The 234985-nt window shown below is 43.8% G+C and overlaps 9 protein-coding genes across 20 annotated transcripts; 5 read left to right on the top strand and 4 right to left on the bottom strand.

Annotated features, from left to right (window-relative positions):
- Positions 1 to 685: 685 nt before the first annotated feature.
- On the bottom strand, positions 686 to 40731 carry BCO1 (beta-carotene oxygenase 1). Its single transcript, XM_048515280.1, has 11 exons — positions 40567 to 40731; positions 34661 to 34789; positions 28405 to 28534; positions 25822 to 25969; positions 24854 to 25001; positions 21945 to 22177; positions 17663 to 17917; positions 14611 to 14716; positions 11566 to 11660; positions 8122 to 8233; positions 686 to 1191 (listed from the first exon to the last, which is right to left on the bottom strand). The coding sequence occupies exons 1-11, from the start codon at positions 40628 to 40630 to the stop codon at positions 920 to 922; spliced, it is 1692 nt and encodes a 563-aa protein (XP_048371237.1). The 5' UTR covers positions 40631 to 40731; the 3' UTR covers positions 686 to 919.
- Positions 40732 to 48203: 7472 nt separating this feature from the next.
- Positions 48204 to 101008, top strand: PKD1L2 (polycystin 1 like 2). The gene is made up of 41 exons (XM_048516048.1): positions 48204 to 48504; positions 49857 to 50021; positions 51021 to 51206; positions 51771 to 51881; positions 52935 to 53082; positions 54846 to 55075; positions 56581 to 56985; positions 58582 to 58671; positions 60094 to 60143; positions 60623 to 60740; positions 61350 to 61557; positions 63573 to 63693; positions 65093 to 65234; positions 65650 to 65850; positions 66531 to 66676; positions 67327 to 67521; positions 68697 to 68822; positions 69462 to 69644; positions 70426 to 70550; positions 71903 to 72029; positions 73239 to 73370; positions 73549 to 73774; positions 74219 to 74412; positions 74667 to 74897; positions 76890 to 76991; positions 78407 to 78587; positions 79988 to 80208; positions 80611 to 80827; positions 81937 to 82165; positions 83193 to 83424; positions 84428 to 84524; positions 87031 to 87171; positions 88132 to 88317; positions 89501 to 89828; positions 90531 to 90664; positions 90925 to 91052; positions 95208 to 95368; positions 95582 to 95792; positions 97492 to 97593; positions 98937 to 99068; positions 100454 to 101008. Exons 1-41 carry the CDS (start codon positions 48204 to 48206, stop codon positions 100577 to 100579), a joined length of 7089 nt encoding a protein of 2362 aa, XP_048372005.1. The 3' UTR covers positions 100580 to 101008.
- A 1769-nt stretch (positions 101009 to 102777) lies between these two features.
- Positions 102778 to 111226, top strand: GCSH (glycine cleavage system protein H). The gene is made up of 5 exons (XM_048515883.1): positions 102778 to 103078; positions 105948 to 106027; positions 107760 to 107823; positions 108997 to 109128; positions 110528 to 111226. Exons 1-5 carry the CDS (start codon positions 102904 to 102906, stop codon positions 110623 to 110625), a joined length of 549 nt encoding a protein of 182 aa, XP_048371840.1. The 5' UTR covers positions 102778 to 102903; the 3' UTR covers positions 110626 to 111226.
- Positions 111227 to 131547: 20321 nt separating this feature from the next.
- Positions 131548 to 134814, bottom strand: LOC125443703 (protein phosphatase 1 regulatory subunit 3E-like). Its single transcript, XM_048515993.1, has one exon. It carries the CDS (start codon positions 134497 to 134499, stop codon positions 133462 to 133464), a length of 1038 nt encoding a protein of 345 aa, XP_048371950.1. The 5' UTR covers positions 134500 to 134814; the 3' UTR covers positions 131548 to 133461.
- Positions 133471 to 155295, top strand: LG14H16orf46 (linkage group 14 C16orf46 homolog). Its single transcript, XM_048516044.1, has 5 exons — positions 133471 to 133689; positions 133763 to 134215; positions 145131 to 145379; positions 148758 to 149819; positions 154450 to 155295. The coding sequence occupies exons 1-5, from the start codon at positions 133471 to 133473 to the stop codon at positions 155293 to 155295; spliced, it is 2829 nt and encodes a 942-aa protein (XP_048372001.1).
- A 1032-nt stretch (positions 155296 to 156327) lies between these two features.
- On the bottom strand, positions 156328 to 171533 carry ATMIN (ATM interactor). Its single transcript, XM_048515743.1, has 4 exons — positions 171151 to 171533; positions 166618 to 166743; positions 165407 to 165606; positions 156328 to 164745 (listed from the first exon to the last, which is right to left on the bottom strand). Exons 1-4 carry the CDS (start codon positions 171403 to 171405, stop codon positions 162921 to 162923), a joined length of 2406 nt encoding a protein of 801 aa, XP_048371700.1. The 5' UTR covers positions 171406 to 171533; the 3' UTR covers positions 156328 to 162920.
- Positions 171534 to 175251: 3718 nt separating this feature from the next.
- On the top strand, positions 175252 to 186763 carry SGO2 (shugoshin 2). The gene is made up of 9 exons (XM_048515529.1): positions 175252 to 175371; positions 176400 to 176554; positions 177609 to 177784; positions 178698 to 178808; positions 180017 to 180102; positions 181025 to 181305; positions 181777 to 183030; positions 184524 to 184656; positions 185376 to 186763. Exons 2-9 carry the CDS (start codon positions 176419 to 176421, stop codon positions 185503 to 185505), a joined length of 2307 nt encoding a protein of 768 aa, XP_048371486.1. The 5' UTR covers positions 175252 to 175371; positions 176400 to 176418; the 3' UTR covers positions 185506 to 186763.
- On the bottom strand, positions 184766 to 201822 carry CENPN (centromere protein N). 8 transcript variants are annotated; one of them, XM_048515531.1, is made up of 12 exons: positions 201666 to 201822; positions 200443 to 200665; positions 199139 to 199184; positions 198089 to 198148; positions 196998 to 197074; positions 196134 to 196310; positions 195731 to 195832; positions 195154 to 195211; positions 194626 to 194738; positions 188827 to 188950; positions 187351 to 187478; positions 184766 to 185429 (listed from the first exon to the last, which is right to left on the bottom strand). In XM_048515531.1, the coding sequence occupies exons 2-11, from the start codon at positions 200611 to 200613 to the stop codon at positions 187363 to 187365; spliced, it is 1044 nt and encodes a 347-aa protein (XP_048371488.1). In that variant the 5' UTR covers positions 200614 to 200665; positions 201666 to 201822; the 3' UTR covers positions 184766 to 185429; positions 187351 to 187362. The 8 variants fall into 8 exon arrangements, 6 of the variants coding, with proteins under 6 accessions (XP_048371488.1, XP_048371490.1, XP_048371491.1 ...); XM_048515533.1 differs by lacking the exon at positions 184766 to 185429 and adding an exon at positions 185582 to 185860; XM_048515534.1 differs by lacking the exon at positions 184766 to 185429 and adding an exon at positions 201263 to 201326 and having other exon boundaries at positions 186756 to 187478; positions 201666 to 201778.
- Positions 201823 to 201883: 61 nt separating this feature from the next.
- CMC2 (C-X9-C motif containing 2) lies at positions 201884 to 219761 on the top strand. 5 transcript variants are annotated; one of them, XM_048515542.1, is made up of 6 exons: positions 201925 to 202032; positions 210782 to 210843; positions 212363 to 212407; positions 213813 to 213939; positions 217381 to 217452; positions 219475 to 219761. In XM_048515542.1, exons 4-6 carry the CDS (start codon positions 213856 to 213858, stop codon positions 219553 to 219555), a joined length of 237 nt encoding a protein of 78 aa, XP_048371499.1. In that variant the 5' UTR covers positions 201925 to 202032; positions 210782 to 210843; positions 212363 to 212407; positions 213813 to 213855; the 3' UTR covers positions 219556 to 219761. The 5 variants fall into 5 exon arrangements, with proteins under 5 accessions (XP_048371494.1, XP_048371495.1, XP_048371499.1 ...); XM_048515539.1 differs by lacking the exon at positions 210782 to 210843 and adding an exon at positions 203260 to 203386; XM_048515538.1 differs by lacking the exon at positions 210782 to 210843 and having other exon boundaries at positions 201905 to 202032.
- The last annotated feature ends 15224 nt before the right edge of the window (positions 219762 to 234985 follow it).

The raw sequence follows: 234985 nt of genomic DNA, 5'->3' as shown, positions 1-234985 counted from the left end.
CACAATCCATGAAAGATTACATAAAAATTTGCAAGTGTGACTCACACCTCACACCATGCCGTAAACACACTTGCTTCAATTGCTCATAGTCATGAGCTCTGAGTTCATTGCAGAGAAACACCCTGCAGATATTGTGCACTGCCTGTTAAGGGTAGGGAAAAACATTCAAAATTGGGCTGTAAATGCTAGAAAGCAGCCAGTGATTCCTTTCTGTGATAACAGGAATTCTCACAGGAAGATGTGCATTTTAAAAAAAGAAACCTCAATCTTTAAAAAGCCACAATGAATTATAATTTTTCTGTGTGGCTTTGAAGTGACTTAGGCCATAGTTCAGGCAAACTAGCAAATGAGGCAGTACAACCACTGGTGGAGTAAGGTTAGAGACATTTGAACTGGCCCCAATAGCTGCCTCATAGCAATCTAAACAACTGCTATAAATCTGTGTAGGATTGCTGTCCCAAACAATGCATACTTAAGGTGTGACATATTGATCATTATGCCAGTGGAATGAGGTAAACTTAATTACTCTATACACTGCTCCCCAAAAAGGTTAGAGTAAGGTTGTATATTCCTCCACCACAGAACAAAACATGCCATACCATTGTGGAATGGTCCACCTGGGTCCTAGTGCCTATCTGGACCTCCTCCCCACTTGCATTTGAAAGTAAAAATATATTTTGGCATAAATGCTCTTGTATGAAAGTACCATATTCAATAATGGAGAAAATAATGGTTTTGACAAAGGCAGTGCGTGAAAATGAATGATAATTCTTAAATTAATTCGGGACTATATTCTAATGTAGAAGGACACAATTTTCTCAGCCGCCTTACCCCATCTATCCCAACAATCACCTTTCTGTGGAACAGAGTATAACAGTGAGGACCAAATACACAGGCACACATGCCGATATCTGAACTGTTACAAGTCTTCCATGTGTTTTTTAACTGTCAGGCTGGCTTCAGCGATGTCGTCTGTTTTAGGGAATGGATTTCCCTTGGATTCATGTTTTCCTCCGTCAGTCTCCTGCTCCGTTTTCAAATCCTTCTCAGGGATGAAAATGCCATGTAAATCCAAGTGTAGTTCTACATTCACTGTTGCCCGAGCTATTTCCTTGAAACTTTTAGCATCCAGTATGAGCAGGAAAGGAGGCTTCTGGGGTTGTGTTGTCACAATGGTTGACAGGATAATACCTAAAGTAGCAATGGAAAATATGCCATAACAGAATTCCGGAAGATGAGCAGAATATGCATTGTATTTTACATGAAACACTTGGTGTTAGGCCTCAAGCCAGCCTCAGTACTTCGATGTTAATACATTTCTTGCAGAATGTGGTGTGGGGAAGGGAGGATAGCATTGTGGTAGTGTAAAGAACATACCCTGTTGGCTACTGAAACAAAACTAGGGAAGATACATGGATGGCTCAGGGTTCCTAAATGAGCCTCCACTATATTGCACTGTGTTGTTGTGAGGATAAACTTTATCTGATAAAGCACAGAAGAAGTGAACTGTCGCCAGTACAGCCCAGAATTGCTTGGAGGAAGCAGTTTTTTTAAAAGGCCTAGCGTGCTTTTTAACATTTCCACAAAGCAATCAATCAATCAACATTTACTAAGACCAAGAGATCAGTCAACAACAGTTTAACAGCACAAAGCAAAAACCTGCTTGGCTGTCACAGCCCATGTGGTAATATTGAGCAACCTGGTGCAGGTTAAGAGCATGGGCTGCAAATCAGGAATTTCCCATCTCAAATCTCCCTTCTGCAGGGAGGATCGAGGCAAGACACTGATTTCCTAGCCCTGCTTCCATTTGCTTTGTGGTGATGATAATACTGGCCAAACGTATAAGGTTGTAAAAATTAACCAGTTAATATTTTTGAAGCTACATTCAACAGTTCTGTATCAGCCCCAGACTGTTTATCATTTTTTTAACTGTATGCCCTGAGGCTTGTACTGTAGGCTTGTACTTTTAAATATAACCATGGCACAGAACCTAACTTTTAATTGCTGTTGCTGAGTGAATGACAGCTATTATTTATTACTGTTATTATTATTTGTTTATAAATGTAAAGATCCACAATGCATTTCCCCCCCCCAATCTGGAGGTTAAGGGGGGAATGGAATTTCTCCACACAGCTGGGAATTCTCTCAAATACACAGAACCCTGGTTCTGGTGGGTCTTCCGGGCTGTGTGGCCGTGGTCTGGTGGATCTTGTTCCTAACATTTCGCCTGCATCTGTGGCTGGAATCTTCAGAGGTGTATCACAGAAGGAAGTCTGTTACACACCGTGATACACTTCTGAAGATGCCAGCCACAGATGCAGGCGAAGCGTTAGGAACAAGATCCACCAGACCACCGCCACACAGCCTGGAAAATCCACCAGAACCAGTTGAATCCAGCCGTGAAAGCATTCGACAATACACAGAACCTTATTTCCCAATTCACGGCAGGCCCCGTTGTGCACATTTCTCCATCCACACTGGGATTGGCCCCTAGCAGATACATAAATCTGCCAACTGAAGCCAACTTTTTATGCATCCAGCGAAGTGGGCTCCAACCCACCCAAGACAATGCTGCTGTTAGCATACTGTCAGCAATATGTCTGTTAGCATACAGGCACGATGGACTGTTCGTTGCTCTCTCTCAGCCTAACTTACATCAGAGAGTTGTTATGAGGAGAAAAATGGGAGAAACCTGTGGACGCCACCCTGGGATTCTTGGAGAAAGGGCGAGACACAAAAGCACTGACAGAGGCGTTAGTGATTATTAACAAAGGAAAGTGACATGTGTCAAAAGCTTCACCCTTAACTTTCCACATCAAGTTGGTATTATCAGGTGGAAGAAACAAACACATGGAAGTACAAGCCCAGCACTGTCTTAGGCAAGAATGTGGCCCAGCTTTCAGTACAGAAAGATTCTGGGCTACAGGGAAGAATAAGCTGTAAGGGTAAATGGGTTAGATGTAAGATTTTAGTCACGGTTCAGATGTTGCACAAAACCAGGGTCTTAATTAAAATGTGGTTAGTGTGATGGAACCCAGGTCACTCTACCAACCGTGGATCTCAAAGCTAGCATGGTAGCGCTTAGAACAGTGGTTCTCAACCTTCCTAATGCCACAACCCTTTAATACAGTTCCTCATGTTGTGGTAACCCCCAACCATAAAATTATTTGTGTCTGAGTTCCTAAGACTATCGTAAATATGTGTTTTCCAATGGTCTTAGGCGACCCTTGTGAAAGGGTCGTTCGACCCCCAAAGGGGTTGCGACCCACAGGTTGAGAACCACTGGGTTGGAATGTCAGACTAGGATCTGGGAGATCCAGGTTTGAATCATAGGTCGATTCCGCACTTGAGTTATCGACCTAAGTTTGAGCTGCGTTCGATCTAAGTGCTCCGCACTACCACTGGGATCAACGTGGTTTTGTACCAGCTTCGCCCTGTGTAACGATCAAATTTCTGACTCCAGTTGGGAACTACTATTTTTTCAGGGAACCACGCTCGAACTCAGCTCGATTCCAGTAAAGTGCGGAATCGCTGGTGCCAGGAGTCCCCCATTCAGCCAATCACAGCTGAGTGTTTCAGGTATGCGTACAGCTGGCCAATCAAAAAACGCCACCTTCGTCCCTCCATTCCTGTGGCAGTTTTTTTAATAACGTGTGTGGGGATAGACGGAACATGGCTGTAGAACAGTAGCCAATCGGAACGGAGCGGCGAAGAGGCACAGGATGATTCCGCCTCCAAGCTGGGATCAAGCTGGTTGCAGTGGGGAACAACAATGGCTTCGACCTAGGTTAGTACCCTTCTCAGGGAACTGGGTCGAACCTATTTTACTCATGTGTGGAATCGCCCATAGAATCATAGAGTTGGAAGTGCTCTTTGGCAAAGAGGGATAAGATGAGAATACTATTATCAGATACAAACAAACATCATACATATTCTGTTGCTAAGTTTGCATGGATATCTAGTAAAATCAGGAAGGTGCGACAGAACTCCATCGGGTGTGCTAGTTAATTCCTATTTATTACTTTGAGGTGGACATTGTTTCGCTTACTTAATATTATTGATACTGAATTTGTTATATATTCTATCTGTATCTGTACAATTTTAAATCTGGAATTGTATTGGTCAATGACCATAAATAAATCTGAATCTAAAGTTGGAAGGAGGCCATTGGGTCCACCTAGTCGAACCCCCTGCTCCATGCAGGATTAGTCTAGAGCAGGGGTCTGCAACCTGCGGCTCTCCAGATGTTCATGGACTACAAACTCCAGATGTTCACGGACTACAATTGGCCGTGGTGGCAGGGGCCGATGGGAATTGTAGTCCATGAACATCTGGAGAGTCGCAGGTTGCAGACCCCTGGTCTAGAGAAGGGATTCCCAAAATGGGCAGTACTGCCTTCTTGGTGATGGGTGAAACAGCAAAGGGTTGGTGAGGAATTTTGGGGCGGTAGGGAGGCAACACAGGGATTCCAGGGCCAGCTAGTGAGAAAAAGGTCTTGTTCCTTCTTCCTGGTGGGTTGTGAGTTTTAAAGAAAAAGCAGCAGCATTCTCCTCACTGTGTAAGCTGGGGTGGGAGGGGGAGCCAAGGTAAAGAGCCCCGACGCTGCTGCTTTGCAAGGCAAGAAGTCATCTTTATTACTCAATTTCTGTGTCCCGTCTACAGGGTTCTCTCAAAAAGACCCTATACTGTGGACCAATGTCAAGATGTACTTTATTGCCTCCCCAATATCATATTTAGTAGAGCAGGGCTTCAGTGCAGCCACCCAGCTTCTTCCCAAGCAAAGAAAGAGGCTGAAAATTACTGAATGTGGCAATATAAGACTTCTTCTTAGCGCCTTGCAGCCTGATGGTAAGAAGCTGATAATCCCGCACATCCATCATATTAAAACTGTGAAGGCATAACGGGTGAGATGCAAGCGTACATTTTCATATTGCTCAAACAGCTCAGTAAATCTGTTTACTTTTACTAGGTCATGTTTTATTTGTGAAATACATGAGTGGGTTTACAGTGTCGGCTGTTTTGAATTTGCAACAGACCTAATACAGGAAAGAGGGGTGTGTTCATATGTGTGTGAGGGGGGGCACTAGGGATGTGGCCTGGGAGCCAAGGGGGCGGTAGCCCGAAAAAATTTGGGAACCAATGGACTAGACTCGAGCATCCCAGGCAAGTGTTTCTCCAGCTGCTGCTTAAAGACTACAAGTGAGAGGGAGCTCACCATCTCCCTAGGCAGCTGATTCTACTGTTGCACAATTCTTACTGTAAACATTTTTTCTTGATATCCAGTTGGAACATTTCTCGCCATAATTTATGCTTATGATTGCGTGTCCTCTCCTCTGCTGCCAACAGAAACAGCTCCCTGCCTTTCTCTAAGTGACAGCCCTTCAAATACTTAAAGACAGCAATCACATCCCCCCCTGCCCCCATCAATCTTCTCTTCTCCAGACTAAATATTCCCAAGTCCCTCAACCTCTCCTCATAGGGCTTGGTTTCCAGGTCCCTGGTCATCCTCATCACTCTCCTCTACACCCGTTCCATTCTGTCTACATCCTTTTTGAAGTGAGGGAGGCCTCCAGAACTGTATACAATACTCCAGATGAGGCCTGAACCAATGCAGTGCATAGCGGGATTATGACATCTTGCAACAGGCACCCTACCCTGGTGGGTCCTCCCCCCTTTGGAAAGCCAGGATCCAGCTTTGCAAACGGTGAGGCATGTGCCTATGGAGATGGGGAGAACTCTCCCCAATGTATTGTTGAAGGCTTTCACGGCCGGAATCACTTGGGTGCTGTGTGGTTTCCGGGCTGTATGGCTGTGTTCTAGCAGCATTCTCTCCTGACGTTTCGCCTGCATCTGTGGCTGGCGAAACTTCAACGTTAGGCGAGAATGCTGCTAGAACACGGCCATACAGCCCGGAAACCACACAGCACCCAAACTCTCCCCAACTTCACAGACACCCTGCTTCCTCCCCCTTTGCAAAGCCAGGATCCAGCTTTGCAAACAACAGTTTTCAAACTCTGCTTTGTTTTCAAACTTCAAACTTTGTTTATCACACTTCAACTGCAGGAGAAAAAACTAAAAACACAAGAGTTGAGGAAAGTGAGTGTGTGGCGGGAAGAGCAGGAAGTGGAACTCTAGGAATATGGAAGAGTCTTGGCACCTTGAAAACAGAATTGCTGGCTTTTAGTTTTTGCATTTTTTAAGATAAAAGCCGTGCGATGATAAACACATCATGTGGCTTTTTCCTGAATGAAACAGCATTGGGGAACTTTGGGCAGCTCTTTCCTTGCCACAAATTGTCCCACATGCTTACAAATCCCTTTTTCCGCTCACAGACCCTTGCTGCCTTTCCCTGGCAGCTGGCTGTGGCTCCCCACAGTGCTGGGAGCCACAATGCACCCTGTGGCCAGAAGGGCTGTGGAACCAGGGCAGCAGGCAAGCCATGTGGCTCCGACATATCTGGCTGTACCCGTGGCTGTGATGCGTGCCTTGGCCTGCACTATACTCTGTTGTGTGGCAAGGGGGTACACTTGGCTGGGATGGTCAAGTGAAGGATGTCATATGTCCAGGAGGGTTTGGTGCCTGCTGCAGCTGGAAGAACAGCTGCCAGTTCCTTCTCTGCTTGCCGCCCAGGGCAACTGCTCCCCAGGGGTGGGATTCAAATAATATAACAACTGGTTGTTTACCAGTTTAACAACCGGTTCTGCCGAAGTGGTGCGAACCTGCTGAATCCCACCACTGCTGCTCCCCCTTGCCCCCTATGTCCTACCCTGCTTGGAAGTGAGCTCCACTGTGTTCAACGGTACTTATTTCCAAATAAGTTTGCATAGGCTTGCAGTCAAACAACGCAATCCTCTGTGTGTTTATTTGAAAGTAAGCCCCAGTGAGCTCAAAGGGACTTTCTCCTACACAAATTTTTTCCCCAAAAGATAAAGGACAACAACAGAAGGTGGAGAAACTTGAAATGCTGTTGTATCTGCTAAGTCAGCTCTTCTGCTTAGATTTAAAAGGAAGGGAAAAAAGACACCTCTTTCATCTCCAGAACTCTGTTAAACAATTGAAGGTGGGCCCTTTGATGATAAGGTGTTCCTATAGATTGCGTGAAAGATCCATTATGCGTGTTCATGTGTTAAGGCTGAACTTTGCTTTGTTCTTCGTTGGGCACTGTCAGTGAGTAAGCTGAGTTGTCAGTTTGCTCCGGCTGATTATGCAAACCAGGTGTTGGGCTGTCACAAAAGGATAATTAAAAATTCAATGATCCTTTCTGGGTTATTTTTGATGCAACAACATACTAATGGGTTGGATCAAACCAGCTTTTTCACTCAAACTCACTAATCCCTCTCCATACTACAGCCCTTGTTCCATGAACCTATTGTAAAATCTGATCCCATAACCCCTGGTCTGGGCTTTTGGCTCTAAGAAGACCCTTCTCCCTTTCATACCAGCAGAAAAGCGGACTTGATCCAACTCCAATATAGCTACCCTTCTGGAATAATGAGAAAGATACATAAAGACTTTGTTCAAACCACTGGCATGGTATTACCAATTATAGCTGTTGAGAACAATCACTGCACATTTGTACATTTGAGCTTAGCAATGAAATGTCACATCTACTATACCTTTTGCATTATATGAGCTCTTTATTCCCATTGTTTACATTTTCTCCAACTCAGGTTGTACTTCATATGACTTGAGGACGTGGGCTCTCGTCCACAGAAGTGCATGCCACAATAAATCCATTTGTCTTCAAGGTGCTATCAAGGTTTCATTTCTTGGACTGTAGCATCAATCTTTATCCCCATCCTCATAAACAGGATCGTAAGTTAACAACCTCCAGTTCAAATCAAGTCATCTCCCAGAATTACCACTGATGCTGAGATTACAGAGATCAGTTTCGCCATAGAAAATTGCTTTGGAAGGTAGACTCTATGGCATTATGCCTCACTGAGGCCCCTTTCCATATCCATCAAGGGGGTGTGGTGGGGGCGTGGCATTCCAGGGTGTGGCAGGGGCAGGCAACACCGCGGCAGGGGCACCGAGCATGGTTTCCCCTTGCTCCGCCTCTGGACTCCCTCCCCAAATTTCTAACTGGGAATTGGCGACCCTCGACACCATGTCTCTTACCATCATCTTCTTCTTTGGAGTTAGGACTAGGCACAAAGACTGGTTCTGCTGGCCAACAGTGTTCTTCTCTCCAAAAAAGTTTTCTCTTGGTCATAGTGTCAAATTTACATAGCTAAACGAGTAAAGAAGGAAAAGGAAATGAATGTTCTTCCTCATGTAGGTCTCATAAGGTGACTGGGATCAAAGGGGGATTGTGGCAGGATGGCTGTCAAGTGTTTAAGATCGATTCTGAGCTTTGGTTTTCTTCTTCTCTTACAAGTTCTTAAAGTCTGGGCATGGCCAGAAGTACAAGCCAATAAACAAGAGCTAAAGGACTTGGGACCTCCAGAGCCTGTAGCCTTGATGGAGTGCCCTAGAAGATTCCAGATCAGATCTGGATTTTTACTGTATATTTTTTGGTTTTTTCCTCTGGTTTTATAAAATGGGGTTTGCTTGTTTTTACTGTTGGTTTACATTGAATTGGAATGGTCGCAAACCACTTTGGAAGCTCAGTGGAGAGATTAGGTGGGAAGAAGAAATGCCTAAAATAAATAATTTTCATTGTTTCATTTTTTTCATTGTTTCACTTTTCATTGTTTCATTTTTTATCTCCTGATTCAAATGTGTTGTCAAAAGTCCTGTTCATATGCTGAGTGTTAAAATATTTATAGTTTTTGGATAAAGTATCTTCACAGTGGCTTAACATTCAAGATGACCAGCTTTCAAAAAGATGTTTTTATTTTTACATTTATCCCCACTTTTCTCACCAAATGGGGACCCAAAGTGACACCATCAATCCCACTTCCTCCATTTTATCCTCCCAGTCCTGAGACAGAATAAGGACTGGGCTGAGGTCATCCAGCTGTATTATCTGCCATGGCAGAGTGAATGTTAGTCTTCTGGATAAGGTTGCCACCACCCAGGTAAAGCCTGGAGCTCTCCCAGGATTATAACTGCTCTCTAGATGACAGAGATTAGTAATGGCGGCTTTGGAAGGTAGACTGTTTGGCATTATACCCTGCTGAGGTGCCTCACCTCCCCAGATAACATCCTCCCCAGGTTCCACCCCCAAATATCCAGGAATTTCCCACCCAAGAGTTGGCAACCCTAATCCCAGATCCTACTCTCACTAATTTCTACATCCCACTGGCACTCATGCATAAATATTGAATTTGACAAATTATTGCTTAACAGGACTGCCTTAGAATCCACCAAGATTTCAGATACAACGGAGAGGTCCACTGTTAAAGTTCAGTCAAACATTATTTTAAGAAATCTCAGATCTCACCAAACATTTCAGCTCTATGTCACAACTAAATGGCTCAGACTTCGGATCTGGATCTGATATATAGTTATGACCACATGGCCATGTTTTTAGGTTGGTGACAAATAAGCAATTAGGACCATGAATCATAGACAAGTCACGCTTCTTGTGATGTTGCAAAGATGCCTATGGATGAAGTGTTGGGAAAAAAACCCTGAATCCTTCAGACTGAATAGATGCCAAGAAACGCAAACTGAATCCAAATACTGCTTTTCACCGTTTTTTCTTTGGTGAGTGACCTTAATCTCACAAGAAGTCAGACCCTTAAAGGTCAACAAAACATGAATTTAATCCAGGTCCTTTAGGTTGTTGTTAAACCTATGTACAGCATTAAGCACCCACTATTATCACTGAGTATGGTGACAATAAAATAGGTCATGGATTCTGGAGATGGTTGTGATGCAATCCATTATCAGATGAATGCTGGTCCTACCTTCCTTTGAAAACCTGCAGAGGAAGGAGATGCAATGCCTGCCATAGGCAAGTAGCTTTTAAGAGCACCTGGGACTCCTTCCCAGGTACAGCTGTGATGCAGACAGAAAGTGAAGAGCATCTCTGCTTCAAATTCATCTGATCCAGCAATGATTGCTACTGTGGCCAGCGGGAACAAGAACCTTCACTCACCATTCTGGCCTTCTCTTTGGGACAACAGCTGCTGCTGTTCCTAGGAGCTGTCGAGGGATGCTAGCTTCCAGGTGGGACCGGGGGACCCCCAAAATTACAAATCATCTCCAGACTACAGAGATCAGCTTCCTTGGAGAAAATGGACTCTTTGGAGGATGGACTTCATGGTATTGTACCCTACTGAGGTCCCCATCCTCCACAGGCTCCATCTCCAAATCTATACCGTGGCATCATGGTTAAGGGCAATGTACTCAAACCTGGTTTGATTTGTGATTCATCCATGAGAAGCCTGTTGAGTAACCTTGGGCCAATCGTAGTTCTCTCAGAACTCTCTGAGCCCCACCTACCTCACAGTTGTGGGAAAGGGAAAGGGAAGGCGCTTTGAGACTGCTTTCGGTACAGAAAAGCGAAGTATTAAAAACAATTCTTCTTCCTGGAGCTTCCAACCCTGGATCTGGCAACCCTAAAGCTATCTATGCCCTTACAAATGTGCAAATGGCTACCATAATGCAGCTGTTTCTGCTGACCTTCCTGACTATCTGGGAGAAGAGGAGGGGAGGAAGAGGAAGTCAGAATGGATGACATGAGCAGGAAAAGGGCTGGGCATCTCCCACTCTTCCTAGAATGGATCATTCTTCCAGGAAGACTCAATGCCACCATCACTGTGACCACCCAGAGAGAGAAAACAGGCTGCTGACATAGTCAATGCCAAGGCCCCAGAGCCTGGGCAATGCCTGATAGCACAAATCCTTGATGCCAGCTAAATCCAGTACACTTTTTACAAGTAGATTCTTATACTTTGCAACCATTGCTTTTTGCCCTCCCTTCTGACCTTCACATGGGGCTACTGAAATTCTTTGTGCATATATTTGATATTTGATCAAATATATTTGATCAAATATTTGATATATTTCCCCAACCCGTTGGACTCCTTCTTTGCAAGAGCCAGCATGGTATAGGATATGGACCAGACTCTGGGAGAACTAGGTTCAGATTCCCACTCTGCCATGGATTTGGCTGGGGGATCTTGGGTCAGTCACACTTTCTCACCCTAGCCTAGCCTACCTCACAGGGTTGTTGTTTTGAGGATAAAGTAGAAGAGTAGAAGTAATAAACTATTTTGTGTCCTTGGTGGGAAGAAAAGCAAGGTATTAAAAAGTATACCAGTACCTCTGTAAATGTCCTTTGCCCAATTTTCTGAAGAAACTGATGGGGTGGTTTGGCATTGGTTACAGAATTAAATCAGCGACCCATGCGCCCCCCCCCCCCATGTACACATGCATGTCCCACATTATGGGGGTGCATGGCAGAAGCCCCCCCCCCTCCCCGAAGACAAGGCCCAGCAATGGGATTATTTTTTCAAAATTGCAGAATCCACACCAAGCCCTGTGGGTGAAGGAGCTGCATTCAATGGATAAGAGCAAACTTCATTCTCTGTTAACTCTGCGGGACTGAGTGGAGAGGATTCAACATAGGGGAAAGAACACAGCAGAAAAGCAAGTCTTTAAATAACCTACCTGCGTGGGAACTGGAAGCCACTTCACCTCTGTTGCATAGATGTATCTGTACTTTCTGCCATTGTAATCATAGTTGATGCGAGGCAGTTCTATTCCTGAAGGTGAAGGGGGTGGGGGCAGAAAATCAAGCTCACAGATGCCAATAGATGGTGTTGGAAATAAACTCACAGGTACTATATATTTCAAGAAAGATTCAGATGGGGGACTGGGTTGGGCTGAAGCAACAAAACGAAACTTTGAGTCTAGTGCAGCGATTCCCAATCAGGGTTCCGTGGTACCCTGGGGTGCCGTGAGCAATGCTACAGGGAAGCACGGGGGTGGAACCTTGCGGCAGGTCCTGCCCCCTCACTTTTGTGGTGTCTCCCACTGGCACCATCAAGGATATGGAGCTGGCCCAGGGGGCAGGACCTGCCGCAAGGTTCCACCCCCGTGCTTCCCTGTACCCTGGGAGGGGAAAGTGGGGGGTGGCAAGCAGGGGAACTGGGAGGGGAAGAGGGGAGGATGGGAGGGGTACCGTGAGATATGAAGAATGAGATCAAGGGTTCCGTGACATGGAAAAGGTTGGAAAACACTGTGGCACCTTCAAGACCAATGAAGTTTGTCTCCTAGTACAAACCTTTGTGTGCGTGCATACTGCCTCAGATGCACTTCTTGTACCAAGAGTAAAAACTGTATTGGTCTTAAAGGCACTCCTGAACTCAAACTTTTTTTCTATATAAAGATCTTAACAATGCATCAGGACAGACCGCTTGGCAAGCTCATCGGGCATAAGCTGGAGTGGGGGCCAGGTTGTGGTTGTGCTCGCCTTCCCTTCCAGTCTCCTTCAAGGTTCCCAATCCTTTCAGTAGGCATTCCACAGGGTAAGTGACACGGGAGGTGGAACTATGTGGGCCTTATCCTGCCAAAGATTGTGGCATCTCAGGGCCAGTTTCCACAAGTGGCAGAACCACGCAGAGGAGAAGTTTGCAACTGTTCTACAATTAAAGAGCCAAACAACGTTGGAACTCAGAGCAAGAGATCAACAGGGAGCCAGCACAATAAAGCCCATTTGCATAAAGCCTATTTGCATACAAAATTCAAATTACAGATAACTGAGACGTTGATTAATAGTCCATATCATTTTCTGCAGCCCAAACACTGAGCAGTGCAAGTTCTTTATCAGGAAGGGGCACAACAGATGTCTCACAATACAGATGTCTCCTAAGTATACCCTGTGTGATTGTTTTGATGCATTAGCATACATCTGTGCATGGTTCACACTTGGATTACCAGCAGCTGTCCACCTCTATCATTTTGCTTTCCAAAAAGCATCTCCAAGAAGCCCTTTAGTCCCATTACAGAAAGAAAATCTTTGCCCCCCCCCCCCCCAATTCTCTTCAGTTAGTGGTTATTGTAGCAACTCCTCACCATTCTAACACCCTGCCTTAACTTGTGCTATACTTTAAAGATGTGATTTTCACTGTCAAAGAACCATATCTGTTTCCACACTGAATGATGTTTGGCTCTGGAATCAAAGGTTGCAGACCCCTAATATAATTTTTTTTCCTGGATTTTTTTCAACTTCAGGATGCCAAGGAAGGCTTCCACTTTTAAATACTAAAATCCCCACAGCCCACAGCCTTTGGGGAGACATCCAGGGATTTTATTAGAACCCTCAGGTGCTTAGATGCGAAGGAGGTTGGTTGCCATTCTGGCAAGGCCAAAGGTGAATAGCGCTGTCCATGGTGAGAAAAGGCCAAGTTCTAAAAGCAGCAGCTGAGATTAAATGGACCCAGGCAGGAGGTCAAATTCCAGAATTTCATAAAAGAGAAGTAACTTAACCACAGGGCGTTTCCCCACTCTCTCCTATCCCCCCTATGCCGCGCGCTGCTCTCAGCGCGCGGCATCCCTGGCGCGCACCCAGACATCCCCCACGTCATCAAAAGACGCCATTTTCTCCAGCGCCAGGGATGCTGCACGCTGAGGGGTCGCGACAGCGGCAGCGTCGGGGCGGCTGCGCTGTCGCCACCCCTGTCGTGGGGAGTGCCAGGGGACCCTACGCTACTTGAGGAGAGTAGCGCGGGACTTAAGGTAAGTGGGGAAAGGCCCACAATCTCCTCTGTAGAGTCCAGTTGTTCAAACTGAGGCTTATGCTCTGGAGCTGGGGCTTTATAGGGCCTGGTGGACAGGGATTCGTTATTTGGGATCAGTTGATTGAGGCCCATTATGCTTGGAACACTTTCCTTGAGGCTCTTTGCTCTACAGTGGGGACTCCTTGCATTTCTCTGTTTACATGCAAGGAAGTGTCCCATTGTGTGTTGTGCAGCTTGCCTTCCCACACTTCCAAGTCGATTCCGGTCAGTCAGTTGTAAGATTGCCCATTTTTTAAAAAGCCCTTGAATGTTTTATATTGCTTTTTTCATATCGCTATTGCAAAGGTTTGTTATTATTATTTTTTTTTTAAAGCCAGCTGTTGATCCCCCGGAAATTCCTGCAAGGTGTGAGGGGCCGGGGGCGAGGAGGAGACTGGAAGGAGCAGAAACTCAGAGACCAGGGAAAAATCAGGGCTTGCCCACTGTCAGAAACTGCAGGGCTCCTGGAATCTGCCACGCCACGTCTGAGCACATCTGCAACCAAAACTCTGCCCCAAAGGAGATGTTACCCACACTGCGGGGCAGAGCACTAGTGTATAATCGGCCTGAGTGTACATTCTGGTGGCCGCACTGGTACTGCAGCCTAGGTGGCGCCCTTGAAGCTCAGAGCTCAGTCTTGGAAGGCTTGTTGTAGAAACTGAGAGCTAATGGCTCAAGTGGGAAAGGTCATGGCTGCTGGGAGGCGAGCTCCCATTTCAGGCTTCTCCCTGCCTTGCACCTTAGAGATCTAGACACTCAGTAATAGGAGGGTACTGTGCTCACAAGACCCTTTTGGAGAACAGGGACACAGTGTAGACACAACTTCATCCAAAGGACCAGGGAAAGGAAGAAGCAGTACTTGCAGTTCTGGGGACTGAAATTATGTCATCTAAGAAAACATGGTGTGTTTCCCTCCAGGCAAACGGCCTCTCACCTTCGCAAAGTATTTCAGGCTGACAGTAAATGCTGCCATCCTTTTCCTTCACAGCACTTGCAGTGGTTGATGGGAGCCGGACCAAATTTGAACCCACTTCTGCATCCTGAAAGACATTTTAAAAAATTGCAGAGGTTCAAATGGTGCAGCTCATGGATACTTGAAGTTGCCCACCACTATGTCACTCCACTGAACAGCCAAAGTCAGCTCTTTGGTATCTCAGAGAGAGGTCTTTCCCATTACTTACCACCTAATATAATATAAAAGAAAGATGCCAGAACTCAACCTCTTTGAAACCATTTGAACCCTGAAAATGCTACATAAATCTAGTTGCCTGATCTATATTTTACCTCATATTTCCTCCAATGCGTGTGGCTCATCCTTCCGCATTTTATGCTCACAGCAACCATATGGCAGAGATTAGGTGGAAAGTTTGTGAATGTGTCCAAACTATATAGTTTGGGAGGGGGGAGATTGAACCTGGGTTTGCCAGATTAACACCCCAGCTACTGCATAACATTATTGTTATTATGACATGGATCCCACCTGGTTATCTGAAGGTACGTGGGTGGGGGCATTTTTGCCCATTCACCCTCTTGTGGGAGACCTCCAATTCCCCTCCTAAGCCGTTCCTGGGGGGAGGGCAGAGAGGCATGTGATTGGGGCTGCCACTGGAGAAACTGTCCAGAATCACCCTCCCCCCAGCCCATGGAAATCTGGGTGGAATCCAAGCCCATTCATTAAAGCAATTTGAAATTACCACTTCAAAAGTTGTATCTGCAGCACCAACTCTCCAGATATATCCCTCCCCACCAGGAGTGCTGCATTCAGCTGGGAACAACTTGCTGGTTGTCCCTGGCCCAAAATCTAACCGGTTGTCCTCTACCAGAGCCAGGGGCTTCTGTCATTTGGAGATCAGCTGCAATTCTGGGAAATCTACAGGCCCCAACTGGGGGAGAGCAACCCTAAGTATAAAGAAAAATCACTGCAGACCTCTAGGCCAGTGGTGGTGAACCTTTGGCACTCCAGATGTTATGGACTACAATTCCCATCAGCCCCTGCCAGCATGGCCAATGGGCAATGCTAGCAGGGGCTGATGGCAATTGTAGTCCACAACATTGGAGTGCCAAAGGTTCGCCACCACGGCTCTAGGCAGTGGTGGAATTCAAATAGTTAACAACTGGTTCCAATGGTGGGATTCAAATAATTTAACAACTGGTTGTTTGCAAGCACCATTTGTCTGACGAAGTGGTGTGAACCGGCTGAATCCCACCACTGCCTCTGGCAATGCAATACCAACCGTCGTCTTGAATGTCTTCCTGCATAATATTTTGGTATTCTTGGATTCCAGGTTTGGAAGGAAGGCTGTCTGAAGGGGAAGGGAAACCTGATGCAACCTCTGCCATTAACACAGAGCTGTTTTCCTAGCATGAGCTCAACTTTGTTCCAAAGAACACAGTCTCAGCTGTTCCATTGCTGGCAGGCTGAAACTTGCAAAAGACCTTCCTACGACAACAATGGGTAAAAATATGCCATTCAAAGTTTGCTTCAAATGTGAAATCTGAACAGCGAGAAACACTTCCCTGCAGGAAAAGGGGCACAAATTGCATCTTTGTCACACAAGGGCCAGTGTGGACTGTGGGGCTATGAGCCCAGAATCCCTGGCCCAAGTATCACCTCGTGCATGAACTCACCAACTGGCTTTGGGCCAGACCACCTCTGCCTTGCCACCCTCTATCTCCAATGCTGGAATAAGTTTGGCCTGCTGTACAAGATGGCTTTGAGGATAACATATGGGGATTGCTTTGAACTGTCTGAAGCTAATATATCTCATTTATAACCCACCTTCCTCCTCAATGGGGAGCCAAAATGGCTTACACCATTCTCTGCTCCTCCATTTTATCCTCTCAGCAGTCCTGCGAGGTAGATTAGGTTGACTGGCCAAGGTCACTCAGGGAGTTCCCAAGGCAGAGTGAGGATTCAAACCTGGGACTCCCGGATCCTATTCTGACACGCTAATCACTGTACCACAACAGCTATGCCAAGTATTATTACAATGTGTATTAATTTAAACACTGAGCCACATAAGAGCTAGACCCAAAGGAGGTGGGCTTGTCTGGAGCAGATAATCATCTTAAATACTCTAAAGCAAACTTTCTGGGGGCATAAGAGTCCAGTGTGTTTACAATTTTAGCTCAGAAAAAAAGATGTGTTTCTGTTATTAGAAATTTGGAGAAACACTGCTCTAAGACAGTCAACGTGAACCATAGATGTGCTTATCTTTCACTCCCAAACAAACTTCATGCCTGACTGAATTTGTGTTAATGAAGTCTTGTCCTCCACAGTCATGGAAGAAGCAGAAACACAGGGCAGTCTTCTTTATAGGAAAAATTTCCACGCAGGTGGAAATGATGAGTGACAGTCTGACAGAGAAGATAGATGTTGATCCACAGTCTGGAGGGAAACAGATGCTTTATGCACAAGCATTTTCAAAAAGATAACAATGTTAGGAAAAGTTGAAGGCAGCAGGAACAAAGAAAGACCCAACAGGGGATGGATTGACTTAACAAAGGAAGCACAACCCTCAGTTTGTAAGGCTTGAGCAAGGCTGTTAATGATAGGACATTTAGGAGGTCATTAATGTATATGACCACTGTAAGTTAGAAGTGACTTGATAGCAGCACACATTTATTAGTCAAAACCCAGCCTATGCTAATTCACATTTATTTTATTGGGGCCATACCCAGATTATACGAAAAGCAATGTGCTCAAGACCATGATCTGGATCCAGAAACATCTGGAATGGGCTGTAGCTCATGGAACAAAATGAATTTTAAAATGTAGGTGGTTCACTCACAGGGCATAACCAGCTTTTCTTGAATGACTCAGAGTTCTGGGATCATGAGAAAGCTTCACCTAGAAGAGACGCTCTTGCAGAACTATATCAGAATCTGATCCCAGCGAGACCTGTCTGTTCCAATGGCTGTACCTCCAGATGTTGTGTTTACAGTTATTGTGTGGGCCAAATCAAGCCATCCTATTCTAGAATTACCTTGTCAGACTGCAGAGGAACTACAAATCGCTTGAAGCATGGTGTGGAAGTAATTTTGGCAGTGTTGTCAAACATCCTGTCCAGGTTTTTTAAATAGAACATGTCGTACAGGCTGCTATCTGTGTAGGAAATTAGATCTAAAATCACATGGTCATCTTCCTCATAAGCATTTACATGGTGAAAGACAACCATGGCATCAGTGTAAACCTTGGTAGACACTTTTTTGCTTCGTCTGTTGACAAGATGAATCCAGGTCTGCCAAAGAGAAAACAAATTAATAGTTAGGGAGTGCTGGTAACACAAGGCTTTTGTTAGTAAGGGATTAGCAGTAAGAAATTTACTAATCAAGATCCACACACTCATAAATATTGCAAAGGCTTTTAATATAAACGTAATTATTTGTGACATTAAGTGCTTGTCAACATCTGATAGTTATACCTGGACTTTACTGCCTGGTTTGATTTCTTGGACTGTGGGAAGTTAGGGGGGCAGTGGGGAGACAGTGTGACTTGACAGATATATATCTAACAGAGATGTTGTCCAACCAAAATTGTTAACCTAACTGCCAGCCAAACAGGATGGTCCCATTTGCCAATTCTGTGCACAGCATTGCAACATCTTACTGGTTTGAAAAGGTGGAAGTTCCTCTCCCTTTGCAGCACCAAGTGAACAAGTGCTCTAAGTTCCACTGACGTGCATTGCCTCCGAGTCCAGTCATGCACCTGAATAATTGCCAATTCTAGCTGAGGAAATTCCTGGAGATTTGCAGGTGGTACCTGGACAGCTGAGTTTGGAGAGGAAAGGGTACGATACCACTCTAGGTCTTTGGTTTCTCCTAGATTTCATGGTGTACCCTGGGATACTGCCCTTTCATCCAGGAGAAATGATTTCTGTAATCTAGAGGCTAATTCTGGGAGAACTCCAGGTCTCACCTTGAGGTTGGTAAGCTTATGTTCACTGTCCCAGGAAAGGAAGGAAAAGCTCATTCACATACCACTTCGTGCCCCTGTGACTGCCTTTATTTTGGAGAAAGTACATGAGTGCCAGTAAGCAATTTAGAGATACTGGCATCCTGAACCATTAAAAAGGCTCTTTCCCATTCATTCAGAGTGCAAAGGCCCTTTTACTGTGACTTTTTCAAAATTTCTGTACTAAACAGTTTGGAAAAGATCACACCAAAACAGGAGAAAACTAGAATGCAACAGAAGATAATGTCATCTAGGTACAAAAAAAACACATTCCAGTTCACGTTTCAGTTTAAAGGTGAAACTGGAGCAAAAACACTGCATGGAAGCAGCCTTTGGATTTCCTGATTTTTTTGAAATTGTTTCAATTGTTTTATTGACTTCCTGCTTTGGGTCTCAACTTGTTGAGAGAAAGGCAGGTATGTAGATTGGTATGTAGATTGTTGAAGAAATTTAAATAAGTCCCATGCTTCTGCCATCAGCACAGCCAGGAGGGCCCAAAAATACAACAGATTGGCCAGCGAGCAGGCTGACCCTTTCCCGGTTCTCCGAAAAACAGATGGCTCAGCACTTGAGCATTTGCCATTTGATTCAAGGGGGTGGAACCGCAAAAGGAAACGTCTGTGCTTATAACAAATATAATAGGGATAGATGGTGAAAGAGACCCATATAATGTTAATAGGCAGTTACTGAACATTTGCTATTGCATTGCACCGGAAAAAAAACATTATTGTGCAATTGTGGCCCAATCAGTGCAAACAGGGCTTGGTTGATAGTCATTCTGAACAGAAGCTGGAAATCTCAAAAGAGCCACAAAAGAGCCAGCATTGTGTAGTGGTTAAGAGCAGGTGGATTCTAATCTGGAGAACCAGGTTTGATTCCCCACTCCTCCACCTGAGTGGCGGAGGCTTATCTGGTGAACTGGATTTGTTTCCCCTCTCCTACATTCCTGATGGGTGACCTTGGCCTAGTCACAGTTCTTCAGAACTCTCTCAGCCCCACCTACCTCCCAAGATGTCTGTTGTGGGGAGAGGAAGGGAAGAGCTTATAAGCCACCTTGAGTCTCCTTACAGGAGAGAAAGGTGGGGTATAAATCCAAACTCTTCTTCTTCAAAAAGTTTGGTCTCCTGATTTGGCACTGTAGACATTTAAGGAAAAGGTGTGATATCATATGTGGGAAAATGCCAGTTGTGTGCCTTAGAAGATAGTGTGTAAGGAATAGCTACTGGGAGTTTCACAGAGGGTGTTTTTGTTGTCAAATCACAGCCACCATGGCGACCCCATAGAGTTTTTAAAGCAAGAGATGTCTGGAGGTGGTTTGCCATTGCCTGCCTCTGCATAACAACCTTGGGCTTCCTTGATAGACTCCCATCCAAATTCTGATCAGGGCTGACCCTGCTTAGCTTCGGAGATTGGACCAGTGTGGGCAATCCAGATCAGAACAGGCTTAACACCTTTCTTGTTTAGTGTGTGTTGTTTCCCTCTGGTCTCTCCTCACTTCATCTTTTCTGTCTGGAGTCTCTTGGTTGTTCTGTGCACACGTTTACTTTTGGAAATAGCCCTGTTGAATCCCGTTGACTTGCTTCTTGAATAGACAAGCATAGAATATGTTTAGACCCTGTGGGTTTATCTGGGGAGATGGTGGTGTGGGAAGAGACAAACTTATTCCATTCTATTTGTTTGAATACACATTATATCTAGGACCCCCTCCCCCCAGACATTCAAAGTCCAGGATCTTATGTTCCTTAATTGTACCACTGCTAGCACCAGAGGCTTAATGGATATGGTGGCCAACCTCTAGGTGGGGGCAGGGGTTCTCCCAGAATTGCAACTGCTCTCCTGACCACAGAGGTCAGTTTCCTGGGATGATGTTTTGGAAGGTGGACTCTGCGGCTCACATCTGTGCTAAACTCCTCCCCTCTCCAAGCCCCACCCTCCCCAGGCTCCTCCCCCAAATCTTCAGGAATTTCTCAGCCCGAATTGATAACCCTACCAATAGAACGCCTCCTGCCCTGTCTTTTTTAAAGGTTAAATTATAGGTGCTTCTGTGTGGGGATCACTCCTCCACTTTGTTTTCATCACCACTGAAAATGCTACAGCATTTATAGCAGCAGTGTAGCTTCCCCACTGATTTATAGTTATTTATTTACAAAAGTCGTATTTTGTTTTTCTGACCATATAAGGGCTGCCTAGGTGGCTAATGATTTAAAATATACATGATAAAATACATTATAAAACCATTAAAATAAATCCCTCTCCCAAACATTTTCTGGGTTTTTCCCTCTCACTCACCATTTCCCCCCACCACAATTACTGGCCGGCTTTGTGCTGTTTAAAAACAAAACAAAAAAACCCAGTAGGAGTAATATCGCTATAGTGTTTAAATACTACAGTGATATAACAATATATTTTTTAAAGAATCTGTAACTTCCTGCCCACATGGCCCCCAAGCCCACTTTGGTTTGGTTTTCTGGAAAGATCATATCGAAGCAGGTTTGGGAACCCTCCTGCAGAGCTGGGGAAAACTTAGAAAGTAGACAATGGTACCATGAGGTAAAGATATCTGTGTTTCATGTGGAAGCAACATAAGTGTCAGAGGATATGATGGCGGAACCCACTGCTATTTATAGGTTGTGACAGAGACAGCGGTACAGAAAGAACTATGACTTGGTGAAGGAGAAACATTTTAGGATTCATGATCGTTCCTTCTCTGGAAATTCAATGGAGGGGAGTGTACATGCTGCCTTTCAGGAGCGCCAGTTTGGGTCCATTTTGGGGAAGATGGCACTTTGAACAGATAAGCCTTCGGGAGCTCTCTGCCACACGTTACTGAATGCAGCGTTTGCTGGGCAGTTGCTGGAGACCCTCAGTTCAGCAGATGAACAAGTTTGGGTCTTTTTTTGTTTTTGACACACCAGATGTCATACAACCCAGGATCAGTAACGCCGTTTGGCTTTTAGAAGCTGTCTTCTGCTGTTTCACTCCTCCATTCTCTAGATTTTTACTTTCCCTTTTTCTGGGTGCTCTTTCTTTGGGCTTTCTGTATACTAGTTGTCTTTTTCATTTTCCTCGTTTCTATTCTTTGTTGCTATGTCATTACACTTTGTAAAAAAACACCCCAAAGTTAAAAAAAGGAGTGCCTGTTTGCTTCCGCTTATGCACTGCTTTTTATGCTAAAATAAATACTAGAAAGACACTTGGAATCACTAGGGTGCTCTCTCTTTCAGCCAAAGAGACAGAGTAAACCTGGTTGTGCTGTGCCTGGAACTCCCCCCCCCCCCCCCGCCCTTAGGAAACCCAGGAGCCCACAATCATACCTTTTCATCCTTAAGGAAGACAAGACAAGAGGCCCAGTTGACCCCTCGAATATAGGCTGTTGCCAACTTGAGTATATCCAACTTGAATGGCTGCTCTATAAACACGATATAATTTTCCGAAATGCCAAAGCTGTGAAAATAGCTTGGTTGCAGTGCAGAGCGGGAGGGGATGGAGCACACCACTTCCAGATTTTTCAGGGAAGACTTTTTTTTCTTCGTTTCCCTTTCTAAATCTGTTTTTTTTTAAAAAAAGGAAGAGTGTTTAGCTTACAATTACTTAAACTTACTGGAGCTTTTCACTAAAGCTCACTTATTGAGAGGTGACCCAATTAATCTGGCCATTTAAAAATGATGTATGGGCACGATTCTAATTAGGTCTGCAGTGTGGTGGGATCTGGTAATCCTGGCCCACTTGTAAAAACATGTGCAGACGAACAAGATCATCTGGTGTCACTGCCCTGTGGCCTCACAGCTTAAATGGCCAAACGCATCTTTAAAACGGCATCGGCTTCCATGATCCATTTTAGCTCACTAATGTTTACTCTATCTGAAGAGGGAGATCTTTGCCAGCACTGTTACCTAAGATCCTTTAAACTGGTGATGCTAGCAATGGAACTGGGTATCTTTTGCATGCAAAGCACATGCTCAATTACAGAATCATTGCTCCTCCTTTAATTAAAGCTGTGACCCCTCTCATAACTAAAATTGTTGCCACACCCTGATTGAGGACAATTATAGCGAGTGGCATCTTCATAACAGTGGGTAGGTAGCACACAAATGCTGTGCATCTGCCAATCTATACCTGTGCACCAATCAATTTCCTTGCCTGTATCTGAAGAGGTGGATTCTGGTTCCTGAAAGCATATTCCAGAATACAATCAAAATTCATCTTTAAGGTGCCATAAAACTCTCTCTGTTCATTAATTTAAAACTTTCATGTATGTCCACATTGCACTGAAAAGAATTGAGCTTTTGGTGATAGAACTTGCCTACAGCTCAAAATACAGGCTATTACCTATTACATCTTATACACTTTGGAGGCCAGGATACCTGAAGACCCCACCTTCTCTCATATTATCTGGTTCCTAGTTAAGATCCTCTTCACAAGCCCTACTCTCTGTGCCCCTGCCTTCAGAAGTACAGTGGGTGGCAAGCAGAGACAGGGCTTTTTTTGTAGTGGCACCTCACCTGCAGATAGCCCTCCCGCCGAGGTACACCCAGTACTGTCTTTCTCGCTTTTAGGTACCTGGACAAGACATTTATCTTTATCCAGGCTTTAACTAAAGTTTTTTACCCTTTAAAATTGTTTTTATGGTGTGTCTAAACTGTCTTCTGAGGCCTGAGAATTCTCTTGTATATTTTAGAACTTGTTTGTTATGCTTTGTTATATGTTATGTTTTAAATCCCTAATTTTTAACGGCTATGTGGTTTAGCAGTGCCTACCAGCCAAGAGAAAAAAAGTCTTGCCCCTTTCGTAGGAGTTTAACAGGATGTTATTTACTAGGCAAAGTTATTTACCTCCGTACTATAAGAAGCTTCAACTGCCCATTTGCACACATTAAAATAATTAAGTGCTGTCACATCGCAACTGACTTATGCTGACCCCTAATGGGATTTTCAAAGCGAGAGCTGAGCACGGGCAGTTTGCCTTTGCAAACAACCCCAGACTTTCTTGGTGGTCCTTCTTCAAAATATTAACCAGGGCCAACTCTGCTTAGTTTCCAAGCTCTGATGCCATACATTGAGTCTCTCTTCAAGAGGCAGGATATTGTTCTCCAGGCCAGTTGGCAACCTGCGTGTGGCCTTATGGTATTGTTTTAGTTCTGAACTGTCCCAAGGAAGCCTCTGGAGAGGTGTCATATACCTTTTCTAAATAAAATAAATATCTGCTGTGCTTTGGGAGCAGCAGTGGCGTAGTGGCTAAGAGCAGTGGCTAAGAGCAGGTGCACTCTGATCTGGAGGAACCGGGTTTGATTCCCAGCTCTGCCACTTGAGTTGTGGAGGATTATCTGGGGAATTCAGATTAGCCTGTACACTCCCACACATGCCAGCTGGGTGACCTTGGGCTAGTCACAGCTTCTCAGAGCTCTCTCGGCCCCACCCACCTCACAGGGTGTTTGTTGTGAGGGGGGAAGGGCAAGGAGATTGTAAGCCCCTTTGAGTCTCCTACAGGAGAGAAAGGGGGGATATAAATCCAAACTCTTCTTCTTCTTCTTCTTTGATCATCATGGGCCATTCTTAACATGACCCAAGAGTCACACTTTTCCGAATATACATGCACGAACCAACTTTTGTGCGTAAAGTGCCATCAAGTTGCAGTTGGCTTATGGTACCCGGTAGGGTTTACCAGGCAAGAGGCTAACAAAGGTTTGCTATTGCCTTTGCATAGTGACCCTGGTATTCCTTGGTGGTCTCTAATCCAAATGCTAACAGGGCCAACCCTGCTCAGCTTCTGAGATCTGATGAGATCAGGTCAGCCTGGGACATCCAGGTTAGAGCATAAACCAACCTTTTGACTAATGTAATCCCATTTATGGGTTCAAGGTGAAGAAAAAGAGATTCCACCTAAACATCAGGAAAACCTTCCTGACAGTAAGGGCTGTTTGACAGTAGGATGCATTACCTCGGAGTGTGGTGGAGTCTCCTTTGGAGGTTTTTAAACAGAGGCTGGATGGCCATCTGTCAGGAGTGCTTTGATTGTGTGTTCCTGCATGGCAGGGGGTTGGACTTGATGGCCGTTGGGGTCTCTTCCAACTCTATGATTCTATGATTCTATTCACTTGTGGACATGCAGAGAATATTCTGTCAGGAATTGAAATTCACTTGGATTAAGGCACCGTCCATTGTATAAATGTTAACTTGTCTCATCATAAGAAGCACAGAAAATTCTAGCCACATTGGTTTGTTACCTGGTGCTGAAGGGGTAATCTTAAAAAGAATGTACTTTGTCGTTCCCTTATCAACGATGGACGTGCCCATGTTGAGAACGTTTCCAGCACTGTCATAATGAGGATGGGCGGTTGCCAGATTGATGGCTGCATACTTGGAGTAGTCAACCTGCCGCACGGCAAAAGACAAAAACACAAACAAGGATGATGGGAAATGCATTTATGACCTTCAAGCCACATCCCAGAAATGTCTGGTTCCACTACCGGCAAACAAATTGGCACCTTCCGCGAGCAGACTAAATCATTGATTTGAAAAGAACACATTGTCTGGATTCTTCAGGTTTAAAAGAAATCGCATCAAGGAGTGACATGTGATCACAAAATTCAAAAGCAATAAGTGTAGGACGGAATGGACGAGAACCTACACCAGTATGGTGGGGGGTTATAATATCAGATGAACTTGGAAGCATGAGGTCAAATCCCCACTCATTTCACTGGATCCACTGTTGCCAGTCAACCTAATTTACCTCACACGGCTTTTGTGAGCATAAAATGAATGAGGGGAGAATCAGATACCCTATTCTGAGTTGATTTACTTAGATATTTATACCTTGTTTTTCTCCCCAATGGGGATTCAAAGCAGCTTACAAGTTCATTCATACTTTCTCCATTTTATCCTCACAACAATGATCCTGAGAAGTAAGTTTGGAGGACAAAGGGAAAAGCAGGCCCAAGGTCACTAAAAGAGTTTAAATGGCAGAATGGGAAGTTGAACCAGGATCTCAGAGGTCCTAGTTGGACACTGACCACTACACAATGCTAGCTTACTTTGAAGAATGGCATAAAAACAGGAAAGACCGAAGACTATCTAGGGTGAAACTTTCTATCCACAAAACCCTCAGGTTGTCCTTTTGACTACATCTTTGCTAAACCCTCTGCACCTTTTTTAAATCTTAAATGGCATGTAAATATAAGAAGTCCACACTCACCTTTTCTAGAGTTTCCAGAGTCCGAGGATCAATTTTCGTAATGAAGTTGACTTCACTGCTTGCATAGTAATCCTCACCATTTCTTATGATATTGATCAAGTTGTTGTCTGTGAATTCAGGTATTATGTGGGATAGATAGCAGAAGGCCCTACGTTTGAGGAAACAAAACATCCCAACATCACAATAGCATTTGTACAGTGTTTTCTGTATTCAAACTAATTTGCACATATCACCAGATTGTGATACAACAGCACTGTAAGGTAGTCCAGTGTTATCGTCCCCCCTCCAATAGGCAGAAACACCAAGTCTGGGAAAGAATGGTTTGATCAAATTCAGCCAGTGAAGTGTAGTGGTTGGGGTTGGGTTAGGATCTGGGAGACCAAGGTTCCAACCCCCACCCTGCCATGGAAGTCCACACTTGTACTGCAACCTACCTCACAGGGTCATTGTGAGGATAAAATGGAGGAAACATGAAACAAAGTTGAATGCTGCTGTGAGTCCCCATTGGGGAGAAAGGTGGGGTATAAATGAAGTCAATAAAGTAAGTAAATAAAGGCACCTAGTGAGCAAGGCCCGGGGAAATTTGAACCAAGGACCTCTGAATCACTGCTCATTCTCTTAGCCTGTGTGCCATGTCACCTCGCTGTAATTGCAATTATGATAATCACTCACTCCAGACATGGTGGCATGCCAATTTGATACCCATGGGCACCACAGTGCCTACCAATGTGTGTTCACCATCACCTACTTTCTCCTTCTGCAAAACATCTCTTCCCCACAGCACAGAGCCAACTCTGGTTCTCCTTTACCTAACTGGAACAAAAGGTCTTTTAGAAGAATCTAGGAGGCATCTCCTTTGGATCTTCAAGGAATACCCATTCAAAAACAGCTTCCTTCATTGCAGTAAGATCATTGGGTTGGAAACTCCCAACATTCTGTGACTGCTCTTCATAGCTGCCATTTTGTGATAGGTTTCTCCTCCCATGGCAGCCATTTTGCAGTGTCATCTCTATCCTTTCTCAAAACTCCAAAAATGCCTACTGGCTCAACATGGTTGACAATCCCTGCTTTAGGGAATATGTATTCCCCTATACTGCACTTGGAAACAAAATCTTTGAGGATCACAGAATCATAGAGATACAGAAAGCACCAATTCAATGCACCAGGTCTGCTTATTTTTTTTCTTTTTAGCATTATCCACTGAAGGATCTGTAGACAACACACCATGTTGCTTTATGGCCCAAATCTGCATCTTGGCTTGGGAATAATAAGACTTGAGTAACTTACTATTACATTTCCATGCACAAAACAACAACTGTGCTTGGCAATACACATCCACACCCATGGAATGGCTGGAAGATTTGGCAGCCGTTCTCCTCTTATATTTATATTACACAATTTCCTACTCCTTGCTAAGATTGTAAACAGAACAGCAACACAAGCTTTTCCTTTTATTACTACTGTGGCCCTAGCACTGATATAGTATCGGAAGCCTGATAAATGGGAAACATAATGGGGTGCATGAACAGCGGAATATATTGCAGTAATTCCCTAAGGACTGAAAAGCACCACTTCTGCAATATAAAGAGTGGTGAAATTGACCAAGCAAGGCCCTCCACAGCTTTAGGTGTAGTCGATTTCACTCCTGAAAGAAAGAGAGCTATGTAAGAACATCTCCACGCTAGGCATCTTTTAAAAGTCTCCTAAAGAAAGCAGACTTTGCTGCTGTTGTTGCTTTGCATTAATGATTCTCGTAAGCAACTTGATGCACAGTTTATTAAGTCACAGGTAAACCTATGAATGTCTAACGAGAAGTGTACTTGTGTGCGCAAGAGAGAGAATATTGCATTGTGTCACATCACAAAAGGACCAGGTGCCAAAGACCTGGGTAAACAGGAATATTTTCAATTGGAGCCTGAAGCTAAGTAAAGAAGCAGTCTGGCTGGCATCCCTGGGATGTGTGTGCCACAACTGCAGTGTCATCAGTTTTTAAAACTTGCGCAGGGAAATGGAAGATAGGAAACCTGTCTTTCATGTGACATTTCACGCCTCTCAATATCTCCTTGATCATGAGATGGTTCTCTGCCACAAAACATCAACAAAACAAAAGCTATTTTTCTCTATCAGATATGTGATACAAAAGAAATTGCACAGCTCCAATGCTAGACCAGAGAATATGTGGGGCCAGACCTCAACTTGCTACTAGCAGTTGTAAGAGAGGATAATCAGGGCTCACAGTGTGCCTATCTGTCATTCCCCCCTCCCACCATCATAGCCAATAATAAGTTGAGAAGTGTAATTTTAGGAGGAAATTATTTAGGGCAGCAGAGGTTAAACCACCCTTGCCTATCACTGCTGTTCTAATGCAATAAATCCTCCCCTCTCATCCAATTTTGGGTCTCCCGTGTGACAAGAAATTTGGGCCTCAAGTCCCTGCCCACTGGCTTTGAATCTAAAGCATACAGAAAAGAAGCAAGGAAAGGAAGACAAGAAGCAAATCACACATATAGGTTATATAAAGCATTTTGACAAGGAAACAGGCAAGGGAAAGTTTTTGGTGAAGAACATGTCGGCACTGCTTACTTGGAAAATATATTTTTGCAGGGGTCTGGGTAAGCCATCGTTCCAAATTCCGACACCACGATTCTGTTGGCTTCAACATTGCTCTTGTAAGTGTCGCTGCGGAGGTATTTGCTTCGATAGAAAACTTCACCTGTTCATGAAGAAACAGGAAGCTTAATATCTGGATTCGTTGATGTGGAAAATGCACCTTGAGGGCTGATAACATTTGACATTTGGTAATGGCAGCAAACAAACAAACAAAAAGACTGGAATGAAATTGAAGCTTCTACCAACCCTGAAAGGATGGATATGTAAGAGATGGGATTTGGCTATGAAACTGATAAAGTCCATCTAGCTGCTTCCATGTGGAAAGATCAACAAGAGGCCTGGGAATGGTGTCCACATGCTGTGTCTCTATGCCACATGCTACTCTTACCGCCTCTTCCCCATCCCTCCTTTTACCTCCATGGCATAAGTGATAACAAGAATCATTTTGGTGCCAGCTGTGCAATAGCAAAAGGGAGGAAGGAATGGACCTCATGGCACGTTAATTGTCAGGAACTGATGATAGTTGAATTGGCAATAATAAGGGGGTGGGGGAAATGAAATTGTGATCTGTGGGGAAAGGCAGTATTGGGCTGTCAGTATCATTATCTGCTGCCTTCTCTGAAGACCACACCCAATCAGCCCAGAGGCTCCTGCAACATCACACTGGCGGTTTCTTGTTCCTTTGAGGCCAGCTGGCAGCAATGAGGTCAAGCTGACCAGAATTCGCAATTCCATTGCCACTAACGAAGCCCTCAGGAGAAGGAGAAAAGAGCCAGCATGGAGAGCCTCACACCTATAAATAGGAAAAGTTTCTAGGGTGCCACTGCTTCCAGGGGGGGTCTGGAGTTCCCTCAGGAGTATGATTGATCTCAAGACCAACAGAATGATGGACCTGGAGGGTAAACTCTGTGGCATCACAGCCCTGCTGAGTTCCTCCTTCCAAATCTCCAGGCATTTCCCAACCTGAAGGTGGCAACCCTCCAGATCTCATCTTCAGACTGCTTTTCCATGGGCACCATCTTGACCATTCACTGTATCCTGAGGCCTGGTTTCTTCTTCTCCAGAGCAAAAAACTATAATGCCTCCAGAAACTCCTTCAGAAGATGCCAGGAAACATCACCCTTGGGTCTGGAGAAGGGGCACTCATTCCAAAATAGCTTGCCTCATCATAGGAGGACATGCTTTGAAAACTCCTGCAACTGGGGTTCTGTCCTGCCAAGGCAGCCATTTTGTGACTGCCTCCCTGATAGCCATTTTGTGGTAGAACCCAGTATTGTTTCACGATTCCAAAACTGCCCACATCAGCACATCAGGAATCTCTGACAAAAAAGAGGTGAGCCCTAATAGAATCTCTATTGTTGTTCACACTGAAATAAGGACATACATTGAATTCTGGCAAGACTAGAATAAAGTGGGATTAGAGACTGTACTGAGAGCTGTATTGCAAACTCTCTAGCTATTGAATGCCTCTCCCTTGCCTAAATGTTCTCTGTTATGAGGAAGGTTGCATTTGGAACACCTACAATTTTCTTGTTTGTTTGTTTGTTTGTTTGTTTGTTTATTATATTTGTATACCGCCCTCCCCGAAGGCTCAGGGCGGTTTCCAACAACATAAAAATTTAAAACATCATATATATAAATTAATTAAAATACATAAAATATTAAACTAGAGATGGCTTCAGCTATTCTATTCCCCCTTTTATGAACCCACGGGAGGCCAGATGTTTACTTATTATTGCGGTTGATATCATCCCGGCTGGCCAAACGCCTGGCGGAACAGGTCCGTTTTACAGGCCCTGCGGAAACTTTGTAAATCCCGCAGGGCCCTGATCTCACCTGGAAGCCTGTTCCACCAGGTAGGGGCCAGAGCCGTAAAAGCCCTGGCCCTTGTAGAGGCCAGCCGGATCGCCTTGGGGCCAGGGATCACCAGTAGGTCCGCCTCCGATGAACGGAGGGGCCTAGAAGGGCGATATAGGGAGAGACGGTCCCTTAGATATGCATGTCACCATGTTGATTGTAGAATTTTAAAATTCCACTCTAATTGCTTTATTAGCTATTTGTATTGATAGTCAAATAATCAAATGCTTTAACCATGTGAATAAAAGAATAAGTGGCCCAAAATTTTAAAAAAACAAAGAGATAAGGAGGGGAAAACAAGAGAAAAAAAGAGAAAAGGCAAACAGAGGGATGGGTGGGAGTAAAAAAAAAGGACATTGAAAATATAAAATGAGATCCATTATCAGAATGGAACTAGAGATGACTCCCCTACCTGAAATTTTTTTGAAAGCTGTTAGTATAAAAACGAGCAGAGGAAAGGTTTCTGATTTCAACACAATAAAAATCCCTGACAGTTTCATTTGAGTCACCACTTTTCAACCCATTACCCACACGCAGAAAGCGAACAGATTTCACTTCGTGCTGTAAAAGTGCAAAGTAAAACAAAGCACATTCCTACTTTCCTAAAAAAACAACCCCTCACCAAGAATATGGTAAGAGTGTAATCTCAAGATGGCTAATAACATACATTAGCTGTTCTAGCAGCCAGAGCCACTGGTGAAAGCCACCTTGAGCTGAAAGTATATGTGTCAACTTTCCAGGTGTTCGGATGATGACAACATTCAGATAAGAAGGGACGTGGGAGGGCATACACAAAGAGTGCATGAGCTATTTGCTGCAAGCTAAGCCAAGGTACTTCCACCTCTTGACTGCGAGTCATTCTAATGAACATGCTTACATGAAACCTGTTTCACCAGCTGCCAGAGCATAGTGGCTTGGTTTATGTTTGTCTTTGGCACAGATAGAATTCCTGCCGAATGACACACCATCACAATGAAAAGGAATTGTTGTGACTGCCTGCTTTGCTAAAGTCTCCAGCTATGGGACTCACACAGGCCTCTCATTATATGCTGGCCTCTCGTTTGCTGTTACGTAAATGGTTGAGAGAACCAGCGTGGTGAAGAGGTTAAGAGCAGTGGACTCTATAATCTGGAGAATCGGGTTTGATTCCCCATGGAGCCTGCTGGGTGTCCTTGGGGTCACCATAAGTCAGCTGACATGACAGAAAAATCACACGCATCCAAATGCTTAAGAAGGGACGAGGTAACTGCTGTGCTAGTTTGATGCTTTCGCAAAAAAAACTTCAGCATTGTGCTGTGTTGTAGCATTGTGTTTGGCTGGTTGATTTGTGCTTTCTCACAAACAGTGCCACATGGTTAGAGTGTCAATTTAGGAGACACAGTTTCAAATCCCCTATTCTGCCACAGAAGCGCAGGATTACCTGGCCCAGCCTCTCCCTCAGCTTTACCTACTTCATAGGGATGTTATTGTAAGAATAAAATGGAAGAGGCACGAACAATGTTGCAACCCACTTTGAATCTCCACCGAACAGAAAAGCAGTATAAATATATCTAAATAAATAAATTGTGCTGCATTTCAATCAATATTAGGCTTGGCTAATATTTGCTAATATTAAGTTTCAGTCAATATTTGGTCACATATTTACCAGCAGTTTGTGGTAATGGTTAGAGTAAAGGCTAGGTTTACAAGACTTCTTGAAATCTCTGAGGTGGTGAATAGACCTGGAACAGGAGAGACCATTCTTCAAGAATATTTCTCTCTGGACAGCTGTTGCTTGCAGGGTGGGGAGGTATGGCTGTTGTCTGCATATCTTACTAGTGGACTTCCTAAGAAGATCTGATAGGCCACCATACCAAATGTGATGTTGGATAAAATGGACTTCCATTCCTATCTAGGAGGACTCTTCTTAACCCTTGATAGCCAGCAGCTGTTGCATCTGAGGTAATTGTGGATTATCATTTGATGCTGGAATCATCACACAAGGCAACCATTCATGTGCAAATCAAGATGGTGTTCAGGTACCAGGGCAGGCCATTGTGCCAACACAAATGTTGTGAAATGGTATTCCAGGAGAGATTAACGTCATTCTGGGACCACTGCCTTCACTGTGACCTGTCACTTCTGTCTACACAGCACCAGTGGTGGGATCCAAAAATTTTAGAAACAGGTTCCCATGGTGGTGGGATTCAAACAGCGGCGTAGCGCCAATGGGGCGCAAATGGGCGAGAAGCCGCGGTGGGGGGTGTTGGCCGTGCATTCCAGAGTAGGGGGCATTAATAATTTCTCTGTTACTGTAAAAAACTCTTACTGTAAAAAAAGTTCCTAATTTCCAGCTGGTATCTTTCTGTCCATAATTTAAACTCATTAGAGCAAGTCCTATCGTCTACTGCCAACAGAAACAACTACTTCTTCTCTAATTGACTGCCTGTCAAATACTTAATACTTTCAAATATTTAATTTTGTTTCTAGAAATCAAAAGAAGGATACTTTCCTTAAACAAGGAACTTTACCATATTTCTAAAACATGTTTTTAAAACAGTAACAGGGAGGAAATTATCCCATTTTTCTAGCCTAAGCATTAACCAGCCACATAGGAAACAACAGGACTTTATGATTTTTGGACCTAATGGAATTTCTAATGGAAAAGCAGACCCAATTAGTAACCCCCTCTCGGCACACACAAATAATTAGTAACCCACTCTCGGGAACTGGTGAGAACCTGCTGGATCCCACCTCTGCACAGCACCCTGAACCCATGAAGCTGCCTTATACTGAGTTAGAACACTGGTCTATGCAGGCCAACCCTGTCTACTTTGACTGGCAGAGGTTCTCTCCAGTTGCAGGTGGAAGAGGCCTTTCCCCTCTCCTACTACCGAATCATTTTAACTGAAGAAGCTGCACATTGAACCTGTGACCCTCAGCATTCCAGAGAGATGTTCTGCTCTCAAACCAATGGCCTATAAAAACTTGCATCATCAGACCATTGATCTGTGAAGGCCTGTCTTGACCACTGTGGCTGGGAGTGGCTCTCTGACATAGACCAATTCAAACAACTTACTGTCTGGTCCTTTTAACTGGAGCTGCCAGGGACTGAACCCGGGACCTTCTCCATGAAATCCACTAAGCCTATTATTAGGCTGGTAAGCAAGACTATTTTAGAACACCAAGGTCTATAAACGACCTTGCTGGAGGAGACCAAAACCCCATCAGTTCACCGTGATGCCAGGCTGGTAACTATCGCTCCATCTTGCAACAGCAAGTCTCGTAAATAAGCTTTTACTGTGTTTTATATACCTAGGTGGCTATCAGTCACGGCTGAATAGCATTCCCCTGGCGCCACCTCAAGCTTCCGTAAAAACTTTTAGCTTCATTGTCTGAAGCAGGAATAGAAGAAATCTCCAGTACAAACATGTTTTTGTGTGGCTCTGTGGGACTACTGGCTGCCTCAACAGGTCTGCTACTGAAACAGAGTTAAGAACCCAGAAGCTACAATCAGAGAGAAACACAACCGTGAATACGGTTTTGGAAGAAAATCAGGCAGAAAAGATATTTTGAATAAGTCCAAACCCCAAACCTGAAAAAAAAGCAACAGCCTTTGCAAACACAGCATTGCAAACTGTTCATTTTTAACACCTCTAGCTTTAAAGTCTCAGTATTTGTTTCAGTACTCTAGGCCCCTTCCGCCCATGCAAAATAATGCACGTTCAGTCCCCTTTCACAATTGTTTGCAAGTGGATTTTGCTATTCCGCACAGCTGGAAAGTGGATTGAAAGTGCATTGAAAGTGCATTAATTTGGACGTGCAGAAGGAGCCTAGGTATCAGACTCTGAATGTGTGAACCATCTGAGCATGTGCAAAATGTTTTGTTTGTCATCACAAGCAGTCCCCCCCCCCCCCCACGCATACTTGTGGATTTGGGGGGAAAGGCTCTAGGTTGTGTACAGCAATCTTTTTGTTTTACAACATTTATAATCCAGCTTCCTCACTAAGATGGACTACACAGCATAAGACAAATATGATCAACAGGATGTGACATCCTGTTTGGATTCCAGAAATCTGAAAGCACAACTGAAAAAAAGAATGAGCACTAACATATCACTTTACATCGTAGGATCTTACTTACAGCAAAAGCTTAAAATCGGTCTACTCTGAAATGTCTCATATTATATTATTCAACTGGGCTCAGTCCAAGTCACTGTCCTTACTGCAGATCAAATTACATTTTTTAAAAAGCTTTGTTGTATTTGTAGGGCCACCTTGTCGTGCATTCTATCTCCAAAAGGGGGCGCTGCACTTCAAGGCCTCAGGACAATGATGGTTTGTTTGGCTCGATTAGCACAGCTGGCCCTCTGGCACAGATAAACAAACCTACCGTTCTTTATCGTAAAACTGTGCAACAAAGCCATGCCGTCGAACCAGTGATTGTAGGCAGTGTCCCCTATTTTATGCATCCCCGGACCATTACGAAGAAGGATGCCCTCCATCCAGCTTGGGATTTTGCCTGTAAAGGGAAAAAATTGTACATTAGGACATTTCCTTCAAGCCCCTTCAGATCCAAAGACATTTTTTCGTCAAGTACCTCCAAACTGGCCCCCAGTCAGTGCAATATAGTAGTGAATTTTGTGGGACGTTACAAGCAGGATTCAGAAATCTAAACGGAGTGGTTAGGCGGCTGTGGAGAAATTGCCATGTCACTTTAAATTTCTCTAATTTTAGCTGCTCTGGCTAGATGTAAGAGCCCCAGCTGTAAATTATGTTCTTTCTGACTCTAACTTTTTGCCTTACTCATCTTTTTGTTCATTGAGCAGATGCAGACCTCAATAAACCCCAAATATATATTTTATTTGAAACCTGTTTGTTTTTGAATTTTTGCATGCACTAACAAAGTCCCAATCCACGTCTTCTTGATTGAGGAGTGGCAGGAAGCCAGCTCTTCCGTTACAGCGGCTAATTTCAGAAGTGTCTTTTGTTAGCAGCGTGGCTCAGCAGGCATTGTGTGGGGAAGTGTAGAATTGAACCAGAATTGAACCAAATTCTTCATATTAGTGTCCACTACTCTTAACCACTACACTTACTTGTATATTAATCCCCAGGAGCAGCAGTGGCGTAGTGGTTAAGAGCAAGTGCGTTCTAATCCGGAGGAATCAGGTTTGATTCCCCGCTCTGCCGCTTGATCTGTGGAGGCTTATCTGGGGTATTCAGATTAGCCTGTGCACTCCAACACGCGCCAGCTGGGTGACCTTGGGCTAGTCACAGCTTTTCGGAGCTCTCTCAGCCCCACCCACCTCACAGGGTGTTTGTTGTGAGGGGGGAAGGGCAAAGAGATTGTAAACCCCTTTGAGTCTCCTACAGGAGAGAAAGGGGGGATATAAATCCAAACTCTCCTTGTTCTTCTTCTTCATTGACTCAAATTCCACTAATAATACCAATATAAAAGCTGAGCAGTATAATCAAACATCAAACATTTCAGAATATATGTTTGGCAATATCACCAACCCACTGCTTGTTACAGAAAGTGTGAAGCATAATCCAGGATCTAAAACAACTGTAAAAGTATCTGCATCCATCCAAGAGGATGTTGAACTTGTTTTCTTAGAAGAGCAGCCTCCCCCAGTGGTGACATAGCTCCTTGTTAAGAAAAATGAAAAGAGTCCCAGGCGAGGAAAGCATAATAATTCAACCAGCCTTATACATGCCTTATTTGTAACGTTAAGCATTCATTAGAGCATAAGAACGTAAGTAGAGATCAGCTGGATTAGACCATGTCAGTCTAGCCCAGTGTATATCCAAGTATTTTCCAACTTCCAAAGTTTTCCAAAGTTTACAATGAGGATTACCAACAGGCCTAGAGAAAAATGTTCTGTTTCTTTCAGGGAGGCTTAATGCATGTGGAAATGAGCAGCTGAAGTTTTTCACAGTGGCCCTTTCTGCACAGCAAATTTAAAGCGGGTTGCAGTCAGGATACATGAATCCATCCGCGTCCCGGGGCGTTTGCATGGCTGGCCGGGGCATGCACCTTTGCACGGAAATATGTCTTTTTCTTACTTACCTCCCACCAATGTGCAGCTACACAGGCAGGCACACATAAACCCCCAGAGCCTTGCTGATGCCTCATGTCTCCAGAAGTGCCTGCATGACTCCGCAGATTGGAGCCGGGAGTTAAACATAAGGAAAAAGGCGCAGTTGCATAACACACCTCTTGCCCAGTCGTTTGCTCAGCCGCGGCTGCGAGACGCATTAAAATAAAAGAATTGCACAAATTGCAATTCTTGAAAAACATGGGGTGGGGTGAACCCAGAGAGAACTCGCATTAGGAGCGGGATCCATACGAAATTCCCACCCCCACCCCAACACAGGTTTTATCCCGCCCTTAACCTGTGTCAATTGGCCCATGCGGAAAAGGCCAGTGTTGTACAAATGTACCCTGTGGATCCTACCCGATCAAGAATCCATGGGTGAGACCGAGAGTAGAGGCATAGCACAACTTTATTGCTTAAGCAAGGGTACAAAGGACCAGCGCTCCAAAGCACAGAATATAAGGCCTCCTTGCATAAATTACATAATGTTCTTTTCTAATCGGTTATACATGAAACCATTATCTCTGTGATAGGTTCTTACAGATTTTACAACCACATACCTTTCCTCAGGTATAATGTTTATACACTAATGGGTTTTTTCCTCCCAATTATCCCTTTACGGTTTATCTTCTAGCCATTAAACTTATCTGTGTGCTTGTTAGTGTAAGACACTTAACTATCAGTACCTAGCTATCAAGCTTCCTCACTAAAATCTCTTGTACCATTCTAATTGAGAATGTGCAAAGTTGTCCTTGACCTCTTTGATCTATAGTGCCAAGGGCATAGAGCATAGGTGTCAAACTTGTGGCCCTCCAGATGTTATGGACTACAGTTCCCATCATCCCCTGCCAGCAACATGCTGGCAGGATGATAGAGAACTATGAGTCCATAACTTTATCTAGTAGAAATATAAGTATGATACTAGTAACATAGAGCTAGTAGTACACTCATACAGTGGAATTTATCCTTACTATTTTCAGAACAAGCAAGTTCCTATGAAGTTACTATTTCTATGTTTGCTCCATGTATTTAATGAGTGAGTTATTTGTGCCTAACAGTGGCCTGGAGTCCATAACATCATCCGGTTCAATAATGGCCTCTCTTCAAGGATCAGGATTTGGTTTTCTCAAGGCAATCGGCATCTCTACTCCCAATACACCCTAAGGAGAGTTTCTAAATATGCATGTATCTATATATGTCCATGTGTGTGAATGAGACAGAGAGTATGTGTGCATAGGGACCATGAACTGAACGCTCATCAGGGTTTTGAACTGAGAGAAGACTAGCGAAGAAAGAGTCAAGCAAACTTGACCCTCATCTTTTCCCAGATGGGGCTCAAAACTCAATGGAGAGAGTGATTAATAAAACCCACTTTTTATTTGAGGCCACCATATTGGTTTCTTTCTTTTTTTAAATGAGAAAATGAATAGCCAATACAAAAACATTGCCACAGAATCTTTTAAAAAAGTTTTGCAAGGGACTTCCGGGGAACTTGGCGATTTGACTGGTTTGAGCTTGCAGAAGCTCCCGTCTACACTTTACTGAAAGGGGTGCTCACTAGCACCCTGGGTCTGACTCTAGTCTCCCCAGAAGTTCTGGAGATCTTCAAATACAACTGGTGAATTAGCTAGGGCTTATTTTAGACCCTCTGGTTCTGAAAACATCCAGGATCAGTCCATGTGAGCTGCTATTGGCTTTAGAATCTGCCTCCCTATTTCATCCCCCTACCTCAGCTAGATTCAAGTCTAGTACCATCTTAGAGACCAACCTAGTTTTCAGGGTCTTCGCTTTTGAGATTCAAATCTCCCTTGGACAGATATGGACCCATATTCTTTTCATTGAAGCTTAATATAGAGAAATGGGCAGGTGAAGTTTCCCATTCAAGCTCTATTAAAGGGACATTTCTCCCCTCTAGGCAACTGGTAACCCTAATTAAGTGCCCTTGATCCTTAATCTAAACCAGGTGTTAACACTTCAGCTTCCACAGATTGGCATGTTTCCAGTCTATAATTACAAGCATCCTCATCTTCCCACACTAGTCCAAATGCATCTATCTCACCTATTGGCATAACAAAACAAACAAAAGCTAATCTTTCCTGATTTCTGTGCTTGGAAGTTTTTATTGTTTTGCTTTGCCTTTAATTCCACTGCTGAAAAACCAGCATGCTGACCACAACCCCTCAGTTCTGAAACAAGCACACAGGCTCCTTTGGGATGTACGTTTCACTGAGCCCAGAAACAAACTTCACTTGTAGGAAATAATCTTCTCGACCTGGATGGCCCAGGCTAGCAAGATCTCATCAGATTTAAAGATTGGCCCTGGAGACCACCCAGGAATCAGGGCCAGATTGGGGGGGTGTGAAGGGGGGAAGGGCAGGTGCTCCGGGTGGCAGGCAGAGAAGGGGCAGCAGCAGGAGGGGGAAGGCTTGTTCTGCAGCTAGCACAGCTGGTTCTCCCAATCAGGTTGCTGCTAGGAGCTGGGCAAGGCTGAATTGCCCAGCAGAGATGGCTTGTTCTGCAACATTGCCCCTATTGGGCTGCTGTTAGGAGGTGAGAAGGCTCAATTGCCCAGCAGAGAAAGCTTGCTCTGCAGCACACAGGCGCTATTCCCCTGATTCGGTTGCTGTTAGGAGGCTCAATTGTGCAGAAGAGATGCAGTGGCCTACTTTTACAAAATGGCAACCCCCATCCCATGCCGAACTCCCCCCCCCCATGCAAAAAAGATTGAACATACTTTCCTTCTTCTGAGTGGCGCCGAGGCGAGCAACACACTGGGGGTGGGGACAAGGCTAGGGAGGGTGCGCTCCTTCCCAGGGCTTGTCTCCGCCCCCAGTGTGTTGCTGATCTTGGCGCTGCTTGGAGGAAAGCAAGGTGAATTTTAATCTTTAAAATTCACCTTATTTTCCTTTGGTGGGGGGCAGTTTGGCTGGGGGCTGGGCATAGGGGGAAGAGGGAGGATGGCCAAATGCACCCCCATGTGACCCAGGCAAATGGCACCTGGGTTGTCTGCCCTCCCTTACCCCCCTAGATACGCCATTGAAGAGCTGGCTCATTCTGCAGTCTGAACACCTTGTTCTTCCTATTAGGTTGCAGCTGGAAGGAATGGAGAATGAGGCCCTGGGCCTCAGAGGGGAGTCACTTTAAAACTGGGAGCTGTGTCATGCTGGGCTCTGCCAAAGGCCACGAGTAGACCTGCCCCCACATCTGATCGCTGCCTCCCAGGGATTGCCACCCTGGCTGGGAAGGGCAGGATACAAATTTAATAAAATACAAATTTAATAAAATGTAATAACATTTTAAAAATAGGATTAGACTTCCCCAAAGAGCCTGATTTTACATCTTGGGAAAGGGAGGGGACAAGAACATCAAAGAAAAAAGTGCAAGTCCTCCGAAGCACTGGTCAGTTTTAAGATCAGAGAGCTGATGGAACATCTGGTGCAGAAGCTCTCTTAGTCTTGGATTCCAAGCAAACAATTACTCAACAACAACAACGAAACCTCAATTTGGCATTAAATGCAGCAAATGTAACATGAGTTTAAAATCAGCTGCTTTGGAAGAAAACATACAGAGCAAACACGAAGTAGAAATTGGAATCACTGAGGTAACATGTCACGCATCTTAAGCACTTGCAGTAAGAAAACTGCAATGCTTTCAATGTCCTTGCGATGGCCATAGTCCAGCAATTGTACCATCTTTAAATTATAAGTTCTTTTGCTTAGATTCAGACTCAAAGGCAGGGATAGTGCGTCATAACGTTGAATATTGGGGGCAGATAAAAAGGATATGTACAAGAGTTTCAGGCATTTTTGCACAATAGGGACAAACTCTGTCATGAACTGGAATATTCTGCAATCGACCATAGAACAAAATGCTGGGGAGTGTGTTACATCTGGCTCTTGTTATTATTCACCTGTGCTTGGGCTCTGTCAAAAAACACAAATATTTTGCCATGTGTCCTAATTTGGGCTGAATGCCAAGCAGGCAGGAGAACAGGTCTTCCTGACTTGGCTTATAATAAATTGTTGTTCTTGATCAAAAAGCCTCCTTTTGATAGCACTCAGGATCTCATTCGGGGGAAGCATTCAGGATGGCTTCAAGAGAAAGGCCAAGTAAGGATAATTTAGTTATTATGAGCGACCACCATTCCAAAGATTGTAGATCTGGAAACGCTATGTAAGTTAGACTGCAAACAATCACTCACCGTGCACGACTGCCTGGATTGGCTCCGGATGTTCTTGTTTATTTCTGCTAAAGATTCCTTCCATCCTGACTGCAGGGCCAGGAAAGAGCTGCCTCGGCACAGCTCTCTTCTCTCTGGCTTAAGGGCCGGAAAGTGATTTGGTTTCTCTTTGAGTGTGTGTGTGTGTGTGTGTTTTCCCCGCTGGTTATGGCAGGAATGGAGAATGCCAGTCAACTGCGAGAAGCTGAGGGTTTATCATTTCACTCCCGCCCCCTGCCCCCCCACAGTTCAAAGTTTATCCAGCTCAAAATGATCGCAAGGAAACCAGTGAATCAGTAAAGGAACTGGGAGATGAGTGGCAGGAAACCAGAATCTATTTTCTGTTTTCCTTGGAAATTGAGGAGTGTCAGGGCGGCATAGAGATGATTGCTCTGGTTTTATCTTCCCAACAACCCTGTGAGGTTGGCTAGAAAACACACAGAAGCAGGCTGGTTCAAAAACACACAATTAGCTATATGACTGAGGAGGGAGTTGAATCCAAGTCTTCAGTATCCAACACTGGCCATTCCACCACACCAGCCCTCCCAAATCTCATGTGCACCTATACACCCAAAAATGGTAATTCAAATTGTGGAACATAATTTTTATGATTATATTTTAAAGTGTAAGTTACAGAATATAAACAAACATTTTATTAGAAACTGGGATTTGTTTTTGATCTGCTGGAATGATAAAATGCAGGAAAATCATATATGTTTTAAAACACGTAGTTATGTATAAATTATATCAGGTTGATGTTGTAATATCTGACATTTAAAGTAATAATAATAAAAGATATGAGAACTTTATGCATGACAATTTTAAAATAATTTTAAAATTTTAAATTATTTTAAAACTCATGCATAAAGCTCTCTCATTTCTTTTATTTCATTAGAGAAATAATTTTGCCAGAGAAATTAATTTCATCTGTCATCTTTAATACTGTTTGCCGCTTTAATGTGTCATTAAATTATTTCCATATTGCAATTTGTAACAAATCAAGATGTGCATTTTTAGCAGGAGAAGCTATTGTCAGACCCATAGCATCAATATTAAGTATTTGAACAAGCAGCCATACCTCATGATCAAATTGCTTGTTCTAATAGTGATGTTTTAACCTTCTGCTGAATAACTATTTTATTATAGATGTGGAATAGTTAGCATCATCTGCAGTAATTTTTATTCATTTCGGAAACGTTTGTCCCCTGCAGTATTCTTTTTCTGTTGCACCTGAGGTCTTCTGAGATGCTCTTCTCTGGGCATTATTCTCCTTTTGCTTGGATGGCCAACCAAAATGGCACAAAAGAGTAGCCAAGCTTTTGAGTCATCCAGAACTCTTCTTCAGGCTAGATGTAATGGGAGAAGGGCGATACCTCCGGGTAGGACCAGCTAGAATCAGACTGCACCTCTGACAGGCTGGGAAGACAAAGCAAAAAACGAAAGGAAAAATGGATCCTAAAGCCCCTCTGAGCTGTGAAGCTGATCTTTAAAGGGAGGGGGATGCAGCCCATGCAGCAAGGGTCAAATGTCACCTCCAAAGTCAAATTTTTCTAAGGGCACCTCAATTTGTGTGTCCTGACTGGTATTTGAGAGATGTTTGACCAACTGGTGGTTTTTGTATTGTCAATGGGATATTTCCATTTTGCATTGTTCCTATTATTTTGATCCCTCATACATATTTTTCTGTGTTCTAGTCGTCGGGCATGCTTCCAAACAAAAACTTTGCTATGTCCTACTTTTGGGGGATGCTTTATATTTAGCACTACAGCAAAACCTCTACTATGTCTTATTTTCAGGGAAACAGGGTACATACATACATACATACATACATACATACATACATACATACATACATACATACATACATACATACATACATACATGTGCATGTGCATGTGTGTGTGTGTGTATGTATGTATGTATGTATGTATGTATGTGGGTATGTGGGTATGTGGGTATGTGGGATCTCAATTCCCCAAAATATATATATATATATATGTAGTTTCAAGTTCAATCCTGCTTATGTGTTGGATCCAGTCAGCTTTTCTGATAGTGAAAAAGGAAGGAAGGGTCCCTTTTATCACCAAAAAGGATATGCTGAGGCTTAATGACAGCTGTGTGGACCAAAGTTATGTGGTTTGGATGCAGGGTTGCCAACTGACTTGGAGAAAAAAATGTCCTGCCTCTTTAACAGACACTTAATATTCAGATATGGGCAGCTGAAGGTTTTCATGGCATGGCAGTAAATAACATCATCTGGCTTGATAACATCCCAGATAGTCTCTATTAAAGGAACAGGACATATTTTTCTCCAGGCAGTTGGCAACCCTTGGAAGTAACTGGGTGAGAATGAATGAAATCCGTTTGGCTCCACTGACAAGTAAGAAACAAATCTCAACATATTGAAGTGCCTGATTTAGACATCACAGCAAATTAAGGTTAGATCAAAGATTTCTTAACCCAAGAAGTCTTGATTTCACACATCAGGGGAGGCGAATGGGAGGGAACCTTCGAACCACAGGACTTCAGTCGGACTTCAGTCTCATTCACATCACCAATTGTGGTTTGTTCATGGATTGGACTAAGAAAAGGAAGAAGAAGAAGAGTTCGGATTTATATCCCCCCTTTCTCTCCTTTAGGAGACTCAAAGGGGCTTACAATCTCCTTGCCCTTCCCCCCTCACAACAAACACCCTGTGAGGTAGGTGGGGCTGAGAGAGCTCCGAGAAGCTGTGACTAGCCCAAGGTCACCCAGGTGGCGTGTGTGGGAGTGCACAGGCTAATCTGAATTCCCCAGATAAGCCTCCACAGCTCAGGTGGCAGAGCGGAGAATCAAACCCGGTTCCTCCAGATTAGATACACAAGCTCTTAACCTCCTATGCCACTGCTGCTCCCTGTCAACAGGCCTGAAAAACAAACATCCTGATTCTTTGACAGAGAGTTAATGGGTAAAATGAGCAGTGAAATTTACCTTTCATAAAGTAAATAGTTTCACGTTAAGCCTCTATTAAGGGGACAGGATTTTTAAGAACTCTCCAGACAGGCACTAGATTGGAATTCAGCCCACATGTCTTAATATGACACAATCAAACCCCTTGATAAGTTCAACATCAATAAGTAGCAGTCCATTTCAATATAAAAATTAGCAAAAAAAATGCACCTCATTCTGTAGGTTTCTGGCCACTGTAGAAAATACCCTGTTTTTTCTCCCAGCTGTCCTTATCACCTTTAGTGGTGTCCTTATCATCTTCTTTAATGAAGGAATTGCATTAATCTCTGGTCATATTTATTACAACCAATTATAGTACTGCAGTTATTTAGTTACCTTTGTACCCATCTGTTATCTATGCAAGGATTGCCTTCTGAAGAAGAAGCAAGTGTAATTGTTTTTAAACCTGGCTGCTGATCAAGTTCAATTTACAACTGCACAGTTAAGTTGAGGTCAAATTGCACAATGGTTCAGAGTAAAACTGATAGTATTGACCACCTGATGTACCCGGACTCTGTATCATTAAGCTGGCAATAACAAAGCTGATAAGTTCAGAGGATATCTTTATTGAAATTATATTGATTGACTGTTATCTCATTGGGCCGGAACAAGCAAGCTCTCAACACCTCTGTTAAATCTCTGCCTTCTAAAACCAAGGGTGCAGTTCACTTCTGGGAGCTGCCAGCCCAGAATTGATTTTTTTGGAGCTACAGAGAAAATGCCCATTTTCCAAAGTATTCTAAAATCAAGGGCAAAAGCTTTCTTGCAGTCTCTACTGCTTAAAGACTAATTTAAACAGGAATGTTGCGGGTTTTCTGGGTTGTGTGGCCGTGGTCTGGTAGATCTTGTTCCTAATGTTTCAACTGCATCTGTGGCTGGCATCTTCAGAGGTGTATCACAGAGGGAAGTCTGTTACACACTGTGTCCATCATGTCAACAAAATATTTCAATAATGCAAAATGACTTCCAGAATTGGGGAAGATAGAGTTTCCCTGCAACGACATGGGCACTGGCCAATCAGTGCTATTTATAGTATTGCATACGTAGGGCGATTTCGCACTTGAGAATTGACATAGGGTCGACTCATCAGGATGAAAGAATCGACCTATGTCAATCCCCTCATAACTTCCCACAGCAGCCGAGGTTGTCCTGCCGGAGCCGAGTTCAGAGGGCGGGATCACCTCGGCACGTCATTCACTCATCGTGCCTGATTGGCTGCTGCGTTTGGGCGGGAATGCGAACGTGCGTCCCTTTTTGCCGGCGCGAGTCTTCCGTTCTGCGCATGCCCAAAACATTCGTCTGTGATTGGCTGAATGGGCGAATCAACCCGACGAAGATTCCCCACTCCCGTCAGCTTTGCTTGAGTTCAACCTAGCTTCGCTGGTTTACCCCACCTTGAGGTGGAGTTGAAAATTTAATGGCAGAAAAGAGCAGAGCAGGATGAACCCACGTCAGATTCACCGGATGTGGGGAGCACTTGGGTTGAACATAGGTCTAACTTGAGTTCACACAGTGAGGGCAAAATCACCCATAGTTTGTTTTAATAGGAAAGACAGTCCAACCACTCAGTCACTTGCTTGTTTCTGCACTTTCCCAAGCTCTACAAAATCTTTTTTTTAAGATATGGCAACAAGAATTGTACACAGTAGGAAGATGCATATACCAGGAGACAATGTTTCTATAACTCCACAGTTTTTCCAGAGCAAGAAGAAAATTGAGCCTTCAGATTACTCACAAAAGCGACTTTGGTCTGATTAACCTACTGAGTCAGCAAGTTCACATAGACCTGGCCAAATTCCCATGGCTCGCCCAGCTCTGGATAATTAAGGTCTCTGTTGAACAGGTCTGGAATTCATCCCTTGGGACTTATAACACTTGGATAATCACAGAGGATTGCTTGAACATTTAGCATCCCAAGTTTCTCTTTTTTACTGGAGCAACCGGTTAGGAAACTAAGGTTAGGAGCAGAGCTATGAAGATGTTAGAACTTAGCTCCACAAGGATCTCTGGAAGTATATTTTATGAGAATGCAAGGCGCAGAATCTAGCTGGAAGCAAAGTATGCTCATACTAGAGCAGAACAAGTGTTCCATGTAACTGGTTGTGCGGTGCTGGTTAGCTTATTGAAAACCAAACATTATTCAGTACTTTGCTCAGCCTTGTGAAGGGAACTAAAATCTGTGAATAATCCACGGGTGGAGGGGCTGGCTGTGATTGCCCTTCTGGCCTCATCCTGAACTCCACAACCTGATTGGTTGCTTTGTGCAGAGCTGTCCATGCACAAATTCTCTCTCTCCATAATCTGCCATCTGATTTTTTTACAGGCAACCAAGTATGAGATTGGTGGTATTAACACACTTGACAGCAATTTGGATACTGGCTTGACAAGAGGACTGACGCTTCTTCCACAGCATCCAAAGGGCTGCCTGGCTTTTTATTTGACTCTTCCACTGTTAGAGCACATATGTGGGGAAATGACCTTTCAAGTGTTCATTTCTGCTCATACGGGAGTGAGAGAGCTCTGCTGCCATCCAGAGTCTTCTATTCTCCTCACAAATTCTCTCTCTGTGTATCTCAGTATTGTTGCCACCATCAAGCCAGAGTAGGGCTTGACAGCTTGACCCCAAGCACCTTTTGCCACAAGCCATTTAAAGGAACAGTTCCTCAATTTTTATCTCTTCATTAGCACCCATTAGTAATGGATACAGTCTTACTTGCACACTCTAGGGGAGCAGTAACCCACTGCTGCTACTTCCCCTTTTCACTCTTTCTAAATGTGTCTGAACAGGGGCTTCAGTGTGGGTTACAGATCAGACTAACTCCAGTGGAAAAAATAATGAGAAAACAAAAACTGCACACAGCTTACATTAATACAACAATCTATGCAAAGAGTAAAAGAAAAGGTGATAACATGCAATTCTCTGACCGTGACTTTTACATACTCCTGTTAACTGAAATGGTGGGAGTCTGTCTCTTTTAGAGAGGGCTAATTAGTGAGAGAATACTCTTGACTTAGCAAAAGGTTGTGCAAGCTCGAGATCTTTAATGCCTATGTATATCAAGGTCAGCTTTTGCAAGAAGTCTGCAGGAGAGCAGAATAAAGTTCAGTAATTTTATTAAAGGAAAATTGGGGTACATAAGCACACAATAGTCAAAGCAGCAGAACACAGACACAGTCCTGGGATATAAGCAGTACTGAGAGGATAGGTTTGGAATAGATTATGGAAATTGGGGAGTAAGGATTATAGTCACCTGATCTTGAAACAGAAAAGTCCAATGAATAGAGCTAAGCAACTCACGCTTAGCTCTGATAGGAGAACAGTGCATTGGGGACAATATCAACAGACAGAGAGGTGTCCAGAGATATTGAACATTTACTATTGGGAGAGGGGGCTTCTTATAGGAAAAAAGGGACCCTCAGGGTTATGCAGCATGACCCTTTATCTCCCAGGACAAAGGGGAATCCTGCCTTTCCAAGGAAAGACGAGGCAGATATCAACTTAAGTGTTTGAATCATTAATCTAATAGTTTGTGTACTTAGCCTGATGGGTTAAGCTGGCAGTGCCCAAAGGTGGGCAGAGGCTGAGTCAATCATAGCTGTCAAACAATGACAATGTAAATAAAGTGGTCCTTAGAGAGAGATAAGTCAGAAGAAGATGCTTTGGGTTAATACAATACTGGCAGGAATGCTTGGGGCAAACATATTAACAAGTACTGTGTCTTCATGTGGCAGATAGTCCAGGGCTGGAGATAGGAATGCTTTCCAGGGCAGGGACATTGTATTAGCTTTAATCCATTCAGGAAGGGTGTGAGGCAGATATTCTGTAGAGCAGATATGAGTGAGGGCATGACCAGACAAGATTTCACTATCCTTGTGGTGGGTACACTAGCCAATGCAGAGAATAGGCTCCCCATTTTAACATGGCACTTCTAGGTACCCCAAAGGGTTGGCGGAATAGGTAGGAGCACTGCGGTCTTAAAACAGAGCCCCTGTCCACAACTGCATTATAACCAGACATGATCCAGGCCCACTTCCTACCATCCTTCCTTATCCTTTATTTTGAAGGGAAGAATGATTGGAGTTGGCTGTATATGTGCATCATCACCATCATCACACATGACATACATGCAAAGATGCACAAATTCAGTGCTCAGCTATGGCTACAGAATTTCTAGCTTCCAATTCTGCCAAACCAGCCCTCTGTATTTCTGATACTTGCTGTCAAATGGTCAGCTTTGGAAGAACAATAGCTTCTTTTATAGGTATTCTTTATCTCCAGCTACCATACGGCTAGTGTCTGTACGCTTCAAAGTAATCTCTGGCAAATGAGGGGCCATAAATTATTGCCCATCATTTTCATTTGGAGCAGGACACTTGTACCTTTGTCCTATCTTTCGGGTGTCTCTTAGCATCAAACCTTTTGTTCTCTGTTTATTCACAGACATAACCTTTGTTTACAGCAGCAAGCTGTCCTGGTTTTTTTGCTGGCATTGTTCGGAAGCGTAGTGACAAAAAGAGATGCCACTGTCAAACAACGTGCAAAATCGCTGCAGGCAGGGAGAACAAGAAATCGGTGTGTGGGTGCGTTATATCAGCGGCCATGTCTCATTTGGTGAGCCACTGAACCAAGCATGTGGATTCTCATCGCAACCTTTTCTTCTCTCTTCCTCTGCTCAAACACAGAAGAGTTGTCCCTTGCAGAGGGGACTCCTTGTTCAAAGTATCAAGTGGCTTTCAACCATTCATGCTATGAGATTGTGAGGCTCCAGCGCTCTTTCGCGAACGCCCAGAGCTGGTGCGAGAGAGGAGGGGGCCATCTGGTCTTTATTGAAAATGAAGAAACTCAAAAGTTCTTGGAGGACCAGATCACAGAGGATAAGGAATGGTGGATCGGGATAACCTACAGTTCCTCTTTGAACGAAACGACGGAAGGTAAGAAAAAGAGCTCCCTTCTTCTGTGAGGTTCTGGGGTAGGGATGAAAGGGAGAGAGAGAATATGCAGAACATTTGGGAGGGACTGTGGCTCAGGGGCACATTATCTGATTTGCATGCAGAAGGTCCTCAGCTCAATCCACAGTATCTCCAGTTGAAAGGACCAGGGAGTAGGCAATGTGAAAAACCTCTGCCTGAGACCCTATAGAGCTACTACCAGTCTGAACAGACAATACAGACCTTGGTAGACTGATGGTCTGATGCAGTATAAGGCAAATTCATGAATGCATGTGACATCAGGGCCAGTTGGATGTACCGGTTCAGGCGTTGGATTAGAATCTGGGGAAACCTGTTCAACAATATAAAGAATGAGCCAGAGACAGTATGAATATTACAAGAAAAATTACTCTGGCTCAAAAAAACAGAAGTAAAACTATAGCCTTTAATAGAAGGAACAGAAGAGATAGAGGTGTGTATTGCAGTGAAACTAACAAGGCTTTCCCCTCTTTTCAGTTTCACAAGACAGCAAATAGTGGAGATCGTGGAAAGAGGTAGTGGTGGGCAGACAGTGCAGAAAGGTGGGAGTCAAGCACTCTGTTAGCTACCTCTGACTGTGCATTGCGCTGTGTATCCAATGCTCTGGGGACGGCATGCAGAGCAGAATAAGAGTCAGTTTAGATGATGTCATATCAAACTAGCTGGAATTCAGATAATAATAGAACAAGTCAAGGCTTTTACGATAAGTCAATTTGTCCACACTTTACAATGTTTCTGATATGGATTGCGCAAACTATCCTTTTGCAAAAGTAATGTTTGAAAAATAATCTCCTGTTCTTTGCTCGGGGAAGTTCTGAGCTCTCTCCCACCAGCGAAATGGCGAGCGATTGTTGCTATTGGGCCAGCTATGTAGCCCCCAACAGGTAAGCTGGCGCTTCCTGAATTAAGTTGAAATTCTGATTTGAACTGAGTTTATTTTAATGCAGCTGTCAAAATAGCCCAGCAGAGCTTGAAAGCTAAGCAGGGTCCACCACGGCTAGAATTTGGGATGGATGACCACCAAGGAAGACTGGGGCTGTTACTTGCAGGAAGGAAATGGCAAACCACCTCTGCTCATCTCTTGGGAGGGATTGCTATGAGTAGGTTGCAACTGGAAGGAACATTCTTCTTATTCTAATATATGAATTGTGTCAATGCTTTAGCTTCAACAATACAGTACCAGTACATGTAAAAAAATGCTCTGGTATGTGCTAGAGCAGCATTACCCAAGAGAGAGGAGCTTGATCAACCCTACGCAGCAGGATTGACATTTGGTGGCCTATAACCCATGACTGTGCAGATTCTTTGGTGTACAGGTACCATAGTGTGGCTGGACACCTCCAACATCACTTACAGCAAGTGGCATCAAGACCCGCCCTTGGTCCTCCCTTCTGCATGCGGCTATATCTTGAAGAACTCTGGCTATGAGTGGAGCATCACAGAAAACTGCAGCCAAGAGTTTGACTTCATCTGTGAATTTGGTAAGAGATCTCAGACCCATTTCCTCCCATTTGAGAAAGCATGTTTACATCCTCCTAAATAGACCTTGGAGGTTGGCGGTTTATGTATTTCTGCGAAAGAGCAAAGGATGGAGAAGATGGACTGAATGCAGAGAACATAATGAAACCTGACTCCTTAGCTGTGAAATTGAGCCAGTTCCCCGCTTGCCTCTCACAGGGGATACATAGAAGGTCAAACATTTACCTCACAGCCTGAAAACTCTGTTTTTAAACCTTTCTAGCTTTTTAAATTTTTTTTGAAAAAAATATCCAGCCTGGTAAAGAGTTCTGGTGAGCCCAAAAGTTTGCACAATATCATGTGTCAATTTAGTGAGTTCTAATTGAAGCAGCTACATGGATTTTGTTCTTGTTTATGGTTACTGAAATGCTTTACTTTGGTGGGAAGAGAGAGAAAACAAATTGCACTAAAGCCCAATGAAAAATGAACAGCAAATGACAGTTATAATCTGTAACCTGGTCATGTTGCTACGAATAAGGAGAGGTTTAAATGGAGCCATTAGGTAATGATGATATGCTAGTAAGGTGGTATTCACACACTGGACCTGCTAATCATGGCGTTGAAAGAAGCTACCATGAGAACAGTGGAAATTGCCAGTTTTAGTCCGTGAAAAATTCCTTTCTCCCTCCTTGAAAACCTAGGCAGCAGGGTAGCATGAACAGATACAAAAAGAAGACTGTGAGAGTTACAATCACTCTCGTTCACTGAGGAATAGAAGTAGCAACCCCCCATTCTTCTTACTCCCGCACAACCAACTGCCCTTGTCAAAATGCTCTCCCCTACACACAATAATTAAAGATATAGGGAGCAGCTCCCTTTACGCCAAATATGTTGAAGAAGGAAGAGGTTTCTGATGGCTTTCTCAATACCCATAGCTGCTTTGGGAGCCAATTTTGTGGTTAAAAATATAATAAACAATTAAGAATCTGTTAACTCAGTCAACAATATTTCTGTTCTTTCAGAGTCAGGCCATAGTATGGCTTGTGACAACTTTAATGCCACAGTACAATGTGGATCAGGAGACGTGATTCAAGTTGGGGACAGTTTCTACGGACGAAAAACTCCCCACTACTGCGTACTGGAGACTCCCCTGCAGTTTGATGTGGAAGAAGAATGTAGCTGGATCAGCATAAAGGATGAAGTTGCAGGTAATGAATGCATGTAAGCAGTGATTCCCAATATGGTGCCCACCATGTTGGATGCAAAAAGGAAAAAACAGGGAGCTTTGGTTATTCTTTATCAACTGACAAGACTCAGCGATGTGCTAAATTCATGCTGGGAAGATGCATCACAGCTGGGGGCCCTTGGCTGAGCTATAGACTCAGACTGCCTCTGGGCTTCAAACCCTCTTTGTGGCAGCCATTGTGTGCTGGTGCTCCCTATTTTGTGGCAGCCATTTTGTGCTGGTGCTTCTCAGCATTTCAAAAAGGTTCAGCAAATGGAAGGAGCCCTGCTTGAGAGCATCAGCATTGTGAGTGACCTCTAACAATATCTGAAAGAGTATATGCAAATCACAAGGAAACCAGTCCATAGAACAAAATAATCAAGTGGACTGGATTTAATCTTACTTTTCACCACAAAATTGGCCCTCGGAGCTTGATAAATCAGTGTGACACAGATTTCTGGCATGAATGTTACTTGAGGTGGTGATTCTCAGCTGGAGGTGTACCCAATTATTGCAATGTAATTCACTGTCAAATTAAACCTTGCAGGGCAATGTCATGGGCTCCAAGCTTGTCAAGTAGCAGCTGATGGGACCTTTTTTGGAGATCCTTGTCCAGGTTTGGGAAGCTACCTGTCTATTCAGTACCACTGCATGGAAGGTAAGCCGCACTCACAACACAGGGCCATAGAAAAGCATTTTTCAGTGATCTCTACATACGACCATACAGGCTGCAGTTAGGGTCATACATGAAAGAATGTTCCTCCAACAACAACAAAATATTCCTTGCATTTGGAAAACTAACATGTCAGGAACAAATTAGACTAGAACTCTTTTGATTGATATCTATTCTGAATAGTGGAGGAATTACGGGGCGGAGGAGGATTGTATGAAGGAAGATTTGATCACATGAATCCCAAGATGTTCAAACTGTCACTGCCTGGGCACAAGGTTACAGTGAAAACCTGGCTTTTATTTTGGGCTCCTAAAGTTACCAAACAGTGCAAGAAAAGAGTCATGCCATACTTATAGTTGCTTTAGTGCCACCAAAGACAATGTTGTAAAAACAATCTGTATGTCTCACATCACCAATTCCATATGTTCCCTTCCCCAGTTTGCCTGCCCTGGTCCTGTCAACTAGACATGCTTTGGGATTTTCATGCTCAGAACTTAATTCCCGGTCATATTGTAGTGGGAGTCAACTTGTATCAGGATGACCACATGTGGGGCGTGGGATCTTAAGCAATGTACCTGACCTGGGTCCTGGCATTTTCCTGACACGTCACGTGCTCTATTGTAGACGAGTGTGCATGGTGGTGGTCAGCTACAAAATCTGACAGGTGATTCTTTTTAACACTGCATGTAAAAACTCAGAACTTCAGAATAATTGTACCAATAAACAAAAAGACCTATGCAGAAAGATTAACCTGCTCAGTTGGATATATAAATTATAACTGTGTTCAGCCAGCAATAAACCAATTTCCTTTATCTGACTTTTCCCTTCACTCCTCTTCCTTAACGTGGTATATTGGTTCCCAACTTCACTCCCCAGTTTTTCAGGGCAGGGCCTGCTTATCTTGATTGCTATGAACGGATTCAGGAGATGGTAGTCTGAAAAGTAGGATATCAATATACGGAACAGGGGAAATGACTGCTGACTTTTCCATAAGTGCACACTGATGGTAGCAATACTGTTCTGTGCACTGTTTTACAGGCTTGCAACTGGCGGTGGCAGAGAGCAGCTTCGTCTTCGAGAATATCACCATCTCATTTAAATGGCTTCTTACACCTTACTCTGGCAACCTCTCATGCATCATTAGCACCGGAGATGGAAACACAATTGATCCTTACTACCCGCCAACGTAAGCTGAAACTTTTGCAGTCAATAAGGCTAGGAATTTAAGATCTTGCTGCAAAGGTGCTAATGTGTCAAAGATCCTTTAAAGAAAGCTTTTCATACACACAGCTGTTTGTTTCCACTGTTGATATAATGGAACTAATTACTGGGGGTAATGGAAGGTAAAGAGGAACTGCAAATTTCAGATCTTCTAAAAATGTGCTCCTTGTAAGCTTACACATTATTCCAAATGCCAACAGTTTATATTCTTTAGCTTACATAGCACAAGCTAGGCCGATCTTGCCAGATTTTTGGAATCTAAACAGGGCCAACCCTGTTTAGTACTTTGATGAGAGACCATCAAGGGACTCCAGGGTAGTTATGCAGAGGAGAGCAATGGCAAACCACCTCTGAACATTTGTTGGCTTGAAATCCTGTAGGGTTGCCATAAGTCAGTTGTGACTTGACAGCAAAAGGGGAAAAAAGGATAATCTTTTTGTATAATCTATATATAATCTTTTCACATAATGCAATTCCTTTGCTTATAATTTTTTTTTAAAAAAATGAAGTGGTATCACTGAATATTGCATGGGAAGAGGCTAAAATGCTTGCCCAAGACCTGAACTGCTGGAGAAGACTTGTTGCCCAATATGCTGCTTAGCATGGGAGGTTCTAAGTCTAAGAAATGCAATTTGTGCAATACACTTGGCAAGAAGGGCCTGCAGCCCCATCCTGGGTATGTTTACTTACACGTGTGTTAAGTACCATCAAGCCACTTCTGATTTATGGCGGCCTCCTGAATTAATGACCCCCAAACATCATATCATTAACAGCCTTGCTCAACTTTTGCATACTAAAGGCTGTGGCTTCCTTGATTGAGTCAGTCCATCTCTGATAGAGCGCATACCTTGAACTTTGAAAGTTCCATGTTCATTCCTAGGTATTTACATTTTAAAAACCTGAGGAAAGCCCTTGGGAAATTATCGCCACTCAGATAACATATTACAGGGCTAGGCAGATGAATGTTTTGCATAAGGCAACTTCATATGTATGTATGTATGTGCATGTCAGTGTGCAACCTTCAAAACATTTATTTCTGTTTCATCTTGTGGTAGCCTTCCCAGGCAATCCTAAGTGGAATTACATGCTTCTAAATCCATCAAAGTGAATGGGGCTTAGAAGGCTAGATCTCTGTTTAGGACTGTACTGTTAATTGCTCATTGGTTTAAAGAAACGGGGGATTCTACACACTATGAATCAGCATAGATTTTCTACAAATGGCTGCACTGAAGGTAATAGCTGAACTGATGAGAAAAGCTGGGGAATAGTTTTGAACTTTTAAAACATTTCACGGTATTGAACTCAACTTTTTGGTTCATCTGGAGACATTTTCCTTATTCAGTCAGAAATTATTTGCAGCTCTTCAGAAATAGGGGCAGTTACACACATTTTGCATTGTGAGTGTACCCCAAAGATTTTACCACTTAAAATGTAATGTGAATGGAACAATTGTGTGTTTGGAAACACATATCAGAGAGCTAGAGTTGGTAGCAACACCTTATTGAATTAATACTCATAAGCAAACTTAGGTCTGGTGCCATAAAATGTGCGGAGAGATTCGTGATAGTAAAGATTCGTGATAATGAAGATTCGTGATTGGTGATTCGTGATTGGTGAAGATCTATGGAAGTATGCAAAGGGGCCACTGGTCAGAGTTTGTGCTCAGCGTTTCGATATTTTACTGTTCTTGACTGCTCTGTGTATAACACATCTATTTTGATTTGTAAGTTCATTTAGCAACGTGACCTACAACTACGATTCTCCAGGTGAATTCACCATCTTTGTGGAATGCACCACCAGTGAATGGCATGTGACAGCCCAAACGCTTATAACCATCCAGGATAAAATGGACGAACTTATTGTCATTGGCTGTTTCAGTGCTTTCGAAGCTGGGAACAGCTCTTGTTGCAGAACTCTTTATGAAGAAACATTATGGATCCAAGTGACACTTAATGGAGGTCAGAGCTGCCATTTTCTCCCCGTTCAGTCATAATTCGGAAAAGGCAGTTTTGCTCAGTATAAACTGCCCATCCGTTAATAAGACTCCTTGAGGTTTTGTCTCTGTAAAAGCTTTCTCCCAAAGGTTGTTTCTGTGTAGCTAACTTTATTTAGCCCTTTGCAAACTAAGAGCAGGATTACATATAACACAGGAAACATGAGAGCTCCTTATGTATTTTGTCTTTTAAAAAAAAATCTCTCAAGTCAAACTAATGCCAGATCAAAGGTGTTGCTCATTTAACTCCAATGGGATAAATTGTTTGATCTGGATAGTCCAGGCTAGCCTTATCTTGTCAGAACTCAGAAGCTAAGCAGGATTAGCCATGGTTGGCGCTTGATGGGAGACCACCAAGGAAGTCCAGAGTTCCTTTGCAGAGCCAAGCAATTATTACTGAATCTCTTGCCTTGAAAATCCTATGAGAGTTCACCATAAGTTGGATGTGATAACAAAAGCCCTTCGGGGATGGGGCGGTATATTAAATTAAATAAATAATAAAATAATAATAATAATAAAAGTGGCAGGGGGAGTATGAGTAGCTTGTTCCCCTCAGGTGAGTGGCTTGCTAAGCTTCCCCAAGCTGTACCAGACAGTATGGGGAACTATCCTAATGACACAATTGACGTATGATGTGAGATCTATTCCATTACGTTCTTGACAGATTCCTAGAAAAAGGCTCAATGTTTATTATGTATTGGAATGACAAAACCCAGGATCTGGGATCAGACATAATTGAATGAGATGTAAATCCCTGAAGCTGCTTTTCTTACCAGAGTGGAGCAGATATGCAAATATTAGCTTATATCCAACCATGCAGTTCCTCCAACTGAGGGGAGGGGCAGTGATTTCTGTGGATTCCCATTTCCCCCATTGCTGACCCTCATTTTGCCATCTATGCTGCTTCTATGGGTCCCCTTGCCCTTCCAGACAAAATCTGGGGGTGGGCTCCATGGGCTGCACCAGGAAGAGGAAGCAAGAGTGAAGTCCTTCTCCCCTTTTGCTGCACCCCCCCCATTTTGACCCCCTTAACTTTTCACGTCTTCCACACAGTCCCTTAAAAAAGAAAGCCCGCTTTGGAAAATACCATTGACTGCTCACGCTACCTGTTTTTAAAATGGAAAGAGAGGGTGGAAATAGGGTTGCCAACTTCCAGGTGAATGACTAAATGAGAGCTGATCTTCAGAGTATGCAGATTGCTTATTTAGTCATTTATTTTTCTGGAGGAATGGCTATAAGGCGGACTGTACAACATTATATCCTATCAAGAACCCTCATCTCCCCGAACCGCATCCACCTAGATGCCATCCGTAAAATCTCCAGATATTTCTGAAACTGGAGTTGGCAACCCTAGGTGGGAATGATAGAGGATTCCCACATAACAATGACAAATTAGACTTCACTTATATAGTGAAGGGATACAGAACTGTACCCTGTGGAAAGCCATTTTGGAAATCTTCTATTTTTCAGGTAGTGGGGTGACTTACTCCATAGTAGCAGATAACAAAACACTGATGGAGTCCAGTGTCAAAGCAGGAACCATTCCTCACAACCTGACCTTGGATGTCACATCTCAACAGTTGCTTGGTCCCGGGGTACATCACCTCAAAATCTTTGCCTCCAGCAACACCACCGAAGCAGAAATTTCAGAAGGCCTCACCATTCATTTAGTTGAACCAGTCACCGGTCTTCAAGCAATGCTAAGCTCCAACTCTATGAAATTAGGAGAAGATCTGGAGATAACGGTCTCTGCACCTCATGGGCAACCTGAAAAGCTGAGGTTTGAGGTGATTGGATCAAATGAAACCTTTTCTCACTTGAAGGATGGTCCTGAAGGAGAAAACAAAACCTACAAGATTCCAGTGAAATCTGAAGGTACTGCCACAGCAAAGAACATGTACTTAACTGACTTGAATAACCATCTTTAATAGTAGGAATATGAGTGATACCTATGCTTCTTTGCCATTCTGAAGAATGTAACAAGAGTTGTGTACAGCCACAAAATGGCTGACAGAGAAGGCAGAGCCAACAACAAAATGTCAGGGAGTAGGGTGATCCATAACTCTAACTCTTCAACATTTTGGGCAGAAGCCCTGTTTAACAAGATGACTTTTTCAATGAACATATTGTTAAAATATTTTTGCATACCCCTTTGGTCACACGTTGGGGACCCTTGTGCTGTGGTGTCAGCTGCTGTCTGAGATATGTTTTTAAAGACCATCACAGCCAATCAGATCTCCAGTGGCCATTCAGAAGCCCTGTTAGGTAAAATCCCCATCTGACTCTGCTCACTTTCTAGAAATGCCTGGTGAACACCAGGAAAGGTGTTGGTGGGTGGCTTGGTGCCCTTGGACATAACTCTGGGAAACCCTGTACTAAATAGTATCCTTTCCTGTCAGGTGCTGATATAATCTACCCCTACTGTACCTAGCACTAGCCCTTAATCTGTGAGACAGTGCTATGGCATGTCACCCCTTTATTCATGTTCTGAGCCTGGCAACCCTAATAAGTGGGCTGCCATTCATGTAGAAGTATCACAACTGTGTTTGGGAGGAAGGGATGGGTGATTGCTATGGAAGCCACTATTTTCATCCGGGACATTCTAAATGCTTTGCTATTGCATCCACCCACAGATACTTTTCTACTACTCTGGTGATTCCAGAGAAAAACAGTTTACAGCTGTAAGGAACAATACCTGCTGCATCCTACGCTCTGCCTCAGATAAAGATGCTAGTACAGTCAGTTGTATGAACATTGTATGCTTCCGCATTAGAATATAGTCCCAAATGAATATGAGAATTATCATTCATTTATCTGCACTGCCTTTGTCAAAACCATTATTTTGTGCATTATTGAACGCCTATCATCAGTACTTGCCTTTTGCAAACTGGTAGGCACTAGGACCCAGGCAGAGCATTCTACAGCTAAGAAAGTCTGGCATGTTGAGTTCTGTGGTGAAAAAATATACAATCCTACTATCATCTTTTTCTGACACAGAGTATAGTAACTACTTGCGTCAAAAAGTGGAATCATATCACCTGTGGGGCAGAGAGTATATATGGCTGTTAAGCCGCTGAAAAGTAACATTTGAAAACTCATAGTCTTGGAGAGCCACTCGTGATCCCCATGAGACTGAACAACCCTATGCTATTTTGAGGCAACCTAGATTTATTAAAAATCCTTGGGCACGCTACCAAACTAGCCCCAAATCCTCTGCATACGAGCTGCAATGGGTTGATTTTGAAGTTTGCGAACTCAGTACACATGGATGGGCCAAGAGTGCATGTGGCAAGCCAAATGATTTATGAAACTCTTGCCCTTCAACCCTGCCCATTTCATGACCAACTGATGTGCCTTTAATTTATGGAAGATGCGGAGTGTTTATTAAAACAGATAGTAAAACACAAATGGATTTCACAACACCCTGTGGACCTTTACTCCTAATTAACTTCAGTTATGTATTGATTTCAGGTGTCTTCGTAGTCAAGCTGCTTGCTATGAATGCCTTCTCGAATATGAGCATCGACGTAGGCACGGTCACCGTCTCGTCCAACAGCTCTGGTAATGAAAGTAATAACAGCCTTCCCATTTTAGATGAGCCTTTTAATGGCTCTCATGACTGAATGTTTTCCTGCTCTCCAGTCATTGTTTTTCTGTGCTGTTTTTCTTGACATTCAAATTATCTTCGTGTTTTGGGGTGTTTGCATTGTGACAACGTTTTAAGGATGTTCAGAGATGCCTTAGGCTTTTTTACAGGTTGGACATCCAACAAATATCTTCAACAGTCACATCGATAAAGAAGTTCTCGACCATGCTCATTAATTATGTGAAAAGGAAACATCTTTTCAAAATAAGCATTTTAATTTAGAGGTTCATTTTTTCCCAAGTCTCTATATATCATGTGCTCCTCTCGTAGCTAACAGTGGGAGCTTTCAGGAGTAGGACTGAAGGATTTAATTTTGTTTGGATAAGCACTGGAGGCTTCTGATATCTAATTTCTGATTTTTTAAAGAAAATTCAAAAATAGAGAATGACCATAGTGGAAGCAAACCAGCACTGCTACAGTGGACAGATCCCTAGAAATTAACTCATGAAATCTTTCAAGTTTTCAACTTCAGTTCCAGCAGACTCCAGCAAGAAACTTCCAACTTATTGTTGAAGGTTCTCACGGCCAGAATTAAATGGTTGTTGTGGGTTTTTCGGGTTGTGTGACCATGGTCTGGTTTTCCCGGCTTTGTGGCAGTGGTATATGACAGCCATAGATGTGGATGAAATGCTATGAGCTAAAACTTCCAGACCATGGCCACACAGCCTGAAAAAACCCACAACAGCCAAACTTCCAGCTGTTTGTCAAGTGCAACCTCAATCAAACGTCAAAATTCTCCAGAATTATATTTTGCTGTTTCTGTCTCCCTCCTCTAAACCACAAGGCCATGACCTTCTCCAAGATTCTATGAGTAATCCATTCTAAATGGTGAGAGAGGAGTTCATCTACTGTCATTACTTTTCAGGTGACCTAATATCAGATGACATTCTTAGATGATAAACACAAGTCATTGGCTTTTCAAGGGAAGATTTCACAACAGAATTGTACTTCCCTCTTCCTAGAATAAATAATCACTTGACTCAATTACTGTAAGTGTCAAAATACATTCTGTTAGGCAAGCAAACTTGCAGTGCAAAGGTGATCAAGTAGCTTGGGACATAATTGAAACAGTATGGGAGAGCAATGGTGCTGAGCTATGATACACTGCCATACAGGAAAGGGATTGAAGCTGAGGGAACAGATGGGGAATTCAGGACACTGAATTCTGTCCCCATCTTCTCCAAATGCTGCCCTAAATCTCACAAGAGCCACCTTCATTGGTGACTGCGATCTTTCTAAAGCTCCAGGAAATTGATCACGATTCACATAGGAAAACTAACAAGTATGTTTTATACAGTTGCTACTAAAAACTCAGATTTACTCTTTGTGTTAAACAGAACCTTTTGAGGACAAAGTGGAAACCGACATCAATGGCAAAATGAGAACTGTGAGTATTGGCGAGACTTTGCCAAGTCAGTGAGGGATGAGGGAACGACAGCCAAGAAGGTCCTCTTGGAAATATTTTGCAGGAATTAAAGCTAAGTAATTTGACATGCAGCACAGTGGGGTTTAGGTCCACGAGGCCTGTTTTCAGTATGCTATTTATTGGTGAATTAGTTGAATGGCCTATAGAGACAGATATATCGCTACTTACCTGTGACTCTGAGGTAATTTCTGGAAGGACTAAACAGAGCCAGAGGGTTACCTCTGCACCACTACCCATCTCCCCTTAAAAGGCTTAGCTGCCAGAGAAACTGGCATCCTCTGTGCAGTATGTGAACATACTTCCACATCTCCTGTGGTATGGTTCTCAGTACCTGTTGATGGGCCGAAGGGATCCCCAAAGCAAGAAAAATAGAAGGGACTCCACTGTAGACGAGACACTTCCATCCACATCTCTAATGGCTGCTTTTCTTTCTGGTTTAGGACAGCAACTGGAAAAAGCGAATGTACATTAAGCCCAGCCGTCATGCTGGTATCTTTGCCACAGTTATTCTTGGCTGGCCTGAAGACGACAACACCTCTCTTTACTCATGGTCTTGTGGTACGTTCGTTACAGCTTAAGTCAGTGACCCCCAAAGTGGTGCTCAAAGGCATCATGGTGCCCATGAATGTGCTTTCTGACGTCCATTTGCTTCTTCCCCAGAGCATCTCTTCCCCCAAAGCAGGTAGCTAACCCCAGTGTTCCTCTGGGAAGATCATGCTTCTAGTCAGATGCGACTTGAGGCAAAGACACACATGTGTTTCCTAACCTGTTTTAATGCTGTTATTGTTTACCTTGCGAACCCTAAGATGGAAATGTTTAAAATAAATAAAATAAATTCCATACACAGAAACACAACTTCCCTGTTTCCCCCCTCCTAAAGCAGCTCCAAAAAACCCCCCTGCAAGTTCTGCTGCACAGGCTCAACACTTTGAACTCCAGCGTTAATGTATGTTTGGCTTACTTTCATACATCTTCTGAAGTGCTTGTTCTGTAGATCTAGGGATCCCTTTTATATGACTATCTACAGAATATTATGTGTTTCTTTCATATGGGGCTAGAAATTTTGCAAGGTAAAAGATATCTCCTGAGCTGAGTACTGGAAGGACAGTGGAAAGAATTCTTTTATTTTGAAAATGCTAATGCTTCCGCTGAAAAATACCTTCGCAGGACACTGCTGGCCTGAGTGGACGGAATGCGTTCAACAGCGATCCATCCTCGTTGACCAAAGAGAAATACAGATCCCACCCGCCTGCTTGCCTCCTCCCAGTTCTGCAGTAACTGTGAAACTTACAGTTCAGACCCCAGGGAAAGAAACCAAGAAGGATGAGCAATGCCTTTACTTGACAGCAAAACAAGAGCTGAGCCTCCAAATCAGGTGGGCTGTGATATATTTCATTTGTTAGTACTGTGTCAAATGGTGTAGCTGAGATGCTTACTGGGAGAGAAGATGAACCAGCTCCTTGTCCCACTCCATTGTTATTCTTTAGGTGGATTGGGTCTGACAAATGGAATAGGAACACAAGAACATAAGAGGGGCCCCGCTAGATCACACCAGTGGTCCACCAAGTCTGGGGGTCCCCTGGGGTGCTATGATACCAGGGGCAGAGCGAGGGGGAACTGGCCCCGGGGCAAGCTCCCGCCCTGCACCCTTGCCGCAACAATGCCCACCCCGGAATGCTCCCCCCCACCATGACCAGTAGCCACTGATGGGCATTACTTTGCCCCCACCATGACCAGTAGCCACTGATGGGCATTACTTTGCACACAGAATGTTCCCGGTTCAATTTCCATAATCTCCGGTTAAAAGGATCAGACACAGTGGTGGGATTAATATAATTTAACAACCAGTTCTGGTGGTGGGATTTAAATAATTTAACAATTGGTTGTTTACAAGCACCATTTTAACAACCGGTTCTGCCGAAGTGGTGTGAATCGGCTGAATCCCACCACTGATCTGATAGAATAGAATAGAATAGAATAGAATAGAATAGAATAGAATCTTTATTGGCCAAGTGTGATTGGACACACAAGGAATTTGTCTCCGGTGCATATGCTCTCAGTGTACATAAAAGAAAAATACATTTGTCAAGAATCATAAGGTACAGCACTTAATGATTGTCATATAGGTCTAGTAAGCAATCAGGAAACAATCAGTAGTAATGAAAACATAAAATGTAAAATCATAAAATAAAATAAAATAAAATGTCAGCACAGGCTATAGTCATACAGTCATGCAAGGTGGGAGGGAGATGGGTTAATAGGAATGATGAAAAAAGTAGTGCAGTAATTATACTAATAAGCATATAATAAATAGTTTAACATTATCGCAGGGGAATTGATTTTGTTTAACAGAGTGATGGCGATTCGGGAAAAAACTTTGTTCTTCAATGTCTAGTTGTCTTGGTGTTGCAGTGCTCCATTTTGTAGCGAGCGGTTTTAAGAGGGTAAGAGTTGAAAAGCTGGTTATGTCCAGGATGCTGAGGAGGTCAGTAAAGAAAAATATTTTCCACAGCCCTTTTTTTGACCCGTCGCAGTATGTATTGAGGTCCTCAATGGAAGGCAGGTTCAGCACAGCAATTGTTTTCTGCGGATTCTGATTTATTCTCTGAAGTCTGTGTCGATCTTGTTGGGTTGCAAAACCAAACCACACAGTTATAGAGGTGCAGATGACAGACTCAATGATTCCTCTGTAGAACTGTATCAGCAGCTCCTTGGGCAGTTTGAGCTTCCTGAGTTGGCGCAGAAAGAACATTCTTTGTTGTGCTTTTTTGATGACATTTTTGATATTAGGTGACCATTTTAGGTCATGAGATATGATAGTATGTGATATGAAAGAACTCTGGATAGCGGCTGCCAGTCTGAGTGGACAATATTCATCTTGATGGACCAGAAGTCCAATTCAATATAAAACAGCTTCATGGGTGTATATGTGCATTTATGCATGTACATCTACCCAATGTATAATGTTATAAACCTCTGTCATGTCCCCTCTTAATTGCCTTTTATCTAAAGAGAAAATTCCCAGACCCTTCAGTCTTTCTTCAGAGTAAAGGTTCTCGAGTCTCTTCACCTTCTTAGTTGCCCTCGTCCACAGTTCTTCCACCTGTGTCATATTTTTTTGAGATCTGGTGACCAGAATTAGCGGTGTAGTCACAACAGGGGAAGGACTCTTCGCTTTGTTTTGGCCTTGGTGTGAAACAGGGTGCTGAATTGGACTGGCCACTGGCCTGATCCATCAAAGCTCTTTTTATATTCTTAAAAAGGATTACTCAATTACAGAGTAAGAGCACGGGTGATTTCCTCCACCTTGGAAAAGATTTGGCAGGGAAGCATCCTTTCCATTTTGAATGTCTTTGTGTTAGCTAATGATACTTCCTGTATTCCTCCTAGCTGCAATACGAACTGCAAGCCAGTAAATATTTCTGAAGATGTCATGCTTAGAGTCTCTGCAGGGACAGACTCAAAAGATACTCTCTACACATGGTACTTAGACAATACGTTCCTCAGAAAGGTGAGCTTATTAACCATACCCAAATGCTCTAGAGTTGCATACACATGCTCTGAAGTGGAGTGATTCCTGATTTGGTTCCAGGCTACACTAGTATTCAACCAGAGAATGGCTAGTGTGCCACAAGAAATAAATACAGAGCTAGAGGGTCTTGTGAAGTCAAAGTTCCTATCCATAAAGGAGCCTGGCTCAATATCTCCACAATTTATTTTCTTCTCCTTCTAGTCAGTCAAGTAGGGTCAAGCAATTTAGCCATGTGACTGAATCATTCAAGGACTCCTCTGTACAGAGACACAGCAGAATCATCAGGCCTGAAATGAGCCTGCCTGTTGTGACTCTGCTTGAGTCACTGCTTTACCTTCATCAGAAACGATGCACGAATCAACAAGTCATGCAAAAATCATGGTGAGGGGGGCTGTTCTCATTTATTTTACTTCTTTCACATTGCAAAGTGCATGTTTTGGAGTGCTAGAATGAGACACTGACAGTGTTCCTGCAGAAGAAAAAGGTGCCTCATCCACCAGAAGTCGAGTTGCTCAAAAAGATGCATTTTGTCCAGAGATTGAACGCGGGCAGTTTTAATGAGCTTGTCACAATCCAAAGTGTGTAACCTTCAAAGCATTTATTGGGTTCTTGTGGGGCGAGGTACTTGGAATGAGTTGCAACAACAATTTTTAAACAACAAAATGGTTTACTTTTCTTTACAATTAACACTTTTAAAACATCAACATTTAACGTTACAATTCAAGGTCCTGTTCAGGTTGCATTTCAAGTCCTTCTATTTACAGTCTACTGATATTGCCAAGTCCAAATCTTCTTTGCAAGTTGGCTGGCTCCTGAAGACTCCAAGGGCTTGATGAACAGGTTGCAACATGATGAAGGTCTCCAGGAGAACTCTCACCCATTACAACCACAAAAGAAACCCTTAACAAGGTGTTAAGGGCTTATAGAAATCAAGGTCCGAGTCTGGTAGCCTTGTTCTTCTGCAAAAGAGCTCTTTCAGCCTCTCTGCTGCTCCGAGTCTCCACCCCTTACTGGGTCAACCCATTCTGGGCCAACCCATTCTGGGCATGGGGGTTACACAAGCACAGTAAGGAGACAAAAATTCTGCTTCAGATAGACTGAGCAACTGCATCCATCCAGTTAATCAATCTATGTGTTCCCCCAGCTATTTGAGACAGACGGGCACCCTTCAGGGCCCTCGCTGGCAGGCTTACCAGAAACCGGTTCTACTTTTTCATTTTTTTAATTAGAGCAGTGAGGCCTGCCCTGGGTGAAATGCTTTGCCAATCTAGTGCAGAGATAAACATGAAAGAATCTTCAGACAACACAATGGAAGGTGTATCCAACCCCTTCTGCTGTTTTAATCCCAGCTCTTTCCTCTCGTGTTTGATTGTCCCAGCCCAGTCCGCTTCCACCAGGATGTAACTTGAATGGCTTCCGGCAGAGCAACCTGACCTTGCTTCAGAGCAATTCGACAGTGTTGGTGTTGAACAGCTCCTTTCTGCAAACACAAGGAGAAGCCTTCAGAATTAAAGCTACAGGTATGAGAACCAACATTTGGACGATGCCTTGAAGATTCAATAGTATTGATCACCACTCTGGGGTCACAAAGGAACTTTCCTCCAGTGTGCAGAGAGCCAGCATGGTGTAGTGGCTAAGAATGGCAGACTTTAATTTGGAGAACTGGTCTAATTTGAAGGTAGCTGGTCTACAGTAGAAGAGATAGATTCAAGTCCAGTATTACCTTAAAGGCCAATAAGATTTGGAGGGTATCAATGTTTATCAAATAATTCAAGTAAGAATTATGTGAAAGGCCTCCACTCAAGACCCTAGAGAGCCATTGCTGGAAAGAGTAAAGAAGACTGACCCTGGTAGACGTAGGGTCTGACACAGTAGAAGTCATCTTCATGTGTTCCCGTGACCTTATCTTCAGCAGCTTCTTTCTCAACTTTCCAGCAACAAGTGAACACAAATATGGTGAAGCAACTTATATTCTGAGCACTGTGCCTCCCCCTGCAGTTCCAGTATGTGCTGTATCCCCTAAGCAAGGATCAGTGCTAACTCTCTTCTCCATCTCCTGCCACCCTCCCTGCCTGGAGGACCAGTGTGGTCCATTGGACACCTCCCCACTGACATACTGTTTCTACCTGGAGCCAAGTAAGTGTTAGTTTGTTACCTTGGCAGTTTGGCGGTGATACTCACTCAACGGCTCTGGAGCCACGTGTGGCTCTTTGACGTGCCATGTGTGGCTTTTGGAAGCACGGTTCCCCAACTTGGCACTGACTGGCTTCATATTTCACCAAAGTGGGAAAGACCCTTGCCTAGTGGGGCTTGTGGTTCCCACCTTGAAACAGCTGCTTTCAGAGGAACAGGTAAGCTGTGAGCCTCCCTGAGGGGCAGGCCTCATGCTAGGAATGGAAGTAAATGTGTTTCTTTTACTTAATGGTGATGGTAAATGTAGAGACCAAGCATGATGGGGGGATTAAGGTGTCGGATTAGGTTCGAATCCCAATTCTGTCATGGAAATTTGCTGGGTGACCTTGGGCCAGTCACACACGTTCAGCCTTGACCCTGGCAAGTATTAGGATGGGAGACTGCCAAGGAATGCCAGGGGCCTTGGCATGGAGGCAGGCAGTGGCAAACCACCTCTGAAGTCTCTTGCCTTGAAATCCCCACCAGGATGGCACTTTAAACACACAAAACTGTGCATGTGGATCTCTACAAGCGTCAGAGTGAGTATCACAGATCTTAGAGTCCAAAAGAGATGTGATGCATTAGATCCCTTTCCCATGCTGTCTACTGGATCACTCTCTCTCCCTACCTGTCGCTCCTTCCAGATTCTCTCTTGCACTGTGGTCAAGACCCTCACCTAACTTCAGTTTACCTCCCACTCGGAGAAGAGGACAATAACTTCCTTTTACATATAATCATTGCTGTGAGTAACAGCTATGGGGACAACGTCCACACGAAGGCCACAGTCAGGGTATGTGCATCTTGTCTTGGCAGATTTTTAAAATTAACTGAATTTTAATATCTGGGAAAGTGGGCAATGGCATAATTGTCTGTGGCTATCAGCATGCCATGTTATTGCTGCGTATTAATTTATCACTTGGGCTTGGCCTAAAAGGAACAGCTCTTGGAAGACTGGACCTTTGGCAAGATCATTCCAAAGGCACAGCTGTGTCCATTTATTGCAGCACCAAGGAGACCCAAGCCCACAGGTCAACACATGGCAAAGAGAGGCATTTGTGAATGGGTTCTCTCTCCCTACCCTCAGTTATGGCATCCTTGTGCACTATAGGCCTGTCAAATTTGAGGCGTAGGCCCATTCTGCAAAACATTGCAAGTTGTTTGGACTGGGAATGGGGAGCAGACTCAAACAATTGTCTGCTGGCCATCAGATATTGCAAAAGGGGGGCTGCCTAAAATCACAAATACCCCTCCAAATAAGTTCTGAACTCCTCCCCCCAGTTTATACATTGTTTCCAGTTAAGAATCACTGCCCTGGGAAAAACAATTGCTAACAAATATACTGGTTGCAAATGAAGTGCGTCGTCTCAATTGCATAGTATTTCACAATGTCCTTGTTGACGGTTATGGAAGAAACCTCAGTAGTTCTTCCTGCTGCATCAGGTTCAATATGAAGATATTCACACTGGGAACCAGACCCTCCAGGCCATTTTATCAGAAAAATCAAGCACTATCCTGAAAGGAGAGAACAACAGCATGTCCCTGTTCCAGCTGTACAAGTCAGTATCGTCGGTCCTCAATCAAGAGACGAAGGAAGAGAGTGTCAATTCATCTCTGCGGACAGATACACGGAAAGAGGTCAGTCGCTGTATCTTGCCTCTGGAAGCCCAGCCCTGGGCCTTCTGCTGAACAGGAAAGTTCCAGGAGGGTGGCTACCCTGGAGGGCCACTGATAGGCAACAGCAAACACAGCCAAGTGGCCTTTGCATTGCTGACAGCACTGTAGGGTTGCTGGGCCACGGATAATCATTGCCACAGTAGACTGACTGTGCCGTGACCAACGCCACAGGGGTCATTTTGCTCAACTAGCTCCAGGCCATTTTTAACATCTCAGTCTGCCCCTGCATAGCCTGGCTATGACATCACCAAGTCAACCACAACTTTGTATCAGATGTATAATGGGAGGAGTGCTGTGACTCTCAAGTGCCCACAGACCTCATTCTGATTTTGCCTTTGGCATACATGGAAAAGGGATGCAGCATCTCTCTTTCGTACCATTTTCACATCCCCAAGGAGCTGCTTTTTGGCGCTAAAATAACATGAAGTTACATACGTTACATAACTCTACGCTGGATTCAGGGCAGGGAAATCACAATGCTGGGGGAAAGCCTGAAGCTACTTCTCCATATGCTTTGTGATCATGATCAGAATTGGCCCTGTGCATATCCCAAGGGCACAAAACTCCCATCATGCATCTGATACAAAGACCTCCCCATGGACAGACAGACTTTGTAGCATGTCAATTGGCCTCCATATAAAAAATGAGAGCAACAATGAAGTACAGAGAGGGAGTGGGCACCTGAGAGCCAGCGTGATGTAGTAGTTAAGAGCAGGTGGATTCTAATCTGGAGAACCGGGGGTTTGATTCCTCACTCCTCCACCTGAGTGGCAGAGGCTTATCTGGTTCACCAGATGTGTTTCTGCATGCCTACATTCCTGCTGGATGACCTTGGACTAGTCATAGTTCTCTCAGGACTGTCTCAGCCCCACCTACCTCACAAGGTGTCTGTTGTGGGGAGAGGAAGGGAAAAGAGCTTGTAAGCCACCTTGAGTCTCCTTGCAGGAGAGAAAGGTGGGATATAAATCCAAAACTCTTCTTCTTCACTCTTCTCCCTTAATGCCTGCACTCTGTTTGGGATAATAGGGAGACCTCACCACCCATGCTTTACATATACATGGAAAATAACACACATACCCCGCATCTCATCTACCATCTGTTTTCTATTTCCCAACCATTCCTCCTTCTGTCTCAAGCTGAGAGAGTTAATGTTGACCACTCTATCAGCTGTCAACGTAACATCCATGCAGACAGCTCTCAAGATGTCCGAGGTGCTCAAAGAAATCACATATAGGAGCGAAGAGCTTTCGTCCTCTGCTCAGGTGATGTATATTTCTGATCATCTGCTTGTAGTCCTTGCAATGCAAACAATGGACTATTGATATAAGAATTTTGGGCGTGAGGGTGACCTTCGTTGGGGGGAAACCACTGTGGATTCCAGACCTGGTAAGAATTTGCCCTGAAGGGGAGAGCAGATAGTATTTTCCCAGCCAAGTGGGGAACATGTAATCCATGTAAAGATGTCAAACTCGATTTGACTGTGTAACCACATCACAAAAGCAATTAAAAGTGGAGGCAGGAATGACTGTCTTCATGTTAATGGGACCCTTTTACCATTTTTCATAGTGTCCATTCCTATTAAAAACTGAAAGAATTTAACATGCTGTGGAATAGATAACATTGTGTCGGGAAGGGTATTTGCCAGAAGTTCTAAGTGTAGGGATAGTAACCTTCAGATGGCAGAAACAGACCTTTCCCAGCCCTGATACCTGTGATCTTTGAGGTAGATTTGAACCTGGTATCATCAGCATGCAATTCATGTGCTTTGTCAGTGACCTATGACTCCTCTGCCCACATCCATCTTCCCATAAGTTTTAGCAAGGATGGAGTGCTCAGAGTCACAAGATTCCTCAAGCAGACAAAGAGATGTGCAGAGAGACTGGGCCTCTTTTCCTTTCCAGGTAGAAGCTGGTAATACTCTGAAGGATGTGAGTGAATCCTTGCTGATTGTCACCCCTGAAGATGGAGAGGACGACCAGAAGCGCAAGGATGCTGCCTCCTACCTGTTCAACGCAGTGAACAATGTTCTCGAAGCTACTGTGCAGAATGGGACAGAGGAGGCTTCTGTCCCAGAGTCTAAACAGGTGTGAATGTTCTTTTCTGTATACTTAATGATATTAAAAAGATAGGGGCCTATGGCACATAAAAGGATGGCATACTGCAGCATAAGCATTGATAAAACTCCGTTATTTTGCCTACAAAATGGAGTCAGTTTGATTGCTCCATAGCGTTCCCAACACTGGCTCTGCAAATCTTGGGAGAATTGGGGAGCACTGCCTGGAGAGAACAGAGTATGGGGAGGATGCGATATCACTTCTCGTAATGCTCTAGGCCAGGGGTAGGGAACCTGCGGCTCTCCAGATGTTCAGGAACTACAATTCCCATCAGCCTCTGTCAGCATGGCCAATTGGCCATGCTGGTAGGGGCTGATGGGAATTGTAGTTCCTGAACATCTGGAGAGCCGCAGGTTCCCTACCCCTGCTCTAGGCTGTCTCTTCTAGTCTCTATGGTCTTTAGTGAAAAAAATTCAGAGCATCAGTTTGGGGAGGTCATTTTTCCCCACACAATCCTCACTTCCTCTGGGACAGGAAATTGGGACTGGGGGTTGGTAAATGTCCACCCCATGTGGGTACATGGGATGTCTATTGCCCCAGAAGCCATGGCCTGCTATTTCTACAATTTAAAACTTGGATTTCAGTTCCAGAACCAATTACTCAGTCCTACCTTTATGAAGGAGCTCCATCTCATAAACACTCACATCTGTTCACAAGACCAGGGTATTTCAGGAATAAAGTCAAAGCTGGGCAAGAATTAGCCCTGCATCCAGTATTGCTACCAAAAGATGGTTGATCTCTTCTGTCCTAGAGCTTGGTGTCCCAGCAACTACTGACCACTGTGGACAACCTCCAGAGTGCCCTCCTCATCGGGAAACTGCCTGATGATGAACCCACAGTGCTAACAGCGCCCTCTGTGGCCATGTACATCAACAGGTATCTGCCCCTTTTCCTTCCATGATATTTGCTGTTACTCCCAACAGCTTCTAAACTCTCTCAAGGAAAAACACAGACAGTGAGGGTAACTGAGTATTCCTACTACCTATTCAGCTTATGGCAAAAAGACAGCAAGAAGATCCTAGATTTTCCACTCTGATGCCAGCCATCAAGGGATTCCAAAACATGGTGTTCATGGGTAGCATGGTCCCTGTTCTCCTCATACCCATCTCCTCCTTCCTCAAGCATTTCCCCGCTAAAGTCAAAACAAGCAATTCAAATGGTCAAGTTGGAGTGATGATATTTTGAAAGAATGCCCACTCAACAGAGAAGAATGCACACACTGACAACTTATTGTAGTGAAATTTCCTACCGCTTTTCCTGTCAGCTCAAAGTGGTGGACAACTGAAAAAGCATAGTATCAAAGAACAACTATAAATTCACATCGGAATAGACAAACAAACAAACAAACCTTGTATGCCAATAAAGGCTTGTTGTTGTTAACAAACAAACCTATAAAATCCATGAAAAGCGCCCCTGAAGAGCTCTGCGTTGCAACCTTGCCTAAATAGGAGTTAAGGTGACTGCCCTCACCACTTGGAGCACCTCTTGGAGTATCACAAGGAGGGAGCTACAACCAAAAAGACCCTTGCTTAGGAACTGATACAGATCTAACCACTCTCAGGGAAGTGATGGAGAAGGGATCCTTCTAGCTAGCAGGAACTGAATTATTACAGGCTGTATGAGAAAAAGGCACACACACACCCTTTATTAGACATAATACAATTACAGTTATCAAATAGATGTCTATACAATAGCTCTAAAACTATTTAATATAAAAGGTAATCATATAAATAGTTAAATCTCAAAAAACATCCAAATAGTTAAAATCTAGTCTTAACAACTTCAGCTAAAAAGGAGGCGACTGAGGTAGTTATTGCAGGTGAAAGATTGCTTAGAAGGAATCGTATAGAATTTTCATTAGATGTTAAATTCCTTGATTTAAGAAGGGGAGAGAGATGTAATCTTCGAGCATTCGTGTGAAAATGGCATTCCAGTAAAATATGCTGGGTTGTGTCATGTGACTCGGAACATGGACAATGAGAAAAAGATAATTTGTGTATTCACATCTTCTTTGCTGAGAGACATTTCCCAGCCCAGTGCACTCTGCCTTTTCTTTGCTTGTTTTCTGGGTCAATAATATTTTAAGAAGTGCGTGCTGTAGTAACTTTCAGGTTGCCCATAGCAACCATTTTGCACCACCAGTCTGTTGTGGTGCCGCACTATAGACTTGCTTCTTTATTTCCACCTCTCCTGTTTTCTGACTTTTTTTCTGCTCCTTTTCTGGAAAGGTTGCAGACAGATGATGTGGACAGCACATCCATTAATATCGCCAACTCTAGCACAGCTAGCTTCACCCTACCTTCCGCCTCTTCTCTCAGCATCTCAGGAGCCAGTGATGAGACAGTGGATATCCGGGCAAGTCCAGAGATTTTACAAGGATGCCATTTTATTCTGGGGCCTTCCCGCCTTTTATTTATAATGCCTGAACACACAAGGATCTAATCTTGGCCTTCCAGCAGTTCAGTTGCGCCATCAAATTCACCCAAATGGTCACGGGAGGTGCCAACCATTCCAAGTGGTAATCATTATTGATGCCTCAGTTCCGGTTCCGGCAGGCGAGAGGGAAGCACGCTCTCATCTTCTTCTCCGCAAGTTTTTATCTGTTATTTGTTATTTTACCAAATAATTCTCATAATGGTTTTTTTGTCTTCACCCTTACTATCAAGCTAGCTAACTGCTTTAAACGTCTTGAATACTTGCAACCTGCAACTTGAGACAAATTGTAGGTTGTCATTATCAAGCAGCTTACTGATAGTAAATCATCGTAGTAGTGGGCGTTGAACTGAGGAATTCCTCTGAACTTAATGCCGGACTGTTGCTATTCTGTGTAAGAAATTCACCCAAAAGGTTGCCCACCAGTTCACACAAGCCTCTAGAGCAGGGGTAGGGAACCTGCGGCTCTCCAGATGTTCAGGAACTACAATTCCCATCAGCCCCTGCCAGCATGGCCAATTGGCCATGCTGACAGGGGCTGATGGGAATTGTAGTTCCTGAACATCTGGAGAGCCGCAGGTTCCCTACCCCTGCTCTAGAGCAATGGTCCCTAAAATGGTGCCCACCAATACATTTCCTTGTTCCCACTTCTTCTTTACTACAGCAAACAGCTAGTCTAAGATTTCTTCCACCTCACTGAAGCAAGAGGTGCTTCAGAAGAACTCAGGAAGCATCACCTTTGTGTCTTCAGTGAGCCCGTGTTTGGAAATGGCTGCTTCCATTGGAGAGGGATTCTTGGGTTGGAACCTTCCAGCATTGGGTTGGAACCTTCCAGTCCAACCCTCCATGGCAACCATTCTGTGACTGGCTGCAATCCCCCCCCCCTTCCCACAAATACACTTTGGTTGCCACATTGTGCTGGTGCCCACTAAATTGCCCATAAACTCAAGAAGCTTGGGGGTTCCTGCTGTAGAGCTTGTGAGAATCTCAAACTCATATCTCCTGTTTCCTCTCTTTTCCAAATACATTTATGGTGGAATGGGATCCTTGTCTTTAAGTCCAGGCTCTTGAGTAGCTCCATGCAGATTTGAGCAAGTACCTTTCCTAATTCAAGTGTACCCTGTCTTCTAGATGGTGAGCTTCTCTGTGAATCCCTTTTCCTCAACTGACAGCTTTGATATTCATGGAACTGTGGGAGGTCTCACTCTCACCAGCCTAGATGGGTTGGTCATTCCAGTTAGGAACCTTACAGAAGATATTGAGGTAATTTTTCTCTGACTGGTGGTTTTTAACGTTGGAATTTTTTGGTGTGGGAGACCAGTGAATGGGCATTCATTCAAAGTGTGTATTCATAATACTTCAGTTGGATGCCATATTTGTATTTATAAGATTCTCAAGGCTTAGGTCATTTCCAGAGTTGCATCATCATCTTTCAATGCAGATACTGCTGCCAAGGAGTCTGGACATTCAAGAAGACCTAAGCATGTTGAATCTGGGAAACTTCAGTGCTCTCCAAGTCAATGTGACCTCAGCAAATACATCTCTAGTAATTCATCTGGAGCTGGACCAAGATGTTCCACTAATCTTGTACCTGGGATATGGCTATCAACCCAATGAGTCTGAGCATGATTTCATAGCACATGTTGCTTTTGACAGAAACGCTAGAGGTAACATTCGTTCTCATACCATAGAGTACATTACTTGGTTGCCACCCAGAGAATTGTTCCAGGGTTTTCCCAAATAATATATCTGTTGGGACTCAGATCTCCAGATAGTTCTGAAATGACACGAACAGTGACTACCCTGGAGGCCGTCTCAATCATTAATGTTTGGTGATCCAACCACGTACAAGGGGAAATGTGCTAATTTGATCTTCTCAATATCTGGGTTGCCATTTTGTGTGAACAGTATACACAATAATAACTCCAGATTACTTGAATTATAGCCTTACATGTACCCAAAGTGCTTTGTCCTGTTCACACACAGGGAGGAGTGCAGATAGCCCCATCATGTTAAGTGAAACTAGAGCTGCAAAACTGATTGGCTGAATAGTACCTTGCTTAATCTGATGGTATTGCCTGTGTTGCTCATCTAAACCTCATCTTTTCCAGATATGGTATATTCTTGGATTCTTCATCCGGAAGACCTCATTTTTGGAGAAGGAACTTATTATTTCATAGTGAGAGCAGAAACAGAACTTGGGCCGGTAGACCTCAGTGACATAAACCTCTCCATCACTTGCTTTGTATCCCAGTGTGTATTCTGGGATGAGCAGCAAGGAAATTGGAATAGCTACGGATGCCATGTGAGTGGAGAAGTCAACTAACTGCAATAGGGATGCTGGGCTGTTTATTGCAAAAACAGGTTACTTTATGAGAATGAAATTTCTGCTAAATGCAAGTTTGTCCACCTGTTTCTCTGATTGTTGTAGCAGGGGGAGAGGGGGAGATAGCAGACTGATCATTGTAGCAGGGGGAGAGGAGTAGATAGCAGACTGATTGTTGTAGCAGGGGGAGAGGGGGAGATAGCAGACAATAAAGGCTATTCCTCCTCTTGCAGGTTGGCCCCAAAACCACCCCCAGCCGCACCCAGTGTCTCTGTAACCACCTGACATTCTTTGGGAGCTCTTTCTTCATTATGCCCAACACAGTTGACATCAGCAAAACTGTGGAGTTGTTTGCCACGTTCGTGGACAATCCCGTAGTCGTGACGACTGTAGGCTGCATCTTCCTTGTGTACCTGCTGGTTCTGATCTGGGCTAGAAGAAAAGACATCCAAGATAATGCCAAAGTAAGTCTCCTAATCAACTAGCAATTCTCTGAGATGCAAAACAGTCCTTCTCTTCACTGCTTTGCTGAAGCTGTGCCTGTTCAGTACCTGCATGGGAGAAGGACCTCCTGGGATCTCCAAGACATTCCACTCTGCGGTCCAAGAAAGAACACTGGGGTGCCAGGGTAATAACCCTCAGCCACCATATGGAAATTGCTGCTTTGGCGTTCATCTTCCTATTTGCGCAAGCATCTGAAACACTGCCAGTGCCCACAAGATGGTGCTATGCCACATTCAAGAACTTGGATGCCCATCTGCTTTCTTGACAGCATCTGTTGCTTATATTGGTACTGCGTGTTATTGGACCAACATCTTTCATGATAAGAGCTTTTGAGTCAGGAGAAGCTCTTTAGACTGAAAAAAAAAACCTGATAGAAAGTAGAGCCAAGTTGAGTGGGGAATATTCTTTAGCCAATTTGATAATGGTATAATTGCAGAACATTTAAAGCATCAGATAAGGGTCTTTGAACTTGGTCAGATAACTGTCTTTGTATTAATCTAAACTAGAAGCTGCAAGACCCATGAATGAATTTCCCCAAGTCTGTCCCTCCCATTTTGAATCCTCCCTTCTGCTGCTGCTGACCAACTCTTTATGTCTCATTTCAGCAGGCCCCAAGGGCTGTTATAATTGTTTCTGGGGGTCTGCTTCCAGTCTGAGTATTATTTTACAAATGCCAACATAGGCTGCTGAATGCTCTTTCATATAGAAACTAGCAGTAAAGTTCATTGTACAAACAAATACAATGGGCTCGAGAAAACTGTTGGTGCGTTAATGGCACCCACGGACCTCCTGAAGTTACTGTGCATGATAATCATATGTGAGCCAGTCATCTGGTGTGTGGGGTTTCACTAAATGACTCAGATGCCTGCCTAACCATTTTGCCCTGGGCTTTCTCAAAATGGTGCAAGCCTGAAAACACTGCCAATCCTAATAGATCATCAGCCATTAATGCTTTTAGAATCTAGAACAGCAAAACGTTTTAAACCAGAGTTTGTTGTTATCATTTATTTTCACTTATTTCATTTATACTCCACCTTTCTCATCAAGGGGGACTCGATGCATGCTATAAACAGCTGCATACTAGCTAGCTGATCAATGGCAGCTGGACATTTAAGACTCAGGTGCACCCTGACATCTCACCCTTTGACAGGCAGCTGTCTGACAATCAGCGGTCGGGAAGTACCTCCCTGAGGGTGGGGAACTAAAATAAGGAGGCAGAAATTGCTCTGTCAGTCACTCACAAGCTGGGTCACAATGTCATAAGGTTTCTGGGTAGAGGGAGACCACCGGGCATGCCTCAGATGTGGTTACAGCCTTCAGAAGGCTTGAGGGAAGTGGTCAAGGAAGACAGACCAGGTTTAGCTCCCAGTTTGGAAGGGAGAAGAGCTAGAGGACATGAGATAATAGTGTTACCCAAACCCCATCCCTCTCTGTCCAAGGCCAAGGAAAGGCCTGTCAGCCAAATTAAGCTCTGGCATATAATGGCATATGGTGGGATTCTCACATTTGATCTTGTGGATCCTAATCTGATGCTCTGACTACTACATCCCACTTGACTCTCCCAGTTTTGTTCATATGATCTGTGACTGATTTAATTATTTAAATTATTTCCTGTGGATTAGCGGTGGCAGCACATTGGTTGGGTAAGTATAGAACCAAATCAGGCATTGTGTGATAAGCCAATTGGATCGCATTGCTGTTTGAGGAAAGGACGCAGTGCAGTGAGGCAGCCTTTTGAACAGCAACAAACAGGTCAAAGGTCAAGAGGTGGCACAGTACTTTTCAGTTCTGGAAAGGAACAAATTGTGTATTGCTTGAGAGCTTGACACGTTTTGTTTAAACTGATGGATGCTGGTTCAGTAATAGGATGGATAAAATTGATTGCCTCCCCCTCTAATCTCTCCCATAATGCTCACTTTCATTTGTCTTGCTGGTGCTGTTCTTCTCTCTAGGTGAAAATAACGGTGCTGGCGGACAATGATCCCTTTGCTCAGTATCGGTATCTGGTGACTGTTTTTACGGGACACCGTCGAGGGGCAGCTACAACCGCCCAGGTACCAGCGGAGCACTGAATAGGCTTGTGCCTTCTGTCATTTTACAGCTCTCTCTCTCTCCTATGCCCAGCTACTGGGGAGTGAGTTCAGTGGGACTGTTCCTGGTTAAGCTGCACAGGGCAGAGCACTTAGCCTCACTCTGTGGCTGGGGACTCACACATGGCTCTTCAACGTGCCACTTACGGCTCTTCTAAGCACCATTCCCAGATGTGGCACCCATCCAGTATTCTAAGAAAGTAGTCAAGGAGAAGTGATGCACATAGGGGCAAAAAATCCAAACTTCACATACCTGCTACAGGGGTCAGTGCTATCAGTCACAGACCAGGAAAGGGATTTGGGCGTCTTAGTTGATAGTTCCATGGGAATGTCAACTCAATGTATGGCAGCTGTGAAAAAGGTGGGGGGGGGGGGGGTGGGGGGGGGGGGGCGTGGTTGGTTGGGGGGGGGGGGGGGGGAGGGTGGGGGGGTGGGGGGGGGGGGGGGGGGGGGGGGGGGGGGGGGGGGGGGGGGGGTCGGGGGGAGAGGGGGTGGGGGGGGGGGGGGGTGGGGGGGGGGGGGTGGGGGGGGGGGGGGGGGGGGGGGGGGGGGGTTTTTGGGGGGGGGGGGGGTGGGGGGGGGGGGGGTTTGTGGGGGGGGGGAGTGGGGGGGGGGGGGGGGGGGGGGGGTGGGGGGATGGGGGGGGGGGGGGGTGGGGGGGGGGGGGGTGTGTGGGGGGTGGGGGGGGGGTGGGTGGGTGGGGGGGTGGGGTGGGGGTGGGTGTGTGTGGGTGGGGGGGGGTGTGTGGTGGGGGGGGGGGGGGGGAGGGGGGGTACAGCATGGCCAATTGGCCATGCTGGCAGGGGCTGATGGGAATTGTAGTCCATAACATCTGGAGTGCCAAAGGTTCGCCACCATGGCTCTATTGGATGAGACAGGGACTCTGTTGCAATTGCATAAGGTCTGTAAGACAGAACCATTCTGCCAGGCCCATGGTTGAGGTCACCAATGGTTTTCCATCCTGCTGACCTCCCTTTGGTTTCCCCTCCACTTTTTTCCTCCCACAACATGACTGATAAAGACAGCGGAGGGGCGGTGGTACTGACTTTGATTAGTTCATCCTCAAATTAAACAGCACCAAGATATAATTAGAATTTTATGGTAATTTTATGTGTCCTATTGTGAGTTTGCTCACAGCTGTAAACTCTTCCTTGCAAGCTGCCTTTATAAATAACGAGTAAATGGATGTGTATTGCTGAATAAAACTTATCCATAAAGTCTGTGTGTAGCAGAATGCCCCTTGAGAATATGGACATCCCCCATTGGACGAATCCCAGAACGTCGGCAGCCGTTGTTTTACTGTCACTGGAGAATGGTGTTCCTCATAGCCCAGTCTGACATCTCTCCCCTCTCCCTCCAGCAACCTGTTTTTTATGAAGACCTCCAAAGGCTTCCAAGATGGACATATCTGGTATTCCATCTTCAGCCGCTCTCCTCGCAGCAGCTTCACCCGAGCCCAGCGGGTGTCCTGCTGCTTCTCGCTCCTTCTGTGCACCATGTTGACCAGCATCATGTTCTGGGGGGTGCCGAAGGATCCGGCAGACCAGAAAATGGATTTAGGTAATTGCAAACCGTTGTGATTCTTAGTTGTGATAATTACATCACACTTCTTATACATGCAGAGTTTGTGCGATAAAGAGGCAGAGGCAGTTGCTTACTGAAAATAAAGCTTACTGGCTATAAAAGAAGGGAAGGGTAAACTTGGATACAAAAATAAGAAAATATCTTTCTAATTGGCTAGGTCCATTAGCCAGCCTCCGCTTGGCTATCACATGGCTAATAAGCTACTAGAGAGCATGTGCAGAGAGAAAGCAAATAATATATATCTATTGCCTACATGCAGACCTGCATGGAGACCTGCTTGACCAATGGGGGTCAATTACCTGGTAACTGACTTCTGACCTCACTAACTAATTAGCATGCACAACATTAACTCCTTCATTACTGGACTGTGTGACTAGCACTTGCCAAATACCAACACAAACCAGCTGTAGTTCTTGTGCTGGAAATATGGAAATGAAAGAGGTTTACTGAGCAAGGCAGTTTTGCCATTGGGAAGGGATTCTCTGTTGGGCAGCTCCTCTTCAGAGCTCTCTCGTGTTTAAAGCAGGGCTTAACAGGAGCTCAGCTCATCAGAACTCAGTTTGCTCAGCCCTGAGACATTTAAGGTGATATTTTCTTTGTCTTTCTGAAGAAGAAACTAGCCAGAATGGTGCAGAATTGAGAAAATTTAGATTGAAACCTAGTTATGATGCTTTCTGGATGAACTGGGACAAATCTCTATCTCCCCGCCTAACATACTCCACAACATTACTATGCGGGAATGTCAACATCTTGAGCATCTGTAATACAAAAGTAATAAAAATGTCTCCCAGCCTGTTAGCATGATTGCCAGATAGCTTTGTTTTTGTATGTGGCCATGTGCAGACAGTTGTTGGCAATTTCTTATAAGATCCAGATGTTTTCCCTACATTCCTGAGAAATCATATTTTCTCCTGCAGCTCTGGTTAGTATTTGAATGTGGGACTACCAAGAAGTCCAGGGTTGCTGTACAGAGGCAGACAGTGGCAAACCACCTCAGTTCATCTATTGCCTACAGAGTTGCTATAAATTGGCCACCAGGGCCTAAGGGCCAGGAGCAGGCTCAAGGTTTTGGTAGGTGGATGGGTGGGACAGTCCAGACTGCAAGGAGGAAGGCAGGGCTGTGTCTCTGGGTGATAAAGATGACTCTTTGTCTGGAGACTTCTCCTGAATATCAATGAGGGCTCCTGGAGGAATCTCAGATGTGTCTTTCTGGGGTGGTCCCACAACCTCAGCCACCTCCTTGTTCAAATTTTCTGCTTCTTCTCTTGGGAAGGAGGAGTCACTCCCCTGGCCTAGGACAGCCCCTTAATACTTGCATCCGGCTTCAACGTCACATTTTGCAAACAGAACCCCTCTTTTCTACCCGACCTTGCCAGGTAAGATAGAGTTCACGTGGCAAGAGGTGATGATTGGCTTCGAGAGCTCCCTCCTCATGTTCCCCATCAACCTGCTCATCGTGCAGATCTTCAGAAACATCCGTCCTCGGCCTAACAGAGAGAAGAAGCCAGGGAAAAGTGGGCGAGTATCCCCCAGTCTATCTCCTCCTCCCCATCAGGCTGCCCAGAGCATGTCACTTACTCCTGAAGCTGTGATCAAGGTAGGTTCCCCCAATTGGACAGTCCCAGTCTATTAAAAACAAACAAACAAACAAACAAACAGGTTCCCTATCATTGCTGAAAGGTTGAATACAAACAGTGCCTTAAAGAACACAACAAAAACAGGCAGCTCACCAGAAGCCTGGGGAAGGGTCCAAAATCGGCAATCATTGTGGAGGCAAATGCTCATGTAGTTGAAGGACAGATGTTGGGGTACTACAGAAGATTGACAAGACATGCTGTATTGAGTTTTGTATATACTCATGCTTGCAGGCTACTAGACCACTGATGACAGTGAGAAAATGTTACATGTTTCCTTTGTGGAACTTGATCAGATCAGGTTCCACAATTTCAGCAAATTGCCTTCCTTTTTCCAAAGTTTCCATCTCTTTGGTTCTATTCAGGACATCAGGCGAATTGCCAACTCCCTCTTCAAGACCCTCGGAGCTCCCTTCCCTTCCTTGGAGCCTGATTTGGGGAAATCTACCGACATCAACAAGCTTTTGGCCTTAGTGGAAGACATTATCTGTCAGCAGAACAGAATTGGACAGGAATTTTATGACGAGAGCAAGAAGAAAGATGACCCAATTATCATTACTCTCGGCTTGGTGGATTTACAAGGTAAGCTTACGAGCTAGCAATTTTGCTCAGGACATCATTCCGGTAAATGAAGGGAAGAGCAGCTGCTGAGGACAGAGACCAGCCTGGCTGGCATGCAGTCCTAGCAACAGATTCCCTTGCTATTTGCGCAGTGCCAGTGCAGCTACTAGCTGACGATCTCTTTAGGGAAGAACATCTCCTTGGCGTGCAAAAGGTCCTCGGTTCAACCCTTAGCACCCCCAGTTAAAAGGATCAGCTGATGTGAAAGAGTTTCACCGCTGAGACCTTGGAAAGCCACCACTGGTCAGAGTAGACAATAGTGACGTTCACAGTGCAATGGTCTGACTTGATATAACAAGGCAACTTTGTCTGTTGTTAAACAGGAGGCTGTTTCACAGTCCAGAACAGTTTGCTGTTTCACCTAATGCTCAGGAATATGTTTGTCAATAGGAGTGGATTATCTCTGTGTGAATGAGAGCTTGGAGAAAGTGACACCTGTTCAACTGAGGGGAAAGGCAGAAAAATTGCATGTTGGCAGTTTTGAACAGAGAGCTGGTTCAAGGGGAATATGAATCTTGGAATATGCCATGAAGAATCTCTCTCTGGGGGGGTCTGATATAATTAGTCCAATGATCCTCAGAGTAGGGTGTATTGTATGTTTCCTGGTAACTACTCTCTTCTTCAAAGCAAAGAGCCAAACCTGATCTCATAGAGTACCCATCACCTCAAAGATTGTGCCAGCTCCCTGGCCAAGCACATGGTCAAAATGGCTGCTCCCTCAAGACTCCTGACCACAGCTGTGTCCCCTTCAAAGATCTCTGCCAGAAAAAGCCCCTCTCTGCTCCCAAGAGTTTTATCAGTTCCCAGTACCCATCCCCTTGACCTGGTCAGTCTGGGTCAAGAAATCTTTTCCAGCTGAATCCAAGTGTCCTCTTCCTGATGTCTTTCTATCATTTTAAGTCCTACAAATCTGTGATACCTTCTTGGAGAAGGGGGGACAGGGCCTTAACCCATCCCATTGTCTCTAAAGGGTGGCTGGATGGGGCTGTTCCCTTTGAACCTCAAACGGGATCGGGGGGAGGAGCCATTTCTTCACACAAACAAAACCCATTTTTCTTCTTTCCCTACAGAAAAGACCAGGAGCCCAACGCCAGAGAGAGGGATGGGTGAAAGGCTGAAACACCGAGACTACAACCGTTGCCTCTACATGCAGCTGCAGAACGTGGAGATGGAACTGCAACTCCTGGGGGCTCACCGATTCCAGAACCCAAAAAGCTATTCCCAGGCTGTTCGCCAGGTTCAGCATATGAAGGACTTCCTGGAAAGTCAACTCTGCCCTGCAGCATCCACCAGTGAGAGGTAAGCCAATAGGTTAAAGAAAGACCACCCATGTAGCTTCCAGACAAAACAAAGCACTTCTCATCCTCTGCTCCAAATTGCAAAAGAATATCAGAGGGGTTCTTCTGGGTCAGATCTGCAGTCCACCTAGTTCTGTCAGGATCTGTCAACCAGATAAGCAAAATCTATTTGACAGCTAGAAGGGATGATGCAATCTCCTTCTTGAGGAAGTCAGCAGGTTTAAGGCATGACTCATGATCTCCTGGTGCACATTTGTAGAGATAAGATGTGACCCTCCTGATTGGTTGTACATATGTATATAAGGTGGCAAAGTGCTAGCAGTTATGTGTGCTTCGGTTCACCAGTTGCTGCACTGCACTCTGTTGGATGGTTTCGTGATTTGTAAGCAAGTGGAATAAAGCTCTTCTGTGAAGTGAATACGCTTGAGTTCCTGTGTCTTCAATATTCTGAAAGCCGTTTCTGACACTACCACGAACTCTGCCTGCTGGATCCTTAACAAGTTCAACATCTTGATTCACAGAGTGTTGAACCCCCAAAAGATACTGAATGCCCCTCTGATGTTGCCTCCTAGCACTGGTATTCAGAGGTTTGATGCCTCTGAATATGCAGGTTCCCTTTACTCACCATGGGTAGTAGCCATTGATGGACCTCTCTGACATGAATCTTGCTTATCCCCCTTTTAACATCATTTGTGCTCAAGACGATTTGAATCCCACAATTTAATTACATATTGAGTAAGGAATTACTGAGCAAAGTTGTTGATGACAGGATATTTTGGAAGTCATTCATTCATTGGGTTGGCATACGTCAGAAGCGACTTGGCGGCATGTAACATGCACACATGGAATTAGCCTCTCCGCTCCCTGGGAAAAAAAGTATTACTGCTGTTTTCAACATTCAAAAGGCTTCTAAAGTTTCTGTATTGATAAGTCACCATTATTTCTGCATTTGTTAAATCAGTGCATGTTGCTCTGGTCTCTTGCATGTGTTTTTCAAGGCAACTATCCAACTGTTTTGGCTTTCCCAGGGGCTCACCTACTCCCAGCCTTCTGGGAGAGGATAAGAAGGAGCCAGCACCCAAAGGCCTGCCTTGGTGGTGTGTGTTCATTGGCTGGTTCCTGGTTGCCATCACTAGTGGTGTATCTGGATTCTTCACGATGCTTTATGGGCTCCATTATGGCAAGGAGAATTCCATCAAATGGCTGATCTCCACAGCCATCTCTTTCTTTGAAAGCCTTTTCATTACACAACCACTGAAGGTAAGTGCCTGTCTCTCATTGGTGTTAGCCAGGTAGGACTTGGCTGCAGTTGTTATTTCACTTGTTAATACTGTTAGATGTTCCCATGTTTGAACACATCTGGCTAATCTAGGGTGGGAATCATTATTCATAAACACAGAGTTGGATCCAGCCATTTTTTCCCTCCATCTTGCCCAGTTCCCTGTCCTTACTATTGCCCTTGTTACAACATGGCTTTTGTCTGTATAGGTACCACAATCTCCAGCATAGCCTTTCTGGCTAGTTAAAGGAGATCCCTTTACCTATTTTAACCAGCACAAAACATAGCTGGACCCAAACGATGTTTCTTCCTTTGAAGAAGAGACTTTCATGTACGTTGTCAGTTTTTGGTGTACTCTTTTCTCCCTTTTTATTTGTTTCTTGGCATGTATTTAATTTACAGATGGTCTGTAGGATGTGCCTATATCATATACATAGTCTTAAATGAATCCCACTAATGAATTCTGACCTGGATTGCCCAGACCAGCCTGATCGTGTCATATCTGAGAAGCTAAGCAGGGCCAGCTCTGGTTAGTACTTGGATAGGAGGCCACCAAAGAAAGTCCAGGATTGCTACACAGGCAACGGCAAATTTTTTGTTTGTCTCTTGCCATGAAACCCCTGTGAAGTCACCATGAGTTGACTGTGAATTAATGGCAAAAATAAATAATTTCTTGGAATTGTAGGGCATCGTGATCCTTACTACAGAATTCCCAGGATCTTCAATATACCACCTTGAGTTCCTTGGGGTAGGTTTGGGGAACCGCACTTAAATCAGATTAGAACCGGTTTTTAAGATTTTTGCACTGTGTCTGTGTCAAGGCAATAGATGTCTGATGTTTGAATTGTTCTCGGATCTTGTTTTAATTGTGAAAACAGAATAGAAAGCACTATTTTCCGTCAGTATAAGCAGGTCAGCAGGATGTCAGAAATAAACAATTTTAGAAAAAAATATTGTCTCTCTATTTGCATCCAATGCCTCTAGGTACTAGGATTTGCTGCTTTCTTTGCTCTGGTTCTGAAAAAAATGGAACAGGAAGATGAGGAGAATACAGCCATTGATGCACCTCTCTCTGCCCCAGGTAGTTTATTAAACCATACAACATTTATTGTTGTTATTATTATTGTTGTTGTTGTTATTGTTGTTGTTATTGTTATTGTTGTTGTTATTGTTGTTGTTGTTGTTGTTATTATTGTTATTATTTATTCCACTTTTATACCACCCTCCCCCAAAGGGCTCAGGGCGGTTTACAACATAAATACAGGCAAGTGGATAAACAGGATAAAATACTAAAAGTTAATACCAGTTAAAATGCAGCGCTCCAAATTCATAATCATTTAAAACAGATGGCGTTCAACCATTAACTCCTCTAACTCTGAGAGGGGAACAGCAGATCTCAGTTGTTAATGGGCACCTATCAGCAGCCGGCCTCCCCAAAAGCCCGGCGGAATAACTCGGTCTTACAGGCCCTGTGGAATTCATTTAGGTCCCGCAGGGCCCGGACAGCTGGAGGAAGAGCATTCCACCAGGCAGGGGCCAGGGCCGTAAAAGCCCTGGCCCTAGTGGAGGCCAGCCGCATCATAGAGGGGGCGGGGATCTCCAGTAAATTGGCCTCTGCCGAGCGCAGAGACCGACGTGGGACATATGGGGCCAGACATTTGACAGACTGGATTGTCTTTCCCTGCTTCTTAAATATAAAACTAATTTAATCTGGAGTTAGTTGAACTGATTAGGGCAGAGACTGTTTCGGAGGACCTGATGCAGGATCATAGGTTTTTAGGACATGACTTGGCTTTGTTTGTATATAAACAAATATTTCATAGAAACCAAAAGTCTCCAATGTTTTCTCTCTTTCATCCGGAAGAAACCATAAACCATGTAGGGCTACTCTCATCACCCAGGGAAAATGTTTAACATTCTCAAACTCTCTTCTAGAATTTGTGTATCATTAGCACTCCAGAACCTCCACTTTCCCCTCATGTACTGCCTTTTCACCACAGCGGTTGCGTCAACAAAATTAGCCCTTGGCCAAGCCAAACGGGATATCTGCCAAATGTATTTGTCATCTTTCTGAAGTAGAAGTTCGACAGCCAGCTCTTCACTCCTCTTAGTGTTCTTCCCTTTGAGTTAACAGCTATTTTTATCTTCCCTCAAGCTAAGAGATTTCTCTCCTTCAGCCTCTTTCAACAGCCATGACGGGTCTTGAATCATTTATGTTGCTTGATATCTGTAGCCTTTTCTATGTTTCAACTATTCTTTGGTTTTTGCTTATCATTCTTGGTGCTGGGTAAGTGGCTATTCTGCATTGCTAGATATTTTCTTTTGGGGGACTGATCTGTTGCTGATGTTAAAAGATATAAATTATAGCTTTCTTCTTCAGTCAGTATTCAAGGTAGGTTTCTTACAAACTTTAAAAATCATAAAACAATGGTGACAGCTAAATATTTTAGCATCAAATTCTAAAGATCTTTTAAATTGTTCTAGCAAAGAATACAATTGGCAACAAGATTTATTAAAATCCGCTTGAGGTTGTCTGGAAAGGGGCGGGGGAAATGATAGTGAGGCTTTTTATTTTAAACAGTTCAGGCCTAAGGCAACCTAAATAGCCCAGTTTAGCCCAAGCTTCTCAGAGGGAGCTAAGCAGGGTTGGGTAAATCAGGAAGCTTGCCCTAAAGCAGTGGTGGCGAACCTATGGCACGTGTGCTCTCTGTGGGCACACGTAAACAGAGTCGCCCCCACCCTCACACATACATCTAGGCTGGCCTGGGCTGCTGAGCTCTATTAGCATTAAACCTAAGACCTAGTTTTGGGGAAGCAGTGTAGGTAACCTTGTTAAGCGCTGTTAAATCCCACTGATTTTCATGCGAAGAACTAAAGCGTGATCCTTTACCTGGGAGTAAGCTCGGTTGCTGGCAATGGGGCTTGCTTCTGAGTAAACCCTCCTAGGGTCGTGATTCACCCGTTGGAAGAGTTGCACGGTTGCTTCAAAGCAAAGCCACCGACTACCACCAAGCTTACTCCCGAGTAACACACGCCTCGGAGCCAGCGGGAGCCAACCGTTTTTCCTAAACTAAAACCTCAGTATTCAGGTTAAATTGCTGTGTTGGCACTTTGTGATAAATAAGTGGGTTTTGGGTTGCAATCTGGGCACTCGGTCTCGAAAAGGTTCACCATCACTGCCCTAAAGCAACTCTTGGGTTGTCCCAAAGAGGTGGTTATAGCCCAGACACAACCTTCCTGCAAGGTAGTCAGGTAGCCTGACAAATGGGTTCGTTAAAGCAGGAAGAGCACAAGAGAGCTGAGGTCCAAAGATTTATTGGAACTCTCTTAAATTGATCTATGTTAGGGCCTCTTCATCCAGTCTTGCTGTTGATTAAACTCTCCGTACTTGCTGTTGATTAAACTCTCTCTCTCCCCTTTTTTTCTGGCCATGCCCTGGTGAGGTCCCTTTCATCCTCAATCCGCCCACAGCTCCACCGCTAAACCTTCAGGAATTACCCAGCCCTAGGAGAACTTCAGCCCCAATCTAGAAGTTGACAATCCTAACACAAGCCCAGTAAAAGGCTGCCTTCTGTTCTTGCATGCAGGTGACTCAAACCCTCTCTTCGGAGCCCGCAGAGACAGCGGAAGCAACATCTACCAGCCTCCCCCTCTGACCGACATTGAGAAGATGAAGAGCAACCGCCTGAAGGAGCAGAAAGCATTTGCCCTGATTCGTGGAATATTTGGTATTTTTGAGCTTGAAAAGGGTGCAGTGGGGTAAGATGGGAAGTTTTGAGACAAGGTGGGTTGGTGAACTTGATACAGCCCACCACAAAACAACACAAGAGATTCTGGCAGCTTACAAAGCTATCCAAATATCAAGCAGTTCACACATTACATTCAGGCTGTAAACATCAACAGAAATTTGTATTTTTCAATGAACTCATATCAATTGTAAGTATCATAAACCCCATAAGGTTGTCATCAATATATACTATCCTAACAATTAAATTGGACTATCTCATTTAGCATATCGATACCAAATACCGGAGTTTTCTCTTCAAACTGTCAGTTCAGTCAAATTTCATTATATTACAAATCATCAACTCATTCAAAAATTCTATTAGTAGAAAAGTCACTTCATTTTTTCAGTGAAATCAGTGAAGAAACGCATCACACGTATCCATGGGGTTTATGTATTGTGATACTTACAATTGATATGAGTTCATTGAAAAATACAAATTTCTGTTGGTGTTTACAGCCTGAATGCAACATGTGAACTGTTTGATATTTGGAGCTTACAAAGCTAAACAAAGAATGACAGCTGGTTTGAATGGTACCAAACCATTTTATGCCTCTTTCTCGCAGAGGTGGTAAACCCTATGAGTCCTTGCTCATAGAAAACCATCATCTTCCATTGCCTTTTTAAAGGTACATACATCATCTCCAGGTTGTAATATGGCAACCCTGCCTTGTGAGCCACAATCAAATCGTCATTCAATCCATCTCCGTTCTTGTCTCAAAGCTGTAACAGGAATCACCTTCCAGCTTCTTACAGATCTATGTGGTGTCAGAGAGTGCCGGGGGCTGAGGAAGATCTTATTCTGGCAGTGAGATCCAGCATTCCAGTTGGTGCTCATGAGGTAGACAAGCATCCATTTTGAAATAGAGAACTAACCCCATTTTGTTTTGTTGACCTTTTCCAGCCTATTTGGGTTTCTTGTGGATGTTGTTGTTGGTTGCCTATGGCCAGCGTGATCCTAACTCCTATTACCTCAACAAACATATTGAGAGTAGCTTCACTGATGGCTTCCAAGATATTTTCAGCTATCAGGATTTCTTCAAGTGGGCCAGGACAACATTAGTCAGCAGTTTATACGGCCCATATCAAGGTACAAAGATTGTTCTGAGGTAAAATGGTTCTTTCTGACCAATGATCATCCAAATTGTTCTTGGAAACAGTAAAGATACTGGGGATGCTCCTCCAGTTTCTTTGCTGATCAAACAACCTGCCATACTGTTAAAATGAATCTTGTTCTAATGTTTCAGCTTTATCTGATTACTTACTAACGATCCTGTGATTTTTATTGAGAGTAGTTCCTACTCCTGGGTGTTTTGGGTTTTCTGGGCTGAGTCATCTGGTAGTTTTTGCTCCTAACATTTTGCCCACATCTATGGCTGACATTTTCAGAGGCATGTCACTGTGAAATTCGTGAACCAAGATGTGGGTAAAACATTAGGAGCAAAAACTACTAGACCATGGCTACGCAGCCTGGAAAACCTACAACACCCAATTGATTCTGGTCGTGAAAGCCTCTGACCGTTCTTACCCCCCTCATTCTAAACCATCTGAGCCTTTTAAATCGGGTGGAATAACAGGAAAATCCTAAGGCAAGTCTAACAAATATATTACGGCATAAGCTATTGTGAATCAGAGCCTACGTCATCAGACACATGAAGCGTTACATGCAATTGGCAGTGTGATTTATACCTTGGGCATCAAACAACAGAAAGCTGTTGGAGAGGGAAGGGAGACCTTTCACAAACAGAAAAGGCTTACAAGGCCCACTTCACTAAGTATATGTTGTTACATTGCAGAAATAAAGATGAAAATGAGATCTAGTTTGAAAAGTGAACAATTCACCTTAAGCTTGAGGAGACATTAGGTTTCATATCACTTGCTACCAGATCCTTTAACTAGAGTGCTCAGGCTTGGACCTGGGGCCTTTTTCATACAAAGCAAATGCCCTACCACTCAGGAATGGCTTCTGCCTTAAATATAAAAGGTACTGCTCTCCCCCAGCAATAGGAAACCTCTGGGGACTTTACCCCTGCTGCTTTGGCATGGCGAGGCAAGACATAGACTTATTCATGATCCAAATGGCAGTACTATGCTCAAATTTCCCCCTGTCTTAAAAATTACACAGTATGAGGTCATTTTAAATGAACAACATAACCAAGGGACAAAACATTCTGCAAGGATCAAACCGACTTCGAAAGCATTGCGGAAGTTTGGCAGAATGTTGTGTAAAGTTTTCTAACTCCTCTGTTCCCGTTCTCTTAAATCCCCGCCAGGCTTCATCACAGATGGCAACTCCAAGCTGGTGGGAAGTGCTCGGATTCGTCAAGTGAGGGTGAAGGGCCACACCTGCCCCATAGACCCTCAGCTGCGGCTGACCGTTCAAGAATGCCACGCCTCTTATTCTTTTGATGCGGAAGACGCATCAGACTACGGGGAACGCTGGAACATCTCTTCCACAGCGAATTCTTCGGAGTTGAGTTCTGCCTGGCAATATCAGAGCCAATCCAAACTGAGAGGGCATCCAATCTGGGGGAAACTGGCAGTCTACAGAGGTGGAGGATATGTGGTTCACCTGGGGACTGACTCCCATAATGCTTCCAGGTATCCTAATCCCTATAATGATAATCATATGTTAACTGATATGCAGCTTTTGGGGGTACTGGAAGTCCCTTGCATGCACTATATATAGAAGAAGAAGAGTTTGGATTTATACCCCACCTTTCTCTCCTGCAAGGAAACTCAAGGTGGCTTGCAAGCTCCTTTCCCTTCCTCTTCCCACAACAGACACCCTGTATGGTAGGTGGGGCTGAGAGAGTTCTGAAGTATTGTGACTAGCCCAAGGTCACCCAACAGGAATGTAGGAATGCAGAAACACATCTGGTTCACCAGATAAGCCTCAGCCACTCCGGTGGAGGAGTGGGGAATCAAACCGGGTTCTCCAATTAGAATCCATTGCTTTTAACTACCTGCTCTTAACCATTACACATCCTTACAATACCCCTGGCAAACATTACACATGAAATAGCCACCTTGCAGGTCTTGATCACAGAATGTCTGGGCAACCTATAAGCACCTCCTGGAGTTCTGTTGTGGAAGCAAGGTGGAATATGAATGTAATGAAGGACAAACAATGACATCTAAGCACATTTGGGAAGCATTTGGGATTCCTTCCCCAATTAGCTCAGAGAGGAGGAAGAACCACAGCTGTGCAGTACTTATATTTTATAGTTTCTTACAATTTTTAACACCCATCATATTGTATTGCCTAAGGTTCGATCATTCCCTGTGTTTGTCCCTTGGCAGAATTCTCCAGTACCTCTTCGACAACATCTGGCTGGACACTTTTACGAGAGCTGTGTTTGTCGAGTTCACTGTCTACAATGCCAATGTGAACCTGTTCTGCATCGTAAGCCTCATGTTTGAAACCAATGCATTAGGTGAGGGCTCCAGCGTTACAGATATTAAAGATTAACTATACAATATGATTTTAAAGGAGGCTCGCTTGTTTCTTCCGTAGCCACGTGACAGCTGCAAGGAGTGTTTTTCTCCCAGCACTGTAAAACCTGAATTGGTTTGGGACCATGGCACTGCAGGAAGAGTTTCTGCCTTTCCCACAATGTGACACAGTTTTGCTTTGAACGCATGGGAATTAGCAGAGAAGAATGCTAATCCCCTGCCCCTTGCTTTGATTTCACAGGAGCCTTCTTCACACGGGCGGAGCTGCAGAGCATCCGGCTTTATACGTACACAGATGGTCTTCATATCTTTGTGGTAGCAGCGGAAGTGATTTATTTCCTGTTTGTCATCTACTACATGGTGGTCCAGGTAGGACCCTGTGGGAAGCTTTCCCAACATAACACCGAAAGCTCTTCAGTGTTGAGGTAGTGTCTCTTCATGTCAGCATGTAAAGCTGCCTCACGCTGAATCAGGCCACTGGTCTATTAAGATCACTACTCAGATTGGCAGCGACTTCCCAGGGTCTTAGGTAAAGGTCTTTCACATTACCTATCACCTGGACTTTTAACCTGGAGATGCCAGGGATTGAACCTGTGGACTTCTGCATGTGAAGCAGATGCTCTGTCACTGAGCCACAGCTTCTGTGCTACCTGCCCACCTGGAGTCAGTCTGTCTGTCCATCCATGCCCAGATATGCCTATGGCAATTTATGAACTTCAATTGCTCAAAATGTTGGAAGAGCTGTTTTATCTGGACTGCATGTGGATGTCTAGAATGAAACTCTCAAGGGAATGGAACTGGAGTATATAGCAATTTGACTCAGATATTAACTGACTGTGTCCATGTTGCCCGCACTGAGATCTAGGAGTGGAATGGGCTAGAAACGTAAACAAATCAATAATTCTTTGTCCCGCTTCTCTTCTGTTGCCTTTAAGAACAATATTTGGTATTTATTCAGCTCTGAAATATGCAAAATATTTCATAGTTCTTAGTAAGCCTTATTGCAACTCTTAAAAACTGTGAAGTAATAGAATTCCAATGTTCTAAACGTGGGGGACAGCTGAGCACTGCTCTTTTGTAATGCATATATACACTTCCTGACAAAACATTCAAAGCTATTTTCTGTTTAAAATATGAAGGGGAATCAATAAACAGCTGAAATTGTCTCAGGTCACCGTGATCCCTTTACAATCTGTCAGCATGAGCTTCCTGGCATGACTACTTATAATGCACCTGGCTTCCCAATGGAGACACAAAATGGCTTACATCATTCTTCTCTTCTCCGTTTTATCTTAACCACCACCACTTCCTAAAAACACTTGGCGAGCCCCAGAAAAGGTGTTAAAGGAAGAAGAGATTGAATGTATACTCCCTTTCTCTCCTGTAAGGAGATTCAAAGGGGCTTACAAACTCCTTTCCATACCTCTCCCCATCATGGACACCAGGGGCGAACCTAGGCAAACTGGAGCCCGGGGACAAAACCTGAGTTTGGTCCCCCCCCCCCCCCCCCCGAATGGGCGGCCACCCTTCCCCACCATGAACAAACAATGATTTTTTTGCACCAGCTCACAAAACACCTCCCACTCCCAGCAAAACATACATGGCTCTCTCCCCACCAACTCTTTTCCTAATTCCCTAATCCACAGCAATATGAGGTAGTTTGTTAAGCTGAGAAACAACTCAAATGCCAATACAAGTGGGTTATTAAGCATGTAAATCTCTCACACATCACCCCCCCGCCATACATTTACCAAACAAATATCAGCATCATCTCTCACAAAACACCTCCAGTGGAATCCACCCCCAAACAGCATCACTTTCAATGGTGTTTAAACTAGGGAGCTCAGATTCTTCTTTTAAATCTACCTTAAAGGGAGAATCTGGGGTCCCCAGTTAAAACAAAATTGAAAGTGATGCTGTTTGGGGGTGGATTCTCTCTCCTCTCAGGAAACAACATCACTTTTGAGGGTTGGAGATTTAGATGAAACAAATACCAGATTCAGCCGGAATCTGGGTAAATTTGGGCAAATTTGGACAAAAAGTGTCCGATTATGCCCTGCCCAAATATGAACAAATGTGAATGCAAGGTATTTGGGCTTGGGAGGGGTGTATTTTTGGTGTTTTTCGGCCTGCAGGGAGGGCATTTTTAAAGCTAGCGGCACCATGATTTCAGGGCATCATTCAGAGACTGCCCTGATGATACAACCCAAGTTTGGTGATGTTTGGTTCAGGGGAAGCAAAGTTATGGATGCCCAAATGGAATGCCCCCATCCCCATTGTTTTCAATGGGAGCTAACAGGAGATGGGGGCTGCCCATTTGAGGGACCATAACTTTGGTCCCCTTGAACCTAACTTCACCAAACTTGGGTGACATCATAAGAATAGTTACCAGATGATACCCTGAAATTTTGGTGTCACTAGCTTTAAAAATACACCCCTTACAGGCACCCCAAGAAAGTTGCCCAAGATTCTTTGTTTTGCAGTGACTTTGCTCCATTGTAGCCAATGGGGAATTTCTGAGGCAGGGTGCACATTTCTGAAGATAGAGGCACCAGACTTTCAAGGTGGCTCCAGGAAGCCCTCCTGGTAATAGCATCCAGGTTTGGAGACCTTTGCTTCTGAGGGTTCAATTTTATGGGCCCCCAAAAGGCTTATTTTGTTTTCATGCTCCTGCCCATGAAGCCTGCGGGCTGAGTTCTCTCAGAACTCTCTCAACTCACCCCCCCCTCAACTCGCCCCCCCCACTGCAAAACAAAGCAAAGCTCACCAAGCTTGGATGCTATTACCCAAGACCTCTTGGAGCCACCTTGAAAGGCTGGTGCCTCTATCTTAAAAAATGTGTGGTCAGTGCTTACACACTCAGAAATTCCCCAGAATCTGCCAGGCTCTTCAACATTATTTTTCCCACCATAGACTCCAATGGAGCTTTCTGTTATGCCCAGCTGGCGCTGTGGTAGAGGTTTCCAGGAGGCAATGTGGTAGTGCTCTTGCTCTGGGTGGGGGCACTAAAGTTTGCCTGGGATGGCCGAATGCTGTGGGCATCAGGTTCACCTTCAACTTGGTGCCCACAGCATTTTAGCAAATTTGGTTGGTTCCTTTCAGGAGACTCACACCAGCAGCCCTGCAGGAAATGCCCCCACTCAGAGCAAGACCCCTACCACAGTGCCTCCCATTGAAACCTCTACCACAGAGCCATCTGGGCATAACAGAAAGCCCCATTGAAGTCTATGGTGGTAAAAGTAATTTTTCCCACCACAGAACTTGCTGAAGAGCCTGGCAGATTCTGGGGAATTTCTGAGTGTGTAAGCACTGGCTGCACATTTTTGAAGATAGAGGCACCAGACTTTCAAGGTGGCTCCAAGAGGTCTTGGGTAATAGCATCCAAGCTTGGTGAGCTTTGCTTCTGGAGTGGGGGGGGGGACGAGTTGAGAGAGTTCTGAGAGAACTCAGCCCGCAGGCTTTCATGTGCAGGAGCGTGGAAACAAAATAAGCCTTTTGGGGGCCCATAAAATTGAACCCTCAGAAGCAAAGGTCTCCAAACCTGGATGCTATTACCAGGAGGGCCTCCTGAGCCACCTTGAAAGTCTGGTGCCTCTATCTTCAAAAATGTGCAGCCTGCCTACACACTCAGAAATTCCCCATTGGCTACAATGGAGCAGAGTCACTGCAAAACAAAGAATCTTGGGCAACTTTCTTGGGGTGCCTGTAAGGGGTGTATTTTTAAAGCTAGTGACACCAAAATTTCAGGGTATCATCTGGTAACTATTCTTATGATACCACCCAAGTTTGGTGAAGTTAGGTTCAGGGGGACCAAAGTTATAGTCCCTCAAATGGGTAGCCCCAATCTCCTGTTAGCTCCCATTGAAAACAATGGGGATGGGGGCATTCCATTTGGGCATCCATAACTTTGCTTCCCCTGAACCAAACATCACCAAACCTGGGTGGTATCATCAGGTCAGTCTCTGGATGGTATCCGGAAAATTTGGTGTTGCTAGCCTTAAAAATGCGCCCCCTGCAGGCCAAAACGTAAAAAACACTAAAAAAATTAAAAATCACACAAACGACCCTGAAATGGTGGCGTCCCCCCACGTGACCAAATGGGGGGCACCCGGGGACATAGGGTACCCCCTGTCCCTAGGCAGGAATGCCACTGATGGACACCTTGTGAGGTAGATCACAAGGTAGGTGGGGATGAGAGAGTTCTGAACAAGATCAACCAGCAGGAATGTAGGAGCGGGGATACAAATCTGGTTCACCAGATAAGAGTCCAGCACTTAGCAGAGGAGTTGGGAATCAAACCCAGTTCTCCAGATTAGAGTCCACCTGCTCTTAACCACTACACCACGCTGGTCTGTGGGTGCCATGGCGTTTACGGCCACCACATTGGGGACCTCTGCTTTATCTGAACTGCTATCCGATTGGAATACTACCTCATTGAGCAAGATGTAGTGCTCTGATCTCGCCTCGTTGCCCTCTTTCTTTTACTTTTTGGTGTGCTTGAAACCGAACATGGTGTACCTGCAGGGAAAGCTCATGCGAGCTCTGAAATGGAACTACTTCCGCAGCAAGTGGAACCTGCTGGAACTGGCCATCATCTGCATCAGCTGGAGCGCACTGATAGTATTTACACGACGGACTATCCTGGGTTTACGGGACATCAGCTACTACCAGGAGCATAAGGATGAGTAAGTGGATGACCTTCCTAACAATTTCCAATTTTTTTAAAAGAAAAAGGCGACTGCTTATACCAGTTAACAGTTCCCTATGCTCTATTTGTATAGAAACACAAATAAATAAGCTATAGTTGGGTTTTCCTTCCAAGAGAAGTCGCCTTTCAATGAAGGTCACTGCCGTCTTTCCAAAGAAGTACTAATGGATCTGATCCCCCATCCTCTAAGGTTCGTGAGCTTCAATCAAACAGCAACCGTAGATGCAGTTCTGGGCTACCTGATTGCTTTCTTGGTGCTTCTCTCCACGGTGAAGCTGTGGCACCTCTTGAGGCTGAATCCCAAACTGAACATGATCACCTCCACCCTACAGAGGGCCTGGGGGGACATCTCAGGATTTGCCACTGTGATTATCATCATGTTCCTCGCCTACTCCATAGCTGTGAGTAGCCTTCTTGCCAAAATAATGTTATCCAGCCTTTGTGTATTTCCTCAAGCACTTTCTGTGATCAGTGGAAACCTATTGTGGATGGTCTATCTACGTTTCTTGTGTCATTAACATTTGTTTGAGAAAAAAAGACACCCGGAAGAAGCTAACAGCAACATTAAGTATACTCCTTAAAGAGGATTCAAGAATATGCTGCTTTATAGAAGCATACAAGTGGGGGATATGCATGGGCTCACAGTGCAGGAATCTTGTTTCCCATTTCCTTCTCTTCATCATGCTTTTCCTCTTTTCCTCTCCCTGGCAGTGCCTGCATCTCTTTCCTTCTTTCCCTCCCACCTATCAGTTTCTCCCCTTAGCAGCCTCTCCCTTCCACATCATCTCCTTTCTACTCCTCTCCTCAGCTTTACCTTCCCTTCTTCCTTTCACTTCAGAGAGGGGCAAATTTCACTGCTGAGTCAGTGTTTGATTCACTGGCCAATTATGTACAAGGTGTATGCTGTGCGGTGGGGGCAAACGTCCATTACAGCAAGATTTCTTGTACGGACCTATTTCCTGGAGCCCCGCTTTCACTTTCCATTCTCTCTGACACCACTTCTAGAATGACTTTTAATTTGCTTTGCTGCCAAAGCAAGGAGATTTGCCAGTGAGCACATCTTTGCCCTGGACATCATCCCTCCGCCCATGACCAGCCTTTCCACTCCCTTGCACTGACATCCACACCTACCCCCTTATCCCTGTTCCATGTTGCTGGCTGCCTCCTGCTTCTCTAAATGCTCATACCAATATATTGATATAATTATAACAGAGTTTGGCAAGGAACATTACAAGCAGGTTCTGTTTTTGGCTCCACCCCACCTCCCCTGCTCTACTTCTGCCCTCCTTGAAGATCGGGAGGGCTTTTTAACCTTCATTTCAAATAAGACTCAATTTTAAAACAAGCCTCTCTCTTCTCTTGTGGCAGCAGCAGCAGGAAGAGAGAGGAAGAGAGAGAGAGTTTGTGTGTGGAGGGGAAGAGTGCCCTGCTTTGCTTTTCATTTTTCCCTAGTACCTGGCTGTAGTCTTGAGACTACTGGGGGCGATGAGATCTGTGCCTTTAAGGCTAAATTGATGGGCAGAGTTAAGAGAACCAGGAGAAGCAAAGGGCCGGCAGAGTTCAATAGACTAACTGCTCTGCAGGGTGTAAACTGCCTCCTCGTGTGTAAACAGAAAAACACACAGAGACCCCACTTCAAGCCCACTGCATAGTGAAGAGCCCCAAGGTAAGCATTCCATGTATAACGGGTGATTGATATGTATGTCATGCAGATAGCTAAACCAGAAGAAAACCAGGCTGAAACCCTTTTCAGGGACCAGCTGTGAGTACTAGCTTTGTATTATGTATCCTTGTAGCTAATCTGAACCACTCTTGTGACCCCTAAAGCAGCTTAGATGTACCATGGAATTTTAAGACAAATTGCCCTTCTTTAACTTGTCTGGGAGCAGAAAAATATCAAGTATGGGAAAACTGTTGTGTGCATTACTGTCTTTTCCAGGGAGTCTCGTCTTCTCCTAGTGTGACCAAAGTATAATAGCCTCAGTTTAGTAATTTTTGCTTTTAGGACTTGATTTGTTCTAGAACCCACTTGTCCTTGTGGTGGTCCACAGTATACCTTCCTGAATTGTGAGTCTCTGTATTCTTTGTTTGTATATTCAGACAAACTTGATCTATGGCTGGAAGCTGAATTCATACAAAACCCTCTTTGATTCAGCAGAGACCATGGTCAGCCTTCAGTTAGGAATCTTCAACTATGAAGAGGTATGGCATTTTATCCTTCCCTGAGGCATCGGAACCACCCATTTCTTGTTTGAATGTTCAAAATGAAGTACAGCCAGCTCTTGGATGTATAAGTTACAACAACTGGTCATGAAGCATACCTTTGAATCTTTTACATTACCAAGGAGGTGCAAGCATGCCTTCTAATTATGCGAAGTGGGCCCCACTCAGGTTTTTGTATAACTTGGTGGCTGAAGCTGAACTGAGTAGCCTTGGATGACTAAGAGGCTACCCCAAGCCACTGACATTTGTGTCAAATCACAGTGGGAACTGAGGCAGACAGTTTTGGCCCCAGCCAGAAGCCTGACTTTTGCAGTCGGTCGGCAAGAAGCAGCGTTACTGTTTTGGGGAGATCAGTACTGTTTCAGGGCTAGTCTGTCTGTCTGGATTCAAGTGCCTGGGCTAAGGTCACCCACCATGGCAGAGTGGGGATTTGAACTTGGGTCTCCCAGGCACTGTCTCTCAGCCAGACCTACTTCACAAGATGGTTGTGAGAATAAAATGGTGAAAGGGAGAAAGGTTGTAAGTCACTATGGATCCCTGCTGGGGAGAAAATGGGGTATGAATGAATAAATAATCACATTGTAGCTTAGTGTACGGCCCACTACAGACGGAAGATCCTGACACCTCACTACACCTGTAAACCTATTCACTACACCTGTAAACCTATTTATTTCACTCTTCTCCCACCTTTCAATGCTGCCCTGGAACTTTGTGAATGGCTTTGTGAATGGACTTTGTGAATGAACTTTGTGAATGGAGCAGCAGTGGCGTGGGAGGTTAAGAGCTCGTGTATCTAATCTGGAGGAACCGGGTTTGATTCCCAGCTCTGCCGCCTGAGCTGTGGAGGCTTATCTGGGGAATTCAGATTAGCCTGTACACTCCCACACACGCCAGCTGGGTGACCTTGGGCTAGTCACAGCTTCTTGGAGCTCTCTCCGCCCCACCTACCTCACAGGGTGTTTGTTGTGAGGGGGGAAGGGCAAGGAGATTGTAAGCCCCTTTGAGTCTCCTGCAGGAGAGAAAGTGGGGATATAAATCCAAACTCTTCTTAAACTCTTCTTCTTCTTTTAAGGAAACCACTCTTCCTGCATATTTGCACTGCTGTGATAAAACATGGCCTGCTTTACAGGGTAGGGCTACTGTACTCTCCAAAGAAGCATTACCAAGTTTGCATAGTACATGCAATGTAAGGAGGCATTTTACTTAGTGTTGAACCAGACAGCATTCAGGTCACAAAGATGAATCTAATAGACAACTACTTACAGTTATCAAATATCCTCCGCCTCTCCCAAGAGTGTAACACAATGCTCTGTATATTCCAGGTCCTGGATTACAATCCCATTTTGGGTTCCTTCTTAATTGGCTCGTGCATCATTTTCATGACCTTTGTGGTGCTGAATCTGTTCATTTCAGTGATCCTTGTCGCTTTCAGTGAGGAGCAAAAGCATTACCAGGTTTGTCTATACGAATGTCAAGCATACCAGAGACTCTAAAACCCTACACATGTATTACCAGATTCCACTAAATGTACAGTGCGATCGTAAAACCACTTCCTTGGGAGCTGGCCCCATTGAATAGATCTGAGTAGGATTCTCACTAAGTTTCCTTGGGATTGCTCTTTGAGGCCTTGTGTTCTCTTCGCTCATTGCCTTTGATGGTTTACAAACAACTAAAGCTGAACTTATCTGGGAGCAGGCCCCAACTCTCATCCAGCTTGCAACTCTGATCCACTTGGTTCTGAAGCTGATTTTTTACTCACCCCAGTTGGCCAGACAAATTAGGTGTAGAGGTAAAACCTTTTTGATGGATGCTGCCTTTGGTTATTTATGAAGGTTTTGCAACCTGAATGACACTGGACTCCTCTATCAGTATCAGACATTTCACATCAAGGCCCTTTCCCCACTTACCGATTGTTGCGCGCTACTCGCGCTGAATGATGCGGGGTCTAGCGGCACTCCCCACGACAGGGGCGGTGACAACGCAGCCACTCCGACTCTGCCGCTCTCGCGCCCCCTCAGCGCGGGTCATTTCTGGCGCTGTTTGGAACAGCGCCTTTTGAATGACCCCGCACGGAGCGCGCGGCAGTGGGGAAGCCCGGGTGGTTACCCCGGGTTTCCATTTTCCCGCCGCCTGATGACGTGGACCCTCCCGTCCAATCAGGGCATGGCGGGGTGTTCGCGATGCGGCGGGAATTTTTTTAAATTTTCAACTGGACGAATCTTCGACTATTTGTGGACACAAGATGTGTCCACAAATAGTCGTGGATTCGTCCAGTTGAATTTTTTAAAAAAATCCAGCCGCATTGCAAATGCCCCGCCATGCCCTGATTGGACGGGAGGGTCCACGTCATCAGGCGGCGGGAAAATCGCAAACGCAGCAGCCAATCAGGACACCCCCTGAACGGATCGTGGGGAGTCCTGCCTGGCTGCTGCGCGGCTGCCAGCGCTCATTTCAGGAAGGGGCGGAAGCTGCGGTGGGGAACATGACCCCGCGCTGAAAAGGTCCCGCAGCAGACGAAACCGGTAAGTCTCCACGTTATTTTTAGAGTGGGGAAACACCCCTAGATTAAAACAACTAGGCCCAGCCACAAAATCACTGGATAGTGACTTCTCCCTAAGTTTCAGTTCCCCATCTGAAAAATGAGAAAATAGTCACTCATAGAGTAAGCTTTGTAATGAGATCAGAAAATACTGCTACCAGATCTTCAAGTTAGTTTTAATCAGGACTGGCTGGAAATTTTCTTTCCCTGCCTGCACCTTTGCAGGCCTGCACCTTTCCCCCTGGCAAGCTATCATTGTGAAGAAAGCGTCATGAAACACCTTCCTTTTTTTTTTTAAAGGCTTCAGATGAGGAAGAGATTGTTGATCTGATTGTGATGAAAATCTGCAGCTTCCTTGGAATTAAATGCAAAACTGATCCTAAATCAGCCTGTGACAAGCTGCTAGAAGAACCTGCAACCAACTAATAGCCTCCATTTAACACTGCTTTTGGTTTGTGTTTCGTGTTGCAGCTGCCTTTTGGATATTGTAGTTTGTGACTGCGAACTGTTAGGGCAGAATATAGAACTATGTTCACAGATGAAGCCTCAGCTTAATCTTTAATATTTGCCCTATGATTGTGGCCTTATTGATAGATTCAAGAATGAGTGCTAAATCGAATCATTAAATTGCTACTAGCTTGACTGTGTATAGTGCTGTAGTCTGTCATTATTCCAAAGTGTAAAATAAATGTTGCAGAGTCTTCTGGCTTAATGACAGCATCATGACTAGTTCAGAATGTAATTATCCTTGCAAGATAATTTATTGAGAAATACTGCATGTTATGGAAAAACTAAGACAGAATAATTTCGTTGGGCAAATGAATTAATATCAATAAATGCAATTTTAAATGTTACAGATAGTATAAAAGTGTGGTTCTGTATACAAATAACATTATTTACATTTTAAAAATCTGATATTACAAGAGATACATTAGAATGAAAACACAAAGGACATTTTCCAGTAATGTGCGGCCTGTAATATTTCTGCTATAGGCCTAACAAACCTTCTGTGGCTAGTTTATATTTTTTTCAACGAGAGAAGCAGCTTTGGGAAGGGCGGAGGTTGGATCAAGGTGGTGCTCGAGAACACAAAACCTCTCTTCTGTGTATCCATTCCCAATTACTCACCCGAGTTGCTTTTCTCCTTGCGGGCATTCAATTCATTTCCTAACAGGGAAAGTATCTGGCCCACTGTGAAAGGCACAGGCAGATACAGTCTGGTAGAAAGATTGTATGGGTACAATAGCTTGGATCTTGCAGAGCTTTTCTGCTATGGTTCAAGAAACTTTCCGCTTATACAAGGGACTTTTGTTTATCAATGGCAGTTTTCTAGCACCAGAGGAAAGTGGGGTTGTTGGTGGAATAAATCAACAGGATCCAACTTCGTGTGATGAATCATGATGTTGCATAAGTTAAGAAATTCAGGACTGGGCTGCATGGATCCCACAGGGCTGGAGAGAGAGAGACAGCATCCCTCGCACAGGCATGGCTCTGTGCAGTGGTGGGATTCAAATAATTTAACAACTGGTTGTTTACAAGCACCATTTATCAACCGGTTCTGCCGAAGTGGTGTGAACCTGCTGAATCCCACCACTGGCTCTGTGGCTACAGAATATGAACACTAAAACTTCATCTCATGTGCAGCAGGACAAGCGGTTAGAATCATTAGGTGGTAGGGTGAAACGTGTCAAACTGCAGGCGGGGAGCCACTGTTTTGACCCTTTCCCCGCATACAAGTCCCTACAAATTAAAAACTAGCTCATTTGAGTCAAAAATACTCTTTGCTGTGATATTTTTCCATTAGCAGAGAATGTGCTCCTGCACAGAAAAGCATTTAAAAAGTCCCATTCTATCAACTCGGGATTTTTATCACATTCTTGTGCAGCCTTTCTGCTTCAAGGCCTCCTTTGAACAGCTTCCAATGGCCAGCCACGAGGCAATGGGGGGTGTGGAGACAAGAACTCAGACATCTGCTCACTGCCCACAGAACATCTGCATTGAGTGCCATTGTTTATTGTTTTAGTTCCTGTGGTTTTGTGTTGCCTGGGAAACAATTAGATATCTAAATAAATTGTTGGGACTGAAGACAACTTGTGCGAAACACAGAAACAGCAAGGCTGATAACTCGGATGTGTCCACAAAGCTTGAAAGTATGCATGTTACACATGTGTCCCATACACATACATACATACACATGTCAAGCATGTGCATGTTTACTAAGATGTCACACCGAACCGACTGGCACTGCCAAAGCCCACTGCTGCACAAAACATACCCCTTTATTGTGGCACATTTCTATGCTACCATTTCCCCCAATGAGCTCCAGGCAGCAACTATGGTTCTCTCTTGATGCATTTATGTCGCAATAGCCCCGTGCAGAGAGCAAATGGCCCAGGGCCACTTCTATGGCAGAGATGCGCACCTAGATCTCCCAGATGCCAGTCGGACTCCTCTAACTTCTACCCACCCTGGCTCTGACTGAGTGAACTCTGCACGCTCTCAGAGGCACTCCGCCTTCACGTCGCCCTCCCAAGCCCCGAAAAAGAGGCCTGACCCCGAGGAAGCCTCCGCCACTCAAGGCCACCCGCGTCCTGCCTCTCCTCCCTCCGCCTCTCAGCCAGGCCAGGCCGAGGCGGGCACGGCCTACCGCCGCCTGGGCCCGCCTCCTGGCCCTGCCTTGCTGGCTGCCTCCCTCCCCGTTACCCCGCTCGCGGCTGCTTCTCGTGTGGGCCGGCCGGCGGGTCTCCGCGATGGCAGTGGCGGCGGCGACGGCGTGGCGAGCGCTGCGGCGGGTGGGCCTAAGCGGGCCGCCGCGCGCCCTTCTCGCCGGCTCGCCCTGCGCTTGGCCCGGCTGCGAGGCGGCGGCGGCGGCGGCGGCCCCGGCCAGGAGGGGCCTCGGCACCAGTCCCGCGCTGCTGCTCGCCGGTGAGTTGCGGCCGAGTTCGGCCCCAGGTCGGTGGGGAGGATGCGGAGGGAACGCATTGTGCGCCGACTCTGGCTTCCTCCCCGGTGGAAATGAATGGAGGCTCTTCTGAAGGCGGCTGCTGAAAGCCCACGGGGCTTTTGTGCGGGTCCCCCTCATTGCACTTTACTGCGGAGTAGCCCGGTGGCTCCTCGGCGTGCTTCCTCAGAAGTAAGCCCCGCTGTTTCGAGGAGAGAGGCGTAGCAATGATGAGGGCGTGCTGCTCACTTTTGTGCCTGGTTGCTCAGTAGTAAGCTCTGTCCGGTGCAGCTGTGTTTGTTTACTCCGGAGTGAGCCCCATTTGGGCATCAGACTGGAGCCCTGCAAGTGCCGTTTTGTCCAGGATTAGGAGGCATCGGCTGGCCCCAGTCGGCTTTTGCCAGTTCAGCACCACTCGGATGGGACGTTATGTTGTTTGGATTCAGCGTGATTGCGTTGGGCTTGCTAACAAAAATGCATTGAATTGCTTAGCATTGCTAAGTTCGAACTAATCGCATTGGGAAGCACTATGGACGAGGTGGTCTGAAGTGAAATCAAGCTTTCATCTACGGTGTCATTTCCCCATTAATTGCAAAGGGAATTAAGTGATGAGCTTGCATGTGTGAACTAGCCCTTAAATAACATGCAGTACTCTCATGGTCCATGTAAACTGCTTGTTGTAAACTGCTAACAACAGCTTGCAGAGTGAGCGGAAATGCTGGCAGGTGCTTACTTTGTGGAAACATTTCTTCACTGCATTTTATCTCTACAGAGATCGCTAAAACACATATTTTTAAAGGTAAAGGTCAGTGTTTGGGCCTGATCCAGGTGGGGTTACTTATTTATTCTTTTGCTGGAGCTTTGATTGGTGTTAGAGTTAAGAGTGTTTGCTGGCTTGCAGAGGATTGTTTTCTCTTTGAATGTAGTTTTCTGTCCACTAACTCATTAACTGAAGACAGTTTTTATAATGTGGCTCCTGCCCCATTTCAGCTTCCATATGGCTCACTCTTGAATCTATTAGGGAGGAAACAAATGCCACTAAAGTAATCCCATTTCCATCAGGTTTTACCCAAAACTTGTCAACTTGTCAACTTCCTTGAGACTATAATATTATATGCTTCAATTTAGGGCCTATTATAGATTTCTTGCACTTGTGGGTGACAGTAATATGAATAAGTTACTCCCTCTTTGTCAGCTAGCATTCCTAGTATCCTTGAGGCAAATCTGTCGATGCTTAAATCGAGAAATTGCAGCCATAAACAGATGGGAGCCATAAACAAAGAAGACAGATCTTTCTATAAACCTGAAAAACATTCCAAATCTGCAGAAAGAAATAAAATATTTTAAAAGTATATGTTTTGTGGATTTAAAAAAAACACACAAAATAATAGAAGTGGCACCTGTATTTTTAAGAAACAAAATGCCTCTGTGGTCTTTGTTAGATAACCCAACAGTATTGCCAGCTTTCAAGCCTTGGTAGGAAGGGAGAGGGATAAGGCCCTTTCCAGGGCTGTTTTGACATTTGAGCAAGGATTATACAGGCCAGGTATGGTAGCACCTACCAACAACTTGCTATCACCAAGCTTGCATGACTTATCCAGGCCTAGTTGCTTGCTACTATTTACCACAGCAGCTACCCCATGAAAGCCAGTGTACTGTAGTGGTTAACATTTCAGACTAGAGCTGGGAGATCCAGGTTCAGATCACGAGGAAATAGTGTGGAGAAATGGTCAGAGGAGGAAAATGAGGTGTCCTTCACAAGTTTTTGCGGGTTCCCCACCATAACCAGACCTGGCCTGGCAGCTGGCATTGCACAATTGGGTTGCAGTTTCCCAGGGAAAGAGGAACAGCTGAAAGGGGGGGGGGGCACAGATAAAAGTAGGTTGGCTGGTGAAAGGGAAGGAGAGAAGGAAGCAGGAAAAGGGGAGAACCTTTTGGGGAAGGGTATAGGGAAATAGTGGGGGAAGGGACATTAGATTTCCCCCACAAGTCTTTGCAGGTTCCTCTGCTTGTTTTACATAGTGTGTGATGTGCTTGTGATGGAGTTCTTCTTTTCTCCTTACGTTCTACTATGTAGGCCTGGATTGTGCTAGCTTTCAATCTATAGAAAGTCTTTTGTGCTTTGGGGCATTCCAAAGCGTTGCTATTCATGTACTGTCCTGGGACTTTTCCATTAAATTTTCCCATTTGCTCAAGGCCTTCTACTGAGTACGTGGCTGAAGTTTAATCTGAATACAAGTCTCGAAGGCCTGTCCAACCATACTTGACTAGTGTAGCTATTTCTTTAAACAAAAATGACATAGCATCTGCTTTTTTTACCAGACCCTACTGGTAGTTTGTTTTATTTTTATGAAGTGGTTAGTTGGGCAGTTATTATTTCTAAGGGTATGTAATCAGGGTCATTTTCACATGTTTAAGAACTCTGCTGTTATAAGACACGGTTTAGACTTAATGGCAAACTGTGGTTTCATCATACGTAAATGACCTTAGGGATTCTTGGCCTTGAAAAGTTTTTTTCCTTCCTTCAATCTCCCTCCCCTCCCCCCAGTGCGATAATTTAACTGGAAATTTCTTTTTTCACAGCAAATGTCTTGAAAATAAACAGAAAAGATAAGGCTATGAATATGACCTAGATTGGAAAAGGTTGGTTGAAATCGCTTGGATTTAGCAATGTTAGCACTGTGGTATGTGAATTAGGCAGGAATTAGGCTGTGTTAAGATTCTTTCCCCCTCTTTTGGGGACTCAGAACTTAAGAGACGTTCTCAGTTTATGCCAACCATTTTAAGGTAGAACCTTGGAACAAAAATTGATTTTAAGGAGGCATTGAAACATCTTTGCTTTTCTGCTTTTAGCTCGCAGATTCACAGACAAGCATGAATGGATAGCCGTTGAGAATGGTGTTGGGACAGTAGGAATCAGCAATTTTGCACAGGTACTGGTTTTCCTTTGCTTCACGTTATTCTGCAAAATGTTCTTCAGTTAGTCTGCTGGTGGCCTTGATCTTCAGACCCTTTATTGTTCTAATTGCCTGTCCTGTGTACAGAGTCAGTTTGTGGACTTGGAACTCAAAACCTATCTGGGGAATGTCATTTGCTGGTGCCCGAAAAACCTCTCCTTCCTTCCATCCCTGGCCTCTGTAGAGTGTGATTCAGTGAGGAATTTGGCCCTGTTTAATCATGTTTCACTTCTGTCAGGTTAATTGTTAATATTAGCATATATGCAGACAATTGTTTCCATGTTTTCAGTGCTGGAAAATACCTAGGTGGAAAATATTTAGGTGTACCTAAATATTTAAGGCAAGGACTGCAGAAGAAAATAGTCCTACATGGTGCTGGCCCCTAAGATATTAATCTGTTGGTTACACTTTTATCCCAGTGCTCTTGTTCCTCCTGTTCCCTCTTTATCCTTGCAGGATATGCTGAGAGCTAGTGGCTGTGCAAAGTCACCCAATGAGCTTTGAGGTTGAGCAGGGATTTGAACTTAGATCTCTTAGATCCGTTACTGTTACGCTGAGGAGTACGAACTCTTGTGGCCCAGCAAGCTGGATGCAGCCCACTCAGTCTTGCTTTGCTCCCTGTTGGATATGTCGCAGCCTCTTCAAAAACAGGAGATTGAGTGAGATCCTGATAGGATGCCTCATACATGGCTTGGTGAGCAACATATTCTGTATGCCTGCCTCGCTCTGCTCTTTTTAACTTGGACCAGAAGTTGGGCAGATGTGGAAGAGGATGTTGTTGCCCATGACATGCAGCTGCTCTTCCACCTGCCAATATTTTCAGTTCTGTCCCTTGCTGTCAGTAACTGCATCCTGGGAGGCAGAACCATCATTGTGATGCTTAAACCACTGCCTCTTGATCAAGTGCTTCTCCGGAGGAGGGCAACCAAAATGGCAAAGGTCTGGAATCCATGCCCTATGAAGAGAGACTTAGGGAGCTGGGGATGTTTAGTCTGGAGAAGCGAAGGTTAAGGGGGGACATGATAGCTATGTTTAAATATTTGGAGGGATGCCATGTCAAAGAGGGAGCACGCTTGTTTTCTGCTGCCTCAGAGACTAGGACACAGAGTAATGTATTCAAGGTGCAGCAAAAGAGATTCCACCTAAACTTCAGAAATAACTTTCTGATTGTCAGGGCTGACAGTGGAATTCACTGCCTTCTTTGGAGGTTTTTAAACAGGCTGGATGATCATATGCCAGGAGTGCTTTGATGGTGTGTTCCTGCATGGCAGGGGGTTGGACTTGTTGGCTCTTGTGGTCTCTTCCAACTCTATGATTCTAAATCAAAACCTGCATGGTTAGCAAAAAAATTGCAATTCCTTCCATTGAGTGTTTCGCGTTAGGAGGAGCAACAGTTGGGGGAATCTTGAATGAAAAAATAGCCGCAAAAAAAAGCATTAAACTCCCTTCCCCTGTTCCCCCCTTCCCTTTTTTAAATATTAGGGAAAGAATCTGGTATGTCAGTCACATGACAGTCTGTTACTCAGAAACAATTCAACAAGATAAGTTGTTCAACCTCTAATTGTTAGAGTTCTTAAAAATCCAAAGGAATATCACACCAGCCAGTTCCACCACACTGTTCTCTTTGTTCGCTGTTCAGACTCCTGTGGCTCAAGCTAAGTTTTGATTGCCTTTTTGAAATAACGATTCCTGTGGCTTTTTGTTATAGGAAGCATTGGGAGATGTTGTCTATTGTGGTCTTCCAGAAATCGGAACAAAGTTGAATAAACAGGGTAAGCATCTTTTTGCGGGCAGGGGGTTTCGCTAATGTCACATCCTTCGTTTGTTGGACCGCATTAGGCACTTCTGAAATACTTCATCATGCCCAGTGAAGTTGTAATCTTTTCTTTTATGGCAGAGGTATGCGCATGCACGTTTCTACCACTCATGCTGGCATTTGCTTGCCGTATTCTTAATTTGCTTTTGAAAGAACCTTTGCATTTGACTGTGTTTTGTCACAGGCTGCAGGGCTGCCGCTTGAGAAACACAAGCCTGGGGCTTCCTTGGGCATATCAATAGGAGCTATCTTGTAGGTAGCTGATTTTATCATTAACCTGATTTACATTACAAATTATTTAACATAATTTTTTGTTGCTGTTTGTTTCTTTTGCAAACAATAAGCGATACTTGGTTTTAAAACAGAGAAAGTAAACTTTAAGCTTCCAGTGACCAATATATTATATTCTAGGCCAGGGGTCTGCAACCTGCGGCTCTCCAGATGCTCATGGACTACAAATCCCATCAGCCCCTGCCAGCATGGCCAATCTGTAGTCCATGAACATCTGGAGAGCTGCAGGTTGCAGACCCCTGTTCTAGGCACATCAAACTGATCACACACCTGTTTGGATTTAGGTCTTATGCTTTTATATACTTATGCTTTGATATATGCATAAAGCTAGAAAAGTTGCTTCTCTACTTAGCAGAATTATATATTTTTTTCTGATGGTTCCGTCCCAGGATGCCGCCAACAGTGGATTCTTGTAGAACTACATGACCTTTTGGAAGACCAATTAATCCTTCGCTTTTTTTTGGACTGTAGTTGGAAATGTGTGTATTGAGAATATTTTACTTCACTAGTCTACTATTTTAGGTCCCTAAGGTGGCGTGCGATTAAATATTTAAATTAGTTGATCATAACAAGAATAAAACAGCACAAAAGGAAAAAAGGAAAGCAATCGCATACTCAGCAATCCAAAATATTGCTAACAAAGTTCACGAACTGCAGATTAGTTACCAAAGGCCAAAGCAAACAACAGTTCATTTAGGCTTTAAAGGTCAAAAACAGCCCTTTGAATTGAACTCTAAAATAATGCAATTGCAATCAGTTCTCTGTATCGCCATTTGAAATGCAGTCACATGTGGTTCTTGATCAAATAGTTTCTCGTCTCTCCAATTTTGCTTTTCAGATGAGTTTGGTGCATTGGAAAGCGTGAAGGCTGCTAGTGAACTTTATTCCCCTCTCACAGGAGAAGTAACAGAAATTAACACCGCCCTTGCGGATAATCCGGGACTTGTCAACAAATCTTGTTATCAGGATGGTAAGAGGGTTCATTTTATTTCTTAGAATGTTCCACCACTGATGGAACATTGGAAGTATGTCATCTACGCTGCAAGGCTCTTGTGGTAGGGAAGCTTCTGTTGCTGATTGGGTGAGCTGGTATAATAGCTTGGGTTGGAATAGGCAGGGGCAGGGGCAACGAAGCAGTTTGCAGAGGATATTGTCAGTGTCATTAGAAATATTAAGTCTGTGTACAGGTATTCGTACCTTGATGATCAAAGTCTTCAGAAGATGCCTGCATACTCTGGTCCCTTCAGTCACATGGGTGCTCCTGTTTTTGTAGTTCACTCCATGATGCTGCTTCAGTGGTTCTGCCTTGTCTGACAGAACTCTGTTGGATGACATCTGGGCCCTGTGGGGTCATTTGTAGGGCCTGTCAGATGGAATTGTTCCACCAGGCTTTCCACTGAGCACAATTGACGCCAGTTTTCTACCATCTATTAGCAGGACTGCCTGTTTTTGACAGTAGTCTGGGAAGTTGGTTGTCGGGTGTTGAATGATCAAGTTTTACTCTGATGTCTGAACTGGGATACTGATGTCTGAACTGGGATGCTTTAAGATTTTGCAACATTATCTTATCTCTATTGATAGATTGTTTATTGAATATACCTCACCCCTAGGGGAGGGATGAGGTATAAATATAAAATAAATAAATATTTTATGACTTACCATCTTGTGGGTGGGGCTAGTTGAGTTCTTCCTGCACTGGAGTGGTGGTCCATATGAGAAGGACTCCTGTGACTGGTCCCACCCATACAGGCCATTAAACATTACATCTGTGCTCTGTAATGAAAACTGTTCCCGAGTTAATGCTTTAACACTTATAGGACACGTACGAAAAGGTCCTGGGAGGTAGGAATATGAAAACTTAGTACAATATCATGACTGCTGAGTATTTTGTGCATCTGAAATCTCTTCCTTTTTGGACAACTTCCAGACTGAATTGAGTTCAGTAGCAACTGGTTTGTCTCCTTCCAGCATAGTCCAGCTGTGCAGAGTGCTTTAAGAATGGCAAAGCATGCATAAATTTATTGCCTGGAAGAAGAAGAAGGATGTTTGGAAGGGAATCGTTTCAAATCTCCTCATGCGGGAAATCTCAAACTTTGACAGGCATTCTCCGTTTAGGAGAGACTCTGGGGTAGCTTGTGGTTTTGGTTTGCATTCAAACCGGGGACTACCTCTTCACAGTCATTCGATCAGTGACTGCACTAGCACGTTACAGAATCCTCGTTGTTTCCATTTCTTCTTTTTAGCTGATGCAGCACTACTAACAGGATTTTTGTTTGTCAACGCTGTTGTGAGATCATAAGAGGGTCTGTGTAAGAATTCATGTCATAATCAAAGCAAGCTAGATTTTTATTGGGCTCCCTTGCCTGCAGGTTGGCTTATCAAGATGACTGTGGACAACCCTTCAGAACTTGACGAACTAATGAGTGAAGAGGCATATGAGAAGTACATAAAATCAATGGAGGACTGACCTGAGTGTTAAAACAAGCCAATGTGAGCCACTTGCTTCAGTTTAGATTGTCCTAAATTAGCAGTGTACAGAAGGTCCGGCTGTGAGCAGCTGATGGAGGAGATTCTCACGGAAAATGTGCTGCCTTTGAATCAAGTTTGTGCTGATTTCTGAACTGTCCAGAAGCAACTGCAAATTGGAACAGTTTTGCGCACCTTCTGCTAGTCGATGTGGTTTGTTTTGTGTGTCTGACTTTTTCTAGCGTAATGAGCATAATTATATGGTGTCAAAGTTTGAAATTAATTGCAGCTGCAATAGAATAATCTTTGTTCCTAAAATAAAACCAAACTTTGATAAGAGTAGAATTGTAACATGCAGCTGCCTTAATTCAGAACTGTTTCTGCTTGGATCTGCGGTTCTCCTTCTCCACCAATCTGCATCCGTCTCCTTTCGGCCAGGCCCTATCACGCGGAAGCTTTGCAAAGGCTCCAGGTGATTAGAGTAGAACCGCTCTCCATGTTTTCAGTTGAAACTGTTGAGATGAGGCCACTTTTCTCAGATAAGGCATGTAGTGCCTTGCCCCGCAACAGATAACAGAAGTTAATAAAAAATCCTGACTTTACCAATCGTGTTTGCTGTTCCTGCTTTGTGCTCCGCAACAGCCTCTCCAGGGGATTAATGTTTGAAAGATGAATGTCCCAGACTGGTTCAGAATGTACAAGAGCAACCTCCCGCTGGAACAAGTCCAAGTGTTGTAATGCATTTAACAGGCCATTTCCACACAAATCTCCAAAAACATTGGTAAAACGTATTTAGTCCCCTCTTTTGTTCACACACTGGCTCGTTCCGCACGGGCGATTTAGACCACCGTGGGGGAGAAGTTTGCACAGCCGAGTGATTGATATCGGGTGTAAGCAGGTGTTTTCCTCACGCTGCTCCCAATCCCCTTTTACTTCCTGCCGGCTCCCATTGTTCTGTGGAGGGCAGGGGACACACCTCCTGGCCTTTGACCCAGGAGGCGTCGCTATGGCCACAGGGGCAAAATACCTTAGAGCAGCCTTGAATGACAAGCAGATGTATTGAGAGGTACAAGTTGGGAGAAGGTGCATTACAGCTGGTGTCCCTAGATCTATTTTGCATATTTTTCCTTGGTCTGTTGCCTCCAAATTTGAAAATATGATGAATTTCCCTTCTATCCCAGTAATGGAAATATTGTCAATAGCAGGTCAGCTCCTGTGCTCTTGCATTAGAAAGTAAGGCTGAAAATGTTCTGCAAACAAGGATGTCCTTGCATCTAGATTGAGCCATCATTTCAGCTTTTTGGAGCATGTATAATTGTTAACTTTCCCCTAAAGGCAATCTCATGTTCAGAGAGCAGTGGGCAGAGGCGAAAAGTCAGACTGGAATGAGGTAGATATCCTCAGAGAGCTCTGAAGTAATCCACTGGTTACATGTGCCAAAGAAATCCCAGAGGAACCCTGGAGGTATAAATGGATTGGAATCTTCCAGTAACAAACCAGTGGATACAGCTGCCTTTCTGATTACTAGAGCAAGAATTGGCAATATTTTCCTTCCTTGGCCAGTGAGGAAAGGCCGTCTAGAATGGGAAGTCTGAAAGAGGATCAGGAGAGGTTCGGTTTTGTTTCACTTGCCAACCATGTGCTTAGAGCACTCATTTATTTGTTTAAATTTATAACCCGCCCTCCCCCACAGGGCTCACTGGATCCTACTCCTACCAAACAATACTTTGATAGAGACATCCAATCAATTTTGCTGTGATTTCCAGTGTACCCACGAAATAAGGCCCCAATGAATACTTCTGCTGGTGTCGGGTCCCCATGCAGGCATTCACCAGAGCCAGCCGGTGTCACACTCCATCCAGTAGAGGGTGGTAGTGCTTTATCAAGCAACAAGTTTGTGTGTAAGAAGACTCCTTTTTTCCACAAACGTACATAATGGTTCAAGCTCCCTTTTTCCACAAACATACATAAACCACAAGCCAACATAGAGTACTTCAGACTGTTGATTTCAGTAGTTTAATAGATGCTTAATTCTTATTTTGGTTTGTGGTACAAATCTGGATACAAACACCTTTTAGAAAGATCTGATGATGGTATTGATGAATTGCTATTGCTTACACAGCGCGCACTTATTTTTTTCCTGTCCTGCCATGTGAGTTTGCCAATTCATGCAATGTTTCATAATATTCTTTAACCTTGTAAAAGCCAAAACTGACACATTTGGACAATTATCAGGACCTGAGTAACACACTTCCCTTAAAGCAGTTTTCAAAATTAATAGATGGGTTTTTTTTAATGAAATGTTTGTGAAGTGACATGCAATCTATTAACAAGCAAAGCAGGAAATGCCATGATGCTCAAAACAATTACCTTGTTCTTAAAAACAAAACTCTATGCAATGAAATTGACTAGATCAGAAGTTTCCTGTGATTCAGACCAACCGGTTTCACGATTTAGTTGACTGGTACGAAGCTCCAAGGGGATGAAACAGGAAAATTCCCTTAAGAATGACAAAGAATCAACAGATTTCCCATTCCCATCCTTCTCACTTACAATCAGGATTCTCTGTTGATCAACTTGTTCAGTTATCAGACTGCTAATGTTGAAAGTAAAGGTTTCAAGATAAGGAAAAGAAAACAAAGATAAGGCTTTTTCTAGTGTGGACTGATGATCTGAGAAGTTCCACATTGTGAAGGAGCATAACTGTGGTGTTGTCTGCATTCAGAGAGCCAGTGTGGTGTAGTGGTTAAGACCAGGGGACCCTGATCTGGAGAACCGGGTTTGATTTCCCCACTCCTACACATGAAAGCTGCTGGGTGGCCTTGGCCTAGTCACAGTTATCTCAGAACTCTATTAGTTCCACCGTTGTGGGGAGAGGAAGGGAAAGGAGCTTGTAAGCTGCTTTGAGTCTCCTGTAAGGAGAGAAAGGCAGGGTATGAATCCAAACTCCTCTTCATCATCATCTCTTCTGAAAGAGAACATAAGAATCATTTGCTGTTCTTCCCATCCAGGATTCCACATATGTTTTTCTGTGCTGTGGTTTGAGGGTGAAATCAGCCTGCAAAAAAACCTGAGGCTGTGGCTTTGGGCCTCATGTTTTCCCCTTCATAACCTTAATTTTCAATCAGTTGGCTGCAAAACACTACGCACGGCCTGCTGGGAAAATAGCAGACACGGCTGACAGAGCCATTATTTCCGAGTGTGCAGGGTATTCGATTAAAAGAGATACTTATTAGCAGAGATGTGGAAGCAGCATCCAGTGGGAAAGAAGAGAGCCAGAGATACCTTGAGTTGCTTTATGTAAAAGATTAAAAGGGGGAGTGTTACGTACCATCAGAGACTAGAACTGCTCATTTCAACACATTAGGCCTCTGTTAAAGTGCAAGACATTTTCTTGCACGCCAGCAGAATGATAGATTGACGTGTAGGCCTTGGGTCATAGGTGACTGAATCAATTTGCAAAAAAGTACAATACAATAATATCAAATGACAGCTGTTGCATTTTCTAGCTGTCAAATCACACTGTCCAGTTGTGGGGCCTTCTGCAGATTTTTTCAACTTTCACAGGATATGATTTTGCATGCAGAGACCAGGTGCAACTCTCACAGTCTGTGCATCGCTTACTTAGAAGTCATAATTTTTCCATTGTTTAACTCTCCTTAGCAACAGCTTTAACTGAACATAGCCCAAGAGAAAAGTTTTACCATATTCTTGGAACATTATTGGTAGGGCAACAGGAACCGAGCCTTTTCTTGACTCTGTTCCAAACACAAAGCGCATTCCTGGAGCCAAGCAAAGTGTTCTAACGCTTTTCACCTCCAGCCAGAAATTCATTCATCCAAAATGGCAAGGATTTGCAAGCACACAATGGACTGGGCTAACAGCAAATGCCAGAACGCCCTGGTACGTTACAACATAAATGCACCCTCCTATCAGGTGCCTGGCAAACCATGTGTTATTGCTACCTGGGAGGATGCTATGCATATGCTTAACTTTTTTGACTACACAGGTAACAATCTGTGCAGGCCTGATTTGAATTAGTTTTGGTTCAAAGGATGTGTGTATGGTCAAGTCACTTCCAGCTCCTGGTGACCCCATGAGTTAATGTCCTCCGAAAGGTCCTACTGTTAACAACCTTGCTCAGGTCTTGCAAACTGGGGGCCGTGGCTTCCTTTATAGAGTCAATTTATCTCATGTTGGGCCTTTCTCTTTTCCCAGTAGTCATACTTTTGTCTTCTTGATGTTCAGCATTGGCATTTTCTGATTTAACGTCCACCAGTGGTCATTTTAAATCTTCACTAAGTTCTGCCAATAATGTGGTATCATTGGCATATCTCAAATTGTCAATGCCCCCCCCCATTTTTTTTTGCTCTTTACCTGAACCTAAATTTAATCCAGTTTTCCTTATGATATATTCTGCACATAGACTGAAGAGATAGGGAGATAAAATTCATCCCTGTCTGACACGTTTGTCAATTGGAAACCATTCTATTTCTCCATTTTCTGTCCTAATAGTCATGTGAAAATATGCTAACAAGTGTGCATGGGCTGCACTGAGCTGGCTGAGCTGATGCACTGTTATCCCTCTCTTCCTCCACAGACCATTCGGTGCTTTGCTTCCTCAGTGTTATGCTCACAATAACGCTGTGAAGTAGGCTTTTTGACAAAGTGGGGATTTAAACTCGGCTCTGTCAGTCTGATTTCCTAATCGCTACACCACATCGACTCTCAGCCTTCTGCTATCTATTTTGCTATCTGTGGAAAGTGTGCCCTGCCAAGCTAAACACAAGCCATCACTCATCTATGCCTGTCAAACACAAGCCATCACTCATGTATGCCTGTCCCTCTTTTTGAAATCCTAAAGCAGTGGCGACAGGAGACTGATTAAAAGTCCCTGGTTGCAAGCTGCACGCCATCTGCCTGTACATGGCTGATGGGAATTGCACTAGGCTTTATGATTTTCAAGCCTGCTATAAAAATTTGCTACTGAACAACTAGGAAATTGTCTTGGCACTGTATCAGATAGGTAAGCCATTGTTCCAGAGGCACCTGGGTAACAAATCAGCTGTGTATGTGGCACTCTGCTAATAATCTGATCGCTGCAAACCTAGCAGAGGGGCTGGCCTGAAACATTTGAAGATGTGATCCCCATGGAAAGAACTGGAAGATGAAAAGCACCTGGTGGGTGGTGAAGTGTGCCCCATACTCTTGTTAGCAGGGTCATAAAGACAGTCAACATGGCCTCCTTGAGTCAGATTAAATTAGTGGTTAAGCCAATTATCACAGAAGCTTGGTAGACAAAACTGGGGCAGGCTGCGCCTTTCATTTTCTTAACTACCAGATGAGTGGCATTTCTAGTCCTCTCTTTGCATGGTGCCTCTAAGTCATCTGAGGGGCAGAGGGATAAAAGAGTCTCTTTCACTTTTCTCCCTCTTAAAATAGAAGAGGATTTGCCATTGTCTCTCCAGCACCGTCACTCGATATTGATCAAAGCTGACACTCAAAGGACACCAAGAACTAGCCAGACAGCACGGGTGAAAGGAGTCTGGTTGGCAGCTTTTCCAATGGAAGATCTCTCTCTCTCCCCCCTCTTTTTTTTTCTTTCAAATTGATAGTGGCTGTCAATGAACAAAAGGGAGAAATAGAACTGTCTCACTTGCGAAGGAAAAAAAATTGAATGATATTCTAACAGTTGCAAGTGATTCTAATCTGATTTTGAGGCGGAAAAGCTAGCACCAGACAACTGCTGCCCATAAAATTCACATAATAAAATACCATTCCGAAAGGGTCCTTTACTATTTGCTAAAAAGGTCTAATCCAGCCACAGTTGTGTATGTGGGGGAACATCCCTTCATGCAAAAACTGCCTGAGTGCTTTCTACTCCCTGTGCTGGTACAGCAACATGACTGTGTATGGATGTTTTTTACAAGATAACTCCACCCCCACCCACCCCCGGCCACATTCCTGAGGTACAATCATCTTGCGATTACTTAGCAGTATGAATTGGCTGCGTTCCTCTGTCATAAAAACAATAAAACTAAAAATGAAACCCTGAAGATATCTGCTGGAAGGGAACAATTGCTCCTGGCAGACATGGCACAGGAAGTGTAGTTTATTGCTAGGGACAATAAAGACAGCTCCTCGCTCAGATCTTGAACGCCTATACCCCAAACCCCTGCAACGCAGTATTTTTAGACTTAAAAGAAACAGTCTAACATTTTTGTGGCACTGAAAAGCCGAGATAAAAGTAAAAATAGCTGGAGGACAGTTTACATATGTTTTTGAGGCCCTGAACCGTTTGCTGGTTTCTGGCTCTGCCTCTCATCTCCCCTTCCTACAAACAATACATCTTCCCATTTTTGTCAACAAGACAAACTCTCGTGATTGGCTTAACACTACCTCTAGTCACATAAGAAGTAGAATTCTATCAAGCTAGGAGGCTAAAGTGGTTATGTAAAATGGGATGTAGTGGTAAAGGATGCTTAGTTATATGAGTGCTAGCTCAGATATTATATTCTCAAACATTGCTGGCCGTTGATTAGTTGCTTAGTTCACACCATCGCTAAGGCTAGCATTTCGGGTTTGATTCCCCGCTCTGCCGCCTGAGCTGTGGAGGCTTATCTGGGGAATTCAGATTAGCCTGTACACTCCCACACACGCCAGCTGGGTGACCTTGGGCTAGTCACAGCTTCTCGGAGCTCTCTCAGCCCCACCTACCTCACAGGGTGTTTGTTGTGAGGGGGGAAGGGCAAGGAGATTGTCAGCCCCTTTGAGTCTCCTACAGGAGAGAAAGGGGGGATATAAATCCAAACTCTTCTTCTTCTTCTTTTCCCATGGGGAACAATTTTACCTGAGAAGAATCACGACAGCAAGTCCTTGAATTTTCAACCCAAAAAGGGTTGCCAGTTTTGGCTTTGGAAATACCTGGAGATTTGGGGGTAATGTTTGGGGAAGGAACTCCGAAGGGATGTGACGCCATAGGGCCTGCCCTCTAATGCTACCAATTTCTCCTAGGGTACTGCTCCCTGTAGTCTGGAGACCAACTGTAATTCTGGGAGAACTCCAGCCCCACCCATACCCAAATATAAGCAATGCCTTGGGGGGGGAGGGGCTTGTCAATAATCCAGAGGGCATGAATGGTATACAGTATTGGGCCTTTCCCCACTTTCCCCTCTACCACCGTCACTGCACGCTACTCACTGCGTGCGTCATTTCTGGCGCGCGCCCTGGCTTCCCCACGACCCCGCGCTCTGCACGGGGGCGTCAAAAGGCGCCGTTTTCTCCAGCACCAGGAATGCCACGCGCTGAGGGGGTGCGACAGCGGAAGCGTCGGGGCGGCTGCGTTGTCGCCGCCCCTGTAGTGGGGAGTGCCCTGGGACCCCGCGCTACTTGGCCCAAGTAGCACGCAGCAGAATGTAAGTGGGGAAAGGCCCGCTATCCCACAGCAAAAAATCTGTGGGATTTTTTGGGGACCCCCTCTGAGATTGGCTTGTCTCTGATAACTACTCACCTAACTAATTGGGAGAGGATGTCACAGAGGACCCTCAAATGACAACATAATTAAATTGAAAAAAAGGAAAGAGGGTAGGGTTTCCAACTCCAGATTCTGAAATACCTAGAGTTTGGGGGCGAAGTCTGGGAGGGTGCGTGCAAAAGTGTTTTCTTTTTGTTGCCACCACCCAAGATAGAAAACCCAGCCCCTCAAGTAGCCAGCGTCTTGGTATAACCTAGTAAAGCGATCTCTGAGCAAGTACAATAGGCAGAGCGCCCAGCAAACATATATAGGTATATACTGTGCTTTTAGAAATGTTTAAAAAGGCAAAGAGCTGATCTGACGAACCGAGGTAGGACAAGACAGATGACTCAGGCTTCACCTGATTCTTTGGTATGCATGTCAGTCATGTTCCAAGATGGCTTAATCCACAGCTTGCTGTAGGCTCTCTTTTTATATTAAATCCATCTTCAAGTGAGTGATCTACTTTTGCACGCAGTGCAACGTTGGAGGAACTGCTGATGAAAGATTGCAGCTACACCAGTGGAAAACTTTGGCTTCCTGGGCTGCCTTGGTGAGAAGATTTTCTCTTCGGAGAACAGCTTCTCCAAGGCTTACTCCATTCACTCACATGCAGTGATTTGCACAGGGAAGTGTAAAAAAATGTGCATGCGGGTTTGTCGTCCTCCGCAGCTGAAAGCCAATGTTCCACATACTGCACCACATTGACTCATCATCTACTTGGCTAAGAAGGGAGCTGCTTACTTATTGATGATATTTTAATCTGCTTTTCAGTCAAGTATTCCCAAAGCATCTCGCTGCAATTAAAATCCCACACAAATAACAATTAAAGTGCAGTACAAAAGGCGGCTGGAGAAACAACAACCAGAAAGAAGAACCAAGATAGTAGCTGTGCTATCAGCTGTCCTACAAAACAGCTGGTCAAACTGATATAATAAAAGAGGGTGAGATGTAGCAGTTCTTTGATTCGTCATTGAATGTTCCTTTCAGCCTTTTGTATTTTAGCGAAATGGAAGCTTTAGTAGCAACGTCTCAGGACTTAGTCATGTGCCAGGTGAGCACCTCAATGTCACACAAACCATATTGATTTTTATCGTTTTCATGACAAAAGCTTCAATGAGATTTTTAAAGAGGGTCTATCACAAATTAACATTTTTCTATTAATCTGTTTTTATACTGCCCGTCTCTGTAATGCTCTGGAGCCTATTTTAATATGCCTAATAAAGGTTGTTGTATTGTACTGCCCGTTATCCAAAGAGTTCTAGGTTGCACACAAGCTGCTCTTTCCCATATTTTTTCCTCACAACCCTCTGAAGTAGATTAGATTAGATTGAGAGAGGGTTATTCCCCAAAATCCCTAGTTTCCCAAATCTCAGGTCCTCATTCAACATGCAAACTGCTACTCTTCAAGATAAGGTTGCAAAGGGTGGGTGGCTTGGAAAATTGGTGAAGATTTGGGAGACAGGTACTCAGGGAAGGCAGAGTTTAGGGACAGAAGGATACACAGTGAGGATATGATGCAATAGAGTCTGCAGTCCATAGAGTTGCCATCTCTGCGTTGGGTGGGATTGGTTAGAGGAGGCACTTCAGTGGGGTATACACCCACCAAAGCTGTCGTTTTCTCCATGGGAACTGATTTCTGGAATCTGCCGATCAGTTGTCATTCTGGAACAGTTCCAGGCCTCACATGGACATTGGACTCTGGAAACCTTACCTGCCAACCTGCCATGTAATGTGGAGATGTTCTGTAATTCTGGGAGAATTCCAGGCCCCACCTAAAGGGTAGCCAACCCTACTACGAGCCTGTCCGTCTCAAAACTATTTCTGTTAAATAGGCACACATTCAAGATTACACCAACAGATTTTGGAAACTCAAAGTGGAACGCTGCAGTTAAATTTTATATGATATACTATCTATGGCCTGCATACGTGACTCGTGCTTTATTAGTTCATGTTTTATTTAAGGCTTGCACAGAGCTGCCAGCTAGATAATGCTTTCTGCATTTCCTCCTCCGGCAGCTCTTGCCACGACTAAGAAACGAGAAGACGTGCGTTGAGAGAGGTTCTGAGCACACAAAGTTACATTAAAAGGCATTATGTTATTTAAGAGACCTCGTCCCAAGGAATTAGTAAAATGGTCCTGCTGTTTAAATATATAAGCTAGGTGTTTAAATATAGAAGAGGGAGGGGAAAGCTCTCTGGAAACAGAGTAGAGGTTAATAGCTACGGAGGCTTTTTGTCTGCTTTTCCAAAGGCTTTGAGAAGAATAGCACCAAAGTAGTTAAGTAAAACGATATCGTAATTAAGCCACTGGAGACCAACCGCTGAGCTTTGGTTGTTCGGAATGAAGAATGAAAAGTAAAGCAGTTTTGAGTTCTTAAGGAAGGAAAGGATGTACGAGATACAAGGAGAGGTCGCTGCTCACCACTCCCCCTCCCCAATACGCTTTATTACCATGTTTTGGATAACTGTGATTAAGTAACAACAGATACAGTATTATTTGCAGTGCCACACTGGCAGGAAACTGCACCACTGAAATTGTGTGCCCTTCCAGCGGCAGGGTGGGCAAGAGGGCAGCAGAAAGTAGTGGGGGGTCAGGCGAGCGGGAGACAAGCAGAGGAGACAAGGGGTGGGGCGAGAGGAGATGAGCGGCAGGCCAGGTAGGAGAGCAGTGACAAGTGGTGGGGGACTGGGTGAGCAGGAGACAAGTGGCAGACTGGGTGGCAGAACAGCGGTAAGCTGCGGGGATGGCCTCCTACGCTGTCATACCACTGGCCTCAGTTCCCTCATGCACTCACTCGCTATTCTCCGACCCACTTCTTCTTCCTAACCTGCAGGAGGGAGGGGAAGCCAAATGTGCCCCCTCCCCATGACCTAGATGCATGGCGCCTGGGTTGCAAGGACCCCCCCCCCATACACCCTTGACTATTTGCTTCTGAACACTTGAAGCATACGACATTATTGCATTGCTGTCTTTCCAGCAACCCAGTAAGGTAGGTAGTGTTGGTACCCCTGTACTCCACAGACAAGATGCCAATCTAGGGTTTCTTGATTTGCAGATGAGGTTGCATGCGGAAGCTCTATTTGTATATCTGATTTGCCACAAATATAGTTTGTTGCTCAGCTTCTGTTTCATTCCTCTCAGCTCCTTCTAATCCTCACATGGAGAACTGTTCCCGGCTTGACACCATGAGATCTAAGAGCAGGTGCCTCAGTGAAGTGGAGCATGTTTTCCACACAGAGGGCGTTTCCCCACTCACCAGGATCCCCCCATGCCGCGTGCTGCTCTCAGCGCGTGGCATCCCTGGTGTGCGCCCGGGCGTCCCCACGACCCCGCGTAGCCACGCTCTGCGCGGGGTCATCAAAAGGCGCCATTTATAAGAGCGCCAGGCATGCCGCGAGCTGAGGGGGCGCGACAACGGCAGCGTCAGGGCGGCTGCGCTGTCGCCGCCCCTGTCGTGGGGAGTGCCAAGGGACCCCGCGCTACTTGAGGAGAGTAGCGCGGGGCTTAAGGTAAGTGGGGAAAGGCCCAGAGACTTTAAAAAAACTGTTATAAATGTAAGTCTATATGATTATGCCTGCAGCATCCCCCAGTGAGAATCTTCTTTCAGGAGCAAGGGGGGAGGTCTGAGAGACCAGTGGTCTGGAGGAATGTGTGTGGAAAATATAGTTTTTAGTTTAAATGCTGGAGACAGAAATCTGGGGAAGCTGAGTTGGTTGAAGGTACAACTTTTAAAAACCCAAAATATTTATAAAATAATGATACCAAGATTATACTGCACAGCCTTCCAATGATCTCTCAACTGAAGGAAATTTAAGTCCTGTAGCATCATCCCTAGCATTTCTCACCCTTTGGAGAAGTGTGTCCTCTTAAATTTGCATGCAAGTTCCATTACAACCATAATAATAAATTGGATATAACACTTTTAGGGAGATTATATTTGTCATCCTTTCATTTAAATGCAATATTCATACTGAAATCTCTTGCTCACCCATCTCTCCCTGATCTACAACAGTATTCCTGAAAGCAGGGGGAGATGTTCCATCTTTTTTATTTGGTACAAAGGATGTCACAGAGATTTTAATTTTCAAAATAAAATTTACATCTTGTCTTACATCTTTCAGCAAACTGAAACAAACCGCTTCTGCGGGCTTACTCAGAAGCAAGCCCTGCTGTAGTCTGTAAATTTGCAAAAGTTTGCAGCGGAAGTAACGCTGCTCCATCATGGATCGCAAAAAGAAAGAGCAATTCAAGTCATAACCTTGAAGTGACTTTTCCTTGGGTGAAATTCCACCCATGAGAAATGCTTTGATCCTAGTGAACATTTTAAAACTTCCATAGCAAATTCCTACAGTTGTTTCACTTGGCTTTTGGCAAAATTCAGACAGAAGAGCCTGGTAACTCATTTGAGACCTCAGCATGCACTTCCAGAAAAGTGATTTTAATTTTTAAACAGCCTTGTGTTTTATCCTCTATTATGGCAACCAGCACACCCTCTACTAAACATAAGGAAACATCCACACTTTAATGTTTTTTAAAAGGCGTGTGATAAGAGACAGAATATCTTGTGTAATAAAAGTGAGCATTATATAGGGAGCAATCTCAGTGTGAGCAATCAGGGCAGCTGTGAAGTTGTTAAGCACTGAGCAAGTGAAAGAGACAAGCAAATCACCTCCACTGCAAGTCACCTTCAGAAGTTTCCATTTTATCACTGACTGCAGACAATGAGTCAGGGATTTTACAGGCTGTTGCAATTGCTACTCAACAGCCTGCCACATCTTTGATTCTGCCAGTGCTTCTAATGGGGGGGGGGGGCATATTTGGCCAGGGGAAGCCCATTAATCTGGCTCTATTTCTTGTATATCATAACATAAAAGCAAAGGAGCACAAACTAAAAGGTAGTGAAGGGGCTCTCCCGAAACATGTATCTGATGGATTAAGGCCTGTGGGAATTGAGGCTATTACTGCTCAGACCAGACACTGTCAGCTATGAAAGCTGACTGTTTATTGCAGTATTTCTCAGCCTGAAGATCAAGGGAATTCATGCATCTTTTCAAGGACAGGAAGCAAGGCCTTCTCCTGCCATCTGACTGGTGTGAAAAGAGCCTTAGTTTTCTACAAATGGCGCCAGGGACACAACACCTCAGGGGAATGGGGTGGAATCAGCTTATTGCAAAGAGCAGATTGTAAAGCCACTACTAACCCCAAATCATCTAGCTTCCAGATCACCTGCCAGAAAACAAATAGCCTTGGAATCTCTGAATGGCTGACTAGTCTTAGGGAGATACAATACTGATATAAAATTGAATTGAGTGTGCTTTGCGCTTATTTTCCAAAGCAAGGGATTGGGGGAGAGAGGTGCATGCAGAAGCAAGACCGCTCTGCATACCGAGAACATAATTAACAATGGCAGTTTTCAACTAAATACTGGTAGTTCAGATTATATGTGACATTGATTTTGATTTATATGAGACATTGACAGTTTTTCCACGTCCCTTCATCTGGCCTATGTCTAGAAGTTATTAAACAATCAGGAAGTTTCATTCTGTCTGCAATGTACATTCCTTTTCAATCAAGGGGATAGACTGATTAGAACTTGGGTTGGGGGCCTCAGGATTTGTGTTTCTATAGAATAAGGTGCGCTCTGAGACCTAACCTTGCAGAACGTAGAACATGCGCAAACAGAACAAACATTTTTATTAAACTTGCTTTTGAAGTGAGCCCCCCTCAGGGATATTTCGGGACCTCTTCCTTTTTGGCTTTCATTTAAAAATACAAATCTCTCTTACTTGTGGAGATAGAAGGAAGGATATCTGGCAGTACACACAGCAAGAAGGAAACTGGGTTTTACCTTCTCACATTCTGGCCAACAGGTACAAATACACTGGGACAACTCAAACAGCAAGCCCTTCTTTATCAGAGGCAAAGCAAGGGGGGAAAGCGCCCGGTGCACTGGTGTATCCTCTGCCCCCACCCCCAAGGGGGGGCATGCCTGATGCGTCACGCACCCCCTGGCCCCCTTGGAGCTTCTGTTCTTTATAAATGCCAATAAAGGAGGGGGGTAGGTACAACTGAACAGCACATCAGAGCACCTGTATTTACATCCTGGCCCTCTACAATGATTCTCTGCCTCCTGACTACAAAATTCCTGCTCATCAATCTGCCAGCGTGGTGTAGTGGTTAAGACCAGGTGGATTCTAATCTGGAGAACCAGGTTTGATTCCCCACTCTTCCACCTGAGTGGTGGATGCTTATCTGGTGAACCAGATGTGTTCTGCACTCCTACATTCCTGCTGGGTGACCTTGGGTTAGTCACAGTTCTTCTGAACTCCCTCAGCCCCACCTACCTCACAAGGTGTCTGTTGTGGAGAGAGGAAGGGAAAGGAGTTTGTAAGCTACCTTACAGGAGAGAAAGGTGGTGTATAAGTCCAAACTCTTCTTCTTAATAATATTTGGCTAGATGGATCAATAAATGCTTTATGGGTAGCTACTGATTGATTATTGCTGAATCATCCTGTGGTTAAAAAGTCTTTGCCAATCACAGACATAACAGTATCCAACTAATGGTGTCTCTAACATGCTTGCAGATAGGGCAGGGGAAATACCTGAGTGTGAATGGACACCATACAACACACTTTATTTCTTACGCTCTCACCATACTTTGAACCATTCAGCTTTAATAACGACAACTAGTCATTGTATGTTTATAAATATATTTTTCACCATATCAATACAACCAGTGATTGGATAACATTTTAGGTAGACAAGGTATATAATGTTATCATAAGGCAAGGTATATTACATTTGTATCCACTGGCTTCAAAAAGAGTAAAAGACATTAATATCAAATGATGTGAAATAATTATTTTTACAAAAAAATCAGAAAACTACAAACCAAACAACTGCTGAAGTACGACCATTACAGAATTTGGATACCAGTTCATATTCAGAGGGTAAGAGTCATCTTTGAATGAAAGTAAAAGTAAATAATCAACATAGAAGTCCTATTACTGGAAGGTGTACGTCTTTCTAAAACAAAACAATACTCCTAGAACGAGTAATAAATCTGGGCATATTCCACCACGAAGTTTTCCTGTGCAAGTCCCACTGAAATGAAGGGGACCTGTTTGACTATACTCTTTGTGATTAGTGAGAAAAACAGTTTAAAGGATCCTAAAGCTTCATTTAAACCATTCCCAAAGTAGCAAGTTTTAAAAAACAAACCCCACCCAGATCTGGAATATTGCACACACTTAAATGAAACAAGAAGTTTAGCAAAATAAATTATAATTACAATGAACTTTCTCTTCTATTGAATATACTGCAAAGGGTAGTTTTGCATGATTGAATCAACCTGGATGTAATTAAAATGAACAGTAATACAAACTGGACAATGTTAACATTTGTAGTCACTGCTGCCAAAGTGGATAGTTGCCAGAGTTTTGTTTGACCTTAAGATTATCCACTGTATAGTTGTATTACAAACCCATATTTCATAATAAGGCAAAAACAAAAACAAAACAAAAATAACAACAAACCTGATCTAAACAATAAATTTTGCATTATAGAAAGGATTGCATTTCATTTTTCTGCAAAATTAATCCATTTTAAATGCCTACTTGTCTATAGCATCAGCTTGTGTTTGGATGCTGATATAACATTTTCCCTTTTGGTAGGGTAGTTGAAAATATTAACATTTAAAACTGAAGGCACAACCCAGCCCAAATTAAGTACGACATTAAGCCGTACCAGTTTCACTTATAAAGCACTTGCTTATCTCTCAATTGAAATCACTGGGACCCAATAGTGCTTAAAGGTGGCTTCTCTGGGCTCTAACTTTTTTAAAACGGAAGATGAATATTGCATAGAAAAATCCCTAGCAAAAAAAATATTCTTTTATTCTGGACACAAGATACTTTTGGACAGTATTTAGCTAGAACAAAAGCCCAGGCATTTCAATATTGCACAAGTCACATTTAATAAAGAAGGGATTGCCTGCACTGTTTGGAGTTGCTAGTAGAATGTCTCTTACTCCTCTATGTATATTACTTATTTTGCATGCTAATGCCAATATGACTGACAACACATTACTTTGTAAAAGGTTTCTGTGAATTCTTTACAGAAGGTTAACCTAGCAATAAAAAATATTTTTTTTCTGACAGCGGTAATAAGGAGAATTTCAAAGCTACCACAATTGCAGTGGGTCACATAATGAGTGGATAAGGACCAAGCCTTTCACATAATAGAGGCTGCAGGTGAGTCACACATACAACACAAGTTTATTCAAGTTTTGCTAAAGAGCCGTGCATAATAATTAAAAATGCAGACGCAACATCCTCCAAAGAACAAATTCCTTTTTGTGAAAACTTATAAAATGTGCAAAAGGGATAAAACCCATCCAGAGTACCAATGCAGCATAAAAGCGACACACATTCGTCAATCAACTCTGTGCAAAATCAACTCATTAAAAATGAGAATCTGATACCATCTAGAGGACATCCATATATTAAGAATTATATTCTGCATAAGTGTTGCACAAATATGTTTTACAGTATGCTCTATGATGACATTATTGTTTTCTAGACAATATGAATCTGGTTTACAGAGATGCACAGAGACACATTTCTCATTGTAACACCTTTCGCTACAATAAGAAAAAAGTTTAAAACTTTTAGGCTTTTGAAAATACTTGCACGCTATCACAGAGATTTTTTTGACAGTTGTAAAAAATGCTAGCAAATGGCTAGTGTTTTTTCTGTGTCTACGATATAAACTCATCCCAAAGTAAACACCATAAACATATCCTTTAGAATTAAGGAAACAGTTTAACCTGGAACGCATTAGACATTACAGAGACTATCCTTGGAAGGCAACTCAAATCTGAATTTAGTTCAGATTAATTTCTTGTTTGGAACAACATAGTTTTTGCTGATATTTGCCTGCGAGGTTTATCTAACATGCTTCAGCAAGCTAACAAAAGACCAACATATTTGTGGTTTGTCATTTGGTGGTTTGTACACAAAAGCAACTATGTGGTTGCTCTTTTAATAAACAGCATCTAGATGCAACTTTTTCCAAGTGCAGTTATAACAAAGAACAGCAGGAACATGTTACACGGCACAATTATACTGAGGTTGAGGGGGCCATCAGCATTTGAACCACTCCTTTTAAAATACTCATGGGATGGTATGATGTTGTTACCTGAGTGATACACTTACTGGAATTTTAAGGTCTTCTATTCTGGCCAAAAGAACTGGGACAACATATTGCACATTTCCTAACATGGCACATTTCATAAAGCTACAGTTTTTACATTGGCAATAAGCAGCTTAAAATTATGACCACAGCAATTAAAATAAATATGCATATTTTAAAAAATAGGATATGATATAACACAGTGGTTTTTCATACATTCCACCTTCAGGAAACATTTTCTATCCTGGTACATCTAATAAGGAACCCTCAAGCACTTCCCACCGACCCCCCCCCCCCCCCCATATTGTAGAGAATTATGGAGCAAGCTCCAGAGCACAAGTTCAGTTCACACAGTTTGTGAATTGCCCCAAATGACCTAAGCAAATTTCCCCTGGTGGTGCACAGTCTGGGGGAAAGAGAAGACTGATAACAGCAAATAACTCTGTTTCTGGGAAACTAGTCTGCCATCAACGATCTTTTTACTGAGGAACCCTGATAAGCATCTTCCAGTACCCCATTTTAAAACCACTTCTCTAAATATTGCTTTGGGAGAAAGCAGTCTAATGCTGTTAGAAAAGGACAGTGGGGTGTGCTGGTTTGTGTACTGATAAAGACACAAGTACAGCAGACAATTTCTCCAAAAATATATGTGTTAAAAAATACCCAAGCCTCCTAGGGAAAATATATATTTGTTAAGACTTTACCTTGGCAATATATAGCATCTTCTTTGCATTATGAGAATACTATACACATTTGGTTTATGTGAAAAATTAGCTTGCTTCTGTTCCCACTGAAGTTACGAGGGTATTCAGCAAAATTAGGTTCAAGCCTAGCGCCTTTAAAAGCTGTGATGTTTGCTACTCTGAAGGTCGTGTCTAGCTCTGTTACAGCACTAGGCAGCAACTTCTGACAAGTGTTTTGACAACACAGAGACTCAAGCTACACACATACGCATACAGACACAGGCTGTGTTTGTAAAAGTGTATCTTGTCAGAGTCCTAGGACTCTTAGCAATATTAAAAGAAACTACTTCAATCTTTATTGCAAATAAGAGTTGATGTCACCAATAAACTGTCTGAGTATACAGGACTAGCGAATATTAGTAAAGACTAATATTGAATAATCAGAAACAACTCTTTTGCCTCTCTATCTGCAAAAAGCCCTTCCCCCAAGCTCCTCCCCCAACAATAACCTGGTTAACCAAAGCAGAGTTGGACCTTGGCAGTAAATTCCCTGAAAACCCCTTAAAGTATATTAAACTATGGCTCATGATTATACCCAAATTTGAAAGTATTCCCTTAGAAAACTGCTGTTTGCAACTGCACACTTGATATGCAACCCTGACAATCTTTACGTAGCCATCCTATGAACACCTGTCATGCAGGTTTTGTTCCCGATGAGGTGGACCTTACTTCCTTTGCCACTACCGCTTCCATTGGCACAAGGACTCAGTGAAAATCCATGAATGTTGTGCAAACACAAGAACTAGCGGCTGCGGAATGAGCTGTGGTGCAACCAAAACAGAGCATTTGCATGCAGAGGATCCAAGCCTCAAAGTTTAAGTATATGCTCAGTCCAAGTAGCACATGACTTCAGTGTGATCATCCCACCTATTCAAGGGTAGTAATGAAATTAAGGGAGCTAATCTGGAATAAATTATTTAAGGAAAGTAGTTTGTCTGAAGACAATGGCAAACCACCCCGTAAACATAGTCTGCTGATGTGATGTCATCTTAAGGATCAGTAATGACCTGGTGCTTGCACAAGGACCTAGCTTTACCTAGACTTGCTGTGTGTATTTTCATGCGCACTTAGGCCCACTGACACTTGAAAAGTTTTTCAGAACATAACATTTTGGGAATGCCCCTATCACAAGTGCTTTGAGCATCACCATGTACCTAGTGCTAATGTTTTCTTGGGTTTGCTCCATTTGCTCTTCTGACAGCAACCAGGCATGTCAAAACTGAACAAAGCTTCTCTAAGTTGTCTCCATAGTTTAGCTTAACTTTTCATCCCCAGGCTGCTGTCAAATGTGCAAGAGCACAAACACAAGGTGGTGAAGACAGTACAAAGATGACTATTAAAAACAACACAAATCTGACACAGCAGCATAATTCATACAATATTGTTTGCTGGCTATTAGTGAACCAGGGCAATCCTAGAATTCATTTTGATTTAATGCACAGCATGCGTTTAGGTTTCCCGGTAAAATAATGTATTGCAGTAATGATGAGAGCAACAGCTCTCGAAAACACAGCAAAGCCCAAACTACCTACTCCCCCTTGATTTTCAAGCTACTTTACAGCCCTCGCCCAACCTCAAATAACATTGCCGTGGACCATACTTTTTAAAAAATGACATTAAAATATTGTTTCCAAGAAGCTTATGTCTGTCCAATAAGCAGCGACTGCCAAGCGTTCTCTCTCGTTCTCTCTAAAAATATCAACGCTTGTCTGTGAAACTACATCTTGAACATAAAATATCTATTGTTCATAAATATATACTAAGTTTCCTAAAAAAAATTACATTAAAACAAATGTAATCCCTTTATCAGTAAAATGGAAGCATGCCTTGGCCCCAACAGGAATGTATCCTAGTCAAATGTGAGGTTTAAAATAGCAGCATTAGGGATTTGCAAACTTTTCCAGCCTGCTCATGAGCAGAATCTACAGCAGGGCAACATCACTTGTGACCCACTGAGCTTATCAAAGCTTATCATGGCCTGGCAACCGCCCATTTTTGCAGTCCCGGGCAGTGAAATCAGGAAGTCTGTCGAGCTCGTGCCAGATCAACATGCATGGCTCCTTGATCTCAAGCTGTGATGCCTTGACTGAACATCTCAATCCTCACTAGGAAAGGCCAGGGGGATTACAACTTAAGTGCTGAAAAGCTCTGATGGGGAAAGAAAGCTGAAATGTTAGCGTGCACACAAACAGAAATATAAAGGACAAACTCAGTCCCGAAAGTTGCTTTAAAAATATTTAATCTATGTTTTTCTCTTGCATGAAGGTACATGGGCTAAAAAAAAGAGACTTATTTAACAAATACAAAAGAGGAAGGGGGTGTTCTCCTGTGCCAGCCCCTCCCCACTCAACAATCTGGGAGTTGCATTTATTTCAGTGGAGAATTTATTTGGTGGGAAGATGTACCCCACACTACCTGAACTACTCCACTGGCCCAGGAAGATTATCTTTTATATTTATTTTCTGCCAGTGATGTGAGAAGTGGATCACTACATGAAGACCAAAATTGCAACTGAAAATGAATTTCAGTGAGGTTAAGATTTCATCATCAATTCCAAACATACTGGAATTACAAACAGAACGCTTCCCTTTTCCCCTCAAATGAGAAGTGCACGTCATTCACCCTTCACTTCCCTCAAAAGGATTACAATAGACCACATCCTTGGTAAGAACTAGCTTTGACAAATAATAGTTCTACACTTTCTATTTTAGAAGTTACTGAAATTACAATAGAATTGTAAGTCCAGCACAGAAATGTCTGACCCTCCACTGTCTGCAAAATAAATAGAATGGCTATTGGTGAAATGGGGGGGGGGTAGTTGGGGGGGGGTGCAGAATGATATAATGTTGGGGAATACTAAGTCTAAGATTGCAATCCTATGAACGCTGAAATCCATCCCCTCCCCAAACTGCCCATTCTCCAGCCTTGGCAACCGAACCTTCAGAAATTTCCCTCCTCCTTGCTGGCATGATCTCTAAAGTAGAAAAATTGTTTGCTTTGTCAACCAGAGCTTAAGAAAAACCCAGATGGCAATGGGCTACACTCCAGGTAGAAACTGAGCACCACTATGGGGTGGCATTCAATCTTTCATTCTGAATTCTTTTAAAAACCCAATATTTAAGAATGAGAAATAATTTTCCAGCCCCACTCCAGACATCTAGTCAAAACTAGTAAATACAATGCCATTGTTTTACACAACTTTCCTTAGTTTGGCTAACATGATACAAAACAACTGCTTATAGTATTAGAAGCAGCAGTGGCATAGGAGGTTAAGAGCAGGTGCACTCTGATCTGCAGGAACCGGGTTTGATTCCCAGCTCTGTCACTTGAGTTGTGGAGGCTTATCTGGGGAATTCAGATTAGCCTATGCACTCCCGCCAGCTGGGTGACTTTGGGCTAGTCTAGTCACAGTTCTTCTGAGCTATCTCAGCCCCACCCACCTCACAGGGTGTTTGTTGTGAGGGGGGAAGGGCAAGAAGATTGTAAGCCCCTTTGAGTGTCCTATAGGAGAGAAAGGGGGGATATAAATCCAAACTCTTCTTCTAGTAACAAATGAAAGGAGTGGGGTTAAAAGTTTAAGCAACTGAGGACCTTGCAGGTTGTTTCAACACACCCCTTTCCGGACATTCTGCCTCTGAGTCACTTCTCTGAAGTCACTTCCCTCCCTTTTCCGTACTGCTCAAGATATAAAACACAGACTGTCTGCATTTCACTTGGAAATACACAATTCGAAAATATCATCTGGTGATGTATAAAAAACAAGCATCTCACAACTTAGTGACAGTGACCGAAGAACTGCAGAAGAAACAATACCTGAGATCAGCAGAAGAGGCCTCATGGTCCAACCAGGCAGGGTTGAGGAGGGAAAAGTGGCACAATTTGAGAAAATTGGATCTTTCTGTATTTTGAAGGAAAGCGCGTTGTCACTTTATCAAGCACACAGGAAGCCCTCAGGGGAAAGTACAGTGGTGACATCTGTCACACTCGGCTGCCTAAACCATTTACATCCTTGGAGAGTGCGGATTCCAATTTCCAATGCAGACTGTTCACATATAATCACAAACTGAAACAATCCCTTCAGTGCAACTCAACATACATTTAAACAGGAAGGATATATTTGCACAGAAGCAAATCAAGATTCCCTGCATTATTTTTCCTTGTGTAGCTTAAGGATGGCATCCCCCTGCTTTTGCTGCAGCTTTGGCAACCATAATAGGTGTCAAACTCGTGGCCCTCCAGATGTTATTGACTACAGTTCCCATCATCCCCTGCCAGCATGGGAACTGTAGTCCATAACATCTGGAGGGCCACGAATTTGACACCGGTCAGTAGCTTGCCTTGCCACTTCCTTGTTTTCAATGTTCAATATTTGCGAGTACATCCATCCAATTAAACGTATTTCTAGACACCTTAAAAAAAAACCAGTTTTTAAAATGCCAAGAAACTGCTTTGGGGGAATGGACTAGTGATGTCACCAGTCTCCAGCCAATTGTGGCTCTTTGCAGTAGGCGACTGCTGTAAACACATTAAAAAAAAAACTGATCTCAGGGGAACACACTGCCTAAACACAGCATGGTGAGTGTACGGCCGCAGCAGGCTCACAACTCAAAACATGTATGCGGCCCATGCTTTATCGAGTGCCAGTTTTCACTGGGGTGGCAAACGTCTGTCTGGGCTATACGACTGTAGATGCTGAATCATGCTACTGAACTCTCCTCCACAGAAAATCTCCCTGCCAATGGAAAATTAACACGTCACAGCCAAAACAGGCTGTCCCCTAATGTTCCAGTTGTCTACCTGCAGGGAACTGTTTCTGTGGAGGAGCACTGAGACATGTGATTCCTCACTTTCCGCCTGAGGTGGAGGACCACATGTGGCTCATCGCCTTGGCGAGAACTACAGCAGACTTCAACGGAACTTCCTTCCTGTTCAGTAAATTGAGAAGTGCAGACCTAGCTGGCAAGAAGAAAAAGACAATTCAAAGTCAAAGGTGGATGTGGAACGTTTTGGCACACTTGTGCCTCAGAGACAGTGGGCAGCGGGCAGCAAAGCAAAAAACAAAACAAAAGAAACACACAAACCAAGCAAATAAGGGGCCATACGGTTGGAGGTGGGCTTTGCTTTACACAGTGTTTTTCACTTCCTCTGGCAGGAGCAGGATTCCTTACTATAAAGTGCATGAGGCCACAGCACTGGAGGAGGTGCAGACTCCTTACTATAAGCACATCATGAGACCATCACTCCCCGCAGCGGTGGAGGCGCTCTTGGTCCTCTCTGGCCCCACGCAGCAAGGAGGGCGCCTGCCGCACCCCGGAGAGGCGCAGCTGCAGAGGCTGGCGGCGGCGGCGGCGGCCTTCAGGGCAGGGGAAGCCGGCCCGGTGGTGCTCAGATGAAATGGATCCAGGCGCCCCCGCCGTCGGCCTGGGGGCAGGAGGCGTCGGGCGGCCTGTGCCGGGCGCGCAGCTTGTAGTTGTGGCCGTCGTTGTTGTCCCAGTACTCGGCGCCGGCCACGCGGTAGCGCAGCGCGAACTCCAGGCAGGTGGCGCCGGCGCCCACGGGCAGGCGGAAGACGAAGCGGTCGGTGAGGCCGTCCCCGGCGTGGCCCGGCGGCAGGTAGGCGGCGGGCACCTCGTGGCTGCTGGCCCAGCGGTTGAGCGTGTAGCGCACCGAGACGGCCTTCTCGTAGGCCAGGTTCAGGACGCGCACCGAGCCGCGCAGCGCCGCCGCCTCGGCCCGCACGGCCTCCAGCCGGACCTTGCTCTGCCGCACGCGCTCCAGGAAGCCGGCGCTGCTGCCGGGCTGCGGCGGGAAGAGCGGCTCCAGCGCGGGCCCCGCGGGCGGCCCGAAGAGCACCGGCTCCAGCTCCCCCAGCGCCGGCGGCTTGCGCGTCTTGAGCAGGTCCGCGGCGCGGGGCAGCGGCGAGGCGGGCAGGGGCGCCGGCGGGGGCGGCACGTGCGGCACGTCGGCCTGGCAGAAGTGGCGCACGGCGATCAGCTCCAGGCCCAGCGAGTCGGCGAAGCGCACCGTCTTGCGGCGCGACGGGCTCTGCTGCAGGGCCGGCCGGAGACCCCTCTCGCCGGGCGTGGGCAGGGACTTGGCCCGGCGGCGCAGCGTGGGGCTGGGCGGCACGGCGGACACCGTGGGCTCCCTGCCGCGCGAGGCGGAGGGCGACGAGGGCGAGGCGGGCGGCGGCGAGGGCGATCGCGGCGCGGGAGGCGGCGAGGGCGCCTGGCGGGTCACGGGGGGCGGCGAGGCGGGCGGCGAGGGCGCCAGTTCCACCGCCTCGGGCTCCGGGCTGCAGCCGCCCTTGCAGCGCTCGGCCAGGCCGCCATAGAGGCACGCGCTGCAGCTGAAGTGGCGCGGCAGGTAGAGGCGCGGCGGCGGCGCCGGCACCGAGGCGTGCAGGGAGCCGGCCTTCTCCATGCTCTTCTTCTCCGTCCGGTCAGTGCATGGCTCGCTCCGTCCCTTGAGGCACGGCCGGCGGCGCTGGCCAAGCAGCTACAGCCCTTTCCGGCCGGGGGAGCCCGGAGTCGTCGGGAGGTCTCTTGACTGCAGAACCGGCGGGTCGTCGTGACTCAAGCGCAGCCCCCCTCCCGCGGTCCGCGCTGGCCTGAGAGCTCCCCCCGCTGCTGCTGCTGCTGCTGCTGCCGTGGCGGCACTGCTCGGGCGCTGGCGCGGCTGCGGAGTCCGGCGCGCTTTCTGGGGGAGACCGTCTGGACGTGCCGCTGCTGACGTCGTGCCGGAGTCATGCAGCAAAATCTACGCATCCCGGGCCTCGTGTCCGCGTCCCGATTCATCAGCGCGCCACTCTCCGCCCCCTCCTCTCGGCCTGCCCGCCCCCTCTGCTCCCCCGGCCTCGCCGGAGCCTCCTTCCCTCTCCCCGCCGCCGCCAGCCTCTTCCTTGGTCGTGACGGTTCCTTTGCCTCCCCCGCTCCCCCGGTGCCCTTAGCGAGATCCAAAAGAGGAGGCGGCGGCAGAAGGGATTCCCCGGCAGAGCCATTACAAGGCATCGCGCCATCCTCCTCCGTTACGCAAGTAGCGGACCCAGAGCCTGGCTCGGGGGAAGGAGGCTAATGAGCGTGCGGCGAGTTTGCAAACGCGTTGAAAAGGAGGAAGTGAAGCCAGCTCCATCCCCTGGCATGCACTTGCAATAAGGCAGCCGCGCTTCAGCTGCAGAGGCGCTCAGTCACTGTCAAAGGCAAAAGGCGCGGATCAGGAAAATGGAGCGTCCTTTGGCGTGAAAAGAAAGCCAATGGCATAGAGCAGTACCCTGATGATGTAAAAATTATGAGGATTAGAGAAAAGCAGTGCCACTTCTATAAAAGCAGAAAGCATTTAGTAACCTAGCTCAATTCACTCCTGCTTTAATATGTGCTGGTTGTTTTAACAAAATTAACAAATGGAGGTTTGATTAAAAATCTCTTTGCTTAATTTATTATTTGCATTTTTACTGCTCTGATTTTATTTACTTAGAATATTGTGGTGTCCTATTTCTCAAAAGACTGAAAACCCCTAGATTGGAGATGGTTTGCCATTGCCTCGCAATCGTGGTATTTCTTGGAGGTCTCCCATCCAAATACTAGCCACGGTGACAGCGCTGAGAGTATGTGGCTGGTCCAAGGGACCCAAGCAAGCTTCCATGGCGTGCATGATGTTTTGAAGCTGTCCTGGGTCAGTCTTAACCACTATACCATGTTGGTTCTCAAACTAAGAATGAAAATGCAAATAGAGAATCTTATAAGTCATAATCAAAATCAGAAGCAGTACTACAGATCGAGAAAAATGTAATCTATTGTAGGCTGTGATGGATTCCAGGACTCCTTTGCTGCTTGTAATCAAAGTTCTAGCCTACAAGGAGTTAACCACAGCAGCTTGTATTTGGCTGGCAGCTGGAGTCCCAGTTTTCAGTCAGTGCTGAGAGGACAGAGTGTTTTTTCCCTGAGATCCATTCAAGAGGCCAGGCAGCTGGCCGCAGTACTGCAGCCACGCTGCCCCAATGTTCCCATAGGGCAGGGGTAGGGAACCTGCGGCTCTCCAGATGTTCAGGAACTACTATTCCCATCAGCCCCTACCAGCATGGCCAATTGGCCATGCTGGTAGGGGCTGATGGGAATTGTAGTTCCTGAACATCTGGAGAGCCGCAGGTTCCCTACCCCTGCCATAGGGGCTTCTTGGCGGCATGAGGAGGCTTGCAAAGGAAGAAAGCCTCCCTGCTGCTAAGAAACCCTCATTGCATTGGGCTTAACAGTGCTGGGAAGCTGGTGCCATGTCCCAGTGCCAGGGAGGGCTGAGGAGGCTGCATGCTGGCAGAATTGCTTCTCTGCTAGGGCAAGTGCCCTGGGGAGGCTAAATCACCACAAAACAGTGACTGGACAAGCCCCGCCCCCAGGCATCGCACCCAGCATAACTCCCCACCACCACCGCTGCCCTCCAAAAAGTCTGCTCCCCACCACTGCCCGCGCTTTCCCAGTTGGAAGAGAAGGAGGAGGATGCCTCCACCAGGGAGGAAGAAGAAGAAGAAGAGTTTGGATTTATATCCCCCCTTTCTCTCCTGCAGGAGACTCAAAGGGGTTTACAATCTCCTTGCCCTTCCCCCCTCACAACAAACACCCTGTGAGGTAGGTGGGGCTGAGAGAGCTCCAAGAAGCTGTCACCCAGCTGGCGTGTGTGGGAGTGTACAGGCTAATCTGAATTCCCCAGATAAGCCTCCACAGCTCAGGCGGCAGAGCTGGGAATCAAACCCGGTTCCTCCAGATTAGATACACGAGCCCTTAACCTCCTACGCCACTTCGTAACCTACGCCACTCCTACGCCGGGAGGGACAGAGGGAGGTTGTGCACATCTACTACCTGGGTCAAATGACCCACCTTGACCCCTAGATATGTCACTGATATCACCTACTGCCTGGTCCTATTGACTGGAGATGCCACGCCAGGGGCTGAACATGGGATTTTCTGCATACCAAGCAAAGGCTGTTTGTTGCATTGAGCCACACACAGCCTACCCATTATCCAGAAAGCTGTAAGAAACGTACTGTTTTGGACCTCGTCAGGGAGCTCGTTCTACAACTCACATTGTACAGAAGATACATGGAACTGGGCCAACTTTGCCAAAGTTAACAACAGCCAAACTCAGAAGGGCTTTTTCTAAGAGTATTTCTTCTGAAAAGCATGCATTCTTTGTGAAACATTAGAATACTATGAAGCAACCTATAGTAGTGGAACTTAAATACCCTTAATAAATCATTACAGTGTATTCCGTGCTGTGAAAAGATCTTTACCTTTGTTGGATGTGCAGCTGTACTTGTCAGAAGATAAGAGTTTCCTGAGTCACTGTACTTGAGTGCAGTCACGTAGTCGCCTCCGCAGTGTGGTGACTAATTTTTCTTTGAGGCTTTTTCCTGTTAAAGGAGATATGCACAAGATTTAGAAGTCTGTAAATATGCCAGAGAATTTGATCTTTTTCTACTTTTTAAACACCTTATGAACTTTAATAGGTATGTTCTCCAAACAGGTCAGTTCTGCAATTACATAGCAGAATGGTGGGGGTGGGTTTAGACCAGCTTACGCAAAATAGTCAGGGGCTAGCTGCTGGGAACAAACATGCTACCCATTTTGAAATCGCTATATTGGCTGCCAGTATTTCCAAGGTCAAGGTGCTGGTTATGACTTTTAACGGTTGGTGATGAGTAATATGGGCCCCACACATGTGTGAAGTACACAAACAAAATTGTGAGTAAAGTTGCTGCAGGACAAAAAACCCATTCCTGTATGGCTTACTTTCCCTTTTGAAAACCAGATCTGAAAATCTCTTAAAAACCAAGAATACTTAAATTGGTGAAGCGCTTCTGAGGAGCCCAAATTGTCTTTTTCCTCTCTGTTTTTCAAGGATTACGTTAAAGACTTGTGTGGTAGAGCAGAGGAGTACTAATCCTTAAAAAGAATTAGACTAATGTTAAAAGCCAATTTTAAAATTGCACCTGGGGCATATAAAGGGAAAATTGAATCTCTGTCCATGAGTAATATCATAACCACAATCCATACATATAACTTTCTTAGATGTATGTCATAGGTCCTTATTGAATTGTGGTTAGAACAAGTTAATGTTTTGTTAAGTTAAGGAGCAGCAGTGGCATAGTGGCTAAGAGCAGGTGCATTCTGATCTGGAGGAACCGGGTTTGATTCCCAGCTCTGCCACTTGAGTTGTGGAGGCTTATCTGGGGAATTCAGATTAGCCTGTACACTCCCACACACGCCAGCTGGGTGACCTTGGGCTAGTCACAGCTTTTCGGAGCTCTCTCAGCCCTACCCACCTCACAGGGTGTTTGTTGTGAGGGGGGAAGGGAAAGGAGATTGTAAGCCCCTTTGAGTGTCCTACAGAAGAGAAGGGGGGATATCAATCCAAACTCTTCTTCTTCCTCCTTGGTGGAGGCATCCTCCTCTTCTTCTAATTTTCAAGGACTACATTAAAGACTTGTGTGGTAGAGTTTACAAACTCTACAAGTTTACAAAGCTGGACCTTTCATAAAGACAACTGCAGCACAAGTTTTATCTAAAATCAGTTTCAAAAATTCTATTCTAGTCTTCATGTAAGTCATGTGTCTGCAGTACAACCATCTTGCACTTTTTTTGAACTGAGCATAACAGCTGTAGCAAATAGTGAGCCAGTTTAACCCTAATAACTTTATCTCCTGGCTTTCCTAGTGACTGTGCATATTAGTTTGTATAGTCCTATTACAACATCCAATGGGATGCATACTTGCTGTCTCTGTTGAGTTTGGCACAGCATGGGAAACAAATAGAAACTTTCTCCTATAAAAGGAAATGTCTCTAATACAGCCTGCTGATAAATGCTGAACATAAAAGTCACCACAATAATTTACTAAGTCTTGCTCATACAAGAGGGGAAAGCAAAGATCTAGGTGATTTGTTCTAAGTACAACTCCCACTTGCTATGAATGGTCTGGAGAGACATTTACAATTTCTTTTCACTTTGAAACATTGTCACGTTGTCATTTCATTTAGTGCATTATCACCTGAATCATCCCCAGAAACTCAGGTGACAAATAACTGCAGAAAAATGCTTTTAACTAGTGGTATGTGTGATGAAGCTGTTTTATACTGACTCACCCTTGGGCTGTCAAGATCAGTACTGTCTTTTCAGATGCTTGGTTAAAATAATTCCACAAAATACAGAAAACAGAAACTTGATGCAAAAAAAGTCTTCCCCCTACAGGGTTGCAGAAACATATTTGTTAAATGAATACATGGTTTAAAATCAAGTTTCGGGGGAACAGTTGACAGTGGAAGGATTGAACACTGTCTTAATTGCTACTGTGTTTCCCCGAATATAAGACAGTGTCTTATATTAATCCCAAAGATGCGCTATGTCTTATTTTCAGGGGATGTCTTATTTTTCTGTGTTCTGTTCATCGGGCATGCTTCCAACGTTGCTATGTCTTACTTTCGGGGGATGCCTTATATTTCGCACTTCAGCAAAACCTCTACTATGCCTTATTTTTAGGGGATGTCTTATATTCGGGGAAACAGGGTAAGCACTCTCTTCTCTAGGATGCTTTGCTGTCGAGTAACACTCTCATTACAAGGGAAAACATGGCAAGTTTTAATCTGTGCTTTTGAAGGCTTGGGCATGCTTTCTAATGGACGCTACAGAATAACCAAAGGCATATATGGGACAGAAGGCTGGATTATAGGAGCTCAAAACCAGCCTTGGATCAGAGGAGGCTGATGATCACTGGCATCCAGGAATGTAAGGCTGGAATGGGACAAATTACACATGTACTGGATCTTAGATGTTTTATCTGTTTTTGTTTGGGAGTTAGATTTGCAGTAACAAGGAAGTATACATATCAGTGACTCACAGATGGCAGAAAAACTATCAGTTTTGTTTTTTGCTAGTGATGACAGATGCCAATGTATCATAAGAACATAAGAAAGAGGATGCTGGAACAGACCAGAGTCCAATTGCTCAGTTCAGGAAGGCAGATACTATTCCAGTACTGGAGATGGGAGTGGTCATGGTTACCTATTATCTATCACTAGCGGGGCCCGGCCACGCATTGCTGTGGCTTATTGTGGTGAAATGGGAAAGGAACAGTAGCAGCAAATCAATTGCAGAGACCAGCAGTACGTGCTCATGCAAACACGCAGCCTGATACTGTGCAATGTCATTGATGTGTTTGCCCACATTCCTTGGGGGGGGGGGGGGGGGAATGGAAAGGTACCCCTCCCACACATGTAGGCTGGCTGGTCATGATCCCTTACCTGGGAGTAAGTTTGGTTGGTGGCAATGGGTGTTGCTTCTGAGGAAACCCTCTGGGGACGCGACACAGCCATTCAAAGTATGTAATGGTTGCTGTACCAAGCTTACTCCTGAGTAATGCATGCCTGGTTTTCTTAACTGTAACCGCAGTATTCAGGGAATCTAGGGTGCCTGGCCCCTCCCTCCCGTCCCTTGCATGTCGCCCCTCACTCTCTTCCTTCCCTCACTTCTCTTCCCTTGCATGCCACCCCTCCCCCTCCCCCCCTTCCCTTTCCCTCCGCTAGGGTGGGTGGGTCATATCAAGATGCTGGGCACCCTGCCTCACCTCCCTTGCATGCCACCCCTCACTGTCTCCCTTCTCTCACTTCTCTTCCCTTGCATGCCTCCCCCTCCGTCCCTTTCCTCTCCCTCCCTCTCTTCCCTTGCATGCCACCTCTCCCTCTCCCTCCCTCCCTTCCCTCTCCCTCGTGTGTATGTGTTTGTATGTGTTTCACTTCCACTTGAGTTACTGCCTATGTACTGTCTGCACTGCTCATATCTGGTCATCTGAGTGAACATTCTAAGCAGCACAAACATTCTAAGGGTGACAGTTACACACAGGCAGCTGCATGTCCTTCACCATGGAGCACCAGGAAAAAGTGTTTTACCTGGTCCAGGTGTGAAATTTCAGGTATGTGAACATCTAAAAACACTCTCACCTGGCTGACTATAGTGGCTGGGAATTTTCAGAGGAATTGGCCCAGCAGTTACTGAGTTATACTACCACTAACAAAAACACTGTTAGCTTTTTATATATATAGATTATCTATCTGAGATCTGACCTGAGAATTTGTTAACTCAAAGCTCACCTTCCTTAGCCAGGAAATTTTAAAGCCACAGAATAATTACAAGGACACAGTTGTAAAGGTGGGGATCCAGTGGTTCTCTTCTGCTAAGAAAGAATTCAGCACTGGAGGAAGGAGTCTTCATCCAGTAGTGGAAATCTACCTCCAGTTGATTTCTCATATTGTGGAAGGCAATGATTGCATTAAACCCTGTACATTCTAAATTTCAGAATCTGCCAGATTATTTGCAACTTCTAAGTCTTGGGACAGGACTTCTCAGTGATGGCACAGCAGTTATAGAACAGTGACATCTTTGTGAAAATTTCTCCATCATATTACCTCATTTTTTTACTGTTAATGCAGATATGTTAGTTTAGTTATTGATATCCAAGCTGTGTTGGCTTTTTGATTGATTTCTGTAGGCGTTCCATCTGTTCATAATGTTATGGTTGGTTTATATTTTGAAAGCTGTATATATAACAAGTAAAAATCTTATTACAGACCATATTTTGCAATTGTCTTGATTTCTTTTTCTCAAGAAGGAAATTGCCACAGTAAGCTAGAACCATCACATGAATGATAGATGCAAGAGCTGATTAAACTGCTGGTTCCTCTATCAACACATTACTACATCCATGCTACAACACATTACTACATTCATCTCTACACTGAATAATTAAAATTATCTGACTAGTTATTTCCATTTCCTCCTCCCATTCCTCCATGTCAGTCAGATTGATTGGCAGTAGTGATAGATTATTGTATTATTTGTATCTTCTAATGTGTACATCTCCTGTACTTTTACAGAACGAGTTAACAATAACTAGGGTGGATTCATAAGTGCAAGAATGCTGCTTCTGGACATCCAGAAGCTGTCCATGGAAATTCTTGTTGATCTAGGAAGTGAGAAAAAACGTTTAAGAAATTCCATGGGATTTTGCAAAGCCCGTTGGATTTCAGTGGTGTGTAACCTCAGCTTGTGGGTTCTGTGGGGCAGTACTTGGAAGGAGTTGCAAAGAACCAAATTTAAACAAAACAGTTTACTTTACTTAACAAATAACACTTTTAAAACATTTAACATTTACACTTTGCAGTCCTGTTAAGTTTGCATTTTCAAGTCCTTATTTACAGTCTACTGATATTGCCAAGTCCAATTCTTCTTTGCTGGTGGTTGGTTTTGAAGACTTCTGAGGCTTGGTGAATGGGCTTCAAGATGATGAAGGTTCCCAGAAAACTCTCACCATTTACACACACAAAAACCCTGAAACAATAAATTCTAACATTTACAATATAGCAAAAAAAATAAACTCCCTTCCCACTAGTTCCCCACAACATTGCAGTTACCTTAGACAAGGTGTTAAGGGCTTAATAAAATCAATCAAGGTCCCAGCCTGGTAGTCTCGCTTCCTCCAACCTCATGAGTTCTGCAGCATTCTACTTCATTTCAGACTCCACCCCTTTCTGGGTCATCCCATTCTGACACAGGGGTTACAGGTGCACAGAGGTTCGCCAGCTGTGACATGGGGATGCCTCATACCCCAAGATATGTGTATCTTATCCACTAATTGACCGCTATGGTTAAAAGTGGAACAAAGTTGGGTTTTGTCATTTGTTGCAGCTCTTAAACAGACACTTATTTGGGAGCAAACCAGGGGGGGGATGACAAGCTCGAAAGCTTATACGGTGCTTTGTGCCAACTTGGTTGGTCCTCTAATTAAAAAAAATGTATTACTCGGCAAGCTTTTAGGATAAAATATATGAAGTCTTAAATTATTTAAAAACGAGTTGAGCTGCACAGGAAGTTCCCATGCCCTTTTGGTCCCTCAGCCTCCCTTCTGAACGTATCTTATTTCCCCTCAGACTCCTCCCCCGGTCGCCCCCTCAACCGCCCTCAGCCCCGCCCCCACCGCACGCCCCATCCTCTGGACTTCTTCCCTTCCAAACCACCCCCGTAACCCATGGCAACGGTTTTGAAGCCGGCGGGCGTGCAGACGGGCAGGGTGACGTCAGAGGAGGGGGAGCGGCTGCGCACTATGAGCGCATCCGCAGCGGCTCCATCTCCCAGAGCAGCGCCCCGCAACGCCCGTCTGCGCCTCCCTCGTCGTTTGCTCCGCCCCCTGCTGCCTCCCACCCTCGCCCGGAGACTGACAGGTGAAGGAGGCGGGTGGTGAAGTTTGGGGTGAAGGGGAGACCCCCACCAGGGACGTATCTGAAAGAGGGGATACAGTGATATGGGGTGAGTCTGTGGAGGGCAGCTTGGGCATGGGGGACGAGGGCTATAGTGGGCACTGCTCTTGTGATCCCTCTTAGGTCCCAGTGAGAAAGGCAGACTGCAAATGGAAATGGGAATAATATTGACAATGGGGTTGCCAGGTGTTTAAGAGCTGGAGGCGGAGGGGAAGATTTCCAAGCAGGTAGGAGGAACCAAAATGCTTGCTTTCTGAACCCAGAGAGAAATGAGGGAAGGTGGGCAGTGAAGGAAGGGATTACATACATACATACATACATACATACATACATACATACATACATACATACATACATACATACATACATACAGTGGTTGTTGGGGGCTTTCTGGGCTGTGTGGCCATGGTCTAGTTAGTAGTTTTTGCTCCTAATGTTTCACCCACATCTGTGACTGGCATCAGAGGTATTTCATCAGAGGTATTTCATAGTGACATGTGTTTCTCTCTGTGGCACATCCCACCATGCCTCTGAAGATGCCAGCCATAGATGCCGGCGAAACATCAGGAGCAAAAACTATCAGACCATGGCCACACAGCCCGGAAAAACCACAGCCAGTTTATTCCGGCCGTGAAAGCCTCCGATAATGCAAAGAAAGGTTGAAATGGAAGAATTGTCCAGGGTTTGGAGGGCGGTGAAAGAAAAAAACCAAACAATCTATGTAGTACCTTTTACAGAGTCTAATCAAAATTACACAAAATGCTGTGCAACCCTTTCAGCTCCTTGGAACTCCTCATTAGGCTAGATGTTATAAATCTTTTTGAAAATGAAGAAGGGGGGCAGATTTTCTGTGTCAAGATCATGTTTGGAAAAGGGGCAAGTTTAGTTTTTTAGAAGATAAGGGAGCCTTTGACCATGCACAGAGTTACACAGAGTTGGAACAGTTCAGAATAGTAATGGAGGAAGAAGGTTGGAATCTGAGGCAGGTGAAGTTTAAGTCAGCATTTGAAAAGAACTGTAAAATGTTTGAAAATTAAACAGGAAACTTTGGTTTTTTAAAACACTCGAATGCTTCCTCCTAACAGAGGAGAAAATTGGGAATGTGGATGTTCACTTTGAGATAGCTTGTTTGGGATGTATGAATTTTGAATGACTAGTGTCTCTGATCATGTAAGTAATGGTGTGCACCACTACATAATTTTGAGAGGACAGCATAAATTAGGGGAAAGTATGCACTAGAACAATTTCTGTTGGGATATAGGACTATTTATTAGGTGGAACAGGATTCATAAGAATTGCTGATAGCAAAGTTATTTGGTATGGCTTAAAAAGCAGCAGGCTTTACAGACTAATAAACCAACAAAATAAAGTGTTGAAGGTTTTTACTTCTGGAAGCAACAAAAGATATTGTTGAAGACGTTCATGGCTGAAATCAACAGATTTCCTGAACTGTTTGGCTGAGTTCCTGGTAGGTTTTGCTCCTAATGTTTTGCCCACACCTATGGCTGGCATCTTCAGAGGTATGTCACAGTGAGATGTGTCTGGACAGAGAGAAACATGTCTCACTGTGACATGCCTATGAAGATACCAGCCATAGATGCTAGCAAAACATTAGGACTATCAGACCACGGCCACACAGCCTAGAAAACCCACAGCAGCCAGCAATAGTCAGTAGAAGTCCCATACATCTTATGGTAATATAAGGCACATTTTCTGAAGGCACTACCAGTATTTTAAACTCCATCTCCTTTATAAATACAGGCAGAAGAACGTTTGCAACCTGCAGAGACAGCAACTGTAATGACTTCCACTGGCCAGGATCAAAGTGAAATCAACTCTGAAAGAGCTACTGCAAATGGGAAAACTGTGGAAAGAGACTGGCGCTGCACTTATCCGGATGAGAGAAGGGAGAGAAATCAGATCCACATTCTTTTGAACATCAGTAAAAGTTCAACTGAGCAAGAAGAAAAGTCCTTGGAGTCTGTTAATGGAACAGGATGGGAGGAAGCAGTGAGTAAGAATTGTATGCTACAGCTCTGGCCCCTGCCTGGTGGAATGCTCTACCTCCAGCTGTCCAGGCCCTGCGGGACCTTGGGGAGTTCCGCAGGGCCTGCAAGACGGAGTTATTCCACCGGGCTTTTGGAGGGGCCAGCCGTGGTTCTGCTGCCCCCCACTGAAACTGAGGCTGCTAGGTTCCATCTTTTATTACAATTGGGCCTGTTTTTGGATTCCGTCGTGGGCCCAGCCTACTCCCTCCCTTTCTTTTTAGCCTCAGATCGGGCGCCTGTTTTTAAACAACTTCTGTTTTATAAGAACCTTGGTTGTCTTTTATAGCTTTTTGCTGTTTGTAATCGCTGCATAGGTTTTAATGGGTTTAGTGTTTTATGTTGTTGATTTTATACTGTTGATTGCTGTTCAGTAGAACAGCCATATTGTGAGCCGTCTCGAGCCCTTCGGGGATGAGGCAGCCTATAAATTAATCAATCAATCAATCAATCAATCAATCAATCAATTAATTAATTAATTAGACTCATGAACAAAACGAGAACAATTACTACAATATAGTCTGCTTCTTCTTTACAATATAGTCTCCTCTTTTGGAGGTTTCTTAAAGAGAGGCTGGATGGTCATCTGTCAGGAGTGCTTTGATTGTGTGTTCCTGAATTGCAGGGGGTTGGCCTTGATGGTCCTTGGGGTCTCTTCCAACTCTATGATTCGATAATGTTCTTTGTAAGCAAGTCCTATGCACTCTGGCTACCTGGACAGCCCTATCCAAGTGGCCAGATGGATGACTGGCATGGCAGCCGCCCCACCCCACCCCTCCCATAGAGGCTTCCTGGTGATGTGAGGAGGCCAACAAAGCAGGAAAGCCTCCTCACCGCTGAGAGGCCCCCATGGGACTCAAGAGACTTACGCCACCTTTTCAGTGGCTGTTGCCACTATGGTGGCAGTGTTGCGATGCTGGCACTGCATCTGGTGCTGTGTCCCTGCACCGGGGAGGGCCGCGGACGGTGGCTGAACGCCGGAGGATTCGCCTCTCCACTGTTGTTGTTGACTTGCTTCTCCCCTGGGGCAAGTGCCCCAAGGAAGGCAAATCTGCTGGCACAGCCACGCGCCGCTCCTTCTTTGGATAAGGCCATTAACCTTTAAGCAAGAAAAGAAATAAAGTTCTTTCAGATATTTTTAATAGATTCATACTTCTAGCAGTTTCAAGGTAGTTAATATAACACACATTACTGGCAGGCACCCCAATCTCCTTTTAAGTGCATATAAAATTATGATTATGGGCTTCGCAGAATGCACATCAAAAATGCATTTTATTGCAACCAAGGGAATGCAGACAGACAGCATCTGCATTTCAATGTGCAGATCTCACAGATGCATCCTGTTTACAGCTGCTCTTGAAATGTAGATCGAAGTTGGTTTAAGTGTGTGAATCAATTTTCTTTAGCTGGAGCAACAATTGTTGGATTTTTTTAAATTTCCATCAAGTGACTCCTCACTTATGGCAACCCAGTAGGGTTTTCAAGATAAGAGAAGTTCACAGGTCGTTTGCTGTTTCCTGCCTCTGGGACACAACCATGGTATCCCTTAGAGGTCTCCAATCCAAATCCTTGCCAGGGTTAAAGTTGAGTGTGTATGACTGCCCCAAGGTCACTCAGCAAGATTCATAGCAGAGTGGGGATTCAAACTTAGTTCTCCCAAATCCTGACTTGACACTTTAACCACTGCAGCATGCTGGTTCTCTGTTGAAATATAAAACTGCTTTAAAACTTGAAATGCCTGGGATTTCCCATAACATATGATGACATTTCAATATGCAGTTACATAGGCTATTCTGTTTAAAACTCATGTTCAGACGTCAGTTGTGTTTTGTTGGGGAAAGTGCTGTCAAGTCACATCTGACTTAACGGTGACCTAGCAGGGTTTTCAAGGCAAGAGACATTGGGAGGTGGTTTGCGATTGCCTGCCTGTGGGTGGGCTGAGAGAGTTCTGAGAACTGTGACTGGCCTGAGGTCACTTACAGTTCAGTTCTCCAGATTAGAGTCTGCTACTCTTAACCGCTACACCATGTTGGCTCTTTTTGTGAACTGAATGAATACATGAACTGAACAGCTCAGTTGCTTTAACTGATTCTTTCATGTAGCCGTCATTGTTTTTATTTACCCAATAGTTAAGACACACAGATTTCATGGAATGTACTCTAACTGTGCTTATCCAAATATGTCAACACAAAGGCAGCTTATGTATCTAGCAGAGCTCATAAGCTGAAAATTAAATAAACGGAACCTTAAAAGAATAAGATCGTACTATAATTCCCATTAATAAGGAAGGGGCAACAGGGAAGCTATGCATCCTACTGGCCAGCTATAGGTTGGTCCATTGCAGCCCCTGTATCATGCATTAGCAGAGCAGCTGGAAAACAGTTGCCCATGTTTAGCCTGAGGAAAGAGTGCAGATGAGGCATTAGCCGCATAGCCCAATTAAGACCTATAAGGAAAAGTACAGAGGAGTTAGCAATTGCTCAGAGGTCCCTAAAGAGATCTACCGGATGCTTTGAAATCTTTGCAGCAATGAACAGCAGTTCCCTGTTAAAATTAAGAGGCTTGGAAGTTTTTGGGTGTCCCAAGACACTTGTGCTTTGTTGATTCTGTAGTTGATTCAACTAGAGTTTAGAGAGGCCAACACTTCTGGTGGTGTTGGGGGAAAACTCTTTGACGAAGTTGTCAGTCAACTCTACAAAAAACAGATCACGCTGTTAAGCAAGAGGCTGTTCTTTGGTCGATCTGTGCGCGTCGTGAAGTAACAGCAAGATGGAAAAGGGGCCTGTAGATAAGAAAGCGACCAGGTTTTTATGCCATTGTGGCAGTCGTGCTCCGCCAAACTAATTCTGTCCTGATTGAAACGGTCTTTTCTTTTAAACAGCAAAGAAAGCTTCAACAGCTCCAGGAATATTTAGACGACACTGGCATTTGTTGGTCATCTTATTGAACACTGAAGTTCAGCCCTCACATTACACTGGCTGCTTTGCCTGAAAGAGAAGTTCACTGTTTTAAGTCAGTAGAGGCTGCTCTGTTTCCACCGTGTTGTGGATTTAAGGTTTGCTGAACAACACCATCAGAATTCTGTGATAAATGGGATATGCCGTCAGAGCTAAGAATTGCTTCAGCTGCGTTGTTTTGAACAGAAAATGATAACTTTAACGAGAGGCTAGTTTGACTACTACTTTTCCTGTAGATGTTTTATAGCAAAACTGGCCTAAAGTTTATTAAAGGGGTTGCTGGTAAGTTTCATTGCTTTATGGCTGGCAACCCCAAGTGTATTTGTTTTTTTAAAGCATCAACATTACCCTGTTTCTAATCTGCATTCCTGTCTGTTTGCTCTCAGGTGCAAGGCTGGAACAAAACAGCCCCATTTGCTTATCTTCAGTTACAAAAAAGAGCTAGAAAAACAAGGACAAGTGAGTCTGTCCATGGCTGCCTGTATTGCTTAGATCTGATGCAAGTTATTGACAAAGGTTTGGAGCAAGACTCCAAGTTAAGTTCAGAGGTCACCACAAGCAGCGTTCCAGAGAAACAAACTGTGCTCTATTCTAATACAGCTCTGAGTACTTACCCTGTGGTTGACGATTCAAAAAAAGACAACTGTAGTAGTAAATTATATTCAACCCAGACATCCCAAGGGGAAAAGAAAAGATTGTCCTTTAAGGAAGCTCAAGTTTCTTTAAGCGAAAAGAAGACTTTTCTAATGAAGGAGAGTCAGCTACTCCAAGCAGAAAAGAAAGCGGTGCCAATAAGAGAGTACAGCATATTGCCTCTTGGAAAGCCAAAAAGTGTAGAAACCTTGAGATGCAAAGATACAAAGAGCCACGAGCCTACGATAGGTCATCTGGGAGACTCTGAAGCGACTGCTGTTAAATCGTCACTGCTCTTGCCTCCTCTGAAGGACACAGTTTTCAAATGCAGCCTGGACCCTTCGTCAAAGAAAAGTAAGCCCGTTATTTTCCAGGCGTATGAAAAAGCAACTCGAGCTCTTTCAGAGACAATTTATCGCACTCAGATTTTCAAAACCAAAGAATCCAAACATGAGAAAGGAATACCTCCAACAGGTGATGCATTCAAGGAGTCGGTAAAAATCCACAAGAGAGCCTCTTTTGCCCCACAGTGTCCCAAGACTTCATGCATCTCAGGAACCACGGACCAGTGCTACTGGCGCTGTACTCTTGTACCCGAGAGAAAAAATTCAGCCATGTCTAATTCAGTTGCATTGAGAAGAAAGAGTCATCTCTCCGGTGTGCATTTTCTGCATACTAAAGGAGCTCGTGACAGCAAAGCCGATGAGAATTGGGATCCTTGCGCCCGAAGCAGGAGTCACACTGGACCCAAACCAGGAAATGAGCCAAAAACACAGGAGATCCCACTGCTTTCTGGACTGTTCCCTTCCTTAACGGTCAGCCATGTTGCAATAACTGCCTTGCCTTCTAGGCTGACCTGACTGTTTTATTGTAATTTTCATGCTGAGCTGTTTATTGATTTGTTTGGAGCTCTTTGTATTATGAAAGAAAATACTGAAGGTCTACTGTAAACCAGACTGGGTATTTGTTAATCGTATAGGTGCTATTTTGTGAAGAAAGGACTGAATCTGTTTTTATGAAAAACTTAAAATTTCCATTCACTCCTCTTGTAACATGTAGACCAGTGGTGGCGAACCTTTGGCACTCCAGATGTTATGGACTACAATTCCCATCAGCCCCTACAATTGGCCATGCTGGCAGGGGCTGATGGGAATTGTAGTGCATAACATCTGGAGTGCCAAAGGTTCGCCACCACGGATGTAGACCCTTGAACACTTGATTTCGGTTGAGCTCTCTGCAGCAAGCCTTGATAAAGTACAATGGCTGGATGAGGCCCCTTGATATAGTAAAACCTTCATGTCCTTAAAGGGAGACCCTCACAGCTCTTATCTGGGGGATCGGATACCTGCTGTATCAGTACTTCCTATGCCCTAGATTAGATAAGTGTGAACTGCGTTCTCCTCATTGATTTGAACAGTTGGTAGGAGCTATTGCAAGGCCAGAAATGTAGCCAGTCTTTCCCGCCAATCTGGGAAAACAAAGTAGTCAGAGATATTGCCAAGTTCTCTTTGATGGCCAAATCGTACTCAGAGCCCTACGGGGATGGGGCGGTATAATAAATCGAAAATAAATAAAAAATAAATAAAATAAATAAAGACTTGGGCCTTGCCTTCCCAAAACTGCACAACTAGACTCATCAAGCTAGGTATAGCCCACAAGCAACGTGTAACAGCCCACTAAAAGTTCCCGTCTGGTGCAAAGACTGGGGAGTCCTGGCAGGCTGTAGTTTGATTGGTCACAGGTTGTACAGGCTTGGCCCAAGCACTTTGATAGAACAGAACCAAGAAAGGTATCTGAAGTAATCATCTAGCCTCTCTAACACTGCAAAGCAGTTGAATATGGTCATGTCTGGGTGCCATAATTTTGTTGTAACAATTCCTTTTATGTTTGATGAGTATGTAAGAATGTAAGTAAACAGAACTAGTATTTGGCTGTTATTTTTTCTTTGTGTTGATTGTACTTGTTCAGTTTAAGGTAGCTGTGACTGTTCTCCTTCATGCCAAATTAAGTAGCTCAGATTGATAACATAGCTTCCAGAAGATGCTTTGTTTGTATGCACAGTGACAGTGTTCCTCAGTATCTGAGTCAAGATTTCCTCAGCGTCACCTGCTGTAGTTATCTTACATCTTACCTGATGCATTTGGAGTTGTGGGGAGGTGATGGCATTTCTGATATTCCAGTGTAACTTTAAATCTGAGATTCACAGAGCCCACTTAGATTTGAAATCTACAAGTAGTTTTATTCTCCTAATGGTTTTGCAAATTGCTCTTAATCTCCAACAAATCTACAAATGTGTACTTGTCATACTCTTGTAGATATCCCATTAAGTCTTCTATACTCAAAATATCAGAGTGCTGAATATGTTTTTGAAACTACAAAGAGGTCTTACCTACTAGTCAAGGGTGTATGTACATTACTTGCTAGTTAACAAAATGCATTTCTTGCCCAGGCAAGCAGCTGCAGTCCTCCCCACAGTGTGCAATCTGGGCAGTTGCGGAGATGGCTGGCAGAATTTTTCATGAGTGTAAACCACTGGAAAACGTAATGGAAGCCTCTGGTGGTAATCTCCTCCACAATCCACATTTTATATTACACTTGACCAACATGAAATCGTACTCAAGAAAAGGACAGGTCTTCTATAAGGTATTATACAAATTGGTCATAATCAAAGTAAGAATCAGTATTCTCAATTGCAGACACGGATATAAGATAGTTGCTATTCTTTCAGCCTGTGGAGACTTGGTCTTCAGTTCTCTACACCGGCAGAAAGGCATTTTAAACAAAAGTGTTAAAATGCCACCAACATAGAGAACAAATGCTCAGCAATGGCCCTTTTCCAATGAAAACCCAATTATCTCCAAGGAGATATGAATGGAATTACTGGTCAGCAAGTCTGTAACAGCAGGTTTTAAGCTTAAGTTATTCGACAAGTGTGTAACATGAGGCCTTGTGTGCTCAACTAACAGTAAGGGCACTGAACTAAAAAACTGAACTACATTTCTTAAGAGGCAAAAATCTGTGTAATTTACATCCAACGGTTGGCTTTTGCCAAGTGAAGAATCTTCCACTGGAGAAATTATGAAGGATTGTGTGATCTAACTCAAGTGGGGCTTTAAGCAAACTTTTGGATAAGAGGAAGATACAGGCAACCATAGTAGTAACTTACCATGACATGCCTATAACTAGTTGGCTATATAAACCTGCTAAGTGATAAAAAAAGTGTTTTAATGCCATATTGAAACCTATGTGTGATTGAGTGCATGGTTCCTGCATTCAGCCGATGTTATTCTTTCATATTTATGAACTGAGTGATATTAATAGTTGAAAATAAAGCTAAATAGAAAGAAAATAAGCAGTTTTTGGCTTTTTGACAAAAAAGAGAATCATGATACTTTCTAAGTATGAAATCACTGTCCCTGTTTACAGTGAATAAAAATAATTGGCCCATACTATTGGTGCAAATGAAAATGCAGAGGCTTTAAATGTGGAAAAAGGTCCTGTGGTTCCTTCATGATTAACATTTATTTTGGTGTGAGTTTTTGTGAATCAGACCTCACTTGTTCACATATCTAAAGAAGTTAGCTCTTGACTCACAAACGCTCTTGTTGAATGTTATGGGCAGAATATTTTGCTCTCCCCATTGGTGTAGGTGCCCCTTATGCCAGCAGAGTAGGCAAATACATCAGTATGGTCCTGTGCTGCTCTCACAGCCATTCTGCCCCTTACCCCATCTGAATTGGGCTGCAAGTCTTTAAGGCACCACTGGAATTTTGTTTTATTTTGCTACAACAGACTAACATGGCTACCCCTCTGTGAGTAATTCAAATGTGAAAAGCTGTAATACTGGAGGATTGAATTACCAGTTTTAAACCAAGGGAGAAAGCTGGACAACAGGGTTTAATAGGCATCGAAGTTAACTTTCCTGCTACTCCAGTGAGAGCATCAACAACTTCCAAAAGAGGGGGAGGAAACTGGCACTAATGTGAACAATATTTGATCCATCTTTAGCCCAATGGACTCTTGCCCAGTAGCAAAGAGAGCATAGCAAAGCCTCCTTGGGTTTTAACAGGTCCATTTGGAGGTGCGTGCCACGCTGCGTCCGAGGGGGGGATTCTTTAGCAAATGCCTAACTCTCCCATTGAAATCAAAGTGGCAACACTCTTGGGGTAAAGTGGTATATAAATATTCTAAACCAACAAAAAGTCGCCTGAATACTCTAGCCAACCCTGAGCCTATTGGAGCCCTTCGGGGGTGGGCGGTTCCTAAATCTAATATATAAAATAAATAAATAAATAAAAGCAGAGAAGGGTTGGCTGAGGTTAGTATTTGGATGGGAGACCACCAAGGAAAACTGGGGCTACTATGCAGAGGAATGCAATGATAAACCACCTCTTGTCCTCTCTTGCTTTAAAAACCCCTTGGGTGGGTTCACGCAAAGTCAGCCTCAACTTGACAACACTTTAATATGAATGAAGCAAACTAAAAAAAGCTCTTAGCTTTGGTTGGCTCATGTCTTTTGTTAATATTCCCATTAGCCCCAAAGCCCAAACGAATGGATGTTACAGTTCTGGTGGATTATCAGTTCCCTTTAAAACAGAGTGTATTTTAATAGTTTTTTTAAAAAATAAAAAATCTGCTTTATTGTGTTTTGCATTCAACAGAGCATTTGTATGTAATGTTTTGTGAGGATGAAAAACATCACTGAGCTTTTCTGTCTACAATTTAGCTGGAATGTGTGATTGTAAAAATTGGTTCCATTGAACTTTCTATAACAAATATATTAACAGATGTGTGTGTTTCTGTGGAACACAAGAAAGAGTGCACAGGGCATGCATTACCAAGATAGGAGATAAAATCTGTTGTATTCCATATTCAGCATTTGACACTTATACATCGGTTACATGCTCTCAAGTTGCTTTCCATTGTATATACAAAGCCTTGTTTTACATCGTAATCATGAACAACCAAAGATTCTGTAAAGATTTTAAAAATTACAAGAAAGGTTTAGTATCCTATCGCAGGCAAAACTGGTAGATGTTTACTTGTAAACTGAAGGGAGCGTAAAAACCAGTTTGATATACTGTGGGTGGGCCAATTGCTTATAGGAAAAAAGTCCCCTGATAGTACAATATGGGCTTAAGTAGATTTTTGGATCCTGATTCTTGTAAGTTACATTCCCGTTACTCAGTATGCTGACAACCATCACAGCCCAAATTATGTCCAACGTTTAAGTGGAATAGTTAACTCTTATTTTGCAAACTCAAAGCAATATTGTACAGTTCCCTTCACCTGAGCAGGCTGGAAAAGAATTTCGCCAAAGTTCAGAACCACTTCTAGTTAGAAAAGGTGGCTAAGTTATCTGCATTAAATGCCGGTGGCTACAAAATTACAAAGTCCAGCAGCCAAATTCTCAGTTTTACATGCAACGTGATTTTATCTTTCCAGGAACATGGCTGGGGGAGAGCTACTCCTTTCGCATGCTGCAAGAGACAGGAAAAACCCAAGAACCCAAGAATAAGCAAAACAGTCTCTAATATATCTCACACAAGCAAGGCTTCTGCTCCTGAGAGAAATCTGACTGGTATAAGACAACCTGCGAGAGTTCGGGCAAAAACATATTGTAAGTTTGCTGCAGGAGAAACTGTTTCAACCTGTAAGAAGTTAGAAGCCTCTTATGTGAAGCCATACAACTATATTCCACCGATACCTGCTCACCCTGAGGGAGAAAGAAGGAATGGCAAACTAGACAGCATTCAGGCATTCCTTGGTGAAAAGAGGATCCTCCCAATAAAGGAATATGAGATTGAGTACTCTCTAGGACACACAGAACCTGCGGTCCTAAAATACCCCAAGTATCGCTTGCCGAAAATAATTCACAGTAACTCCCATAGCAGTTTTAGCTATCCAACCTTAAATGAAATGTTGTTCCTAAAACCGGATGGAAAAGGAATGGTCAGTTTCCATGTGGAACCCCTTTCGAAGAAAAATGAAACAATTACAGCAAAAAGAACTGAGAAAGGGGGAAGCAGCAGCACCTCAACTGAAACCGACTCCCACAGACCCAAAATTAGAAAAGGAAAGCAAAAGAGTAAAAGAAACGTTGGTGAGATGAATATTATAGCAACAAAGCAAATAAAAAATCATGTACCACTCTTCCATGTGTCCTTAATGCTCAGAGATAATTTACCTTGCCTTCCTAACTCACCTGACCCATTCTTTTCCCTGCGCAGCATGATGTCTCATTCAGAGCGATATGCAAACGTTGCTAGTTCAAGGGGGTATGGAAACTGATATTGGTTGTATGACTCTGGTAAAATAAGAATAACAGAACAAAGAGCTACAAGCCTTAATCTTTGAATTAATCATCTGAACCTTTAATTAGAGAGCACACGAGCCATCTAATCCAGAGCTGTGGGGCAGCCAGGATCAGCACCACTGCAGTGCTACCCCACTGCCTCCAGAGAGCTTTTTGGAGGTTCAATGGGCTTATGCAACCCAAAAGGTGGAAAGTCCAGGCCCTGGGCACTAGCAGAGGTGTAGCTCCAAGGGGACCGGGGAGGGGACACACAGGGCGCCCCCCCTATGGGGGTGTGATGGGAGCGTTCCAGGGTGGGACAGTGGCAGAGGATACACCGGTGCACTGGGCACTTTCCCCCCTTGCTAAGCCTCTGGGCACCAGCGTTCCGGGAGTCAAAGCCAGGGTTGAAGCGACTAAGGTTGGTTCCATCCCTGGCCACACCTCCGGAATGCTTCCACTATGCTGGTGGAGTTGGTGGGGGGCAGGAGCTCTGATGTGGAAAGTGCCCTGGGGAGGGCAAATTCGTCAGCATAGGCCCCCACCACTTCCTTCCCCCGCCCCAGATTGGGCTGTTAACCTCTTCCTTCTGCATTCTTATTCTTTGAGGCTATTTTAGTTTTATTGTGCTAACTACTACAAGGAGGGGATGATTAAAAATTATTAATGATAGCTCTTGCTTTTAACAATGGCCAGTAGCTAAAATACTGTTGGGTATTATTTTGCTCATGCATGAGAACTGTAAGTTGGAATGCAAGCTCCCATGTCTTCTCAAAGCATCATGAAGGTTGGGGAACCCTCTGGAGGGGCACCCCATAGGTGATGTACAGAAACCTCATAGTGGATGTACTGAAGTGCCATCCAGTTGCAGCCATACCTGTGGCTTTCTACACAGATGTTTGAACCATATAATATTTCCTCTTTACAGCAGGATATTTATAAAACAAACAAAAGAACAAATGGCAGTACATAGGAAAACTTTCATTTAACACAGAACAAGACCAACCAAGACAAGGAAACGCTGTGGATTAAGGTAGAAATACCTTTATTTGTTAGTCTTTGTGCTTACATTTCATTTCATACATGTGGGCCTCTACCTTGAAGAGTTTCATTCCTTTCTTCACAACAAGAAATTATTTAAAGCTCACAATATTTGCAACAGTGTGCATACAGCTGTGCACGCAAGCATCTAAACGTACAGAGGAAACTCTGCTTTACAATTTCATTAGCCGAAAGCAGAGGCAATCGTAAGTTGGGTTCTCTTTGCTTAATCATACTAAGGTTTAAAAATAAAAAGGTAAAGGTAGTCCCTTCGGCAAGCATCGGGTCATGACTAACTCATGGGCCGATGCCACATCACAAGGTTTACTAGGCAGGCTATGTTTGTGGGGTGGTTTGCAATTGCCTTCCCCAGACTACACTTTACCTCCAGCAAGCTGGGTACTCATTTTACTGACCTTGGAAGGATGGAAGGCTAAGTCCAGTGGTGGGATTCAGCCGGTTCGTACCACTTCGGCAGAACCGGTTGTTAAAATGGTGCTTGTAAACAACCAGTTGTTAAATTATTTGAATCCCACCACTGGCTAAGTCTACCTTAAGACAGGTACCTGAAACCAACTCCCATCAGGATTGAACTCAGGACGCAGGCAGAGCTTTGACTGCAGTGCTGCAGCTTGTCGCTGTGCTCCACAGGGATCGTCATCAATTTCACTAGTACTAAATTGATCACAGCATGCATGCACGGCTCTAACGATGGCATTTCATGTCACTTAGCTGCTTGCAAGTGTGACTATATTTAAGAAGCGACAAGGTTAATCCTCTGACTTTTTTTCTTTAAAAGCAAAGCAGGCACTGTGGAGATGAGAAAAGCAGTCTTTTCACGCTCACAACTTCAGCAGAAAGTAGTTAAGGAGTTAGCAGCGGCAATGAGAATGGAGTGCTGCATTTCACAAGCTTCCGTCCAGATCTCAAACCTGCAATGACTGATCACATGACAATCTCCTTCAACAGGAAACACCCCCCTCCCCCGCATTTGCATTTTACTCTGGCTTTTTACCTTTGTCCAGCTTCTCGTCTGATACACACTCATCTATCCTTTGTGTGAGGAAATAAATTCATTCTCCAGAAGCAGGATCCTGATCAAACACACTGCTTTCGTATTTGCAGTTTCTGGGCAGGCCTGTGTCTATGCCTTGCTGGATATTGTGCTACAGAAATAATTCACAACTGCCTTTTCCTTTCACGGGTGGGGAGTTAAGAACAAGGAAATCCAGGAAGTGAACGACTGCGACAGCACAATAGCAGCATGTTATCCACGGATGTGTGGATGCAGCCTTTAGAAGTGGGTAGGGCAGATAAAGGACACGTTAACAACACACATCAACATAGTCCAACATGGTGTTACTTAACTCAGAGACAAATGTCCGGCAAGCATCATCGGCACTACAGCGGACACACTAGAGGACAACTTACACATTTCAGCTTGAATTGTGGGCAACTTGCGGTGGACGTATTGCGCCAACTAGTCATGTTCAGTGGAGGCTTCTAACTGAGCTGGTAATGCTCATGGGGTAGACCCAGCCAGCTTTCCCCATCCAATCTCTTTCTTTATCACAGCCCCCTGCATGGGTTGTGTGACCAAGAACTTCCCTTGGTCCCCAACCGAGCCTTGACTAGTTGGATCCAACCTGATGTTTGGCTTGCTCTGTAGAATGGAATTGGGAGTTTGCAAGATTGCTTCTCCTTACAAAACAGGCAGTGATAGGGTGTGGATTCAGATTACTTATCCAAACATGCTAGATTTTTTGTTAATGTATAGGCAATGTTTTTGTGCGGAGGAGCATTTGTCAAGCAAGCTGTTATCAGACATGCTGAAGCCCAAATACAAGTTTATATACAACGTAACTATCTGCTGCTTTAGCGGGAAGCAAGTCCCTTGGGATTCTCAGATAAGCCAGGATTAGCACCTAGATTTATCTGACCTATCACATGTTGACAGCAAAAAATTGCCTAATTTTTTTTTATAAACAAGTGAACCATTCTACTCACACTGCAACACATTCTGGCCAGCAAGCAGTTAATGGCTCTGATTGCGTGTGAAAGTGCAATTCTCTAGAACTATCCCTGCAAGTTGATAAAAAAAACCCAACCTAGTAGTTAGTGAAAAGGCAATTTATCATCTATCCTCCATCTTGCCTCTCTGCTAGTCCTTTGTTTCTGCTGCCACCTACTAACCAGCAGTTGCTATTTAGATATACCTTTGAGTATGGCGGTCTGCAGATCCTACTTGAAAATTATCATTTGTGTTGTGACCTGCTCTGAGCCCTGCAGGGATAGGCCGGGATAGAAATCAAATCAAATTTTAAACAATAAAATGCCTCAAATGTGTACATAGGATTGAGGCAGAGAAACTGTCATCCCCCAGTTTGCTAAGGGGATTTGCTCTCTGCAGGGCTATACCACCAGGGAGGTATTTAAGCTTCGGTCCCTTTGGCAAAACAAAACGATGAGACAATAGAATTACTTTGGACTTGCACCAAGGGCAGGTAAAAAGTGTGCTAACTAAATGAATTCAGATGTGCATGCCACATTATGCTGCTGTCCACAATCATGGTTGATCCACTGCACTGGCACAGATGACCATCAACAAGGGTGGGAGAAACAGGCTTCCTGTATCTCCGTATTAAGGAAAAAGGATTAGAACCACAAGTTACCAGTGCATAAATGAAGGTTTAGCTTCTCCATAACTTTGTATGGACACATTTTTTCAGGTTTATTGTCCACAAGAATAGACTGTGGCTGATGAGGTCTTCTGTGAAAAGATGTGGGACTCATATCTACTAGGAAGAAAAAGAGTTTGGATTTATACCCCGCTTTTCTCAACTATAAGGAGTCAAAGCACAAACTCCTTCCCTTCCTCTCCCCACAACAGACACCTGGTGAGGTAGGAGGGGCTGAGAGAGTTCTAAGAGAACTGTGACTATCCCAAGTCACCCAGCACGGTTTATACGGAAGAGTGGTGAATCAAAATCTGGTTTTCTGGATTTGTTTGCCACTCATGTGGAGGAATGGGGAATTAAACTTGGTTCCCCAGATTAGAGTCTGACGCTCAAATGGAGGAGTAGGGAATCAAACCCGGTTCTCCAGATTTGAGTCCACTGCTCTTAACCACTACACCACACTGGCTGAGTTGAAGATAACTCCAGCTCAGAAGAGAGCAAGGATCTGTGGTATCAACTCCAATGCAGATCAGGTCTCTCATTCCTACAGAAACCTGAGAAGAGCACTGTGCAGTGGTTAGAGTGATGGATTAGGATCTGAGACTTGGGCTCAAACTCCCACTCTGGAATAGAAGCTAGCTAGGAGGAGGGCACAATATGAAGGCACAAGAGAAACAAATAAATTATCATATATCTGTTCAAGGAAAATCTTTCTACTAAGAGGTAACACTTCTCCAGGGTCTCATAACACCTTCCATCTAACTGTTTTAAGTACTGACACCAGGGATTTATTTGGAAAATTTGTATGCCACCTGTCCAGGCATACTTGAGAAAGCTCACAAGACAAAATTGAACCTGGGACCTTTTGTATGTAAATTCACTGAACCACGGCATACCCTAACATAGTGGGCATGCACAACGTATTTTCAAGAATATTTTAAAATGAGACTAATTTTGTCTACAATGACATAAAATACATATAATAGATTAACTGAAGAGTAAAGTTTTTTCAATCTTGTGAAGTGATTCTTTATCCAAATATGCTAATCCTGTTTGTGATTACTTAAGGCTACTCAAATATTTTGCATACTGCAACCTGAGTTTTATTTTTGATTTTTTTAACGTCTCAGCTGGCATAACTGCAAAGGCAGTACAGTCAGCTATAGTTTGTAGCTCTTTGGTATTTGGTACATTCATCATTTTACTTATAGAAAAACAAAGGTATCGACGCCTTTAAATTTCATGTGAATGTGTATTATATATATGCCAAATACCATAATCCGATATGCTATGAACTATGCATTTTATGTCGTTGAAGCAGTTACGTGATCAGGTTTGATAAGCATCCTAGATCTAATTTTGAGCCTGGCTCTCTTGCAGATCATTTGATCCAGAGAATGGGACCAGGAAGTGATAGGAGGTATTTCTCTACAGAGATGGAGAATCCCCAGATTTGCAGAAAAATACAAAAAATATTTCCCCATTAACATTTTCACAAAAATACCAAAATCTCACACTAGGAGAGTCAGGAAGATAGGTGGGGAACAAAGAGAAAGCAGTGCCACTGTGTCAGTCCAGTCAAATGATAAGGAAAGTGGTGACTGCCCACTGCAGGAAGGTGGGGAGTTGTTGTCGCGCCCTGTGCTGTAGACAAGCAGGAGGGGAGGGGGTGGAGCAAGATCAACTATGCCCTCCCCCCCAACACAGCCGCTGCGTGACTCAGATAAGTGAACCAGTCCCTGATCGTTACATTTATTTCAGTTCCTCCAAGTGAACTTTCCCTGGAAACCCACACTTCTCTTTCCTCCACGGCTTCACGACATCTCAAAAGGTTGTATTTCAACATCAACTGTGTGTCCCTGGAAACACACAGATAGTACCATGCTCCAGTAGTGTATAGTGACAGGTTGCTTAAGCCTGGCCTTGCACAAACTGGTAAACGAAGTGGTAAAGCTCTAAAGTAACGAAATGAACTGGACCACTACTGGCTGCAAAGCTGGTTTTGGATGCTCTCATACCAAAGCTCCCAGAAAGTAATGATGTAGTGATTCAGCAAGATACGAGGCCCTCCTTTTCCTTGTGTTTTGCCAGTTTTTTTCACTTTCCCACATCCAGATGCAGAAAAATATTGTTAAATGTTCATTGCTGACAGGTTGCAATCTAGTCTGCAGTCTTAGAATTCTACCGTTTGATCTTGCTACATGTGTAGGCTGGACTCAAATGTACAGCTAACGCTTGGGACCCCCTGGTTTCTGTTCATGGAGGTGTACCAATACACCCCGAGACTGCTAAATCCCCTTCTGTCAAAAAAGCTTGCGTACTGACTGCAGAAACCTCTCTGATATCAGTGCCTTCCATGTCGGTGCTGAAAAATTACTTTCGCTCTACAAGCTGAAAACCAAGGCATTCTGGAGTAAAATTCTGAAGAGCTCTGTGCCTTGGCAACAACAAAAAAGCCACTCAGACTGAAGTAACCATGTAATGTACTCTGTCACTAAGCTACAAGGCCCAGACGCTGGGTCTCGTTCCAACAGCACTTTCAGGGAAGTCTGGGAAACACTTATGCAGTCCTGCAAAAAAAAAAAAATGAAGGAAAAGACCTGAGCGAGATTAACTGAAGTATCTTCCACAGATTATCATTCTCCTTCAGATAAAAAAATAACACAACTGCAGAACATTAATGGAGCCACTAAGCGGCTACTAACACTTGTAGCTAGTGTGGAGAGATTGTCAGATAAATCGGAATATGGGAAACCTGAAAGGGAAACTGTTTGGGAAATGAAGGAATGGCAACTCCATACCGACAGATTGAGCCAAGAGAACCTCCGTTTTTAGATTTTTGGAACCCATAGCAGCACATTTCAGCAGTTTATTCACTACAACTGTATTTCAAGCAGCAAGTAGGATCATTTTGAAGAGCTGAGGTTGTACACAAGTCAACAGGGGCCCTGATAAACCAGCTATATTAGCTGGCGGGAAACCTATGTAGTGAACTTGCTCGGAGCTAACAGCATCTTTATTTTTCCAGTTATTAGCCTTATGACTGACGTTCCCAAGAAACCGCTGAACAGCAGTCATTGGGATACACAATTTTGTTTCAGAGCCAGTGTCCTTAAAGCTACCTGCTTGCCAAGAGTATGTGACATTCAGCAAGAATGTTCAGATGCTTTCCCCTCTTCTACCTAAGTGACAGGAGCAACGACGGAACAGAATACTCCGCATTTCTGCAACTTTCAGATTCCGCTATTCTCCCACATATAATCAGGAGGAGAAAGCTTGGGCTATACAAGCTTATTACAAGTCAGAAAAAACTCAGTTAATGTTGGCTGCACTTGAAGAATGCACCCAGCATGCCGCTGCACGCCTGAGGGGCACAGGCTCACAGTTTAGCAAACGTGCTTCAGAGTTAATCAGCGGGAAGCATTGGGTATGATCATGATACAACTATTTCAAACTGTGAACCAACCCTGGAATAAAGGTGGGGAAAGGTTTACATGCTCAGGATTTTGGATATGAGCAATGAATTAAAAAAAACACCCTGGTTCTGGGTCAAAGATTCTGTACACTTCAAGTGTCAGTTCAAACGACATGAGTGAAGGCTATGAGTTAGGAACTTGAATACACACCATCCTCCCCCCCCCCCACAACCCTCAGCTTAACAAAGCAGGCACCTGTAGGCCTTCAGTTCCGAAGTGCTCAAACACACAATGACACGTCGTAGTGAAAATACGCAAACAGGATCATGCCTGTCCCACACACACAGCATCTAAAGCACCTTACACCATGACAAGGTTTGTAAACCAACCCCATGGCGTCCGTTACATTCAGTGAGCCGACTTGTCAGTTTCTTCACCCGAAACAACTTATATTCTCAAGGAAAGCTGTTTTCGTGAAAACAGCACTCACTGGCCGGCCTTGTCAGAATCCTGAAACAAAGAGCACAGTTTTGCACAAGTCTGCGTTTCTACCGAGCTGAACTGTGACTCCATTGTATTCCAGGCCAAGTCAGCCAGTAAGAAGTCGTCCATGGCAGTCTGAGTCTCGTTGCTCGTAAGGAATAAGCTACTAAAGGTTTCAAAGCAGCTGTCCATAGTCTGTGTCTCGGCACTGTTCAGCTGCACTTTGCTCTCGGCCACCTGGCTTAAGGCGTTTCTCTCCAGAAGCTGCATTTCTGTCTGTGTCTCTGTGTCAGATGAGTCTGTGCTCATGGAGAAGGCAGACTGCTTCAGGATGTTGCCCAGAGGCAGATGGGGGCTGTCCAAGAAGAAGTTCAAGTCGGTCTGGGTCTGCGTGTCAAACATCTCCAGGCCCAAAAAGTTCACGTTACCTCTGCAGTTGTATGGCTGCACCGTGTTGTCTGAAAATAAGTCCGTTTGAGTTTCAATATCCAGTGATTCCAAGACCGGCTCTGAGGTCAAGTTACCGAATTCAGCCTCCTCTGTCTGAGTCTGGATATTGGAGGCAGTGAAGAAATCCTCAATGTCAAAATCTATTGCTGCATTCTGGTTAGGGCCAGAAGGCAGGGGTGGTTCAGCGTGAGGGTTAGCATCTGTCAGAAGACCACGGTTATGTAATGATTGCTCAGCAGTATTACCTGAAAAAATAGTTTCAAGGTCACTCAATAACTCCATGGTCTGAGTTTGGTTGTCAGTCATAACTTGCTGCGGAAGCAGATTATGCTGTGTGCTGAAGTTGATCATCGCCTCGGATTTTGCGTCCTGACTCAAAGACTTGCAGGTTTCTCTTTGTAGCAGGTTCTGATCCAGCTCACTGGCAATCAAGCTGCTGCCAGAAAGGACCACTGGGGATGAATCGAACGACGAAGTAACATCGTCAAAAATGTCATTGCACATCACAGCCTGGTCCATTTGTACTCTTCCATCCATCCCCTTCTGGGACCTGTTGGTCTGAGTCTCTCTCGAAATTCCACATGACTGAAAGCAAGCGTGGGCAAAAGCATCCGTCTGGGCAGCGATGGATGAGGTCGGCTTCGAACCCGGCAACAGAGTCTGTGTCTGAACGCTAATGGGCAGCAGAACTTGCGAACTGAACGTCAGATCGGTTTGAGAACAAGAGGACACGGAGGAATCGGGAGCCCAAGACGCAGAGGGTGCAAAGTTCTGTGCAATAAAGGACAGGTCCGTCTGGATGTCTGTGGAACAGATCCCGTTCTTGTAACATACGGCTTCCAGACCCTGCACTGCACTATTTGAGGCCGCTTTACCCAAATCGACTTGGATTCCTGTGCTGACCGGCTCAAAGCTGACAGAGCTTTTGGTTTTTGAAAGGGGTGCTGTGTCTCTAAAAGTAAGTGCTTCAGCCTCCATCGTTGGTAGTACAATTCCTACCGGCAGAGGCATTAAGTGAACCGTGCTCATTACAGAGCCTTTGTCATCCACAGCAACGACGACGGGTTTCACAGAAGAGTCTGGTGCCAACAGGCATACGGGCAAGTGAGTAAGCTGCATTACAGGAAGTTTAACCAGAGCTACTTTGGGCTTCGGTAGAAGCAACTTTGGTGCATTTTTTGGTTGTGCCTGTGTTGGCTTAGTGGTACAGCAATGGGTGGAATCCTCTAAAGAGGTTGCAAGTTTTATCTCGGATGTCTCCAAGTCTTTAGTACCAGCACGTCGGCTAGCAGCATCGCCAGAGCTTTCTGTTGCTTCTTCTCCCAGCTGATGATTGGAGGCTGCCATTTCCATTCTCCGTTTCTTACACGGTGGATCCCTGTAAATATTCAACATATGGAATTCAAAGCAGATCTATTTAGAAAAATCTCAACAGTTTTAATTTGATTTGGGCAATAGTCAACAGAAGGCATCTTTGAGATCACTCCTGGCCAAAGAAAGCCATTGTTCAAAATTTGTAGCCGATACATTTGAACTGTGACGACAACTTTTTTTTAAGTTACCCTGCAGATAGTTCAGCAAGATTTAAGTCCAATATTCAAAACAGCACTAGGGCACATCCAATCAGCTTTTTTGCTAAAGCAAGCTCAGTTTCCCTTTTTATGACAGTCCCTGCCTCACGTGGCTTTTGTTCACGTAGGTCCTGTGATTTTCACCATAGCATACCGGGTGCTAGCAGGATCCAATCCAGCTTCCTAAACTTGGGGGTGGGAGAGGGAGAAGGGAATGGAAACGCAACAGGTAGCTAACTCCCTGAATTGTTCTTGGTTGTACATAGCCTGGGAAAATCCCTGCTCACTTTCAAGGGAAAATTTAGGATAAAGCAAAAAGAAAAAGGAGCAAAGGAACAATCAGTGGTAGCAACTTGTGAAAGTTGAGAAGACTCTGAACAACCTAAATTAAAAGCGAAAATATGCATGCATGCACACACAGAGCAGTTACACTTTCAGTTCATTCCACAGTGAAAATACAGACATTACCTGTGTTCAACAGGGATCTCATGCTGAGTTCTATAAATATGTGATAACAGGGCCGTCCTGCTGGCATAGGGGCAGCCACAAGTACACTGAAAGGTCTTGCCGCAGTCCTCGATGTGTCGCTTCAAATCCCATATGGTGCCATAGGAATTATTACATTTATCACATTTATGCTTCTTCTCGGCGTGCATTTTCATGAAGTGCTGAAACAGGCCAAATAGGTTAAACAAGCCGTTAGGACACAAACAATGTTCTCAAGATGTTCTCACGTTCTAGCATGGATCTTTAAAACAAGGACACTATTAAATATGCCATGGATAGGCAGAAGAGCCCAGTGGTTCAGAGTGGTACACTGCAGTACTGCAGCTCACACCACTACAGATTTTACACACTCTTTTCTGAAAAGGAAAAAGATATTTTTCCAAAGGAGGAAGTCAAAGCAATTTTGGATATAGTTTTTACAACCCACACACTGTCGCTCATTTTCCTTCCTAGTTACTGAAGTACTTCTGCCAATCTAATTGACTTGAAATCTAACCATTGTTCTGCACGTTTAGTAAGTTCAATTTGGCTATAGAATTACTTTAAGACTATCATTAAGATATTTCCAGTACCTCAAGAAAGCAATTACGGAACTGGTACAATGGAAAAGAGCTATCTGCTTGATTTTAATAACCTGCTGTGCCTCTGGCCAGCCCATGGTAACCAAAACTGCTATTGCCATCAGCGAGGGAGGAGGGCAATTACGTCAAGAGTTGTGATTCTGCCAACAAACCAGTTGTTTGTGGGAAGAACTGCTTAGAAGTAGAACACTTGACCCTCTCTCCACTTGCAGGTTTAATTACAACATTACCTTTGCAGAGATGTCTTTGTAGGCATTATAACTCTGTTTTTGATTTAATTATGTTTTAATAGTGATTTTATTATGCATGTTTTAATCAGTTAACTGCCTGGTTGGCCCTTACGAGGGAAGAAATGTGCAATATAAATTTTGCAAATTAAAAAAAATAGGGGGCTCTGCTCAGCTCCTGGATGTTTCCAGGGAGGCCTTGCTGTTTGCTCAAATCCCAGAGAAATGCACTGATTATGAATAACAAAATATTATGAATTCACTCTATTATTGTTCACCGCCCTGAGCCCTCCGGGGGAGGGCGGTATATAAACCTAACCAATAAATAAATAAATAAATATTGTGAGGTTTTTAAGATACATACCTGTCTTACAAGAGAAAATTGTGAAAAAGGCCTTCCGGGTCCTCTTGGGCAGCCTTCAATGGGACAGCAGTAGTATTTCTGTCGTGCTTTCAAGTCTTTCTTTGTTGCAGGATTTATTTTCTCATCCTGAAGCAGTAAAATATTATTGAGGATGCAAACATCTGGAGTCTTATGCTCTTAGAATTATTTGAAATAAAAAGTACCTTTTCAATGTTTTCCTGCCTCAATACTTGAGGTCAGATCTATTCCGCTATGAAAGTTTCAATAATTCCCTACAGAAAAAGATTTTTTTGAAGATTCTTCCGCAATATACTAGATCACTTGGTCCAGTGCTTAAGCAGTCAGGAGTGACTGTTTGGGTAAAACTCCCCCCCCCCCCTTTCTGCTGAATCAAAGAACTTTTAACTTCTGTGGAAAAAGCTTTTTAAAGCTGAACTGTGAATTAGAAATTAGTATATCGATGGAAGATCGACATGTTTGATTTTCTGGGTAAGTAACGTGCCTATAAGTACTTATAGAATGTGATCAGAGTTCTTCTCACTTTGCAAGACACTTTGATTTCACACTGAGAAGAGAAATGCGGGCTACAATTCCATGAATAAAGTCTAATCCTATCACTTTGAGTAGGCCAATGTGTCCATGTTGTGATTCTGTACCAGTGCAGAAAAAGCAGCCAGATGCAGGCTGGAGTTGCCTGCAAATCTCAGCTTTTATTTATTCATTTATAGCAGCACGTTTCTATCCCTTATGGCCGCACACCTGTTTGAAAGTGTAAGTCTAAAAAAATAGTCAGTCAGGGAGCAGGGGTTTGCAATGCCTGGCCGCCCCCCCTCCTTTGCTTTACCCCATGGCTTGCATTAGCATGATAAACCGTAAGCAGTCAAAATTGCAATTTTATACAGATCAACAAAAAACCATCATTCTACAAATACAGAGGGCTGAACCTGATTTTTCCTGGTGCAGGATTTGAATTGGATGGGTGCAGAGTTTTAAAGTTGTGTTTCTGTACACTGAGGCTCCCAAAAGCTTTCATCCAAGGCCCTTTGAAAAGCTAGATTAGACGTTCCAACCTGACAAAGCCTTTATTACAAGGGTGGAGAAATTTTTTTAACATCAATGCTGGATACAATTATAACTCATCCAGAACTAAGTGTAGAAGTAATTTAATGAATTGCAAAGTTGTCAGTTAGTTTTGCACAGTGTTCATGTTTGTAAAATTTAAATATTTATAATAAAGATTTAAAAACAAAAAGAAAACTGGATAAGCCATTCCAACCTGTCCAAGCCTTTATTATAAATGTCGGCAGATGTTTCAACATCAATGCCAGATATTGTTATTACTCATCTGGAATTAAGTACATAACTTAATGAATTCCAAAGTTGTTAGTCAGTTTTGTGCAACATTCATGCTTGCAAAATTTGTACATTTATAATTAAAAAATGTAACAAGAAAAGCTGGATTAGACATTCCAGCCTGACAAAGGCTTTATTATAACTGTGGGAAAATGCCCAACCCAACAGCTTCTCTATTCTTTATCTTCCTTAGCAGTGATTTACTCCTTGTACAGAAGGGAAAGGAAAAGAAAAAAACAACCTGGACTCCAACCTGGAAAATCCAAAGATTTGGTCTCACAGATACTGTAATTTTAGCAGGGGCTGAGGCTGCTCTTATACATTCAATAGCAATGAAAAAATAGCATTAAGAGCCAAGAGAAAGTCTCCACTTCCAACATATAAGCATCTTTGAAAGAAGCAAATGCCAGCACGAAGTATTTGTTTCATATTTCCAAGTACCAGCTGCTTCAAGTTTCCAGTTCTGTGAGATTTCATCAAGGAGCTAAAAACAGGCAAGCGGCACCAAAAGCTTTCATCTCCCTCCAGTCAACGTGTTTAATGCCTTTTCTCAAAACTGAATTCTACATATTGGGTTTAAGATCACACCATTCAATAATATAACCCAACAGTGCAACTGAAATATGAATACAATTAAGTATATCCCATGGCAGCGAGTTCGAAGGACGAGTTCTAAGGACGTATGAAAAACTCAGGTGTGGGAAAGGAGATAGAAAAAACACTAGAAGGCTGGTTTTAAAACAAACAATTTAATCCTGATAATTCGTTTGACCTCAGAGCTAACAACAAGCTTAAGCACATCACCTAGTAGTTTTAAACTAGCAATTTGTTTTCACTTAATGTGGTCTAAGTTTTGCTTGTAAGAGGGTTAAAGTAGGTTTTTGAACTACTTATTTTGGACTAATTAGCTACAGCCCACTGTCAAAGGTTTATCAGACCTACGTCGAAATATTTTTATAGAGAAATTAGCCAACCACCCTCAAGTATAGTCTTACAGACAAAGCAGAACTTATTTTCAGGATAAACAGAATAAAACAGGAAAAACAGAGAAGATATTAAAGATAGGTCATCTTTGGGAAGAAGCTTCTTTGCTTGCTAAAACACCGCAGTACTAATTCAAAGGGATACTTTGGAGCCAACAGCACTGCTGCCAATTACTGATGAAGAAGAAAAGAACTCTGGTGATGCCAATACCTTTGAGCTTTGGCTGAGTATATTATGACCAGGGCTAATCAAGTAGAAGTAGGGGAGTATGTGAAAGGCAGAAAACAGAGCTAGTGTGGTGTAGTGGTTACAGTACAGGAGTAGGATCTGGAAAATTCTGTTCAAAGCCCCAGTCTATTCAACACCTGTTCAAAACCCAGTCTATCATGCAGGGCAATCACACACTACGGCCCCTTCCGCACATGCATAATAATGCACTTTCAATTCTCTTTCACAATTGTTTGCAAGTGGATTTTGCTATTCCACAAAGTAAAAAATCCAACTGCAAAGTGCATTGAAAGTGCATTATTCTGCATGTGCGGAAGGGGCCTACGGGTCTAAACTACCTCACAGGGTGTTGTGAAGACAAAATGGAGAAGGAGAGAATGTTGGTCCTCACTGCAAATTATAAATAAAGGGGTTGAGTCACTCTGGCTCTGTACAGCATGTGCATGCACACATTAGCTAACAGGGTATCAACACGGACAGTTTCTTTGGTCAGAGAAGGATCTAGCCTAGCTACCCAAAACTTTTTGTGGGATATATTACAGATCAAACCTAGCACCCTAGGCATACAAAGCGTAGAAATTTAACAAGTTACACTGCATGGTTTTATTCTGTGAAGTGCTGTTATTGCTTTCATTGTCAGAAATTTGAACTTTAGGTATTATTTGCTAAGGGATGCTTTCAATAGCATTAAACTATTGCGGGTAGCTTTTAGTATAAATGCACTTCCCTAACAAATGTAGTTAATGATGCACCTGATGAAGTGAGGCTTTTTGTAAGCTTCTGTACTTGAACTGGCTAGTATTAAGCCACCTGAACACTTTTCACAGAGCAAGCAGAATAATTTTTTAACGCACCAATAAATAAGTACAAACTGAACTGAATACCCTTCCTGACGCTACCACCAAGCACACTAGATAATGTTGGGTCTTTCATTGTCAGCTTAGCCTGTCTCACAGGACTGGTGTAAAGATAAATCAGCCATGAAGGACGCTAGGTGACCCTGGGCTGGTCATTCCTCATGCTAGCCCACCTCACAAGGATGCTGTTAGGCAAGAATAACAAAGAGGTGGACATGCTAACTTGTTTGAAAAAACAAAAGTCCAGCAGCACCTTAAAGACTAACACATAAACTTTCACAATCTCACCCAGAATTAATTGGAGAAAGAACAAGATGTTCATTTATTTAATTCATTTCTGTGCTGCCTTTCCATGCAATTCTGGGTGCCCAAGGCAGTAAACAAAGCCATTAACAGATTTTTAAAAACATACACCAGAAAAACAGTACTAGAAAGCCAGAGCTAGAATACTCAATGCTTGAAAAAACACCTAAAATGGACTAAATACATCTTTTTAAAAAAGCGGACAAAAATCAACACATGTTAAAAAACATGTGAAGAGAGTTGAGTAGACCCTGGTATCAACATGGGAGCCAGCGAGTGGCTAAGAGCAGGTGGACTCCAATCTGGTGAACTGGGTTTGTTTCCCCACTACTCTACATGAAGCCTCCTGGTTGACCTTGGGCTTCTCACAGTTCTCTCAGAACTCTCTCAGCCCCACCTAACCTCACAAGGTGTTGTGGGGGAGGAGGTGATTGAAAGTAACTTTGAGACTCCTGGAGGTCGAGTATAAATCCACACTCTCTTCAAGTGATTTTTAAAGCACACTGGCAAACAGCATGGTGCAGAGCTTGGGAATATCGGCCTAGTGTTTGGGAGATCCAGGTTCAAATCCCTACTGGTGCTGCCTGGACGACCTTGGCCCAGCCCTATTCTCTCCACCTAGCCTTCTTCACAGGGTTGTTGTGAGAATAAAACAGAGGGGAGGAGTAAGATGCAAGCCACTCTGTGTCGTCACTGGGGAGAAAGGGAAGGTATGAATGAATGAAACCAGCAAACAATCGAAGGTGGCGTCCCTTCCCTCCCACTGAAGCCCGGGGCGAGCAGGGAAGGGGCGTGGCAGCGAGCCTACCTGCTCCACGCGGTGGGCCTTGCGGAGGTGCATGCTCAGCGCCGGCGGGTTGGGCAGCACTTTGCCGCAGCCCGGCACGGTGCACAGGATGTTGCTCCGGACGGCCCGCGAGAGATCCGTCACCGAAGGCCTCACCAGCTCCCACGGACCAGCCGGGCGCTCGAGGACGCCGCGGGGAGTCGAGCGCGGGGGACGCCCCAGAGCCAGGCCGGCGCGCCCAGCGGGCTCCTGAGGAGAGGCGGTGGCGGCCGCCATGTTGCCCGGCGCGACCCCTCCCCCGCCAACCGGTCGGGCACTTCCGGTGAGGGGGAGAAGGGCCCGAGGATGCGGCGGCGGCAGGACTGGCAGGCGATCGTGCAGGTTCTTGACGGATCATTTGCATATTCGCCAGGGGCACGTGACTGAGGTGGCCTGAAGCCGCGCCCCCTCCGTGGCTGGCTCCGCCCATGGGGAGGGGCGTTTGAGCGGAGCAGCTGTGATTGGAAGGATGTCATTTACTTAACTCGTGGCCTACTTCTTCCCCCAATAGAAGACCCAAAGCGGCCTACGTTGTTTTCCAATCCCCCATTTGATTGTCACATTTGATTCTGTGAGCGAGGGTTGAGCGGATAGTGGGACTGGCCCGAGGTCGCCCAGCAAGCTGCCGTTGTAGAACTGGGATTCGAACTTGGATCTCCCACATCTTAGTTCGACACTCTTTGGGCTGTAATCTGTAATACTGCACTACTACTTTTTAAACGTATAATTATCCTGCAATTATTATGGTGTCCCTTTTAATGTCATTTAAATACCTTGGTTATACTCTGCATTTCTCTCCAGTGGAAACTAAAAGCAGTTTACAACATCATTCCCCTTTCCTCCGTTTTTGTTTCACAGCAACAACTTTGTGAGGTGGGTGGATTCATCCAGAAAGGCAGACAGAGACAAGCTTCCTTAGCCTGCTGGGGATCTGAACTCCCATGATAGTCCAATTTCATATCCTAGAATGACTGTTTTATATTGCTGCAACCACATACTATTTCTCTATAACGACTGAGAGTTACAATAAGCTTCCTTTTGCTCTAACCCTTTCCAGTGCTTATTTGGAAAATCAGTTTTTATACCAATGCATCTCCTGCTCTTGTCTTTTTTTCGGTCAAATTAATCAGAGCTTGGGATACTGTGCAGTTTTTATAGATCCTTCTCCTGAGGGACTTGTGAGGAACACAAAACATAGCTACTTCTTGAAATCCGGAGTTAGAGTGTGGTTTCCTCCTCCCCCCACCCCCGCGGCTCCTTCAGAGCTCGGGGTGGGGGTAATGCGTGATTGTTGTTTTCAGACATGTGCCTAGGGGTATGAGCAGTGATATGCTGGTGATTTGTGGGTAACTTAGTGCAAAAATCATGTGGATCCCTGAGGAACCGTGTTAAATAATATTTTTGGAGGGCAAGTATATGGAGGTACTAAGTCTTTCCCTCTGCACCATTTCCCCTCCAAAACTGCTTCTTGCCTCATTGGGGGAAGCATATTAGGTCTCCCCCAGGGGTCACATTTGCAGCTGGAGGGGAGGGGACATGAATCCAGGAAAATTACATACCAGCCTTAATCTAACCCACTCCTTGTCTCTGTGACAGCTATTTAGCAATAGAAATGTGCTGCTCCGTTTATTTGCCACAATTTTTGAACTGGAGATACCTGGAATTGAACCCAGAATCTTGTGTCTGCAAGCACATTCTCACGGGCCATCAAGTCCTGCCATGCAGGAACACACAATCAAAGCACTCCTCATGCACGTAGGTAAGGGGGGGGGGTTCTCGGGTTTGAAAAACCCCCCCATTCATGTCCGAAGCTCCGCCCCTCCGTTTGTGGGTTTTTTAAACATTTTAGTGCTTTTTCGGTTTTTGGCCTGCAAGGGGCGCATTGTTTGGGCTAGCAGCACCAAACTTTCAGGGATTGTTTGGGGGACTCTCCTGATGATACCTGCCAGGTTTGGTGAGGTTTGATCCAGGGGGTCCAAAGTTATGGACTCCCAAAGGGGGTGCCCCATCCTCCATTGTTTCCAATGGGAGCTAATAGAAGATGGGGGCTACACCTTTGAAGGTCCATAACTTTGGACACCCTGAACCAAACTTTACCAAATCTGGCAGGTATCATCAGGAGAGTCTCTTATTGATACCACCCAGGTTTTGTGAAGTTTGGTCCAGGGAGTCCAAAGCTATGGACTCCCAAAAGGGGTGCCCCATCCCCATTGTTTCCAATGGGAGCTAATAGGAGATGGGGGCTACACCTTTGAGGGTCCATAACTTTAGACCCCCTGAACCAAACTTCACCAAACCTGGGTGGTATCATTAGGAGAGACTCCTAAAGATACCCTGAAAGTTTGGTGCTTCTAGTTTAACAATTTCACCCCTGACAGCAGGCACCCCCCAAATTTCCCCAGATTCTCCTTTTAAATCCACCCCCTTTGGTATGGATTTAAAGGGAGAATCTGAGATCCTCAGTTTAGAAGAAGAAGAAGAGTTTGGATTTATATGTCATCTTTCTCTCCTGCAGGAGACTCAAAGGAGCTTACAATCTCCTTGCCCTTCCCCCCTCACAAGAAACACCCTGTGAGTGGGTGGGGCTGAGAGAGCTCAGAAAAGCTGTGACTAGCCCAAGGTCACCCAGCTGGCATGTGTGGGAGTGCACAGGCTAATCTGAATTCCCCAGATAAGCCTCCACAGCTCAAGTGGCAGAGCAGGGAATCAAACCCGGTTCCTCCAGATTTTAGAATGCACCTGCTCTTACCCACTACGCTACATTGAAAGTGATGCTGTTTCAGGGTGGGGGATAATCCACCCCAAAACAGCATCACTTTCAATGTTCTTTAACTAGGGACCCCAGATTCTCCCTTTAAGGTGGATTTAAAAGGAGAATTTGGGCTCTCTAGTTTAAACACCATTGAAAGTGATGCTGCTTGGGGGTGGATTCCAGCATCACAGTGGCTGCCCGGGAGGGGGGGGGAGGGGCGCAAAACTCAGATTTTGCACCAGGCTCCATTTTCCCTCTATGCCTCTGCCCAGAGGGGAGGGGCAGGGCAGGGGAGTCTGCCATCCCCGACCTCGGAGAGCTGCTTTTATAAGCGCTAGGCCAGGGGCAGGGCTTGGGGAGGCGTGGCCATGCCCTAGGGGTGGGTGGGGGTGTGGCCCCACCCCCAACCCCCCCCCTTAAAAATCTATACCTACGTCCCTGGCACCCCTGACATGTGATCATCCAGCCTGTTTAAAAACCTCCCAAGAAGGAGAATCTACCACTCTCTGAGGCAGTGAATTTCACTGTGGAACAGCCCTGGCAGTCAGAAGGTTCTTCCTAATGTTTAGGTGAAATCTCTTTTCCTGCACCTTGAATCCATTGCTCCGGGGTCCTAGTCTCTGAGGCAGCAGAAAACAAGCTTGCTCCCTCTTCAACATGGCATCCCTCCAGATATTTGAACATAGCTATCATGTCCCCCCTTAACCTTTGCTTCTCCAGACTAAACATCCCCAGCTCCTCCTAGGCCTAGGGCATGGATTCCAGACCTTTTACCATTTTGGTTGCCCTCCTCTGGTCATGTTCCAGCTTGTCAATATCCTTAAATTGCAGTACCCAGAAATGAACACTAGGGCTCTTTCTGCACATGCAGAATAATGTATTTCCAATCCACTATGAAGCTGGATTTTACTGTGCAGAATAGCAAAATTCACTTTCAAACAATTGTGAAAGTGGATTGAATGTGCATTATTCTGCATGTGCAGAAAGGGTCAATATTCCAAGTGAGGTCTGACCAATGCAGAGTTGAGTGGTACTATTACTTCCCCCGATCTAGACACTATACTGAGTATAGTGTACTCTTAATTTGTGCTGCACAGTGCAGTTATAATTGGGAAGGAAATCGACTTTGCATCCACCCCAGACTGCGGTGGTGACCCAGGGTCCTGGGCACTCTTTGGGATTATAGATGGGACGTTTGTCCGAAATCCTCCCGCAGCCTCGTTGGCCAATCACAGCAGACCCAAACATTATTCTTCCCCAAAGAGCGTGCTCTTACCATACGCCCCTCCCCTCCCAGTTCCGTCCCCACCCCCGTTTTGCAGGCGCAGGTCTGGAGGGGGCGTGCCCTCTCTTGGCAAAAAGGACCATGAGTCACATGATCCGATTCTAACGCCGGCTGGAGGCACGTGGAGCAGAGGAGGAAAGTTGCACGGGGTTTTTTTGCTCAGAAGGTGAGGTGAGGGGGGTGTATGTGTGTGTGGTATACGTGGGTATTTAATGCGACAAGAGTATAATTGGTTAAAGGTAGCAAATGTATGAGGATGAATAGAGGCGTCTGTAATATGAATGAATAAACGAAGTGCCGTCTAGTGGCTTCTGACTCACGGCGACCCTATGAACGAACGTCCTCCAAAGCGTCCTATCGTCATTACCCGCCTTGCTCCAGTCTTGCAGACTGAGGGCCGTGGCTTCCTTCATGGGGTCAGCCCATCTCATATTGGATCTTCCCCTTTTCCTGCTGTATTCAACACTGCCTTTCGTTTTTGAGAACAAAACTGGCTCTCCCCTTCTCTTGCAGAAGATTTCCCCCCCCCCCCCCCCGGCAGCATAAAGGTAGGGAGGACTAAAAAGCGTTATTAAAATGTTTAAATTAAATGAGTGTACAGGTGGGAAGAGCAACGTCAACCCCCTGTAACCCTTTTCTTGATCATTAGGTATAACCTACGCAAAGTTGTAAGTGCCCTCAAGCTGCAATTCGACTTATGGTGACCCAGTAGGGTTTTCAAGGCAAGAGATGAGCAGGGGTGTCATTGCCTTCCTCTGCATAACAACCCTGCTGGAGGAAGAATTGGTAGCAGTGTTTTTAAAGAGACTGAAGGCAAGAGGAATTGGGGGTAGATTCTTGAGCAGGACAAACCTCTAAAAATTAATCTGCTGAGAAGATTGGGGAAGAAGAGAAGCCGTAATGGGGTTTAGCAGCTTGGCTCAGTACATTCCTCATTCCCCTTGGTGCAGAAATGGGTGCTGGCAAGATCTGTTTTGCCATACTCTGTATGATGTTTATGAGCTTCATGCATCCAAGGAAATGAGCTCTGGATTCAGGGAAACTTTTACTGGGGAATAAATGTTGTTAGCGTTCTAGGTGCTGCTGGAGTTTTGTTTTTTATTGCTGCCAAGTTACGTCTTTGAAGCAGCTAGGTAATAGAGTATGATGTTATGGAATATAGTACTGATTTTGTGATTCTTTTCTGGTGAGCAGTTGGCAGGGCAGTCTAAAAATGTCTAAGCAGGATCCTGCAGAAACATCTTCCTTGAGCGAAATCAGGGAGCGAATGAAGGAGAAGAAAAATAGTGCCTTAAAGACCACAAAGATAAATGCTTCAATTGCGGCAAAAATACGAACCAAAGCAATAAGTAAGTGGAGGCGTCGTCTAAAAATGACTTGTTTAGATAGAATTTCTGAGGTTTCGGTAGAGACTCTGGATCCTGTACTGGGACATGTTACAGGTAGAGTGTCCAACTTCCACCTAGGAAATTCCTGGAGATTTGGGAGTGGGAGAAACAAAGTCTGAGGAGAAGAAGAAGAAAAGTTTGGATTTATACTCAACCTTTCTCTCCTGTAAGGAGACTCAAGGTGGCTTACAAGCTCCTTTCCCTTCCTCTCCCCACAACAGACACCTTGTGAGGTCGGTGGGGCTGAGAGAGTTCCGAAGAACTGTGACTAGCCCAAGGTCACCCAGCAGGAATGTAGGAGTGCGGAACACATCTGGTTCACCAGATAAGCCTCTGCCACTTAGGTGGAGGAGTGGGGAATCAAACCCAGTTCCTCCAGATTAGAATATACCTGCTCTTAACCACTATGCCACTCTTAACCACTACACTTCAAGAACTGACTCCTTGATTGATGATTTTTCAAGAAAGAGTTTATTTATTTAGTCCCCACTTGCCTTCCCAGTAAGGACCCAAAGTGACTTACAAAAAGTGACACTTTTTTCTCCTGACAACTCTGTGAGGTAGGTTAGGCTGAGAGTATGACTGGGTCAAGGTCCCCCAGCAACTTTCCATGGCAGAGTGGGGATCTGAACGAGGATTTCTCACATCCTTGTCTGTCCCAGCCGCTGAACCATGCTGACTGTCACTTGTGTCTGAGATCTTAAGAGAGCAATTCTTGCATGTTTCTTCATGAGACACAGTGGCTTTACTTGGCTTACTCTGAAGCAGTTTGCAGACTTCACTGAAACCCCTGTAGAGGTAATCTTGTGTGGAGCACAGCAGATAGCTCACGCCAAGTCCAGGGGAAGCAGGCTTTCTGTGCTGTTGGCGGGGCCGACTTCCCCCTTGCTCTGAAATATTTTGAGCGTGGCTGCCCAGTATTTATTGTTTGGGGGGGGGGGGTTAGGGTTGGAAAGTGAGCCTCCTAAAAAATAGATGCAAAAATTCAAGTCTCTGCCTTTTCTTGTTTGCCTAGATAACTCCTCTATAATTAAAATCACCCTAAAGCAGAACAACAAAGCCCTGGCACTGGCCCACAGTGCAGCCAAGAGAGAGGCTCGAGAGCTGACCAAGGAGAAGATGTTGCTGCAAAAAGAAGTGAAGCTGGGGGATTTTGAGAGGGCTTTTCTGCGTCAAAAGCTCTCAGCTGTGGTACTGTATGGGATAGTTTTAATAGCTCTTACAGAAAATGCTTGAGCCATCACAGAGACCTGATTACAAAATACAGAGGGAAATTTTTTGCTGCGTGGGGCATGTGTCTTTATAAGTTCCTCTTACAGGTGATAACAGAGCTTGCTGTTGAAGGTTCCTCCCCCCCTCCATCTTAACAAGCTCTGTTGCTTTCCCCAAATGGTGCAAGGCTGCTGCTTCTTGCTTAGAGTCCCCCCCCCCCACACCCCAAAACCTTTGCAAGGAAGATTATGCACAAGGTATCTACTGCTCAGTGGAGGCGAAGGTCTATTGCGGGAAGATTTCTTGTACCACTGTATGTCCTCAAGCCCTGCATTCACTTCCCATAGAAGACAATCAGTGACTGGGCAATGTATGCAGATGCCTATTCCATACTTTTCCGTAATAGTTCGCCTTTCCATATGGATATTTTGATATGAGAATCTAAAAATTAAATTTCATTAAAAATTAAAGCACGTATGTACGATGCAGAACCCGCAAAAACAAGTGGAGATTGCCTTCCCCTGGACTCAAGCAAAAAGGCAGTCGATGGGCAATGCCTGCCCCAGGGCAAACAAGGCAGTGGGTAATAATGCCAAATCTGCCCTGAAACAAAGACTGTACAGCAAATTCTCTTTAGGGTCCTGGGAAGGTTGTGCCTAATTGGCCCTGGTTAAAGCTTAGTAGCAGAAATTTGCATTCCCTGTCAGTTATCTTAAATAAGATTAAGAGTAACAACTGGATCAGTATATTTTATCAAGTATAGATGGGGTTTTATTACATTAGAAAAGGGGAAAAATAGAAACTTCAGGTATGGGTTACTGTTGAGTCTTACTGATTGTGCTCATACGTTGGATGTATTTGTATTCTGAAACACTCTGCATGATTTTCAAAGGTTAACCTGTTTGTTAAGATGCATCAGAGACATAACAAATATATGGAGGAACTTCAGCAGCTCATGGGCAGCCAGCTACGTGCCCTAGTCAAGCTGAGCAGCCCTGCGGAGGTGAGAGTTACCAGTGTTGTGGGAGATACCTCCCTTTTTCTTTTCCCCCACCCCACATTTAACTGGTACTCCCTTAGCCAACGATGCAATTAATTGTAGCAGCACCGCCCTAGATGCCTACAGCATCTGCCTGAATATCTTATGATCAGTATGTCTGGGATGTTCCCCAGGGTGATTGGAGTTTGTACAGTAAAAGTGTGTGTGCAGAAAGGGTAGCATTTAATTATTCTTTTGGTGATCCAACCAAAAGTGTATCTTTTTTGAAGGAAGGACTAATTTTCTGTCTTCTTAGCTTCAGGAAAACTTTTACCTATTTTCTTGACTGCCAGCATGTCTGCTTTAAGAATGCTTGTGTATTGCAGAGGATTCTGGGAAGCATTACAAAATGCATACATGGGCAGCTCTGGCTCGGGTTGTTGGACTTCATGGTGGTCCCCTTCTGTTGCTCCACAGTGGAACAGAGCATCTTGTGGGGACAAACTGGTGGTGTGGGCCAACTGGTTTTAGAGATGGCCAGCTCCCAGAATTGATGGATGATTTTTCAAGAAGCCTCAGAGCTCCGTGGCCTGAATCCACTTTGAAAACAACAGTTTCAGTGCAAAAGATTTGACTCCTTAAATAGTTGTTGTAGATGCACTGAAGGGAGCTACTGCCCCAGAAGCCCAGTTTTTGCTTCTCACCAGAAACTGTAAAACCTCTGTGCTGTGTTTAAAGAGAAGGAGCTTAAAATGTGCTTGCTTAGTGCATGTGTACACTTTCGTGGCTCATAGCCTAAAGCAGGAACCTCCAATATGTGTGAGCCTGCAAGACCGTCTGGCATCTGACACAGAGCAGTCGATATGGCCACCACAGGGGTGAAAGCCATATGCGCACACACACACATACAGTGGAGGCCCAAGTTAAAGGGATAAGAGGAATTTTTTTGTAAGGAATGAGAGAGAATAAAACCAATAATGTGGAGACAGCTGCCACCAAAACAGTGTTATTCTACTTTGCACAGCCAGTCAGACACCCTACTGACCAGGAACCCATCCCACATTCTAAAAACACTGATGCCCACGGGAACCACACTGGAGACTGTGTCCTAAAGTCATACCCACTCACCCCATTCCTTGTCATAACCTTAGTATAAAAAGTCACTGTATGACATAAGATATTAAGGTGGATCTTGATCACCTCTTCTGTATTATCTCCAACCCCAATCCTAGAGCGATTCCTGTTTATTACTGCCTGATGAGAGGCTCAGCACAACTGAGATGACAGACAGTCAGGCTGATGACAATCGTCCTATTCGGTATGCACAGCAGTATTCTGCATTACAAATTTTTAACTGGCTTATAATGTATGATGCCTGTGACAGTATGCATCCCATGTAATGCTTTTCCTGGCTACTCTTTGCATGCCTAAGACTTTGCAGATATTTGAATTGGAATCCAAGATCCCATCAAATCGATGAGATTTTCCATTTGCTCATTAAGTTCTTGCTGTTGTTTATTTACTTACTTGCCTCATTCATTGCCCTCCTTTTTCACAAAAACTCAAGACAGAGACTTGGAGTCTCTGTATTATGGACGGCATCTGCTGAATCCTTCTGCTTCTCAGCTTTTAAAAAAACAGAAGCTGGAGTCGTGGAAGATGAATGTAATTTCCTGTTGACGTGTGATGGGACTGGGTTCCTTGGTTTGTAATGTGATTGCATATGAGCACATTATCGTGTGTGAATGTAACAGTGCAATCCTAAGAAGTGTTGCATCCTTCCAAGCCCAGTGAAGTCAGGATTGTCCTGCAAATGTTTCAGTTGAAATGGTACATTCTGTTTTGGCAGATGGAGGAGGGACAGGATAAGGATTAAAGAAGATGAGGAGGGTCGCAAAATGAAGATTGAGTTATATGTTCTCTATAAAACTCAGGAATATAGAATCTTGGATGTCATATCTAGTTGAGAAGATTTTGGCACCAGGATAGATCCCACGCCCCCAGACATACCTGAGGGACAAGCTCTTTAGAAAGGTGTTTCAGTAGACAAGGTCACTATAAGACTGTGGCCCTGAGGGAAATTGTTTTTCCCCTCAGATGATACAGCTGGATGTTGTATATTTTCTTGGGTACCAGCTTGAGGCTTGTCTCAAGATTCCCTGTTTCTGTACTGCCCTTTTCTTCTGCACTGGAACTCTTGAAAAGATCATATTCTTTTGTGTTTAATTCCCCCACTTCAGACCTGCACCAAAAGCCATGAGGATTCCATTCTTTCAGGATGATGATAAAGGTGAAAACGATAAAGGTGATCTTGCCTCCACACGCCAGTCAATGCTTTCCTTGCAGCTGCCTGTGTTGGCTGCGGGAGAACCCTTAAAGAGGGCGGCCAGCCCTGCTGTGGAGAAGCCATCTTCCTCTTATCTCACTGAGGAGCCATTGGCAAGCTGTGAAAGGAATGGTCACCCTTCTGGTGAAATGGATGGCGCTGCCTTGGCACTTGACTTAAATGTCACGTTGGGAGGTACGTTAGTTCTTTTGTCATATACTTGTTCTGACTTGGCATGCTCTGTTAACTGGGGAGCTATCTTGTCAATCTGGCTTTGACTGTCCAAAGTATCTGAGGATTTTCTCAACACGTGGTAGCTAAGATGAGATTCTTTCACTGGAGAGGTGAAAGATTTAGCTTCTTACATTCTGCATGAAAAGTAGGAGCTTTGCCAATAAACTGCAGTTATCCATCCCTTTGCTAATAAACTGCAGTTCCCAGCCAAATACTTCAATTATATTTTTATCCTGGCCTTCATCTAAACAGCCAGGGTGACACAGTCTTGCCCCCTGCCCCATTTTCTGCTCAATTAATCCTGAGATTGACTGGCCCAGGGTCATTCAATGAACTTCAAGGCACTGTGATGGTTTGAATCTGGTTTTCTTTGATTCTAGTTGTCCACAACTCTTCTGTTCAGTTACTGATTTCAGTTTTCTGTCACTCTAGGGAATCTCTCAAGTATACCAAAAAGTTCCAGGAGTTGCTCACTCTCCATGCTGAATAAGAACGACAAACTTGGGCAATGCAGTGAGACCACAAAATCACACAGTGACTTGATGGTGGTCCCACTTGGGCACGTGACGCAGAGAAGGAAGCGTACAACAGACTTCTCTGATTCGTTCAGAGAATGTTCTCTGATGGAGCTGTCTGATAACAGGCCACTCGCTGGCTCTGCCCCGCCGAAAGAAATGGAGCGAGCTGAAATGAGTCAGGTGGGCGAGCTTGTAACACCGAAAGCCAGGAACAGAAGCTACAAGATCAAAGCCGGTGAAGCCAAAGTGCTGAAAAAAATGAGCATGGAAATGAAAGGCAGAGGCTCTTCTATCAGCAAGTCAAGAGTGGACTTGGATGACTGCAATGAAGGAGCAGCTCCTAACACAACACAACCTAAAGCACTGGGCCGTAAAACAATGATTGTTTCAGAGTCCACTGAAGGCTCTGCTCAGGTGGATAATCCGGAGAAAATCCAGCCACTAAATACTCATGGCCAGAACGTAGGCCATAATTCCCAATGTTTTGATAAAACAGTCTGTGTAGCTTCTCCATACCATGTGGAGGATTTGCCCTTTGCTGAGAACAGCAACAATATTGGGAATGCCTCCCAGCGTTCTGATAAAGCGGATGCCTGTGAAAAGATCTCTGTGGTAGATCTGGCTCCTTGGGAGGGTAAGAATGGTGTTTGGGAGCCTAAAAATAAAGCACAAGTAGTGGAATTTGATCCATCAAGTTGGCGCCAAACTCCAGACTCGATCTCTTCGTTAAAGAACACGCCGCCTGCCTTCCCAGCTCTGTTAGATGATGCTTTTTCCGATAGTGAATGTAGAAAATGGTTTAAAACAGTCCCAAAAGTTCAGAGGTTCTCAGATATTCAGAACACGATTTTATTGAAAACAAAGAGTAGCTCCTTGGAGAAGACATCCTGGAAGGCGATGAATCAAGTGACTGATTTAAAAAGGAAAAGCTCAAAGCCCAAGGCAGACAGGAAAGCATATAGTGAAAATAATGTGATAGACCGCTCTTTGGATTCACACCATGTGGCTCAAGCTGCTACAGGGCAGAAAACCCCAGCAAGATCTTGTGCTTTGCTGAAAACGTCTGCAGTTAACAACAACAACGCTAACCAAGTGTCTTCAGGCAGACAGAAGACCATGCAAGAAACTCACAAAGAATCCTCTCCCAAGGCAGCTCCTCACCTAAATGGTAAGTAACTAAAGAGGCTGTTGATATAGTCAGGTTTCAGCATGTGGAATGAGATGGGCCATACAGTTCTCCACAAAGCTTGGCTTTCCACTCATGCAATTCAGTTAGCAAGTTAGTAAATACCTTGGGTTCAACTGCTGATCATGGATGCACATTATTGATCCTCAAGAAATCCCTTTGAGCCTGCCTTGTGTTGCTAAAATGAAAGCCAGACTGCAATAAGCATGCAGGTGAAAGTTTGCCCCATTCTTACGCTACTGCAAAATCATGTAGGAGAAATGAATTTCTTTCCTGGCTTCTCCTGTAATGGTTTGAGTGAGAACATGTCACCTTGACATGGAAACACTTAGAAACCTCTCCTTTATGCTAGTGACCATTCTCCACACGAACACCAAGCGCTGATATAAGGCAACGAAAATGCTCCTGATCTCTCTTTTCTGTTTTGTGACCTTGTATGTTGTTCCTAATTTAACTACGGTTTGTAAAGATCAATACAACTGTTGTGGGTCTTCTGGGCAACATTGTCCTCTAAGCCGGGGATATGCCTTCCGCAGTTGCCATCAACCAAAAGAACCGCATTTACTTTCATCTCTGGCATGATGCCTGCATCTTAGGGAGGCTTGTAGCTTATTCATCCAGCAGTGGTTGTTCCAAGGGAGGAACTGCCTGCCAACCCAAAGATCCAATCTGGTGAAACATAAGGCAGATGCCATGCTAGAGAATGAAGCCCAGAAGAGCCACAGGTAGCATGTCAAGGAGGTGCATGTGGCTGTTGAGTCAGAGTATCTCCGTTCTAAGTGCATATCTGTGGGCGGACTAGATGTGCTTTTATGTCAATGTTTTTACATAGAAACTGAAGACAGTATTTTAAAAAATACAGTAGAAGCCAGAGATGTTGTACATAAGCAGCAATCCTTCTGTGCCGAAGTTCCTGGTTTGTGGTTCATTTTCCATATCTGCATGTGCACAGTCGGGAATGGGGTGGGGCAGATAAAGTCTGGGTTTGTTCTTTCTAACATGGCTCTTTCAACACTGGGCTGAATCAAACCTCATTTTCCAAGTGGACTTTCCCTGCCTCCCCACCACTGATCTTCACCAAGTTTCCCTGCCTCCCTGTCACTGATCTCCACCAAGTGCAGCTTGGATCCAGCTCTTTGGCAATTAAATGTAGTATGCAATCAAATGCTAAATGAGACTCTTGGGCTTTTTAAAAAACAAAGCATATTAAGGCTTACATGGAAGTTTCAGTGTTCTAACTCTAGTATTAATTAACTTAATTTGTACCCCACCTTTCTAGCCTTTGGGGATGCAAAACAGATGATTTTGTTCTCTGCGTCTTCATTTTAACTTTACAACCCTGCAAGGTAGGTTTAGGCTGAGTGTGTGTGACTGGCTAAGGATAGCAAGCAAGCTTCCATGGTAGCATGAGGATTTGAACCTGGGTCTCCCAGATCCAGCCTGGCATTCTAAACCCACTGGCGGTCTATTTCCAGAAAACACGATACTGAAAGACTTGACCAATTCTGCTCAGACTCTGTGCCATTCTACCCTTCTGGAAGAGCCTGGAACCCGACGAGGTGGAAGAGCAAAAAAGTCAGTTAACTATCAGGAACCCAAGCTCAACAGGTTAGTCTTTAATGCTGAACCCTTTTTTGATGGCAGAGATGGACGGTGCAGTTGTTTCTTTATATCCCCATTCAAACATCTTTGAGGTGTCTTACAAAATGAAAATACAAAATGAAAAATACAAAATGGAAACCAGCAGCAAGGGATGCAAAGTGGTAGATAAAGCTATTTAAAAAGGTAAAGGTCATTATGTGTACTAGTCAGAAAATAGAACCATCTGTACCTGGAGCTCATATCTGGAACAGGCTGACTCTAAAACTTTAATTGACCCTATTGTTGGCTGACGGCACCAGTTTTATTTGGATTGATTCTGCTTAATGCTCACCTTCCCGTTGTTGTCTACAAACACCAGTTCAGGGTGTCTGTCTTTCCTGACATGGCTGAACAGGAAATACAAAGAATGGAGTCTTCCCTCATATTCCAGTCTCTCCACAACTTTACTGAGAGATGTTAGACAGCAGACATGAGAGAATTTTGCTGCATCTCATGCCCATTGTCAAAACAATTGTCCTCCCAACATCACCTTCTTGAATCAGTTCACCTGATTTGGTCAGAACCACAGGCACATAAGACCCCCAATACCCAGCCAGTCCAGAAAGCTTCCAGTTCATGAATGGAATTTGATGCAAAGCATTTTTTCCTGTATTTCTGTGCCCAAACCATATGCTCTTTGCTGTGTTCTGGAAGTACCAATTTAATGCCTTCTTTCTATGCTGCAGAAAACTACGGCGGGGAGATCCAATTGCAAATTCTGACATCTTCAATTGCCCCGTCTATAAAACCAGAAAGAAGAAAAAGACTGACTCTGAAGCCATTTCAAAGGAATCAAGCTCAGATCCAGTTCCATGATCACTTAGGAAAGAATGGTGGTAGTAGTGATTTGTGTATGTGTGTAACTTGTGGATTACCATTTTCATTATAATGGGAAGGGGGAATATACTTAATAAAAGCATATCAGTCTTTTTAAAAAAATCTGTAATTTTTAAAAAGTTTGTTTAAGGTAGGAAAAAAGGAGTTGAACTGTGTTTACCATGTTGGTTGTGGTGGGTTTTCCGGGCTGTGTGGCCGTGGTCTGGTAGATCTTGTTCCTAACGTTTCGCCTGCATCTGTGGCTGGCATCTTCAGAGGTGTATCACAGAGGGAAGTCTGTTACACAGAGTGTCCAGTGAAAGCCTTCTACAATACATTGTGTTTACCATGCTTGCTATTTTGAAAGAGATTAACAGTGAAAAAATTGTTTTTGCTTTTCATAAAGAGGCATTTCCAGCTACCATTCAGGTCTCAATTATTATCTATTATTACCATACTTGGCAGCAGTCGATTTTATTATAAGCAGAACATAGAGATATAGAAGGCAGAGCCAAGAACAATTTAAGCCCCAGTGAACTGATGGATATGGGAAAGCTGATGTAGTGGCAGGCTCTAGTCTTCCAGGTAGTGTGTGATCCTGCGGCAGCGGAGCTGTGTGACAGTGTGTCACCCCCTCCACCAGGATAAGTGCCTCGGGGAGGGCAAATGCACTGGTGCAAGGGCACGCTGATCCCTCAAGCCTTTTTGGCCCACCCCTTTTGGATGGGGCTCTTAGCCCCCTTTCCAGCAGCTTGGTTTTTAGGGTTTCACAAGACTATTTTTCAGCTATCCGTTAAAATAGGTTGCTGTGTTGAAAGTTACTGCTGAATGGGTCGAGGGATGGCTGGTTTCCTATCCCAACTACGTGATCTATGCGGGCCAGTCATAACCTCCAAAATTAACCTCACTTACAGTGCTGTTAGAAGAAAAATGGAAGTAGAGAAGACTGCAGATGTTAATTTAAGCACCTAAGAAGGGCAGGACATAACTTGTAAATTAAATTATATAGAATGAGCCCCAGGATCTTCAGTCACAGTCCTAAAGGGGAAGCGAAAGATTTTGGGGAAACCATGGTTTTATTTCCTTATGTCTGAAAATTACAAGGGCCAAGAATTGCTGATATCCATGGTGGGGCAAAGAAGGTACAATGTGGACAATCTGTTGTCAGTATATTCAGCTTAGAGGGATTACAAAAATATCACGGGGTTAAGGTTACATTAAACGTTTCGTGCAAAATAAACTCAAAAATGTTTTTTTATTTATGTTCGGGTTTTTATTTATGTTCAGGTATCAACAAACCCACCTATTTTTCTTTGATGAACCTCTGTCAAAAGGAGAATTCAAGTCAATGGCAACTCCCAGTGCAAAGGAGGGCTATAATGTCTTGTTACAAATTTCAAAAATATATATCAGGAGAAAAAAAATTAAAATCATTATAATTTAGTGGGAAATATGTGTGTTTAAACTAAAAGTTTAAAATTCCCCTCTGCTTCATATGTGAATTTATTTCAGGACAACTTCCACAGATTGGAACTTACTTCCACATGATTACTCAGAATAATATGAGAAGCGGGTGAGAATCTAAAAACAGGCATTCATTCAGGAAATGTTACATTATTTGGTCTATATACTGACCAAATGAACTGTGGCAAACTCAGAAATTCCGGTTTTCAGTTAATGCTTTATGATCTGGAGAAATGTGACTAGTTTAGCAAGCCAATTTTGCTAGGAAACCAGTTTGTAAAATAGAGCTGTCAAATCCACTGCTTGCTTTCATTTTTGTACGGTACAGTACAGGAAATTAGCTGGGCAAATAAATATGTTTTTAAAAATAATTAAACAAACCATTTAAGGAGGTTATTGCTCTGGATGACCATGTGAAAATCCACCTTTTTTCTCTGTAATTTTAAAACTGTTCTTGGCATCTGGCACAATGCAAGTAAGTAAACGTGAAAGGGGAGCAGCTGCGAGACCTAGAACGAAACAAAGTCACAATCGGAACCAATGCTAAAGTTCTCATACGAATTGCATGATTCTTTACAGTCCTGAAGACATATGAAATACAAATAGTCAAACACCGCAGGCCTAGTTCTTGCTCCTGCAGATCTACCTGGTCTTGTAAATACACTGTGCCTTGATTTAACATTCCAGCTTTGAATATAATTTAAAACAACTGACTGATCAGGGCATCAAATATTAAACCAGCTGGTCTTTAAACCCACAAAATCAGGCTACTGACAGACAAGGTAAGGGGTTTTCAAATACCTGAGGAACTCCTCAGATGTATGTTAAACAATATCTGTTTGAATTAAATTAGCCTGAAGGACTGAATCTGCTCTAGGAACAGCTGAGGAACATTTGAAAGACTGAGATGGGAGGGGGAGCCTGCTCAAGCCTCAGAGATCTTAGAAGAGGAGATCTCCAAATCATTATTCTCCCCCACATCTGCCCAAGATCCTCCTGAGTCTCTATATTGCTTTGCATGTTACATTATACACATCATGATTTGCAGCAAGAAAACTGCATAAATAGAAATAGTCAAATGTAGAAGACCATGAGCAAAATTTGGCCAGCAAAAACTTATCATCCCACCCCACCAGTCCTGATCTAGGATATCTTCACTGGCCCCCTTACAGCCAGGTACCTAGTTGCTTTCTATCAAACTGAGGCCCACTCAGCACGGGCCAAAAGCAGCGCCTCTGGAACAGTAAAGACATTGTTCCAGGGGAGTGTTTTGCACGGCTGCTGCCTCTGGAATGAGGCAGCACCATGCTTTCCCCCTCCAACCAGCGGGGAAACTGTTTCTGAAACTTGCTCAATGAGCAAGTCTTTTCAGAAACAGCATTTTGCACCTGGTGCCGAGCAAACGGCACCGGGTTGGAGGTGCTTCTTTTAGGTGCCTGTTTTGTTTGTCAACTTCCCTTCCCCTGTGGAGCTCTGCAGGAACTGTCCTCCGACCCCTGAAGCGTTGTCATGGCCACAGGGGCGTGTTCCTTCGTCCCTGCATAACTCCACAGGGGAAGGGAAGTTGACAAACAAAATGGAGGCGCCTCCGCAGGCCACTCCAGGGCTGCCTGCACGAAAGAGTACAAATGGCCCCTGGGCTCCACTGGTGTTATTTATACTGGTGTGCCACTGCTTCACAGGCCCGTGTGGAGTGCACCTGAGAGGTGGACAAAGGACTAATTCTATTCTCCACGTAGCACAAGCATCCAACCCACGAACGTTAAGTCCCTTATTCATACAACTCTGCTGTAAAATTATACAGTGTTTGAATAAGTCATCTTTTTTCAAGCTTTGCCATCATTGAACCACACTTACCTGCAGGCGCAAGGGATTTCAGTGCTTCTAAAAGATGAGGGCTTGAAAATGTGACCAAGCATCTAAATGGTTCCTTGTCATTCAAGATGCCCAATTCTGGTTTACTTTTGAATACTGTCTCAAGCTGAAAGCCAAAGCAATTATTTACTGTGATATATGCTTCATATTTAATCATTATTAAAGCTAGAAATCTAAGAGGATTCTTTATTATCTGATAATAAAGACAAGGTTATATGTTAGATCAGCGGTTTCCAAGTTGGAGGCTTGGAATCCCTAAAGGACGTAGAGTTATTGAAAGTCTACAAATCGATATGCATTCCAAATATTGGTCTGTCTGCATTATGCATTTTATTTATTTAATTTTTAATGTATTTCCATTATGTATTGTCATTACGTATTTTCTTAATCAACATATATCAATAGTACAACTACCATCTTGTGGGGACATCGACAAGAGTTTTTTTGTTTTGTTTGTTTAAACCAGACCATTTTTTGGATTGCCGAAGGCTTTCACGGCCGGATTCAACTGGTTGTGGTGGGTTTTCCAGGCTGTGTGGCCATGGTCTGGCAGATCTTGTTCCTAACGTTTCGCCAGCATCTGTGGCTGGCATTTTCAGAGGTGTATCACAGAGGAACAAGATCTACCAGACTATGGCCACACAGCCTGGAAAACCCACCACAACCAGTCCATTTTTTGTCTGGCTGTTCCGCCAAATGGCTATGGATGATATACACTAGCTATCCTCTCATCCCCATTTTATCCTCACAGCTACCTTGAGAAGGAGGTTAGAGTGACCATGTGTGACTGGTACTAGGTTATTCAGGATGCTTCAAGGCAGAATGTGGGTCTCCCAGATGTTAGTCAACACCATACTATGGTAAATAATGAAAATCAGATCCAAGCGAGTAGCTATGTTAATCTGTAGCAGCAGAACAAAATATATGTAAAGTACCGGTAGCACCTTAAAGACCCAATAAAATTTTGCAGAGTTTAAGCTCTCCTAACTCCAACAAGACTTTTATTCTGGTCTAAAGGAAAAGATGACCCAGACGTTTCCCTCTCTCTAAGTTCAGAGTCAGCTTTAGTTGTATTTAATACTTTGATGTACAGCGTATGTGTGGTAAGGATGCAGGGCCAGCAACATTTGGCATTCTTTTCTTCTATGCTATCTTTAGTGTTAAGAATAAGCTGGGTACATCACTTCAATGTGGCATCGTAAACATGGCATCGTAAAAATAGCTGATTAGAATATGTTTCTCCAACTTGTGTTTTAAGTTCATTTCCATAGTACATATATTTTATTTGTACCCTCGATGCCTCATTTACTGGCAACATTAATCATGTTAAACACAAATCTAACAAACTGCAAAGGAAAAAAAAAGTCAGGAGTGCCCCCACATGGCAGACAGTACTAGATGCATAACATGCTCAATCTTTCATTCACACCATTAAAAAAATACAGCTTTCTGTGGTAATTTTGCATTTCATAGATGATGTAACAAAGTATAAATTCTGATGCATCCACGTGGTATTATTGGCTGCAGTGACAACTGCATTAAATGTGCAGGAATGATATCAACCTCAGAATCGCTTGGGGAAGCCTTGCCAAGTCGCCCACTATGGCAAGAGACTTCCTGGCAATCTCCCTGTTGCCCGCTGGCACCTCAGAGACCAGACTGGAAAAAATTGGGGATGTTGGTTTAACTCTAATTTTCTTGGCAAATCCTAGAGCAGTGGTGGCGAACCTATGGCACGGGTGCCAGAGGTGGCACTCGGAGCACTCTCTGTGGGCACGCACGCACAGAGTTTGTCGTGGGGGGGCCTTGCTTCTGAGTAAAACCTCCTAGGATTGTGATTCACCCGTTCAAAGCGTTGCAGTTGCTTCAAAGCAAAGCCACCGACTACCACCAAGTTTACTCCCGAGTAATGCATGCCTCTGAGCCAACCGTTTTCCCTTAACTAGAACCTCAGTATTCAGGTTAAATTGCCGTGTTGGCACTTTGCAATAAATAAGTGGGTTTTGGGTTGCAGTTTGGGCACTCGGTCTCAAAAAGGTTCGCCATCACTGTCCTAGAGCATCTCTGCACAGCCCATCATCACTTCTGTTTGGGAACCAGAATGCTTGTACCTGCGCTCCAAATTTTTGTGGGGATCCAAGTGGCAAGAAAACCCAAACGATGTGTACTACATAAATGTGAAAACCAAAGAATCGCGTGGTACACTGGCTGGCCAACAATAACAAAAATGACTCTTATTCAAATTTCTAAAGTATACAGTCATTCAAATCGTATACATATCTGTCTTGTTACAGAAACATAATGAACCACTTATAAGTCAGTCTTCAAAGTTCATTAATAGTCCCATAGGTAATCTTCATATAGATCAATCTTGACCAGAACTAGCAAGCAATCATCCAAACTCATATATTTAAATAACAGACTTCACTTAAGTCCTCCAATGAAGTTGTATGAATAGTTATAAGAAACGGAGTCCCTGTGACGACATCCACAGGCTGAAAGTGGGGAATCTCCATAGTGACAAGAATCCACAAGGAACGCCTTCACGTATAAGCGTTTTCGAACAATATCTTCATCAGAACAAGTTTTTTCAATTTTATAATATTGCCATATTGAAGTTTATCTAGAAATGTAATGAAACAATTTTTATGACCACCATATTATTGTACAATGGAAACCCTTCCTTGTGTTTTTTGGAGGCAGACAAAGGGGTTGCCATAGTGATCCAAGATCCATGACTATATGTCAGAAGTGAAACAAGTAAATGATACCAATTTTTATTCAAAATTAACTCAAGATCCGACAGCACACATAGCAGCAGTCATTAAAATAACAGTTCAAAAAGCCCTTATGGCAGGCTGGATTATAGATAAAATAGCCAAATATCTTATCAATTTACATCCGAGAATACCTGTTTTTTATACTTTACCCAGAATACACAAGGAAGTGTTTCCACCCCCTGGACGACCAATTGTTTCAGGTTCAATACGAGAACCATTGGCAAAATTTGTAGATCACTTTTTACAACCTGGGATAGCATAGATCTGATCAATAAATTAGAAGGGCAGGAGGGCCCAGTGGGAAGCGTTTTGGTGACGCTGGATGTAACTTCGCTGTACACCAACATTCCTCATGAGGTGAGATTAATCATATACAATCTCCTTCGTTCACACCCATCTGAGCACCTACCAACACATTTTTTGGTAAATTTACTAGAAATAGTATTGGAGAAGAGTTCCTTCCGCTTTAATGACAAATTTTATTCCAGAATTAAAGGGTTAAGTATGGGCTCAAGCCTCGCTCTGAGCGCGACCAACTTATTTATGTGCAATTTCAAAAATAATTTCATCTACAATTCCACTAAGAACTCATTTTATGATGGTATGATCATGTACAAAAGCTATATAGACGATCTGTTATTTATTTTTAGACCGGAATTTGAATTTGACAAATTCCTTCAATGGATTAATTCATTACATGCTTCAATACAGTTTTCAGGTAAAGCTGATTGCTGCAGCGTGAATTACTTAGACACAATTATGATTAATGAACAGAGGAAAATCCAGTTCCGTTAATTCCATAAACCTACAGACAGGAATAATGCTTTGCATTTCCGCTCCTTTTATCCACGTTGTTTACCTTTCAGCCAACTTGTACACGCTAAAAGAAATTCCTCTTCTCAGGAGTCCTTTATGGCAGAAGAGGAAGAAATTACACATAAATATGCCGATAGGGGGTATCCCAAAACAGTGTTAATGACAGCATGGCAAAAAGTGACACGTATGAAAAGACATTACAGAAGAAAGTCAAAACACAACAGAAACAACTAGTATGGGCATTAGATTTTACTAACAAGGCAACAGCCATTTAACAGGTAATACATAAATACTGGCATTTACTGGGATGTTCCCATTCACCCAAAATAGGATTTAGGCGTTCAGCCAATATTAAACAATTAATTAGGGCTGATGTAAAAGTAAAAACTTGCATTAAATCTATATTGGTTGGACATTATAAATGTGGAAGATGTTCACAATGCCATTCGTCTTTAAATATCAAAACTATAGAGGATCCTAAATCTGGTTTCAAATGGCATCTATCAGACTTCACAAATTGTAATAAAGCCAATTGTGTCTATATCATTTTTTGCCCATGTAAAAAAATATATTGGGAAAACTTCCAGACCAGTCAAAATTAGAATTTCTGAGCATAAATCCAATATCTGGAACAAAAGGGAGGAGGCTCCTTTGGTCTCACACTTCATTCAAGCTAAACACACAGAACAAGATATGAACTTTGCAGTACCTCAAAAATATCACAACATTCAGTCCACTGACCAACAAAAAAACATTTTGCAGGAAGAAAATAGGTTCATTTTCTGTTTCCACAGTCACATTTTTGGATTGAACAAAAAGTTAGACTTCAGCTGTCACCTTTAATTAGATCATTCACGATCCTGAGTCATCCAATCTCCTACCTGTAAATGATTAAGAGCTCTGTTAAAGTTACTACGTTGCCTCCAGCTGCAGAAAATTTCTTACAGCCATTGAAGCAGGTTAAGAAAATGAGTAGACAACCGTGAGTAGAAATACTGAGATGTTGATATTGTGAATATGTATTGTATTATGTACAATAATATGATGGTCATAAAAATTGTTTCATTACATTTCTAGATAAACTTAAATATGGCAATATTATAAAATTGAAAAAACTTGTTCTGATGAAGATATTGTTGGAAAACACTTATATGCGAAGGCGTTCCTTGTGGATTCTTTTGTGGATTCAAGTCACTACGGAGATTCCCCACTTTCAGCCCGTGGATGTCGTCACAGGGACTCCGTTTCTTATAACTATTCATACAACTTCATTGGAGGACTTAAGTGAAGTCTGTTATTTAAATATATGAGTTTGGACTATTGCTTGCTAGTTCTGGTCAAGATTGATCTATATGAAGATTGCCAATGGGACTATTCATTAACTTTGAAGACTGACTAATAAGTGGTTCATTATGTTTCTGAAATAAGACAGATATGTATACGATTTGAATGACTGTATACTTGAGACAACTGTAGAAATTTGAATAAGAGTCATTTTTGTTATTGTTGGCCAGCCAGCGATTCTTTGAGATCCAAGTGGCACCAGAAATTTTTTTGAATTCCAAGGGCATGATTTAACAGCTCAATGGAATGAATTTCACCATTCTATATACTGAAAAATTACCTGCGTGGAAAATGGGAAACATTTATTGTATGTGTAGAATATTAAAAGGGAACCAAAGCAACAGTGAAAGCATGTTTGGATTTCATCCCAAAAATGAAATGATTTTTCCCCAAGGAGTATCACTACACAGGAATTGTGCACAAACAGCAACCCAGCATTCTTTTATTAAGGAACTAGGAAGGATGCACTGCAGGTTGGTTTCAGAAAACTGAAAGGAATCCAATGTCTGGTTCAACAGCTCATGTATAGATGTTCATATCTGCTATATGTGCATCGCTCTAACATGGATGGCTCAAAACTAGCCTGACCTTGGAAATTAAGCAAGGTTGGTCCTGGCTAGTAACTGGATAGGAGACCTTCAAGAAAGTCCAGAGTTGCTACAGAGAGGCAAGCAATGGCACACCACCTTTGTTCCTCTCTTGCCTTGAAAACCCTATGGGGTCACCATAAGTTAACTGTGACAGCACTTTCTACCACACCCCATACATGCATTATGTAATTGAAATCTTTGTATTCTACCTTTTGACTTCTTGGAAGCAAACACGTTCATGTAATTGTTACCTTGTATTGCGCATGCTGTAGTTTTGGCAGGGGACCATTTCCAAAGTCCTCCTCATTAATTTTCCAAATGGTTTCCTTTTTCTTTTTATCTTCTTGAATAATCCTTGGATCCACTAGAAGGCACAGAACTATTTAAACCATCATGCAGACCAGTAAATTATATTTACGTAGTAATAGGCATTAATGGCCACAGAATTAGGAATACATGCTTAAAGTTGTTGATGCCATTGGACTTAGGAGTGTAAACCTCTGTATTGGATTACTGCCCAAAGGATTTATAATCCAGTTACTGTGGAACAGTCTTATTAAAATGAAAGACTTGCCCCAGAGAAAGCTGCGAGCTTTCAGCTGTGAACTGGAAATTCTGTCAATCAAGCGCAATTGAGTGCTGCTGGGAGGTATACAGTCTGATATAGATGGCCGGGGATCAATGTGGTCAGCCTATCTTTAGCATTGGCCAGAGATGCAAATCTCAGGATTTAAAGATGTTTGGGTTTAAAACTCTGCATAGCAAGATAATATAGATACCGTTTTCCAAAATGCTGTTCCTTTCCTGGAGAGGTCGTGGGTTAAAAGTTTCAACCTTCTGGGGAAGAGGAAAAAGAGAGTGAAATAAGACCAGGTCTCCGGTTTAATTTTTTTATAACAGACTGTAAGAGGCAATATCAAGACTTCATTAAGTATTTTTAAAGATATATCCTGAAGCATTTCCTCTATCAGAGCAATCAGAAGTTTGCAATGGCCAGTGTTGATGGAGGAACAAGTCTGAGTTACATACAAATCTATCCGTGCCAACGTGTCATCTAGAAGAGGAAAGTGAATGTTTAAAATTGCTGTCTTGTTGGTTCAGGAAGATGAATTTTTGTAATGGCAGCACTAAACTGTAAAAATCAAATTTGCAATTCAGTTCTGGTATGAGAATTAAGGGAAGTCCCTGAAAAGCAATGGGGTAAAGGGCCTAACCCACCCGCTCAGTCTAGCACTGTACATTTCTTTGCTTCCTTGGAAGGAGACAATTTTGCCACCTGCCTGGTCTAAAAAAGAACCTGGCCTAAACAATGAAAACCTAAGATTTGGCTTCAAATATAATATAGAAGTACTTCACCTGGTTACACCGCTTCAAGACAATATCTTTAAGGGAGTCTAAACAACGGCTTTTGAGGTCCATTTCCTGGATGTCACTGTAACTGGTAGCAGCCAACAGGGCCTTCAAATGAAAATGAAGCCAGCTGTCATCACGCATTACTACTCTTCAACTGATTATTATCATAGCTGGTAAGAACTGATGCTAGGCCTTAACTGAGCTTGAACCATTGCTTTATTTCCTTTTAGAAAGTACTTAATACATTAAAGAACGCTTAAATTCTCAGCTCACAAGATTGCATAGGTAAATAATTTTTCAAGATAACCAGACATTAATTTCTACCACACTCCTCTCTTTTCACTAATATATAGAAATTGCTTTCAAAATGGAATTCACAGATCTTCAGGAGGCAAAGTATGCTTACCTGAAAAAGCAGAGTTCTGCAACTTCTAAATATGGAGTGGCAAATAAAGACATAAGGAGTCTGTGAATGGTAAACGACGTAGGTTGGCTTGTACTGGTTTGGTTTATTAAATTGTAACCCCCATGCAACTCGAATCCACATTGAGTTGTCTTCATATTTCTTAAAGGTGATAGTGACCTGAATTAAGACAAAATAGTTAAAAAGAGACAAAATTTATATAGGTATATATAGGCAAGTACCTAAATCAGGGCACACACCAAAATAAAGGCTGAACAGAGGGGGACATATACTTTATAACAAAGGAAAGCCTTGCATCCAGTAGGGGAACGTCTACCTGGACTAAAAGGTTTTTAAATGAATCAGGTTTATTAAAACCCACTAGAGGTAAAATCCCCCCAAACCCTGGAACATTTGAAAGTATATGCCAGTGTTTTGTGAAAATCTGTTTAAGGTATGTTGTTAGGGGAATGAATTGTAAGGAACAAAAAGTGTGATTACTTTTCTATTTTGATTTTTTAAAGTAAAATTGTATGTGAAACCTCATGTATTTTAATTCTAGGTGGTCTAAATAGCCTGTCTGGGTAGCCATGTTATAACAATTATGGAACCTGCCCGCTTAGAAAAAAAGGAAAGTCAGCACACTACAAAACATTGTACTATGACATATCTGATCCAGTTTCCTAACAGAACGATCTGGTATCTATTTTTTCCACTTGGTAAATCCCTGCCTCATCAAGCAACATAAAGCAACTCACAAATGAATATTGCTGCAGGCAAATTGTTTTATTTTTAGATTATTTAGTTGAATAATGACAGTTGTTTTAAAGAATTTTAAACATTCTTGTATTTCAGATTGGGACTTACATTTCTCAGAAGTAACCGAAGGCTGGTTTTAAATTTGTTTTTGAAATCTACCCAGTCAAAAATGACATTTTCGTCACCTGACCAAAAAAAAAAAGAATTAAAAACTCGGATAACGCAAAAATTCAAACACCAACATGTGCTCTCCATCCTTGATTCCAGCTTTGATCACTGCAGTGAGTCTTAGCAAAGTTCCAGCATTAATAATCTGAGGTTTTAGAGACATCTCACTAACCTATTAACTGAAGAACCAAAGTCTGCAAAACAAGGAACAGCCAAAGGATTTTGTCTTTTCCACCAAGCTGTGTAAAATAGTCATCGTAATGGGCTCTAGTGAGCTTTTGGAAGCATAAGACAAAATAAGCCTACAGAATACGAGAATACAAGGAATGCTATATGAGACGTGTGTGTTAGTATAATGGGAAGAATCCCACAATTGATTGGCAGAAGATGTTGATGATCTTCCCAGATCTGCCCCCAGCCATTTCCAATTCTGGAAATGTTTATTCCTGGAGAGGTGGAGTAATAGCATACGGGTCAGGAGGATGCAGTGTGGAGAGGGCAAAATTGCTCCCTACTGCTTCTCATATGAGCAGGTGAAAGAAGGGAGCACTTTCACCTCCTTCTTGATTGCAGCTCGTTATCAGCATGGCTATAAATCCATGTGGCTCCTGCAATCTCAGGAATACACTTTTCCCAGAAAGGACTCCTGAGGAAAAGGTGATATCTGGAAAGACCATCCCTCCAGTTATTTATGGACTACAGCTCCCATCATCCCCTGGCAGAATGAGCAATTAGCCATGCTGGCAGGGGATGATGAGAACTGTAGTCCATAAACATCTGGAGGGCCAGAGTTGACACCCCATAGCAGATTAAGACATGAGAAGTCTGAATAGGTTATTAGAATCAGAGTGATGAAGTGTTTCCCACAAAATAGCATATGTTACAGACAAAAAGGAAACATGTGACACCTTGCAAAGAACTGAAGTATCGAGACAGTGGCAGCCGGCTCTGCTGGAATAATTAAAACACCTTTTAATCTTTTCTAGCTATAAGGGCATAGTCAGTTTTTAAAGACAACTGTGAATACTTACCTTCTTCTCTAGTCATCTTGTAAACAGTCCAATTTTTTTTGTCTCTATGTGCGTAATTATCTGAGGAAAAATATCTGACAATAAGTAGCACTGAAACTAACTCAGGGCTTATTTACACAGTCAAGACATTCAGGCTGTTACAAGATAATGACCACATAATACAGGATGTTCCATTGTTCAGGAGTACGTGAACTCCCAGCAGTGTAAGCAGAGCATTCATTAACAGCCCTTTCACAAGGTCCATTCTGAATGGCAGAAATATGATTATATACACAAGTACCAGTGGCTTGAGACTGTTCTAATGCACTCAAACCTTCTGTGTCAGACAAATAAACTTGCATTTAATTAGCATGCTGTATAATATACAAATTATGAAAACTCTTAATAAATAGTAGAGGGTCAGGTTTGTAAAGGAATCTTTCTCTTTGTGTGTGTGTGAAGTGCCATCAAGTCACAGATGACTGATGACAACCCCGTGGACTTTTCAAGTTAAGAGACTAACAGAGGTGGTTTGCCACTACCTTGCTCTGCATAGCAACCCTGGGCTGTCTTGGTGGTCTTCCATCCAAATTCTAACCAGGGGCTAACCCAGTTTATCTTCTGAAATCAGGCTAGCCTGGGCCACCCGTGTCAGGGCCTCTCTCTTTTTACTCAATATAAATTTAACTCAGGCAACATTTATACAATGTTCTCTTTAAGTATTAAACCTTATTTTTATAACAACTACTTGGTTTTAGGATTGTTCACATGCTGCATACAATACCCTAACTATGGTTTACTTCCTTTTTGCCCAAACATACATAGTTGGACCGAGCACCACTGTGCTGTTATATCAACCTCTTGAGAGATGGAAGAGATCCACTACAGCATATTACCGGTACTTAAAAAATGAGACTAATCTTATTTCTAACATATGAAATTATGCAGGAAGCAAAATACCAGAAACCTGAATCTCTCCAAGAAGTTCCAACTGTTAATTTAAACATTACAAAGTCTTCTCAGAATTAGCTAGATCATTGTTTAAAAAATGAAAACTAGCATCTTACTTACAAATGATGTCTAGATTCGCAGCATGCTTGATGGTTGCACCGTTTTCCTTAAAGGCAATTTGAACAGCTTATGAAGTCTTATTCAGGTTTTAAACAATGTCCACGTTCAATTTAAACACTGTTTCTTCATTAAAATGAGGATTTTGAGGTTAGGGTGATACTGTGTGATACTGACATGACCTGCAAGCCCGTGAGCCTAAAGTCACTGATTACAGACAGGGCAGTAATTTGCACTTTCAAGACTAACAACTTCTTATTGTCAACATGGACACAAGTCTGTGAACGTCCACCTGGATTGCCTAGGGCTAGGCCAAGGTGGTAGTATCTTGGTTGCTAGGTAACCCCACTGAGTTGATCATTATCTCACAAGATCATAGGTTCATAGATTTGGAAGGGACCTCCAGGGTCACCTGTTACACAAAGCAGGAAATTCACAACTACCTTCTCTCCCACATCCTCAGTGATCTCTGCTCTATGCGCATAAGATGGCAAAAAACCTCCAGGATCCAACTTCCAAAAAAACTCCAATCTGGCCTGGAGGAAATTTTCTTACTGACCCCAAAGTGGCATTTGGCATACAAGAAAGGACTACAAGAGCCAAGCATTGACACAGCCCTTCCTGCTCTCCTTCTCTCGATCTGCCTACGTTTACAGAATCAGCATTTCTGTCAAACGGCCATCTAGCCTCTGATTCCAAACCTCCAAAGATGTTCTCACCTCCCAAGAAAGCCTGTTTCACTGAGGAACCATTCTAATGGTCAGGAAGTTTTTCTAATGTTTAGCCGAAAACTCTTTTAGTGTAACTGGTTGTGATGGGTTTTCTGGGCTGTGTGGCCGTGGTCTGGTAGATCTTGTTCCTAACGTTTTGCCTGCAGGTGAAACGTTATAAATAAGATCTACCAGACCACGGCCACACAGCCCGGAAAACCCACCACAACCAGTTGAATCTGGCCATGAAAGCCTTTGACAATCTTCTGATGTAATTTCAACCCAGTGGTTCTGGTCAGACCTTCTGGAGCAAGGGGCAACAAAAAACAACTCTGCACAGTCCTTCAAGATATCAGTGAGCATTGTAATTTTTTGGGAAATTTTAACCTGTTTTTCTGCAAGTCCAGATATGTAGAAACATTCCCTCCTCTGAACAAAAGATCATTATGTGAACATTTTATCTGCAGTTTTGGCCATGCCCAGAATTAAATGCAATGATCAATGTTTTCAAAGCGAACCAGTACATTTTTTGCAATGTTCTCAGAAAACCAGACAGCTAATCTCTTTCATGTAACATTTTAAAAGTTTTGTTCTCACCTTACAAAGTTGAACTACTTCTTGGGACAAATTCTCCTTCATCTGATGTAAATTTATAGACTTAAGCTGACTTTCAGTGAGAAACCCCCACGTAGTCAACATTTCTCCTATTTCTGATCGTGGGATTCGTAATACAGTTCTCCTGATGTATTCAGCTACTATTTCATCCATAACGAAGGCAAGGGATCTTCTGCTACTTTTTATATGCAGAAACCCCAGTTTACTACAGCAGTGAAACAGATAAGTTTAATGTTAGGCAAAGAACTGAAATTAAAAAGCAAAGATTGCAATGTCATTATATAAGCATTCCACTCAGATTTGGAAAAGCGTACAATTTGGGGACCCACAAGCAGTTATCAGAGAGCAAGAGCATGTATAAAAAAGAGCAATTGCAGTTATCACAGATCACCCTAGAAACAGAGGACATTGTTCAAAAGTCAGAGGACGTTGCAAATGTTTACTAACTTATGAATGTTACATTTTTTCTTTATACTATATCTTTATGATATTACAAGCTAAAGATAATCCAACTGGCAGTAGATTCTGATCAGAAAAAAGTGACAACTACTTTCAGAATGCACGGTCACCCAAGATTAGGTGATGACCACTAACTTTTTAGGAAAGACTGAACAAGTGAACAGCTAAATGGAATTTTCATGGGCAGAGGCAGCACCTTCTAAACACCAGATCTTGGGATCAAATAAAAGGTTCTAGCTCATGGCTTCTTTGCAAGCTTCCCGGGAACATTCCCCTCTTTGTTTTGCTTATGGAGCTCTGCAAAAGCGCCATGAATATTGATCAAGCTATAAAATTTACTTACAGCCAAATGCCGTTCCCTACAGTTAGGCATACACAAAAGTTCTTCAAGTTTCAGACCTCTGTCCCTAGAAAATCAAGTACCTTTACTGAAAGACGACATGATCTGGAACATACACGTAACAGCATGCAAATAAACATGCAAAACACTGCTTCCCTTTCACATCTCGCAACCACTTTCTAAGATAAAAATGTTATTATGAGCGCTTGCACGACTATGCATAATCAATGACTGCTTCTTTTGCAGTTGGCACAGAAATGTCAGTTTGTGCTTTTTCCATTTCATTGCCACTTCACCCCACTGATTACAATGGAGATTACTGACGAGTCGAAGGTCCCCGAGTTGTTACCCGGAGCAATCCCGCGCACCTCAAGGGTCCCTCCTCGTCAGCCCGTTTCTAACTCACCTCAGCGGAAAGAACCCGGTTATGCCACCATTTATCCTCCGCTTTGTTCCGGCAGAAGGCTTCTCTCGAAACACTTCGGGCCGCGCGCCAACCGTCTCGAGCGCCCAATGACTTCCTCCGCTTCGAACCAACCAATCGACGCCGGCGGCGGCTCCAACCGACCAATTGCGGCAATCGTAGAGCCAGGTGCATTTGCGACTGCGCACTACGAGCTCATGTCATTAGCTTTACTTGTCATCTCCCCCGTTCGATTTTTGCTACCTCGCCGCTCGACTTTCGATAAACTTCCGGGGCTGAATGAAGTTTGTTTCCGGGTTATGCCCTTTTGTGGTTACAGTGTGGTTCAGGTTATTACTTCTAAGCTTTGGTAAGTGTTTAGTGGAGAGGTGGACAAAATAGTTTTTGGACATATTCTGTAGTGCAATTTTGTGAAGTGTCACTGTACTTTGAGCCCGTTGAAATCAGTAGGGTTGGGCTGGAATAATTCTACGCAGGATTGCATTGGGGGAAAACACATTTCCAGTTGCAGGTATTGTGAATGGTCCCGCCCCGGTGCTTGTTTCCTGTGCTTTTGAATTGTACGTAGAAATGCCCCATGCGATATGTCTTGCACTTAATGGCTGGTTTGCCCCACTTTTCACTTTTTTCCTCTGTAACTACTTACACATGCTTCTGTACGTATGTGTGTATGTATGTGTATTTTCCAAATGAGGACTTGCTTCTAGTTAAATGGGTTCTAGTGCACTGATTTTACGGGACGTAGACTGGAGTAACTGTGGGACTGTGCAGTAAATCATTTAGTCAAAGATACCACACGATTCCTTTGTTTTTGTATCTGTGAAATCATAGCAGTTCTCATTTGTTATTCAGTTGTTCCTATTAACCATGGATGGTTCCCAGAGCTGGTTACAAGTTTTGAGGGGTCCTGGACAGAGAGTACCCTGCCCCCACCCCCTCTACTCACTGCTAGACCTCCACACATCCCCCCCCCCCACTCCTGTATGCTTCTCATCTGTCCTTCTGCTGTCTGCTTGTGAGATCTCACTGCCTGTGGTCACCACTGTCTGCAGCCCTTTTCCCAGTGGCAATGGGCAGTAACTAGCTGGGAGCACAATGGAGTGCTAGCAAATAAGTGAGTTGACAGCAGTGGACCCTGGCATCTGCACACCTCAGGATATACTGACGCACGCCCTGATGGTTTGTCCCTAGTGCTTTGCAGGGAGGCAGTAGTTGGGATGCTTTTTTATATCAATGAGATCAACTTGGCCACAATTGTAGAAGAACGTTGTCTCCACTGCTCCCTTTTCTTCCCACTGTATCTTAATTTTTGTGCACATTTTACATTTTTGAGGCTGAGGGAAAGGTAGAGGGTCTTTTGGAGTGGTGTGAGTTGCTCTGAGTCTGTAAAGCAGGCTGTTCGTAGGAGCATGTTTGAAACCATTGTCAGTGTTGGCTAAAGCTCTTCCTGTTTTAGGACCTCTAAGGTATTATCAGACATTCCTTGAAACCTGCAATGCTACTATATAGGTGACTGTTTATCTGTTAAAATGCATTATGTTGCCATTTATTTATTTTGCTATTGTTTTCTCCCTAGTGGGGACCTGAAGTGGCTTGCTTTGTCTTCCCCTTATTACTTGTTGGCAAGGAGTGAGAATAGTTGCAGCAGTTAGAGGCAAATTGAGGCGGACTTAAGGAGCCAGCCTAAGAAGGTTTGCTCATAAGTAAGTCCCATTTTGTTCATTGGGGCCTGCTCCCAGGAAAGTGTTACTGGCATTCCAACTATTTTAACATGTCTTCCTTTCTGCTTCTCTGTCTTTTATTGTGTTTTATTTTCTCTGCTTGGTGGCTCCTTTCCTTCTTTCTGCTTTACTTACTCTTGTAAATTTCGTTGTGCTTTACTTACTCTTGTAAATTTCGTTGTGCGTGCACAATGACAATAAAATGCTTATGCTTATGCTTTCCGGTAGTCTATATTCCTTAGGCAGGTATTTGGTCCTGATTCCCCACCTCCAACCTCTGTGGGGTCCATATTGCTAAGTATTTGAATTTATATGCATGTATGTACAACGTGCTGAAAATGCCTTAGAAGTTTTTAATTTTATTTTTAATACCTTGCCATTCTCCCCAGTGGAATCCCAAAATGGCTTAGGTTATTCTCATTGGTAGTGACTATAGAGATGAATTGTCTATGAAAACATAATTGACCATTTAGGCCAAGAAATTCCAATTGGGGATAATCCAACAGTAATTTTGTAGGATCTTCTGATAATCTCAAAATATTTGCTTCTTTTATACTCTGCCTTTTTGAACCTATTTTTAAATGCCAAATAAAGGTTGTTGTTGTTGTTGTTACTCTGCCTTTTTAACAATAGGGACCCAAAGCAGCTTACATCATTCTTCTCTCCCCCATTTTTACTCATAACAACCTTGCGAGATAGTTAGGCTGAGAGCACGTCTGGCTTACCTAGCAAGCTTGCATGAGCAAGTGGAGATTTGAACTTGGGTCTCCTGGACCCTAGTGCACTGCAAGAACTTCAGCGCTATTTTGGGTAGTTTTTGATTGGCCTTCGTAAAATTATACCTTCTTATTATTTTATGCAAAATGCACAGATTGGCCTTCGTAAAATTATACCTTCTTATTATTTTATGCAAAATGCACAGAGGCATGCCCACAATGGCATCTTCCCAACATAAGTTGCTGTCTCTACTGCTGGAATCAGGAGGCAGGCTTTATAATTGAGTGGTTTACCTGTTCAATAAATAATCCCTCACCTGAATGTAGGTTTCTGAGATAGCTATCAATCCCAAAGCACAAAGAAAGGCAGGATAGAAATTGAAACAAATTGTTCTCCTGGAAGAGGAAGCGGGGCAGAGCAGATGACTCAATTTTTTACAGATAATTTATCTTAAATGAAATCTGCTTTCTTCAACCTTGGTCTGTATGTAGAAGTATAACTGAGTGCTTTTTCCTCTGTAGATCTTGAATGTAGGTTTAGGAAATGTAGGAATGTAGGTTTAGGAAAAGTACTCCATGGTATGGGGAGTGTTTTTTAATTGAGTCTGATATTTAGCCTAATACTTATGTAGCTTATATGATTTCTCTCTATGATAGGTCTCTTGAGAAGCTTGGGCTAAAGCTGTGTCTGGTTGCTTAGTAAATTGCTGTAATTTGAACTAGTTTAGGATCTTGTGGGAAATAAATTTGAATGTTAATGTCTTTTTATTATAATTTTTTTATCTTTTGGTGTCTGTAAGGGTTTTTCGTTTTTTAAATTTTCTTCAATACTATATATTCTTTATGTTAAGATGGCAACAGCCTTTGGTTATTAACAGTGAATAAAAGAGGATATTTGCCTGGTTAGTAGTCTTTGAGTACAAATGTAAAAATTTAAAGGAAGCTGTCACCTGTGGTATACTTTTACCACAGGAAATTAGCAGTTTAATTCTATGCAGAATTACTGCTGTAACTTTGCATAAGATTATATTGTAAGTAAACATAAGGTGGGGGAACAGTGCAATTCCAAAATGGTCTGCTCAGAATTCTTCTTAGGTTTTTTCATTGGAGTTTACTTCCAGGAAAGCACTTTTAGGATTGTGCCATGTAGCCCAAACTTTATACTTGAGCCAAAAACATTTGGACTGAATCCACTTCAGACTTCAATGGGATTATGCCCAATAAATTCCAAGTATTGTGGCATATCTGAGTTGCTGATTGGATGGGAATGTCCTCTTTCCAGGCCTTGATGCTATGAAGCACTGACTGCATATGATGCGTACAGAATATCCTGCAAACATTTGTAGGTTTAGATGCAGAAAAACATTCATTTCTGTAAACGGCTGCTTAGAAGTCCATATAATTGTATCACGTGATGTGGTTGTTAAAGTTATGACATGTACCAAAAATACGGGCCTTAAGGTATGACAGTAAACAATAACTTCTTTGCGTGGTTCTATTCTTCTGCTGACAAAAATAATTTTGCCTATAAAGGAGGACAAAGAAGAAGCTGTGGTTGAAAAAGTAATCCTATAATGAATGCGTTACAAGAAAAAGTATGGCTTGGTTCCGCTTCTGGGGTTTTTTGGGGCCACTGCACCACCTAGCGGACACTTTCATGTATTTTGTTGGAATGCTATTTGTCAGTGGGCATAAACGCCGGAAAGCTTAAATCAAGTCTGAATAAGCCATCAGTCAACATGTGGCTGTTTCTCAAATAATGCCGATTAACAGTTCATTCATATTTTCTTCCCAAAGGGACTCAAAGCAGCTTATGCAAATTTCCAAGCTAATAATGTAATTTAAACCAGCAGGTTGAGCAAAACCAACATATCCTTATGCACTGGGCTGGCTGTCTTAGTTGAAAAGGGATGTCTCTGGAGTCCTTTTACATTACTCACATGCACACTCCCGTATCCATTTCATCTAGGAATAAATACACACAGACACACTCCTTTATCTCTTGGCATCCATAGGAATAAATATATGACCCTTGAAGATATAATTAAAGCTGTTTCTAGACTTCCCTAAAACCCTTTCTGTACATCCCCAAAATGCACCAAGATGACGTAGAATACCTCTGAAATATTATCCCTCTTCCCCAAATGTATTCTCTGCTTCAGCCCAATTCCATAATTGACTGTCATGTAACTTGTGAATAGGTCATTGGGACTTACTGATTCCTTCCCTGACTGTGCATTTTTCATTGCAAGTCCTGCTTTGTCCCCCCCCCTCCCCTCCCCTGGTTGCCAAAAGTAAGGCATATGACCAAGGAGGACAGGGCCTTCTTGGTTGTTGTGTCCCAGCTTTGCATTCCGTTATCCTCTTCTTTTGCCTGGCCCTATCGCTGACTGTCTTTACATGCTAGGTCTTTTAATTTTAGCAATTACCCGGTGCTTTATCAGATTTTTTCCCCCTTGGTGCTCTTAACTTTTGGCATTATTTGGTTTTAGGGTTGATCTCTGCAATTATGCAATTTCCTGTCATAGTGCTACAGCTCTGTGGGGTTTCTGATGTCAGCTGGGCATAAAAGTTTCGGGTCTGATAAGTTTGGAAGGTGAATGAGTTAGCTGGATCAATGACCTGGCTTGTGACGAGGCAACTTTGTACGTTCATATGAGCTTTCTTTCTCTACCATGTTCCTTTGTTACAGAGCAGTTTTAAGCCATCTCAGAGCCCTGCTGCGTTTTATTTGCCTTTTCATGGACTGCCAAATGTTAAATTGATCAATATTACCCTGATTAGAATTGCTCTAGGAACTTTGGTTGGCTGTTCTTTCATGCATGTTGGTTTTCTCATTATTAGACCCATTTTATACATTTTATAAGTATGTTTGAGATGTATACTAACATTCACTGGTATGAGCAAACAGAGCCACAGGGAATGATACTGCTGGACCTGTTTTCACCTGCCAGTAGAGATGGGCTTGGGACATTATGTGAGAACAGCTGGGAAAAATTGTAGATGGTGTGGGAAAGTTGCAGGAAAGTGGTTCAACTTGGCCTGCAATTACTCATTCCTTCCTTTGACAACTCGGATGGCTGGTAGGTGATTATTGCTGCTGCTTCCCTCCAAATGGGGTAACCGGAGTCAGTTTAAGTCTCTTAAGGGAGTAGTGCCAGCTTATTCCCTTCAATGTGAAAATGCTGGTAATGGACGCTATTTAATGTCACTTCCTCCTCCCAGGAAAGTGCTATTTCCACAAGGGTTTTTAAAACATCCTGAACTTAAAGCCTTGAGCTCTGGAAGGTGCAGCTTGTCATCAATATAAATAAATCCTCTCCTGAAACTGACAAAATAATCCTAGCTCATTTTTACCCCTCAGTGGATGCAGTGTTAGGGAAGGATTTGTCAGTGAAAAATGGGAGAAGAGGGCAGTCCCGCATGGTTTGAGCAGAATTGGCAGAACACTTCAATCACCAGCTTGAAATGGATGCATTTGGGGATGCCTTTTTGTTGGTTGTTTGTTTCTAGCATGAGCCGGGGAATAGCAGAGACATGAATGCAATCACTGCCTGTACTTAGATGCTGGGGTGATAGTTACTCGGCTTTACCTGTAAGCAGGGGTGTAAGACAAATTGGACTCTGTCTTGAAAGCAAATGGAGTGACAGATTTCAAGGACTCAAAGGCTGGGGCAATTGATCGGTAATTTCCAGGGTTATTGTTGCTGCCCCATTCCCATTACACACTCTCTCTCTCTCCTCTCTCTCTCTCTCTCTCTCTCTCTCTCTCTCTGGTCAGTTTGATCAGGAGAGATGGATTGTAAATTTGTTGGCTTTTTGTCATAACGTGTGCAGTTACAGCAGGACTTGTGTTTTTAGAAAACTATTCTGCTGCCTTTTGTTTATGTTTTCTGTTTGAGATATGCAACTATTTACGAGTTTGGGGTTGACATCTGTTTTACTGATTCATGTTCCCCTTCCTCCAGTTTCACTCCCATTTTTGGTCATTTCTGGTCAATAGTAATAATTTTAAAAGTGGCAGTCAGCCTTTATTAAATATGAAACTTGGCTTTCATTTTAGTCTTTAAATACAAACTTTTAAAAAAATTACACCAATCTGGCATTGTGATAATGTTGTATGCTGTGGTGAGCCGTTTCTCAAATCCAGTCAGTAAGCAGAGTTACAACCTTCTAAATCCATTGAAGTCAAAGGGCTTGGAATGGTGTAACACTCAGGGTTGCGCTGAGGATGCGCTGCATCCGTTTCCTGATCTTTGATACTCTTTGTTATTTAGGACTAGGGAGAAGTATCCATTACATGAAAGTTGTTTTTTCAGTTTTTCAGAAAGTTGTTTTTTCAGTTCTTCAGTTTTTTCAGCAGTCATCGCTATTTGTAAGCATATTTCAGCTATAACTTAGGTAGTGAGTCATTTTTTGATCTGAGATCGTAATTGGAGGGCCTCTTCATTTCTCCAGGTGGGGAAATTCCTGGAGGTTTTAGGGGTGTGGCATAGGGTGGGTGGGGTTTGGAGAGGGGAACTCATAAGGGTATAATACGGGTCTGCAACCTGCGGCTCTCCAGGTGTTCATGGACTACAATTCCCATCAGCCCCTGCCTGCATGGCCAATTGGCCGTGCTGGCAGGGGCTGATGGGATTTGTAGGCCATGAACATCTGGAGAGCCGCCGGTTGCAGACCCCTGGTATAATGTCATTGAGTACATCATCCAAAGCAGCCTTGTTCTCTGGGGGAACATCTTGGTCATCTTGTAATAATGGGAGCTTGCCATATGCTGCCTGGAAATTAGCAACTCTACTCACACTGCCATAACTACCTACTACTTTTAATACTACTAGTAGTATTTATTGCATTAGCCGTAGACCATCACAATCAATATATAAAACAAACGTTAAAAGGCATATACCGTAACTAAAAAAAAACCCCATTCATTTCTGTTGATATTGAATAATACAATAAGCATATCTCATTACCGATGGCCTATATCAATGTATCAGTGGGGAACGTAAAAGCACAAGGTGCAATATCCAGCACAAAAAATGGCAAGCAATACCATCGACATAGCCTGATATATTTGAACACCAAAGGAGAATGGGCTACAATTTGGCTTTGTTCAGAGTCATTAGGGCCGTTTTCTTCTTTATTAATACTGATAAAAAGATGAAAGTGGCCACTTTTAGTGTGACTATTGGGAATGGCCAGAAGATAATTAACTTTGTCCTCATCTGCCCCTTTAATGTCTGTCAAAATACCCTTGAGATATTTATCACATACCATGTTTCCCCGAAAATAAGACAGGGTCTTATATGACTTTTTGCTCCAAAAGATGCGTTAGGGCTTATTTTCAGGGGATGTCTTATTTTTTCCCCCATGCTTTTGTGCCCCACATGTGACCAGATCAGCTGTGCCGGGGAATCTGTTTTTTTCATTGTAATTCCATTTTGTTGAATTTAGTTTTAGATTTCCACTAATGCAAGTGGTGTATGTCAATTTTTGCTAATTTCCCCCTGACTCTGTAGACCTCTAACTCTCCCCAAATGCTGGTTTTGGAGGGAGAGGGCCCCCAGTCTCCTAGGGGTTACCCAAATTAGTCTGTTCTGTTTCCTTTTGCTTTGGGGGGATTTAGCGGAAACAGACCATGCAATGCGAGGGGCTGAGGAAAGGAGTGGTTTGCTGAGATGCATACCAGTCATACCTCGGTTTTCGACGACTTCGGAAGTCGTCAGTTTCGGTTTTCGCTGGTCGTTCCCGGCTGTTTTTCTGCCTCTGTTTTCGCTGGTCACCTCGGATGCCAACGAAATCCGGGGCAACTTTTGCGTTAATTTACGCCTTTTGCGTAAATTTGCTATGCCGTTTGCGCAGCGCAAACATTTTCGCCGGTTTCGGTTCTCGCCGATAGTCGCCGGACAGATTACCGGGTAAAACCGGTACCACTGTACTTGATTAGGGAGAGGGGGTGGAGAAGAATGCAGCAAGGAGAGTCCCGCCTCCGTTAGTATCAAAGTCCAGAATTAAAATGTGGCAGCCATCTTATCCTGAACTATGACACAAAGAGAGATCTGGTAGGGCACGTCTCAGAATAACGCCCCCTCCCTGCGGAATATGCGGAGGCGGGACGGGGCGTTGGAGGGGCACAGGTTGCGTCCCTACTTGCCATGGGCTTGCATACCAACACAAGAACCTCATTTCAGGTTTCAGTGGAGGAGGTGAGTTTCATACTTACGTTGGTAATCCCTTCCCTCAGCAGAAACTATCTCTGGATCCAACGCATTACCTGTCATTATGCTAAGAGGCACGCACAATGAACAGTTTTCTGGTGAAATTCCCTAATTGAAATCCATCTGAATGCCCATTGGTGTCACGCTGCCTCGTGAAATGCGTTGGATCCATTTTAATAAAAGGAGCTCATCCTTAATATCTTTCCCCCAAATAATTGCTTTAGATTTTAATGGTGTTTGCTTAGTGGGGTTTTTTTTTTTCCTGGCTGCATTTCTCCCAGAGCAATTGCTCTATTTTCAGATTGCTATATTATCCTTGCGCTTGGAGGCTAATATTTCTTTCAGAGCAATTGCTCAATTCCCTTGATATCCTTTCCCTGGCATTTTTGTGTATTCTTTCTGAACAATTTATATTCATACATTTTCTTTTCAAACATTTGCAGATCGGGGCCCTACCACCGCTCAGTTTTATAAGCTTCAGAGTTCCGTAGGATTGTTGGCCAGGGTAAAGTACAATTAGCCCTGTATGCTTAAACTGGTTTTCAAGATTGTGGGGGCCAGGGGATTGTCTCTAACACTTTGTAGCTGAAAATAGCGACACTCTCTCATGTAAGTCTGATAACCCAGGAACACCAACATCTAGTTAGTAAAGCAAGGAGCTTGTTCTCTCCCCTCCATTTCAACATCATGCCCGGGAAATGCAAGACAGCTGCATATTTAAACATCTTGTCTGACCCTAAGCTGAGGTGGTTATTGACCAGAGCGAGAACCAACACATTTCCACTAACCTTTTCCCCAGAGAGATTCACGGTACCTTCACAGCAAAAGCGTACCTGTGAATATTGTCAAACCTCTGAGGAGTCATTGGAGCACATTTTATTAGTTTGTCCAAAATTTAACGATTTTAGACCAAACCTGTTTTTAGGGGATCCCTTACTGGTCCATCCAAGCCTTTTTAATCTTAAATTGAACTATCTTCTGAATACAGAGAATCCCAAGCAACTGGACATAGTGGCCAAATTCTTGCTCACTATTACGAAATGATTTCCTGGTCTCCTCTTTCGCTCTGATGTATGCATTTTGAAACAGGAGTACCTGTTTTATCTTGTAAAACTGTATTTGGATTACTTAGTTCTGCTATGTTTTAATGCCTAATAAAGGTCTTTGAACTTGAACTTGAAGTCTGATAACACTACATCAGATAGATCATTGCCTGAACCCCTTCCCATATCATGTGTATCGCTGAAAGCCATACACCTTGCAATGGGGTGCATTTAATAAGTCTGCAACAGTCCTTTCTGTGCTCTCTTCAGAAATGGGGCACGATTGTGTTTGCACTGTTATCGTGTGCGCCTACTTTTCAATCAACAGTTAGGTCCCAAGGCATCTTGCGTCAGTTTAAAATGGAGACACAGAACATTAAATGACATGCATTTGTTTATCATTTTTATATCAGTCGTATTTGTTTCCCGGCTTGCGGAGCGCCTCTTTCATAATTACCTGCAACCAGAAGAGCCACATATAATCCTTTTCCTTGCTTGCTGTTCTGGTTTTCTGTCCGCAGGGAGTTTTTAACACAGTGGAACATTCTAAATTGTGATCCTTAACCTGTCATCTGTTGCATGGCTGCCCCATCTAACACCTCCTTTCTGCTGCATGTCTATTTTAAAGTAGCTCTTTGGATCTCAGCTGCAGGTCAAAGCGACTCAGCAGCATTTGTTAAGGGGGTGGAATTTTAAGCAAGTTGGAGATGCTAGTCACCCTATTTCTCCATGTGCATTTTGCTTTTGGAGACTTTCCTGCCCTCTGATTTTTCTTCTGTTTATAGCTTGTAAGCCCAGTCTACTGTTCACTAGTTTCACCACCACCCCTCCCCAGAAGTCAAAATTACTCATGCCCAACATGCACTGTCCCCATACCACCACTACCACCACCTCCCCCAACCACCCCGGTCTGTTTTAAGCACTTAATGCATCCAAGCAAGGTTTTTTGCAACCTCACAGGAAAGTTCTTTGTTTTCCTAGTTTTCGTGAAGTGGAGGATAAGAATGCGGATGCCGCATTTCTGTAGTAAGTATTGATGTTCTTTGGAATCTCTGCCCCCCGCATGAGGTATTTGTTGCTAGACTAGTTCTTTAATTGGTAACTTTGACCTTGATCTGAAGGAGGTCTCAAAACAGAGGACGACGGATTCTGTTTTTGAATTTTTTTAAAAAAAAATCTGTGTAGTTTTTCTCATATTGCTTGCTGAGCTTCAAGTACTTCAAAGCTGGTGGAGCAAGAAGTCATAGCAAACAATAATGAATTTCTTCATTTTTCCTGTGCTGAGTTCAGACTACCCTGATTTTGCAAGATCATGGAAGCTAAGCAGGATTGGCCCTGATTTGTCCTTGAATGGGGGACCACCAAGGAAGTCCAGGGTTGCTATGGAGTGGTAGGCGATGGCAGATCACCTTTGTTATAGCTTTAAAAGGGGCTTGGACAGATTTATGGAGGAGAAGTCGATTTATGGCTACCAATCTTGATCCTCTTTGATCTGAGATTGCAAATGCCTTAACAGTCCAGGTGCTCGGGAGCAACAGCCGCAGAAGGCCATTGCTTTCACCTCCTGCATGTGAGCTCCCAGAGGCACCTGGTGGGCCACTGCGAGTAGCAGAGAGCTGGACTAGATGGACTTTGGTCTGATCCAGCTGGCTTGTTCTTATGTTCTTATGTTCTTATGTTATTCTCTTGTCTTGAAAACCCTGCAGGCCACTGTAAGTCAGCTGCAATTTGATGCCCCTTTCCACCACTTATTTTTTGCAGTGTATGAAATGGCGTGGCTTAGACTGGCCCACCCCTATGATGGCTGTAGAAACTTCTGGCTTACATACTCAGCCCCCTCCCTCACTCCTTAGCTTGCCCTACACCGTCCCAAGCCTCTTGAAACCACAGTTTCCAATGTGATTGGGAAGCTTTGTTGGGCTTGGAACTGTGTAGCTCTGCTTCGGATTGCATCGCAAAAAAAAAAAATACTCTCCCCTTTTCTTCATCTACTGGCTCAGTGCTATTTCGCACAGTGCATAACTTATAGAATTTGATGACCACTAACTGTGTATACTGTAGAGGGAGACTAGACAAATGTATGGAGCATTACAGGTACATTGCTATTAGTCGTGGGATCTCATTAGGCATGGAACACCCATGTACCGAGGCAGTCTACCTCTGAATTCCAGTCATGGAGATTAGCAAGGAAAGGCTGTTGCCTTGATGTTCTGTTTGCGAGCTTTCCAGAGGCTTCTGGTCGGCCACTGTGGAAAACAGGTGACTCTTTAGTAAGTTGATGGTGACCCATTATTGGTTGGAAATTAAATACAGGAGCACTTTCATAACCTCGTCTTTTAGATCTTTTTACAGACACAAAAATTCAGAATAAGATGTCACAGTCAGAAATATGCTAGATGTAAAGTAAATCTTAATATCTTTCTCTTGGCAGGGTAGAAAAGTTTTAGCTTTTGCTCGTATGCCTGGCTTAGTGCATGATGCACCCAGACCTGTCTCCTCACCTGCATACGGAAGAGTGCAACCTCGTCATACGTCTACTGAAAGAGTGTCACAGTGAGGTAAGCGAGGAAGTCCACGGCCGCTGTGTAGAGGCAGCCATTGGCCAACTAACTCCGAATGTCTCTTGCCTTGAAAACCCTACAGGGTTGCCATAACTCAGCTGCGACTTTACGGCGCTTTCCACCACCGTCTCCAGACACACTGAAAGAAATTCTAGAGGCTGTGGAGCAATGGCCCTTGCATGGAAAAGGTCTCAAATTCTGTCTCTTCTGTCTCCAGATTCTGTCTCTGATTTTCACTGTCATTCCAATCAAAGTTGCATCCTTCCAAGGCTGTTGAATTCCATAGACTCAAAAGGGTGTAACTGTGTTTCTGATGGGTGGAACTTTTTCTGCTGGACAGCAGAGGAGACAATACTGGGACAGCTGTATAAGGCAGCTTCAGCGTGGTGTAGTGGTTAAGAGCAGGTGCACTCTAATCTGGGGAACCGGGTTTGATCCCCCACTCTTGAGCTGTGGAGGCTTATCTGGTGAACTAGATTAGCTTGTGCACTCCAACACAGCTGGGTGACCTTGGGCGAGTCACAGTTCTTCGGAGCGCTCTCAGCCCCACCTACCTCACAGGGTATTTGTTGTGAGGGGGGAAGGGAAAGGAGATTGTAAGTCCCTTTGATTCTCCTTGGAGGAGAGAAAGGGGGGATATAAATCCAAACTACTCCTGCTGCTGCTGCTCCTCCTCCTCCTTCCTCTTCCTCTTCTTCCTCTGTGATTGCCAAGAAATATTTTTGGGTTTTTCAAGGATGACGTGTTAAATGCTGCAGCAGAGAAACAATTCTGCCAGTGTATCCTGTAGAAGTGGCCCAGTCTTGCTCACGTGCTCATTGAGTGCCATTGTCCTCTTGAGCAGCAACAAGCTTGTCACTGCTGTCTAATTATGCAATAATGGGTAATTAAGAGCCGTCTTTTCTGCTTGGCAGAATTAATCAATGGTAACATCCATACCTTTCCCCGTCTGCAAGGGAATCTTTCTCTGGATTAGCATCATGGATTCTTTCTTGTTTGAGGATAGGTGAATCCTTCCATGTAATTTATACATCCACCGGATCAGTTCTAGTTGAGAGGTATCTTTGATTACTTGAATAACATAAAAACAGAAGCCTGGCCTTTTTCGTGCATATGTTTTTTAAAAAGCTGTGCTCAGCATACATATGAAATCACAGACGGCTGCTGTGAAGAGTCAAAGAGAGGTGTTTTTACATATGAGCCCTGTTCAATTTTGATGGTTTTATTGTTCAAGACCTTGGTCTAAGAACAAGGGGCTTGAAAGAGGGAAAGAAAGAAAGAAAGAAAGAAAGAAAGAAAGAAAGAAAGAAAGAAAGAAAGAAAGAAAGAAAGAAAGAAAGAAAGAAAGAAAGAAAGAAAGAAAGAATGAATGAATGAATGAATGAATGAATGAATGAATGAATACTGGTTCCCTAGTGGTAGTTTGTTGAAGTTTTCATTGAACTGATTGCCTATGATGACCAGGAATTCCTGAAATACCTCCTGTGACAGCCATCTGCTGTACAGACACCCTGATGGGGGAGGGGGATATGAAATGGGGTGAGCTCAGGATCGGAAGAGACATTCTAAGGACCACAATACTTCCTGATGCTATCAAGTAACCATGCTTGGTAAGCCATGTCATATTGTCAGGGCACCTAATGCCGGTGCTTAAAATACAGAAATTTATTTGCCCAAGCCATGGGCTGTTTATGCACAAGGTGTAGTCCAGGGAATTGCTTTGCCTCTTTCATTGAGGGAAGAGGGGGAATCATTTTTGGGATGGGCTAGAACTGTGGTGGCGAACCTTTGGCACTCCAGATGTTATGGACTACAATTCCCATCAGCCCCTGCCAGCATGGGGCTGAAGGGAATTGTAGTCCATAACATCTGGAGTGCCAAAGGTTCGCCACCACTGGGCTAGAATATTCACATAACTGTGATCACAACTGATATTGCAATTTGAAGAGCTTTAACAAATCCCTTTAACTATGGGTGCAATGAGATCTGTGCCTTTAAGAAGCAGTTGGTGGATGGAGTTAAGAGAACCAGGAAAAGCAGAGGCCGGTTGAGACTTCAGCAAGCAGCTGCGGGGCAGGCAGAGAATGGCCCCTTGTGTGTAAACAGAAATGAGAGGAGACCACACTACAGCCCCTTCGCAGCTAAGAGCCTCGAGGTAAGCGTTCCATGCATAATGGGCTATGCTAAGGCAACACTTGGTGCACTTACTTCCTCTTCACAGAAGAAGTGATTCTGCTTTGCCAAGATCCCACACTCCAGTTTTGTAGTTGGTGTTGCAAAAGTGGACTCAGGTCCCTGCTCCACTTAGAAAGGTTGCTTTGCAATTAGAGTAGAAATCTTCTCCAGCCTGCCAGATGGTGAGTGTAAGAGAGTGGTTAAAAGGCTGTTGAAAAGCACGAACTAATCCACATTAAGGGATATTGATCCAGGAGCAAATGGCTTGATTGCAGCCATCATTACCCTGTTGCTGGCATATCTAGATTTTTGTTCCTCCACACTCTTCTATCAGGGCTCACAAGACTGATTTTTCTAGGGCAATTCCCTTGAACTCTGAAGACCTGAATCAAGAACTTGCATGAACTATTGCGTAAAAGACTGTACAACAAATTTGGAAGCTCACTTCCATTTGCTCGGCGGTTTTCGGCTAGCCACACTCCCTCAGCCCCTGCCGCCTGAAACTGGGCAACAACATTGGTGGGCCTTACATGTCATTGTTAGGGTTAATAACTGAATCTATGCAAACTTTTGTGAATGCTTGAAAGTACTATACAAATGTTGCTGCTGTAAAATGATTTATGTGAAAAGGAGCTGATGTACAGGTAGGGGTTTCAGATGCATACTTGAACCTCAGAGGTTCTGTTGTGGGGAGAGGAAGGGAAAGGAGCTTGTAAGCCACCTTGAGTCTCCTTGCAGGAGAGAAAGGTGGGATCTCTTCTCTTCCTCTTTTTATTAAACTCTATGGAGCTCTTGGTTTGGCCCTCCTAAGCCTTTGCTACAGACTTTCTCTGCTCTCACAGCTTCCCAGACTATATTTGCAAGAGGTAAGTGCTTTTCTTGTGAGTGCATTTATCTTTTCCTGGCAACAGCGACAAAGCTCCTTGTGTGACCAAAAATTATGGGGCTGACTTCTCAATGAATAGCAACTGCTATTTATGCGTTGCCAGTTGAACTGCAAGTTTGTCTTGGATTGCATGCGTCCTTTGCTGGCTAACTTCAAGTATGTTTTGGGGACATACTTAATATCAATTAGATGTCTCTTCAGGGAATTATGGGGCTCTTGCACGGTATTAATGTCAGTTTAAAAGCTCCAAATTACCATTACCATTAGCACATTCCTATTCTCTTCTAGCATAGGTGGGGACCTGAAGATCACAGCTTGCTTTCTTTAAGAAAAGGCAAAAGTTGGCATTACAAAACTGTTCTTTTTCTTCACCTCAGCACTCCATCATGAAATTCTTTGGCCGTTGCAATGAACTTGACAGAGAAATGAGGACGTGTTTAAAGAGAGAGGTAAGCCTCTGGTAACCTTCAGACCATTACACAGAGGGGGTGGTTAAATCATCATTGCTCTATATGGGCTGGATCCTACAACTCCCTTCCACGAAGTAAGTTGTGTTTTGCTCTGAAGCAAGATTCCTTGTTTAGCGGAAGAGAATTGTAACATCCAAACCAGTATCCGAATGTGCAGTTTTAAAAGTGCACTTCTCTTCATGAATCTGAGGTCTCTCTGAATATTTATGAAAAAAGAGCTCATAACCTGTACTTGGAATATGAAGTACACTTCCTAGAAAAAAAGTTCACTTTTAAAAAAACAGAAGAACTTATAGAAAAAGGAAAAAGGAAATACAGTTGCTTATAACTGTTATATGGTTCTTATTATTAAGTATTGATTATGTTACTGATTTTAATTGTTTTTATGGCTAATGTTGGACACCGCCCTGAGCCCTTCGGGGGAGGGCGGTATATAAAACTGAAAAAAAAACACCTATATATATATTAGCTCTAACACATTGGTTCTTGGAATTACAACACTAATATCATTTAGAGAGAACATTGCAGAGTTTTTAATTTCTTTATTAAAAATGTTCATTTTGACCTTCTCCACATGAGTTATATGTGGTCTGGTTGGCTCCTTTTGGTTGTGTGTTCCCTGCCCCCCCCCCCCCCCGGGCCCTCCACCACTGGCTTCGCCACATCACCAAAGTGAATTTGTTCATCTCCCAATAGATTGTTTGGCTTTTCTCTGATCTTTCCCAAGTCTGCTTTGTTGTAAGGATCCTATCAAAATCTGGATGGCTACTATATGGATGAAAAAGCGTGGATTTTCCTAATTCTGCTCACACGGCATCCATTTTCCCTGCCCCAATCCCCATGGTGACCATTTTCTTCCACCACCAAGAGACTTTGTTTGGCAATTGAATATCAAGCCAAACAGGTGCTCTATCCCTGATCCACAGCTCCTCTGACAAACTCTGCCTCCTGTGCCTGGATGCTCCGGAGAATCAGAGGTTTACTCAAGACTAACCAAACCCAGAAGTCTTTGGTGACTCCATTTATGGGATGGGAGAAGCATGAAGTCAACCCAACAGCAGGCCTTTATCATGACCTTAATTGTGTTTACCATAACATCTGAATGCAACCTAGATCATAAGGGAATTACATCCTTCTCCCTGTCTAAAAAGTTATTACAATCAGCTGAGATCTTAGAAGAAGAGTTTGGATTTATACCCCACATTTTTCTCCTGTAAAGAGACTCAAGGGGGCTTACAAGCTCCTTTCCCTTCCTCTCCCCACAACAGACATACCTTGTGAGGTAGGTGGGGCTTAGAGAGTTCCAAAGAACTGTGACTAGCCCAAGGTCACCCAGCAGGAATGTAGAAGTGCGGAAACACATCTCGTTCACCAGATAAGCCTCTGCCACTCAGGTATAGGAGTGGGGAATCAAACCCGGTTCTCCAGATTGGAATCCACCTGCTCTTAACCACTACAGCACACTGGCTCTTAGGGTTTGTGGACACAGCACGTATTTTTCACTCCCCGGTCCATTTTTCATTTTCTTTCCCCACATTTCCTTAGAAGGTCTATTGGTGTTATCCCTTGGTTGCTGCTTCCACTGCATGTACGTATACAGGGCTTGGTATATGTCGCAAGATTTCTGTTTTGCCTGGGGCTTTGGCTTTTTGGCTAGCATCGCTTATGCAGGTTTTTTTCCTGTCTTCACAGTCTCAGAGCCACATGTTTAAATATCAGCTGGAGGGCTTAGAAAGCTTTTGGCGTCTGGGAAAAAGCTATTTTGTCGTTGTTGTTTTGTTTTTGCAAACAGCATTCTATCTAAAGCAAACTGAGAGACTACAGATGCAGATTAAATAATCATTGTACGGTGGCGATTTTTTTAAACCAATGCAAATGTAATTTGTGTCCTCCAAAAAAACCCGATTGCTCCTCCTGAATGATTCAGGCAGGGCTGCATTTAAATGGAGTGACATAACTTATCTATTATTCATTTATTGCCTCGTGTTTTTTCCCTTCCAGTACCAAGCAAACAGAGCCAAGAGCCGAGAGCATGCAGAAGAACTGAGGCAGAGATTGAGGAGTGCTACCAAGCTTGAGTAGAGCTCCACAGAATTGGCGTCTGGGCTGGGGGTCAGTTCAGAGTCCGGAATCCATGCCTTTGACGTTTTCTGAACCGTGGAGTGCGGAACAACAACCAACTCTGAAGTGTTTATGATAAAAATTGGCTGCAGGTGGCACCGAATGGCTCTTGAGGCATTTTTGGATGCTCTGACAAAAGACTTTGCAGAATACAATTTGGCTCGAGGGTTTTGTCTGTTTGAAAGATTATTTATAACTTTATTTAAGCAGAAAATGACACATGCGCTCACATACCCGTGTTTCCCTGAAAATAAGACAGGGTCTTATATTAATCTTTGCTCCAAAAGATGCGTTAGGACTTATTTTCAGGGGATGTCTTATTTTTTTCCATGATTTTGCATCCCTCATGTGACCAGATCAGTTGCACCAGGGAATCTGTAGCTAGGGCTTATTTTTGGAGTAGGGCTTATATTTCAAGCATCCTCCAAAAATCCTGAAAAATCATGCTGGGGCTTATTTTCGGGGTAGGTCTGATGTTTGGGGAAACAGAGTAGTTTGTTTTGAAGGGAGTACCCTGGAAAAATACTAAGATAGAAGCAGCTTTCTTTTTCTCTTTCTCCCTCTCTTTCTCTTGCTGGTCCTCCCCCCCCCCCCGTGACCTTGGGCTAGTCACAGTTCTCTCAGAACTCTCTCAGTCCCATGTATCTCACAAGGAAGGTCTCTGTTGTGGGGTAAGGAAGGGAAGGTGTTTGTAAGCAGCTTTGAGACTCCTTATGGTTGAGAATGGTGGGGTATAAATCCAAACTTCTTACAAGAGTAGTCTCCAGTGTACCAGCCGAATATCAGTCCTGAACTCCTTTGGATATCTGGAGTATAATACATTTGTTATTTATTTACTTCATTTATACCCCACATTTCTGCCCAGCGGGGACTCAAAACAGCACACGTCATTTTCCTCTCTTCCGTTACATCCTTGCAATGACCATATGAGGTGACTGGGTTGTGTGTGTATGTATGACTTGTCCCAGGTCACCTCACAAGGTTGTGTGGCAGAGTAGCATTTTAAACCTGGGTCTGCAATATCCCAGTCTGGCACAAACCATAATACCACGTTGCCTTCCTCACTTAGGGCACTTTTGCACATGCGCTTTCAATCCACTTCCACAATTGTTTGCAAACGGATTTTGCTATTTCACACAGTAAAATCCAGCTGCAAAGTGGATTGAAAGTGCATCATTCTGCATGTGCGAAAGTGCCCTTGGAGCAATAAAGTGAGTGATTGGGGCGGGGGGGGGGGGCTGTGTGTGTGATAGGTACTTGTCCAACTGTGCTGGCATATGTCCTCCACTGAGGCTCACCTGGCATCAAATCTACAGTTGTTCAGGCACCAAGTTAAAATGTTTTTATTTTCCTGATCTTTTCTTTAGTTGTCCCAACAATTTTTTTTTAAATTGGTGGCTCCCTGTCTGTTTTTATCTTTCCACGAGGAACACAGTAATCAGAATGAAACGTATAACTGTACCAACCAAGCTTTGGGAAGAGTCAATAGGGTTACGTTTTGCATTCTTAAAACAGAAACATACACACATGCTTCAGCTTGTCAATCATAGAGGGTTACATCTGTAGCTTCTCATCGAGTGCTTCACGAAGAGGCAAGAATACCCTTAAATTGCACAGAGATTGGTTTTAAACGGTAAGGATGAAACCAAAGCAATTAAAATCACAGTGCTGTGATTTGATTTGTTCAATAGATTTTTTAAAAAACATGTGCTGTAATGCTTCATCAATAAACTGGCTACAGCCAGTTCAGTAACCACTCGCTCGCATAGAAAGAAAGTAAAAAAGGAATATCTTACGTTCAATTAAAAAGGTGCCGTCAATGAAACAACAGTTTTTCAAGAACACAAGTACTGCCAAAATCTGCAGATGGCAAGCGCTACCTTAGAAGAGGTATTCCCTCCTATCTGAAAGAGAAATGAGGATGCAAGGTGATATTTGAAGGTGATATTTGAAGAGGCATTGCTTTCTTTAGGGTAGAGAACATCAGGATGCTAAGACTAGCTAGGAGCTGCGATTCATAGCTTATGTTTAACACAACAGCTGTGTTGAATTCCAGTATGCTTCCAAGCCCATACATATATGTGTGTGTGTATAGCAATCCATGTATGTGTGTGTATCACAAATCCATGGTATCTGTAATACTCTCTTCCAACATCACATTTCAAACGAATCTACTGTCTTCCTGTCAGCTTTCTTCTTTTCCTTAGTAAAGCTACTACCACCACAGTAAAAAAGGAAAACTGCTGTCTGAGGAGGTTGAATTCTGTGACAGGTAGAATATTTTTTTTGTACTTGTATGTAGTTGAGGGATGCACACAGCTCGTGAACTGGGAACTTCACTCTGCTTCTGAGCAAAAAGCCCTGCTACGCTTTAAATATATTTAGATTTTTACATCCCCCGCCCCCCCGGAATGAACAATTCAGTGTTGAGTCAAAAAGAAAGAAAATGATTAAAACATTACCTTTAACTGCATTACCTGTAACTGTTCATCAAGTGGTCCTCTGTTCAGGCATGTATGGGACTGCACTTGTATAGGCCAGTCATGGGAGACTTTTAACTAGCTTTTTCCAGAGCATCAGCCGACCAGAGAGCGCTCCTCTTCCCATCATGCACCCTGGCAACAGAAAGGGGTGCGCTCTCTACCTCCAGTTCTTTCTTCACCACTGCGAGGATCATAAGTGTTAGCTGTGGAGCAGTCCTTGTGAGGACTTTGCTTTGATTGTGTGTTCCTGCATGGCAGGGGGTTGGACTTGGTGGCCCTTGTGGTCTCTTCCAACTCTATGATTCTATGACTTTTTTAGCCATCAATCTTTTTCAGATAGTTCGTTGTTGTCTCAGTTAAGAGTCAGTGTATTTTTTTGTTATAGTTCTTAGGCTGTTTTTGCCATTTTTATTTTGTTCAGTTAAAATGGCGCGCTTCCGAAAAAAGGCACTGCTGTGGCTCCAAGCTGTCGGGGCTCAATAAACACGAGGACAGCTTGGGTTGCTGGGGAAGGGCACGTCATCTCTACCTGTAAGGCAGGTGCTTTTCTTATCCCCAAGACCTGGCAAAAAGGTGCTTCCTGCTCAATTCAGCTATTTATGAAAATTACAAAGGCTGCCTGGGTGCCCGCTTTTTACAATTAATAATATGAACTATTAGAACAGTTTAACAACTAACCAGTTCTCAGTCTGAACTCTCTCAGGTCTCAGTTCCAACTGGTTTCCCTGGGTCTCTGAACTGTACCCATCAATTTAAACTTTTAAAGGCAAACATCACAAGTGCTGCCTGTTTGCTAGCTGCTCAACCTATATAGAAACACAAGTTGATCAGGGTTTAGAAAATGCTATCTGTTTCCTGTCTTCCAAAAAAACCCCCACAGACTCATTGCGCGAATCCTTCTCCACGTTTGGCACACATTATTCTCATCGCTGTCTTTCTCAACCCTTTTAGCGTGTGCTGCTGCTGAGGATTTTTACCACCTTTCAATTTGCTTCTAATTCTAGTGTCACCACTAATAAAACCTGTCATAAAGGTGTTTTATATGCAAGCAATGCAAAGTTGCAGTGTTTGTAATCTCACGCTCGCCAGATAATCGTATTAAATCAACGTGTTGGCATTTATGGTGCGCTATACTGCCTTCGTGTGAGGTTACCAATTGGGAGAATCGGCCGCCTGTGAGTGCGCTTGAAATGGAAAGCCACAACAATAAAACAAAATGTCTGGTAATAGAACACGGTAAGCGGTAAGTAGTTATATGTGGCACTTAAGAATGGTGTTATTGGATTAGACCAACAGTTTATAAATCTGCCTAGTCCATTTTGATCCCACCATTCTTCCAAGAAATCTCATACATGCAAAGAGTTGAAAGAGACCCCAAGGGCCCACAAGTCCAACCCCCTTCAATGCAGGAATACACAATCAAGGCACTCCTGACAGATAGCCACCCAGCCTCTCTTTAAAAACCTCCACAGAAGGAGACTCCACCACACTCCGAGATAGTGCATCCCACTGTCGAACAGCCCTTACTGTCAGGAAGTTTTTCCTGATGTTTAGGTGGAATCTCTTTTCCTCCACCTTGAACCCATTACTCCTGGTTCTAGTCTCTGGAGCAGCAGAAAACAAGCTTGCTCCCTCACCAACATGACATCCCTTCAAATATCTAAACATGGCTACCATGTCACCTCTTAACCTGCTCTTCACCAAACTAAACATGCCAGAACTGTACACAATATTCCAGGTGAGGTCTAACCAGTGCAGAATAGAGAGGCAGAATATTGGGTTATTCAGTCATAGAATCATAGAGCTGGAAGTCGTCATAAAATCATAGAGCTGGAAGGCACCACCAGGGTCAATCCAGTACAACCTGCTGCACAATGTAGGATATTCACATCTACCTCCCCTTGCCAGTAACCCCTTCTCTGTGCCTAGAGGAAGGGGAAAAACCTCCAGGATCCCTGGCCAATTTGCCCTGGAGGAAATTTCTTTCCTGACTTCCAAGAGGCGATCAGCATTATCTTGAGCACGTAAGAAAGGTCCACGAGGATAAGAGCATAAAATGGAGAAGAGAATAACACATACTACCCTGAACTGATGAAGATGTACAAAAGAAATACGATTACAAGAAGCAGCCATGTTCTAAATATTAATTTTTCGCCATTTTTGAAATTCTAATGTGGAAATAAGCCTTATACACTTCAGGGGTTCAGTGTGCTGCCTCAACATCCAGGTCTTTCTCATTCTTGCCCTTTACATGGGATGGATTGGTTTTAAGGTCACGTGGTTTCCTGCAAACAAATGACCCTGTGAATTTTGGAGTGGGTTTGATAGCTGGAGAGGGCTGGTTTGGTTCATTTTGGGTATGTTTGGATTGGCTTTTCATGTCAAATGACTGAGCCATGCAAAGGGTTTAGGTGGCGTATTTGTTCACAAAGGGGGCCAGTCTTGGTGTATTTTGCGTTGTTGTGAGGGAGTCTGGGGTTGAATTCCACTTTTCTGGGCCAGCAGCCAATGGCTGGCAGCCTTATGAATTAAAAATAAAATGGGTATTTATAGGTCTGCTGAAGAATACCCTTTTTATGTGAGCTGCTCGCACAAGTTCTGGCTTCTGCCGTTCGGCAGTCGCTCTTTAGATTAATGAGGAGTGCAACCTATATAATATTTCCCATAATACTCTGCACTTGTGGCAGAAATTCAACAGCCGACTTGCAATCTGTGCATACCGGACCCATTAGTGCCGCATCAGCAAATCTGCATTTCGCGTGTCAATTTGTATAATGTTTTTGAAGCGCAAAATTTTAGACGTCAGCCCCCAATATCAATGATTGCTGTGAATGTCGCTCTGGGAAAAGTGGCATGGGGAACATCTTGAAGCAAGTTTTAGAGGACATCACTTGATTAGGTATCCATGTAGGAATTCCTCTTCCTGGATTTGCTTGCCCTAACTCAGTTCTCAGGGTGCTGTTTGGAGAAATTTTGTGCATCTGATGTTTCAGACTAAAGTCCTCTAGAGCACCTGTTTTTCTGCCCTGAACACTGATTTTGGCCTGCAGCAAGAGGGTAGAGGTGGCAAAGCCCTGATCTACTGATCAAAATTCCTTCCATCTGCAGGGATTTTCCTATAGAAATCGTTATAGTTTGAACTTACTGCATCCTTTTTTGGTTTAAAATTCCAACACTTCAGGTATGAAATGTAAAAATCCAGAAAATGTGGGGCTAGGGAGGGGCTATGTTCAGCAAGAGGATTTCCTTCGCATGCAGAAGATTCCTGGTTCCGTCTCCAGTTAAGAAGAAGAGTTTGGATTTATATCCCCCCTTTCTCTCTAAGGAGATTCAAAAGGGCTTTCCCTACCTCCCCCCCCAACAAATACCCTGTGGGGTGGATCGGGCTGAGAGAGCTCCGAAAAACTGTGTCTAGCTCAAGGTCACCCAGTTGGCATGTGCTGGAGTGCACAAGCTAATCTTGTTCACCAGATAAGCCTCTGCAGCTCAAGTGGCAGAGCGGGGAATCAAACCCGGTTCCCCAGATTAGAGTGCACCTGCTCTAAACCACTACACCACGCTGGCTCATGGGATCAAATAGCAGGTTCTGTAAAAGACCTTGATTGGAGATCCTGGAGAGCTGCTACCAGTCAGAGTAGGTAACAGTGATCCTGATAGACGGGGGTCCAATTAAACTGATTCATGTATTTCCTCACAGCAACCTTGTAAGTTAGGCTGGGCAAAAACAGTGTGACTTGCCCAAAGGCATCTAGGAAGCTTCATGGCAGAGTAGAGATGTGAATTTGGGTCTTCCAAATTCTAATTTTGCATTCGAGGCATTACACCACACTGGCTCCTTTCCTTGTTCCTGTGGGAGTGACTGGTGACTTCCTCCTTTTTCTAGCATGTTGTCATGTGCTTGGAGGGCAGGGGGCATGAAGGAACAACACTCAGCATGTCCTGGGAGCCCCTCCCTCCTTGAAATGGGACTTCACCTCAGAGTCTTCTGTGACATTACAGCATTCTCTGTGGTGAGCTCCCATTTCTGGCTTAGCGGAGTGTCCAGGGAAAAGCAGTGGAGTATGTATTCTTTCACATTAGGGATTACAGTAGAGACCTTGAATCTTGAGAGCCAGGGGATCATTTGCAGCCCTCCAGCCAATCCCTCTCACTCCACCTTCCTTCCAGGTTAATTTTCCTTTCAAATTTCATTTTCCACAACCTTTCTTTTCCTGCAGATGCAAAACCAGACAAGTGGATTCTGCAATTTCAGCAAGAAGAAATCAAAACGAGAGAGTAAATTCTGGGTACGGTCTTTGGACCTGCTTGTCAACTTCAGTGATGTAATGTGCACCCCCCCTTTTTTTCCTTTGCAAAGAGGATGCTTGAATGGTCCAGTTTCTCAGGGGAGGTTGCTGTTAGCAGCCAATAAAGATCCCGTCATGTCAGCTTTTCTTGACAGCAGTAAGGGCTTGCTTGCCTTTTGGCACCTGGTTGCGGGCTTCAATGCTGCCTTCTATCCCAGCATAGACGCAAGAACAGCTTGCAGGTTCATTGGCTTGTTAAGAATCCAGCAGTGTACGCTTCAGCGACGCATCGTGCCAGCCGGTCTCTCCTCCTTACACTGGAGTACGGTGCTAAATAAACTGTTTTCCTCTTGCAGATTCTGATTGACACCTACCCTTGCCCAGACCTCTGGAGACAGCTCCGCTTGCTTTTCCCACCTCAATTACGAAAGTCTGTTCTCTTCCCCACCCTTTAAAACAAATGATGGCTCCGTAGGGTAAGATGCAAGGGGAGAATGGGAAGCCTCCATAGGATAGGAGTACAGTAGTATTCTCCTGGGCACCACAGGGCTGCAGAGATCAAGCTGAGAAGCAGTGGAGCATTGCTTCGTATTTTAGCGCTCTCTCGGAAAACAGCGAGGAGCATGAAGGAGAACGCTCCAGAGAAAACCCAATCTGTCCCCAATTAGAGCATTTCCCCACAATAATTGCTTCTTGAAATTGTACCCTGGACTCATTCCTCCGAGGATCTTGAAAATTGGCAGTGCCGCAGTCACTGCAGTCACTCTGTGGCTCTCTTTCTCGCCCAAATTATTACTGGTTGGTGAAAGCGTATTAGGTGTTTTCAGCAGACGGTTGGTGTGTGAATTTTTCTCTTTCAGCAAACCTTTCAGTCCCTTCCACGGCTACTATTCCGTGCTTCTCCTCGCTCTTTGCCCCCTTATCCTCTGTTCTAAGCAGTGTTCTCAAAGTGGATTCTAAGAAATATAAATGTAATCAAGCAGACAAGTAGCAGCATTGAAATAAAACTTGAACTGGCAGTTTTACAGAGTTCTAGAGAGCCATAAAAAACAGTGAACAGAAGCAGTTAAGACCAACCTAGGAAAGCAGGAAGAAAAGAAACAGCAGATCAAGAAAGTAAACACACAAGTGTTCTTTTCAGACGTAACGTGTGTAATAGGGACTTGACAACCACGCCAAGTTGGAGCACATGCTGTGATAGTCCGGCTATGTGAAGTTGTCATGTTGTCTGAACAGGTCAGCACATCTATTTTCCATGGGCATACAGCTGCAGTACCTGTTAGCCAGAATCCCGAAGAAACCCAGCAGCCAGAGAGCCAGCGTGGTGTAGTGGTTAAAAGCAGGTGCACTCTAATATGGAGAACTGGGTTTGATTCCCCACTCCTCTACATGAAGCCTACATGGGCCAGTCACAGTTCTGTCAGAACTCTTAGCACACATGGAGGCAGGCAATGGCAAACCACCTCAAAGCATCTCTTGCCTTGAAAACTTTATACTGCTACTGCTACCAACATGAAATAGCAATGACTTTTGAGCATGCTTGCTCATGGAATAATCTAAAAATGGTAATATTTCAAAACATCCTACAAGCATCATGGTAGTTCTACAATGCTGATTTTATTGCAGGCGCTTAGCTTTCATTGCTGGTTTTTATTTGGTGAATTGCAGGTTTTTCATGGGTGGCTGTTGGACTGCCCTTTCTGTCTGTTTTTAAGACTGATAGAAGCCGTTTCAAGGGCTAAGAGGCAGGGAAAGAAAAAGAAAGAAAGAAAGAAAGATTTTGAATAAACATTGTACTGTAGCACAGATGTCCTGGCTTGTTGCTTTCATCAGTACAAGTGAAGCTGTCTTTTCAAGGGGGAAGTTAACCTCAATTACATGAGGAAGTTAATTGGCAGTATAAACCTTCTACAAACGCCCTCTTCAGCTGTTGGAAACCAGATACCGGTATTGTCCATAACAACCTAGATCTTGGGGGTTTTTTGGGAGGGGAAAAACAAAAAGGAACAAAGTAATTTTTCTTCATCTTGTGGCAGAGATCTTCTGCTTTAAAGTACAGCGTAACAAGTAGAAATCCGACAGTCGGGGTGTGTGTGTGTATTCCTTTTATCAGAAATATCTGCCTAGAACACATTAAACATTCTGATAAAATCAGAAATAACAGAACAGATTCTGCTGGGGTAATTGGTATTCTAGTAGTGGGCAACAGGAAATAGAAGTGTTTAGGAAGTTATGGCTCAAATTGGCTTTTTCAGCTGTTGCTAGACAGTGATCATAATTCCATTCTCAAAAGTGCTTTTGGATTCACACAGCGAGTATATTTTTAAACACAGGATCTTTTTACAAACGGAAGACAAAATGAAAAATTGCACCCCAGACTTTCGCACAAGGACCATTTCATGTTTATTTTTCTGACAGTTCTCTGTGCTAGCAGAGAAAAAGAGGTTGAATATTGTAATGTATTATTTCATTTTTGTCTACTTCTTTTAACAGAAGGGAATTGTGTATTTTGTTGTGAGGAAACACATTGGAGTTTTTGTGATATCTGTTTATTCTGTTTTTGTGTTATCTGTTCACTTCCAGTTCTGCAAGCTGAGCAGGGAAGAGTAGACAGATGCTTGACACTGAACTAAATTTGCTGGCAGGGAAACTATTAATGGATCTCATATAGGTTTTGCTTAAGGCAGGGATTTCTATATTTTTTTTTACTTGTGGGCACCTTTGTGGGTGTTGGGCACAGTTATAAAATGGCTACAGCAGTAGGTGGAGCCTGTGACAAAATGGCTGCAGCCGAAGGTAGAATTCACAACAAAATGTCACGAAGTGACATAATTTTAATAGTAACTCTTCAATAAAATATCTTTTAATCAGTGGTGGGATTCTAATAATATAACAACTTGTTCAGCCACTCCCTGCTGTGCGCCCCCCTCCCCACTTACCTGCTGCGAAGGAAATTCTTTTGGGGGAGGGGGGCAACAGGGCCTTGCCGCCACTGCTCTGAAAGCCCCCTTGCTCCTCTGGGAGAGGCAGCAATGGCGCTTTTAGTGCCTTGGGGCAGCGCTCTGGGGCTCTGAAAGTTGCTTTTAACAACCGGTCCACAGAATTGAACAGAAAATTAGGTGCCGGTTCTAATGAACCAGTGCAAAACGGCTGAATCCCACCACTTTTTAAACATATTGTTTAAAAATATTTTCTTGCAAGGCACAGCTTACCTTCAGTCATACAGTGGTGGCAGCTATTGCCAGACAAACATTTTAAAAATCTACACATCTGATCAGAAATCCTGCTGTTCAAATGTCCTGCCTACCCCAAGACACTTTCTAAAAATATTTGGTGGGTGCTAGGAAAGATGTTGGTGGGTTTCATGGAATCCATGAATGCCACATCAAAGACCCCTGATTTAAGACTTAAAAGCAGAAGGGGGATGCCTTTTGGGAATGGGGTCGTGGCAAGGAAGAGGTGTAGCCCTTTGGGTCTTTTCTCAAATGGATTTCAGTTCCTTAATAGAACTTCAGTTTTTTCCCCACAATGAAGCTTAGGTTTTTTCCCCCAAATATGCCATCAAGAGAAAGGCATTATCTCAGATTTGTATATATGTTACAGGTACCAACAGTAATTAAAAAACAACAACAACCCTTTTTGTGTGTAACATTAGAGGGTTGTCTTCTTTTTTGGTCAGTTCAGCAGGAATGCTTATTGTGCCTATAGCACCGGGGGGGGAAAATAACTCTGTATCCAGGGATGTGCTTGTATTAGGAAAATGAAATAGGGAAAGGGCTACTTCCCTACTATGCATGACAGTCCCAATCCAAAACACAACCTCCAGAGGTTTTTAAGCCTAATCCTTCCCCCACCTTGCTCATTTTGGTCCTCACACAGGATGTGCTATTATATAAAGCAGAATACTTGGAGAAAATTTAAGCATTAAGTGGTACTAGGCGAGGGCAGAAAGAAGGGAAGTTTTTGACTGAGTTGCAGGGGCGTAATGCCCATTGGGCAAAGTGGGCATTTGCCCATGATGCCCCCTTGTGGCAGGTGCCGAAAAATGCAGGGTTTGTTTATAGTTTTTTGGTATTTTAGTGGGTTTTCTGTTTTTGGCCTGCAGGGGGCACAATTTGTAGGCTAGCAGCACCAGAATTTCAGGGGTGTTTCAGGAGTCTCTCCTGATGCTATCACCCAGGTTTGGTGAGATTTGGTTCAGCGAGTCCAAAGTTATGGACTCCCAAAGGGGGTGCCCCATCCCCATTGTTTCCAATGGGAGCTAATAGAAGATGGGGGCTACATTTTTGAGGGTCCATAACTTTGGACCCCCTGAGCCAAACTTCACCAAACCTGGGCGGTATCACTAGGAGAGTCTCCTAAAGATACCCTGAAAGTTTGGTGCTGCTAGCCTAACAATTGCACCCCCCAAATTTCCCCAGATTTTCCTTTTAAATCCCCCCGTTTGGCATGGATTTAAAGGGAGAATCTGAGGTCCCCAGTTTCACTGAAAGTGATGCTGTTTCAGGGTGGGGGAGAATCAACCCCAAAATAGCATCACTTTCAATGTTTTAACTGGGCATCCCAGATTCTCCCTTTAAGGTGGATTTTAAAGGAGAATCTGGGCTCCCTAGTTTAAACACCACTGAAAATGATGCTTTTTTGGGGTGGATTCCAGCATCACTTGTTTGAACTAGGGAGCCCAGATTCTCCTTTTAAATCCACCTTAAAGGGAGACTCTGGGGTTCCCAGTTTAAATAACATTGAAAGTGATGCTATTTCTGGATACAACACAATAAAATGTTTTCATAGCAGGAATAAAACATGTTGAAAGCATTTTGAAAATGTTTTCAAAAATTATTTCTACTGTCTGGCATGGCCTACTGCTGTGTTCAGATTTGTGAGTTGGGGCATGTTCTATAATGTGATGGTGACTTTGAAACGACCTGGTGTAAAAAATCATTGCTTGGTCACGGTGGGGGAGGGCGGCTGCCCATGGGGGGCGCTAAACTCCAGTTTGCCTAGATACGCCACTGGGCGTAGCTACAAGGGGGCTGGGGAGTGCGCGTTGCACTGGGCATGCGCCTGGGGGGGGGGCATCAAACTCAGGTTTTGCCCAGGGCTCCAGTGCCTAGTTACGCCACTGCTGAGTTATGCCCTCTATGTCTCTTCATTGGCCCTCCAGAGCAATTGGTTGGCCACTGTAAGAAACAGGATGCTGGACTAGATAGACAACTGATCTCAACCATCCTGCTGGGTTCTTGATGTCATGTTCTTCTGTTCTGTTGCATTCTCCTTCTCCCACATCCATGCCCTCCTTCCCCTCTAGATAGCTAGTTGTGTCCTTCATTCCTTCTTGAGTAGGGAGGGTGATGGCTTAGTGCTAGAGCACAGGTGTCAAACTCGCGGACCTCCAGATGATATGGACTACAGTTCCCATCATCCCCTGCCAGAATGATGCTGACAGGGGATGATGGGAACTGTAGTCCATAACATCTGGAGGGCTGCGAGTTTGACACCTATGTGCTAGAGGATCTTCTTGGCATGAAGAAGATCCCAGGTTCAATCCCAAGTATCTCCAGTTAAAAGGATGGCTCTTCTTGGCATGAAGAAGATCCCAGGTTCAATCCCAGTCATCTCCAGTTAAAATAATGGAATAAAGCATGGAATAAAATACAGGCTAATAGCCAACTAGTATAAACACAATCCCTCCCCCTTACAGCAATCAGTATAAGAAATTCTCATACCTAGAATATGAATATGCAGTTTATAACAAGGTTGGAGTCCTTCTGAGAGGAACTACCTGCAGCTTCAGGCCCTTCAGTGAATCTAAGATGGCACCTTTTCTTCATATGGAATATCCTTACTCTTTAGCTCCCCTACAGTTACACAAGGGTTACACAAGGAAAATTACTGTAGGGTTGTTTAGAGACTACAGTGCTTTATTACAGCACATGTAAGAAAAGTCTATGAGGCAGTGTAAAAAATATTATGCATGTTGGATGGAGGCCCCCTAGATGTTGAAGCCCCAGGCTTCAGCCTGCCAAGCCTATAGGTAAATCCAGCCCTGAATATGGCCCTCAGTTGAGGAGATTTGAAGAAGGATTTCACCAGGAATTTGTGATGTGCCGTGGAGTTTGTCTTCTTCAGGGGAACTGGTCTCTGTAATCTGGAGATCAGTTGTAATTCCAGGAGATATGCAAACCGTACCCAAAGGCTGGCAGTCCTAGTAATAGAATTATTTTGAATTCAAACAGTGTTTGACAGCAGTAAATGCATTATTTTGATAGCTGTATAACGTGCTCTCTAGGGGAGCTACAAGAGACAGAGCCATGATTGTATATCCTGTTTCAAAAGTTAAAACCCTCTCAGTTTGAGCTGTTGATGTGTTATCAAATTCCTGCTCTGTGCAATAGCAATTGGAAATGAATACTGCCTCTAAATATACTTGGATAGGGCAGGTTATAACAGATACTAAAAAACTGTGAAAAGCACCAATGTACAGACTTAAAACAGAATATAAAATTATATTTTTAAAATCACATTTGTCATTTTAGAAAGAAGGTAATCTCTGTCCTTTTATTCCTTGTATTTTAATAATCCCATTGTGAGTACAGAAACAGAAGTTATATGAGGGGAAAAATTGTTGACAATCACACTTCTGTCAAAGAAAAGGACCATCTAGCCATTTAGAGAATATGTCAGATGGAAGTGAAATGTATTTAAAGATATAATCATGTATCACCCCCAAAATCTGAAAATGTTGCTGGAACCCCCTAGACCAGAGCATCAAACTTTTAACTAGCGTAGCCAATATGATACTTATATCTGTGGATTGTTCAGTCAAATGTTGTAGATATGGGGAAAGTCATTCACTGGTGACCGTGACGTAATCTGCTGTCACAATGGAAAGGCCATTGTCCAACATTTTGACATTTCTTAAATGGTTAGTGTTAGACCATTTATATTACCCTGCTTTTCTCTCCAGTGGGGACTCAAAACAGCTTACAAAACCAGCTGTGTGATATTTAAACAATAAACAATTTAAACAAATGCAATTTAAATCAAGGGAGGGAAATGAAAAACGCAAAGCCATGTCTTGTACAGATTCTGAATCCCATAGGATACAAACAGACAACAAACCCACAGGCAAAGGAGCTCGGACCTTAATCTTGTGCCTCTGGCCATGCCCGGGTTTTAAGTACCTGTAATTAAGGAGAAGACATATTCTTAGCTAGATGTTATAGTGGACAAGATGTTTTTCTAAACTCCCTTCTCCTCAGACAAAGATGGAATAAAAGTAAGGAACGTGAGTGATGTATTTATTTGCTTTCTTTCAGAGTTAAAAACACAGGCATTTGATCAGAATAGGAGGAAGGGGAGGGTTAGGCAAGATATCTTGAGGTGGTTGAAATTGCCATCAAATTGACACTGCCTTATGGTGACCCTGTAGGATTTTCAAGGCAAGAGACAAACCGAGATAGTTTGCTATTGCTTGCCTTTGCATAGCAACCTTTGTGGTCTCCCATCCAAAGACTTACCACAACAGATGCTGCTTAGCTTCTGGGATGCCAGGTGAATTTCTAAGGGGAGGGTCTTCCAAAGACTCTTCGTCACTGGGTTTCTGCTGCTGCTTTGTGCTGTGGAAGCTGCTCATCTCTAAGAACACTCTGAGCCATCTTCCCAAGTCTTCTGTCATCTGGCTGCGATTGTACACATTTGTAGAGGTCTGCTTCCAGCATTCCATGATATGTATGAAACATTTTATCCACCAGGCCTCAATCTGTCATACAACAGGGGGTTTTTTTATTCCTTTACAACACACCAATTAATGTTGTTGATGATGAACATTTCATCCCTGCAAATCTACAAAACTTTTCCACCCCCAGTTTCCTGGAGTTTGCCTCATATATCTTCTACCAGATATTATGAGCTCCCAAAGGCACCTGGTGGGCCACTGCCAGTAGCAGAGAGCTGGACTAGATGGACTCTGGTCTGATCCAGCTGGCTTGTTCTTATGTTCTTATTTTAGCTTGCAAGTTGAGAATGCAGTTATTAATATTGAACTTAAACTAGGGCTAGAAATAAAGCTGACATTCTTTCACAAGGCAATAGGCAACCATCTTCTGTAGAGATGAATGAAAGGAATCAAAATTCACCAATACTCTGCTGACATTCTTCTGTCCTGAAACCTTGCAAGGCACATATTTAAAGTTCCTTCTCATCTGCTTAAGTGGATCAATGGCCCTTTCCGCACGGGCCAATAATGATGCCCTGGGGACGGCAAAAACGCCGTCCCCAGGGAGCCGTTTGCACAGGAGGCACTGCCAAAACGCAGCAGCACTGACATGGCTCCCTTCCCCCTCCCCCAGGGCAGCCTCAGGCCACCTCCTATTTGGCACAACAGCGCATTCCCGGCGGCGCGGTGCGAACAGCACTGCCAGGAATGCGCTGTTTTCCCCGTCCCTCTCCCACTCACCTTGTCGCCTCTGTCGCCCTGCTGGCCTCCGAAGGCCCTCCCTCACTGTCCTCCGACCCCTGGAGGTCGGATGGCAGCGTGGGCGGGTCTATGGAGGCCAGCAGGGCGACGGAGGCGACGGGAAAGGGACGGGGAAGAGGCGGGTCTGCCGGGCGATGGCGCTC

This window comes from Sphaerodactylus townsendi, linkage group LG14 (genome assembly GCF_021028975.2).
Source record: "Sphaerodactylus townsendi isolate TG3544 linkage group LG14, MPM_Stown_v2.3, whole genome shotgun sequence".
Taxonomy (NCBI): Eukaryota; Metazoa; Chordata; class Lepidosauria; order Squamata; family Sphaerodactylidae; genus Sphaerodactylus; species Sphaerodactylus townsendi.
This window is presented reverse-complemented; position numbering and strand designations above follow the sequence as displayed.

Excerpts from the sequence above, each read along its gene's own strand:
- BCO1 (XM_048515280.1), bottom strand. The coding sequence starts at position 40,630 with ATGGAAGGAATCTTTAGCAGAAATAAACAAGAACATCCGGAGCCAATC. Across the intron at positions 11,661-14,610 it reads GCCTGAAATACTTTGCGAAG|GAATAGAACTGCCTCGCATC; the intron begins GTGAGAGGCCGT and ends CTTCACCTTCAG. Across the intron at positions 1,192-8,121 it reads CTCCAAAGAAGAAGATGATG|GTATTATCCTGTCAACCATT; the intron begins GTAAGAGACATG and ends TTGCTACTTTAG.
- PKD1L2 (XM_048516048.1), top strand. The coding sequence starts at position 48,204 with ATGTGGATTCTCATCGCAACCTTTTCTTCTCTCTTCCTCTGCTCAAAC. Across the intron at positions 76,992-78,406 it reads GGGCAGCTACAACCGCCCAG|ACCTCCAAAGGCTTCCAAGA; the intron begins GTACCAGCGGAG and ends TTTTTTATGAAG. Across the intron at positions 87,172-88,131 it reads CCTGATTCGTGGAATATTTG|CCTATTTGGGTTTCTTGTGG; the intron begins GTATTTTTGAGC and ends GACCTTTTCCAG.
- GCSH (XM_048515883.1), top strand. The coding sequence starts at position 102,904 with ATGGCAGTGGCGGCGGCGACGGCGTGGCGAGCGCTGCGGCGGGTGGGC. Across the intron at positions 106,028-107,759 it reads GAATCAGCAATTTTGCACAG|GAAGCATTGGGAGATGTTGT; the intron begins GTACTGGTTTTC and ends TTTTTGTTATAG. Across the intron at positions 107,824-108,996 it reads AACAAAGTTGAATAAACAGG|ATGAGTTTGGTGCATTGGAA; the intron begins GTAAGCATCTTT and ends TTTGCTTTTCAG.
- LG14H16orf46 (XM_048516044.1), top strand. The coding sequence starts at position 133,471 with ATGGATCCAGGCGCCCCCGCCGTCGGCCTGGGGGCAGGAGGCGTCGGG. Across the intron at positions 134,216-145,130 it reads TGGGCGGCACGGCGGACACC|GCAGAAGAACGTTTGCAACC; the intron begins GTGGGCTCCCTG and ends TTATAAATACAG. Across the intron at positions 149,820-154,449 it reads GACTGTTCCCTTCCTTAACG|GAACATGGCTGGGGGAGAGC; the intron begins GTCAGCCATGTT and ends TTATCTTTCCAG.
- LOC125443703 (XM_048515993.1), bottom strand. The coding sequence starts at position 134,499 with ATGGAGAAGGCCGGCTCCCTGCACGCCTCGGTGCCGGCGCCGCCGCCG.
- ATMIN (XM_048515743.1), bottom strand. The coding sequence starts at position 171,405 with ATGGCGGCCGCCACCGCCTCTCCTCAGGAGCCCGCTGGGCGCGCCGGC. Across the intron at positions 165,607-166,617 it reads AATTTTCTCTTGTAAGACAG|CACTTCATGAAAATGCACGC; the intron begins GTATGTATCTTA and ends GGCCTGTTTCAG. Across the intron at positions 164,746-165,406 it reads GAGATCCCTGTTGAACACAG|GGATCCACCGTGTAAGAAAC; the intron begins GTAATGTCTGTA and ends GAATATTTACAG.
- SGO2 (XM_048515529.1), top strand. The coding sequence starts at position 176,419 with ATGTCTAAGCAGGATCCTGCAGAAACATCTTCCTTGAGCGAAATCAGG. Across the intron at positions 177,785-178,697 it reads GTCAAAAGCTCTCAGCTGTG|GTTAACCTGTTTGTTAAGAT; the intron begins GTACTGTATGGG and ends TGATTTTCAAAG. Across the intron at positions 184,657-185,375 it reads CAGGAACCCAAGCTCAACAG|AAAACTACGGCGGGGAGATC; the intron begins GTTAGTCTTTAA and ends TCTATGCTGCAG.
- CENPN (XM_048515531.1), bottom strand. The coding sequence starts at position 200,613 with ATGGATGAAATAGTAGCTGAATACATCAGGAGAACTGTATTACGAATC. Across the intron at positions 199,185-200,442 it reads AAGTAGTTCAACTTTGTAAG|GAAAACGGTGCAACCATCAA; the intron begins GTGAGAACAAAA and ends ATTGCCTTTAAG. Across the intron at positions 198,149-199,138 it reads TGCGAATCTAGACATCATTT|ATAATTACGCACATAGAGAC; the intron begins GTAAGTAAGATG and ends ATTTTTCCTCAG.
- CMC2 (XM_048515537.1), top strand. The coding sequence starts at position 213,856 with ATGATGCACCCAGACCTGTCTCCTCACCTGCATACGGAAGAGTGCAAC. Across the intron at positions 213,940-217,380 it reads TGAAAGAGTGTCACAGTGAG|CACTCCATCATGAAATTCTT; the intron begins GTAAGCGAGGAA and ends TCTTCACCTCAG. Across the intron at positions 217,453-219,474 it reads GGACGTGTTTAAAGAGAGAG|TACCAAGCAAACAGAGCCAA; the intron begins GTAAGCCTCTGG and ends TTTCCCTTCCAG.